The sequence below is a fragment of the Pocillopora verrucosa genome, chromosome 4 (genome assembly GCF_036669915.1).
Source record: "Pocillopora verrucosa isolate sample1 chromosome 4, ASM3666991v2, whole genome shotgun sequence".
NCBI classification, from domain to species: Eukaryota; Metazoa; Cnidaria; class Anthozoa; order Scleractinia; family Pocilloporidae; genus Pocillopora; species Pocillopora verrucosa.
In genome coordinates this window covers 4,735,386-5,020,025 of record NC_089315.1, presented here as the reverse complement: position 1 = coordinate 5,020,025, position 284,640 = coordinate 4,735,386, and the positions used below count along the sequence as shown (strand labels likewise).

Genomic DNA, 284,640 nt, shown 5'->3' with positions numbered 1-284,640 from the left:
AACCACAGCAACCTCGTTATCACGTCTATAAGTTCGCTCTTAGTCTCTAACACGGCCGGAAAGTCTTTAACCTATCGTACAAGATGAGAAAAACAAAGATTGATAAACGAGTCCCTCTCGAAACGGAGACCAACGCCAAGAATTTATTTGGAAAGTCTTGCATACATATCTTTAGGAAAAAATGATCACCTTAAGCAGTTTTAAGCTTATTTTAGGTTTAGCAGGTTTCAGCTGTTATAAGAAGAATGATTGGCGTTTCAACCAAGGTTGTAATAATTCAATGTTGGTATCGCCTATAAGGGCGTAACCAGGATTTTCAGAGGGGGGATCACACTGTGTCAAACAGAGGGTACTCATCAGATTGCGAGGTCGACCACCACGCCGTGTTTTACTTAATGTGACAAAAAAGACCTGCAAAGGGAGGGGGGTCCACGGGAAACCCCAGGACCCCACATCCTCCCCTTAGCTACGCCCTTAGCCCATGATAGTGGTTAGGGGGGGCTCTTGACCTATTTTCACCCTTAACAATTACTTTTGCTACCGATTACCTTGTAGTATACGGGCTCCAGTATTTTATCTACATTTATTGGTAGCAAATTTAGAGGCTGGATAATTAATACCAGGCTCTCGTAGTGAATGCAAACTAAAAGCTTCCGGTTGTGGTCCACTCCATGTCTTTTCATTACCTGGCCAGATCCACCATTCGGTCCAGTCCCCTCAATAGATAACTCATTTACATAGGCTTGTAACTCTTCGTCCTCCTGGACATCCCTGTCTCGTTTGTAAAAACTGAAAGAAAATGATCATGCCATCGGATATTTTTTCATTATTTTGATTTTTTTATTTTTATGTCACTGAATCTTGGCTGTTACGGGTACATTATGCTGTTGCCCGTGTGTCGGCTTTGTTTCTGAGAAAGGATGGCTCTATCTGTCACTGAGCTTCTGTACGGAGAGAAGTCAATCTTCTTTTTCACTATCTTCATTGTGTTTAAAATCGAAATAGGATTAATGTCCTTTCCTTTGAGGTAAGAAACTTTCAATTTGTTATCTTTGTTTCTTGTTGCCATACCTAACATTCATACAGTTCAGTTTTTATTTGTTCTTCTTTCGTCATATTTTGTTTACCTTGACAAAAGATTTCCCTCCAGTTGAGCACGGTATTCATGGACCAAAATAATAGCTTAGAATTTCTTGACATAGTTCTCAAAGGTTAAAATAGGTATTTATTTTGGCGAAGTTGACATTCTGATGATGAATCTACATCAAATTGAGTAGATGCAAGAGATTGGTAAAAACAGTTATGAAATACGGTTTTCTTGTTCATAGAGGAGAATGGGAATAAGAACGGATAAGTGCAAATTAAAATTCGCTTTCATGTTTTAACTTACACCCAAATGTAATCCTCCACCATTCTTGATATTGCCATCAGTAACAATCTGTTGTCATCGCGATACGGAAAGTAAGGAAATTTGATTTTGTCATCAAGGCCCCGTTTCTGAAGAGAGAAATGCTTTTTTTTTCATTGCCTGAAGATTGCTATCGCTTCACGGAGTAAGGTAAGAATTTGAAATTAGAGGGGTTGTGGATAAGATAAAACTGTTTTTAATGTATTCATTCATTCAATCGCTCCAAGAGAGCTCGAGATATTTAGAGTAAGGTTAGTTATATCTTGGCTTGAGTTTCAAGTACCCTACGTGCTTTGAATTCATCTAAGCTATTACGGTGTGTCTTTTGTACTCTCAAGACGAGTATATACCAAACAGAAATTTAACACCTAAAGAAATACCTGTAAAGGTCTTTTTAAAGTTTATTTCCCGATAGTTCAAGCCAAGACGACGCACCCCTCGTATGGACAGGGAATTAATTCGATTTTTTTCTTTCTTTTTCCGAAAAGGCAAAGATAATCTTATTTGCTACCTTTATGTCCTGATGAAAATCTGTGTCTTTCCAACCCAACGTCTTGTAGCCTCGCTCCAAGAGTAGTATGGTTCCTTTGTGGCCTATGGCGGTCAGAATGTCCATGTAACCACCTTCGTTGACCAGCGATGGTGAGCCCAAGGTGTTTGTGGCTAAAAGGCCCCTACAGTGGTACTTGAGGAGCTCATTCAGCGGGTGCTGAGAGGAAAGGTGACGGTGCATGACCACGCAAAAGGGTTCTGCCAAAAGATGGACCTAAGGGCCATTAAAATTCAATCATGAAGAAGTTTGAAATTGTTTTGAAAGCTCTAAGAGCGAAATAATTCTCGCAGGACCAGCTGCTTGTTGTAATGATGGTATATACAATAAACATAACAATGATGATGATGATAACATAATAATAATAATAATAGTAATGTTACCAAAATATTTATTACGACAATAACGACGGAAACGACGACTCCTGACCTTTAGAAGATGTTCTATCATCTGGCTGTGCGTGTAATCTGTTGCCTGGACAACCTGTCTGGCCAACATCCAGGACCCACCATCACTAGGGGCGAAAACGGGCGAATCTGGTGACAAAAAATCAGAATAGAAGAATAAATAAGTATGTAAATTGCTTTGACCCTTTAAAAAGTTTTATCAGTAGGCAGAAGGTAATCGTATAGAGGATCCTAGCAGAGACATCGACAACAATTCTTTCCAGGGCTATCCACATTCAGACGATTAGCTGTTACTTCCGTATTCAAGCCATTAAATACTTGGCAGATTCTACTCATCCTTGCAACAAACTAGCATCGGACCCTCATCCAGGGAGAAGTAATAATTCTCTTAGTCACTTCACGCCGCTTGAAAACCGGGATAAGCTCCGGCTTGGAGGGCCTATAAGCTTGAATACAAACTCTACCCTTAGTGCCAACTTATATCCTGTAAAGGGGTCTTCATTCTGGTATTCCATACTCCGATAGACAACATCAATATTTCAATGCCCTCGTTGCAAATGTGACCATCAAGTTCCTATGTGCGCGAATTAAGAGTAGAAACGGGTGTTGATGGAGCGTTTCGATCTTTATAACATTGAAGTTCCCCTCCCACCCCTTCCTTAGAAGTGTTGTGCGTCATTATTTATCGACTGAACTGGGTGAAACTTTTACTGTGCCGTGAATCAGTCCCTTTTTTTATTCACTGCTTTTTAAGAATATTTCGGCAACTAGAGGGAAGATTTATAATGAGATCTTGATTCAGAGGGTTCTTAACAATATGCCCAACCTGGCTTGTAATCGGTCTGAATTGCTGCTGCTCGTAGTCGTTTTTCCTTGTTCAGGGCAAACAAAGCTATTGGTGATTTCGACGGCCACATTGTGCGACCCGGTCGCTTCTCAGAATAATCAGGGAAGGTAGCCATGTCATCAAACATTTCATATCGCAGAACATAAACATCGCCATTCTTTATAGCCTGAGAGTAATTGAGTTAAATCATAAGGATGAATGAGTTATTTACGCCAAATACACCACCTTTTAATTGTCTACCTTTTATCAAGTCAAAGAAAATGGAGCATCACATATGAAGTCTCTCATCAGAGTTAAATTTCTCATTAATTTACCTCTGAACTTGAACTTTTAATTATTAAATGCAGTTTAATTAGCTCAGAATTCAAACCCATGCACTTGAAGACTTAATAAATTCTCTCTCAGAGAGAGGAAAGTGATGTCCCAACCAAAAAATGTTTATTTGTACTGTTTTAAGCAGCGCAGTGCCCTTTCGTTTGATCCACATTGACCTTGATTACAAGAAACAAGCTCGAAATGTAGCAGACAAACCTGTGCTAACGATTCATCTGTTTCCATCGCAGCCTGTATCGCCTTTTCCCAGTCGTAGCTTGGACTAAGTGTCTTGACCAACTCTGACCATCTGAGACCTACTTCAGCTAAAAATACAATAGTACCCAGCTCCTACTGAACATTGTTATAACCAATAAGCAGAGGATAGGGGCTAAGAGCTGTGGATGGAGGTAAATGACGCTTACACAAACTACTAGTGTTAATATAAAGAAATCAGAGTGCCGAAAGAAAACCCTATCGTAAAATCCTTGGAGCGGAAAATATTTCTGAAAAAAAAACTTTGTGACGGCGACTTGGTGAAATCAAGAAATTCCAGAAATAACGATTCTGAGTACTCTTCAAAGAAATGAGTAACTTTCAGTTAAAAAAAAGACAGAAAACTGGCTAACGGATTTTTAGGCCACTCAAAGCGTCATTTCGTTGTTCCGATGCTTTAAACATCCACGAAACAGTCAGCAAAGCAGGCTAGCCTAAACTTAACACTCCTCTTCACTTTTAGGGGCACAAATTAAACTTACATGAATCTTCTGTCACCCTGCGAAGCACCATGGGATTACAGCCACTTAGCCTCTGCTCAGTGAACATATCATCCTCTCTCCAGTCCTCCAGAATATTCTGAAATGGCTCGACATTCGTGACGTACCGATAGAACCCAGTACTTCCCTGTAGTTAAAAAAATGGTGCAATCAAAATAACGATGAAGGTTATATCCCACTTGGGCGAACTTTTTAGGCATTTGAATATTTAGTCTTTGATTTCCTCTAAAAGACATTTTAATTCATTTAGGCTTTGAGTAATGAGGAAATGAAGATTCCCAAGATTTGAAAGGAATGATTGGAGAACTTCTTTTTAGCAAGTAATGCTCGCGACAAATACATCATCAATTACAAAATGTAGACCATTCTTAACTCCATTTCTTACGTTTTGAATGCTTCAAGCTGGTTACGTATATAATGAAATCTAGTTCTCAACGAACAATGATTGATTGTGGTTCAATTAACTTGGAATAAAATCTCTCCAGAATTTAAGGATTTTGTGTACCACAGGCAGCCTTTGTTAATATGTCACTTAATAAATCAGCCAATAGTCAATCGTCTATCGGCTGATTGTTGTTCTACAGTCGGCCAATGGCTGACCGACCGTCGGTGGATGGTCGATTGGACGGTCATGCTGTCGACCAATTCTCTGCCAACTACCGGCGAGCTATCGGCCGAGATCTCGATACCATTTTATTATCCCAAGTAAACGGCTTCCTTTTAAAACCATTTATTACTTACATCATCTCCCAATGTACTTCTAAAATCGTTAAAAATATTTGCATAATCCTGGAACTCTGTAATCTCTCCAGGATGTTGCTTTTTCCACTGTGCGGTGAAGCCTTTGTTTTTCCTCAGCATACCAACGTAACCATTAAACTGTTCCTTTGCAAACTCGTCTTGTGAAAGCAATTGGATGAGTGTTAACGCGCTCATATTAACTAATGGCATAGGCAAAGGTTCGCGTACTGCCAGTTGATAAATTCCCCTCTGGACTTCCAAGTCTTTTTCGCGAATATCTCGGCATTCGTCGGTAGATTTCTGAGGAAGACCAATGGGGCAATTTAACCCCCCTAAGAAGAAGACGCGAGAGAAAGATGGCGTGATAACTAAACTTTAATTTGATTTTTCATTATTGATCGCTATTATATATAACAATTTAATTATCACAAGGATATACCAATCCATAACCAACTGTGTGACAAGCAAGCAATTTAGTGTTAGCAACTGAGTTGAAAACGTAAATTGGCCACCGCAAAGAGTTTAAAGCCTGATGTTTCGAACGTTAGCCCCTCGTCAATTGCTCTGACGAAGGGCTAACGCTCGAAACGTCAATTTATGTACAATTTACAATGTACTCGCACAACAAAAAGTGTGAATGATTTTTATGAAGAAATCAAGCAAATCCCAAGATCTGATCAGGAATTTATTAAGCTCCTACGCATTTCCACACATATTTTTCAATGAATACGAGTTACCAGCGATCTGCCACTGCCTATAAGCCCCCTTTAAGGCCATCTTTTTATCGCGCGAGCAGGACCTCGTGTTTGGGCTTTCGCCTCACGGCCCATTTTCGGACACGGCCGCCAATTACACCATCGACAGCCGCTTGTGGAACAAATTGTTGAAACTCTTGGCTAAGAGAACTGGATTTCTATCGAGATATCACACCCTGGCTGAAATAACCTTTCTGCCAGGTAATGCAATGATTTTTTAGGATGGATAACTTCTGTGAGTCGAAGGATTAGTACCGCTTTTAACTCATTATCCCTGAGAGTGACTGGCGTCTAATTTCTCCCTACAGTATCAGTCCTGAAACAAACACTGGGGTCTTGAGAATAAAGAAAATGATCACCAGCTGAAGAAAATCTTGTTAGATAGACAAGTTCTCCTTTTGAGTAACATAGGGAACGTGTAAATGATTGTATGGAGAATATGCATACTGATTCATGTTCGAAACGTTTACCTCCAGCTTGCCTTGCTTGTCTTCTTCGTCCGTGATTTTCTTCGACGCTGGTGAAGCAACAGACAAACGAAAAAAAAGATAAGCTTGGAATTATTTCTTTTGACGCGGAAAATTCAAAGAGGATTTATGGAAGTCCTTCAACCAACATCTCCAGATTGTGTAGATTAATTCACTTTATCCATTTTTATGGAGCCAGGGGTCACTTTTAGATATTAAATGTACTGTGAAAGAAAACATCTGCACTCAGGCACGCTGATCGCAAAGATTGAAGGCGCATGCAGTATTTGTAATCAGTAAATCCGGATATTTGACTAAACACAAATATTTTATTCGTATTTTAAAGTAATATTGATTCTGCATAACAAAACATTTTTCTGGGAATCACGAAGCCAAGAGATGTACATCATGCATGCATACCAGCGGGGTGTGCCACTGCCATACAGGGGTTTCCAACAGGAAGAATTTATAGACAAATTTATGTCTAAACAAAGTTTTTATCGAATTATCCTTAAAGATCTGTTCTCTTCTGTCTCCACAAGCAGAAGTGGTATATCAGAGGGTAAGATTCAAGGAACTCTAGAGCAGAGTATTCATTTACAAACGGCGGTTTGGCCTTCCCGTTAGGTAAATAACTGTTGAATGCATCATTTCACTTTCTGACCTTTTTCATAGTCACTTCCTGTCCTTCTTCTTCATCAGAAAGGCCCCTGGATTGTATTTGTTTGTTGGATACGTCTAAGAAAAGATATTTCGCCCTTGTTTTCTCATCAAACCTCTTTTCGGACGTGGGAGATCTTTACTTTTGGACTGCATTTCAAGATAGATATTGAAATGTGTTGATGTTGCGGTGCCGCTTACCTTTGTTCTGATGCCACTCCGGCCAGCAGGAGGAGGGTCATTATTTGCAACAGCATTATGAACATCAAAATGCTCCGATTAGTCTCGAAACTATACTGTAAGAAAAAAAAATGGGCGCGTTGTTACAAACGGCGAGATAAATGTGAAGGGGTAAAAACTAAAATGAACCCTTACATAAACACTGCAAATGCAAATCCTGGTGTGCGGTCTAAGCAACACAAAATCCGATATATACTGGTATGAATAACTGAAACTCTGCCAACGCTCTGATTGGTCGATAAGTGTAAGAGATGAGATGTCCAATGAAGATATGTACACACGGAAAAAGTTCTCTATTCATCAAATATCGACCATGCCAAACATTATAATACATAACATCGTTTGTCAATTACGACTGGAGACTCCTGGGAACTGATGAGTATATGAGTAGTATCTTGTGTGAGAAATTTGCACACCAGATGAATAACATTTTTATAGAACATATGGGAGCCATATGGCTTTCACCAGCATGAAATGGTTTGATGAGTCAATTGATCTGAAATTGTGTCACGGGCCGTCATGGAAGTTTTCACCGTCACGCAATTTTTTCCCTGCTATATAAACCTGCCATATCTTTCCCTCTCATAAAAAATACTCAAGGAGAAAGAGGGCAATGGACCCTTCTTCTTCTACTTTTGAGTTCTCGTGCCTCTTTTCTGAGGTTTTGAAGTCGCTAAGAGGGTTTTGAGAAGTTCAAAGAATAACTTATGGCTAAATTGGGAACTAATGAATTTGGTTTTGTCTCATTGTCTATTTCTGTCGTACTTGTTTGGAATCCACTGACGAGGGTCAATTTCTTATTTCTTACATCTGGTGGAAGAAATTATTTTTAACTAGCATTTTGTGTTTTTTAACTGCGTTTTGAAACGTGCTGTGAAAAAATATCATTGCTCACAATAACTGAAAATGTGATCAACTTAATAATGTACCATAAACTTTAACTAAAGGACTCATAGTCTGATCACATTTGACCTCTCATGAAATTTCACACTGAACTTAACAGTTAATAAAATTACCTTGCGATAAATTTTCGGTTTGCGCTGAAACGACAGAAATGTTTGGAGGAGCTTTTAAACCACTGATTCGATTTCTGCAATTTTTTTTCGCACTCAAACTGCTGGGACTATACTGTCTACTTACCACTAATCCTATAGAATTCAATGGAAGGATAATCTTTTCTGAGACAGTAAAAAAATAACCACTTTGTGACAATCGTCTGTAAAAAAAAAAGAAAAAAAAATTAAAGATTTGAATGCCACCGAAACGCTTAAAAAGTAGAAACTGAATACGCGAAAATAACAAAAATTATGATGCAATATCCTACATTTGAAACTTTTTTTTTTTTTTTTTTTTTTTTTCAATTAGCACTCATTAACATTTTTTCAATACCGTTAGTTATCATTTGTCTTCCATCCCTAACTTTACCTAAAGGCGAGGAATCACTGCTTGAAATAAAAAGCTCTATGTTCAAGGAAAGCCAAAATAGACGCTGAACGTTTGAGAACCTCCTCTTCGATTTCTTTATGAAAAAAAATTCTTATTCTTTTTCGTATCACACCTGGCTCTGTACATAGAATTGTATTATTTGTTTAGTAAGTGAATTGTACATTTTCATTCATGTTATCTATATGAATTCCATGGCTAGAATATGGTATCTTCGTTGCCATATCCATGTAAGTACACTTTTGGCAATTCCTGGAAGAGTTTCACTCAGAAACAATAGAGCTGTAATCTGTTTCTTTACCAAATCCGCCAGACTTCGTATTTTCCATTCGAAGAAAAGTAGGAAACTAAATTCATACATTTTCGAAAACAATACAAAAGTTATTGCTTTTCGTGCTCTTTTAGAAGAGTATTCTAATTGCTTTCAAAATCATATGTCAGAACGTTTTTAACAGGAAGAGGGATATCGTTTAACCTTAGCATTTGCAAAAGTGTCAAAACTGCTATTAATCCCTCGTTCCCTGCGGAGTCCATCGAGCGATTGAAAAGAAATTTATGTATAGTACACGATGCAAACGAGGTGCGGAACTCTAAAAACGTAGTAGGCAGAATTTTCTTCGAGGGTCTCAAAGGGTTTAACCGATAGCCGTAAAACAGCCATAAAATTTAGCCGTTAAGCGTAAAAATTCACAAATATTAACCATTAGTGTAAAAAAGTTAACCGTAAGAAAAAATTTTGAAAACCACGTTAGACGCAAATTTGCGAATATTTAACCGTTAGCCGTAAAAGCTATCACCCCATTGAGACAATATCTTTGACAGCCATATGCAGCTTACAACCGCATTAGCCTTTAAAATTTAGGGGTAAACTCCCAAAATATTAATTTCTCTGATATTTTCCTTTCCTTTTCTTTCTTTTTTTTTTAACCAATCGACTGCATGACAAATAAATGGCATGAAAATATTCTTGTCAGTCGCTCAGGGCGAGCAGGGAGGATGAATAATGCTTTCTGGATCTCGGCAGTAGCAATCCCGAACCATCTTCTCCATCTGCGGCTTTCCTTGTTCTCTCTTGATATATCTTTACCTTTCGGGTGTTTTTCTATCTTACTGAAACTATCAACTGGTTCTACATTATACCTACTCTTACAAAAGGCCTCCTCCTATACCTGCAATACGGTGTTGTTCCGCTGCAGAAGTTTTCGTAGTGTTTGTAAAACGAGGTCAGCTCAGTTCTCGGCCAGAAATCGTAGAAATCTCGATCAAACACCTTCAATAACGCACCCTCTATTACACTAAGTCTTTGAAAGAGAATGAATAAACTACAACTTACTTATCCTCTTGATATCTCTAACTATTTAAACAACTGCATGTCACATGCTGTTTGATTACAATCATGAATTAGTACCGATGAGCAGTCTTGTGAAAATTAACACTAAAATATTTCTTTTAGAACCCTCCGCATATTACCGATAAATTGTTTTCGCGAGCAAGGAAACAAACGATCAAAGAGATCTGTCCAATTTTAGTCAGCTTTTTAAAAAATATTACAATTCTATTTTTTATCGTAAATGTGGTAAGTAATTAGAGAATTCTCCGAAATGATCGTCAAAAAATGAATTGCAGGGCAAACACCAACATTTCACCAGCTTAACCCGGTCAAATTATGAAACATAACAGTTTTAATTCTATTTTGCGCAGGTAGCAGACTCATTTCATCTGTCGATTCTCTGTTAATCTCTTGCCTTGGCTCATTTTTGTGTCCGATAATGTAGCTTATGGAGCAGATTTATCAGCCGTGAATTCGTTCTGCTGAATTGGTGCTTGAGAGATAGATACTCCGTCTTAATAAAACACGTTATGAAAAATATTTATTCCAAGAAAATAACTTGAAGTAAACGAAACGATTCTAACCGATATCGTCTTTTGGCGGTTTTGAATTTGCATTTTTAATGAAACGATGATAAAGGCAATATAAAGAGAAAAAGTGTTTGCATATTTTGTTGATCGAGTAATTTGTTTCGTTAATGGAGAAAAACTGAGACTTGTACCATAGATAATCGTTACAAATAGCGAACACAAATTTATAAAAAAGTTGTCATTTACATCGTTTTAATTTGAATTTCAGATGCAATTTTGAAGAGGGCTTAAAGTGAAGTATTCAAGACGGAAAAATTATCGTAAATTACAATCACAAATGTCTACTCAACGATTATCATACTTTGATGAGTAACATATGTGGACATTGGCCCGTTTTCAGCTGCATACATGTGTATTTCTCTGAAATAACAATTTGCCTCGATTCACTTTTGGGTAACTGCGTAACAGATTTCTGATCACCAGTGACACCTCGCTTTTGATAAATTCTATTTTTCTGCATTAGACTTACTATGAAAATTCTGCTTGGTCGAGAGTATACAGTCAGCTGATATGCAAAAGCGCGTGACGTTCCCATGAAGACCCAATATCTGCAGCAGGTATTGGGTTTTTAAATTGTACTGTATTGAACGGTCACTGAAAGTGGAACCACTAAAATAAAACTAACTTTATTACTTCAAGTAATTTTTGATCCACGTTTCTCTCCCCACATCAAAGAAAGTAGTGTTTATGAGCGAGATTCTATACACCAAGTGGTCAATTATACCATAAAGTGGTGTTGTTTATGGTTTTTTTATAATACACTTAATCTGTGGAACCTCTATAAGCGGTCACCCCGCCATTTTCCGTGAGTGAGCGCTTACAATAGGTTCGACTACATTTGATATTGTAAATTATTTTGTGAAGAAACAGACTGGAACAAAGATCTTCTGTATTCAAAATAACCCTTGACCAATTATCACTCTTAGCACATGTATATGCTCAAGTAAGCGAATATTTTAAATTCAAGTAGATGTCAAAAGATTGACGGGCGCTGGGAAGAAACTTATTTTAGTTCAGAAGAATGTTTACAAAAACTTCCGCTACCGAAAGAAAATTTATATAAAGGAACTCGACAATGAAAGCAACAGTTTGAACTACTGAATTTTAATTGAATCTCCATCTGTTTGATCTGTTACCTCGGTAGTCATGAAAAATTTAATTGAAAGGGATTTCATCTAACCTCCAGCTACTGATCGTAACCGGAAACGGAGGATTATTGAGTTAAAGAAAAAATATAAATATATCTTGGAACCTAAAGACTAAGTCACCCCTGCATAAAGTTCTAGCTTTGATTTTCTCCATACACGTGACTTAAAATAGCAGCTCAAAAAGGGGAAAAAGGAACACGAAAAACTGTCACAACTCGAAACATAGTGACGTATGTCGCCAGACGTTATTCGTATGGCTTGACCTTATACTGTTTGTGTCCGCCAATTTTTGTGGCCGTCTGCTTTTAAACATGACACTTGCAAGTTACGTTTTTCCTATATTTTAATGTTTGAAGCACCGAAGATTAATTTAGATCTCGAAAAGGTTGATAAACCAAGTATTTTTTGCCTTTGTGGCGTTGCAGCACATCATAACCCTATAATATTTTCGCTATTAACCTCTTTGTGGACGGTTGACACATTATTCAGTTTCTCTTTATGTCAAGAAGACGCAAATTGCTACCTTCCACCTACTGATTTAATTTTAGTCAAAAGCGGACAAAAATGGATTCTAAAATCTATTTTACCCGCACAACCAGCTACCATTTAAATATGTTACCTGCAATCGCGCTCTTCGTCTCTGCGATGCGTTTATTTTTGTGTGGAATATTTTCAGTGATAAGTGTCAATTAAACGGTGCTACAAGCTAAAATGACTTGCTAGTACTTACCTTTCAGATGCAAGGCTGACTAAAGCTGGCTTTTAGTTGGTTTCTTCTCTTTTCAAAAGACAAACTAAATCAGAAGCATGAAAGCCTTCAGATGCTCTGTCTCTTTATCCACTATTCAGCACTTAAAGTTGTTCAGTCAGAAACGGCAAGGATAATTGCAAAACGACAACAGAAATAAGACGGCCTTTCCGCAGAGGACAGTTACCAGGAGCTAAACAGAGATAATAAACTTAAATTTACCACTTGGTTTCGAATTAGGCCTTGTCTGAAGCCCAGCAGCCAGGTACGGTCTTAAATGGACTACATGCTCAGCAGTCAAAAATTTTCTCAGAATTCCCCCTGAAGGGTTCTTTCAAACTTCTCGAACGTAAACAATTTCTTACTGCCAAGATTTAGACCATTTAGACCTTGTCTGACTGCCGGGCATTTTAGAGACTGGGTTTGTTTATGCTTATCAGATTATTAGAAAAAAAAAATTATGTATCAGTATACAGCGGATAAGGAGAAATAACGCTGTACCTTCTTCAAAATCTGAACCACTAACGGCCTCCTCCGTTCACTGTAGTTGATGTATTTGCCCAAAATGAGTGCGTCACTAGCTCTTCAAACAAGAAGCCATGTACGAATTTGCCAAGAAGCTAGCGGTAATGAAAGAATCTTTGAATTTCCGGAGCTTTTCTGAAGCGTATGCGAGCGCAAAGGGTTATCAAAAAACGATTAAGTTGAGGTACTTTGTCATTTGAAAAATGCGTTGACAAGATCTGATCTCTGACAGGTATGTTCCTTCTTTTTTTAAAACAATGATGATATTATGATTGTTATGTTTGCATCTTTATTACTTCAATCATCAAACCTTTAACCGGGGTAAGTTTCATAAATCAGCTGTTTAAATTACAGCAAAATTAGCTAAAGTGAGTCCTAAATATTCATCATATAAACATGATCATTATGTCTGACGAGTTCTTTACTGATTAAAGGATATTGTAAGCTAAAAAAATGTTTAGGAAGGAAGATATTCGTTAGCTATGGTCAGGTCGTGCACGATAAATGTCATCATTCGGCACTTCGTGATACATTCGTTTAATCTATTTTTAATATGTAGTTTAAGGAAAGAGTGGTTTTCCGTTTCCGCACATGAAACTACAAACCTTAAATTTGAGGACAGCGTTTTCCGCGTTTACCAGCCGAAAAAAGTGAAGACGTGAAGGAATGAGACAAAACAAAACAGGAAAGGGAAAATCAAATAAATTCATTAATGATGTGACAGAGCAGATGAAATTTGGCATGCAATAAATTTCGTGAGTCTACTCAGATCCTCAGACCGCAAACGAAACGGTGAAACGGCAACCGGTATTTCTTCTTTGTATAAGGGTACTTAAAAGTAAGATATGCTTGTATAAACGAATAGGGTCGAAAAGCAGGTCGATAAGTTACTAATTCTATTATGTCCCCGGTGGATCTATTTACCTTCTGTCGTGTTAAAATTCTCACTTACTCATTAAGAAGAACTAAAAAAAAAAAAAAAAAAACAGTCACGGTATCGAAATAAAAGTTCTAAAGGAAAATGGCATTGTACAGATATTTTAAATTACTTTAGAAGGGCCCTTAATCTGCGTTAATGCATTCCTATTTTCGTAGGAGGGCGTATGGCGATAGCGACACAGGTTCTGGCCAACAGGAAGACGAAGATCACTGACTCTTGCGCGACTAGAATTTTCGCATTCCCACGAAAAAAAAAGAATGAAACCTGGTTTCAATTTTAAGTGCCCTCATGATGAGTTTGTACACGTGCATAGCAAGGCAAGTGAACAGATTTTGTCTCTTGCAGAACTGGCTTTCTGCTGAACTAAAAGGCGCTATACATAACAGCCATGAATTTCACTTATAGTCATCTGTTTGGACCTCATCTAGTCAGTGAGATTGAAAGCTCTCGCATGAAATGGGAGCGAATGGTCAGCCAGTTAAAGATGGCGCCCAAACCTTTTCCAAACCGTGAAATTGCACAGCGCTCAGAAAGAGGCGACAAGAACAAAAACGTTCTCCTAACGTCGAATACAATGAATCGAATTTATTACCCTCACTAAAGAGGGATCTCCTTCTTTGTGGAGTCTTTCGTTTTACGATAGGAAACAACGAGAAGGTGAGAATAATACGTTATCCCTTACAGATACACTGGTAGATGACATTTTGTTTTTCTCAGCAGCTGTTGCTATCAAGAGAATATAAAGTGATATTGTCTTGTTGCTACTTCATATCCTCTCCTTAGTCCTTCGGTCCGTTCAGCCGGCAACGGGTGCATTGTGGGAGAATCATGTTGTTGCTATGCAATCATTTTGTTGCAAGAGAGGCGACCAGGTTACATAGCTTAAAGATGGCGGCAAAACATACGTTCTCTTAAAACAGTGATCAGATGCTGATTTACAGAAAAGAAAGTCAACGAACACTATCTTTGACACTAGAATTAGCAGAATGGATCCTCGAATACAAGCTATTTTAGCGAAATACGAAAATGATGAGAAAGGAGAAGCCGAAAAACATGCCGACAGGCCGGCGACCCCTGAGCCGCCGAAAACGTATGAGCAATGGTTGGAAAGAAGACCAGCTGGTTTACAACGATGGCCCGATGATGTGGATATTGGAAAGGAGTTTGAAATATCAGTTGCTTCCGTCGGATTAGGGAGTTTAGAAGAAATAATGGAAGATTTGGGGCGTCATGCTCGTATCCTTTCAATTTATCTCAGTCTTCTCCATGCAATAGAAAACGTAAACACAGAAACGTACAGTATTTGAAGTAAATCTCTCACTCCCAAGATGTAAGTATTTATAAATTTTTCAGTAAAGGGGATACATTTCTAAAGAAACTGCGGTGCTGCGTCGGTGTGGTGTATTACACATGATATAATTTGGTTTATCAGCTGAGTTGATAAAGTGAATTGGCCACCGTAAAAAGTTTCTAATGCTGACGTTTCGAAAGCGTTAGTCTTTCATCAGAGCAAATGACTAAGGGAAAAATGCTTGAAATGTCTGCGACGCATTTCTTAGAATGGCAGGTCTGACTTTGTCAATTTATAGTCAACCGGCCAGTTGTTGAGAACACAGCAAATGATCGATTATGGTTTTATAGTCATATAATAGTTTTTCTTCACCAATGAAGTTACTGTTTAATCTGCATATACACTGTAACTTCACACGAGGATTAAAAGAACCAATCAAAGACAGAAAAAGTACATTTCTTAACCGAATTTATTGGAGAGTGAACATGATAAGAGCAGATTTTCTTTGGTAGGAATAATCCTCTGAAACAATTGTTTATCTGTGCTACATTAGTTGATGGGCCTAGTAGTTTTTTGAATGAAAAATAATTGACGATTTTTCTTAACTCGGTTATTTTTAATAAGCGTTGGACATTGGCTTGATTGATGAGGTAAGCAATGAAATAGAAGAATTGGAAAAGAAGCTTACTGTTTATGCAAGTCAGGTTTTGACAGACAAGGAGAGACCACAGAGTAAAGCTGAGACAATGAGCCCAGCAATGATGAAAGGTAAATAAACATCACAGATGTAGATTATTTCCTTCTCAGAGAGGTCAAGAAGGATCACTGTTATTGAGTGCATGGTGTAGATGATTTGGTTTGTAGTGCAGTACTAAACCCATTGACCCTTGAGATTTCTCCTTACAGTATCACCACTGAATTGTAAGTGACCAAGACAGAATTTCTCCTTCCAATATCAATACAATGTCAAGAAGACAAGTGATGAGAATAGAGAAAAACATCAGTCAGGGGATTATAAGTTGATCCAATACCAAATTCTCCAAACTAACATCACAAGAACTGTATGGCAGACAGTAAGGAGAATTACTAATAAGATCATGGGAGTTAAGAGGGTTAAGGTCACAAGGATTATGGAAATGATTATATACTAACAAAGGTCTCAATTGTTTAAGAAATTCTCCTTGTCAGCATCTTAGGACATTTATAAAAAACACCATGTGTACTTATGTCAGGGTATAAAGGGTCAGCTGGTCTACAGTATTAACTTTTTTTATAGCTGTTATAATTGTGGCTAACAAGTTTTTTTTGGGGAACTTCTTTAACTTTATCTCTGGATATATGGGTATGCACATACATGTATATACTTTTATCTTGTGCAGCTTTACAAACAAGTGCAGATATTCCTGCAGAAGTGATAAACAAAAAGGAAAAAGCTGTATCTTTGGTAAGAAAGACATTTAAAAAAATAGTTTTTGGTTAAATTACCAATTTTTAAGTATAATAATTACATGTTGCATTTCTTAACACCTAGTCTGACTACAGTGAAGACTGATATCCTAACAAGAAGTGCATAAAAATTTAGGACAGGATATCTTTTGAATATATTCAAGGAAAATTGAGTTTTGGAGATGTGAACCTTTAGATTCATAGTTATGCACATTAATTAACATTGTATCTTATGCAAAAATCAGAGGTTGGATGTATGTTTGTCTTCATTTTAACAGTATGGCCTTGCAGATGAACAAGCTAACAGAATGAAAAGTGTCCAGGTACAGCTCAATCAGACTCTACAAATGTGTTTGCTTTTTGGCCAGGTGTGAGGTCAAGATGGCTGGAAAATATTGGTCCTCTTTTTTCCATTTTTATGTCCTGAGACAAAGTCACTAATATCCAACCATCTTGACGGAATATGCTTGGTCAATAAAGGATTTAGTATATGGTAGAATATTTTAATTTATTAAGATCAAGAATGACTAGGTTATTCTGCAAGCAGGAAAAGACAGCCAGCTGTGTTTGTAGTACAATAAATCTACAAGAGTTGATTTTTTCCTTTGTTTTGATTTTCTTCTACCACTTTTTGTGGCTCCATTGCCAGCATTGTTAAAAAAAACTTTAGACTTTGTAAGTCTGCTCCATACATCAGACAAACTTGATTAGCCCATCTTGGTTGCCTCGGTAGCCAATAAGAATGTAGTATTTGCTTCATATTGCCCTCAGGCCCTGCCAGTGATATGATTATTTTCATTATGCACCTTGTGCTCAAAGTTGCACACCACACTGATTCTTGTTGCATGTTTGAACAGGATATCTTTTTCCTCTTTCATACAGTTCACATCTTACCCTGGATTTTTTCCTCATGAAGTTACACCATTACCAGGCCAACTGGAAGCACCTCAGCTATTGAACAGGGTTACAAAGGCTCAACAATTCCCTGTAAGTTGTATCATTTATTTCATGGAAACTCAGGGATTTCATTCTGATCTGTAAATTTATTCAGTCATGTAGGTCAGTGTGATGTAGGCACAAATTGTTGTGGTTTCTGAGGTCTAGGTATCTACCATGTGGAAAGTTCAGTTATTTCATATGTACTAAGATTTACACTCTGAAGTTACATCATTCATGTCTCTGATTGGACCAACAGTGTATTTTCATGGGTAGTTCTTTGTTTCCAATCTTTGAATTGAAATGTGAAAAAATCTCTGCCAGTATGTATGGAATAAAAACATTATACCATGGAAAGTGCTTGAATGATTTTTATTCACTAGTTGTGATACAGCAAAAAACTCACTCATTTGCCACGCTCACTTTTTCTTTTTTTTTTGCTTTCCTACTCATGAATTAAAATTGTTTCATGCGCACTTTCTATGGAATAATCTCTCTTTATCAGCAAGTGAAATTAACAAGGAAGAAGCCATGCCACCTGCAGTTGTTCTCTTTCAACATCTGTATTTGCTGCAACAAAGGACTAATGGTTGATAGATCAGCTCTAAAAATTTGTTGACTTAAAAAATTTGTTTATTCACAGTTAATAACCAAATATTGTCCTGGGCTGTTTTATATAGCACCTAGTTCATTGATCAAATTTGTTATCATGTTACAGTTTTTTTATTGCCCAGGGACCTGTTTCTCAAATGTCGCAATAACTTAATGGGTCCACAGCCATGCAGTGGATTTTAAAATCAATATCTAAGAATAGAAAGCAGGTTCTGCCACATGAACCATTCCATTTTGTTTCTTTTTTAGCTGATAGTTTTATGTATAATTTTCCAAAATTTTGAAAACCATACCATGAATGGAAGTGGAACAGTTTTACAGGCCTGTTAAGTGACCAGGAACTTCGAGAGAGCAGCCTCAGGACCCTTTGATTTGCATATGATCTTTAAAACCCAAATTAATCTTCTGTGTTAACTCCTACTTCAATCTGTTGATTTATGGAGGGATTTTTTTTTTTGCAACAATTGATGATTTAGTCAAAAAATTTTTTCCAAGTTATTTATGAGTTTGTCAGATAGAACCAAGACATACAGGTCAAATTATCTGTGTCCAACCACTTTTTATTTTATTCCAGTCAATTCTCAGGAAGAGATGGAAGAAACTGTTTTTGTCAGAAGGATCTGTGATTTTGTTGCAGGTACATCTGTTTATAACTGCTCATAATTATTTTGTTTTGGTTTTGACATACAGTACATGGGAACATTTGACATGTGATTTAGTGGAGTTACATGTATTGTCTTAAGATGGAAAAGTATTGCTAAAATCAATAGGAGATAGGGTACATGAGGCAACTTTCATTTCAAGAAAAATACATACATCTTTCCAAGTGACAACTTTAAAGATCAGACAGTTGGTCAGTTGCCTAGTTGGTTTGATCAGTTCACTCATTTTGTCAGTCAGTTGTAAAAAAACAGTCTGTTAGTATAGCATATCTAGGAATATTAAATTCTCATTAAAATTTTTGTTAATGCATCATTATCTTAAAACTCACTTTAGTTGAATCCCTTTTTTTTTGTTTTCTTCTTAGGATACTTTCTGGTGGTTCTTTCTGGAAAAATTTCAGGTAAAGTCCTTCTTAAACATGAGACACTCATTGACGAAATCCCTAAAATTGTTTGTTCTAGTTCATTTCGCTTCTTGATTTGTCTAAATTTTTCACAAAGCTTTATGTGATCTGAAGTTGGAAGACCAGCTGTGATGCATGTGTATTGATGAAATAAGGAAACATTCTCTAGATCTGTGTGTTTACTTCTGAATTTTTCTCTTCTTAGCCTGATTCCAAGGACGCTCAAGATGGCTTGTTTAACCGAATTGCTGACAGTTTCGTTGCCTTGTTCTTCGGTGTTAGTCCTGATTTTAAGGACAGGTTCTTTCAGGTAAAATAAACTATCATCTTTAAGGTGCTATACCTATCCCTTTGTGAATCCATGAAGTACTAAAGTGATTAGTCCATTGATTTTAAGTTTTTGTGAGCTTTTCGGTGTGGCAATGCCCTCGTTCTTGTGAGAGACATACCATCAGTTCCTCGGAAGAGGAGATAGAAAGAGAAAGAGTTCAGTTATAGGCTAAACGCGCTTGGTTTCACTTAACTTTTCTTTTGTTACTTTGGTGTTGGAAAAAGCTACTTTAAGACAGAATGGAACCTGGTAATAACAGTTACTAAGGCAGGTGAACACAAAAGTGGTACTAACTATTCTAAAAGGAACGATGGTGGTTAACCATGAAGAAAATTAACTCGGATTGCAGATGGCGGTCTTGAAAAAGTTACGTTAAATTTCCAAAGATGCTTAAGCCATTACCTTGGTCTTTTGACTAAAGTTACGTAAGCCTTCAGCCTTCAGTGCCATCAGGAATATCTATTCAGTACTCTTCAAAGCGCTGCTCCAATGCATGTAGACACAACTTGTTATTTTATGTTGTTTGTTTTTTTTAAATTACAGTATTTTCCGGACTGCCTGGCACAAGCTGTGTACGCTGCATACTGTGAGGTTTTCCCAAGATCTTATCAGTTGTTTGATGATGACTTCAAAAGTTTTCTTCTGAACACCATCTCAGAATGGGTGACAGGTACATAACGCACACAAGAAAATGCTTTGAAATCAGCGCTCCAGGCTGCAACTATTTTGGTTGCCATGGCGAGCAATGGGAATAAACTAAATGTGTAGCTTTAGTGTCATAAATTTGGCGATCTGTCTTTGACGCTCATGAAACAAGTTGTAGCGCTTTGCTTACCAAGTTCAACTGTGTCAGTGATGAGCATTTACGTAAGTTATTGTCATTGCTCCGGTCTTTTTTTTCATAAAAAAGTGCCTATTTCTCCTCAATCGGATTATTAGCCTTCAGATGTCATGTGACTGACTGCCAGAAAAAGAGGAAAAATTTCAATCAGCGTTTTTTTTGGCCGCGCACGGTTTTGACCCTATAAATAAGATTTTGATTTCAGAGATTTTGACGAGTTTTCTATTTTTTATTCCAATTGGGTCGTAGGTAGGCTATGGAGTACGGAATGAAGGGGGAGGGGTGGGAACAGGCATCGTATTTGATGGGCTACAGCCATACCATCTGTACAGAGATGGGTAGAATTAACCCTGGTTGGTCATTCTACAGAAATTAAGGAATAAAGCACTTACTGCTCCTCCTTAAAATGTATGTAGGTACCAGGCCGCCACCCTTCTCGTGGAAGAAATGGAACCTAAAACTTTTGGAGCCAAGCAATATTCGAGAACTGCAAGATGATAGGACTCAGTCACTCAAAGGTAAGGATTTGGTACTAAGGGAATTTTGCAAATAGTAGAACACGATGACAAGTAATCATTATGCCTGCTGCTTGGTTATGCAAGCACGTGTGTCCCTGCAGCACATTCCCGTGTTCAGTAAGACGGGACAGCAGTTATTGTAGTTGGTAATCTCAGAGTTCGAAATATAGTCTGGACGCACCAAACAATTAAATGCTTCGAAGTGTTAAGAAATCTGAGAGTGTTTGTGTGTGTGTGTGTTTATTAGTTTCTTTTTCATTTTGTTGGTACTATTTTCAGCTAACATGTCGTTTGATCTGGACTCATACTTGGATGATTTGGACACTGTCCCCACCAGTAAGGAGAAAGCTGGGACATACACTGCTCCGTACTCCCCCTCCAGAATGGGACTGACAATCATTCCAACGTTCGATAATGCAGAAGTAAGTTTATCTTAGAGCACTTCAACGACGCTATTTCCTTAACCCTTTACACCCTAACATCAGTATGCATATTCTCCATACTGTTCTCTATACATTTCCAAAGGTGCTGAAAAGGAGAATTTGTTCAAAAATCAAGAGCTTCTTTAGTTGGTGATCATTTCTTTTATTCTCATGACCTTAATGTTTCATTGAGGGGTTATTTCCAAGGAGAAATTAGATGCTAGTCACTCTCAGGGGTTAAAGGGTTAAGTGTGATTTTCGATTTAAAGCTTAGGGTTAGGTTTTAGTCATCATAAGAGTAGACTTCTAGTGAATCAGTTATGAACCTCTGTTAGCCTTGTTCAAACTAAACGGGGCAAGTTTCTTAAGAAATTGTGGAAAAAGAAAAAGAAACTATGTGAAATTCCATTCGCTCTGACGAAGGGCTAATGCTCGAAACGTTAGCTTTGAAACTCTTTACGGTGGCCAATTTGTATTATCAACTCAGTCGATAATACCAAATTACCTTGTTCACAATACTATGGTCTTTAACTGAAGAACTTTGAGACTTCACTCTCGTTTTTATCGAGTTTGCTTATTCTAACAGTATGTTCAAGAACATGAAGGATGCTTGGGCTTAGATGAATATGGTGGATGAATGTACGAGCGAGAACTTTTCGATTATCCAAGATGCAAAAAATTGGGGCTTAGTTCCTTTACCTGTTGGTTACTATTGCTGTTGTTGTTGTTTTTGGTTTTTTTTTCATTAGTTCTGTTCTCATTTCAATTTCATTATTTTTCATATTTTGTTCCCAAGTCACATGAAGTCGGCCCAGGTCCCGAGTTTGAGCGCGTCGGTTTTAATCTTCTGGGCAGGAGTCCTTTGGTGTCACATTTCCTGCGAATGAAAGAACTGATGGGAAAAGAAGAGCAACCAATTCAGGCTGTAGGACGCACTGAAATCGCCAAATTACCGTATCCTTTGTTTTGAAATTAAGAAGGAGCTTTTTTGTTTCCCTGTTGATCAAGAATAACTTTGATCTGCCATTTGTCATTTATAGGGGAGCTATCGTGTCGAGTTTGTCTCTGTTTGCCTACTCACATGATGAAATAATTATTTAGGGTGCATTTAATGCATTTTAAGTGATCATTCTTCCAGAGCAGATATTCCGCAGTTCTTTCACACAAGAAAATAATTTTTTTTTTGGACTAATTACATCCTTAACTCGTCCCTAGAGCTCCGGCGCCAAGCTACAAACAAGTTATACGAGACTGTAAAAAGACAACAAAAACGTTAAATAATCATTATCAAAGGTGAGGCACAACAGTGTTCGATGTATAACTCTAAAACTCGTTCTGTTGACTATTTCTTTATTCTCTTCTTTTCTACACAAGTTACTCTAACGAGTACTAACTCAGACCTCTCAGGGAGAGTGTGGGTCACCGCTTATAAAGGTGACGCTTACGGAGCTGTCAATCTCTAACCTTCCTCATCCTTTCACACTTAACTAGCGAATCACGTTCAGCTATGAAGAGCGGAGTTCGCATACTAATTAGGTACCTTCGAGATGTTTACGCTTTACAAAATGACTTTCTACTTAAAATTTCTTAGTCTTACGGTCCAGGTCGAACAAAACAAAAACAATATTGGTAATATAAAAATTATAATGAACTTATGAACAGAATTAAAATCCTACTTGGAAAGATATCTTAAGAGAAAATAGTCCTCGAAGACTGTTACATAACAGCAGAATAAACAGAAAATTCGGAGAAGAAAGGTCGTACCCAAGATACTGCCCCTAAAAGAGCTACGTGCTATTCGTATAAGCTACCTGATTATAAATTCAGTGTAGAAGATGAAAAGTACTACATATTTACACCTAAAGACACCTAAGAAAAAGAGGTGTCGAACGTGCTAAATTAAAATTTAAGAACTATTTGCGTGGTCGGGAATTCGACATGGATTTAGCCTAAAAACGAGAATATCAAAGAGGTAAAAGTATAAGGAGGGTTATTTACAGGAAATTCCTGTACAGGATTAATTTTTATAAGGTATAGTCATTTTCTTAGTAATTAAACATCTTTTAGCAACATAATGGAAATATAACGATATTTAGCTGCAAACCGCGGTTTACGCAAAAACATCTGTCTCCATGTCAAATTTACGATCACAATAAGGAAAAGGTGACTGAAATTCTACCTGTAAGATAAGACCGCCAAAAGGAATAAGAAATGATCAACTGGCTTACTACAATGTTTACTGAATGGCTTATAGTAATATATTATTTCCATTCATTTCCCAACACCAATATAAGAAATCCTTACAATGATTTTAGATTAGATATATTTATATTTTAACCGTTTAACACTAGTATTATTCAAGTAGTCTCCTTCTTTGAGAATAATTGGTTTTCTTTTGCTTTGTTTTTACCTTAGTTATTTACTTATTTTGTTTTTACTTTATTTATATACCATCTGTATATCAGTTATTTATTTGTTTACTCGTTTATTTCTTTTTCAAGGCCATACTTTAACCTTTGAATAACATTAGTTGTGAATTTAACTGCGATGATAAGTCTTCTATTCATATGTTTACCCTGCAGTACAAATATGTCGTATGGTCTTCATAACAAGTGTTCTTTTAAACTTGAATAACCGGTGGTCAAGGCATCTGGCAATTGTATTTAATTGACATTTTTTTTTAGAGTCCTTGAAACATCTGAGCAAGAGAGCTTGAAAATCCAGAAACAGAAGCGAGCTGCGCTGGCCAAGCTTGAACGGTGAGTAAATTGGAAATTGGTTCCTTATTAATAACATGCGGGGGGTAACCTTGCGATGGACTGGCATCCCAACCAGGAGGGAGTAGTGATACTCCTAATCGCTTCATGCTAAGGAAACCGGGATGAGCTCGGGCTGAGCGGGCCAATAGGCTGGAGTGAGGACTTTTTCTTTGCCTTGCTTGCCTTTTAAATGGAATTGTCAACTTTCAGAATATTCTTTCTGCAATGACACCTTTAGGATGTTGGCACAAACTTTTTCAGAATGAGATAGTGTGTAAGTCAAGTGATATTTCGTGTTTTGGCCCTATAAAATACACCGATTCTAGTCTTGAGTGCTCGTAATTCTTTCTGGGCGTTTCGTTCGGTCATTTATTTATTTTTAAATTTTGCGTTTTTATTCACGTATTAAATAGTTAGAGGCAAGGTTCTGTAGTGATATCACTGATCACCGTTGTCCTTTGTTTCCGTCAGCTTAAAAAATGATCTTGTTTTGAAAAACCAAGACATTAAGATGATCAGCGATCGACTTCTCGACTTGATGGTAGGTAAATTAGTTTTTTTAACACCCAGTGTCTCCGTATCAGAAAGTCGCGATAGAAGAGTTGCTCAAATGTTCTCAACTACGTTTAGATCTGAATATCATAACTATTCTGGATTTCTACAAAAGGAGTCAAGAGAGAGGGGTCTAGAACATTCAGCTCGTCACGCGACCCGAGCCAAACCTCACCTTTTTGTCGACCCGACCCAAACCTCCCCTTTTTTGTCGACCCGACCCGAACCTTCCCTTTTTGTCAAACCGACCCAAACCTCTCCTGTTTGTCAACCCGACCCAAACCTCTTCTGTTTGTCAACCCGACCCAAACCTCTCCTGTTTGTCAACCCGACCCAAACCTCTCCTGTTGGTCAACCCGACCCAAACCTCTCCTGTTTGTCAACCCGACCCAAACCTCTTCTGTTTGTCGACCCCACCCAAACCTCCCCTTTTTTGTCGATCCGACCCAAACCTCTCCTGTTTGTCGACCCGACCCAAACCTCCCCTTTTTGTCGACCCGAATCAACCTTCCTTCGACCCTCTTTCTTATTATGGTTATTATTGGATAATTGATATTTGCCTCCCTCGGCAAAGTTTAAAATTTGCCCCGAGAATTCGTTTGATTCGTGTTATATTGGTTATAACAGAACGAGATGGAGTGTCCTGTTTGGTTAAAAAATCTGAAATGGGAAAGCACTTTGGTTACAGATTTTTATTCTTCTGAAGTCAATTTGCATTTATATTTTTATCTTAGACGCAGCCGGATCATGCTACATCCGGGTTTCCCAAAAATGCTTTAGAGCAGTCATCCGACGATGACACGTGACAACCCACTTACTGTACATGTGTGTCATGAGACAATATGTTGGCAGTGTAACTTAAAACCATAAGTTCGCTTCGAGAAGTGTAAATATTCTCCCACTGATAAGCATCAATATTTTGTGGCTAGAGTTGTTAGTTGTAATCCGTTTAAGGATTTGAATTACGCTTTAACACGTTTGCATCTTTTTGTAACCCGCCTGTTGAAGATATGTACAGCGTTCCATCATTTAAATGATGTAATTTTTGAAACCTTATTTATACACTGAAGATGTTGAAATAATTGTTTTAAAAAGACCATTTTGAATGCACTATATTTTTTATCATGATGCGCAAGGCTGAAAAGGAAATAAAGAAAATTTGTTGAGAAATTTCAGAGGTAAAGTGAACAGTCTCTTTTTTATCTTCATTAGGCTAAATTTTTCATGTAACCGTTTTTATTTCACTATTAATTTTATTTAAATTTGATTGGTTAAAAGATCGCATAAAGTTGCTAGACCAATCACAATGCGAGGTGAAGCAAAACCTGTAAAATCTTTTTAACAATGACTACAAAATTGCTTTGCATGCATGTTAACAATCAAATGATAACAGATCTGGGAAGAAATTAGGAAATTAAGATATAGTTAATGTGATATCTAGTCGTAAAAAATGCTCGGAGCTCTCATAATTGCGTGGTCATTACACCACAATTCTGTGAGCTCAGTTTCTCTTAATATGTCCCTACTTTCATGCCATGAATGAGATTCAGCAGAGAATTTCTTGTACAAATCAGAATCTATCTTGCCTCATTTTGGACCTGATTAATAAAGAAAGCAAAAATTAATGTTTTTGATAATTCTTTGTAGTTAAATTCTATAATAAGGAATTTTGAATTTAAAGTAAGTGATTTTTATCTTATTCTATATTCTTTTTTATTTTTGTTTGTCTGTCTTCTTGTTGTTATTTTTAGTGTTTTTCGGTTGCGTGTGTTTGTTTATCTTTTCTACTCAATTTTATGGGGATTTCTGTCAGTTTTTGAAAGGTTAAAAACTGTCAAAAATACCTGAAGATTCGTTATTGCGCGCCTCCGTCTGTGACCAATTCCAAACCGAGAATGAAGGTAGTGAGTGCGGTATGGACCGCCGGGCCCTGGTTATAAGGTAATGATCTGATTAGTAATTCTTGCTGCCAGCTTCTAAGAATTTTCTCGTAAGTTTGTTGGGAGAATTTTCTGTTACATCAAGATAATTGTGTCAAGTTGGCGAGTCTGTCTATCCTCATCACCTGTTTGCCAGATGATATAATGCCGGAATTTTCAAGAGAAGCCATTTGAGATCAGTATGGGAGGCTCATGTTTGATGCTTTGGTCTACTGCGCATTACGTTTCATTACGAGTTCATCCACTCTTGACCGTCATAGAGAAATTTAGAAGACATTTAAACCATTTCGATTTCACAAATCTGTTAACATTATAATGGGTTGACTTTTTTAGGTAAACTAGTGTGGAAGAGTTGTTGAGTTTAATTTAATGTAATTGTTTCAATATTTCATCCGGAGTTCGACATACTTACCTCCCATGACCGATGGGAAATCAGGATGATCGTGCATGTACACTCCTTTACTGTGGTCAACAACCTTTGCGATACTACCTGTAAGAGACAACTAGAAGGTTTATAAATTGTCTAAATTCTCAAAATGGCTCGACCGCAATGGAAGCCATTCTATGAGTTTCTTGTCATGGAAAGTAAACCTGTGAAAAGCACCAGTTTTTCAGGCCGAAAATCGAATAAAATAGGTGTATTGCAAGTTTCCTATATTTTCAGTAAATGATTTTTACGAGTCGTGTAAAAGCAGTTTACGTATAGCAGTGAGAGATTATACTTTATTATTAGAAACTGAATCATTGGATAACGCAATTCATGAGTTTTCATTGGCTTAGCTCATGAGCCATTACACCATGCATGCTCAACAAATATAGTAAGTGTACACGTCAAAATATAAAGTTTACAAAATAAAGTTGGGAATATTTATCCATAATTTGGGGCGTTTTAGATAACACATTCCACTTGCGCTTGCTGGATATTGATGAGATGATTATGGCCAACTCGGCCCCACGGAACTCTTTCAGTGTCTATCATCTCATATCCAACGCGCGCTTGTGGAATAATTGTCAATTATACTTCATTTCTGAGCATAAAGGTTTGACAGTCAAGCTGAGGACTCACTATGCAGGTGATTTTACAAGCTATTGCATATTGTGACCTCTAAGCTCATCATCTTTGTTCTTAGTCACGAGATTAAGTCTCCAATCTTGATTAGTTGACTGCATTGGTGATTCACTGGGATGAGCTTAGGTGAATTACTGATTTCAGTGAGCCTTGCTAGATATAGTTAGTTCACTATTTGTACACCCGATCGCGATAAATAACAAAATTTGCCACCGGCGTGTAGCAGGCTACGGTAGGCTATTTCCGACGATAGCTGTGATAGGCGCCATGAATCACCTGGTGTGTCAATGCGCCATGGCGAAATATTCTGTAGAGCCCTTAAAAACCGGTGAATGAATAAATCTCAGGTTTAAATTTCAAGGAAACCTCTATTTTAGATGACGAATTTGCGGTATAACATCTTACAAGCTGTTTTCTTTTCCTCAGGTCACATCATTATCTTATCTTAAAAAATTAGCCAAGTCCAGGTCACGTTTGCTACAAAAACAGGTGTTCGCACCCACCTGCGTGACTTGCGATGACTAACAGCGACAAGATGACAATCAGATGAAGAGAAAATCTGGTCAGCATCTGAAAATTTAAGAGGAAAAAAGTTTAAAACTACGCAAAGGGATGATAAGAAATAATGTTCACCCAAAGGTCAGCAGTTGTCTGATGTTAATGCAGTTGCTCGCTGTCATCGGTTCAGATATGGATGATACAAAGAACATAGGCGAATTTCTGGCAATAAAGCCTATGTAAACATAAATTCTCAAGTTAGAGGCTTAAATAACAGAAGCATTATAAAATGCATTCCCTTCCTCGTCTACAGAAAAAAAATGTTTCAATAGAATAGCATAATACTTCTTAGGAAGCTAATCGACTGAAAAAGCTAACTTGAGAAAAACAGTCCAACCTTGAACTGAGTTTGCTCTTCTCAGTCGAGCCCGTTAAACCCCATAAACAGGACGTATCTGAAGGGTTATGGACAATTTCTCTTCAAAATGAATCAGTGATCTCAATATGGTATTTTTTTCAAGCAGTTAACACCCTTTGGCAGTAAGTGAAGCACATTATAATCCCAATACTACTTAGCGGATTGCAATGGATGAAGGGAGAATTAAGTGAAGCTCCATTTAAATCAACCTCCGGGATCTGGTCAGTCCTTAATGTATTTCCGCTTTGTAAATATTTGTTTTTATATCTAAGTGGAGGGATGTGTCAGTCAGCAGCTACAGAGAATCTTCTATCTGATATCCAAAATTATATATATTGGAAGAAATACATTAAATAGGGTAGTACTTACATTTGATATAAAAAAAAGTTCACTGATATGACCACAAAATAGAGACGATTTCTTCTTTCGAATTTTCCAAGGTTAGGCCTTTTAATATTTTCAAATGTTACCTGAGAGGAAACTCCTAATTTTTAAGCTTTAAAGGGAAAAATTGCTAGTTTTTCTCGTTTTGCGCGATTAAATTATTTATATCTCAACACGTGGTCCATTTAAATCAATATTTTTGACACGCTTATTCAATGGCCGTCAAAAAAGTGCTAACTGTCCAACCTCATTCAAATTTTTGAACTTAAAAAAGAATTGACATAAAACAGTTTTATCCGTCGAGAGGACTTACGTTCGACTATGTAACCTCAATGCAAATCACCATATTTTCGTAAACATATCTATAATTTTATTAGGTGGTCGGCATGTAGTATATTCACCAAGATGGACGTAAAACATTTGAAACCCCGTAATCACCTGTGGCGGAAAATCAGTTGACTCGCCATGATCACAATATCTCTATCTAATTTTGGCACAGTTCTCTTCTTCGCCATCATCTCATCAATGCGCATTGGAGGACATGACCTGGCTAGAAACGATTTTTTCAATGGGCTAAGTCTAAGTTTATTACCATAAGACCCATAAGACACCATGGCCAAAAAAAAAAAACAAACAAAAACAAAAAAGCGAAAAAAGAAAAAAAAAGCAGAAACAAAAACAAAAACATTAAAAACATCTCTGTATTTGGGCCACACGTGATGGCGAGAGCAGGGTCGTAAATACTCGCACGGCGCAACGTACAGCCTCGCAAGATACTGAGGCCAGAAGAGGAGAGGAAGAATAAAGAGAGGGGGTATATAAACTGCTTATTGATTAGGCGGTCAGGCCGGACGGAAAATATTTCACTCTCGGCCATAAAATACAGACGTCGCTGCATTCGTCCGATACTTGGTAATCTCAGCTCAAATCTTGAAGAATCTCAAACGAATCTGTTTATTTACAAAATAAAAAACTCAGAAACAGCATCAGTCTATCTTCATGTTTAGGAAATCCTGGAGCGGAAGCTTTTACTCCATATAAACATTGAATCCCGTGTGTGCTGCTTTATCTGAAGTTCGTAACGCAAACGTTTGGAAAATTAATCTCACAATCTGACTGTATTTCCCATCCACTATTTCTTGTTAATAAAATTTCTCAGGTGATTACGGCGTACTATGAGAGAAAAACTGTCGAGGATTACTGCACCTTAGGGTTGCCTGCAACGAAATTCTTATCTCTCTCTAAACAAATCGCGGTCGGATACGTTCACTAGCTTTCACCTCTCGCGAGCTAACTCTAATATTCACTACTTTTCTAACTGGCTGTAAGATTGATTTAGTTTTGGTTAATAGATACTTTACTCTTCCAAAATAACTCTCCACAATGTATCATTTCATTGAAAGAGAATTTTATAATGATAATTTTGTTGATGTCACTGAGGCAGAATAGACGAAAAATAAATATGCATTCAGTAGAAATTCCATAAACATTGCGCAGGTGTGATCATCATGTAATCTAGCTGGACCTCTTGTTGAGGCTGTCAACAAATAGCACACGTTTCCCGCGATTCAGTCCATATGGACACATATCTATCGAGAGCTGTATATACATTCAGGTTCATTCTATAAATAACACTGGTGACTAATTGTGAACGACTCTGAAGACACGTTGGTTGGATACCGCTGAGCAGTGACAATCACTGGCAAACATTTCAGATGATCATCTTTGTATTACCATGGCGATGATGAAAAGTCACACTAGTGGACCATATGGTGGATGACGCTTACGTTGTCTCTCTACTTCATCACACGGATTCGTACTCCTTTTGCCAGTCTTGGTATTTGCCTTTTAGCTGCCTGGCGGATGGTTTTGTGTGTTTCAACGCAGCATCTACGTCATCAGTGTTCACGGGCTCAATTTCCAGTCTTGGCAGCGGTGTTGCACGGCCGTCTGATCCCTCTGTGTGAACAATAACGGAAACTTTTGGAGAAACTGACTAACAATGATGTTACTTTTAAAATTGGGTGGCTTTGCACCTACAACTACTGTGTTCACACTCAATTTCTCCCAATTTCTTCCCATTAACCAATATGAAATAGGAATCTCCAGCTTACTTTGTGTACTTAAGGAAAACTGAAGGAACAGGGCGGGGCAGGGGGGGGAGTGGGGGGAGAAGGAAGGACTTAAAAGCAAACTTAGGGTGACAAAAATTAAAAATTAATTTATTACCTGGAGTAACAAAGAAGAAAACCAAATTCATAGATCACAAGCGCACACACTAAATTGGACTGGGATCCAAATGAGGGAAGTACTGTGCAACAGGATACGGGGTAACGAAAAATAAAACCCTGCTTCTGTTTTCACAAAAATTAAAGAGATGAGATATCTAATGACCCGCCTCTAATCGCCTTCCAACTCTTCCCTATTGTATTAAGTAGAATCTCCACGCAGAGAGATGCAACTGCTATTTAAATTTATGACGTGCCTACCAGCTTGGTGACTCTCTAACAGGTCGAATATCTTCCTGACTTTCCTCATGGCTGCTTCCTTACAAAGAAGGCGAATGTCAGAGCCCGAGTAACCCTCTGTGCGCTGAAAAGAACAAGCAGACCAAGAGTTAATTAACGGATTATGTGGTCAGCTGCTTACTTTAGTGTAGACACCTACGTTGATAACGTAAATGGTCCACCGAACGGGGAAATCTTCTACAAATCATAGATGTTTCGAGAATATGTCCCAATCCTGTTCTCGCCTCCCCCTCTCCCCTCTCCCTTCACCAAGGGACACAAGGGCGATATACCCCTCATGGGAAGGAGATGACGGATTGAAGAGAAACTGTAAACACTTAAGGTTATCATGAGGATATTCTCGTTTGATGGTTGCATTGTTACCTTTGCCAGTTCTCCATAGTCGATCTCTGTTTTTATCTCCACACTTCCTTCCCCTGAGTGAATTGACGGAGGTAGGTATTGTTTCAACATGGCTTCCCTAGCCTCTAAACTAGGAAGGTCGACGAGAATTCGCTTTTCTAAACGACGTAGCATTGCATGATCAAGCTCCCTATGGAATGAATCAGAATGCAATGTTAGAGATAAACACACTTTTATGGCATTCGGTCGTTAACTCGCCTGAGTATCATCGCCTCATAGGCGAGCTTATTCAAGGTGAATTTAATCTGGCGCCATAGTTTTAGTGTATGCAGATAAACTAAGCAAATATCCGCTTCAAACTGACGACTTTTGATCACGTCAGCCTTCGTCTCTGAAAACAATTCCTCAGCCGACGATTGTCAGATACCCATGTGTTTTTAAAAATAATTTACTGTCACTGATACCATGGTAAGTTTGAAGCAGCCAGGAGGAACACTAGATCATCTGATCTTGCCAGACCATCCATCTGTACGAGCAGTTCTGTCTTCATTCGCTTGCTACCTTCGTGCTCGCTTCTACAAAACGAAATACAGCCATTGTGATTCGATTACTAACTACATGTACATGTATCCTCCCTTCAGTCATTTTGGTCTTCACTCACCCTCCTCCACCTGCTCCCCGTTGACTCATCAGAGATTCCAGCTCATCAAGAAAGATAGTGGACGGTGCATGAAAGCGCGCAAGCTCAAATAAAACCTTAAATAGAAACATATTAAATAAATAACTGTAACAAAAATATGTGTGCCTGAATGTGATGTTCTACAACAGGCGGATATTGTAACAGAGGACTTTTGGATTGAAAGTTGTAATGCCAAAACCAAAGTTATCAAGACGGTCAATCAGAACAAAAAGGAGATATCACAAAAAGCCAATGAAAATACAAAGTAAAAACGAGCAAACTGCATGAAACGCGAGAAAACGCGAGTGACTAAGTCGCGATTGAAAGTAGTTTTGCATCTGATTGATTGAGAGAGTACCGCGAAATTCCCTGATAATAATAATGGCGCTTGATCTTTGGAATCAATGATCATCTCAATTACCGGAATAGAATGTAGAAGGATTGGGTTAAGAGTTCTCTTTTTTTTGTTGTTGTTGTTTTTTTTTTGCAATAACGACTATCGCAAAAGGTATTCAACAGTAACAATGACATTAATACCCTAACAAGTTTCTCTGAGTCCCCTCGCCACTTGCTCACAATGGACGAGGCTGATATGTTAAAAAACGTCGTCTTGCATTCTGTTGCCACAGCTTTGGCCAGCAGGGTCTTTCCGGTTCCTTACAAGGATGAAAATATAAATAAGTAAGTGCCTCTACTAAAAAATGTGTCTTTGAAACCGCAAACCTGTCGATTCGTTTAATAAGTGGTTACCTATACGCAAAGACAGTACGCGAATAGTCTAAACGTTGATTTAATAACCTAATTCTTTAAAGTCTGAACACACAAATTCACAGAATCAATAACGATGGTTTCAAGAACACAATAACAGAAACTCTCACTCAGTTAAAAACAATTTCCAAATTTTATCTAACCTGGTGGTCCATATAATAAGAGTCCTTTCCAGGGGGACAAAATGCCAGTGAAGAGCTGAGGGTACTGAAAATAAAAAGAAGAAATTTAGCATTAAATACGAAACTCAATACCAAACAACTCCTGTTTAACCTTGATATGTATTCTTTGCCTGAATTGGAGCATGGGTCAATTGCGAATTATTTAGAGACAAAATGCAGACCTTTGAATGACACTTCTACTGCCCCAAAATAAAGCATAACCTTGCACAATTTTGGCTTTTGTCCAGAGACTGGGAAAATTTTGCAGCTAATTAAGGGTCACTTAAAGCAGTCAAAACTTCTCTGTGGTTGGAGTACTTCTTGAAATTCTGGAACTTCTTTACAGTCGGGTGATAGGAACTTGTTTATAGTTTTCTGTGACGAAACAAAGACAGAGATCACAGGTGACAGACCAACCTTGATTGGATAGACTACAGCTTCCTTAACAAGCCTCTTAGCAGCATCCAAGCCAATGATGTCATCCCATCTTACATCAGGGTCATGAAGGTAAATATCCTGTTAGAAGGAATCCCCACATGAAGACTGAATCAAATTGACTGTAACTCCACCTAATTCATATATCGCTGCACTACTTGGTCGCTACCAGAGAAGATAGACAGCAATGTGGTAAGTCTGCACCACAAACAAATGTGCCTGAGTTTGATTCTCAAAGAGGCTCCATTGGTATGTAGCCTCCAAAGTCCTGTCCTCTTTCCCTCCTTAGAGGAGATGTAGGGAGGAGTATTGTCTGGTCTAATACACCGTGGCTGGTCTACTTTTTTCAAGAGTGAGCCCAAGTATGTTGTACTCTTGGCAGAAGAAAATCTGTCAACTAGTCCAGAGGTTCATTCCACAGGAAGTTACACTGGTTGCTGTCACTCAGGTGCTACTCTACTTGCTCAAAGATTTTGTTCAGTGGCTTCATTTTTTATTTCATTTCATTTCTGATTTCTTTACACTTTAATGTGTAAAAAAATATACTAATCAGCTATGACAGAAAAGCTGCTCAAGAATTACACAAATTATCATGCTTTAAACTCAATGAAAATTAAGTAACAGAAACATACCCTGCTGATGACAGCAGCCAAGTCTCTCCATTCTCCTGTTAGCCCAGCAAATCCACCAAGAGGCTTCAAAAGTCTTTCCTACAGAAAAAAATTCATCATCTCAGTGACAGTAACGTGTAGTCATTACCATAATATTAATAATTTTACAAATCCTACAATGCAGCGAAAAGTCTACATGTAGTCCCTTTAGCCAGAGATTAACTTTAGTTACCCTTAGTTTCTTAATCATGATGTAATTTCTATTGGAGTATTGCTCCTCTCCCTGGATGAGATTCCATTTTTTCTTACACAGGCTACCCCTCCTCCACCCTGACCTCTTTCTGAGTTGACCCTGGTAATGATTTCCATTAAGGTTCTAGCTGAGTCATTAGACAACCTACAAATTAAAGTCTCTCTCATTAAGACTCTTTTCTGGAAAAAAACCCTTCACTCAATGAAGTATTGTTTTAGATTCAAACCAGTCACTGCGAATGGAGACTGAAATATATCATTTCATAAACTTTAAGGAAACAGGGAATCGATCTTTAGTGTAAATTAAAGCAAATTGATGTGTTCTGCAAGTTTTATTTCTAATTCCTTATGTTTCTACATTGTATTAATACAATAAGGGTAAACTTACTGAGGGATCTGTAACTGCCATATATTCACCTTTGACTGCATTATTCAACATGGCCCTCATATCAATAATGACATTCTTAAAGAAAAAGAAATTTTCATATTTAGAATTTCATGGACCCTGCACCAAATAAATAATATTATGTTCAATTTTTATAATAACCATGGATTGAATTTGAGGGTTGATATTTATGTTTAAATCTAAAACTTGATTATAATTATTACTGTGATATCAAAGGGTCTTAAATTTAAAGCCTTGTAACAATATGTATTCAGATTCTGAAACAGAAAGTAATTAACTCTTGTCCATAATTCCAAATTCAAGGCAATAAAGATTTTAAGATGATATTATTGTGTAAAGCTGGATATTTTTGTAAACTGTGCCTTGAAACTACATGAATAGAGGTGAGTCTTCCCACAGTATTTGATCTATACTTTTCTTTATTTAATTTTCTCCACCTTTCCATGAGTATTTTGGTTTGATGAATTCCTAGAAGTGTTTGTTATTGATGTTCCTGCCAGGTTCAACTCTGAATTTGTGGCTGATGCAAGGCCATTGCCAGGAGGTGAGCCATTTTTCTGGAAAATAGTGTGAGTGAAACATTAAGGTAAAGCAGATTCTGATTAAAAATTGTGTATGTAAAGAGCTGTAATTCATGATGATAACTTGATTAGGACCACCACAAATTTACAACTACAGTCATTTGTAATCTTCTTTCCTGAAGCTTAAATTAATATATTCATAATTATTGTTACCTTTAATTATTATCATAGAATATAAATTGCAGTCACAAATAACCATAGACAATAATACGCTCCAAAATAGAACTTCATAGCACAAAATAAAGAACAAAGTAATACAAAGTAATAAAACAAAATAAAAACTTCACATAGAAGCATGGATGGTGCAAGCCGAAATCAGTTATAATACCCTCAGGTTCTACATATTAACATGGTCTAGATTGTGTCATATGTATCAGCTTCTGGAGTTCACAGTATTTCCTAAAACTTTCATTTCTAAATAGTAACTGTGCACACATTCTACCTCTTGTTGTCTCTGTTTTGTAGTTGATGTTTTTCTTTTGCCATCACTACTGGGTCTTTTTGATGAACTTGGGGACTGAGAACTATCTGTTGATCCTGAATGGCCATTAATACTTGGAAGTGACACAGAACTGCTACGAGAGCTGATAAAAAGGCATTCAAAAGCATATGCCTCATCTACTCACAACTAGTTATGAACTGAGATTGATTATATGTTAACAACTGCATCGCCAAGTGGAGGTTGGGTGCCTGAGACATCCATGAGCTTTCACTACTGGCAACCAGCTCCTAGATGGAGACTGCTCCCATAGCTAGCAAATCCTGGCAACTCAGCCATGAGCCCCCACACAGGAAAGGGAAACAGGCACCTGTCACACTGAATGAACAGTTGAAAGAGAGAGGGAAGGGATGGGGAAAACTGACTGGAGCATGAGCTGCTACTCCAAGCAACACTGACAGTTGACGCTCAAAGCATGTGTAAGAACATCTCAAACAAAGATGAATTCTGAAGCATGTGCAGATACAAAAACCATTGACTTCTAGAGAATGCTGATGCTCTTTGCTGTTAACCCTGTTAAATTTCATTTACTGCATTATAAACATGCAATCCTACTCTGACCAGCTGTGGGGGCATGGAAAGGGATGCTGATGTACAAGAAAAGTATGTGAACAGACAGGCATGAATAATTGTATATTCATATGAGCCTAGTTGTTCAAAAGGCAGATAACTCTATCCATCAGATACATTGCCATTAAGAGGATAATTTTTTTAACAATTAAGTATTAAGTATTGTTAAAACAATAAGTAATGTGCTATCCACTGAGTAGAGATTTATCCTGTGGATAGCATTATCCACTCTTGTAACAACTGGGACCTGGGATGATTTGTGGCTTGGTAATAATTAAGTATCATTTACCTTCCAGATAAAGATTTTGGCTTTGGAGGCAATGCCCTGTTGGTATCGGCTGAAATTTAAATCAGTCAATAAATTAGATTTCGAGGCTCAACGTAAATATTAAAAGCAAGAGAACTGTTATGTTTAATTAGAAATTTTATTAGACTCATAAAAAAAGTGTCCTTACCACTTGTCACTTTTTTCTTTATAATTTTCGGCCCTCTATTAAACTTTACCAAATGATACGACTCAAATTCCTGCAAAAAAGTCACAGAAAAATGATTCTTGCCAAAGGATTTTTATAATTTTACCAGAGACTAAGGGGAAGAGAAAATGTCCAGTTGAAGACTAAAGAAGGAAAGAAAAAAGGAGAAACTATGTAGACTACCATCTATTTTGGTTTCTTCGTGTTATCGAGCTTACAAGTACCAATATCTAGATACTTAGAAAATTATATTACCTGTAAAATTGTTGGCAAGTCAATGTTGTCGCAGACTTCATACTTGGTTAAACTTGCACCACCTTCTTTCTCGAGAGCATGAGCGGAATCAATATAACTGCAGAAAGAAAAGGTAATTCTGAAGAAAGTCGATTTCTAATTTAATTCTAACGGAGGACAATACAGTTTTAGCTTAATTGTCAATTACGCTTTATTTTATAACCCTGGATTCTGACTATTGCACACGGGCTATTTTCCGACTTACCCCTCTTCTCGTAAGTAATGAGCGATAAGTACCAATAGAGTTCTTTTCCGCTGTTCGCATCGTTGTTCTTCCTATCAAGATAAATACAGTAACTAAGCTGAAATTTTATATTTGTTTTAGAAAATTTTATATAAAGCCAAACAATAATAAAACAATATTCTAGTGAAAATTCTTACCGCTTGTCTTGCTTCATTCGCAGTCTTGAGCTGCATATAGCTAAGTTCTTGTGTCATCTATCTGCTACAGGAAATAATTTTTCGAACTTTTAGTTTTTCCAGGTCGCAAGGGACGCCATTTTGTTTTTCCACTTAGTGATTTAGAGCCCACTGTGTTTTCGTACTGCGGGTTTCGATTGGGTATACCCGCGTTGTATGCTGGGAAGGAAGAATGGCGTTCGAAGAGTCATTCGAAAGTGTTGACTAATCAGTTTAAAAAAACAGTGAGAATATTGTTCATCAGAAGGTAAAATAAGACCATGATCGATACGTTGCGGTGTTCTTAGGTATTCATTATGTCAAGAAAACGACCGAGAAGAAGGGAAGGATCGATTGATAGTCCTGCAGAGCGACTCAGAAAGGCTGTTGCTAGTGGGAATGTAAAACTCGTGCGGGATCTCATCAAAGATGGTTGCTCTGCCAACCAGATGGATGGCAATGGCTGGACGCTTCTTCATTTAGCTGCTAGTAGAGGGAAAGAACGCGCTCTAAGAGTGCTCCTCGAGAAAGGAGGCGATGCATTTGCGCGAGATTTCGTCGGAGGTTTCACCGCTCTTCATTACGCCGCCATGCACGGACGGACAAGAATCGCAAAACTGTTGTTAGATTTCAAAGGATTAGACAAAGAAAAGCTCGTCGATGCAAGAAGTGAGGATGGTTGGACGCCGTTACATGTGGCTGCACACTACGGTAGAGACTCGTTTGTTGAGCTTCTTTTAGAATCAAAAGGTTTTGTAGACGCGTTAAGCGACAAAGGCACGACAGCTCTTCAACTAGCCATTATTCGTGAAAGGACGAGTTCAATTCGTGTCTTGTTAAACTGGGGAGCTAACATTGATGTTCAATTTGGATTCCCCCTTCGTTATGCTGTTATTAAAGGTAACGTTAATTGTGTACGAATGTTGGTTGAACACGGCGCTCTCACAAGTATCAAAAGGCCTGAGGATGGCCAAACTCCTCTCCATTTAGCCGCATTAAGGAACAGTGAACCTTTGGCACGCTTGCTCTATAAGTTTGGAGCAGATATAAATGTTTACAACGATGAAGGACTTACACCTCTATCGATATCAAGGATGATGTACAACCTAAACTCAATCGATAGAGACTGTTTGGATTTTCTCAGCAGCGTGTCAAGTAAGTGTACATGTAAATAATCGACGTTAGCAAAAACCTATTTTGAGAAAAAGGCAAACTTCCACTTTGAAATGTATCTCTCATTCTTGCACACTAAGAATAATCAACTCTTCTTTTTACATTTATTTTATGCAGGTAAATTTCTCATCCATAGTTACCTTGAGAAATGTAATTTGATTAGACTTAGGAGAGAAAATTGATTTTAGGAAAAGTAAATCGTACTCCTTGATCATAAATATTTATGTGACAAGACTAAATTTCAGTTGGTGTGAGGCTGTCAATTACTTTTACAAAGAGAATGCTTGCTGGAAGAAGTGGAACATGGCATTAAGAATGATGCAAACTAGTGAAGAATATTGTCAACTGCAAGAAATTTAGTACTTTTAAAAAAAATATTTAAACATTTTTAAATGTTTAAATATTTTTTTTGGTAAGGGGGAGGCATTGTCATTAATGGCCTTGAAAAGAAAATGGTCACGAAAAAGGGGCAATGCAAATGAGTGGTACTGATGTATGACTTCCAAGAAAAGAGGACATGTCACACTTTCCTCTTTCCATGATCTTCACCCTTTTCAGTGATTCATTTTATGTATTTTACTATGCTTAGTTGTGTATATTATTATTTGTACTTGTTTTCATAATTCAGAATGTGCAAGGCTATTTCTGTTTCCTGATTACACTCACCAAAATATTATTAGAAGTGTACATGAATGTACAATAAAGACCTTTGTTGTGTGTAGTACTGCAGTTCTGCATATGCTATACAGGATTAAGGTCAAACATTTGTAAAGTAACCAAATGGTTACAGAGAGAACATAAAATCAGCTCATCTCAAGGGATGTGAATTGGTGTAGTTATATTTTGTCCTTCACTCAGATAAGTCAATTAAAATCTTTCTCCATTCTGCTGCTAAGCTCAAACTTTACCATCTGTCATATTCAATAAGTTTAAGTGACTTATTGAACTCAATTCCTGTCAATTTTGTGGCATGGATAGTTTGTAGGAGCTTATTCTACCCTACTGGAATGTTTCTTGTTAGCTTGAAGTTTCCAACTCGCAAAAGGCAAAACTGAACAAAATTGATTATTGGTTGATTAATCCTGAAATTATAAACTATAGGTGCATTATTTGTTAAGTAAAAATAAAAAGGAAATTTGTTATTATTATTTTCAGAAAATCCAAGGAGTCTACAAGATTCCTGCCGTTTTGTCATTCGGGAAGCACTTGGTGCCAAACGACTTCAAGATATATCTAAGCTACCAGTCTCAATTATAATGAAGGACTTTCTTCTTTACAAATATGAATAATGTAAGATGACAAGTATGAAAGTCACATCAAACTAACAGAGTTTGCCGGCTATTATTGGGCCAAAAATTGCTCTTTTATTCCTGATAATGATAAGAATTAGCTAATGGTAACTTGAGATGTTGGACCTTTGTGTAGTTTCCATGGTCATAAGTTTCCAAGAAGGTGGTTTTTTTTTTCAGTCTGTGGCCATTAACATAAGCAGGGCATATTGCATAAGCTCAGGTACTTTAACAATAATGCTTTTAATTAGTGCTTAAACAGGTACTCTAACAATGGTACTTTAACAGATTTTACTTAGTCAGGGCAGACACTTTTACAGCTACAGGATGATTTAGATGTTTTTTAATTAATGTTGTATGGGAATATGTTATAGTTTTAAAAGGGATTTCAGTTTAAATTACTTTAAGAAATAGTTTGAATTGTAGTATCCTCTGTTTCATTAAAAACAGAGTCAAGAGAATTACTGTTACCTATCCTGATGTTGTTTATTTTTACTAATTTTAAGTACCCCATCCCATGAAACTGTCAGTCCCTTAAACTGAACGACAAAGTTCTCGTTAATGTAGACTGCTTTAATTAAGCTTGTAAGGGTTGATAGGGGGTTTTGCCAATTCTATGAAGAAGGAAATATCTTTTTTTTTTTAATAAGCTAAAGAGACATATAGTTGGTGATAATATTGCAAATAATTAATGATAACAAGCCTTCATTCGCTATCCTTTCCTCCTGGGAATAATTTGTATTAATTGTTTCTCATGCATGTTAACTTTAAAGGTGCACTGCATGGTATGTTTAGAAAGTGTTGAAATTTATTACTTTAATCCTATCTTTGTCAGAAAAAATGAAATATTCTGAACAGATGGTCAATAGTTTTAGGAAAAAATAGCATATTTTACTTTTTCATTGTTATCTTATTAATTTGCATCATAGAGTCAGTTTCATCACAGTCGATTTTTGGTTCCCATTTTGCTCTCAATAGCATGTTGTGCATTTTAACAAGTCTTTTAAGTGTCAGTGTCATGGTAACATGCATGTTTTTATTGTTTGAATTTATCAAATAATAAAGTTTGAAACTTTAAATTGTGCTTGTAGTTTATGAATTTAGTGCTAGCTACAACAAGGTATGATTTTATGTTGTGGTCATTTGATGTGGCAATAGATGAAGGTGTTTATTTAGTAATTTTGTCCTTAGTGACTAAGCTTGCAGTAAAATGTGACCAAGGGGGGTCCACTCCTCCAGGGGCAAACTGCTTCTCCTTTCCTGGATTAATCTCAAAAACACTTATAATTTGGTCATTGTGTGTTTTTTTCAAACACATTTTAATAGTTCCCTTTATCATTTCACTTACTTTTGTTGTTTGTTTTCGTGGCGTTTTGCTTCTTTTAGCATCGTTTGTGCTAATTTGTTGCCCCTTTGTTTGGAATTTAAAGAAATTAAGGAGTTTTTATTCAAGCCAAATGTTGTGGTTTAGTAAACAAGTTTAATACATATTTTCTTCAGAGTTTGGACTCTAGCCTCTTTTTTAGTGAATGTTTTTTTCCTAGTATTGACCAATAACTTAATCCTAATCCTTTTGGTTTGGGTCTAGGTCAATGTTGTTGTTTTTCATTAGGAGCATAATAATTTCTGCACTGAAAGCCTCACGCAAAATAACCCCTAAGGCTATCGAATATTATGAATTAAGATTGCACCGTATGTTAATGGCGGAGTAACCCCTCACCACTGGAAAAATTAATTTCTGGCAACTCTGGCGTGAAGCGTGACTTCTGCAATGGGGGTTTTTCTTTGTGCTGATAGAGCGTTTTTTGTTTGCAATGCGGATATTTTCTGCCGCAGATAAATTGTTGATGCCGTGATACCATGATATGGACCAGTTGATGCCAAAAACAGAAAAATAACAAGAAAAGATTAAAACTGCAAAGTTTTTATGCGATCACCTGGGTTACTTCTGAGTAGATTTCTGGGATAGATGGTTCTTTTTAGTGACGTCATAATTGTCGCCTAGTAACCACTGAAAAATGTAGTAAACGTGTTTAATAGTACTTCATGCCTCGCCGGTGAGCTGCAGAGAGGACTCGAGTCTACTTTTCGTTTGTGCGCTCTCTGAGCTCTTATCTCGACAGCCTAACGGTTTTGCAAGGTAATTAGTTTTCAAAGAAAATGTTGGCTCATTGAAATTGCCAGTCCAAGTCATAGTTTTGTCTTGTACTTGCAGAAACTTCAGAGAAGTGAATGACGCGTGCAAGCCCACTCGAGAGGAAAACAAATGAAAAAATACCAGTAAGTGATAAATGAAAATTTCAGTAGTTTGTTTGTCGATTAAGACGAAGAGCCGAGTACGGAGCGGACGCAAATTCTAATTTAATTTACGCCAAAGTGGTCAAAAGTAAACAAACACCGTGGTATGAAAGATCGGCAATGCTGGTTCAATTATTTCTCTTAATCTTTCAGTCAGCTAATCAATAGTATTACATTGCGCTTACATTACTGCACGAACATGAAAATAGTTATTATCCAGGTGATTCCTCAGTTTTGCATTGTGCATCCTATACTGCGTACAAAAATCGCCTACTTAGAGGAACTAGGTCGCGCGCGCACTCCGAGAACACGGTATTGTTTTTGAATCCATGAATCAGGTAGAGAGTTTCGATCGTCTTTCGCTCTTGAACGAGCACGGTGCCCCATATTTTTTTGCGTAATTTTTGTGTTCAATTTATTCTCCATAAAATTGAGGAAATGAAAAGAATTTTCAAAAGGAATAAAGAGATAAAGCTAAAAGCTTGCTCAAAGCCCGTTACTCAAGGATGCAAATGATGACCTTGAAAGAAACAACTTGAGGAACGTTTTGAGTCTATGTCGTTTAAATTTGCGTGATTTTCCAACAAATTATAAATTAAATTGTTTTATACGCTCGTGACTTTCTACCTATCGAGTTTTTTTCAAGTGTCAGTTTAGAAACCCCTTCTTCCTGCTGCAGGGAAATGTACCGTAAACTACGCAAGTGATTTATGCCAGTACAGGCATAAATGGGTAAGTTTGGCCCACTATATCTCCCAATCAAGCACAGTGACCTACCTTTTTTTATTGTATTTTTTTTTAAACAAACATTGGTAGGGAAAAAATTGCCCAATAACTTTTTTTTCAGAGAATTACCTTAATATTCGCACTGCAAAAGAAGCGTTTTTCCGCCCCCGATAAGATTTGAGAGACGAGCCGGGGAGAGGTTGGCCGGGGTCCTGGGACTAATATCAGTATCTGTATCCCGGCTCACCTCTCGCCGACAGGGAAAGGACAGTTGACACGTCGTGCCTATGTAAGTGGACAGAGCATGCTTTTTTTTATGAAAAATTAAAACCGATGTCTAGTTTCTTTCTCAAATGTTGTCGTAGTTTTGATGAATTATAAAAGGACTTCGTGTGATCCAATTCTGACTGTGACTGCTCGTGATTAACAAATCTCTGTTTTCGTTGAATCTCGTTATTCGACTGCACCGGGCATGCTTTTGTATCTGATCAGAAGAAAAGGGACTCGATATTTTTTTCTTAATATTCATGTCTTTTTTATCTTAACTAACAGTAGATAATTTAAGTAGTTATTTCTCTCAGGCCTCCCCCCTCCTGAGTTGTAAGCTTATTACCAAAACACTGTGGTAGATCAAGGGCGTAGCTAATATGTGTGGGGGGGGAGGGCTTTTTTGTCACATTAAGTAAAACACGGCGTGGAGGTCGACATGACAGTCTGGTGAGTTCCCTTTGTTTGACACAGTGTAACCCCTTCCCCCTTTTTGAAAATACTTGTTACGCCCCAGGTAGATAACACTAACTGATAGAAGATAGCAGTTGAATCGATGAGTACATTAACATTTTAATATCTGGCAATAATACTTTGGCTTTGTACAAAGATGCAAGTCTATTATTCTAGCGGAAACTTTCTTCGCAAACTAGGGGAATCTGTCTTAAACTAAAAGAGGGTATGTCCAGAGACTTGGGGGTGTGAGGGGAATATGGAAAAAGGAAAGCAAAATATATACACAAATGATTATATGCCTCAGAAAAAATAAGATTCAGTTTCGCTGGCGTGTCTCTATTCTCACTACCTAGTTTGTTGATCCTGCATCGTTCTCCTAATTTTCTGACGGAACGCGGAAAGTAAGATCTGAAAATGTAATTCTATTCTGCACGCCTCTGAGAAATGTTCTTTAAGTTGAAATTGTTTCAACTTTCTACTTCTGCTGTCGTTTTATCTTATCATTATTATTGCGTTATTTCAGTTCAGCCACGTAATGAATGTAATGTTTGCAACTTAGAATTGGATAAGCGCAGCATTGGAAATAATATTTTGTCCACTCAGTCACTCTTACAAAACTTGTGCTGTCTGCATTGACAAGCTCTTCGCAAGAGAATAGATATTCTTTTGGTTCCTGTTAACGCTGCGGTAAATCTTTCGTATTTCCAGCAATTTCTATAATCTTTTCGTTTTTATTTGCTTTCCTTGTAAGGTTGTGTTTGTAAGCGGCAACGTTGTATCTGGAAAGCAGTTTTTTAATATCATACATGGTCATAACAGACACCTTGCTCATCGTTTGATTTATGGACCACTAACACTTCCCTGGCTTATGTTAACCCAGTGCGATTTGTTATCCATTTAAATTCATCTTCCCTAGCAGCTGTTTATGAACGAAATGCTCTCTATCCAAACGTGACTGAGTCATTTCCAGGTAACTTTCAACTAGGGATGGTGCACTTGCTAACTTTGTTTGTCGGTACTGGCACGGCTATAGTGTCCATCATGTGTCTTCATACGTCACTAAGTGCTTATAGTTTATGCGCGTGGTTATGGTCTACAAACAGGCCCATGTGTATCCATTTCTGATTGATAGATATGTATTCCAAGTGTACGTATCCATTGCCCTTCTATCTCGGTCCAACGCATGCGTAGCTTATTACACTAACAATGTCTTCACATCGTTTCACATCATACTTTCGTTGGCATAGTTTGATGATGGTGGTGAGGATCCGATGACGATGAAGATGATTGTTGTGTATGTCTACTCCACGTGTTGAGTCTCTTTTTGCAACGAAATAGTTTCTTGAATCCTTTCGAGAACTGGTCACTAAGACACCAGTAAATGATGGGGTTGACACAGCTATTGATGAAAGTTATCATTTGCATAAGGCTGAGTAATGTGAAAAAGTAATGCGGTGGTGGTCCTAGAAAAGCAACAAAATAGGTGATTCATTCGCAACCTTGAAGATATATTTAGCAGGTTACAATAACATTTATGAGCAAGACTCAGACATTGATGTAAATGACGGATCTGTTCACTTATGGTGTCCGGCACCATTTGTCAAGCGAACGGTTCCATCGCTCCTTACATTTGAGCTCCCATTTATAAATTAGGTGCATATGCATCCACATTCTTTCACACAATGAAAGCAGCATTTCGACCATCTCCTCCTAAAAATCTCAGTGATAGCGCTGCAGTGGGATCCTTTCACGTCTTCATCGTACAGCCTTTTTTATTCTGTCCAACATCTAAACTCTAGGTCCTTTTTTCTTTCTATTCTACTTCCAACTCTTTTGTTTTACAATACCATTTTCTTTTTGAATAAAATAAGAATTAATATCGTGGTACAACTAGAGAGGGTGGTAAAGAGTTTGTACATTTAAGGCCAAAATTAATATATGACGCAGAATTTTACAGAAAGGCGGGCGTGGCTCTTGAATTTATCAACCACCATCGTGAGACGTAGTATATATGACCCGCGACTTTTTTCTTTAATTTCGTGGAGACCTCAAGATTTGCTGAAACCTTGCTCATAAGAGGAGAGATTTTAGATTTTCCTTTGGTGAACTTTCTTTCCAAACGGGATCAGGACCCCCCTCATTGCTACCCTCAAAAGATATTGTAGCTGTCGTCGTGAGTCATCGTCTGGTCAGTACAGCTTTTGCAAGGAATATAAAATGATAGTATTAGGTACCTGATAATCCAAAGTCAAGCCACAAGAAGGTGGCATACGTAGGCAACATGCAAATGGCATAGCACAAAACAACAATAACCATCATCCTTAAGACGTTCCGTTTTCTTCTTTGGTTCTTGGGATCCTCTGTCACTCCACTTGAAGGTGAGCTCTCGTCACGATCTTCTTGCCACAGTTTTAATATCATTCTGGTATATGCTGGGGCAATGAATAAAAACGGGAGAAAATAGCAGAAGAGGAAGAGAAATAATGAGTATGCCTTTCTGAGATCTTCTGTAGGAAATACTTCCATGCATCCAAATGGTGGTGCTTGTTTGTAAGCTCCAACTTCAGGCAAAGCAACCAGGAACGAAGACATTGAAACGATTGCTATTATTAGCTTGGCTTGAAATTTTGATAGGGGTGGTGTAAAGGGGAGACAGATTGCGCGGTAGCGTTCGATAGTGATGGCCACCAGGGAACCAGTGGATGCACTCAAATTCATAACCTGCAAAGCTGAAAAAAAATCGCAGTTCGGTGAGAAGGGTTGCTGGAATAGTTGAGTTTGGGTGTAGACATCAGGCTTTGGATGGAATGTGTGGAGTCATTAAAACTAAATCTTGTTTTAGACAGTAACGGAAGTCCATTCTTCAAGACTTTCACTCCATGAATTGTCAATCAAGAAACGTCATTTCCTTTTTATTTTCGTCGATTTATCGAGAGAGTAATCTTCACGTTGTTCGCCAATATGCTTGTAATTATGCTTGGCTGGGCTTAAAGAGTAATTAGTCAAATAATATTCGTGATGAAGGGTTGAAAAAAGAAATTAGTCTTGTGGATTCTTCTTCAACGAAAAGCTAACTATCATTTTTGTTCTGACCATACTAAATCTAATTAGGTATTAAAAAAATGTATAAAGGTGTTAACAGTTAGGTTCACGTGGAAAGCTTGATTTTTTCGCTTTTTTTAATCCCTCTTGACTATTTCAATACCGGATTGCCAGTGTTGTCGTCGACTCCATTTCCGACATAACGTTTCGGCGACTCATGTGGGGGTAACGAACCCACACCATGCTGGAAAAAGCAGAGTGAATTATGGAATTATCTCAGGAAGTCCACTTACTCGGCATTGTTTTACACCAGAAGAGTCCAAAAGGCCATGACTTAAGTTGATTGTAAATTAGCGTGAACGGAATGTTGAATAAGCACACCAGGATATCCCACACGGCTAAGTTCACTAAAAACAAATTCATAGCAGTCTGCATTCTTTGGTTCTTGTACACCACCGCACAAACCATCACGTTACCAATAGACCCTTCCAGAAAGAACAAACAAAAGAATGGAATAAAGTAATGCACCTTAGATTTAAATAGAAAGGGTGTAGCATTAAAGGATTAAAAAACTCTACAGGTAATTTTAATGAAGTCTGGGTTCTGTTATCAAACGAAAAATATTTACAAAAGATTATTGGTCCTAAATATAAAGAGACATCCATCAGTGATGAGTTAATGAACTAAAACTAATGTGCATTGCTCACATCATGACTTTTATTTCAAATACATAGTTTCAACTTTCGGCTCCTGAAGTAACCGAAAGATGAAACTCTGCGATTGTTTTTAATGCATTTATACACATGCTGATATCAGGAAAAGCCGGCTTTTGGTAAAGGGGCATATGGCCTATGTTCAATATGTTTTAGTTCTTTTAACTCATCAGTGATGGAAGCCTTTTTTTTAGACCAATAATCGAGAGGTTTGATACATTTTTGTTAGGAAAATCAGGCAACTAGAGTATACATATCGCAAAAAGGTGCATTCGTTTTTTTTCTTTCCCAACCATAGTGCTTGTAAAGGATAGTCGTTAGTCGTAATAATCACCAGCGAAAGCCCATGTTGTTCTCAAACGTGTGAACAGCAGATGAGAACTGGAGTAAAGAAAAGTTTTAAGACTTGGAAAAGAAGGAAAAGTATTAATATAATACAATGTTAGTTAAAAAGAAGCAGACACAACGTGTTGAAGCGTAAACCAGCATTCCTGTAGCCCATATTGAAGCTGAGCAAAGTACAATTAAACAATGTTTATCGTTGGGTGTCGAGTCATTTAGCTGTTTGATTAGCAGTTACAGGTTAGTAGTTTGGATAGCGCTTTAATAGTTTTCTGTCGTTGATCTATGTTGCACAGCGAGGAAACTGAACTTGAACGCCTCGTTTGTGTTTTTCACCGGAGAAATGAGAAATAAGTTCCAAACCCGGAACAAGCTGTCATTTTGATAGATTTGACTTTTCACTTTTGCAAACATTTATTAAAACCATCAAAATTGAAATAAATGGACTTAACTATTTACACACAAGGTGCTATACAAATGAAACTCTGGGAGTCTATGTATTCAAAAAAATTTTAATTTAAGACAACTGTCGTTCATTTCATTCTAATAGATAATTAGAAGGGAGCATTCCGAGACATCACGACGAGACCCTTTGGTAATCTCGTAACACTGATTCATGTATCTTTACATCTTTACGTCAATCGCAATTACTCAAAGGACCTTTATTAAAACCTAATTGCGTGCTTTTAACTAAACGCGAGGCTTGTGTTAGGAAAACATTCGAGCAGACAGTTCACTGGTCTTCACTTCCGCGTATTTCATGATATTTATCTGTTTCCTGGTGCCGACTAAAGTTTACTGCCAATGATGCTATAATTGGTTTATATCACAACATTTTTAAGGAGATAAATATTTGTTGTTTAAACAAATTGAATTAATTAACAGTCCACCCCATTTACCAACAGTCTGGCGTCGTGTAGATTTTTGTTTTTCTTTTGTTCTTAATAACAAATCCGTGAAATCGACTTGGCAAAGTGGAGTTAAACGATGGCCGCAGACTGACTAATTCTTGACATTGCAGTCAGTCATTGTGAGGGTCGAGAGAGATAAATTAAACTCAGACGATTAAAGACATATCCTGAGAGTTAAAAATGTTCACGGCTTTGGTCATTAACCATGAACCATGGGTTAAGCTTTTTAAAAAATTTCAACGCATAGTTAGTACTTAATTATCACTCTGTAAAGAGTTGATCAGACATTCACGGAGCGAATGGAATGTGTTTTTCTTTCGTATTAACTCGTTTCAAAGGATTTGGGAGTAAATGCGCTAAGAAGTTCAAATAATTCATAAACAATTTCGATAAATTGTACGCAGGAAATGGGAAGCAATAAGCAACCACTTATTTATCTGAGCGTGGGAAAGCACCAATTACGATAAGGTCTCGTTCACTACCCTCAGTGTCGTGCTTACTGACTCTATTCTGCTCCTTTGTCACTTCGCTTTGTTTAAATTGACTACATGCTGAGCGGCTGTAATAACACTGAAATTTGTTCACGGTCAGGGGAGTTATAATAGGTATTAGCTAATTGACCGCCGGTGAAATTAAAAGGAGGCCAAAAAAACCTTCAGTTTATCAGTCACAAAATCACTGAAAGACGGCCAGTGCCAGCGCCCATGACCCGAGAAAATAATTTGAATATTCTTTCCCCGTTAATGCCAACTTCAGTTCATTCGATATAAAATTTCTCTTTCCTCATTTTATGTGGAAATGTTTAAGGACAGTGAAGCAAGTATCCCTTGTTGAATTATGATACGCATTAATATGTACATTGTGCTTTAAGAAATCAAAGCTGAGTGAATCTGATGGTTAAAAAGCTTACAACAAATTCTTGCTTCATGGTTCACACGACAGCCAGAAAATCAAAATCGATCCGTCCACTGTTTGTGTAACATCTATCGAATGCGCCTTTGCAAATAGACTTTCCATACTGAATTTTTAGCTTAAAACGAAGAAACCGAGAAGTATGGATATGATTGCCCTTTGGAGAAAAAATCAGCTGCTAGATCAGAGCAATTAATTATTCTAAAACCTTTTTTTCAAAAAAGAAAAAGACTGCTTAAATTTTTTCATTTACAGCTAACAATCCCAAATGTGACCTTCTTGTCAAATTGATTATTGCATGCACAAATGAAGTTTAATCAGTTTTGCAAGTTTTCTTACCTACGAAAACAATAATGGCTCCAATAATCCAGCGTATTGTGATGACCCACAACGGATCGTAAACCTCTTCTGGTGTGGCTGTCGTGGTCATGCTTGTTACATTACTAGTGCTCATTACTGCGGTAGTTGAGGTGGCGTCCATCTCAGTTTGGAGACGATGTGCTCTGTTGTCACAGAAACATATAAATGATTAATAAACTACCTATTACCTGACTGAAAGACGCATATTCAAATGGTTATTTAAGAGAAACGTGACGTATGGAAGGTTTGATTTGATCGAAAGACGTCATTCTTTTGAAACAGATGTATTTAAGTTATTAGAATTACCCAAGTGCTGAGGGCTCAACGTAACTAAATGTCAGCTAATGGTACTTTGAAGAAGAAAGAAGTCACTTAATTTACGACCATCATCTGTGACTGATTAATTGACTAGAGCCATGCAATGAGACGCACAAAGGCTATGTTCCGTCAAATGATTGACGAATGTTTACAGACGATCAGGTTGATCACGATCCCAAACACAGAATGAGTCAATGTCAGGTGATTGACGGTGACTTAAACAAACTTTTCCTTGGTCTGAAGACCATGCTTCAACAGTCAAATTAAAAATATACTGTATGGCTCGAAGCAAGCAGAAACTTCTCCAAATTCAACAAAAATGCATCCTTCCGTACAACACTTACTTACAATCCCAAACCGTGAGGTCGAAGTTCTTCGCTAGAGAATGTTCTTTCAATCCTTATTAGAAACTTCGCGCTTACCACTGAGTTGTTTTTTAGTTTTAACGTGCTAAACAATATGACGTCATAACAGGGGGTAAAAAAAACGCTCCATCATTTCCTTTGTTATGTCTTTTTTTCATGGCAAATACCAAACACAGTGGGAAAAGATAAAAAGCTGGATTCAAGGAGAGCGCGTGTGGTGCCCTCTGGAATGTCCGTTTCACGTTTCTTTTAGTGAATATCCCAATGGGTTAAAAACAATGAGTCGCTGCTCTTGACCGAAATTGTAACCCGTCTCTCAAGTGCTTTTATTCAACGCTTGTGTTTCTCTAAGCTGTGATTTGCATTTGACTTTTTAACAAAGGTGCAATTACAATGGCGTTAATCTGTCCGCAATATTAAGCGCTTTTATGCACAAAGAAAGAGGTTTTGCTTAAACGTCACTGGTTGTGTTTCATGATAACAGAAATATTGTGACATACTGCAAAAGTGTGACAGGAAGGCACACTCGTTTTGACGAGAGACTCCATCACAGATCACTCGATATTGAACATTTTAAAGCAGACGCTTACTATTCATTGTTGCGGTTTAAAACTGATTTGATGATAAAACATTTTACTCGAGCTCTTTCCAGCGAAGTATCCAGTATAACGTACTTTGTTTTGAGCAAATGTTCAAATCGTTGACTTTCTGACTTTCAAAGAGATTTTTCGGTGAGTCCCACCAACATGGAAATTTGTAATTACGCCTTTATTATCCAGATTTTCTTTTCTTGTATTCATTTTAATCTATTTATAGCGTCCCCGGTTTGAAAGTGCTTTCAATTCGCTTTCATATCACCGTAGATTCATGAGTTTCTAGTACCACTTAACGCAAATAAAAAACAATACTATATCGCTGGTCATGCGAAACCACACTGCTGGTCTTGAAAGTTTGCCGACTGGAGGAACGAATTCTACAGTTTGTCACGAAAACAAAACGAAGTACCTCGCAATTTGAGCTTGAAAGAAAAACCAGAATGGCCTGATATGATCAAAGGAAGTACTTAAAAGAGAAACTGACGTGCTCAAACGACACTATTATAAGTCACTCTCACGTCACGTCACAGGTTTTCCTTGTCACCTTTTCTAACAGGGATAGGGGGTATCACAAAAGCATGGTATGGGAACATTTATTATGATTCTTCGTCAAAACAAAGTCACAAAGACTCCCAAAGTCTCTTGAGTATCAGAGGTCCGTGTCTCTTTTGCTTATGATAAAGGAGAATCATATATTTCTTTCTTGAGACCACCTCTATGGTTCCGATTAACGCGGAGATTGATCGGCATTTTGCGACATACGTGTGACAAAACTGTCCGTATAAAAGCAGCGTTTTATACCGGGGAAGAAACCCTACGTTGTATCATTCCTTTCCTAATAAAGAAAACCAGGAAACGATGGTTGTCGTAATGTCGAATGGCAGTGCGTGCAACTTGTGTTTCGTTTCAAACACGAGCTTATCTGACATTTTGTCATTTAAAACATTCTGACAGACTGTTGGTAGCTGGCGAACAAAAATAGACAAGATTTTGAATTGTCTGCTCGAAGTAACTCTTAGACGGCCGCGCCTCTCAAGAACACTGTTGTACTACACGTTATTCTAAACCGAGACTAGTGGTGTTGACAGACCTTCCATGATCGATCTGTGACTGAGCCAGAAAAAATTACAGAGTGATATCAAACGTCTTAAAAAAAAAAAAAAAAACCCTCGCGACTCAGCGTTTTGAATAGATGAGTTTATATTTCCTGGAGCAGACAACGGAAAGAATGACTTAAGATATAGCGTGGCAAACTTGCTGTATTTTATTTCCTGAGCCGAGAATCAATTATCTCTCAAAAACCACCATTGAAATAAAGAAAAAACAGTTCTTCCCGATATAGTTGTAATCGGCAAAACACTAGATAGTCAACATGCTTCATATGGAAACATGTAAGGTCAAGGAAAGCCATTTATGAATAACTCCCATGTCAATCGCGTGAATTTCAAAACAAAACAAAAGCGCTGAATGTATCAAGAGCCATTAATATTGAGGAAAACTATACGTATGTCTAATAAGGTGAATCAACAACATTGTCATTTTCTAGCAACGTTTTTATTGCAACTGAGCAGTGAGCATTGCAGAACTTACGATAAAACTTCCAAAAAACGAAAAAATGCTTGAAAAACGTCAGTGATCTTTTTTCGGCCTCAAGTACGATGCAGTTACCCTTATGTTTAGAAAATTATAGGTTAGGAGCTCATTTAAGACCAACTCAACTGGCACCAAATTTGTGCGTCTTAAAATAACGTTTCTTTTCATTGGACGAATTTTCTTTTGAGTTGAAACGCTAGTGAAAGAAATCACAACTTAATGAACTCAGAGCTACGGGATTACCGCTCCGGTGGGTGTTTGGGCGCCAGTGCTTTTAATCCGATTCTTGTAACAGGAAATGAGGGCCGAAGGAACCAAATTAAATTTTAACATTTCTCTCTAAAAGCATGTGACCATCTTCTTGCAATCCATGTCCTTTGGATTATTTTAGCTTAATGGTGGCATGAACTCTGAAAACATTTTATGGCATGGCAGAGGTCGCGAATTGAGACATATTTTCGTGAATTACTTACACTGTAGATAAATTTCGGATAAATCTTTTCTATCTTCGTTATCTTACCACAGGCAGGGAGTTTGATTACTATCTGTTGGCGGACCATAAAGTTAAAGACGGAACAAGGACCACGCATCAGGATAAGAACATGCACACATGTCACATTGTCTTTATGGGTGCTAAGCCGTTATCGGTTGAAATATTTTTAAGCGCACGAGTGTCTACCTACATCCATGGCCAAGTGTATATTATAAATGCCTATAAACTTATAGGCCTTTTTAACAATTCAATTCTCAATTTAAGATTATATACATCATCTCATGATTTTCTTCTTATAAATCGCAGATCACACTCTTCTACTCCTGAATTAGCAATAGAGAAAAATGCCGTTTCAAAAACTGTCGCACCACTTACCACTTATCGAGGACACACACAAAAAATTTACATATTTATGGCTAAGTACGAAAAGCTTTTCTGAAAACTTTCTTTTCAGTAACTCATGAAAGAGAGAAATCTTCGTCATCCGGTCTCAGAACCAGTAAGCGCTAGTAGAAGCGAACTTTGTAGCTTTTATCCTGTATAATCTCAAACACATGTTGGATATATGAGTTATATAATTTGCATAATACATCTGTGTTGGTTGGAACACGAACAATCGTTGTGAAGAAATTTGATCCAAAAAATAATTTCATGCTTTTAGAAAAATACGGATCTTGTTAATATAAACAGTTTACAACTTATTTTTATTAAAGGTTGCACCGGGTCAGATCAAATTGGCAGTAAGTGAACAGAAACACAGCGTGAATCAGCCAATGGCGAAGGCTTTAAAGGGAATTTCTATTGACTTACGAACCCTCCTACTAAAACGACTGTCTGCCGGAACAGTTCTCTAGTACACAACGTCTGTCTGTTTGACAAATTATGATTGCAAGAATTGGCTCCAAAAGCCAGAATAATGATGTAATCAACTTGCGTTGGAAAACAATGGCCAAAAAACGTATTGTACTGTAGGAAGTATGTGGGCTAAAATGCATTAGTTGATCTTGGGAACTTTTAACTTTGATTAAAATTTCCCATGAATGGTACCATAAATGAGCGATGAATATTTCAACTAACAGCACTTTTATGACTGCTTGCTGTCAGGAAAAGTAACCAGGTTAGTTTGAATTAGGACTGTTGGAACTCATCTGTCAGGTGGGAACCAGTATAACTTATTTACCTTCGTGATCCAGGCTGTACTTCTGTTTGGTGCTAGCGTGAGCCACAGCAAATTATCTAAGCAGTCTGTTCACCGTTTTACCAAGTTAATTAGGATTTCTCGTTACTTAGTCTGTTTTTATGCATACTAGACTTGGTCACGAAGCGACTCCTATTGTATACAAGCCGCATAGAAAGCTTTCTTAATTAAGGAAGACATCATCACAAAGCAGATAGTCACTCCGCACTTTGCCCGTCAATCGTTCCGCCAGTGACTGACAAGTAGTTCTCTACAGCTGCTAGACAAAGTCGCTAAACTAAGGTTTTGAAAAGTAAACTAATGCGTGAATAGCCTCGCCCTTACTGAAAAGTTTCTGTTTTGAGAGCATAACCACCGGGTCTTCTTGAAAATGTCCAAAGACGAATACAGCGCATCATAAGAGAGTGCAAACGTGATTGACCTCATTTCAGTAACGCCCGTTTTTTCACGTTGGCATGTAAAGACAAGGACGTTTTGTTTCAATGTTTGCTTAAGTATCAGTCTACATTGCTTGCATTTTGGTACTCCAGATACAAACATTTTGTTTTTAAAAAAAGAGAGAAAATGTCGATGCCTAGATGAAAAGAGTAAGATAATCTTAAATATGTCTTTCGCCCCAGTGCGATGTAAAAGAGCCTCTCTCCAACCCTTAATTTTCAAAAACGTCATTCCTATAGTATGAGAATGATTCATTGTGATTTCAACTGAAGCATTGACAGAAACACACTCCAGATGTTCACTTAGTTTGGGCTGTTGACCCTAATTTTTGTTAAACATGATCGTAAACTGCTGCTTGTGAAAAAGCGATAAGCAAAGTTATTATTAAAGAGCAAGTGGGATCATTAAATGTTTATAGATGGGAAGTCAATATTGTCCGAGAATACCAATCAGAATGCAGACCTTCTATTAATCGAGATACGGTCAACGGCTGTAAATATTCATTTAGTGTCTCAGTCCTGGCAGAGTTTTCCTACTTAAATTCTATCAATCACGACTTTCACTCAGCTACAGATTTATGATGTAACCGAGGAAAAATTTCAAACACGTGGAAGTCGGTTCCTTACTTCATGGCACCTGCCTGAAAGCGAATTTTTGAGGTTATGCTGGATGAACATTGCAGCGATTTAATGATGCTCACGTCTAAAACTAATGCATACGATAAATGATCGCTTTTTGGCGGAGGAGATAGAGGAGTTTACACAAGTTCATGTAACGTTAAGGCTCAAAATCCATATGCTATCAAGTGACAACAGACATTTTGCAATAATTTCAACATTTTAAAAAAATATATGATTGGCCAAAGAGAATGAGTTTGATTTAAACCTGAGCGCTCTTCAAACACCTCGAGTGTATGGCGAGTGATTCTTTTAACATGAAGACAGAATTTAGGATACGTGTTTACAAACAGCGACCCCTTTTCTCTTTGGAACGTTGTCATCATGACCTTGTATACTCAGTCAGACAAAGTGTCGACTGAGTCACTAACGCAACTATCATCACTGTTGCTGCGAGGTGTTTACAAAGAGTGGGATGTTATCATGGTGGTAAATGCGTTTTAAGGTGAATTAGGCGCTTACACCTTAGGCTGAACGACTAATCTCTGAACTAGATGGCTTGGAAAGCGCTTGTCTCAGAGTTCATTGAGATTAAAGATGACTCATTTCATCATGTAATAATAAAATTAACGTACCGTCGACAAAGTTCCTTGAGTTGGACAATGTTCAGCTCAATTGATCATAGTAGTTGAAAACACATCCGTGTATCCTTGAGATGGGTGAACAATGTTCATAGTTCACTGTCCCTCAATGTTATATCATGTCACATCATCTTGTCCAAAGCGAAAAAAAAATGAAAATGGCAAAGAGCGTGCAATGATTCCTGAATTGATGACTCTGGCTCAAATGAAACAAATAATGGATGAAATTGTGTCACTGTCGTATGAAACCACGTCTAGATTATTGTCAACGGAGGATCAGATCGTATCGTTAATTAAACAACCAGAAGAGAGGTCGTGATATTTAGAGCGTATCTCATGACGTTATTCTTAAACTCACGATATAAAGCCAGTGTTATATGCGTCTACCCCTTCACACAAAAGTGCAGAGTTATCCAAAAAGAAAAGAAATCAATAAGTGTTCCGTAAGGAAGGATTTATACTGAATTGTAGCATAAATGACATGACCATTGTTATCTGAATTTGATCCATGATCAACAAAAATATTTTAGTTTGTCATCTTATTGATTTTATCACTAAGAAAATATTAGTGGGACGGCGGAGAGATTATTAAAAGGAAGTCGAGTAAAAAACTAACTTTAAAAGTTGAAAATTACTTAATTTGTCCATAAGCTCAGAAGATCACCACAATCGCGGCTAATGATTCGATGCAATTAATATTAATTGCTGTCCTGCAGGGAAATTGAATGTCGTGAATGGAATCGTAATTCACGTGCATACATCTGAAGAATGGATACAATGCATCTCTTATATCTGAAATTGGTTTCATTGTAGCTTTCCAATCGCCAAGCATACAAAGCTGTTGCTCATAGCCAGTATTGGTTTCAACCCAGCAACTGGCTGATGAAATTAGTTATACAGAGGAACTAGAATGAGTGATCATGTAAAAATGATTCCTATCACTTCACCACCGAATATCAATCAACAGCTGAACAGTTAAGGGATTCAGCTGGCATAACTTGGACAAAATTGCGATTCGTCAAACGATTGTTATTCAATCCCCGCATCAGTGAAATGAGTTATCACGTTATTTGATTAAGAGAATTTGTTAATTTACTTACAAGAGGAGAATGGCCTCAAATTTATCTTCAACTTCACTTTTTGAGTCCTTCAGCGCTCTGTGTTTGTGCCACCTTTTTGTTGATATCACTCTCAAGTTTTGACCAACTCGCTATCAATGTGTCAAAAACAACAAACAGGTCTTGAAAGAACGATAAACATTTGCAACTGACTAATTTTGCTATTTTTATAGCATTTTTGCGGCTAGATTTTGCAATACTCGCGAATGGGTTTTACTGCGACTCACTTCAAGGACGCAAATGATGATAAGTATTTTGAAATAAAAATAAATAAAGTTATCATAATCTTTGGCCTTGCATAACTTGTGTGATCCAGTGCTCGCCTTTCCCGAAAGAGTACGTACAGGTTAGAACATCACCAATCAAGACATGCGCACTAGCTACTCTTGCAAGGCAGACCGGATTCAAGGGTCTCAAAACAAATTTTGTGTCGAATCGCATGAGAACGGCGCGTCAGAAGTGTCTCAATATATTTTTGATCTATCTAGGCAACGTGGAAGCTCAGATTTTTTTTCTTAACGTTTTTATTGAAGCATGAGAGGTGATTTTTTAGCAGCATGTTAGTCTAAAAAACTATTCAGAAAGCTTAGGATCACGGTAAATAGCACGGTCAAAAGGGACTAGGTAAAGAAGGGTTTGAAATTACAACTGCATGGTGTCTCTTAAAAATTGTAAGCTTGAATTTTCGCGTTTATTCTATGAGATAAAGCGGAAGAATAAATTTGAAATTTATTTTTTATAGAATAAGTATTAGTTTCACTTTGGGTCCTTCTTTTCGCGTCAAACCGGCTGCTGTCTTCTGACGGAGTGGAAGCTAATTAATCATGAGCTTCCCACTATTCAGAAAGCTTAGGATCACGGTAAATAGCACAGTCAAAAGAGACTAGGTAAAGAAGGGTTTGAAATTACAACTGCATGGTGTCTCTTAAAAATTGTAAGCTTGAAGGTTTCGCGTTTATTCGATGAGATAAAGCGGAAGAATAAATTTGAAATTTATTTTTTATAGAATAAGTATTAGTTTCACTTTGGGTCCTTCTTTTCGTGTCAAGCCAGCTGCTGTCTTCTGACGGAGTGGAAGCTAATTAATCATGAGCTTCCCACTATTCAGAAAGCTTAGGATCACGGTAAATAGCACAGTCAAAAGAGACTAGGTAAAGAAGGGTTTGAAATTACAACTGCATGGTGTCTCTTAAAAATTGTAAGCTTGAAGGTTTCGCGTTTATTCGATAAGATAAAGCGGAAGAGTAAATTTGAAATTTATTTTTTATAGAATAAGTATTAGTTTCACTTTGGGTCCTTCTTTTCGTGTCAAGCCAGCTGCTGTCTTCTGACGGAGTGGAAGCTAATTAATTATGTGCTTCCCACTGTTACAACACGATTGTGACTTTTCAAAATGAAGGGCGTCGCGAATAGCATAAATTTCAACTTTAGGATTAGAGTTTTTGAGGGAGATGGGTCGGAGGAAAGGCCTGAATTGCTCAGAGAATGCTCGGAAGAAAAGCAAGGGCGTATCAATTAATAAAGAGTTCAATAATGCTACGTGTTGCTCCAAATCTATATCAGCATACATAAATCGCGTAAAAAAAGAGAACGGCTCTAAATTATGAACTATTGCCAAAGGCACTTTTGCCAACCTAAATATCCCTTGCTTGAGGGGATTTAATTATTGCTGACCTCAATTTTAAATGGTGAATTATTTCTCACACAGACGTTCCTTACATTTATGAAAATCGGATATAATAAGTTACTACAAACCCTAAGACATGGAACAACAATAATGTCGAAGAAGTTAGTCTTGCACGGAAGATGAACTAGCAGTGTGCCCAAAAGCGTCGAGGCAGCTTCACCTTTGTGTTGATTTGTGGGTGTCAACAAGGAATTTTCTTTTGACCTCAAATGTCTATAATTTTTTCAGCTGTCGCTGGAAAATTTCTTCGACTTTTAATGTATCAGGGAATAACGATACCACTGCTGATTGTGCATGAAGATGTTTTATAAATCGAAGGGAAAAAATTGGATATTCTTGCAGTTTGCGCCTTTCGGTCAGAATCTATTTTTGTTTTTTTCCTTTAATTATGAATTCGAGGTAAGCATCCGTTCCTGTTATAAGTCAAATATAAGAGAACCACTTTCAAAGGATAAATACTCACCTTACGAAGCGACTCTCGATTCTTTGTTCACCTTCTTGTGTCTACGTGTGTTTGTGTGATATTTTCCAAAGATCCTGTCCTTGACTCTTCCGAATTTGTTATCAGGTCAAGTCTATGGGAAAAACAATAGCCATCAATCGATTTTACAGCAAAAATGACAAGTAGGAGTGGTTATTGTAAAAGGTAATGAGGGAACCAAACCCGTCGGAAGAATTAAAGAAGCTCAGTTCAAAATTTCTATGTAAGCAGGTGATCCATTCTCAGTGAGTTGACATTCTTATCTCGAAGTAGGAAACTAAAGGAATGAAATATTAATTTTAATGTCCTAGCCTATCTATAATGTAATACATTTAAAGTGCTTTTATCGCATTTATTGAAAAAGACGCTGAAAGTAATGCTTGTTTGTGACGAAAACACATCAGTACAGGAAATTATCCTCATCTTGCGAAAACTGTCGATGTCTCATCACTGATAAGGCTTTAATATATGAAAAATATTCTTGACATGGATAGCATGTAATTATCGGCTTCGTCTTTGATTTTTTCAAAGTTGTCAAGATTTGGAATTTTATTTGCCTGTCGTAATATACAAAATCAAGCTAAGTTGTCGCTTTAGATGTAGACAGCTCAATTATAACACCAGTTGGTCTCATTAATAACATTTTCAATTCAATATCCTACGGGAGAATTTTCAATTTGGTGAACAAGGGAATTCATGAGGCAGAAAAATAAATCCTTTTATTATTTTACCCCCCTTGATTTGCACAAGGAAATAAGTTGAAGGAATAGATTATATTATTGCGATAGCTATGATCTCAGCCGCACGTTCGTGCAAAATTACTTTTTAAAGAGTGTTTGGATCATGTACTGCCTAATAAGCACCTAACACTTCCGCTTTTCTCAATTGAGCACTTATTATTGTTATCATAACAAAAGCTAAACTTTGTGAGGCAGCCTTCCCAAAAGAACGTATTACAAAGAGCATCTTCGCGTTTTATTTTAAGCTTCAAAGAGTAAAAAAAATATCGGTCTTACCATTTGTTTGTGTACAGCACCTTATCTTAGTATCCTGAGATCACTTTTTTGCATCTATTTTACAAACGGAAATTGTTAGAAACTATTCTTGTGCCTACTGAGGAAGTGAGGCACAAATGAAGATCGGAGGACGCCTTGTTTCGTGCTCTTTGCATTAACGTTTCTGAACAACAAGGAAAGCAAGATCGCAATCTTCAAATATTGAAAATTCGAAATGTTTAGAAGGAAGAGAATGAAATTTGTTTCTGTAAGCAACAGTCATACTTTGATATCAGTCCACATGAATATTTGGAGTAACATCGGAGAATTAACTCTTCGCTTTAAAACAATGCTTTTCCTTATTTTATCATCTAGGGTTGTGTGAAGATAACCTCGTAATACTTAGGTCAACATGTTTGGCTTTTTGTCGTTTATTTATCAATTTGTGTACGTGCCCTTTCCGAAAATGTAGAATTAAGTCATGATTATTCGTCGCACTGTCACCGCGCGGCGCCCAAACTTTGGGTAATCAATTAATGCGTTCTACTCACCAACCGAACCGAAGATAAACCTGTCTGTATACATGTTTTCCATTGATTGCGTTTATATGAGTCCACTTTTTAGTCAAATGAGAATTGTAAGTTGAATTTCATTTTATTCTACTATTTCTTACTCAATTCTCTTTTGATTTTAAGAAAAATGTTTGGTTTAATGACTACGCTGCATACCTTGTCGTTTTAACGTGACTAATGATATTTGCAAATCTCGTGCTAGTTATCTTCGATGTGTCTTCTTATGTTTACCTATATCTCTACTTGGAAACATTCCGAGTGGTTTAGTGATCAAATCTTTCTCTGTTATCATTCTTAAGCATTCCAATTCTAACCTCTCTCTTGCGTCCATCGGCTAGTTAAGTTATGGGAATTGACAAACAAAATTGACGGAACGTGACGCTGTTTTGATTTTCCTCTTCACGAGGAATGAAAAAGTTGAAATCATAACATGCATATATACTCCGGGCTGTGCATCAAAAAATTTAAAGCCCTCCTAGTGATCCTTTTTAAGTGAAAGAGATTTACATCGTGACTTCAATAATTTGTACGCGCCACATCTTTGTACGGTCGGTTCAAAGTAAATAAAATGCAATAAATTACTTTGAAGCTTTGAGGAGTATATCCAAAAACAGTCATTGGTTCGCTAACTTTTATTGATTTACGTAACGGAAGTTGTCGAGGAAAAAAAGAACAAGGAATATCTAATAAAATTCCGCAAAGTGAAAAAGTCACCGGTCAAGTGAACGGCGAAATCAGACGAATCCAGAAAATACGATCCCATTTAAAGAATTAGGATCAATTTTACAATCACGAAGTTATCTAACTAATCAGTTTTAGCTCCGAATTTTCTGTAACATGCTGTTTATTGCCATGTATTCTTGAATAAACTCACGTAATATATTATTCAATGTTTCACTTAAAAAAAAAAAACGAAATTCAGAAAGAAATATATCTTCAGGCCTGAAAGGAATAAACATATCGTAAAAAGGTTTCCACTACAATATTTGAAGAGTTTTCAATCTTTGATGGGTATTTGTTTAAAAATACTTCGCCGCGTGTTGAATGTTCTGTGTCGTTGGTAATCGCTCAAGAGCCAAACGAGGCAAGAAAACTAAAATACATCATAAAAGATTGAAACGATCAGAGGAAAGAGCCTAACCTTGGACTGTCTTTGTTCAAATATTTGGAAGACCGATAATAGCAGCTTCTTTCTTCTGAGTGTAGGTTTAGTTTTAAACTTCATTGGCTGTACTACGTACATGTTTTATAGCGCTTGTCATAAGTAAATATAGCAGCCTTCAATGGATACGCGTGAGAAAGCTTTGAATCATCGTCTGTTGTACCTTAATGACTCCACGATCTTTCCTACGAGTCATTAACTCAAGTGCGCGGACTGATGATGAGTGTTGCCACTTAAAGAATAAGTACGACACGGAACACTTCAAAAAGTCCTAGATAGGTGCGATGTTTCGGCTTAAGCACTCTCGCTGGGAAAACGTCATCCCAGTAAACCCAAAATAGACTATCCTATTGCTTATTCGTAGTTAGGAGGGCTGAAGGATATCGAAGAGTAGCTGGTACATATTGTCATTGTCAACAGTTGCATTGCTTTACGACAATTGAAAATAATGATTGATCAAAAGTAGCCGCAAATTGAAGGTACTTATAGCATCGTAAATTGTCAGCAGTTTTGCTAGCTTTGCAGTTCAAAATTTTTCCAATTGGCAAAAAATCAGGGCTTGCTTTAATTATACACTTTTATATGTACATATGTTAATAATGCAAGAACAATGACGATATCAGATCAAAGTATACATCGCGTGCTTTTGACAATTTCGCCTTGTCCCATGTCTTTAGTGAAGCTTCATTAAGCAGCATTTCCATCTTGCCTGTACACATCGAAAAGTACGTTTGGCGGTTATTTTGACGCAGTTTCGTTCGAATTCAAATATCCTTCACTCAAAAAATGTTATGAATCATACATGTATGTCATTGTCATCTCAGCTGCCAATTCCATGAAATTGCATGCCATTTTCTTTCTAGTAATGTATTTTGCAATGACTTATGATTCAACAGTCACCCATCGAGAATTTATGATTTAAAGTCTTCCATAGAGAAACAAATATCGTGATAAACTTCCTTAACCTTACAACGGAAAATCACATTTATTGTTGATTTATTTGGGCAATGATATTGATAATGATGAAAAACACAATGAACATCCTTGAGGTCACCCTAAGGCGGGATTTCAAAACAACTTAAACACAAGTTGACAAACAGGACCGGGTGCAGCCAATATTCTGTTTACTCTTCGGTGGGGTATAATCATATGAAATATAACTTCTCTTTATTTACAGCAAAACATTAAAACTATGCTGCAGGTACTCATTTAGTTAAAAGACACACTCTTTAACTGGCGATTTTAATGATCGTGAAAAATATTAGTTGAGCGCCTGCTAGTCGATAGGACACCTTAATCAACTACGATTCGAGATGTTTTGACTTTGGCTCCACTTATTTTGATGAGAAAAAGAGGCACGAAGAAGAGCTTTTTACAATATGCGAAGTATGCTGAGTCAGCATCGAGCAGTTCGCATCATAACACTCATTTTAATTTTTCTCTTTAAACTGTTTTTCTTTCCAAATTGAGGTACTTGAGTCTCCAGTCTCGGGATGATCTTGAAAGGAAATTCCTTACTGAACTATTTGTTACGGGATAATCTAAAAGGGAAGTTAAATTATGCACCAGTATTAACATATTCAGTTCAGAAGTATTGTAATTTTAGAAAGGAAGGTTATGCTGGCTTAGATAGCTTTCCTATTTCATAATTTTTTTTATATCGTCTGACTCCTTTTTTAGTATTACATTCAATATTACATTTACTGTTTTTTTTTTCAGTTTTTACCATTTTTAACTGCTTTTACCTTTTAATATTTATAAATTACTTTTAAAAATTATTTATATATCTTAGGGGAGGGTCACAAGTTTACCAGTTCTACAGGACACCCTAAACAAGATTTAAATTCTTTCATTATGACTTTTTAAATAAAAAGAAAAACAAAAGCCCTAGGGAACGAAATGACCTCTTAGATTAAGCGGATTGAAAGAAAACGTGGAAACGGAGCTTATAAAATTAAATCATGCTTAAGCTTTCAATAAAGTTCATGAATTAATAAAATAAATAATATTCTGACTAATGAGCGATAACACATCGCGGAATGATTGAATAGATTGCATAAAAAGTAAAAATGCCCGACTGAACAATATCAGAAGTATGCACAGTCAGCGTTGAGTAGCTTATATAACGCCTCAATATTTCTCTTGTCATTTTCTCATTATGAAATGAAAAAGATATTAATTTCGAAACCTGTCTCTCTTATGTATTGCTTTTCGCCGCACCCTTTTACCATAGAGCATTTTGACTGGTTGATACAGAAAGGGAGAAACCGAAAAAGATCCGAAACGTTTTTCGTTGTGAGCTCATCATAGCTTCCGGCGGATGGTTAAGTTATTTGACATCACTCGCCCCGCTGGACTTCAGTCAACATGAAAGAGCTTTTGGGGCACAACTTGTTGTTAGTGGCCATGGCTACAGGTCACTTCAGTTAATTCAGTAGAATCAAACAAAGTAATAGCGAGGTACTAGTGCAAAAATGCCGGCTAAATACGGAAGTAGGCTGTAATGACGATAATGCACGGAGAGATGACATAATACATGACAGGACGGATAATGCATGCACTGTAAGTACCTCCCGTTGTTCCATACAAAGCCTTAGAAAAGTTTTCTAAGGCTTTGTATGGGACAACGGTAGGTACTTACAGTCCACGCGTTTTTCCGTCCTGTCATGCCACAAAGGCTGTATACGTTTACGACGGTCAGTATTTTTTTCCCGTATTGTACATTGTGGTCTAATCGACCCCCCCCCCCCACCCCCCCGACTGTTGATATTCCAATTTCAATAGAGTTATTTAAAAAAAAACAAGGTTCCCAGATCAATACTGACTGAATTCGTCTGTCTTAAGGTCTTGTTGGCCGCTTTGATGATAGTGGCTCAACTAATCGACTTTAGCTTATCTTTTCAACATTCCTGGGGTATAATATGATTGAGACAAACTCCGCCGAAGCTAAACGCGACTGATTTCAGAACGTCTTTGAGACCACACGTAGTCTTGAGCTACTGTTAATGAAGGAAAATTGATGGCACGTGTCAACGGAACTTTGATAAAGGTTCAGTCTTTCAAGTCAAACATAGAAATTCAAGTTATATTAGATGAGGTGGACTGCGAGACGCAATCGGGCATCTTTCCACAAAGTAGCTCAGAGCAAGCTTAAAGGTGTATAAATATTTTACGAATCGTCTAACTCGTAAGGAAACTAATACCGATCGTAAGCGTTTTTTTATGGCCTCATATCATAACTTGCATGCTTCACGTTGCAATTGCAAGAAGACTGCAGCACATTGTATATTGGGAGAATAGTTTTATGCAACTTCAAGTAAATTTGCCAAGGTCGCGGATATTGAAATTGAGGCAGTAAAATTAGAGTTGCAACCTTGCTAACGAACATGACTGAAACAAAATGCATGAATTTGTAATTAGATACAGTTTATTTTGGGGGGAGTTAGGATGTGGTGATTTCGAAAGTGTTGTCGTAAATTTGATCTCAGTTATCTTTGTTTTCGCTTTATGACATCTTCCGAATGATACTATATTACTATCGAAATCAGCCCTGGAATGATTTAATAGATAAGATTATCTGAAAATTTGACCCCCAAGACTACTTACTTTGGAGATGTGACTGCAATCAAGACACAAATACTTGTATCGCGTTAGTATTCAGTCAAAGGTCTGGCGGATGCAAGTCTTCAATATCGCCTGCACATTACGTCGATGACTCAATTAATTTATAGATTTTTAATGTACCCTTAATAGTGTTAAGCAGATAAAAAATACTAATTGAACAGATGAATGAATTGGCTGACAAATTAGGCCTTACCGTAACAGATAATTTAAATCAATCTCAATCACATCTTAACAGTAAATAATTAGTGAAGATATGATCCACACGCACCAAAACTGTAAATGGAAACTAAATTGTATGATCCACATTGTAGAGACACTTAACAGAAATATGTTCACATTTGAACTAGGTCAGGAATGAATAAGCTACGAAGTAAAATATATTAATGACCTTGACAACAATATTTTGACAAGAGCTATTACTAACTTGTTTCTAAGGAAGTAATTAGGTTTGATATTAAAGCAGTGTTCTCGCGTATCAGATCCAAGAAGTAAGGAATTGAACATTCTAAAGAGGTTTTAACATGTGCCTCGCCCGATAACGGATCACTGTATAATATAATGAATATTTACCTAAAACGAATGAACGTGGATAGTGAAACTGCCCCCTTTAGAAAGTGGATCCTGCGTTGGTGAAGTGTTTTGGCTCTCTTTCGTTATAACTTATCAATCTCCGAAAAAAAAGAAAGTACGAAGACAAAATACCTTTGGTCCTTTAGCTTTCAGCTTCACTCAGCCCACACAGCCTACGGCCACCGAATCTCGAATTCAACTGAACCTGTAGCAAATAAGTTTACTCCAGAGCTATCCGCTGCCTTTTATCGCACGGATTCATATGTTGGAGAGCATTTTTTAAATCTTCAGAAAGGATCACCTGATCACGTGTAGCTTCCGTTTAGATTAAAGAAAACGAGTTGTTGTGAAGAACATGATTCATTTGGAAACCTAGACTTAGCCCTCTGAAAAATAATCTTCGCTGTTTATCAAAGGGGGCCAAGGTTGCACTAGTGAATAACATCTGCCATTTATTTAACCTGTCTTCGCTAACTTTGTTCGTCCTACAGTTTATTTTAAATGCCGTTGACAAAAGATATGTCCCTCAGGGCTTTGATCGATTATGTTTCTAGCAGATGAAAGCTGTGTTACTTGACCCTTAAAAGAATTTTCAGCGACTGACGGATCCCGATGAATATGTTAATATGCTCATCCGTGATTGCTCGTCCACTTGTCGCTTTCAAGGTCGCAAAATTTGCGTAGAAATGAAAATGAACATCAGAGTGAGCCGTGCACATTCTTTTCTTTTTGGTACCCGGTTATGGCACATATGTACTTCAAGTTTCCTTCCATCCTGACCAAAATAGTGGAAATTATGATAACATGTAGTTCTTGCAGCTTTAGAAAGTTTGTCTTACTATTTCAAGCTATCGAAATTTTCATATTCCTGAGGAGTTAAGTCCAAACAACAACAACAATACATTGTACCACCGCTAACAACAACAACATAGTTCCTTAGGAAAGTTACGATCGGGCTGCTTGCCAAAACATTTATGCACGTCATGAGAACCTACACTTTTTATAAACGCTCCTACTACTGAGACCCTCAAGTGGACAAGGTAAATATTCAGTATTATCAACCGAGTTGATAAGTAAATTGTCTAAAATTCATAACGAAAAGGCTTAGTTACGATGAACTGGGAGACCAAACACTGGCTGTGACTCAAGAGAGTAGCTTAGGGAGTGAATGCCGGGGGAAGGGATTGGCTGTAGTCGAAGTTGATAGACTTTCTTCTGTTGTTGTTGTTTACTTTCTTTAACGCTGTGACCAAATGCCCGGCAGTCAGAAATTTTTACAGGATTTCCACCGAAAATTTCTTTCAAACTACTCAGGAATATCAAATGTTTGTTTAGAAATGTCGAGGGATTCCAAAATTTGTACATACTACAATACCGCACAGTTGTCGACTAGCTACAAAGAGAAGCAACAGGAACTTGAAATGTGACACCTCATGTCATTATTATGTCACGGGAATGTTCACGCTTTCCGTCACGGGATGACTTCCGCAATAAGGTCAGAATCAACTTTCGCTCTCCACAAATGCTTCAGCTTCAAGAAAGTTCAGAACAGACGAAATCGTTCGATTGGTTATTTCGATATAGATCATAATTCCTTGTTTTGGTCTGTAAGCTTCACAGTCGTATTGATCAGGCTTGGGAAGTTTTCGGAAAACGTGGCCTTTGTTTTGGTTAAAGCAAAAACAAAAATTCAAGTCTGGAGAGGAGGCCAGATCCCGCGAGAATGAATGAAAATCATGACATACTGGACGGAAAACCGTTCAAAGTCATCGTTTTTGGCGAAGCAGGTGTCGGAAAATCCGGTGAGTTGTATGACTTTGATCTATAGCCGTTGCTGAACTAGTTCTCAGTGTAATTGTTGTGATTCGATATCTTCGGCAAAACAACGAACTTTTCATAGTTGTGATAAACTCTTTCGGATAGTTGAATCTTATTATCACAAAGCCTGCATTTTATATTCCGTAAGTTTTGTTTACCATCTACGATAGCCGGAATATCTCGCCGAAGGAATCTTTCACTATGAAAACGAAAGCAAAACATTTTATATGATAATGAATGCTTCTTAGTTATTTGCTGAGGCTAACTGTCAACAAAACTTACAAACATGACCTGGAGTCCTTGTCGTAGATTACGATCAAATCATTACAAAGCTGGTTGCACGCAACAATTTAATTTTCGAGGAGAACGCAAATATTTGTCTCTAAATAAATTTTTAAAGGAAACCTTAGCTGATTTCAACCTTGTCAATATCATAAGGACACTGTCGAGAAAACATGCAATGATAACGTCATAAGTGTTGCTGGATGAGATGTTACTGTCTTAGCCAGGAAGATCTGTTTCGAATTAGATACGACTAAAAGAAGCTGCAGTGAAGAGGAAATCGGAACTATTAGGGTTGTTTTGCACGATTTAAATGTTTTTGCGTCAACGACATGGTTAGATACGAACGTGTTTCAATATCCAGTCTACCTTGGTGGCCTCTGCTTAGTGACAAACAAGTCGTAAGAGATGTCACGCTAGCGGCTTGAGTGGTCTTCAACCTCATTCCCAGTGTCCTCTCTCTTCCTTCTTCTATTTGCAAAGTTGTGTGAAATAACACTTGACATAACGTGTGCGTTTACTTTGTTATGAAGGGCGCGATCAGAGCCAACAAGTTAATCTTGCCAATTTTTTGAACGTAAAATACAGTGTAATCTAATCGTTATCATGCTTGCCTTCCTTCTTTGAAATCAATTTTGTTGGTAATCCTGGTTAATTAAAATACTTTTGGGAATTTAAGGGATTTTTCAAACAGAATTTGTCACTTTAGGACTAGATCGTATAATTTATTATCTGATTATTCGTTGTGATGTAAAGGACTATCTAATTCAAATCGGTACGTGTTTCATCTACTACGACGGGGGGAGTTTAGCATTTAGTCGACCCACAAGTAAGAGTAAGGTAGAAAAACAGAATATTTCACGTCACTTGAGCTTTCGTCATCAAATTGTGATTACAGATGCAAATTTTATCACGTGAAGGTCAAGCAAGTGAAACTGTTACTAAAAATTGATGAACAAAGTTGTCGAGTTTGATTTGCTTGTTGAGCCGATCCAATTTCCTGTGAAGATTGCTCATTGTTTCTCGCAGTAGTCACCGAGGGAAGGCGGACTACAGTTTAGGCTTTATTAGCCTAGGACACCTTGTGGATAATACATAAATACAAAATTGTCACCATTACTTTTCGTCATAAGGATTACTTAGTATGACATAGGCTCGACTTTATCGTGTTCATGGTAACAGGGTGACTTAATACTGTTGATCTTTCACAGCTTATCACTTGACATAACCATTGTATCCAATCATGACTAAGAATAGAACCTCTTCATAGGATAGCAAGAGCTAGAATCCTGATAATTTAACTCTAATTTACCTTTTAGCCAACCATCTAATAAAAATAATAAGAAAATTAAAACAACACTAAAAACAACAAATATTTAATACATGCGAAACATTTTCTTTTTTTTCATTTTTCCAAATGATTTTAGAGGTCTCTTGAATAAAGCTATCCTTTCCATGGTCGCTGTTCATTTGTTCGCGCCTCACGAAGTCGATTACATGTCAGTCAATTTTGGGAAGGTTCTATTTCTTGCAGTTTTGTTGACCATTAGATATCCTGCCCTCTTGTCATATACAGCTATCTTCACTTCCTTTCAAATGTTTACGAATGAATTATTGGAAATTTAAGCTGAGTGCGTTCAATCGAGGGTGGGCGGTTTAATGTCAAGAGTTCATTTCCGTTACACTCACTGAACCCGAAAAAAATTTCATTTAGCCCATGACAGGAGCCCAACAATGGGCTCCCGCCTATGTAAGTTTATGTTAAACCAATATGGTGAATGTTTGAATTTGATCACAATAACTGTGTTAAACTAATATGGTGAATGTTTGAGTTTGATCATCATAGCTGTGATAACTGTAAAACAATTTTGTTATCCTCTCTATTTCTAAGATGATATGGAGTCAGTTTAGTTATTAAAAGCTTGTCGAGATTGTCAACGAAACCATACTAGTTAAACAATAAAGTAAAACTTCAGACACCCAGCTAGCTAACTTGGCTGTTTCCATGCCCACTGACTCAGTATATTTGCGTTTTTCTTGGCAACATAACATCGCTATAAAAGCGTAATTACGCACCAGTCATTCAGTTAGTCTAAAATTATGAAAGCTACCCTGAAATAAACTAGAATTTTGACAATACCAACAGCCTACGCAACTTTTACAGACTAGACGATGCTTTTGTCCTATAGTTCAATTATACACACTATTTGGTGAGATTGTTTAAGCAGAATGCAAAACTTTTGCCGACCTCTCCAAGGAGAAACTGAATTTACTTGAAGTTACAGCAAAGTACTGGCACATTACCGTTATCCGAGAATGCATGAATTGGCCTCTTGAAGACTGTTGTTTTGCGCAGCTCATCCGGATCCTAAAACAACTGACTTTATTTCTCTCTCTTTCCGAACTGGTTGGTTTGTCCTCAAATTTCTGCAATCCACAGGGTGGTTTTAAAGCCTTCCTATCAAGTTGCTGGGTAAACCGCAGTAATACCCAAATGAATGAGTCGGAAAGCAAAGGGATTTTTATAATTAGACTTTTTGGACCAAAAAAACGTTGACCAAAAATTGATGTGAACTGTGTGCTCATCTTTCGCATCTGTGAATTTTACGCTTGATAATTATGTATCCTCGTGACAACAACGAGTGGTTCTGAAATTGCATCGTCCTGCGTACAGGTTGTTATGCACGTTCTTGACTGAACCCGCAGTTGGCATTTCATCAAGACACGGTCACCTGTTTTCTCTTTTGAAGTTTCCAAAAAATACCAATCATTTCGAAGTGCGTGGCGGAAGAACATTTTTGCCATTCACGCACGCGAAATCTAACTCTGTCTTTTTCGATATAGACTATATCTTGGGACACTCGAGAAATGAAAAAAGGAAACACCTTTCGTCCGACTAACCCTATGGCAGATTATGACGATTTTTTCCTGACTTTTTTAAATCCACTTCAACTAAGGGCATCATTACAAACAGCATGCTTGAGGGAAGAAAATCACAACGTGTTGCGATGTTAAATACGTGATCGCCATTTCATCCAAGAGGATTATCCATTCAAATCACTTTAGCCAATTGGCAAACATGCCGTATGTGTAAACAGAGACGAGAGAAAAAGAAACTCACTAATCGCTGTATGGCCATTACGACCCGGGATATTTAGTTCCCTACTGAAGACAATCCAATGCCTGGCACTCGAGAACACCTCTCCCTTCTTATCAATCAAAGTTGTTCTCTAGGAAGTTGATGAGGGAAAAGTTTCTGAACTTCGTCTTTTCGTGTGTTTTTAACGAATTTAGTCGCAAAAAACATATGAAATGCACTGTCTAATTTTTTTAGGTTCAGTCTAAAAGGCTGTCCTGAATCGCTGAGATGCAGCTCTAACAGCTTTCAATAACGTATTTTTACGACTCTTCCGGTATGTATTGCTGTTTGGGCAACGATGTCCAAAAAAAACGAAGGGTTATTGTTTAGAAAATGCGAAATTTTCTACACTGAATGGCTCGTGTGCTTAACGAACCTTCTAATTACACTCGGCCAAAAGTTGTCGATTGTTTTAAACTTTAACAATAATCCCTGATGATGAACTGGAAGATTAATGCCAGAATTAACATTATTTCGACAGTTTTTTTGTGTAGCTACAACATTTGATATATCACCCATCTACTTTCACTCGACCGGAAATTCGTGGTTCAGATCTAAAGTGATCGTGCAATTGATCTTCCGATAACTGTGTTTTTCTTTCATTATCAAATGCTATGATTCACTAAAGAAAATACTTGATTTGCTTATTCAGTATCTTGATTTAGCTAAAAAATATCTATTTCATAGTTTCATCCAACGCTTCAGCTTTTTTTTTTTCAAAAACGTGACCTGAAAGTGGTGGTCTCTCGACTGGGTGTCTATTTAATTAGCAAATTAAAGGTATGGAATGTTTGCGGAGTATTACAATTTCAATAAAAAAACAAAGGGCGAATTATTTAATCTGTGATTAAGATCTCTAAATGATGACAGGAGATAACTTTCCAAGGGCGCAGTACAATAAGCTATAACTCGATGAATCTTTGACTTAAAGTAGTACCGTCGACAAAGACGGATGGTGTTAATTGCTCGTGTGCTAAATCTAGTAGAATTTGTTAAGGCTTTGATAATCTAAAATCGAGAAGATAGTCTTTGATCGTCTCGCACCGGAACAAGACTTCCACGCGTAGAAAACCCATAATTTGTAAACAGTTAACGCCTCTTGATTTCACTTACAAAGTTAAGAGTTGTAATGGCTGTGAATAAAGGTTTGGGAGTAAGCTTCGAGCATAAACATTTCTGATCAAGGGAGAGAAATAAATCGCACGATGAAGACAGCGCTGTTCCATTTAGCGCGAATGCTCCAAGCTATTCAAAATGAAAACCGATCTACGGGAAGTGGGTGGTTTATTTTTTTGCGGCAACCTGCTTGTATAATTATAGCTTTGCGCTTATAATTAAATTAAGCTTTGTGAAATACCACACTCAAAAGAGGTTAACGAAAAGGTCAAATATGAATGCCATAAAAGATAGATGGCACAATGGAGCGAAAAGTCCACACTAATATCTGCTTATTACTTTAGACTATCTACTTATTACTTTTGACATAAATACGTGCTTGTCCAAATTGAAAAAATTAGTTAAATTAACTCCGAAAACTATTGTTCAAAATACACAGAAGTGGTGTTGCGTCTTACTGCTGCTTAAACAATGCTATCTGTTTACAAAGAGAACTGAAGTTATCACGCAGGGAATGGTGTTGCGTGCTGTTTCCAATGTATGCTTTCATCACGTACCGGTGTAAAATATCGTCAATTCGACAATCGTTTGTTCAAAGAGGTGAAACAACGCCAAGAAACAACCGATATAAATGGCCGTCAAGATACAATTTCAAGACTTATGCGTTATTTGAAGTTTATCATATGTCAGTGGGGGTGATGAAAGCACTCTTATCACTCTCTCGAACCTCCTTGTTTGAACCTTAGCTCATCAAAAAAATCATCTTCTATAGCGCCGTCTCTTCATTTCCTTCTACAAATACTAAAATTCAATTAATTAAACTGCCCATACGTTTTACCGCAGAGCAGACTCGACTTTGAAGATATCTCAAATTGGTTCATACGTGCTGTCTTGTGTAAGAAAAGATAACTTCAAAACGTTTTCTCAAGGAGGTCGAATGTAAATAGGGCTTGCCTTAGTATTTCAATCTGTTCGTCAAAATGAGATTTAAATTTCCATTAAATTCATAATGACCGCTGTAATGCTCTCACCAGTAATGTTCATTTGCTTTCCAAACATCGTTCGCTTCTTTGACGAAAGATATATCGAGGATTTGAAAACATCAAGGAAAGATTAAGCCTAAGAGCAGCAATTACCGCTGATGATCCTGCGGTTAGTGGGGTGCAGAGATACCCCATTTTGTTATCATAGTCAAAGAGCCCTCCTTCCGACAAATCGTTGTTTACTTTTTATCTTAAGATAAGATGTAAAGCGATGAATTTTTCTACAGGTACAGAAATATTAATTTTAATGAAGACTTCAGGGCTTCCCTGAAATCCAAGGTTGGAAACTTGAATACTCCTAAGTTTCGAAACGACCACATTTATTCAACAAGCTAATTCCTCCAGATGTGCAAGATGTGAGTAAAAAGAAACATTTCGCGGTGCATTATAACGAAAAGCTCTGTTATGGTGTCAACTCTTCTTTTAAAATGAATGCAAAGCCTTAGAGTCTTTGACTAAATCAACGAATAAGGCGAGTCGTATCAGTACAAGAATCTGGTAACAGTGTCAGTTCCTTTCGGTCCCAAACAAGACAAATAATTGTTTTAGGCTTGGCCAGAAAGCTTTACCTTAGCCACATTTTAAATTTTCATATGAGGAGCACACACCCCGAGACAGCAATTCCGAGTACTGTAGAATTAACCGCATAAATATGGACAAAACAGTCACTTTATCGTTTTGTACCGACATAAATAGACTTACCTCATACAATTATCTTGATTTTCAGCTTTGAGCATTCGATACGTTTGCCAAGAGTTCTCGGACGCCTATGACCCAACAATAGGTACGTTGGACAGATTTATCAACCGTCAAGTGGATATTGCATTAACAGGAAGATAGTAGACATGACGTAAGAGGTCGATCGATCAGCTTCATATAAGTTCAATTAGGCGGACCTATAAACAAATTGAATTAGCACTTGAAAGCTTCCTGTGGAGTTTAATTTGGTTTCTTTAGAAGGGAATCTGCACCCAGTGCCTCTCTTTGTTTGTTGAAATTACAAATGAAATGGTTGGTGCATAAATTAAAAAAATGGTATTTATGTTTAAGTTCTTCATTGTCTTGTCCTTTTCATTCTTTTGTTATAGCGAGAAATGGCTCATCTCCTGTAGAGGCCAGTAGAACCATGCCGAATTAAAAAAAAAAATTTGAACAGAATCCCTACAATTGAAAAGATTGGCACACCCACACCACCAACTCAAAACATATGGCTAAATACCAAACAAATTCCAAAGAAACACAGAAACCTGACCACAAACAGTTCAAACACCCGGCTCAAAACAGAATGGCTTTTCAAATTCACACTTCGCAAAAATCCACAATACGAACCCAACCCAAAACAGCAACACAAAACTAAACCGAGAACAGAAAAAAATTTGTTTAGAGCCTCAGAACATACGCGCATTTAGCCAACACTTGTGGTTAGACATCTGTATATTTATCTTCCACACGTTTTATGCCCTGAAAGCCAAGAAAAACCCTTACCTTTATTTTACACGTATCATTTTACTGATAATCGTTCATATAACGATGATACAAGCAACTTATTGCATCAGTTGGTTAGTTGTTGTTAAATTTTAGTAAAGAATGGAGAAAAAAAAATGAACAAAAATTTTACTCTGTTATTCGTCGCATGGTTGGATGCGAAATTTCTTGAGAAATATCAGGAGAGGACTTTATTCTCTCTCGGAAAGATTCATTGTTTCTTTGACCTTTAGATATGTAGATATGTATCTTTAGATACATCAAATCAATCCAAATAACTCTTTTGCTGTGGTTGTAGTCTATTTTTTTTTACTTAAGAAATTCCGTACTTTCGAGATAATTAATTTTATTTCCAGGACTTCAGCTTGCCCCCTTCGTTCTCTTCCCATGCGCGTTAAGACAATTTCAATCACTGAAAGCACGAATTTTCTGAAAATCTTGCCTGGCATAGCTTTGACCGCGCTAAAATGTGATAGAGAGTAAATGTCTGAAAAAGTCTAGTTTTAGGAATTATTTGATACACTGACATGCGGGCTGTTAAATGTCTCTTAAACTTTGGTTATTTTTAAGAGGATAACTACGAAATAGATATTGAGGTGGATGGATGCCCGATCAAAGTTGAAGTGGTTGACACGGCAGGAAACGTAAGTTTACCCAATCTCAATTTCACTCCCACGACCTTGAAGTACAACCATTCTTAACTCAAAGATCAAGCTACCCTCTGATCTTCCAGTCATTTCAGTGATGCTAGAACCCTGAAGTACTGTGGCTCAAGCTGTGGTGACATTAGTCTCCAACACGTGATAAAAAGTTTACTTGACATTTAACAACTGAAAGTTACAAACAACACATAACATTTATCATCATTCTCCTCCCTTTATATAGTATCGTTTTAAACTACATCTCCTTTCAGTCCAACTTCGCCCGTTCTTTGTTTAGTAATTGTTTGTTACATTCACCCATACGTAAATGTGTTTGACTCGTAAATAATTTTATTTAAGGACGTGTTCCGGCGAATGAGAGATCAATACATAAAAAGTGGGGACGGATTCTTATTGGTTTATTCCATAACAGACCGCTCTAGTTCCACTGCAATCACGTCTTTCCATGAACAGATCGTTGCTGCTAAAGGAAAAAAGGACAAAATCATACCTCAAATCCCCATTATTTTGGTTGGAAACAAAGTGAGCAAAGTTACTCATTGTTTTCTTGATTGTTATTATTGTTATTGCTGTGGATTCGTGCTTCATTGACCTATTTATATGTCAGTATGTTGATTTCTCGATTTATTTTCATGTGGATTGTGCACGTCTTTGAATTGTTGCCTCTACGTTAGGTAATTATTCCGTAGTATCTGCTTGCGTCGTTTGCCTTTCTCCAATTTGCACTGATTTCTGTGAAATCGGTTCAGAAGTCATTAGAGAACCTTCAAATGACGTCTACTGGATTCGGTGAAAAAAAGGGAAAAAAAGTTTTTACAATAAAACATTGTAACCTGAATAAAATTCTGTTTTACATCAATAATGCCCACATATCGATCTACCACATACAGACAAAACTGATGTTGTTACTCTCTGGAGGAATTTTATCTTACTGGTGGGATGGTTTAAATCTTACTCAGCAACTCTGGCTCACATGTAACCTCACTACAACGAAATGCATTCTTGACCATCGTATAATTATTTTCTGAAATCACAAGTTCCCCGCCATTTTGGGCAAAGCTCGGCAAAATCCTCATTTTCTGAAGTCGCACGTGTCTGGTTTCTATTTTGTACTATTCTAAATCTTATTTTGTTCCATCTTCAGAGTGACCTTGATGATGAAAGAGAAGTTTCATATCAGGACGGGAAAAAAATTGCTGCTACCTTATGTTGCTCATTTTTTGAAACCTCTGCCAAGAACGACATTGGTGTAGATGAAGTATTTGCCAACTTGGCGAAAAAAATGAGAGAATCTAGAGCGAACTCTGTCCGGAAAGCTTTCATAAGAGATCGACATAGATTCTCTTTGCGAAATCTGTCGCTAAAAGAGAAGAAATGTAAAGAGAAGCTGCAGGCCTTTAGGGCAGGTGAGACAAAGTCCAAACTATCTAAGAGGGCCAATGGAAGATTTAGGGGACTTATTTGCGGCGCAAGAAGTCTGGATACCATTGATGGTTAGAACTCTGTGATACAGATATCTGTTAAAAATCTTTTGACAAAAATATCTTTCCAAACCAATAAGGGAATTTGTAGTACGATGTACCATGAAGGATTTTAAGTCAAAGGTTAGAGAACTACAACTTTTCATTGGGATCTTTATTAGTCTATCGACGCACGACCTAAAGAAGGTTTCAGAGCCTGATATACATGAAAGAAAATAAAGCAATCTAAAATTGAAGTTCTCCGGAGCTTAAATTCGGTTGTTTCAAGTCTCCTAAAAATATCGTGTTTGTTGATGTTCGTGAGCCTTTCATTGTATTTCTCGTAGTTGAAGGCTGCATCTTACTGACGCCTATATGAATGTCAAAATAATACCATATGTTTCCCAAGCAGCAATATTTTATCTACAAGAAGCTTGCTAAGCTTTAGTTTGTAAGATACTAGACTAATTTTTTAAATTGATAAAAATATCGAACGTTCTTAAACGAGTTACGAAAAAGGTGTCAAGAAATCTTTTTTCTTCGAGTGATAATATTAGTATCTTGTACTTAAAGATAAATAATTGAGAGGAAAGCAGCTCAGAATAGTTACCTGCTGGCGACTAAGCTCAGGTGCTTTTTAGAGCACTCAGTACTCAATAGCAGCGGTAATTTTTACATCAAGCCAAGCAAAGTAAGGGTGTATCCTTCAAGGACCATGTTTCTTATTTGATGATGCTAAAATAAGAAAGTCAAATTTTTTAGCGAAGTCTAAGTAGAAGGACACCGGCTGCGCTAGTGAGTATCCTAGAACAATTTATTTGAAACACTTGCACCGAGGCTTACTTAGAAGCCTTCGTTCCTTAATTTTTATCCCTACAATATTTTTTAAGTATTTTGCATGTCGGCAGATTGTATAAGCGCCATTTCTTACTCTGACCAAAGCTGCTGTTGCATTGCAAGAGCTAACGGTAGTCGGTAGCATACTGGTCCACCGCTTTCGTCAGTCTCGTTACTAAATCATAAATTAAAGCGCAGACTATAGTTTAACGAGGTCCGAAGTTTAACGCAAGAGGTAGACAAGGTCATATTAAAGTTCTGTCTAGCATATAATATTAATCATCGATATTTCGTTCATGCCTTGACGAAGACTGTATAAGGAAAGCCAGAACGAGAGTGGTATTCTGACTCGGACATCACATGAACAAGGCCTCTTTGATGTTTTACAGATGAATATTTCGTCGCTCTTTCTACATCCAGCGACCTCGGTTGCGACGTATTTCTTTGTACATTAATTGAGGTAATCTCTTCAACTCTTTTGTTTTCTTCCTGGCTTGAAAATGAGTTGAAACCAGCACCGTAATTCCGACAAGAACAACTGCCAGCATTATCCATCCCCCAATCTATGAATTAAGACAAAAAGTTTCACCTTTACTAGCATATCTCAATAATAACAGCGCCAGAATAAATTACTTTTCAGGATATCATGGTGTGAAAGAGGTGACTTGCTTTCCTAAGGGGGGTGGGGAGAGAACGATCCTAACGTCCTCAAAGTGTCATAAACTCAAACCCAATCAACTATCACACTGAAATTTATTATATGATAACAGAGCACAAATTAGTAAAGTGAACTATTGAAAAAAAGCTCCGTTGAAGATAGCGTATTAGTGTAATGTTTTCCATCGTCATTTTCAATAATATCTGAGAGATTTGATAATAGTTTACTTCATTTAGGATGTTTACTCTGGAATTAAAATTTCTAACGAAATTGATCGCTAAGATACGCCAGCCCCACCCCACGAAGAGAGTAAAACAGCATGGCGGTCGTTAAATCATTAAATGGAACGAAATATTCCGTTCTCTACAAAGAGGGGCACTATCGCTTGTTTAGTATAATAGCTTAAATGATTATCGAGAGGTGAATACTCTGATTTGTCAAGGATTATCTCATCTCTTGAAATAGACATCCCAGGTAAGGTAATGACAATTATTGAAGGTTTAATTTAAGAAATGACCACCGCATAATTAAACAAAAAACTGGAAGTAACTTTAGTTGCTCCGATAATCAGTTTGGTAACTGAGCAAAGCAATCATATCTTCGGCTAAGGCTCATTGGATACTATAGAATGATCATATCGACTTCACAATGGGGATTCTTCATAATTAATTTCTTTGCCTTGAGGTGTTTTTTATGAATTAATTCAATTCTAATGATCTTTGCTTTAAAATCATCATGAGTGAATAATAATGATTTAAGTTTAAATCTTAAAATTCTGCGTTGTAATTACAGTAATGGACTTTTGATGGCGTGTTTGATATGCACACGTTTTAAATAATGTATGCAGACCTGTAACAATATAAAAATGCAAAAAACGTTGGTCTGTCACCATGGTCACTTAGAAATTGGTACACTTTATCTATCTGAAAAAGCATAGTAAGATAACTGGGAATCGATGATATCCAATCAAATTTGTTCCTGATAAGTGAAATATTTAAGAACTAAGGGCAATTTCCTTTAATAGCCTCTAAAATCATTGTACTTTTTCCCCCTCGAGTTCATAGAATAAACGTCCAACGTCTATTAAGGATCACTATTGCACCTTGTAAGCTGCCGGAGAGGCAGGTGTTTGAAGCATGGTCGTTTAGCACTTTACTGATTATTTTTTTTTCGGTCTGCCATTAAATTTTAGTATTAGCATTCTTCATCTTGTAGGTTTTTCCACAATGGTTGTTTGATTGTTGTTATTGCTTTTTCTATTTCATAGGTTAGTTCATTGTTTTTGTATTTCTACACAAGTTGACTTTTGATCGAGCCGCCTGCCCACGCACGTAATAGTTAGTAGTGTCACGGACGTATAATGCATTCAAATAAAAGCATGATTTCTAATTTTCCGTAAGATCTGTACTGGCCTGGCTAACCGTTGAAATAATTCGATCCGTTTTGATTATTTTAACGTTGTTGGTTACTCGGTTGCGCGCTTAATATTCAGTTTTTCTTTGAATTTTCGTGTCGTTGTTGACATCATGACTCAGTGGAGTGCCTTTTTAAATGTACACAGGTCGTTTTTATCATGCGAAAACACTATTTATAAACCCTGTGATAATAATCGCTGTGCAAATAATAATTTTTCTACTAAAACCCATGATATTTTGAATTCTATTTGAATTCTATGTCTTCGGCATGTTCCTGCTTCATCCTAAGCATGTCAGTAAGAACATATTAAAAGACGAGGGTGATTAAATTTATCACAAATAATTCAAAGCATTTCAGCATTTCTGAAACATTTAGAAATACTTACATTCACGTAAAAATCGACCCATCTAGTTACATATGTGTCGCATGATTTCTCCACCGTTTGTCCTGAGGAGCAGTCTCCATTTTCATCGTAATTGTGAGTTGGGGCGGCAGTCGAATTCAACTCAAAATGATTCGTCCGATTCGGAGAAAAAGAAACGACAGAGGATGGAAGTTCCGGGAAGAAATATGTTGAGGTATTAGCGTGAGTTGAGCCTGAATTGACTCGCGATGTGGAAGTCAATGCATCGCTGTAAAGAAAAGTCGAACTGCGTTTTGTTGCCCGTGACTGTCGAAATACGGCCTCAGCTGAAAAACTTGATTGTTCTGGAATATTTGTTTCTTGCGCTGTAAACACTTTGGATTTGGAATAAATTGTCTTGATTTCCAAGCTTGCTGCTAATGTTTTAGTGGCATAGTTCTCACGAAATCCGGCCATCCTCATAGAAGGTTTAATTTCCATAGTTAATGATGTTTTAATCGCGGCAGCGGTAGACATCACTTGGGTTTCTTTCGCATCGGACAATCCACAATACCGACTCCCAAGACATAGAGCCAACGGCAATATGAAATTTATACGAAAGAAGTGATGTTTTGAAGAAAGCATCGTACTTCACTGCGGCGTGCTCTTTGCCAGTTATACAGTCGCCTAGAGGTTTACACTGACCAAAGGTAATACGATTAATTTGTGACCACATTCATTATCTTTGCAGCTGTTTGAAGCAGCTAACTGTAACAAAACAACTTCTCCCACATTCATTTGCATTTTGAAACTTGTCTTTAAATTCTTAAATAAACATTGTTTAATATTCCACGTACTGTCTGCTTTGAATTGTAGCTGAAATATTCAGTTTTCCCTAAGGTTTCTTGGCCTATTATGACAAAAAACCGTAAAGGTTGTTTCATGAATTAATCTTTGCTTTGCCAAAAAAAAAAAAGAAAGAAAATAAAAAAAAAAGAGCCAAAAAGGCCCTAACTTTTTGTTTCACCTCATTTCACTACCATTATCATAATACATAGTTTGTTTTATTTTACGCGCAAAATCAGTATCTTATTACTCAATTCGCGATTGTTTCAAGCGTCATAGAAATGTCGTTTAATTTTTGTTAGTTAGTGTCATCATCTCAGTTACATTGTTTGCACCACATACAACTAAAACCTGTCTCATCCAAACAAAGAGCTTACTAATTTATTTGAATCCATACATACAATCTTCGACTGACGAGTATTCTGCAAACTAAAGCGGAAATTACTTTACAATTGAGACTATTTAGCTAACTTTGCTTTCTTGTTAATTCCACATTATATCCTCAAGTTTAATTTTAGGTAGCTGTAGGGGCTAGAAACTAACTAAACGACCCCTTAAGTAGAAAAGTGACGGGTAGTGCTCTCAGAGCAAGAGAAATTTTCCCCTTGTTTCAGCTTTATCGTGTCATCCGAAGTTCACCTCGCGCGTAAGCCACGCTTCACGCTAGCCTTGCGTTTGTCTCGTGTTTGCCTCCACTCGCCTGAAAACGCAAATAAATTTTCTCTCATTCTGCAGAATTTTGAGTTACTTTTGGTTGATGTACAAGGAAAGGAAGGAAGAAGGCAAAGCAAAAGGCAAGGAAAAGTTTTGCGAAGAAATTACATAAAATTCTTCCCGGCAAATAGCCAAAAGATGAAAGCTTCTTCAAAATCGAAATGAGGACGAGCCATTGTTGAGAAAAGATTTTTGCATTCCATATGAAAATCCTGAAGTACATCCGGCTCCAAAAATTTCCCATGGGATATCTCTGAATCTTTATTGGATCAATATATTTACATCATTTATTTAACTGCCACAAAAAAAATGCTCTTTGAGGGTCATGACGTGTTATTCAATACTTCATGTCCTTGCTTCCCTTAACCAGCGGTCGCTAGATTCCGTGCAGCCACCGTAAATATAACAGAGACTCAAGAAACAAGTCTGTTGCGTTTCTGTGACAACATAGAACGACATACACGATTTATTGAATGGTGTAAATGAAGAGAATTGGAATTAGCATACATGGAATTGCATGACTTTTTCCTGTTACACGTGCGCAACAATCAAGTCTAGACTGTTGCGACTCAAGTGACTCAAGTCTTGCCAGACGTAAATACATTTTAGCTGACGCTTGGTGCTCTCTTTTCTTCAAATTTTATTCTTTCTTTTCTTTTCTTTTTCGGTAGCTCTATGATCTAAACACGGGAAATATTTCTGGTTCATTGAACGTGGAGTGAACAGCATAGACTGAAAGTTACCTGACTTAAGGAAGAAATGAAACCTTTATTTGCCAAAGTTTTCTGATATAATTTTACAATTGAACTAATTATTCGCTGTTGTTCATCCTTTACCATGTTTACATTTCGCCTCTCGAAGATATTAGGGAGCTTAATCACAAACGTTTTTGAGACGTAGAGAGCACCGGAAGCTAAAATTTATTATTCCTGGTACTCAAGTCTCTTTTATCAAGCCTTTTTATTTTACAATTAATTGTTGGAGAGGTTTTGTTGGATCATTAATCATTACCATTTTTGTAAGTGCTTTGAGATTTCACTGATGTAATGCGCTAGAAATAAGAATTATTTTTATTTTTATTCTTATTGTTGAAGTGGTCGTTAGTGCAGAGGATTACACAGGTGTTAACTTTGATGCGGACTTCTCAGAAACCATACTTTCGTTGGAGACTCGAGAGACTATCTTCAAATAACTTGAGTGAAATTGACATATCTCAAGGCCTGGTTCAGAAGCCTCCCTCTTTGTCTCATTATTTTCTCTGAACATGGCGTTATAAGCGTTTGCCATGACTTCAAACCTGATCATGATTGAATCCAAATCCTTGATCTCCTTCTAGCCACATTGAATACAAGATTACTTCGAGGTTATATAGTAAATAAAAAAATTTTCCCTTTTTCTATTGGCACGAGTTAGAGAGAGTAAATATATCAAATCAACGTCAATACCCTTTATTTACAATAACCCTCTACTCTCGGCAGTTTTGGAATGTATTTAGGCTCGTTTTGTTGGTCACATGCTCCAACTTAACGCGTTTTGAATTACAACCACTCTGAGCTACCTGCTGTTGATCGATTCTTCTTTACATAAATTACCGATTTTTTTCTTCGTACTTTTGAGCTCTTGTGTTATTTAATTGAGAACTTTTCTCTGTAAACGCTTGAAATTAGTTATTTTGAAGTATCACGATTGGAGCTCACTTGGACAAAGAGTATAGTCGACTTGACTTACAACGCGGATGAAATGGACAAAAGGATGGCCATAGATCATAAATGATTAATCGGAGACAGTTGAAAACACGCAGCCTCATTCATTCACACATGGAATAAACAAAGAGCATTTGCCTTCCTTTGGCGGCGTAAAGTGGCCACAAAGCGACTTAATTGGACGCACGCGTGAATTAACAAGTCTAAAGGAACTGGGTTGCTAAAGACAAACATGAAAACATGAAATGGGAATACGTCGGCAACGATCTTAGTGATGGCGTTCCATATGAAGACCCTCTTCGGTTGTGTCTCTGCGATTTCATTGATATGCATCATTTTTTATGGAATGAACAATCTGCCGTCGACAGCTCGCTGTCCTACCGTAGAGCGCAAGTAAGTGATATTACTTCTCATATAGATCTTGCTAGAAATAAAGATATTTCTCCAGATGAAGTCAATTTTGCCCCCCTTTATTCCATCGACAGGAAATTAATAATATTTTACTATCCCTACAGGTGTTAATCTTTGTCCCAGATTTATCGTGCAGCTGCAGTTCGAAAGCTATATAAGCAGTAATTTTAACCTCATTCCAATGTTTTTTCAATGCGATAATTAACTTCCAGGAATGTTGAACGATTGGAAACTTAATTTCGAACGCTGTTGTATTGGGTAAAATTCAGAATATAACGTCTTTAAAAACATTCCGATAATTAATTTTCTACAAATTTACAAGGATACCGCAGAACTACAACTGTTTCAATCTCATTTCATGAAGATGAATTAATATTTAAGCTTCTCAAACCTCCTTGACTTTTGCTCAAAATATAGTCAAACTTTCGGGAACAACAATCGTTAGCAGTGGTTAACTCATTTTATAATTACCTCCTTTCCTTTCAATTATTTTATTACTTATTGTAAAAAATCAGGAATTTCTATTTCTGGGATAAAGTCACGTACATGCGTCTCGATATTTACATTTTGAATAAATAGAAATCCTGTCGATTGGAAGGTGATTTAAAAATAGGAGAGAGTTTTCTTGGGTCATGTGAACAGGTTCTACACAGGAGTTTATTCTCTTACCTTCACTCTCTCTTGTAAAAAACAGACGATTTTCTTAGCTTAGAAAATAAAATTATTACTATGGATAGTACATTACGTGTCTAAAGAGAAGAGGCTAAAAAGGCAATGATACACTCTGATAAGGAATTACGTGTGATAAATTGCACGAATTAGGTAACAACCAATAAATGAAATATTAACTTTTCTTTCTTGAAATAGGATAACATCCACAAGGAATTTGAAGTTCGAAAGAGCTGACATTTTGTCAGCTGGAGAACGAAAAGCAGACCAAACAGAGTATCGGTTTGTAAATATATCATCACAACCAGAGAACCATCCAAGCTTGAAGAGTCAAAAGCCGCCAAAACATCAGAAAGAGCAAACATGCTCCCCGACAAATCATGTCCTGTTTCTAAAAACTCACAAAACTGGTAGTAGCACAATCACAAATATTCTTAACCGATATGGAGACAAAAAAAACTTGACTTTTGTGCTACCGAGGCAGAAGCAGCTTTTCACATTCTTGTGGCCAGCAAGATTTCGCGTCTCCTACAGTGCACCTTTGTACAATTTTGGGGCAAATATTCTCTGCAATCACGCGAGATTTAACAAAAGACCAATGAATTATATATTTCCAAAAGTGCACAGTCGCTACATAACAATACTCAGGGATCCGGTTTCCCAATATGAATCTGTGTTTAATTTCATGCATTTTGCGAAGCCGTTAGGTTTTAAGGACGAAGAAGACCCCCTTGGAACGTTTTTAAAATTTCCGCCACCGTTTCAAGAGATAAAACCTTTGATGAAAACAACTTTGGCCCTTAATTTAGTGCGCAACCCGATGCTTTTCGATCTTGGTTTGGATTTTCGATACTTCCAAAATGTGACTGCGGTTAAGCGATACATAAATTTCTTGGACAAAGAATTTGATCTGGTCATGATTCTAGAACATTTCGATGAGTCCCTGTTGCTTCTAAAACGACTTTTGTGCTGGGAGTTGAAAGATATTTTGTACTTCAAATTGAACGAGCGGCAAGATAAGCAGAAGCAGAAAGTTATAGATAAGGAAGTTAGAGAGGATATAAAGAGCTGGAACAAGGCCGATTTTATGCTGTATCAGTATTTCTATAGAACGTTCTGGAAAAAAGTCAAAGCTCAGGGACCGAGTTTTCAAAAAGAACTCAGGATTTTTAAACGTAGAAAGGAAGCCTTGTCAAGAGCTTGTCTGCAAAAAGGAAACTTCTTGGACGAGGCGTACACTGGAGTTTACGTAAAAGGCTACTCCCTCAAGAAAAACGTCCCCATGAGGAAGAGAAAGCTTTGCGAAAACATGATGAAAAATGAAATTTCGTATGTAAAATACTTCAGAGAGAAGATAAACAATCAAGTGAAGAAAATCGAAGAACCAGACGAGTATCTTGATGATCCTAAGAATGACTGGGAAGTGGCCAGCGATCTGGAACATGATCCTATTCTATCAGGGGTTGGATCAGCCGATGCAGCTCCTGTTGTGCCAAAGCCTGACTCCTTGCAGGGAGGGGAGACAAAGCCATAGAACAAGTTCCATGTGAAGAACAAGTGCAATCTTAGAATTGCAAGTCAAGATTGTTGTAAATATTTTACCACAGCTATGTTACTATTTTTTAAGTTGAGCTTGAGAGGCACGTGGGTTGCGTTGTTCAAAACACAATTAAGCTAACCGTGGGTTAACCGACGATTTCTGATTTAGTCTTAATTTGTAGCTTTGCAGACAACTTTAATTGTTATGTGTTTCCCTCAGTTGCGTCTTACATCATCCTCTTTTTCGTTCATATCGTCTTTCGGCATTTCACGATAAATCAATGACAAGAGTTAATCCTTGACCAAACCAAACCTAACTAATAGACGCTTAAGTTCATTCCCTTAATCAGTCAACCCTTCTCAGAAGACGATCTTTTTTTTTTCTTTTTTTTTTTTAACAGACCATTTGTGGAGCTACACCTGAGTGCAACATAGTTTCACGACTGACATTGCAGTCCTAAAGGGACTGAATTATGCAGACATTTTAGTGGTTCTTACTTACGGAATTCTGGTGGATAGACGTTTTGACAATTTTTTTTTCTTAATTCTGTACATGTAAGTCAAAAGTTTTCCATGTTTTCCAGATGAGGTCAGAGTTTACCTTTTTATTGTTCTTACCGTCGCCTGTGATCTACCACTGAAGATACTTAAGGGAACACAGAACTTCTCGTTAAATGTTAACCCTTTAACTCCCAAGATCTGATTGTTAATTCTCCCCTCCATCTGCTACATATTTCCCTTTAAATTAGTTACAAGAATTTGGTGTTAGATCAAGATAACAACTTCTACCTTATTTGTTTGAGTATTCTCGTTGACTTTTTGCTGGATAATGTATGAATATTATAGGGAGATGTTAGCTTTACGTTGATAACTTCTGGGAGTTAAAGGGTTAAGTCCGCTTTGAGAGATAACAGTCTTTAAAGTTTATTTTGAAAGAAAAACTTAAAAACTAAACAAAGTTCATTTACTGAAGTATCACTGCTTCCAGTTGCAACTGGGAACCTGCGAACCTATATTCAAATGTACCAGAAACTTCTTTTTTTTCATTGTTGATCGATGGTAATGTAGGAGGATACGTTTAACTAAAACCACATACAGGAGAACTAAAACCACATACAGGAGAGAGAGAAAGAGAGAAAGAGAGAGAGAGAGAGAGAGAGAGAGAGAGAGAGAGAGAGAGAGAGAGAGAGAGAGAGAGAGAGAGATTGAGAGAGATTGAGATTTTTAACAAGTACTTGAACTAGTCTGCTGCTCCTTTCGCTGGCAGCTTTCTCATTTTAAGGAGTAAGTCTTTCTAAGAGGACACGTGATTTTCTAATGTTCAAAACTGAGCATGAGAGCAATGTAGTCAGTTCTAACACGGAAGTTTTAGACTTTCTTTCACGCATTTCTTAAGGAGAGGTACCCAATGGATACAGCTGTTTGTTTTCTTCAGCCGTACATATGTTGTCAATAAGGCGCGATCCACACCACGAATGACAGACCATAAAATTTTATCATCAATAATTGTTGGCTTTCACCGCGATGTGAAACATAAGAATGTTACAGTTTTAATCATTCTACGGCTACATTTTGATAGGAAGCAGCTCTATTTATTTGTTTTCCATGAACTGGTTTCATTCGAGTACCTTTTTAGAAATCGTTCTGGCTCTTAAACGTCGCGTTGATTCCAAATTTTGGTGACCCATCTAGGTTGACATATTTTGTTAATAAGGGTCAGTGCATGCAATCAGTTAACAAACAGAGAAAGCTGTAATTTACCATTGTACACCTCTTATCTGTTTTAAAATAATAATTTTAGCCATGGTCTTTTCCGGTAAACTGCAGTTTTGGCAGCTGCTGAAACGAAGCCTAATAAAAAAGTTTTTCTCAGCTTGAAGATTGCATTACAGGGTATCCATTGATATAAATACTTCAAAAGTTTCTTTTTATCCCATTGAAAGCCCTGTCGTGGTATTCCATTCAGCCTCTCTTTCTCCCTTGCCAACGACTACGTTTAACAAGAGACGAATGAGGTAACATTCCGTCAGTCTACATTTACGATGAAATAAGATAGTTCTTTTCTCAAATTTTCCACTTGTAGGGAATTACAATGGTAACAACCAGTACCTGTTTTTTCTATAATTTCTGCTTCTTTTCCGGATGGCCTTGCGTGAGTTTTCTTTATTTTTTTCCCAGATACTTCTGTCAAACAAATCTAGCCAGTTTAGACTTTGTACGAGCTTCAACCCACAAAATGCGTGACAGTTCTCTTCTCCTTGGTCTGTGCATTGTTCTCATCCCCAAGAAGTGCGTGACACCGAGCGCCGTGATTCCCGCCAAAACGATACCCAGCATTAACCAGCCTCCGATCTGTTAACCAATAAAAACTTAGATCAAACTTACAAACTGGGGTATCAGTAACATTCAAGCACTGTCCCAAGTATTTTGGACCCCGAGTTAATTCGACTGAGTTACGTGGAAAAACCACTATAACAATCACAAAAGAAAACGTTACCAAGGGCCAACACAACTTTGCACCTGAGTAACGGAGAAATTAGCCAATCACTGTACTTAGGGGTTCCAACCCAACGCCATAGAGGACAGCGTCGGTTTTGTATCACTTTTTTGCATCACTTTCGACAATCGACCAATCGCTTGAATGGTTTGTTCCTAACAAGTCTTATTTAGGTGAAAACTTTTGCCCTCGGTGTACAATTTAATTTGAAGCTAACTAAGCTCTTTTAGTCGATAGTAGTTATGTTTTTACCTCATTTCCACTTGTCCAGTTTTGAAGATTTATCATTCATATAAGTGCAGCCGAATAAAACATTGACGCCTAATTCGCTTGCTTCAATTAAATACACGTACATGCTGAGTTTGTAAATACATCTTAGGGTAATGTTGCTTTCACAATTAGAATTTAAAAGCATTAAGGAAAGTTTTTTCCATCATAATGGTTAAAATTTTTTATCGCCGCCGCGGCTTCCTTTTGAACGTTTGTTGAATGTTTTAGCTCTGTATTAGAACTGGTTCTCTCTTGTTCAGATTTGTCTACAAAAGCCGCAGTTTTTCTTCAAGTTTTTTTTTTTACAACGACGAGTGCGAGGAACATGGGCCACAAATTCAATAGGACCCGTGGTTTCATTTTCAAGTTTTTCGTTTTTACCCCCTAAGGGTTATTCCAAAGACGAAGATTTAGGAGCTCCAGTCAAAACAAGTTTGTGAATTTTAAACTGATTATATATAACAAAACACAAAAAGAGGAATAAACACTGTAGGGGAGGGCAAGCTGATTTGAATTGACGCCCACTCGAAAAGAAACTCAATCCAGGGTTGCCAAATGAACCTATTTTTTGTTGTTGTTTTTTTGTTTTAAAATAATGATCTTTGGATATTCAAAAAATGTTCATATCTGACTTCTTATTTCATTTAATTTGATTCAAAGGAAGAGCTGCCCATTCGAAAGACCAGATAATTTTGTTCAGTTAATAATTAACAATGTTTGAAAACAATGACTTTTTCTCGCCAACTTTGAAGAAAAATCTACATTTTTAGCATGATGAGAGGGTATGAATGAAATAGAAAAGGATTTTTTTAACTACTGATGAAACTCCCATTTGAAAGTAATATCTTAAAATAGGTATATTCATCTATGATTCACTCTAAGATTCGTTTAAAATTGAAAGAAAAAAGTAATTTACTTCTATGGCTCAGTCCTAATGCAATTTCAATATTCAATACACCCACACAAAATGAACAAACGTTCTTTCGTAGCTATTCTTAAATTTTCCCTTAAACTTGTGTATAGGTGAGGTTTATGAGCATAGGTAGTATCTTAACATTTTTCAACTCCTCTTCGATAGAGGTTTGTAAATGAACTTCGAAGGGAGTACCACAATTTGAAAAATTATGAATACACTAAATTTCATGCATTATATTTGATATTTTCATTGAATAACATTTCAAGCTGTGCGCTAATTTCTTGTTATACGAGGCATTTCATGACTAAAAACCACACAATTTAATTTCGCATTTTGTCAGACCCACCTTAAGATAAAATGACGAATATCTATCGACAAATTTAGGACAGTCCTCGTTACGTTCGCGGGAACATCGACGTCTCTTGACCAAACTTGCATTTACAGAATTCCGATTTTCTATCACTGATGTCGGAAAAAAGGTCGTCGTAAAACCAGATATATGTGAATTGTTTGCTTGTTGGCTTTTTCGGATGGTGGAAACATATCTGGTCGTTTTTCTGGATGAAATCTCCGCAGTGTTTGTGGTTTTCGGAGAGGACGTTGACGAGGTTGTAAACGAAATCACGAATTGACTCGAGATAATTAAAAATAGCACTCCAACGTCATACTCTCGATATCCAACACGCATTAATCCCACTGGAAACATTTCAGCTTATTTCTTTCTTCTCCTTCTTCTGATTTTCACCAGGAATAGGAATATTATTAAGTCTAAGCGAGCATCACCAACTGAATAGAGCGACAGCTGGTAGCTCTTTTACCATAAGCCGATGCTTTGATTGAAGCTCACTCAAAATGCCCTCTCGAAGCGCAATTCCTTTTAATGTTGTTGAGAGGTTGTCGCTTTAGACTGTACAAGCCAGATGTGCTTCCGGGACATTAAATTCAGTCGAATATTCATGTTTTCAAAGGAAATATTTACATTTTTTTTTGACAGATGATAATACACTGGTTGATTTTAGCGTCTGGAGGAGATAAGCACTTTAGTGGCATCCTTTTATCTTAAATGTTTAAAGGGGAATCAGATTTACTTTAGGGAAAAATTTAAGAAATCAATTAACGAGACTTTGAAAATTTGACCCTCGGTGTTTTCTTTGGCCATTTCAACCGGCTAGACACGTTTAACTACAAACGTTTCGCTGAAATTCAATTTAATGAAAAAAAATATGCAAGGCTTATTATTTCTGCTCTCCATTCTCTATGATCTATGCTTGTCTGTTTTCGTTTAATTTAAATCAGAGTGGATACTGATTCATGAAAAAGCAGTGGCCCTTCTCTCTGTAATATGTTTTTAACGATTTTGTGTAAATTGAAGTGTAAAATTAGACAAAATAATTATCACTGTGTCGAATATATTTTCTTCAGTTGATAGCTTAAGATCTTGACAGTCGTAAAATAATTAGTAATGGCAAAGCGTAATAAATACCCTTCGAGTATATTCTTTGGAGTCCGTTCATCCCTGCTTAATTTCGAAAATTTTTCTTTCTTGTAATAACATACTGCCTCAGATCTGGAAGACACGTTTGTTCCTTATCTGTCAGCAAATATAGTAACTTCTCTAAAACATTTTTGGTAACACTCTAATGACGTAGAAGGATAAAACCGTACAAAAATTGAAGCATCAGAAAAATATTATCTTTTTTCCGTTATTTTATTGCAGTACACGAGAGGGTCAGTTATGAGAATGATTCGATCCTAACAAGTTTTATTTTAAAGCTCATCCTATTGCATATCAAAGAATTTGTTAATACTGATAATTTGAAGATTATAAAAACATGTAAAAACTATTGTTAAACCAATTCAGTATTCCTTTTTCCTCTTCTTTTAAAAAAATAATAACTGCAAAAGATCTTTCTATACGAGAAAAGCGAATAACTTAGCATAGCAAGGGAAGTAACAAAGGCTTCAAATTCCATTTTCCTAGTAAATTATTACGTCACGCATCAATAACGCTATATTGCATAAATCTACTTGTAATCTACTTTTAGGATGTAATAAATTAAATAGCGACTCGAAGCTTTTAAACATAGCAAATAAATATCTTCTAAATCTCACAATACAAAAAAAAACTGATAATCTTTACTCTTTCTCTCTCTATCATTAAATTTATCGTATTTCATAATTGTTTCTTAATTTCTTTGGATAAGGTTAGCAAAAGAGATAAAAGAGTAACTGAATTTAAAAAAAAAAAAGGCATTTAGTAAACACTACCCAACTAGTCTCCGTACAGCCGTTGTTTAACCTTGTCACACAGACACACGCTGCGTGACGTGATCAAACACTTGAGCTGATGGGAAAGAACAATTACGCGCAATAACGCAACGGAACAAATGAAAGAACTCTTCCTTTTCTAGGTTCACGTTTGTGACAGATAAGATTTACGATCTCGCTATTCATGTTAGAACAGCTGAGGCTGTGATCGGCTAATAATTTATTAATTTGAAATTATATATTAAATTTGAAATGCTTGCCAAAATCTTTCTATGAAATTTTCGAGTAATTTCGAGTAATAATGAGTTCTAATAAACTCTAGCTGCTGTCATTCTACAGATCAACCATCTAAGACGGATCTTGAAAGTTCCCTATAATCTCTTAAAATCCGGCACGACCGATCAAAATGAATTTGAGAAAAAATAGCAACAATGAGAAATACGATGATAATAGCAATACTCTACGACATTAAAAATAGATCTACTCAAAGTATCTTTTGTCCGTCAATTTCACCTCCTGCACGAGTAGACCTTGCACTTATTAGCACGTCTAATATGGCATCATTGTCATGTACAGGATTAACTTATGTGCTGCATCATTCAATACTGGGCTAAAATCAGCAGCTGCCGCTCATACTCGCGGGGCGCTTCTGTCGTTCGTTTTTGTCGCTTTAAGCCTTGCACCCTTTTGGATTTGACTCAGGAGTGCTCCTCGGCCAGAACTGCTCGGAGGTCTTGGTGCAGCTTTTTCTACAGGCACTGATGGACGTTTTAACCGAGGAGGGGGTGGAACTTCACTTGGGACAGGAGGTGGAGGTGGTTTCGGCGGATAAGTGGCCAGGAACTGAACGGACGGAACCCTTTTTTCGTCCACAGACGTGCGTTTGGCTTTTGATCTGAAAATAGAAAAACAACAGTTACAACGTGATTTGAAAGTGAGATGAAGGAGAATAATTTTTTCTCATCTATCATCAAACACTAAGTGGTGCATGGGACAGGAAAAAGTTTTCTCTATTCCTATAGGACACACCGCGAGGCTTGCTCCCATTTAAAGTTCACAGTCCTGACTTCAGCCTCTGCAGTCCTCTTTCTGGTGGACGACTAAACGGTTAACGCGCTAGACATCAGGTCCAAGTGCTGGGTCATTATGAATTGGGTACTGTAAATGGGTATATATGGGTACTGGAAAATAACCAGGGGAACCAGATTAAATACTAAGTAGGGGTGGGGGAGGGGGGGTAACCCGGCATACTTTTCAGGAGAAGGAGCAACACTCCTCATGACTTCACATCCCAGGAAACGGGATTAGCTCCGGCTAGAAGGGACACTTGGCAGACTCAACCTCTACCATTGTTTATATATCATGGTTTCATAATTATACTTGCTATTTTGTGATACTACGACACCAACCATTCCTGATACACTCATAACATCAGCACGTTGTACGGTGACAGATTAGGAGTTTCGCCAAAATTTGTAGCAAGATAACTTCACTTCAGTCAGTACAACATGTTCCAGCCAAATACATCTACTGTGCATATCAATAAGTCTCTTAACTTCAATGGTAACTCGGCGGTGACAATCACGTATGCTCTAAGACCTAAAGATGCCTCCTTCCTAAGGTCATCAGTAAGACGTTCGCATCTTAAACAGGATTACAATGCATAACTCACTTGGAAGAACTCTTCTCCTTCTTAACTGCTTTGCTGTCGTCTTGTTTTGATTTCCTCGAGGACATTTTTCGTTTCCTTTCAAATGAAGGGGAAAAAAGAAGTCACAAAAACAAAACCAAACAAAATAACAACAACTAACTTTGTAAGATATCAAAGTACTCTGTGAGCAAACTCGTGAATTGACACATGATTTTTTGGATTATGTTTAATGTTATCAGGTTTAGGGAATTTTGTGGTTGATTGTCATATCTAGAGTACGAGCAGTAGTTCAGTGTTCGCTAACGTAGCAAAGAAACAAAGTAACGTTGGGATAAGAAGGCATTACAGTTGAAATGATCATGCTATTGCATTTGACAAGGGTGGATAATGTCATGTGTTTTAAACGTTTATCATTTCTGTTTCTGGTTCAAAAGAAAAGGTTGAAAGTAAATGAGCGTGAAAAGTGAAATTTACTGTCTATCATTGTAAATATTAGAAAATCAAGGCAATACTTTCTTAATGAAAACATTAACGATTCCCTCTTTATCAAATGAGACAAACGGGAAGGAGTTTTGAGTGATATAACTAAAATAAAACCGCCACCGTCATTTTGGATCTCCGCCTGGGTAGATTTTAGTCACGTGCTAGGCAACGTATAATCAATAACAAGATAGAATTTCATTTCAGCCCTATTTATCAATTTTGTGGTGTATAACTTTCGCATTTCAGTACGTGATATGTATTTTGAATCTTTAAATTGTCTTGAAACTTAAAAGAAAATTGTTCTTTAAAAAATTACTGGAAATCGGTAGCTAAAATTGTTTGCTTAGGTGTTATTTGATTTTCGTGTTAACTTGTAATTTCGTTAGTCGCCGGCATCTTCCGTTGTTTCTCACAGGAAAAAACACACGATACGAAACATAATGATCGATTTTGTCCTCAATCTCACGCCGTAACAGAAAAAGCTTTTGAACATCTGTAAACTCCGAGCGCTTCGCTGTAAGTGATATTTTCAATGAATGTTCGGATTGTTTTCAAGTTCAAGGATTATAAATTACAATTTTATGAAAAACGAAGGTTATTCTGTTATTTCAGTTTGAATCCTTGCGCCGCTTGTTGAAACTAAAACGAAAAAAAAAATTATTTTAAGATTATCATTGGCTTCTTTGTCACCCCACCACTATTCTTAGCAACAAAGGTCGCAATTTCGTTTGTTTATTGCTCGCCAAAAACTATCAAATGCACTCAAAAGCCTAAAATCGAAAAAAAGTTTACAGGAATCGACCAAGCGAGCGAACGAGTGTCATTCCCCACATCGTATCTACAACTCGCTCTTGCGCATGCGCGCAATTCACGAGTTAAAAATGTAATCATCTTTGAGGTACAGTGAGAATTTTAAGGAGATGCAAGCAAATTGACAAGGGAAGAAGAGGAACCCGCGAGCTATGGAACGAATAAACTTAGGAAAGAAAAAGAAAGGAAAAAAGGAACAAATGAACGAATAATAAGCTTTTATATCTAAAGACGTTAATTTCTCTTTTAATTCGAGAAGATTTCAATATTAAATAGTTTATTACAATGGCATAAAACTGTTCAATAATTTCAGTTGTACCTTTGTCTTTCTTCGCCATCATTCCTATATAGTTTAAGGAGTTGTTTCACATTTGAACTAAATCGGATCTGAACAAAGAGAAAAGTTCAATTTACAACACTAGGTATTTCAATGTATTTCAATGTGAGAATAAGGCATGTTACAGTGCATGGAAAAAGACGAATGGGAACTAGTCAGACATGAAAAGAGAAAAGAAAATGCCACTCACTGGACCAGGGTTAAACTTTTTAAGTCCACTGACATCACCTCCTTGGAAGAATGAATGAGCTAAAAGCTAAAAAAAGAAAGAAAAATGAAAATTGAAAAAAATCAAATTTAGTATGCAAAGTAATCCTCTATTGTTTTGGTTTTGCTAAATGAAAAAAAAAAAAAAAGAGTTTCTTTGATTGGTCCAAATATCTCTTATCACACCACCGATAAATATCACTCCTATCTTCCCCTGCTTCAGCCTGGTAATATTATTAACTTGCGTTCTCATTGGCTCCTTGCGATATTTAGCTTTCCTTGGATTGGTCACTCTGATTACTTATTGCTAGTTTATCAAGCCTCCACCCAAAAGCCCTCTAGTAGTGAGCAATAATTGTGTAAGACATACCCAAACCATTCACCTTTTGAAATGTTTTCCCATGATACGTGTAAGGATCAGCGGTAGCAAAGTATCTCATGAATTAAAATTAGAATTCCCTAGTGTTTTCAGTGCATCTTGCATGCCGGCATCAACAACAGGAGACCATCATAGAACAAGATTCATACTTACCTCATCCAAGGTTGGATACATTTCGCTCTCATTAAAGAATAAAAAATTGATAACCTGGAAAAAGATTGAAGACAGTGTCATTGGGTTTTCTAAAAGTACATTCATATCATTTCGTGAGAATGAAAATTATCTCATCAGTAAAAGGTTCAATCTCTATGCTGGAAAAATTAGTTACAAACCTCCACAACTGGGGTGTTTTTAAAGTTTTTTAGCTGTTCTCTCCTTGGTTCTGCTGTGGTCAACTCCCACCCGGCCAGCATTTCATACAGCAAGTGTCCTGTGCAGCAAGTATACGAGTAATAGCGTTTATAAAGGCGAAAATCATTTTAGAATATAAGGGGGTGGAAGAGGTGTCGTAAGACAGAATAAAGTGCAAACACAACGACCAAACAGAAAAAAAGGAAACACCAGAGTGAACCACCAAGACCCAGAGAAGATAAGTTTAAATTGTGTGAAGAGGAGGAAAACTTGCTTAATCCACAAGTCCTAGCTTTAGTTTTTCGTCAGATATTTGTCCGAAAAGATAGTGCGAGTTTTCTAAATCAACCAAAACTTCTTAATGAAGCAACAACCATTCAATCTTGGATTACTTTAAATAACCAATTTAAAAATGCTCTTCAATTCATTGGCAAATTGTTAACTTCCACCTTGCAAACTCAGCAAAACACAAATACCCAGCCTAAAATAAGGTTCTAATCAGTGCTGCTGCACAAGTGGTGAAAACCACAAGACTCGAGACCAGGAGAAAAGTGTGCGTGGGTGCATGGAGTTTGTGAGGGACCTGAGAACCTTTTCGGAGCTGCTCATAATCTACTTAATATTAGAGTATACTGAATTCTTCAAAACCAGTAGTGCATCCTTACCAAACTGAATAACTTCAATATCATCGTCTCTGTTTTTGATAAGCTTTTTAATGGTGGGATAAAGCCTTGATTTCCAGCCAAACATAGAATTTTCAAAGCCAGAGAGCCTACAAAGAGAAAAGGCAAGTAAACGTTGACTTACTTGACAATGCACGGTCAAGATTTTGATAAATTTGCATGTGCCACTCTAATTTTACACAATACACAGTTCAATGCTTCCCTCTTGCATGTAAACACGTTGGTGTTACCAAAAAAAACCCAACGCTAAGTAAACAAGAAAGTGTACAGACGTGACCGCCTGCTGAAGTGCTACAGTACAAGTAGGCAACTTGTACAAAAAAGAGAGATTGTACAATCAAACATTGACAAAAGTAATTCATTTCAATAATTCACCCTTTAAACCCTAAGAGTGACCAGCATCTAATTTCTCCTTACAGTATCACCTCTGAATCATACATTAAGGTCACGAGAATAAAGGAAATGATCATCAGCGATAGAAGCTTTTGATTGGTAAACAAATTCTCCTTGTCAGTACCATAGGAATTGTATAAAGAACAGTATGGGGAATATGCATACTGATGTCAGGGTGTGCAGGGTTAAAAGAACAATGAAGACCTTTGTAATATGATATAATTAATTTTTTTTTTCTGTGGAAAGCTGGAAAGTTTCTGCCTGAAATATCAGTGAATCAGTTTGGAAAATTTACGCCATAATGTACTTGTGAAGAACCTTCGTTGACTTACTTAGCTGTTCCATTGATTATAAAGACATTTCCAGAGTGAACATGACCACATGTTGGGAAGCCTTTATCTCTCAGATAAACCAGCGCCTATTCATAAGTGAAAAGTCAACATGTAAAGTAATAAAACTTGGGAGCTGGCCTCGGCAAACAAACACAAAACGGCGCTTTGCAGCAGCCTGACTTTTACCTCTAAGACTTGTCGCCCAAAATTACGAATTTGTGTGAGTGAAAGAGCTTTTCCCCTCGCTTGGTACTTTTCAACCCAAGACGACTGAGGACGAGACTGAAAGTAAAATATGAATTTTAAGTAACAATGATGCATGAAAACTAAACTAAACACAGAAACTAAAAACAAAACTAAACACAGAAACTAAAAACAAAACTAAACACAGAAAAACCAGACAAAATCACTAAGCTAAAAGATAATGATTGAGCTCCTTTAACATTCCTAATCAGATGTTGTAATGGGATTAAAACATTTTCTGTTCCCACCTACAGTGTAGTTATTCCCTTTAGCAATCAGCTTTGTATTTTCAAAGTCAACTTGCACATTGTAGAGTTACACTGTCTCCTTTTATTCAAGGTGATAAAGCATGAGCGAACCATCTGCTCCATGAGGGCATAAGGTGAGAGTGAGGTAAAAAAAAGGGAAGAGCAGGAGGCCGGACAACTTTCCTTTCTTTTCTTCCTCTCCCAGCTCGTCACTTTTTTTGCTCACTTTTGCCCCATGCCCTATGGCTGCTTCCAGTTCCATTATGCTTCTCCTGCTTGTATGGGGGAAAAAAGCAAAGGCAAAAGGTCAACAGAGAGTGGAAAGTTCTTTACCAAATTTGATTTAAAATATAGTACAAACTGAATTCATTAAGATGTGATTTTAAGTTTTGGAGGTCAGGGGTGGAGAAGTTTTGAAACATCAAAAAGTTAAAGACAAAAAAATTCTTATAAAAATACCATGGCCAAGAATGAGCTTGTGACATCAACCAACTAAACATTAAAAAAATATATGTGCATCATGGTAATAAAGTTACACTGTCTCATTACCCACATACCCCATATATAAGATCTTTTAGTGATCCAGCAGATCTGTAAGGATGGATGAACATCACTAGGTTGTGACTAAATACAAAATCAATATCCATCAATGGAAAGAGGTAGGGAAACTGTTGAAAGAAAGTAACATCCAAAAACATGTTAGCAAAGTAGAAGTGCAAACGCACAAGTCACATGTACAAAGCTGCAGATTGAAGCACATATACAGTATTATGTTAAGTTTATCATTGATAATTAAAGTATTGTGGCTGTCCTTTAAAGAACTTCTTTACTGTAACTAGAACTAAAAAGTAATAAATGTTTCTCCTCTGTGGAATCTGAGTTTTCTACTTGGAGGCAAATAAGGTATCACTGATGGAAGTGATCAAAGTTTTTTAGCAGCAAATCAAAGCAACTTCCTTGAATTTTAATTGCCATTGAAAAGCTTGAGATTAAAATGCAATACAAATGAACTCTTAAAAAATTTATATATGATTTGCTTGGCCAGTTGTAACTATACATGGATGCCTTGATTTGAATAAAATACAAACCTGCAACAGCGAGAACAGCTCTTTCAAAGTTTTCTTTGTGGCCTTGGTAAAGTCAATCACAGTTTGTGAGCTCCAAGGTGTCATTGTTAACACTGCATTTATGGCTTGTTTACTGTCCTTTACAAGGAACCATTGTTTATTTACTCTGCTACCTGTGGAATTGTCAAGGATATGAAGGAGTGAAACAGCTGTTGGAGACAACTCCACCCTGAACAATCCTTTAAGTGCTTAAAGTACTTAAAACTTCCTATGTTGAATACAAGCTGTTAAATTGTATGGCTAGTAAAGTTAACCATATTTTTATTGTTTATCACTTAAACATTGGTCTCTTATTTATCCAATTTCTTTCAGTATTTATCATCCCCAGTATACTAGTACTAACAGTTTTTATAAACTTAATTTACAGAGATGAAAACTCTTCAGTTTCTTACCCATATCTGGTAGATGATCAATAAAACTGTACTTTTTGGAATCCTTTAAATAGTAATAACAGTTCAGCAACACTGCATCTGTAATATCAAGTTTAAAAACTCATTGGCCTTTTTGGATTAAACAGGAAATCATAAACATTAGTTAGTTCCCTAACTTTCACTTAGCAAACATTTTCTACACTGTAATTAAAAACAAATTAAACCTATAAGCTAATACTACACAAAAAAGTAAAAAATATTCTTTATATTGTGGCTGAAATTCATATAAAATATACCAAAAAAGAATAGTTAAACTAATAATATCAACCCTTAAACTTCCAGCATTTGATTGTTAATTCTCCCCTCTAGCTGTTATAAATTCCCTTTTAAATTAGTTACAAGAATTTGGTGTTAGATCAAGAGAACAACCTCTACCTGATAAGTGTGAGTATTCTCATTACCTGTTTGCTAGACAATGAAAGGATATTACCCGGAGATGTTACATGTTAATCACCTCTGGGAGTTTAAAGGGTTAAAAAGAAATACCACATATAAACAGGCTACACATTTGATCAAAATCTTATCATAGAAATCTCAATCCATGTCTTTGGTCAGGTTTCACTGCTGCATTTGGCAGGCTGACTTGACTCAAAGTAAACATTATTTTAAAACATTGACATGCATAAAATTTAATCATTTTGTTTATTATTTTCATAAATTAAACACAGTTCTTGTACCTCTTTCTACACTCTTCTGAAGTCTTTTCTCTTCATCCCATTTCTCAATTAATGATCTATCCTCTTCTATGCCAATCTGGCTCACATAGCGATTCCATCTCCTTGAACCATACAAAAATGAACTTATCAGTCACCAAATTACAGACTTATTCATTTGAAGATCCATTGACCAAAACATTTTTCACCCTTTGGTGCATGACTAGTGTGAAGTACAGTCATGTAAATTATTCTGGGGTTTTTAACTTAAAATTCTTAGAAATTTCAAACCGCTTGGCAATGCTAACACTGTCCACTGAATGCAAGTGGTTCTTACAAACTACACAAACTACACAAATGTAATTTGGTTTTATCAACTGAGCTGATAAATAATGTTAACTGGCCACCAAATAGAGCCTCTAAAGCTGATGTTTGGAGCATTATCCCTTAGTTAGAGCTCTTCATTAGCCCTTTGGCTTTAAGGTGTTTAAACATCGTCATTTGGCTGAGGAATATATTTCTTCACAGCCCTCCAAGCAGCATCTGCTTTGGTCACCCATGGTGACCTAAAAAATTTTGGCAAATTAATATGTAACTGTAATCACCAATTTTCCAACCTGTGTTGAAGTTTTAATTTTTTATGACTTAGTTTGCATGGTCTGAAGTCAAAGAGATATGAGATTTTTTATAAAATGTTACTTATGCTCCATAACTTTCTCCTTGATTTTTTTCCTTTTATACCAGCCATATATAGGCCATAAAATAACTGGTATGGCCAGCCATCAAGCACATTATAAAGTAATAAACAAATTGCCTTTTTCTTTTTCTGATATTATTTTGCTGGCACCTGAAATTTCAATTCAGGCTCCTTTTTTATGATGTTAGGTAACCAGATGACCACTAAATGGGAAAAAAAGAGTTTGGAACCCTGTTTAATGAGAACCACATCCTATCTTATGCTTTAGAGAGCAATTAACGACTATTACAATAACATCAATGGTGGGGTTCAATTTTATCATTGGTTCAAATTTTCTTTTCTTTTGTTTTTGGGTATTGTAACGTATGATAATGAGTTTGAAACAAAGAAAAATTAAATTTGAACCAAGGATAAAATTGAACCACAACATCATCAACAATAATAATTACTGAAATAACAATAAAACAATCAAAGAACCAACCTGCGTTTACAGAGAATCCAAACTATGATGATTAACAGGAATGCAATGCCAAGAGCAATCAGGATAGGAATCTAAAAAGACAAATTACACCAACAGTCAGCCAATCAATGAGCAGTGTATGATATTTTTCCTGACTGAATTCACTCAGTGTTCTAAAAAACAAATTTTTATGACAGAAGGTGCAGTCTTACGTTCACAATATCATACAACTGACTGTATTAGAAGCAACACACAAATTCATAGTCATATGCACTATTTCCCCTTTTTAATTTCAGCTGTTAAAAGTCTCATCACCTTGCTTTGATTTGTACAGCACTTTCCAAATTCTTGATCTCTTTGCTTGTTTGTAAATGTGATCTTTCTTCCGTCATAATTAAATTTTTTCTGTTTCGATTTGCACCATATACTTCTGCAAATATACGCTCGAATTGTTTCATCAATGTGACATTTCTAGTAATGCACAAGAAAAAAATGTGCATTTAATCACTTATTGTTAACGATGCGTCGTTATACCTTAATTTAAGTTTAAAAGCGCCCTTGATTACGAAAATTTTCCTATTGAAAAAATATTTGCATTCATACGCTGATCCATTGTTATTGCTCCTTGTGCAGTACATGTAGTTTCACAAGACGTGCATTAACACGTACCCAAATATGATCTCCCATGTAATCCGCAAACGATCCCATTTCGTAGCCAGGTACTACACTTGTTAAATGAGTCACCCTATAAGTGCATGATTGAGGCCATTTCGTTTTTAAGCAATATAAAGCATAATTCCAGATGAACAAGTTTTAACTGACTTTCATCACAGTCAAAATCCGCCAGGCGTTTGTACGTCATATGAATGTCACGTGTTCGGGACTTCCGGGGGAATCTTCACTGCTGTTACACTCATTGCATACTGTTAGTAAATCGAGGGCTCATAAGAAGAGAGGGAAATTTCGAACAACTGTATACGAGATGAAAATCGTTTGTGAAAAGGCTTGATAATTAGATATTGAGGAATTAAATCTTTCTTTGGTTCTTCTGAACTGAACGGCTAAAGTTCGCTCCTTTTTGTGTCAAAATGGAGGGTCTTTCTGAATCATTTGCGGCCAGTTTCACCGTTTCCTCTGACCCAAACGACACCGCAGCGCCTCATCCGAGGTAAGCAGAATTCAGCACAACTTGAGTATCCTGTTCCTTCCAAGTTAAAGTCTATCGTCATAAATACCTTAAAATTCGTCTAGGGGGTTTGGGTGTGTGAGAATCGAAAAACTCCCTGCCCCATTTGCAAAAACGAGACTTTAAGAGCTTATCTCAGACATTTGTATCCTTGAAATACCATCAGCATAGAACTTGGCTCTCCACATCCAGGGTAATATGTAGAGAGTTCCCCCTAGTCCCTATACCCCACCACTGTCCCCTGCCCTCTCCCCCCCCCCCTGCACCCTCAAAGAGATCCCCTAAATGAAACAGTACACCATAATTTTCCTAGGGAATTACCAGTAAGCTATTCTCTAGGCTTGAAGTTCAGCAGTGGGTGTTTGTGTTAATGTAAACATGTAATTTATAATTTTGTTCATCCAAACATAAACGTTTCATGAAGTCACTATAAAGTTTGTTGGATGTTGTATTATTACCGACTATGATAAAGCCTCTAATACATTGACTTAATGGCTACCTCTGCATCAGTGTAAAAGGAGATTCTCACTTAGTAAAACATTAACTTAGTTGCTACATTTGAGCTGGTATAAGGGGAAATCCTCAGAAAGCTGGTAACACAGTGACTCCTTTCTATCTAAAATAGGAATTTTGGAGACTGCTCTCTGTTATTTGTGCAAAACAGACAAGGAAACATTAATCCATCTTTTCTGGGAATGCTCAGTAGGGTTCATTGTTTTTTCCTTTCATTTCATTTGATATCAGCCTCACACATTTTGGATATCTATGAGTGTTTAGGTTTTAGCCGGAGAGAAAGATGATATTTTAGTAAGCCATTGTTTGCTCCTCACAAGGTATTATATTTATTGCTGTAAATTTAAGAACATATCTCCATCTATCAGAGAATATGTGCAAAAGCTGAAATATAATTTAGAAATTGAAAAACAATTATCTATCATGACTGATTCACAGAATAAATTTCAACGGAAGTGGGACAAAATACCTCATGCACTATGATTGCTATATAGTTTGCAGGCAGGCTCCAAATGTGAGGCTGCTCGCAGGCTATCTCTTACTCTCCTTATGCTGATTTTAAGCCTCTGAAAATCAATTTTTGCTAAACACTTTACTTTTGGGTTTTTTTTTCAAGCTCTTACTCTTATCAATCCCACCCACAATTTAGCCTTTTTGTCTTTCGTAGCTGTTAATTTTTTGTGAATGAGTTTCTCTTTTTTTTTGTGTGTAAATGATGTTCCTCTAAATATGTGTGCATTATCACATTGTACATAGTGTAAGTAGAACAATGTAAGTAGCTTAAATATTAATTGTATCTTAAGAATACTGTAAGTAGTGTAATGCAATGTATGTAGAGAGCCCCATGAAAGGAACCTTAATGTAGTTAATGTAAGTATTATGTTGTAAAAAAAATAAATAAATAAAAAGTAACACAGTGACTTAAAGGCTACTTTTGCATCTACGTAAAGGGGAATTTGTAAGATAGCCAGGAACACAATGACACAACAGCTATATTAATCAACCACAATATGGTGGGTCCACAATCTGCACTGAAATATTCATGAGGTAAAAGAATGACCATAGAAACTGTTTGGTGCCATAGAATTTTAAAAATAGTGGTTTTTCATTATTCTTTGTTTTGAGCCACTATAATGTTGATACTGTGGTTAACTGAGAACATGTCTTGTATACGTGCATGTAGATTTATGTTGTTGCTGCTATGACTAAAGAAAATGTTCCTGAATGTTTATCATATCTGAGTTGTTGTAATAGTAAGAACTGACTACATGTACTTGCCATCAGGATGACGCAGTATAAAATGAAGCCCAGCAACACCCCAGATCAGTTTTTACGTAGAAAAAGAATGTTGGAGGAGCAGAAAAGGTATGTTATGTCTCTATGGAAAATGACCGAAATCATACACTATACATGCTGTGATAGTAAAGTTATGCTTTTCTTTAATCGACTATCTTTTCATGCATCTTCACATCATTTCCAAGTTATATTGACTTCATGTAATCAGTTGATGTGGGAAAATGTATTGGTAATGTAGTGTATTGTACTATATTTTCAACCGTATGTGATTTTGTACTGTCTATTCTCAGACACAGGCGAGATTATGTTAACTATGCAAGAAAACTGGTGGAAGGATCTTTAGAAATTGAAGATGTTGAGATAGAGGTAAATATTCTTTGAATTGTTATTCATCTCAGTCTTATCCATTTCTTTGTCATTTGTTTTATTGATTATTTTATCTGCCATTCACTGTAAGTTTTGGAAATGGTTGCACACTGTAGGAGATGGAGTTTATTGAGGAGAGTGACAAGAATGGTAGGAGAAGGCATAAAAAGAAGTTTAATCCTTATGCATATCAGGTGTGGCTACTACACTTAAAACTGTTAACATCTCAAGTTAAGATCTCTTTAAAAGTATGATACACTTTACCTTTCTCCTATTATGATTAAAATTTTTCAACTCTTTGAAAACTTCTAATTTTGCTCAGAAACCAAAAGTGATTCAGTTTCAGACCATTCTAAATATGTTTTTTATATCTTGCTCATAGTGAAGTTAAAGAAAGTCATTCATTATCTCTTTCCTTTGTCAGCTTAATTATTTTTTACTACATGGTATAGATTAGGATCAATTTTTTTGCACAGTAAATTGATTTCTTTTTTTTCCTCCCTTTTGTTCTCCTTTGTGTTAGTTGATGTTATCAGAGTGGCTTGTTGATATCCCTGATGATTTGAAGGAGGACTGGTTGATGGTGATTTGTCCAGTGGGCAAAAGGAACCTTGTTATTGCTGCAAATGTAAGTTAACTCTTTGACACCCAAGATCTCATTAGTAATTCTCCTTACTGTATGCCATACAATTCTTATGATACTAGCTCTGAGAATTTGGCACTGGATCAACTAGAAAATCCTCAAACTTATATTTTTCTTTATTCTTATAACCTGTCTGATTGATGTTGTATTGATAAATTATTGTAAGGAGAAATTCTGTCTTGGTCACACATGGGAGTTAAAAGGTTAAATTAAAATGAACAACTTAAAGTAGCTTTCATGTGGCTTTCTTCACCACATGCTTCAAAACATTAGCTCTTCTACGTGGTGTGAGTTGTACCTATTAAAGATTTGAGGTCCACTGTAGCTCACAATTTTCAGTTCACAAATGATTTTGGGGAGTTGATATCTGTAAAAAAAACTGCCTACCATCTCATAAGAAATACTACTGTGTGTAACTTTGTTATGTGACCTGTAATAGTTTAATTTTCCATGTATTGTAAACAATACAGGGATATACTGCCGCATACACCAAAAGTGGCTACAGAGTGAATAAGTTTTCCTCATTGCTGCCAGGCGGAAGTCCAAAAACTCTCAAACCTGGAGGTACAAAAGCCATTATTCAAGTTATGAGAACAATGGTACAGTAAATAATCTGCATCAATATATCAGTAGCTGTCACAATTTTTTTGCTTTTTGGGCATCAAGTATGGTGTACTTCCCTTGCTCAATGTACTTGTTATTTGCTTTTAAGTTCTCTTTGAGGTGGAGGTGTCAAGGCTATAACTTTAAGAGTTTAATTTTCTTTTCCTTTTGTTTTCTGGCCTTATAGTCTCTTGCAATCAGGAATGCATTTGATATCAAATAATGTGAAGCTTGTATTAGTATATATTAAGTACATGAGGTAATTGTATAGACTGGGTTTGCTAATCAGAAACCTAAAACTACATACATGTACATATATTTATACACTTGGAAATTATCTGTTTTATACATAGATTACACCATCTTGGACTGTATCTTCAATGAACTCACAAACACATTCCATGTGTTGGATGTTATGACCTGGAGAGGTCATCCTGTGTATGACAGTGAGGTATAGCACATGTAGCTCTGCATTACTACTGATAAGGCTCATTATTTTTTACAGTCACCATTTGTAGTTAATTTTGCGATCTCTGATTTGTAAGCTGTTGGCAACCTATCATGAAATGCATGAAGGGCTAGCAAAGGGCTAATGCTTGAAACATCAGCTTTGAAACTCTTTATGGTGACCAATTTACATTATAAACTCATTTGATGAAACCAAATTACCTGGTGACTAATATCATTGTTTTTCTTTATCATTTTTCCATCTTTCAGACAGATTTTAGGTTTTACTGGCTGCAGACAAAGCTTCAGGAAGAGCCATTAGTGGCACAAGTGTCAGGTGACAACCCAGTAAGAGAATTGGAATTTATTGGTCCACCCATTCAGGGAAAGTAGGAACGGTGCTTTGAACTTAATTCCAGACCTGATTTTACATGAGGGTTGAGTTTGAAACTGGAGTTTGACCTTGGTCTAGGCTTTCATGTGTGGATTACTGGATTTTCTCTCTCCACAAAAACCAACTTCCAATTTCCATTTTAAGCCAGAATCAGAGTATGAAGTCCCATTTTGAGGATCCCATGCCTTTGTTAAATTACATTTATATATTTTTCATTTATTTATTCATGTTCTGGTGGAAAAAGCACTGTAAAACAAATAAAAAAACAAGGTGAAATTTTGAAAACTGGTAGAAACAAAGTCAAGAAGGAAATCCTGAGTTTGATGCATGAGAGCTCAATCCACGGAAGACACACTTTAATTAAAATGTCTCTGCTCATCATTTATCAGTACAGGTTTGTCAGTTTGCATCATCATCCTTGTCGTGCCAGTTCCATTAATGAAGCTTTGAGCAGTGTCACGTCAGTCAATGAGGTAAAAGAAAAAATAACGTCTGATCAGGAGTAGTGTCTTGGAAATATTTCTGCCACAATTATTTTCAAGCAAATTGGCAAAAAGGGAAACACAGAAGATCATTTAACCCACATTTTTTTTGCTCCAAGGTAGTCAAGTGTTAGAGCATCATTCACGGCATGAATTTGAATTGAAAAAAAAAAACATCTGCAATCTTCGGTAGAGTGCTACACTTGATCCTATAAAAGTGATGGACAAATAACTTCTCTTTACGATACTACAATAGATATTGGAGGGAACAGGTAAGGAGAGTAGACTGACCTATCAGCTCAAGGTTTCGTTTCTTGACATATGCGTCAAATTATGGAAACTAATATGCAAGGAAGGATGGAGAATTTATAAGTACAAAATTACTCACAAGTCCATGGAGGTGGAGTGGTTGATGATTTATGTAGCATTGTCTTAAAATAATGACAACCTCTTAATTAGCTTAAAGCTGAACAGTTTTGACGAAGGAACGGGCAAAGAGGGGTATCTCTCATTATCCATTCTCATGCTTTATCGGTTTGACATTGAAAGCTTTTAAAATGATTTTAGGTCGATGGTTTGTTGTTCTTTCACAAGAGGACGCATTACACTTGCGGGAGAACACCGCTGGTTGGCTGGTTAAAACCGTACATGCTTCCTGAAATATTGGGGCTCCCTGTGCCAGATACATTCATGGCAGGGGTTCCTGCGGTAAACAAACTCACTTTGCTGAAGTCGAACAAGGAGTTACGAGACAGCGACGAGGAAAAGAGGTTGGCGAGAGAGAACTGTGTGTTTGAGGAGAAAATGGACACTCAGTCGTCCCTGAAAACAAAGAGAAAACAGGGACGAAAATATGCTTCTGAAACTGGTGCAGGAATGGAGGTGGAGGAAGAATCAAAAGAAAATATACAGCACGAGGACAAGAATGAAAAGATGGAAGTTTCGAAAAGAACTTCTCGTCGAAGAAGGCGTAAGAAAGGCGATCATGATATGGATGTGGGTCAGACTGACGAAACAATATCTTGAAGTCGTTAAGACCTCTTAATTGCAGGCATAACTATTAATGAAGTAGGCTTTCTCGGCGATCCTTTTGAGTGCAAATCATATCGTTTCTAAACATACGGACGAGACCAGGAACCGGTTCCTCAGTGGCTGAAACAAGTCTAGTGAAGCCAGAGCCTCCCCAGTCCTCCCACGGTTATACTTCATGTTTTAGTATGGATCGTTTAACGTGGCCATTTTGTTGCTTCGTCTTTTTCCACACAGGAACTATTTCTTATTTAATTCAGTTTATTTTTTTGTGCAAATACAAATATGCCCTACATGTACGTCGGGCTTTGCTTGTCCCGCGAACACAATGACGGAAAAGTACTGCTGCAATTTTCTCTCCTATAACGAAGAAGTCATTTCAGCTCGATAAGAAACAACCGTCTGCTTGACTGAGCAGACTGATTTACTTGTCGTAGTGAAAATATAATAACTGATACTGTGAGCATTGTTGAATGTATTTCGTCTATCATGGGCAGGGGGTAATAAATCAGACCGTTGAACTTCTTAGCTTTGTTTCAGCAATGGCTGAACTTCTTGGTTGTGCATCAGGAATGGTTGAAACAGCCATCCATCCTTTTTCTCCTTCGTGGCTCTCAACTCTCTTTAAAGGGGCTTTCCAAGAAGCCAAATTTTTCGCACACTCTTCTGCCTTTTTCACTTCTTCCTCGGCTTCCTTCTCTCTTCCAAGATAACGCAAGACAATCGACAAGGTTTGGTATGTGTGAATCAGCTCGTCGTGTGTGTCTAATACTTCCTCTTGTAATTTAGCAGCCTCTTTCAGGTAATCAAGGGCACTAAAAAGATGAAGCAAATTAACACTAAGCTCTTTCGTTACTACGCTTGCCGTCTTTGTTGTGGTGAATTTCCTAAGGGAAAATCATGCTTCATGCAGGCGCAAAGAACATGGCGCTCATGGTTAACGGCAGAAATCCAAGTTCTTGTTGCCAAATTCGGCTCTGTGTACACCTAAATAAGTGAAAATATTTGAATTTCCTTTGAACAAGAATTGCTTCCAATTTTTCTTTCGTGTGGATTCAAGGATCGAAGAGAAAATGGGCAAAACCGGAGTTCAGATTTACTGTAAGCTGTTTCCATCAACATCATTCTGAAGTCATTGATGATGGTTTTTATATCTTATTCTAACAAATATCTCTGTTTATATTTGTACAAAGATAAAGCACAGAAAAAAAAAAACTTTTCCAACACTTAAATTCCATTGTTCCTTTAGGTCAAACAGTAGCAGTCAAAGTTAGAAATTACGTGTTGGAAATGCTAAGAAAGTCTTTGTCCTGGAATTCCGCCTTCGAGTCAATGTTTCGTGCTGTTCTACACACTTTTAAAAGAAAGGAATCAGTTCAATGTGTATTAAATATAAGACTGTTACAGTGTATTCTTTCACCTTTGGTAATCTCCCTTCGCGCTAAACGCCTCTCCCAGATCGTAAAGAGACTTTGCAGTTTCCTGATGTTGCCCCAGCAGTTGCCGTCGGAGGTTTACTGATGTGCTGCTGTATTTGATGGCGCCGGCGTAATCACCCAAAGCGTAGTAACTGTTGCCAATCCAGTTAAGTGTTGTTGCTGTGAAAGGATGATCTCCGAGGTTTTCTTTATAAATAGGAAGCACAGAATCGAGTCTTGTTTGAATTGCAAGCAAGTGGTTCCGTTGAACCATTTGAGAAGCTGCAAAAGGAAAGAAAAACGCAAACTTAAATGGCACATTGCTGTACTCATCTCCCATTTCTTTAGGTTTTCCCAAATACCCACTTGCGAAAACTTCGTCTGGCAGCAGAACTATTTTAGTTAGGACTGTATATACTTTGCGAATAATAGTTACAATGAAAATCGTCGCGCAAACACGAGCTTCATATCAGATCCTGCTTTTAAAACATTCAGCCTACAAGTCATGTTATTTGAAGAAAGCAAAGGTGATACTTGGCTTCTGCAAAGTTTCAATGCATCTCGAAACTTTGAGGTGTTGTGGAATACACGTGGTGAAGGTGACATTTCACTTTTTTTTACTCTCAAAAGTTAAGTCTGGAAAATTCCTTGAGGGGGGAAGTTTCTTAACACTGTGGTGCTATGTCGGTGAGGGAGTTTAACATGATAATTTGTTTTTTTCAACTGAGTTGATAATGCACATTGGCTACTGTGAGATTTTCAAAGCTAGAGGCTAAAACTCTTTACGGTGGCCAATTTGCATTGTCAACTCGGTTCATGAAACAAAAATAATCTTGTAAAATTATCAACCTGCTAAATCGTTTAAACAAGCCGCTAACATGACTTCGTCTTTCCTTTTGTTTGATTTCTCCGCTCTCTCCCGTCGTAATTTTAAGGCTTCTTCCAGGTGTACATAGCCTTCTTCAACACGCCCCTCGCGAACGCAACAGAAACCAAGCTTACTTAAGCACTGGGCCCGGTTGCTGTTATTCACGTCATTACGTTCTGACTGGATGTCATTCGCATCTGACAGCAAACTCTTGGCACGATATAACGCTCTTGAGCAAATGAAAGGTGTGCATGTACAACTTAAAACTATGTTCATTCCGATGTGCGTTAGGCAAGCACTGTAAAGAGGCATGTCGTAGCGACAACGATGCGCGAGCTTGCAGAAGAGCGACTCGAACTCCTGCCTTTTCATCATCTTTGCAAGAAATACGGCGGCCTTATTAAAGGCATTGATGCACTTCTCCCTTAAGCTTTGTTCAAGCTCAGGATGCTCATCTCCACACCACGCCATGGCCTCTCGAATGTTTTCCTTCTCAGCTCTGTAATGTTCAATCGCACACTTAGAATCCTTACTCAAAAATTTACGGCAAAGGCTAACGGCCAAATCACTGTAGTGACGAAGGAAGACTGATTTCGCTTCATTGTGGTCGGGCATCAAAGAAAAGAAGTTCCTTATGAAAGGATGAAGGGAGTATTGACAACTCTTTCTGTCGAAATGAAGGAGGCTGCTTTGCTTCAGGCAATTTAGATGTGTCTGAAAATCGTGTCCGACTGATGACTCAAATGCTGTTTGGAACTGTTCTTGCGTGAATCTGTACGGAAATGTGGAGAACATGACAAGAATCTTCTGGTTCTCTTGACTTAGCCGTTTAAAGCAGATTTCCAGACACTTATCAATGCGGTCTTCATTTGCCATAAATTCTGGGTTCAGTTCTCTGACGAGATCACTAGGTGAACTTGAAGAGAGTCTCTCAGTAAACTCTTTCGGATTTTCCCGTTTAAGAATGAAGAGCACAGTGCAAATTATCAGAGGAATACCGCCACAAACTCTGACCAGTTCCTTGATCAAGCTATCGTCTAGATTACCGTCACTCTTTGTGAACAGAGCAGCTGATTCTTCGTCATTAAGCGGCCCTAAATCAATAACTTCGATTGGGAAATTGTACGTTTCTCGAGATGTGAGGATCAGTTGAACGTTTGAAATTAGCCCTATGTCTTTTAAAAAGGTAAAAAAGTCATCCTTCGAGTATTTTCCACGCATTTTTGCACAGTACGTTTTGGATTTCAGTTCTTGATGGAGTTCGTTGACACTTATTTGATTCTCAAGATGCATTAAGTCGTCGATGTTTTCAATGATCAACACCACACTCTTCTCCTTAAAGTAACAGATGCGATGAAATACTTCAGTTACTGCGTCTTCTCCGTGAACGAAGCCTAAAGCCTCAATAATTTTGCCTGCCAGATCTTCTACACAGGTAACATTACGGGGTTTAACATAGGCGATAAACTTTCCTCTTTCGATCATCCTATAAGCGACCTCGATTACCACCGTTGTTTTTCCGTATCCAGGTGGTGCCACAATTTCAGCCGATTTGTTTGAAGTCAATAGGGTTACAATATCTTCACAAATCTCACTGCGTCCCACTAGGCTTGTTCGTTCTGGCAAGAGCCCGCAGTGACCAGTTCGTATCGTGTCTTCTGCAACTGAAAGGTGATAATAAAAGAAAGGCATGCTAAATATACTCCAGTGTAGTATAAGGCATTGAAAGTGACTAGCAACAATTAACAGCACTCACTCTTGTTTTGACGAGTTAATAGAAATTTAAAGAAAACCACGACGGATTTGAAGGTTTAATGAGCAAAAGGTTTAACGGTGCTACTAATTACAACAATATTTCTCGCAACGCCTGTAAAAGGTGAATAGCTCATCTGAAAGCCCGGTGAACACCTCTTTGCTCTTCTGAAAATCGAGTACATTCTGTAGAAGGCATTTAGGGACCTACAATTGTACACGAATTTTAAAACCTCTCTACTTTCAATCTCTGTATTGAACATTCGCGACAGTTTTACCTTTACTGGAGAGTGAAACAGATCTTTCCCCCTTGCGACAATAAGACAACGTCCTGCCTGTTGGATCGTTAATCGGCATCTCTTTGATGAGGCTATCGTGCAGTGAAGAATCCAGTCGTTCCAGGGATTGATCTGGAGAAAATTAAACCGACATTATTTCAAAAAGTAGCACAGAAAGTATTTAATTGTGGACTAAAGATGATAGATATTTTTGGGGCCTTGTGATAGCGATACCATTATCCTTTGGATAAAAGTAGGGAGGTTATCGGAAGTAGTTATCACCCCCATAAACTATGGTTGCCAAAGCTTTTAACTTATAAACTTTAAGTTCCTTGTCAATAATTTAGTATGTCCAGCCTGTTTTTAAAAAGCGCTAATTAAAAAAGCCGGAGTGTTTAAAACAACGAACATTAGATATAATTCTGGCCACGAGGATCATCTTTTACCCGATTTTCAACTATAAAGAATATTCCAGGCTGATTTAAAAGGAGAATCTTCACAGTAACTTCCCTTTTCCACTCACCCACTATATCTGGAAATTCCTCTGTTATGATTATAACTGCGTCATTTCGTTGGATCTTATCCAATGCCCTTACAACATCAGTTAAACAAGTGTCAGGGAATTTAGCGGCCACCCATTTCATCACTTCAATAGTTGGACTTGTTCTCTCAGATTCTCTCGTCATGCCCTCAAACTTTCGGATCTCGTCGTTTGGGATTTCCAACTTGAAAGCTAGGCTTTTCCAATTCTCAACGGCAGGTATTGTACGGTTGAGTTTATCCGCCATCGTTTGCAGCATCTTCGATCCAGGTATCATGACATCTTTCAGTAGCACTTCATCTGCAATAAAGAAAACTCATTAGTGGCAAGAAGGTTATCATCTACATGAGTTGATGAAAAATGTTGGAATTTAATAACTGCACAAAGATGTTAGATATGATTGAACAGTAAATGAACACAGGAACTGGGATGTAACGCCACCGCCGCGATATGACAGGATAGAAGCCCCGGCAAAAGAAAGATATGCATGAAGAACGATGAGGCGTCGGGTATGAATAGCATCACCCTAGACCTACTGCAGTCTGAAACGGACACTACATTAGATGTCCTGCATACGCTTTTGGAAGAAGAAACTCTTCCAGAGGACTGGGAGGGTTATAAGGCTTGTCATTAACGTCCGGAGAAGGTAACCTACACTTAAGAATTTATAGAGGCATTATCTTCTTGAATGAGTTATGCCAAGGAGGGAACACGCCGGGTACGGAAAAATGAAAAAGACAACAAAATATCTCTTTACTTTGCATCTAATCATATCTCAAATTTCGAATCAGTGGCAGGTAAAGTGTATGACGTACCTTCAAAGTTCTGTTTAGCTATAAAGTCTAGCAAGTCATGCCTGGTCATCAAACAAAGGGCGTCCACCACTTTCTTCAGCTTCATCTTTGGGCAAGTAGCTTCCAAATACTGAAACAGTTGGTTAGTCGGGCTTTCTACTGAAGGTGCCCCTATCTTCCAACATTCTTCCCTTGACACGTCGAATTTTATCGCCAGGCTGTACCAGTTTCCGAGAACCAATGATGTCCCATCTAAAGCTAAAGCAATTTTGTCGAAAATTTCCTTCTTAAGGGAAGTCTGAGTTTGTGGATCTCCCGATGTTATTACTCCTCGAACCTCTTCATGGTCATCAAAGCCAGCTGTTAAAACAAATGTTATCAGTGTCATGGCGTGTAATGTGAAGTAAGAGACGCTACACAATCAGTCCACTCGATATTTGAACATCACGCAGCCATGAATTCAAATATATTGAGATTCTTATAAAAGCCGTGGCACTTCGCCAGTTTTAGAAATGTCACTGATATGTGTTTTTAAGAGGGTCAATCGTGCGCTAGACAAACCGTCACAATGTAAATTCCTCTTACATAAGACTAAAAAAAACCTCCAAAGAGGTAGGTTTTAGAGCAATCTTTAGTAGGTAGACTGGTGTGTTCATACTTATCAGCTATAGATGAATCTTTATCTATTTTGAAAAGCGCGCTTACCATTATTAACATTATCGTTATCATCAAAATTGTTATTACTTCCATGATAGTCATCAATTTTGTTGTAGTTGGTGTTGATGCACATGTTTTATCACTACCATCAAAAGCTTTGGCGAAAAGATTATGTACATGGACAAACATATGAGCATGTTTTAACGCCAAATTGAGACAATTGTGTTAAGTATTTCCTTTGAATATTTTTGCGACGCTCAGGACAAAATGTTTACGAAAAGTTTACTATTTACTACGTGGGATGTTTAATTTTCAGTGTTGTCTGGTACCACTTTATGAACAAAAAATAATTTCCTTCTTCTGCTACAACGTATAGCAAAACCCTCTCATCTTGTATTAAATCTCTTACAAATAATCTTACGGTAATGAACGTAAGGTTTGAAAATGCGAACGAAGTTATTATACTTAGCAGGGGCATATTGGGTCAAGCAATTCTTCAGACCCATCGCATGCAAGCAAAAATATTTGATAGATTATAAAATTAGAGGTAAAAGACAACTGCATCTTGGTAATTAGTTACAAGAAACGGAACATAGTTACCATTTGTGAGCAGTACGTTCAGATCATTCCTATTAATCTGTGTCAATCCTTTTCGAAGTTGTTGAATGCTTAAGTTTGGTTGCTTGACCTCCAGATAATCAAACAATTGGATGGTAGGGCTGTGGTTACTGTACTGTTCCAATCGGCTAATTACAGCATCATCAACTCTCAGTTCCCGTCCTAACTGTGTCCAGTTCGGAATTAATCGCATTTTTCTGTCTAATAAGAGTGCCAACCGATCCATAAGGTCTCGTTTTTCCGCCAGGATGGTGCCTAAAGGTGATCCTTATTAAGAATATAAAGCGAAAAAATAATTAAATCGGTGTACGGATACACAAATTTAACCCACATACATCTCTTTAGTCACGGTGGGTTAGTAATGATTCCGACTAATTCAAATGAAGTAGGTCAAGCAAAAATAAGAAAAAAACCATAGCTTCAATGTCTTTTCGACAAAACTACGCCGTCTAAACCAATGTAAAATTTAAATCTAAACACATAAGAGTTAGGCAACAATATACAAGGTAAATCGGCCGATCGCTTTCGTCCTCATAGAGCTCAAATCCTGGCAAATCTCTAGTAACACTGAATGCAACAGTCGCGTCGTTGTGTTGTTTCTTAAGTTGATCATGATATTCCTTACTTTTTCTCCTTTGAAACCTTTCTGACCCTCCTCTGCAATTACCTTTAACCAATATTTGCATATTTTACTTAAGACTACTCTCTGCTGAAAAGTTGCGTGACCTAGTCTAGTCTCCTTTACTTTGATGTAACAACTGAGAACTAGTTAATCTGGTAACAAGTCTATCATGAACATGGGCGCTTGTTTAAAATAAAAAACATCAATGGAGGGAATACAATTGCCACGTAATAGATTCCTAGTCTGTGTTAATCATCCATAGAATTATTTCTTCCATGTATGCGCTCCAACAACACTTCAATTCGGACTGTTTACCTGGCAGTGTCACGGTAATGAAGTGTTTCAATTATCCCTTCGACAGCTGAATCTGTTTCTAAACTAATCGGTTATTTCAGTCCAACAGTCTCCCTTCGTCATCATTAGTTTTGTATAGTAACTTTTGCAAGGTAAACTGACCATTTTTACGATCTCAATTTCATTTCCACTCATGTTCCGCATACTCGACGAATGCTGATTATCGAAATGACCTCTACGTTAGGATCACTCGCAGCTTTGGCAAAGGCTGTGTCGTTCTTTTTAAAATCAAATATGAGCTGCGCTTGTTTTGAATCAATAGACCGGTACAAATTGAAAGCGAAAATGCCAAGAGTCCTTGATTTTACCTCGCCAAAAATTATAGTAATATCCAATTCCGGCTTCAGAAATCGGAAAATATTTGTACAACAGTGTTGTTATTCGTGAATGAAAGTTCAACCAAATAAATAAGAAAAACGCTACCTACCAGTCGAAAGGACAACATGACGAAAAGGATTCATGCAGTGCATGCTGTAAGCCTCCATTCCCGTGGGCTAATGAGAAGAAATTCATTCGAAGAAGGTGAAAGTTGTTAAGTCGAACGGCAGCATCAAATCTCCGTTATTGGCGGTAACGATTGTAGGAATCTCTGTCGAATATCCTACTGAATTAAGAGCAACCGAAGTGTGAAACCGCAGGTAATCCAAGCGAGAGGAATAGGAATAATCTACCGACTTAGATAAACGAGAAAACACGTTCTGGAGGATGATCACTTCCTTCATCACTTCCTTCAAAGTGGTTCGTCGGTTTTCAAGTAGCACAGTAAATCACAACCGGAGGGTACCCTATTCGACACACTTGCTTCGGTCCTTCGTAGGACTGCAAAATTGTCATGACAAATAGAAGCTGTCACTAAAACCAAGTTTATCAGAATCGACACAAAACTGTCAAAACCATTAAACGTTTTAGTCAGAATAAAAGGTCAAAAAAACTCCTCCTTTCCTTCCCCTTGCCCTCCCACCCTGGAGGCTTGTCATGATATGAGCCCGCGGTCAACATGGCTGGATCAATTTCCGAGAACTCGCACTTTCGCTATCTTGTTTAGGAAAATTTTCAATTATTCATATGTCTGAAGTAGATTGGCCCGCGGTTATCGAGACTTTGGTCTTGAGACCGACATATTTTGCAAGCGGGTTGGAAATCTTCTCGTCAGAAGACTCCAGCTCAGATACCAGGACAAACTGACTTTCAATACCTTTTAGGTGCTTTTCCTCCTCAAATCAATTCGACCAAGTTTGTACCTTGGACTAAAAAAATCTTTGCTTCCTTTGCTTTAAATTATGAAAAAAAAAAAAAAAAATGGCGTCTCTTTCGATGTTGTAGCTGTACTGTTGTGAGCCTTCTGCAACTTTGTTAAGCCTTCTACAACTTTGTTAAGCCTTCTAGAAGAAGAATTGAAGAATGCCAATTTATAGAGTCATTCGTGACAATAGGGAAACGATGACATACAAAGCTACAACAGTCCCAAACCCATTCCTAAGAACTTTAAGGGGACGACAAGAGGGCAGTAAATGGGCGGGTAGACTTCCTTTATTAGTCCCAGGTCCCTCTGATAGTGGCTCTAGTTGGCCTTTTAGTTTCCTTGATCTAAAGGGAGTTAACATGAGAAATATGTGGGCTAAGATTGTGGAATTTTGGTACAAGGATGCAAAAACACCCATATGATTATATTTTAGGTTCGACCTTACAGACAACTAGAGTCGATCTTCGTTCCCGAAGAGGAGCGTTGGCTCATTTTCCAGAACAGCAATTGATTGTCACGTGAGCAAGTGACTTGACTTTCACCGAGGGTCCCCCTCTCGTAAGTTTATCTTTCGGCTGAGAGATGGCAGGCAATTTGGCAAGATATAAAAAAAATGTCTTCATACTGTTATTTCCAGGGGGAAAAAAATATCCTCCATTACAGGCAGTTAGCCACATTCCAGTCAATCCTCACTACTTCTCTCAGAGAACTCGTCTATAGTATCAGCGAGAATGTAAGAGATGTACTGATATCAGTAATAAGCTGAGAAATCAGTGCTCTATTATTCCGGTGAAACCTTGAACCATTATGATGAAAGAAACCACAAAAACCTTTAGTCATGGACCCATCATCATGTGAGTCTCGTCTTAATAACCTGTAAATCCTGGTTGCACACAGATATTTTCTTAAGATTGATTTTGATTTTATTTATTTAGCAGTTAATTACAAAAGGAATTAAATAAATTACATCAATAAAATTTCATTAAATAGTTTTTTTTCAAATAATTTCAAATAATAGTTGCGCCTACGCAACGCATAGAAATCGATGATTGTAAAATCAATCCTTGCAATTTTATGTTTCTCACACAAGTGAGTGTTTTTTCTCTTTTCTTTTTTCTTCCTTTTTTTGTGCAAAAATGCTCATGGTTTTTTCTTAGTATCATGAGTACTTCTAAGAAGAAAGAGTTGTACTGATTAAATGATTAATTGACTTGGTGATTGACTGATTGTCTGACAGAGTTACAGGCAGAAAGGCTGACAGACTGTTTAGCTACCACTAGACCGATCGTCATGCAGCATCTCGTGGTACGAATCTTCAGCTTCACCGTTTGATTGCCAAGTAAAAATGAAATATTTAGGCTGGTTTCTTGCCTTAAAGACTCGTCTCGCATTTTTTCTTTCAAACAGTGGCTTGTAAACTGAAAAATCTGTCAGATTTCACGCATGTAAAATAAAGATTTATCTTGTTCCGAGGTAGGACGACGGCGCCTTTGACAAAAGTTGTGCGCACTTGTCTCATGGAAACGATCAAGATTCTTTCATAAGGTAAAGAAAAATTTGCCCAGTGCGCCTGGGACCTAGATACCCAATGCATCAATGATTTTTTTCTATTGATCAAAATATTAACAGACTGATTCCAAATCATCCGTTGTAGACAAAAAGGGCCCTCTCTAAAGATTGAAAAGATTGGTAAGGCTGACAAAAATTGTGCGCACTTGTCTCATGGAAATGCTTAAGATTCTTTCGTAAAGTAAAGAAAAATTTGCCCAGTGCGCCCGGGACCTGGATACCCGATGCAACAATGATTTTTCCTATTGATCAAAATATTAACAGACCGATTCCCAATCATCCGTTGTAGACAAAAAGGGCTCTCTCTAAGTCTAAATTCCATTTTTGGGAGAATGTACACCCATTGCTTCTTTCGGATTTAAACTGATAACCTGATTAAGAGCTCAGTGGGCGCTTTCTTAACCCTTAAACTCCCATGAGTGACCAACACAGAATTTCTCATTACAATATCAATTCAATATCAACCAGATAAGTGAGGAGAATAAAGAAAAATATCAATTTGGGGATAATTAGTTGATCCAATACTAAATTCTCTGAACTAAAATTATAAGAATTATATGTTTGACAGTAAGGAGAATTACCAATTTGATCTGGGAATTAAAGGATAAAGTGTGAATTCTCCTTGTAGGTACTGCCGGACCAGGTGTTGTTTCAAAAATGGTCCCAGAAAATTTCTAGTTCTTTGGTTCCGAGCATATCTGAAGGAGCTTCCCATGAATCCAACTTTTTTGCACACTCATTCGAGCGTTTCATTTCTTCTTCTGCTTCCTCAGTTCTTCCAAGACCACGAAGAGCAACTGCCATGGCCTGGTGAGTGAAAATCAGTTCGTCGTACGTGTCCAGTACTTCTTCTTGCAAATCAGCTGCCTCTTCAAGAAGGTTTAAGGCACTGAAATAGATACAGCAGTAAATTAGGTACTTCCCGCACACTTTCTCCTAAAGTGTCAGAGACTTGCATCTATCTGATACATTGATGTATAAAATGTTATCGAGAAATATAAACTGATCTGTTAGGAGTTGAAACCATTGTTAAGAAGGACAGCGTTCCTTCGTCTTCCTGTTCAAAAAAATAGTCTTACAATTCAAAAAGGAAAAAAATAAATTGCCGTGTGATGTGATCTTGTTAATTTTTAACCTTCAAATCATTAACTGGAATTTTTCAAAACGCAAGGAGGTCTAAGAAGCCGCGGCGAGGCGGCATCACAACCAGAAGACAAGGGAAGTGAGTCAACAAGTAAAACGGCACCTCGGTACCGGAGCATCGCTCCTCTCGCTACATATTAGCCTGTCGTCTTCGCGCGACTACGAAATGACCTTTTCCGGACCACATGGACAATAGACTTCCTCCGTCAGGACTTGAATGAACTCCGCTACCCTTAAACAACTGTAACATCCGCGTGTACTTGACATTTTGTCAGACTTGCATTGATTACTTTAAGGGGCAAACATTTTTCTGCGTGCCATTGCGTTGTGGTTCTCCCTTATGTCATAGCTTTTACTAAGAAGTATGGAATCTACAAAATGCTGAATGATAATTAGCAAAGCATCTTTACTCACGTTTCATACTCTTGTTTCGCACTAAAAGCTACTCCTAGATCATAAAGGGACTTGGCCGTTTCTTGATGATTCCCCAACAGTTGCCTTCGCATTTCCACTGATTTACTGATATATTTTATGGCACTGTCGTAGTCACCCAAAGCATGGTAACTGTTGCCAATCCAGTTGAGAGTGGTTGCTGTAAACGGGTGGTCACCAAGGTTCTCTTCATAAACAGGTAGCACACGAATTAGCCTTGTTTGTATAGCCTCCACGTGGTTTCGCTGCACCATTTGAGAAGCTGTGAGTCAAAAAAACGATAAAGCGATAAACCAGAAGAGTGCAGTGACATATTGCAGACTGACTTCCTATATATATATATATATATATATATATATATATATATAAATACATATATATAAGAGAAGTTCGTTATTTCGAAATATAAACTCGTTCTTAATGACTTGAAATTACGCTAATTGCTCGCGCGTGCTTCAAATTACAATAGCCATTATTATTGTAATTACAATTAGATCAGTGACGTAACAAGTCAATAAACACACTTTGCTATGCCTGAAGAGCCGCAACAGCGGTGAAACGCGTAGCGCAAAAGCAAAGTAAAAGTTAAAAGAAGATTTTCGTTTTTCATTAGTTTTAGTATCTTCATTCGACACAGAAGTTTACAGTTTCTTTATATTATATATATGTATATATATATGTATTTATATATTTATATATATATATATATATATTTTTTTTTTTGCCAACAATATCAGTAGCTAATTATTAAATCACTTTAAGACGCTTGATTCGTAAACAATTTTTATCGTGTTTTGTTTTACCAAGCTTACGCAAAAAATCAGGTGATCTTAATTGCAAGACCCACAGGTTTTACAGCAGAGATTGAATGGAGATGATTTGTTTCTCATTATTCCTTCTCAGCACAGTTCATTCGTAAATATGATTATGATTAGGGCAATAAGAACTGAAATTGCCACAAACCTGCTGAATCATTAAAACAAGCAGCTACCATGACTTGGTCTTCGCCTTTCTTGAATTCTTTTGCTCTGTCCTCTCGCAATTTCAAAGCGATTTTGATGTATTCATTACCCTCGCTAACGCGCCCCTCACAAACACAACAAAAACCAAGCTTGCTCAAGCACTGGGCACGAGTTGCATCGCTGACGTCTTTAGCTGTTGACTGTATTTGATTTGCCTGAGTCAGAATTTCCTTTGCTTGATTCAAGGCTCTTCGACAAATATGAGGTGTACATGTGCAGCTTAACACAACTTTCATTCCAATGTTCGTCAAGCAAGCGCTGCGGAGTTGCATGTGAAAGGGACATCGATGGGCAAACTTGTAAAAGAGCGACTGAAACTCTTGTTTGTGCATCACCTTGGCAAGAAATACAGCTGCTTTGTTGAAGGCCTTAATGCAAAGCTCCCTCAAAGTTTGGTCAAGCTCAGGATGATCGTCTCCACACCAAGCCATGGCTTCTCGAATGTTGTTCTTTTCTAAAATGTACTGATCAATTGCCGACTTGCAATCTTTACTCAAGAAAGTTTTATAAAGAGTAACGACTAAGGTACTGTAGTGACGAATAAAAACCGATTTGGCTCCTGTATGATCCGGCTTCAGTGAAAAGAAATCTTTAATGAAAGGATGAAGAGAGAAATTACATTTTCTTCTGTTGAAGCGGAGAAGGCTGCTTTGCTTCAGGCAATTCAGACACGTTTGCAAATCGCCTTCGACTGATGACTCAAAGACTGCTTGGAATTGTTCTCGGGTAAATGTGCATGGAAATGTAGAAAACATTACAAGAATCTTCTGATTTTCTTGACTTAAGCGATCAAAACATATTTGAAGACACCTATGAATACGATCCTCGTTGGCTAAAAAATTGACATCTAGTTCTCTAGCAAGACAACTTGGTGAAGTTGTGGAAAGTCGACGGGCCGCCTCATGGGGATTTTCTCTCTTTAGAATTGAGATTACTATGCAGATTATCAAGGGAATACCACCACAAACTCTAACCAGATCTTTGATCAAGTCTTCTTCCAGACCATCGTCACACTTTGCAAACATGGAAGCTGAATCCCTTGCGTTAAGAGGTTCTAGATCAATCAGTACAACTGGGAAATACATATTAAAATCATAGGTTTCTCTAGATGTCAGCAGAAGTTGAACGTTTTGACTTTGTCCTAAATCTTTAAGAAATGTCAGAAAGTCGTCCTTCATAGATTTTCCACAAACTTTGGTGCTGTGATTCGTGGATTTTAAATCTTGGTAGCGTTCATCGTTGCTAACTTGATCCTCAAGATACAACAAGTTGTCAATGTTTTCAATGATCAACAGCACGCTATTTTTCTGTAATGAAGATAAGCGACGAAATACTTCAGTCATTGTGTTCTCACCGGGACCGAACCCTAAAGCTTCGATAATTTTGCTTGCCAGGTCATCCACACAAGTGACACCTCGAGGATTAACGTAAGCGATGTTCTTTTTTACTTCGATCATGCGATGAGCGACCTCTATTGCCACCGAAGTTTTTCCATATCCAGGCGGTGCGACAAGTTCAACAGCCTCGTTTGAAGATAGAGCGCTAATTATGTTTTCACAAATATCACTGCGGCCCACTAAATTCGTTCGGTCTGGCAAGCTTCTAAAGTGACCAGATTGTTCCTGCACTTCTGCGACTATAAAATAAATGAAAAATTACTTTACTGAAATTACAGAAAGACCATTATCTATTGCCAACATTGTCACGAAATGACTCATCTTTGACAGCAAAGAATATTTGTTCCCCTAAATACGCATTGCTTGAATAAGACATATAACTAAACATTTTCATTAACATCGAGTGCGTATAAATGTTTTCCTTCTTACCTTGCTCAGGAGGAGAACAACGCTTATCTCTCTTAGGGCTAGTTGAAATTATCTGACATGTTGGATCTGATATGCTCAAGCTGCCCTGAAATGAACACCCACGTTCTTTTAAAACTGAGTCTGAAGAAAAAAAGTCAAATACACACAGTCAGAGAAATTATATTTAATATCATGATAATTTTCATTGTTTCTCTCATTTTAACGGCATTTGCGCAAAGCACATAAGAGATCACAGAGCGATACTCTTGTAATGAGGAGAAAGATAGATTTTGGACAGGAATAACAATAAACACCACATTGTCAAAAATCCCAAAGTACTTATAGCGGAGCTCGCAGCGCGCACAGCGTGCACAGCGTAGCCTCATATAGAAAGCAATAAGTAAATGGCGTAAAGCAAGTCGAGAAAACCGCGCAAGAAAGTTAGAAAGGACACCAAAATAGGCAGAGTACGGTGAGTGGAACGCGAAAGAGAACAAGAAAAGGCATAAGTAAACAGGCGAATATCTAGCGAGGAGGAACGCGAGAAGGAAATACAAAGACGCTCCTGAGGACTGGCTGAAAAGAGGTCATCAACATAGGGGAGCGAGAAAGAAGAGGAGGTAAGCAGACCTTCCAACCCTCACGGTTTGACCGTGAGACTCACGGTTTGGGATGTCAACTCACGGTCTCACGGTTTTGCCCCTTAATCTCACGGTGAATCAGAAAGTTTTAAAATTGCCAAACAATTCCGGAAGGTATGAAGGAATAGCAAAAAAATCTGTGCTCATAACAGCCGAATCAGGCATCAAAACTAATTTGCGAGGGAAATGGCGCCAATGCTAGGCTCAGTCTCCAGTCGTGTCTTGTTGCGCCCAGGTTACTCACCGCTACCAGAGGATCGCGGGCGCACCAAGACACGGCCGAAGAATGAGCCCAATGCCAGCCTCATTCTAATGAAACATCGGTGCGCTAAGGTTTCTGGGAAAGCTTAACCATCGAACACAAATTTCAAAATGGCTACTCGTCGTCCAGCACACGAGAGTGAAACAAGTTCTCAAAATGACTCTGATACTTCGGAACCTCAGCCATCTACCGCGAAGAAAAGGAAACCAGCTACCCTTGGAGCAGCTAAGTATCGTACGACATTTAAGGTTGAGTGGAGCAATTTATATCCCGTGAAAGCAGTAAGAAACGACAAGCATTCTTTTTATTGTGTGCCTTGTCTCAAGACAATACGCTGTGACCACCAGGGTCTAAAAGACGTGAAAGATCATTGTAATACAGAATCTCACAAGTTATCGACGAAAGCAGCGAAAAATCAGCCATCAGTAGCGGGCATGTTTGGTTCAGGCGGTAGTGTTATACAAAGTGCAGTTACCAGAGCAGAAGTCCTAACAACAAATTTTCTGATCCAGCATAACCTCCCACTTGCAACTTCAGATCACCTTGGGCCATTGTTTAGGGCAGTATTTCCAGACAGTGAAATTGCTAAGCAGTATGGATGTGCAAGAACAAAGACTATGGCTATCATCAATAAGGCTCTGGGACCACATTGTCACAGATATGTTGTACAGCACTGTCAGAAACATCCATTCAGTATTGGAATTGATGGGTCGAGTGATACAGATGTTGAAAAGATGAATCCAGCAACCGTAAGAATTTTCGATGTAGAAAGAGCCAAAACTGTTACATCTCATTTTTATCATATGTGTGTGACAAGTGGCAGGGATGCGTCAAAAGCAGAAACTCTTTTTGGTGTTGTCCAGGAAAAGTTAGAGACTGATGACGAATTTGCAAAGATTATAGGAATCAGTGCAGAAGAGCTTCTTATTGATCAGTATTACTGGTTTGATAAAAGCACAAAACGGAAAGGGATCCTACTTGAGTACATGCAGTTTTGTAACCAGGAGTATGGTAAGATACTGAAGCATTCTTCTACCAGGTGGCTTTCTTTAGAACGCTGCGTTCAACGCACACTTGAAAAGTATACTGGATTGAAGTCATACTTTTTGAGTGAAGATGCTGGTGATGCGAGATTCAAGAGGTTACAGAAAGCCTTTGAAAATCCACTCACAGAAGTTTCCCTGTTTTTTCACAATGCTTCCATCCCACTGTTTACAAATTTTAACAAACTTTTGCAGTCAGACGAGCCATCCATTCACATAGTTTATGACTCTGTCATAAAACTTGCAAATACTCTTGGAAATCGTGTTATCAAGGTGGAGGTCATGAAGAAACCACTTAATGAAATTAATTTGCAAGATCCAACAATTTATATACCCCTTGCAGAAATTCACTTAGGAGGGACGACAAAGTTTACACTACAGAGGCTACTTAATCAAGGGGAAATATCTCAAACAGCCTACACTCGTTTCTTAACAGCAGCACATGAATATTTCAAGGCAGCCTTCCAATATGTTTTGAGCAAGTTTCCTATTACTGATGAGCTGCTGAAGCATGCAAGATGGATCAACGTTCAGAAACGTAGTCAGGCAAAATGGGAGAGTGTAGAATACTTTCTATCCAGGTTCAAATCAGCCTTGAACACTGTTAACATTGATGAGATGTATGATGAATTTCGTGATTATCAGTCTCTAACAGATGAAGACATTGGTGTGATTGCTTGGAAGGAAGCTAAAGTTGTTGATGGATTAGTTAATGATCAGGAAATTTTCCATTACAGAGTAGACATTCTCTGGTGGTACATGTCACAAATGGTAATTCCTGAATCCTCAGCAAAAAGATTTTGCCATCTTCAGAAGGTGGCAGAGCTGGTTGTACTTTTGCCACACAGTAATGCAGGGGAGGAGAGGCTGTTCAGCATGGTTCGCAAGAACAAAACAGATAGTCGGTCCTCCCTTAAACTGGAGGGAACTCTATCGAATTTACTGGCAATGAAGTTGCAGTACCCAGAGGAAACCTCACCGTGTTTTAAGTTCAACCCTGATGAGAATCTTCTCAGCTCTGCAAAAAAGGCAGCGAAAGACTACAACAGAGAACACTGAGAAGGTAAGGAATACTCTGAAACAAATAATCTGTCGTCGTTTTTTTTATTTGACGCATATTTTTGAAGTCTCCAGGTTTGAGGTCCTAATCTCCAGGTTTCTCTAGGCTTTTTTTTTTAAAACCTCCAGATTTGCATGTGATGGGGGTTGGAAGGTCTGGGTAAGTCGTGTCTTATCTGGGTTTTCTTTTACGCTAAAGCCCAGAAAAATTCAAAATTTTTTTTCAACCAATCGTCGTTTTATACTAGCTTCAGTTTTTATTTCAACTAATCACGTTTCAGTAAAACATTGACTTTTAATCCCCTAAAAACTCTCGCGCCGGCTCATCGCTCGAGTAACATTTCATAGTGTTCGTATGCAAGTTATTTCTTGTCCTATCGTTTGGAATGGTTAATACAGTGGTGATGTTAAGGGAAAAGAGGTTATCTTACGGATTTTTTTTTTGCCTAGAAAGTTTTCAAATGATGGCGAACGGCAAGCGCAAGTTTCTACTTTTTTCTCTCTTCAGTTAACTATCGAAGGATTACTTTATTGATTCAAAATATCGCACTTTGTCGAAGATGTGTTGTTTTACCCTAAGAGCGAAGCAATGGCCTTTCCCAAAATCGAACAAAGATGAGATTGAGTCAGCGATGTTCATGTTTACATTAAGTCTGAAGCGGTAATTTGATTTTGACAATATTGTCATGTGAGAGCCCGTCAAACATCTAGGAATTAAATTACGGACCGCAAATGTGCGGTGCAAAGAAACGGGGAAATGGAGGTAATGCTACAGCGGGCTGAGTGAATTTCATTGTTTAGTTGTCATACTTTTCAGCCCTATGTTTTCATGCTCTCTACTGGATTCGTTCGAACTTCAAGCTTTTTTTACAGTGAACGCCTCTTATATGCATGCCAGCTAGTGATTAAAACCTCAGAGAATAGATATGCCGTATTTAAGTCGTTTTTTAAATTCCATCCTTAAGTTTTAGGCATTTACTATTTTAAAATTCACAAATGGCACTCCCTTTTCATCCTTGTAAAGAGATATTACACATTTCGTTAACTAAAATTTGAATCATGAAGTCAACTTAATTTCAATGAGTTTGAAACTTCATTCTGCATAAGAACACTTTGCTGGAGTATAATGTTATATTTATTTGCTGTCTTTCTGGTACATATGATAACCATATGTGTCTTAAAATGGGGGATTTCGTCATATTGTAATGATTAAAGTTAATTCTTGTGCTATTTTCAAAGCTAATAGAAATAAGCTGTTTGCAAGCAATAAAAAGCAAATTGACCTTATATTCTTGTGTATATATATTGTATATTCTCCATACTGTTCTCTATACATTTCCTGATGTGCTGGCAAAGAGAATTTGTTTAACAATCAAGAGGTTGTTCAGTTGATTATCATTTCCTTTATTCTCATGACCTTAATGTTTGATTCAGGGATGATACTGAAAGGAGAAATTAGATGCTGGTCACTCTCAGGGATTAAAGTGTTAACTGTACACATTTTATATGCTTCTTGCATTTGTTGGCAACAATAGTTAACATTTTTAGGAAAGCAAACAAACAAATTAACAGAAGACAGTGAAATGAGGGAAACTGTAAACTTTACCATGTGATAGAAAAAACATCACAGAATACTTAAGAAGGGAAACTTGAATTGTGCTAGCTAATTTCCTCAATTGCCCTTCATGTTTTTGATAAAATAAAATTTAATCAGTGGTAGGGTTTGACTGCAATGTGTCAAATCAAGCCAGTGTGGACTTATTCTTCTCAGATGTCAGTTGGTAAAAGATACTTAAAATAGATGTCCATAAGAAAAAGTACACATCATAAAAAAAATCATACTGAAGTGGTAGCATGGTTGATTTGTGATATTTAGAATAAAAGAAGCAGGAAAAACATATTGAGCTTTTTCCTATTCACCAGTAAGTAAATTAGATTTTTGATTCCACATTCAAACTGGGTGAGATTAAATTTATTCGTATCATCCTTCATTATGGTTTTTTTACTTGGAGAGGTAACTGTTATTGTTAAGCTTCAAGGATGATTTTGTTGCTATTGCAATTAACATTCATACCAAAGTTTCATTTAACATAGAATCTTTCTAGAACATTCTTCTTTCCTCTTCAATACCATTCACTATTTCTGGAGCACAATTAAAGGAAGCAGGTTATTAAAAAAAATAATAACTTTTGATTCAGGTAATTTTTTGAATATGTGAGTAGCATTTGATGTTTTCACATGTAACAGGGTGATCCAGCTGAAGATAGCCTCAAAAAGGAGTGAAATCCACAATTTGGTAACTAATTTTGAAACTTGAATACTCGGTAAATACACCTTGGCTTGTAATTCTGATGATTACAGTTTTCTGAGATAATTGAAATTTTATTCCCCATGCAGGAGCCAACCACATGACCTGTACAGTCATACACTATGAGATAACTTTAGAAAAATGTATTTGTGTCGGTAGAACTATTGTAAGCACAGTACCACCAAGTGACAAAAATTGTTGATTTCCTGTACGCATGAATGTTTGGGAGAAGTTATGGTGGTAATTGGCCCTTTTTATTTTGCTGGGATGCATAGGGTCTAATGATTGTAATGTATTTCAAACTTTCAACTTTGTATTAATTGTACCTGTTTACCATATTTGTCTCTCTGTACCAAGTAAGTCCTCAAAAGGTGAAGCAAGTGAGTCGATTAACCTGACTTCCTTTGTTTGGAATTGTGTAATTGTATAATTTTGCAGTGCGAGTTACCACATTGTAACATGTAATATTATTATTTAGATTGCATTAAATACTCTTGCTCAAGTTTTCATTAATGCATGGTGTTTCTTACCAATACTCATACCCAAACCAAACATTGATATAAGGGATTGGTCATAAGATATGTGAGTTTTAAAGAGCAGGAATCTGGAAAAACAAGGATCCTCCTTTAATTAGGACTGAAATTAATGGGGGCATCTTATTTTAATTCATGTTTTTATTTTGACCTGCCTCCTAACCCCTGTGATGTTTGGGGCACATAGATGAAGAGAACATTATTTGTATTTTGATGAATGAAAGTTAAGTTAATCTGGGTCCAGATAAAGTACAAATCAAGAATATAAATGCCTGAGCTTTATATGTTATGAAATTAAAATAAGGGAGTTGTGCAGACCATATCTTATGTTTTATCCTCCTCTGGATATTTATTCAAATAACATATAGTCACTATCAGTCTCATTCACTCTCACTTTCCACTTAGCTTGCGGAAAGATGGTAACCTCAATATTTCTTTAAATGAAAAAAGGAAAGGCTGCCCTCTAACCACAGATAGTTCTTTTGGGCATGATCAGCACAAACCTGGTCTAATTTGTACTTGGAGGTGATTTTCCAGGTAGGCTAACCTTAAAAATTAGTTGTGAAAATTTCTTGAACCTGTCATTGTATGTCTTGAAAGTTTGACTAATTTTACCTCTGTCACTAACCTAAACTGAAAAAATAGAAACTTGAAATTTATTTGTTCTCTTTTTGAGGTGTGCATCAAAATTTCAAAGGTCATCACAGGCTTAAATGACAGGTTTATAGAAAATCTGCATGTGCATGTGTTTTCAACTTATGAAACCAGGATTATGACTACTTCAAAATACTTTATTACCTGCCATACAGGTACAGGAAGGTGTTGTAAAAATGTTTGCTCAGCTTTTTCATTAGTACACATTTATTTTTCTAAGAATCTTGTTTATTCGGCCTAAGCTGAATTCTAATTTTTCAATCAAATTTTATTTTCTTTTGAATTTTCTTAGATCTCCTAGCATCAATTAATATTCATGTAATTAAAATAGTTATATGAAATCTTGCAGATGTTTGGTATATTATTTTTTCCTCTGATCCTCCTAACATTTTATTATGTGAAGGGACTGGTATTGACTATAAAATTATCGGCGAATTAAAGTTTTTCGCACAGCCTATGCATCAAATTTATGTAATAGAATATTGTTTCCTTCTCAAAACTAGTTTATCAGAATAAGAATGAGTTACCATGAAAAATCTAAGTATGGCTTTCACGATGATAGTTTCCAGGTTTGAAAAAAGTCACTGCCTACTAAAATCCTCACTTCCTTTGCCCTGACAGCCTAACCTCATCAAAACATTGCCAACAAGAGCGATTAGCAAATTAACAATACAGACAAGAGAGCCTATTCCCACATATATCCTCCTCAATCCTGTTAGCTCATTATGGACAAGGCATTTCAAACATGGTGTACATGCCACAAGTTTTCCATTTCCCTAACTAATTATTTTTTGTAATAGTGTTTATAAGTTGTGGAAAATGGTTGGGTTGAAATATAATACATAGACTTGCCAGTAGATAGTCAAATGAAAACTTTTTACATATCAATAAAATTTATTGTTGCATTTCATGTTAACATATTGCAACAACTCCACCTTCCAGTAAATTCAATTATTAGCAAACATGAGAAATACCATCTAAAACTTTTCAGCCTATTAAATATAGCCAATAACAACATCAACTCAATTTATAAACTAAAGAAAAGACTTGATTGATGTTTGGAATTGATTTCTGTGATATAAAAATGAAATCCAGGTATTATTTTAAGTTTTCTTGAAGACACCAACATTATATGCAGTTCCAGCAAATATATATATTATAGAAAAAAAATCTCAAAAAGACGTCGTGTATTTCCAGCCAGAGGATAATCATGAAACAAGAATAGCCGAAAGTGAAAAAGTTTTAATAAATTACAGGCTCAAACACGATTTGAAAATTACTTTTATTTTTAATTTTCTACAGAGGAGGTTGAAACGTTAGGGAAAAACAGTGGGGCAAGCAGTCATACCTGGAAACTTTAAGAGGAGATATAAGAGAAGCCCATATGATTCTGGTGTATTGTTTTACTCACTCACTGTGCTTACGTTTCTACCCTTCAATTGACTAGTGTGGTCTTAAGGCAAAGTAGTTTACTGTTGTTTTTTGGCTCATTTTTTGGCTCATTTTCCCAAACTGAAATTATAAGTCACGCTTAATAGAATATAATTTCAACTGATGCTGACATCATACACTTCATCTGAGGAAGAAAACATTCCCTATCTTCGAATTTTTGCTCAAAACATCAAGAGCAACGACGAAGGTTCTAAGCTGTTTGAAGATACTGCTGACTAGCATGTGTGTTGATCACTTTGCTGGTTGTGAGGTTCCAGACCTCGTCAATTCTTTCCCCCCCCCCCCCTTCCCAGCCCCCCGAACTGGTCCCTAAATTCCCTTGAAGAAATTATTCAACAGCCAGTGCTGAAGAGTTTTACTACAGTTTTTATTCAGAATAATGAAGGGCTGGAAAATAAACTAACAAGAGCTCCACTTTTAGGCTTGGCTAAATCTATATATTAATAATTGGCGTTACTCACCAATTGTGTCTGGAAAATGCCTTGATATTATCTGTATGGCGTCATTTCGCTGGATCTTATCAAGTGCCTTTGCAACATCACTTAGCGTTGTTTCAGGGGACCGAGCGGCCACCCATTCTAAGACCTCTTTGGTAGGACTTTTCCTGTATTGTTTGATATCAGCAAACTCTCGAAACACGTCAGCTGGTACTTCCAACTTGCAGGCCAGATGTACATAGGTTTTGACGCCGACATTGTCATCTCGATTAAGTTCTTGTGATATCTTCTCTAGGAGTTCCGATCCAGGGGTAATGACATCCTTAAGTAATACGTCATCTGCAGAGAAATATGACCATGAATCATTTCCTGTTAACTTCCTGCCAAGAGGCCTTAATAAAGAGATTATTTTCGCCCAATTGATTTGTGGACTATTCATGCAGCCAATAGCACATAAGTCTCAATATAAGAAAAACCTGAATAATAAATGAAATCGAATTTTAACTTTACAATTTAGAGAAAAAACTCCAAGGACCAATGGTATTTAGCTCAGTTAAAATGGAGAAGTACATTGGACATTCTTCATCATTTTATGTCACGTTATTTGCAATGTGCAATTTTGAGGTATTACCCTCTAGGTTCTTATTTTTAAAAAAGTTAATCAAATCCCTCCTCTCAATAGAATCCAGAGCTTCCTTGAGACTTCCAATTGTCAACTGTGGGCAACTGGTAGCCAAATGCTGAAACAGTCTGCCGGTCGGATTTTCTATGGATCGTCTTTCAAATGTCCAGCATGTGATTCTTTGCACGCCCAGTTTAATTGCCAAGGTGTACCAGTTTGACAAAACCAGTGACCGCCCATCCAGAGCCAAAGCAAGTTCGTCCAAAATACCAGCTCTGGGTGAGGGAGCTTCACTTGGTTTAGTGATTACATCAACAACTTTCTCAGAGTCAGTGCAAACAACTAATAAATATAAAAATTATAAACAGTGGAATTATAAATACATTACTGACGTCAAGGCAATGAAGACATGATAGAAAACAACCAACAGAACATCTCATAATTCACTTTCATGCAGTGTTTCTCCCTCTAATAAAATAGAAGAGTTACCGTATTTACCCGTGTATAAGTCGACCTTTTACTGCCTAAAAATCGGTCCAAAAAATCGCTAAAGGTTCGTTAGAAAGTAGTATGTTTGATTTTGTAAGCTAATTTCAAAAATTGTGAAGAAAATGCTGCTTACACGTGTTGCTAAAACACGCTAAAACGCTCGCGTACACGCAATAATAAACTTCACGTCCAAACTTGCTGTGATTTTTTTCATATAACCATAGTACCTGGAAGAAAATTCTAGGAAATATAAGATTAGTTTTTCAAGGAAATTCTTGCTCAGAAATAAGAAAAACTTATTTTGGGGCTCCAAAATGGGGGGTCGACTTATACACGGGTAAATACGGTAAGTCATGTAGCTGGTCAAGGACTGCATTATTCAACCAAAAGATTAGTCCTTCAAAACGTAGTTGTAAGCTGTCCACAATCCAAGTACTTTGGAGCACAATCTCTCCAAAAGTCCCTCGTCAATAAGTCCCCTTAAATGATGACACAAACAGAATAGCGTCACATTTGACTATAATTTTTTTTGTTACCTTTTGTGGTCAGTAAACTGAAAAGGTCGTTTCTCCCAATCTCCAAAATGGTCTCCTTTAGTTCTTTAATCGTCAAATCTGGGTTCGAGGTCTCAAGAAAATCAAATAATCGGAATGTAGGACTGAAGTCACCGTACTGTTCTAGTCGTTTGATGACATCCACTTCAACCTCCAGCGTTGATGCTAAATGTTTCCAACAGGGTATGAATCTCATTTCCCGGTCTAAGCATAGACTTAACTGTTCAATAAATTCTGGATTGTCTTTTAGAATGTGGGATAACTTGGAACCTAAGTATCCAATAGAATAAAATATTATTGGCAATTCAATTCCCGGAAATTTACTCTGAACCGACTTTCTTCGAAGAAACGAATGTGACTAACCTAGTCAAGAATCAACGATAAATACAATGAAAAACGGAAGTCGATGATATCTAAATGTAAACGAGAAACATACCCAGTAAAGAATAAAAATCCCCAGGCAAATAAAAAAATGGGGCCAATCTATTACTCTAACGATGAACCATTTCTAACTCTCAAAGAAGCATAGAGGTGATATTTAAATTTTCACGCCAGCTGATGTCGTTACGCATCTGTGTACCTATATTACTTATTAAAAGCTTTGAAATTGTTAGCGCTATGATAACGATAGTATTGAAATTCTTATTGCATACGATCGTCCGATATATTTCTTATTACTAACCTAATCGTTGATCACTCAGAACTCATTATCTCGTGACATATGCTACTCGGCGTACCTTAAATGTCACGACAACTGATATAAAATCCGCTGAACAGATTGAAAACATTTCGAATGGAAAGATTCTTTGTCTTCTTGAATTGGAACAACCCTATAATTAATCAATGCATATCATTTTCTTCCGATGGCGAGCTCAACTGCCCCAGATAGCAGTGCCTTAAAGTTGAGAAGAGTGTGTGGAGAGTTTGTATTTTCGCAATTATACTCAACACTAGCGGTGATACTTGCCTGCAATGCAAACTATCTATCGAAATTGAAAACATTTTCATGGTAATTTCGAGTAATCGTGAGCTACAACCTCCTTTATCGAAGACTTACGAATGCTTTCAGCCAGGATTTGTTGCAGAAGAAGATCGAATATCACCATATTTGTTTCATACAGGAGGAAATTACTAAACAGTCAGAACAACACTTGCATCCAATCGAGCCATTGTGAACTTGCAACCGCCGATTTCTACGGCTAGCGTCGCTCTTAATTTATTTCAACATAACGAAATAACATGAAGCTAAGGTTGCACGTGATACGTCATACGTCGGTCCTGTTGAATTCACACGAAACTGTGCCTAGCGCTACGTCTACTGCAAAGAGCTCGTAAAGCTGAACTCAAAAGACAGAGAGCGGAGAATGGTGCACTTTAGAGATCGATGCGATGAAGAATTCTCCGACGATAACCCGGACATTTCATAATTGTTTGAGTCAGTAAACTAATCGCACACAAAGCTCACAAAGTCGTAATAAGTGCGAGTCGGCGTATTTCAAATGTCACGACAGCTGATGTTAAATCCGTCAAACAGATTGAAAACGTTTCGAATGGAAAGATTCTTTGTCTTCTTGAATTGAAACAACCCTATAATTATTTAATGCATATGATTTCTTCCGATGGCGAGCTCAGCTAACCCTAATAGCAGTGCCTTAAAGTTGAGACAGTTCGCTAAAGCATTAACATCACGCGATTGTTATTTCTGAACATTTTTAAGCAGCTTGTGTAGGTGACGTTTTCTTATTAATAAAAAAAGAACCTGGAGAGTTCGTGGAATTGAAAATATTTTCATGGTAATTTCGAGTAATCGTCAGCTACAGCCTCTCCTTTGTTGAAAACTTACGAATGCATTTAGCCAGGATTCGTTGTAAAAGATTATATATCACCATACTTGTAACGTACAGTAGGAAATTACTTACCAGTCAAAGGAACACTTGCATCCAATCGAGCCATTGTAAACTTACAACCGCCGATTTCTTCGGCTAACGTCGCCCCTATTTTAGTTGAAAATAACGAAATAACACGAGGGTTGTATGTGTTACGCCATGCGTCGGTACTATTGAATTCACAAGAACCTGCGCTTAGCGATACGTCTCTTGCTAAGAGCTCATACTGCTGAACTCCAAAGCAAGGAATGGTACACTATTGAGATCGATGCGATGGAGAAATGTCCGACAATAACCCGGATATTTCATTATTGTTTAATTTGCATAATTATGTAACAGTTATTTTGGGTAGATTTCTAATGAGGTCATCATTACATAACAAGGATTTGGAAGTTTCTGCCTAATTGTTCTTAACCACGTAAGACATTACGTTTTCTCCTTGTGATGAAATAGCACGACTGTGCATCAAAGGTGTTTAATTTTGTCAAACGACGTTAAGTCTTTTCTCGGCACCAGTACCTCGATATATAAACATTTTGCGCTTTGGCCACACCCACAGAAAACCAACCTCTAAACCTGTCTTGGAAGAGAGGTTCTGGACAAAAAGTTATGGGGGAGGGGTGGGGTGGTTTGTTAATTGTTCCTGACTGTGTGTTGATCAAGCTATTCTTCTGTCTCAGATCATGGTGAATGTAACCTAATACAAAAAAACCTACCCCTCCCCCACCTTTTTGTTTAATTTCATATCAATGATAAGACGGGTTTAGAGGTTGGTTTTCTGTGAGTGCAGCCAAAGTACAAAATGTTTATATATCGAGGTACTAGTGCCGAAAAAAGACTTAAAGCCATTTGACAAAATTAAACCCCTTCGATGCACAGTCGTGCTATTTCATCCCGTGTAGAAAACCTCTTTTTGGGGAATGTCTTAAGTGATTTAGTGTTTTTTAGGACGGATGATTCCTCTGCATCTGGAGGAGTGTTGTGAAGATGAGGGGTAGGAAGTCAACGCCCCGCAAACCCATCATGACAATGATGATCACCTTAATAATATCAATAATAGTGCTAATGATAGGAAAAGTGTTAACAACGACAACGATGACGATAGCTGTAATACCGATAATGATTTAAGAAAGGTCATTTGAACTTCGAGTGGTGTCTGCTGATCACTCGAGCCCAGACCCCGCGCAATATTATGTTCGTTTTAAACTACCAGTCATATTTCTTATTTGTTTGAGATAAAATAATCGTGTGTCCTGTTTACAACAGTTTCAAGGTAAATGAATAAATGAATTAATAACAAAAAAGAATATAAACTACTCGGACTCACTTCCGATCACAACAATAAATCTTCAAGGTGAAGGATGTGGTAAATTAAATTCTAGTTAATGATTGACGATTCCCCTCCTCAGTTCAAGAATTTTCAAACACGCGGGCTCAGAGGAAGGTGGTAGTGTTCTGGCCAACTTCATGTGACAGTAATTTATGTGTCGATCAATTCGAAGCTTCCACATCCGCCCCGGGCTTCCCCTGGCGTTTAAACTTTTGAACATTGATTCATTTACATAATTTTCGTTATGATGCCAGAAAGAAACGATTTTTTTGTTTACTGTGCGATAGTTACTAAAACTATTTTTCACCTCAGTGACGATGAAAGTGGTTAATATCTAACTCGCGGCTTCTTCCCTCGGGAAAATAGCTACCACTATTCACCCGCCACTTCGGTGAATAGCTGTTAATATTCTACAGAGCTCTGCTGCATTTAGGGTAAATTATTACTGACCAACTGAAGAGTTAGATTTTATGAATATAAATTGTTGGACGAAGCAGTACATTGACAGTTTAGCTTAAGAATACAGTCTCGTATCACAACACTCATTTATCAAAGACATCAAGGACATCAAGGACAATTGAGGCTGGAGATTCGACATCACATGGACAGTTCATTTAAACTTTTCAATACTTAAAGACCTTAAACTCCGTAAGAACTCGTTAACAATATTACCGATATTTTAAGAGGTCTACTGATATCAATATCAAGTAAGCTGAAAGATTAATGTTCCGTTTTGCCAGTGGTTGGTAATCTTAGGTCTTGAGCCATCCTAATAAAAGAAACCACCACAATCTTTATTGATGGATCAATGATCAGTCTGGTCTCAATAACATATTAATCCGATCAATGTGAGTTTCGAAATATTTCCTAAGGCCTTCTCTGGAATTAGTTATTAAACAGATAATTACAAAAGAAATTAAAAAAATTATAAAAATTCTTTTTAAAAAAATTTCCTTGTATTTCAATTTCTTACCTGCAAAGTGTCTAGGAAATGGGCGATTGAAAAATGAATCCCTGCAATTCACGTTTCTCTCAAGAGTTCACGTAAGTTAACTTTTTCTCTTTTCTTTTTCTATCACATTTTGTACAGGAATACTCGTAGGTTTCTTTTCTGTCGCTATTTCTGACTTCTACGGAGATTGAAGTTTCACTGGAGTGCCTGTCTGTTAAAGGGAGAAGAAGAAAGACCGTCTCACAGACCTTTTCAGCCTAGCGCTTTACTGACCGTAGGGACTAGTAAACTAGACCAATGAACGCAAACTGAGTAAAACTGATCAAAGGTTTACTGCAAAATGTGTTTTCTACAATGCTAAATCCCGTGGCTTGGCAGAGAGAATATATATCCATTCGCTCTCTCGTTCTTGGGTCCTCAATTTATCTAAAGGAGCCTCCCAAGAATCCAGCTTTCTAGCGCATTCCCCCGCGCGATTCATTTCTTCTTCTGCCTCTTCGTCCCTTCCAAGAGCCCGAAGAACTATCGACAAGGCTTGGTGGGAGTGAATCAGCTCGTCCTGTGTGTCCAATACTTTTTCTTGGTAATCAACTACCTCTTTAAGGTATTTAAGGGCTCTAGGAAAGATGCAACGTCAAATAATGAATTTCCTCGACGTTTTCCTCCAAAAGAGGATGTCACATGTTTCTAATGTTTTTACCAAGCGCTATTCACATCAATACGATGTATTCTCTTAGAGAATATTACCTCTAAGTCCAGTTTAAGTAATTAAATCATTCTTCCGTCTTACGGTTCAAAAAGAATTCTACGATGAAAAATATTTACATTATGATACAATCTGTTAGATATTTCACCTTTGAGTCATTCACTGCAATTTTTCAAACCAAAATACAAAGAGTTTGACGTCGTATAAGAAAATTAGACTTGACAGCAGCAAAATTAGAAGAAAAGGACGTGATCTAACGAGCAAAACAACACACGCATCGCAATTGTCGCTTCATTGCCTAACAACTTGTTCCCGCTGCACAAATACCATGTAACATATTTTTGGACCAAATGAGCACTCCTCGAAAATACATTTGTTTTTCCTCGTTCTTGACTTCAATGTGTTCCTCTAAGGTTTTTACAGCAGGAAATCCATGTAAATTTACATTTTGACGGAGTTGCAGTGATTACGATAAAATATTTAAAGGAACAAATGCACGAAGAATTAATGTTTTTGCTTGGGTCAATATCGCTTACAATCGATTTTGTTGTTAATCTTTGCAAAGAGGGCATCGGATCATTATAATGCTTTATGATATCAACCAAAGTATCTTTACTCACGTTTCATAGTCCTGTTTCGCGCTGTAAGCCACACCCAGATCATACAGAGACTTTGCAGTCTCCTGATGTTGCCCCAACAGTTGCCTTCGGATCGATATTGATCTGCTGCTGTATTTAATGGCGTTGTCGTAGTCACCCAAGGCGTGGTAACTGTTACTAATCCAACTAAGAGTGGTTGCCGTAAACGGGTGGTCACCGAGGTTCTCTTCATAAACTGGAAGGACATGTAACAGCCTTGTTTGGATGGCCATCATGTGATTCTGCTGAACCATTTGAGAAGCTGTTGGTCAAACGAAAAAGAAAAGAAACCAGATTGAGGCAAGGTCGACAGATCGACTGTCTATTTTCAAAATTACGCATTCGCAATACCAATTGAGTACTAGAGTGGAGGAGGAAAATGGCCTTGAGCTCATGCTACTCACCAGCCTATACCACCAACATCACTTCTTAATTGTTGCGTCATTTTATCTGCATGCTACTTAAACAATTTCTATCATAATGAAGCTTATGCAAGGTGGATCTTACTGCCTAGCTTTTAAGGCAAAGATCAGTGGAGAGATCTTTCTAGAGATAATTCTGTTTATTAATATATCTTACCATGAATGCATTAAGAAATTAAATTGCCACCAACCCGCTATATCGTTGAGACAGGCAGCTAACATGACATGGTCTTTGTTCCTGTTTAGTTTCTCTACTCTTTCCCATCGCAATTTCAAGGCGATGTCGAGGTATCCATAGCCCTCATCAACGCGACCCTCGCGAACATAACAAAATCCAAACTTGCTCAGGCACTGAGCACGAGTGGTGTCCTTCACGTCCGTAAGTGTAGAATGAATGTCATTTGCTTGAGTCAAAATTTCTCTGGCCTGATACAAGGCTCTTGGACAAATGTGAGGGGCACATGTGCAGCTCAACACTATCTTCATTCCGATGTTCGTCAAGCAAGCGCTGTAGAGGCGCAAGTTGGAGCGACATCGATACGCAAGCTTGCAAAAGAGCGACTGAAATTCTTGTTTGCGCATCACCTTTGCAAGAAATACAGCTGCCTCGTTGAAGGCTTCAATGCATTGTTCCCTGAAAGTTTGGTCAAGCTCAGGATGATCGTCTCCACACCAAGCCATGGCTTCCCGAATGTTGTCCTTTTCAGATCTGTACTGATCAATTGCCGACTTGCAATCTTTACTCAAGAATGTTTCGCAAAGTGTAACAACCAAGTCACTGTAATGACGAATGAAAGTTGATTTGGCGTCTATGTGATCGGACTTCAGTGAAAAGAAATCTCGTATGAAAGGATGGAGGGAATACTGACAACTTTTCCTGTCGAAGCGAAGGAGGCTGCTGTGCTCCAAGGAATTCAGGCAAGTTTGCAAATCAGCTGTGACAAATGACCGAAAGACTACTTCGAATTGCTCTTGCGTAAATCTGTGTGGAAATGTAGAGAACATCACAATAATCTTCTGATTTTCTTGACTTAAGCGATCAAAACATATTTGAAGACACTTGTCGATACGATCCTCATTCGGTAAATCGTCAGGGTTTAATTCCCTTACAAGAGAACTTGGTGGAGATGTGGAAAGTCTACGTGCCGCCCTCAGTGGATTTTCTCTCTTCAGAATCGAGATCACTTTGCAGATTATCAGGGGAATACCACCACAAACTCTGACAAGCTCCTTAATCAGAACGTCGTCCAGACCATCCTCACATTTTGCAAACATAAAAGCTGAATCGTTGTCATTTAGAGGTTCTAGGTTAATCAATTCGAGAGGAAAAGACACACACAAATCATAAGTTTCTCGAGATGTAAGGACAAGTTGAATGTTTGGACTTTGTCCAAGGTCTTTAAGAAATGTCAAAAAGTCGTCCTTCGTGAATTTTCCAAACATTTCAGTACAGCAATTTTCGGATTTTAATTCCTGGTGGCATTCATCCTTGCTAACTTTATCGTGAAGATGCAGCAAGTCGTCCATGTTTTCAATAATCAACACAACACTTTTTCTCTTTAGAGAAGATATGTGACTTAATGCTTCAGTTATTGTGTTCTCACCGGGAACGTACCCTAGAGTCTCGATTATTTTGCTTGCTAAATCTTCTACACAATTGAAACCTCGAGGTTTAATGTACGCGACAAACGTTTTCCTTTCCATCATCCTATGGGCGACCTCTATTACCAGCGACGTTTTTCCATATCCAGGCGGTGCTACAATTTCAACAGCCTTGTTTGAAGACAGGGCAGTTACGATACGTTCACATGTTTCATTGCGGCCCACCAAATCAATCCGATCTGGCAAGTTACCATAATGATCAGACTGTTCCTTTACTTCTGCGAGTAAAAAGACAGAAAGACCATTTATCCCTTTCCACTATTAATTGGAAAAAGGCACAGCAGTCCTACCAATCAGCCCCCCTCCCCCATTCACAGATTACAATGACTTATTACAAAAATATCAGGCCCGCGCAGAATACCAGGACACATAAGCTATTCATGAGTACTGAAGAGGGAAAATTTGAATGCGATCGCACCTTGATAGGCCCAGAACAAGAGAAGAAGGGCCAAAACTAGCCCAGTAGCGTTGATAACACTGGCTCGACAGATTTTCAGAAGCAACAAGTTAGAAATCCGTATGTCAAAATCAGTAAACTCGTTGGGATTGCTAAAAACCCGAATAAATTTGGACTTTCAATTGAAATCTTACCCTAAAACTATATATAATTAAATTTAAACACCACTTACCATGAGGTTCTTCGTGGCTTTTGCTCGTTCCCTCTTGAGCTGCTTTTCGAGATAGAGGCGCTGTTATTGCAAAACCGAAAGGTTTCTGGCGGTGGAGTACAGCTCTGCAGTTCGCCACACCTTCAAAAGCACCAACTGTAGGATTCAGAATCTCTCCAGCAACAAGAATAGTAGCTTTTACAGAAACTTGGGAGATAGTGACTCTTGGGGAAGCCCCTTCTTGGTTAACGTGCGATGAAATATTAATAATCTCTTCAAGAGTAGAGTCTTTTACCTCCTGGTTGGAACTTAATTCACGATCTGTAACAGAAATTTTTCACCTTTAGAACTGTACATAGCATCAAAAAAGGCTGCTAAGTATCCTATCACTCAATTACGATTTATTCATTCATTCAAAGGAAATTTGCCCTATGCAATTACTAACAACCAATATACAAAACAAAAACAGAACAAAAACTTTACTACAATGCAATAAAAAAAACTGCAGTTATCACTCTGAATTGAAAAATCTCATCTTTTCCGTTAGTTTCGTTTCTTTTTTATTTTCAAAGAAATGTATCGTTATTCTCGGTACTTCGCCATTCAAAGCGAGGAACGGTACTGCTGTAAAAATTTATATATACTGTGAGAAACAAAGGGCTCTGTTAAGTCATTGATTTTCATCTTTTTATTAATGAAGAGCGAGTGAGTTTGATCAAAACCTTACCTGACACGATGCAAACAAAAAATTATGCAAAACCAAAGCAATTCAAAATATTTTTAACACTAGATTGGTGATAACGATCTAATGACTTAAATAAATCTAGGTTTTTTTTTTGCAGCCATAATAACAAATCCAAGGAAAACGTTACTCTTGCGTCCAAAGATTTCATTTATATTCGATTTTACTTTGAATCCATTATGGCTATTTCCCAAATATCAATCTTCCAAATGTCCGAATGTATTTTTACCTAAATAATGGCGACAAGAAACGTCACTCATTTTGTTACAATTTCTTTCCGTTTTTCTGCTTAATCGCAATGTGTATCATAAAGTGAAATAAATACGGAGGTTCGAAAAATATAAAACAACGCTTGGACATATCTATAAACCATAACATCAAGTCCATTTTTAAAAATCCAGTGGGATACGGAGACAACGTAGGTAGAAGAATGTATCTGAGGACATAGTATTATTGGGTCTTATTGAATTGCAAGTAAAAGTAGAAGCTCACATTTTGATTCAATGCACTCATCCTCATTTGAAAATTCAGTGGTAGACGGTGACTGACATATTGATGCCTCATCGTCTGCGAAGTAGCTGCTTTGATCGTCATCATTTTCCATTTCAAGTTCCAAACCTTGGGATTCATCAGTACCTGCTGCAACCAGAACAGAAAAAATAGGCATTTAAAGCCTACTAAGTGACTCTTGACACAAAAAGTGAGAAGTAATTGATGTTCGAAGCAGCTTTTGATGTGACTCTGAGTAAAGTTCAAGTAATCACTTGAAGTATTTAAATGTAACTACAGAAAACATTGGTTAAAATCTCAAGAAGGACAGTACAAGAATTTACTTATTAGCCAAAGTAAAACTCTTGGGAATTTAGTTTGAATTGGATATAAATTGAAACAAATATTTAAAAACCACATCACAATCAAAAATGAAGAATCTTTTGAAACATGAGGAAATAGGGAAAACAGTCATCACATCGTGTACTTTCAGCAAGAGGTCCTAAACAATATTGCCTGAAAAAAGAAAAAAAAAAGCATACAAAACAGCTGATGCGAATAAAAGATTGCTGGGCTTACAACAGATATCCTTCTTTGCAGTCGCACGCTTGAGTTCTAGCCAATCAATAGTTACAGTCTGAACATCACAAACTATTTCTTTTGATAACCTGCGACAAGACGAGAAATTAATTCAGTAATGCAGCAACTCCATAGCCCAAATTACCAAGGATAAAATCAATTCAAATAATTCCCCCATAAATAATTAGCGCTCTGAAATACTTTGACCACTAACAGTGGCATTTTGGACGGTTGTTTTATATTTTCATCACTAGACTTACGGTATTCCCATGGACTAAGAGAAGTGCACGGCGAAAATGAAAGGTTTAGGTTCGAATCCTTCCCGGGTCGATGTGTAATACTCTTGGGCAGTACACTGTACGGTGCTTCTGTCCATGTATTGGTACCACCTACGTCAAGGAGAACCTGAGGGGACACTAAGGGGTTACCTGCTGGAGTAGCGAATTGTTTAATTAATCCATTTTACAGAAACCGGGATACGATTTGGCAGCGATATGGTTCAGTCTTGAATGCAGATTTTACCCGCGTGTAACTAATAGAATCAACACCTTTTGTGAACATTTTGAAGGTATTCTGCTAAGTTTTGATGTCCCCTAGCTCTGGCAGTGTCTTCCGGCAAGATGGAGCTGTTCCTGTACGTTTGAAAGACTGCTTCTCCAGCTGAAGTACTGAAGATTATTTCAATACATTCGCGATCATTCGTTGCAGCGGCTGCGAATAGTATACACTGTAGAGCTTTCAGTGACAATATGTCCTTGCTCTCATCTGTCATCATTGGTCTATCCTCAGGCGAGAAGGAAGACAGACTGCTCACTATCAAAATTGAAAAAAAATTAATGCAAACATGACAATTGCTCATCATCAAACTTCTTAGCCAATCACACGACACGCTGAAAACGCCATTAAATTTATGAAATACTTTCTTTCCTTAAAACGTACTGAAGCTAGAAGCACGTGTTCACAACCCACAATCCTCCACAACACTGCGTAGAAGGGCTGCAACTCCAAACGCCAGCTTCCGAAATTTTCTACTGAGGCTTATCTAACTTGACTTCTAGATGTTAATAAAATAATTGTCGTCAGAGAGTAAGATGCCATACGCTCTATACAACTTAAGAAACAAACAGAGAGTCTGACCTGTTCCTGCTGTACGGGCAGGATTTAATGTTTGGTAGTCCAGTGGTATGTTCCTCTTTGTGTCAGGCATTCTATTTATCAGGTTTTGGAGCTCTTGAGTAACATTCGGATGGTATTCGAATTCCGTTTCATCGAGCGAGTTCCATGTACCATCTAGAGAACTCACGGTAACGGCGACCTTCCCAAGAATTTTAGAGGCTGAAATGAAAAGTCAGTGGGTAGCTTTCAGGTCACGGTTCCTTGACCTCAGGATTGCTGGGAAATCTGAGAAAAACGTCACTGTAAGGACGAAGCAGCACGGGTTTGACGAATTTATTTATTTACCTGATTTAACAAACTTCAATGATTATCGGATATCCATATTAACTATGGAGATTGTTGCGTACACTTCTGTCTCTTTTTTGTTAATCTTTCTCGAAAAAGACGTATGCGAATAATGCTTTTTCCATCTACTTACAACTTTGGCTTTCATCTTGCACAATTTTGAGTTAGCCTGCTGATGTACTGTGACATCAAAACGTAAAACACATTTCAGATATAATCAAAACTATAACAAAATTCTTGAACGTGACTGGCTATCACCAGCCTGAGCTGCGCACTAATAGAACAGTGTACGCGTCTTGCTTGCAATTGGACAGTGTGATAGGCCAGTTAAAGGGACATGTAACACGTCATGCTTGTATAGGTGGACAGAACGCGTCATATGCACGCGTTGTTGTCTCGCATCTCGCCGAGTCAACTTTTTCTTTTTAATTTTGTGAAAACGTATAACCGATGTCTAGTTTCTTTCTGAAATGTTTTCACTGTTTTGATTAATTGGTAATAGGACTTCGTGTCGTGCAAGTCCATCTGCAATCACACACGCGATATCCATTAAAAAATCGGACTCCCGGTCGTCCGATTTTGTTAATCAGTCATATGATTACCGACCGAATTGGACTCCACTCAGTCCTATTACCATTATAAATCAACATACCTGGACTATGCCCAGTGTAAACACCTTCAGTTACTGGTGTTAAGTCTGCAAATCCAACCCCCTTGAATAGAACTCTCAGAGATGTGAGATTTTCTGGAATACGCCTTACATTAAGGCAAATAACAAACTTTGTACCACCCTATTCAGTAATAAAGATCAACACAATACGAAGAATAAGTAGGATGAACAATTTTAAAAAAAGCGGAATACCGTGATGTGTCGAGAAATAATGAAGTATCATTGTCTTTCTTCCCATGTGGAGCGCGAAGTTTCGATTGCCTTCTGCGAGTCTTTTCAGGTGATGACTTCGACTGATTACGAGTGACTCTATAACCTATAATGCTACACTGCGATCAGCGGGTTTTCATCAATAAAAGTGGTTATGAGCCACGAAAAGAGTCCAAAGGTGTATGTAAAGCCATTGTAACTAGCTCATTTCAAATCACCGCAAGGAAATTTAAATCATTATAGCTCACTCTTTCCTTGAAAGCAAGTATTCGCTTTAGTTACCAGGTCTACTTATTTTTGCTTAGTTATCAGTTTAAAAATTATGAAATTAAAATAAAAATTCTTCTACTACTACTACTACTACTACTACTACTACTACTACTACTACTACTACTAATAATAATAATAATAATAAATACCGTTATGGGGCCTTCATCAGGGCAAAGTAATGTTATCACTGTAACCAAGGGAGAAAAAAAGTTAAAAGAAATAGAAGAATTTTCGTCACCTGTACTGCTGATTAAAAAAAAGGAAACACTAATGTCACATTACTAGTCAACATGAATTTAACTTCGCTTTTAGTTGAGCCAAAATAAATGAAACGCTGAACAGGAGGGATAAGTTTCTGGTTGATTCAACATGGTCACCCACCCTGACACACAATGTTCACATAATCCAGCCACAAGCTACAGGTTAAATGGAAAATGAGTTAACCTTACATTTGTTTTGGGGGTGTACGGACACACGAACACTGATATAGTGAGGACTATTAAGAAAAAGTTACAGTCTCCAAGATTGGGATCCATCAGTGTTAACCATCAAATAAATTATTACACTTCCTTTGAGCAATCAAGTTGAGATAATTGAGATTTACAAACATTATTTCCCTTTCATTTTATAATTTTTTATGGATAACAATAACTACCTGGTGAGATGATTTCCTGGACATCTTGATAGACTTCGTTCCACTCTCTATCAGACAGGTTCATCTGTTCAAGAAATAAGATAAAAAGAAAATGGTACAATGGCAAGCTTTATAGTGTAATCATTCTTCTACAGAAATATGTCTATGACCACATGTTTAAAACTGGACTCTACTTTTGAGTCATATGCGACCATCTTATGGTTGATAAGAAATTTAGCTCAAAAATTTACCGTACCTGATCATCAGTGGCAATCGTATTTAAATCAATTTCTGTGAAATGATCAAATAAAAAAAGTTGTGCTATACAATTAGCTTGTAGATAACCTTTAAGCTCTGTATATGGTATTGATAAGAATTTAGACATGTTATCTAGTGCACAGCTGCTTGAACACCTTTATCCCCTTAATGACTTTTTAAATTCCTCATAATCCATACGAAATTCTATCAACAGCGTGCAAAACCTCATGAGAATTGTATGACAAGCGAGCTGGCACTCCATGAATGACAGGTAATTAACTTAGGTAGCAAGGGTAACTTAAGAAGTTAAGACATGCAAAAGTTTTCTTTTGCCTATAAATTGTTCTAATAATCTGATCTTTCAAGGTAAGACCTTTCTTTACTCAGCAAGTAAATCATTTGATTCAAATTACACACCCAAGGGGCTAAACAGCGACCAAAGTTGGAAGCAGACCATGAAGAGTAGTTACGAAATATGAAAACATTCCATTGCTTGTCTACAAGAATTTTTAAAAAATTAAAGAAAGAAACATTTTTTTCATAATAATCATCATTCATTTCGAAACTTGATTCCCCTTGCTAAAATTTCAGAATGTACGTATGTGTTAATTTTTAAAGGAAAATATTGCTCTGAAATTGTGCAGTTTACAGGAATGACTGTGACTTTCCAGTAAACAGTATAGACACAATTACTAGGTGGTGTGAAACACATTGCACATAGTTGCATTTACAAAGAAACAAAAATGTTTTTAGTTTACCTTCCCAGCCTGATCCTTCTGAAGGGCTACAAGTAATTTATACAGATCAACAGTTTCAGCAGATTTGCACCAAAAAAAGGCAGTACTGGTTTAATCAATATTCTATACACTTACTACCAGTATTTGCATTAGGTTGCATGTGATTGGTCCATGAAATGAGAGGTATGTTGTCAAGATTTGGCTTTTAAAACATCTCAAATAGTAATCAAGGGTTAGGATAAACAATAAAGGTTGCACTGTGTGTATGTTTTAGGTGCAGTGGTGAACGAAATTGATCTGTTACTCCCCATAATTATATTCATGTTAAATTTGATAACATGACAGTTTGTTTTACATTTGTGAACAGTTCAAGATGTCCACTTTTAGCACAGATAATTTCTGAGACTTCATGTCATCGATATAAAAGTTTGGTTATAATGCTTCAATCAATTTGAAGCTTCAAAATCCCCACCAATTATCACGTTAGGCATTTTAACTTTTGAAGATTGGTTTGTTCAAATTACCAACCCCCCAGGGAAAAATAGTGTTCAAATGACCCACCCTATTTTTATTGGTAAAAGGAAAAATCATGCAGCAACCATGACCTTCAGTATATTAACCAAGATTTAAAACTTACTCCTGGTGGACCTTTAGTTTCTTGCCATTTGTTCTTAAAAGTGAACTATTTGCATTAAAACTTCTCCATATTTAAAGCAATATAACACTCAATTCAGTTGGAAAGATGTGAAACTTCTGGCTCAAATTCCTTTTCCCAGCCAGGCAAATTATTAATAAGTTCAAATCCCCACCCTCCAGGCACTGAAGATGGTCAAAAGCCTGTGGGTTGCCCATGGGGGGGTAGGGGTGGGGAAGGGGGAATGTTGAGGCTTCAAGTTGTTTTGCGCATAACAGTTTTACAATTAAGTTTGATTCCCTATTAAGAAGGGAGAAATAAAAAGAAATGTCACTTACTCCATTTCGGAATTTTGCAAATAACGTTCAATTTTTCCTAAGTATCAAACAATAAACACCAATTAAGAATCAGAAGTACTCATCAGATAAAATATTTTCAAAGAACAGCTTTAGTCAAAAGGAAGGGTACTGTCTGACAGATAAAAGTAAACAGCATGATACTACCAATACCCTTGAGAAAAGCATATGTAACAATGAAAAAGCTCCAATCTTAGTATAGTCTGCATAGAAGGCACCATTTATATCATATGCTTTAATTGATTGGTGGACATGAATCGATTTTAATTGAAGTCCAGCTCTAAGAGTTTGGAAAGGATTTCAATCAATAAACGACTGTAAATATATGAAAATCATATATGTGAACTGCAGTGGAAGGAACGAATATGGAAGTGATCCTCACAGATATGAACACCACTTAAGTAGTAGTGCAATTTGGTCTGAAAAAAAATCCAGGCCTGTACGGGATTTGAACCTATGACCCATGTCCCATGCCCATGACCATGACCATGACCCATAACATCTGTGACACCAGTGCAGGTGTCACAAAGGTCTTGGGTTCAAATCCTGTACAAGCCTGAATTTTTTTCAAGCCTTATTCTCACTACTACTTAAGTAGTGTTCATAACCGCCAGAATCACTTCCATATTCCAATTTCAGTTCGTAACAATTTGGTACAAGAAGAAACCTAGGGCTTTCTGCAAGCCTGCTTAGCCATTTGAAGCCTATGTTATCATAATAATGGTGATTTGTCTGTGAAATTGGTACTGAACTGATCTGAGATCAATCTTTCCTCCTGCAATTGTAACTCATCCCTTTTCTTAGATGAGCAACGACAAGCATTCAAATTAAATTGATACCAATACTTCAACAAAAGCCATTAAATACATTTTACCTATTGAATGCTCAGTGTTGTCATCAACACCAGATGCATCCCCAATAGTGGATTCAAATGCAGAGTCTGAGGAGTTATTACTTTCAACATATTCCCTAACCTGTAAGTACAGAGAAAGAACAAAAATAAACTGCTATACATGCAAAAACAAAAATTACACAGGAACTACTGGTACAAAAATTTCTGGCCGAACAAGAGCCTGAATACTGCCTGACATTTGATTTATTTTCAACATTCAAGTTTTATATTCAACATTCAAGTTTTATTTTCATCATTCAATTTTTTCAGTTAAATGTCTTGTTAAAGATTTAAAAGTGGACTTTTGAGAACACAAGCCCTTCTTTGCTTTAAAACTCATACCTTACTGCAATCAATCCAGGTTTTAAACATGCTAAAAAAGATTCAAGGTTGAAGTTTTTTCTTCAAATCTCAACTATTTGCTTGAATAATTGAGTCACTTGCACCAACATTCAAGTCTTTGTTTGAACATTCAAGATTTCCTTGGACATTAAATTCTTTGCTCAAATTTTAAGTTTTGAATTTGAAATTCAAGTTTTGATTTGAACTTAGCTTCACACTTGGCTGACTCGGTTACACCTACAAGAGGTCATACATGTTCACTGCAAGCCTAACCAGCATGCTTTGATGGTGTACATGGCATGATGTGTTTTGATGGGAACAAATGAATTACTTAACATGGATGTACAACTTGAGTAGTACTTGGGCCTGAAGATTCAGATTGAACATAAACATTGGGAGTCATAACAGATGTGTTTTGAGTAATAGCAGTTTTTTGAGTATGATGCAGCATGCAGCACCATGTAGCATCCCAAGGTATGAATTTTTATCCATCTTCAGGGTTGATTGCAGCATAAAAATCTAATATTATGGCTGCCCACTGCTTCTAACATTTGAATTTTGGCAGGGATTAATGTCATAATTTAAGAATGCTGAGTGTGAGCCATACAGATCCTTTGTTACATTTGATACCATTTGTTTCCAATTGGCAAGGACAGAGTACAACATACTTATTCACCATTTGAAACTGCCATGAGTGCACAAGCCTAGATTTCTCTACAGTATCAATTAAATACCACACAGACAAGTGACGACAATTAAAAAGGAATCAAGTGATTATCAGATAACATCAGCAAAATGAATTAAACCAAAGTTGCACAGTTTTTGATTAAAAAAGATTTTACATTTTGTAAAAGTACCGGCATGCAGATTGGAGTAAACTTGGATAATATTCCAAAGTCTGATTGAGAGACATCTTTTGTAAAATGGCACAAGAAAATTTATAGTCATATAAGTTTAGGAACAGAAATTACTGTAATGTGGTGCTTCTGCCACTCCTCTTAAAGAAAAAAAAGTTTCATATGCAGTTCTTTCATGAATTTTATACTCATTTAATGATTTGTGAGGCACTATGTTGATAAAGTAGAATCTAAATGAGGCATTTCAAACCACCATCTTCTGTCTTTGACAGAAAAGTAGAGATGGTAAGTTTTGAGCTCAGTGAAGAATTAAGAAAGATGTTTTTTCGTCTTGTCACAAGCATGGGACAAAGAAAAAATTCTGAGTCCCCATGAGGAATCCAACCTTTACTCCAGACAGGTCTGAGGTTCAATTCCTCATGAGGACTCAGAATTTTTTCTTTGTCCCATGCTCGTGACAAGACGAAAAAACATCTTTCTTAATTCTTCACCAAGCTCAAAACTTACCATCTCTACTTTTCTGTCAAAAACATTACACTATCGACATTGCTGATCCTAGCAGTATGCAGGACGCGTGTCATTAGAACTTAGTAATAGACCCCACTCACCAAAGAGTCTATGTGGCTCAGTGGTAGAGCATCGGAGCGCAAATCCGAAGGTCTGAGGCTCGATTCCTCATGGGGACTCAGAACTTTCTTTGTCCCATGCTCATTGACAAGACGAAAAAACATCTTTCTTAATCTTCTGTCTAATGTTGATAGCCAAAAGGACTTGTCTGAGCAATTTTTTAGGTCTCAACAAACATTATTCATTCACAATAAAGCCTTTTTTTAATTTTTTCAAAATTGCACTTGAATGCATGTAAATATGTGTACATGAACTGATGAAATAAACAACAACTGAAATAATGATGAAAAGTACCTTATTAACTTCTTGGGATTCCTTAGAGTGATCTTCTCCAGAACTTTGTTTCAAACCTGGATGTTAGATGTTACAGACAAGAAAGAGTCTCCATCAAAGAGACTGTAAAGTCATATTTTCCTGAACTCAACATCTTTGATTATTAAAAGAGACAAACTAAGCATTAAATTTTTGACATAGTTGTACCAACCTGATTAATCAATTCAGTGGAGGAGAAATCAGAAAATCATTTTGTATCTCATGAAAATGAGTATAAATTTAGGCTTGGTTAAAACCAAATCATGCAGAGGTTAGCAGGGGAATTCCCATAAAGAACTTTTGCTCAATTTGCTTGAATAGCTTCTTTGTTTCCTTTGTTTTCCTTCCTCCAACCCATCCTCCCAACCTTAACCATAATCCTAACCCCTCCCCACCACTTTTAGGTAAGTCTTCACTGAACTCACCAATTTGTGGGCTTTGTGTTTGTTGACTGGTACCTGAATTGCAAAGGAGGCCTGCCGTTGGGTTGCCACTGTGATCTCCTTGCTCCTGACAACATTGCTGCCCTCCTTCTTTGCTACCTTTAGGGCAACTGGTACCCTTCAATACTATCAACAATGTGTTTTAGTACAAAATGTAAACATTCATCAAAGAAAACTTTCACAAGGTTAATAACCTTGTATAGGGTTAAATTTCTATTGTTATTTAACTTTTATTTTTGGCAGTTCACTATGAATTTAAGTAGTGCAAGAAACAAGCATTGAATCACTTTCCAATCCTGAGGTCACTGCTGCAGAAATGGAGTGTCATTTTGAAGGATAAAAACTTTTAAAGAATTTGTCTAGCAGTGAAAACCCTACATGCTTAATCATCCAAACTGAAAACATTTAATCAGAGAGAAGTACCTTTTTAATGCTTTATATATCTATGTCATTTCTTAATTTTTTCCAGTATTTTCAGCAGAAATCTTGCCTTCCATTTATGCACCTATTCACATATCTCATACAACTGTCATTACAGTAAAGGAACAGTTCACAGATTAATTTCCATGTTGTTTACCTTGCTTCTTCACACTTGCCCCTCTATTTGGAACTACCTCTGGTACTGATGAAGAGCTGGAATCATGTTTTCTTTTCAAACTTTGAAGCTTTCCTGAATATGCCAGAGGTGAACCTGTAAACAAAAATGAGAATTCTTTCAATAAGAAGCTACAGTACATTTTCTGAAACCCAGATTCATCTTCAAGGTTTAAACTTCTCAATCCTTAATAATCATTAATCATGATGACCAAAATCCCTGACAATGGCATCAGATTTATCATAATGATTCCACTAGTTGTTCATCCATTTTCCAGTGTTTTGGCCACTTTTTTTTTAATTATATCCTTTGTTTATTATAGTGAGTATTATCTCAGAATAGAATTACAGTTGAACTGCGATTACTCAAACTCATGCTCTTCTTTGGAATCATTTTTTTCAGGAAAATTAAGTTGTTGCATTCAAGATCCATGACATTAGTTTTTCCATGAAATAAAGCAGATGTACTGAAACAATGTTGACACTATTCCATTATAGAATTACAGGTAGCAATTATGCACCCATCCTGTAGCAGCTTGAAACAAACTGATTTGCATCAACAATTTTTTGATTGTAAAACATTGTTGGTTAGCTTTTAACATTTTTGGAATACTTTTGCCATTTGTTAACAATGGCACACAATGATTTGAGAATGTCCAGAGCCTCTTGTGTAATACTGATAAATGATATAAATTCAGTTTCATTTCTTGTCTCTGTCAATAATTTTCACATTTTGATCATCTGAACTATTGATTATCAGGACCATTCAACCCAGTCCAGATAACAAAGGTTCAACTGGCATGTGCAGAAGACAAAAACACCACCAAACCATATCAACCATGTTCTCAATTGTGACAAAAAAATCTGTTTGGATATTGAAGAGTGACCTTTTTGTTGGTCTGCTTTCCATCTACATTTTTGCCTTGTTTTACAGTGTAATACAGTCAGTAGCATACTTTATGCATTCAAATGCCCTAATATATGGTAAAATGGTATAATTGTGGAACTAGAAAAAAAAAACAAATGTGGAATAATTTATATATTTGAAGGTTTCAGGTATTTTCTGCACTGAAATTTTGCAAGTGACATGGTTTGTTTCCAAGCCCTTTTAGGGAAAGGAAAAATACAAGCAATGAGCAAAATGTCAGCTTGTGTTATAATTTAAACCATGTATAGGGGATTTATTCTTCTACTACTATTTCATTTTCCACTATTTCAGCATTTGATTTTAAAAATTACTTCTTACAGTTCCATCCAAACTATATTGTGCACTTTTTATAAAATTTATATAGGGTTTAATATTGCTCTAGCATATTTTCAGGGTTTTCTTTAAGGTTTTAAGTAGCCGGAGCTTTTTTTAAAGGTAAACAGTTGTGGGTCTCGAAATCCAATATAGCAGACAAAATGTCACTTCATTTGTACTTCCCTGCCACTGCAGCAAGATTTGTCAAAAAGACAGTCCCCATCAGAATGTTTTTAAACTAACCTTGAGTCAGAAGTCTTTTTATGTTTTCAGAAAAGATAGGCAGTGCAAATTTATATTTTTATTGAGCCCAAGTTTAGACCTGATAAACATCACCTCTATACGGGCTCTTGAAGCAATGAAAGTAGCCATTAAAACCTTGCAGAGAATCCAGTACACTTCACCAGCTGCCGGCTCTTATCCATGACTTTGATATTTTGCTTGTTCAATTTATTAATTGCTCTTATCTCCTAAAACAGTGTAATGGTAGAATTTAATAATTATCACAATGATTTTGTAGTCTAATGTACACATGTATATGTATTCAATCTTACCCAATGGTTCAGGTGTGGGTTTCTGTAGTTGTTGTAGAGAACTATCAACTGTTGGAGACTCTGGTCTTTCACTGACTGATTCAGGAGTTCTCTAGTCAGAGTGAAAATATATACCCTTCATTAAATTCTGGGATAAAAGAGATAAATAAATCTTTGCAAAGACCTAATTATATGACTTTTATCTGGCCTCAATAATTTACCTCTCCTTAGAGCTGATAACTTTAGAATTTGAAAACACCACATAAATCTCAGCCTTTTCACAAAATTCCAAGATATCTCCCAAAACAGTGTTGTATAAGAATGTTTTCTAGAATTAATATGAAAAACTTATCCTTCTGATGATTAAAATTTCTGGTTTAGTTATCACATTAAATGGGAAGGGGATTTCTGCATCATTATATAAAAACTAAAAATTTTATTTTTAAAGAAAAATGATTTGGCAGAACCCATCAGGAACTAGCTCCCCAAGCAGAGGGAGTACCACTACTCCTTACTGCTTAATGTTATGCCCCTAGCTTGAGAGAAGACTTTTAAGCTAATTCCACTGCACCATTAAAAGAAATCACTATAATTTTATAATGTAAAAAATCTTATTCAATCACTGCAAAAATCCACATATATGCAAAGCTATAGAGCAAAGAATTTTTTTATTCAAACCTCGCAAAGTACATAAAGGGCAGAATTCCCCCTAATATGCCTGTTAATCTTGTTTCCATCCCACACTGTTCGTGGGCTGCAGTGGAACTCCAGTCTTGTTCTATTATCTGCAGCTGTGGCACAGCTTAATCTAAAAATTTGTGGTTACAATTAATACATTCATAAGAAAAAATTTAAGAAAAAAAGTAGGTTAAAGTATGTACAGGGCACCACTCCATCAGTGTAAGCTGATATGGATATTGAACTTCTAGCCCTAATTTGAGCATATTATTAACAAACAGGGACTGTGCAGAAACCCACCCTCTCACCCCTCTTAACTTTTCTGAATCAAAAAAGAAAAATATGGTTCATCAGTGACTCTATACAGATTTTCCAACCTGATAATGCTAAACAATGCATTGTGATCTGCATATATTGATCTGCATATATTGAACCAAAAAAATGGTGTCTAGCATTTGGATTTAATGCCTCATTTTTTAACTTCAAAGTAGCACTTTCAAGAACAGTTTTCAACATGGATGCTATATCTCAAGAATTATGGAAAAAATAAAAAATTTGGAATACCATTTGAGGGTTTGATATACTTCTGACATCATCACCAAATTTCACAAAAATTGACCAAATACCAGCAGAAATAAACTCTCCAAAGATCAGAACTCAAGCCAAAACACTCTAACAGAAAAAGTGACTTGAAATTTTTCAGGACATCTGTATTTGTTCACAGAAATGTGTTTCCATATCATGCCTGTGAAGGCTGTTAAACAATCACATTGGAACAAGCAATTTGACACTGTTTTGCCTCAGCCAGAATGGCAAAAAGGACTTCTCACTTTTGGACATGTTAACAGCTTGAAAACAGCAATTGAATTCTTAAAACAATCTCTCTATCTTTTGGAAAGAATTAATACAGGTAGACTTGAAAATGAATGAACAATTTTGGAACTGTACAAAATTGTACGATGTGCTTTGAAAATCAATGGTGGTTTTGAAATTGTTAATTAAGTGACCAGAAGAAGTTGACATGAAGTGTGATAAATCTCACACCTTCTATTCTTCTCTCAAATTACCTTTTGCTTTATATCTCCTTAATAAAAAAAGTACCAAAATAGAATTTTCAGATGTTGATACACCTTCTTTTATATATATTATAGATATTAAATTTAAGGAAACTGAAAGCAAATGAATTTTTCCTTCTGTGATACCTTTAATACTAGTGATTTAAATAAAAATGAAAACAGGAACAGCATTAAAATTTGTAAAAAAATGTTTGTCCAATTTAATTTCAAAGCATAAATAGATTTCCCCAAAGTCATATTTAGAAGGATCATAACAATCTTGGAGAATTGCCAACAAATCAATCCCTCCACGATCACTTGAATTCTTCGCTGTATGGGTTTTTAATTTCCTTAACTCCTGTGAGTGACCAAGAAAGAATCTCTCCAGGCAATATCGTGATCAATACAATATCAACCAGACATGTGATAAGAATGAGCAAAAATGTCAGTAAGGGAATTACTTGTTGATCCAATAACAATTTTCTGTTCATACCCCATTCCCGCAGTCGGAACCATTGAGCTGCACAAATATCTGACAGTCAGTCCATTACAATTTACCTTCCATTATTTCCTAATTTCGGGAAATGGCGGCGGAGCTTCTCCTTCACATCCTTTTCTGTCATAGTCTTGGTGAATTCAATCTCCTTTTTAAATTGCCCTCGTTCGGGCCTCTTTAATAGAGCCATTTCTATAGTGTTCGGCATGTAGACTTTACTGTCTCTCTTTTGCACATCACAGCCAAATAACACCATAACATTTTTCAAGATTGATTCTCTCTTGCGTGTTGTTGAAGCAGAGTTATCACTCACGGGCCTTTTAAGATCTGGCTCGTCGCTACTTGACACATCTTCTACTATGTGTCGAGAGCGCTCCATCTTATTACTGCAAATCAAAATCGAAGATTTCACGAACCAACACAATTTCAACTTCTTGGTAACAAGCTATGAAGAAATCTTAGACTTGTTGCAATGTAGAAACCAAACCACATTCATACTTCGTAAAAACAAACTGTGAAGAAATCTTGATTTTTTAGTGAGGAGAAAACATACTAATCAACTTCCTTGAAACATATTTCTCATTGCAAAAATTTTGGCTAATCACTGCGTTCCACTGAGAAAATCAATCGATAAATACAATCAGGAAAACTTATACAAAAATGCACTCGCCCGAGATAATTCAGCTTCTTACTTCCTTGATGTTATGTTGCGTTCCATTGCTACCGTCTAGCTCTCCGTTCGATGACATCAGACATTCCGATTTATCTTTGAGCGTGTTAGCCCACCTCAGAGAGACCTAAATGATGTTCTTTCCCATGAATGAACCATCCAAATAATTCTTAAATATAATTCCTCACATAAGAATATACACACGCACGAGGAATAAAGAAGTGGCTGAGGTAAGGACAGGAGGATGAATAAGCACCGTATCAGCAACTTGTTATGCGTGCGCAGCAATAAGTCATTTTGATACAACGTTCGTGACCTGTGATACAGCCACAAGGCGATGTTGGCGTCTTAATAAGCCTTCTCCCTACTCCAGAGATTAATTTTGATCAATTAATAGTCGGGCATCACAGACAGATCGAGAGCAAAACTTGAACTGCCCTGAGATCAGAGAAAGCGTAAGAAAGTGGTTGTCGAAGTCGCGAAGAAAGGGAAGCACAATCCGTCAAAAACCACTGATACAGCCAAGGTGTTCAGCATAAATAGGGAGGCTTTAGGGGTGGTGGGAACGTGGGGGAGGGTGAGTAAATTATTAAAAGACGTTGATACAAGGAGAATTCGAGCCGAAAATAAACGCACGCATACGCACAACGAGTAATCCAGGGAAAAATACCTCATTAATGTAGCCATAGGTGATGGAAAAAAATAAAAATAAAAATAAGCAAGACAAAACAAAAGAATAACTAAAAAGTCGAGCACAAGGTTTCCCGAAAAAATTAAATACAATACTATTGTACCACTCGAGCAAATTGAACGATGTGAGTAAACGGATTATTGGTTGATGATTGACACAACCTTTATGACCTTTGCACAACGTGTGTATCAAACTGAAATTTGCTTACATGTGTAAATTGGTATGCTTAGAAGCACCGCATTCCGCTGAGCAAGTTTTTATCGATTCTTATTTTGTTTCAGAAATGCGTGTACTGGCCGATGATCAAATTTTCGAGCTCGTGAATAGCACCGCAGCAAATACAGTCTTTTATGACGCCAAAAACACTCCTTGGGCTAAGTTTCGATTAATAAACTCCGGCTTTAGAAGAACAGAATTGCCTTGGCGAAATGCCCGGCAACCAGGCACGATCTTAGATAGACTAGATGTGCGGCATTAAAAAAAATGTTCGGCTCCTGGGCATTCAGCCATAGCATAGATATTATTTGGCATACTTAATAAGTGCAAGGGATGAGAAATCTCGCTAAGATTATTTTGATAGTTCAGTAAATAGTTAAGTTACCTTCACTTAAACACCTAAATTTTTAAATGACTTGAGCTCGAGGTAATTAACAAGCTTATTTGGAAAAACTATAAATCCCACTCACCTCTTTCTACCCTCGCTCTAGCGCTTCTGAAGGAGCTGACGTTCACTTAATATCACAAGTGCATAGCTGCCGGACAAGTAATGAATTTCACCCGGCAGAATCTTGAAAGCGAGTTATCGCAGCCAAATAGGGAATGATTAGTGACGTGGTAGCAGCAATACCCTTATGTATATCACATATCTGAATGAAAAATAAACCAAAAAAAAAACAAAAAACAAAAGTTTCACGTTATGCTGACATACTGATTTACCAGAGCGTACGTAACCTCTTTCCGTGCATAAGAGCCACGCTTGCGACAATCACGAAATTATCTTACGCAGAAAATAAGTTTCCTTTATTCACTTCTACCTACTGTATTGATGTTTTCTCGCTGATACAACCTTTTTGACCTCTGTACAGGGTATGTATCATAACAAATTTGCAGACATGTCTACCACTTGGGCAAAACATAGGCATGCTATGCATGCAAGAGTAATTTTTTTTTAGGTTGGGTGGATTACTTGAAACATTGTAAGTGATGTCTACATTTTTACAAAAGGAAAGAAGAGCATTAACGCGGAAAAGAACTAAAATTTCGAATTAACCCACACACAGGTATTTTGTGGTTGATTGTGTGTGTTGTGCGAGTAATTATAGCCAAAAATAAACTGTATTGGTGCCACGGATACCTGTTAGTACAAAATGCAGACTGCAGACTGCAGACTGCAGACCGGATACAAAATGTAGACTAGGTACAAAATGTAGACTGCAGACTGCAGAGTGGGTACAAGATGCAGACTGAGAATCTAAAGAGCTTTCGTCTGGTATGTGATAATACGTCATCTTACAACTTGGAGAGAGAACGCGTTGCGTGATGAGACCAAATAACGTTTGCAAAAGAAACCACGCTTACTGCCGTTCGGCTAACAGAGAAAAAATTAAAATCATTCGTCTATAGTTAGTTTCCTCAAAAACATAATTCCACGTAATTTTATTACGAAAAACAAACTGAAACCCTTTTGTATCTCCAATAGAACCTAACCAAAGATATATTGCGATCTCGAATAAGTGAAGATACACTGAACAAGAGAAAAGGATATATTTCAAAGAGGGTTCAGAACTCACTATGTCGTGATATCTGCGACCCAGCGTACTTTAAATGTCACGACAGCTAATGTTAAATCAGTCACACAGATTAAAAACACTTCGAATGGAAAGATTCTTAATCTTCTTGAACTGAAACAACCCTACAATTATTTAATGCATATGATTTTCTTCGGATGGCGAGCTCAGCCCACCCAGATAGCACTAGTGCTTTAAAGTTGAGACAGTTCGCTAAAGCATTAACATCACGCTATCGTTATTTCTGAAAAATTTTGAAGCAGCTTGTCTAGGTGACATTCTTTTATTAAATAAAAAAAGAACCTGGAGAGTTTGTGGCATTCTCGAAATTATACTCAACTCTAGCGGTGATACTTACCTTCAATGTAAGCTATCAATCTAAATTGTAAATATTTTCATGGTAATTTCGAGTAATCGTGAGCTACAGCCTCCTTCGTTGAAAACTTACGAATGCATTCAGCCAAGATTTGTTGCAGAAGAAGATCGAATAACACCATATTTGTTACGTGTAGGAGGGAATTACTCTCCTGTCAAAAGAACACTTGCATCCAATCGAGTCATTGCAAACTTACAACGGCCGATCTCTTCGGTTAGCGTCGCTCCTATTTTAGTTCAACATAACGAAATAACATTAAGGTTCTATGTGTTACACCATACGTCGGTCCTATTGAATTCACACGAACCTGCGATCAGCTACTAAGAGCTCGCACTGTTAAACTAAAAGACAACAGCGTGGAGAATGGAGCACTTTTGAGATCGATGTGATGAAGAAATCTCCGACGGTAACCCGGATATTTCATAATTGTTTGATTCATAATTAACATAATTATGTTAGTCGTACTGGGAATTTTGGGTAGATTTCTTGTGAGGTCATCATGACGTAAAAATTAAACAAATAGGTGGGAGAGGGGTAGCTTTTTGTATTATATTATATTCACCATGATCTGAAACAGACGATCGAAGAACTTGACCAACACAGAGTCAGGAACAAACCACCCCAGCCCCTCCCCCATAACTTTTTGTCCAGAACCTTTCTTTCAAGGCGGGTTTAGAGGTTCTCTATGAGTGTAGTCAAAGTGCAAAATGTTTATATATCGAGGTACTGGTGCCGAGAAAAGACTTAAGGCCATTCGACAAAAGTAGACCCCTCTAATTCACAGTCCTGCTATTTCATCACAAGAAGAAAATAAGTTTTGGGCGATGTCTTCAGTGATTAAGTGTTTTTCGGGACGGATGACTCCTTTGCATTAGTTAACGCCTAGGGAACCATCATGACAAAGATGTTAACATAAATCAATCACTATTTCTAATGATAGTAACAATTTCAATAACGACAACGATAACGATGGCTAAAATAATGATAATGATTTAAGAAAGGTCATTAGAACCTCGGCTTGTGTCTGCTGATCACTCGATCCCAGACCCCTTGCGATATTATCGTTAATTTTATCAACAGTTTCAAGGTAAAGAATGAATGAATGAATGAACAAAGAAGAATATAAACTACTTGAACTCATTTCCGATCACAATAATAAATCTTAGAGGTGAAGGATGGGGTAATTTGAATTCTAGTTAATGACCCTTATGATTGACGATTCTCCTCCTCAGAGGGAGGTGGTGTTCTGGCCAAACTCACTTGACAGTAATTTATGCGTCGATCAATTTGAAGCTTCAACATCCGCCCCGGGCTTCCCCGGGCATTTGAACTTTTAAAGATTGGTTCGTTTACATAATTTTCGCTATAATTGCCGAAAGAAACGATTTTTTTTGGTTTCTGTGCGATATTTATTGAAACAATTTTTCACCTTAATGACCATGAAAGTGGCTTCACCCCACAGAAAAAAGGCTACCACAATTCACCTTTCATTTTGGTGAATAGGTGTGAATATTCTACAGAGCTCTGCTGCATTCAGGGTAAATTATTACTGACCAACTGAAAAGCTAAATTTAACGTATAAAAATTGATGGACGAAGCAACACATTGACCGTTTTGCTTAAGAATACTGGTCTCGTATCAGAAAACTCGTTCATCAAGGACGTCAAGGACAACTGAGGCTGGAGATTCGACATGACATGGACAGTTCATTTGAACTTTTCAATACTTAAAGACCTTAAAACTCCGTAAGAACTCGTTAACAGTATTACCGATATTTTAAGAGGTCTATTGATATCAATAACAAGTAAGCTAAAAGATTAATGTTTCGTTTTGTCAGTGGTTGGTAATCTTAGATCTTAAGCCATTCTAATAAAAGAAACTACCACAATCTTTATTGATGGATCAATGATTAGTTTGGTCTCAATAACCTATTAATCCGATTAATGTAAGTTGCGGAATATTTACTTAAGGCCTTCTTTTGAATTATTCATTTAACATTCATTCATTTTAATTAAAAGGAATTAAATAAATTCTATTAGAAAAATTTCCTCAAATATTTATTTCTTACCTACACAGTGTTTATAAAGTGGGCGATTGAAAAACTAACCCTTGCAATTTACGTTTCTCTCACTAGTTCACGTAATTTACGGGTCTCACTAGTTCACGTTTCTCTTTTCTTTTTCTATCACATTTTGTACAGGAACACTCGTAGGGTTTCATTTGTGTCGCGAATATCGACTTCTACGGAGATTGAAGTTTCAATGGAGTGCACGTCTGACAAAGGGAGAAAAAGAAAGATAAACAGACCTTTTTAGCCTAGCGCTTTACTGACCGTAGGGACTAGCAAACCAGACCAATTAACGAAAACAGAGTAAATATCAAACCATTGATTGTCTGTGTTCAATTGATTGATCTATTGTCAGACCTATCAAAGGTTTAATACAAAAGGTGTTTTCTACAATGCTGAATCCCGTGGCTTTGAAGAGAGAATATCAATCCATTCGCTCTCTCGTTCTTGGGTCCTCAGTTTATCTAAAGGAGCCTCCCAAGAATCCAGCTTTCTCGCGCACTTCCCCGCGCGATTCATTTCTTCTTCTGCCTCTTCGTCTCTTCCAAGAGCACGAAGAGCAATCGACATAGCTTGATGGGTGTGAATCAGCTCGTCCTGTGTGTCTGATACTTTTTCTTGATAATCAGCTGCCTCTTTAAGGTATTTAAGGGCTCTAGGAAAGATGCAACGTCAAATAATGAATTTCCTCGACGTTTTCCTCCAAAAGAGGATGTCACATTTTTGCTAATGTTTTTACCGAGCGCTATTCGCATCAACACGATGTATTCTCTTAAAGATTATTACCTCTAAGTCCAGTTTAAGAAATTAAATCATTCCTCTGTCTTACGGTCCAAAAAGAATGCTACGATGAAAATATTTACATTGTAAAACATTCTGTTAGATGTTTCACCTTTGAGTCATTCACGGCAATTTGCCAAACCAAAATACAAAGAGTTTGAGGTCGTATAAGAAAATCTGACTTGACAGAAGCAAAATTAGAAGAAAAGGACGTGATCTAACGAGCAAAACAACACACGCTTCATTGCCTAACAACTTGTTGACGCTGCACGAATACAATGTAACATATTTTTGGACTTAATGAGCACTTCTCGAAATTTTTTTTTCCTCGTTCTGGACTTCAATGTGTTCCTCTTACCTTTTGAAAGCAGGAAATCCATGTAAATTGACATTTTCACGGAGTTGCAGTGATTACGATAAAATGTTTAAAGGAACAAATGCACGAAGAATGAATGTTTTTGCAAAGGTCAATATTGCTTACAATCGATTTTGTTGTTAATCTCTGTTAGGAGGGCATCGGATCTACTTAATGCTTTATGATAAATTGCAAAATATCTTTACTCACGTTTCATAGTCCTGTTTCGCGCTGTAAGCCACACCCAGATCATAAAGAGACTTCGCAGTCTCCTGATGTTGCCCCAATAGTTTCCTTCGGATCGATATTGATCTGCTATTGTATTTAATGGCGTTGTCGTAGTCACCCAAGGCGTAGTAACTGTTACCAATCCAACTAAGAGTGGTTGCCGTAAACGGGTGTTCACCGAGGTTCTCTTCATAAACAGGGAGGACATGTAACAGCCTTGTTTGAATGGCCATCATGTGATTTCGCTGCACCATTTGAGAAGCTGTTGGTCAAATGAAAAAGAAAAGAAACCAGAATGATGGGACAGATCGACTGTCTATTTTCAAAATTGCGCTTTTTCTTTAACAAAAACCGCGTTAGCAATACCAATTGAGTATTAGAGTGGAGAAGGAAAATGGCCTTGAGCTCACGCTACTCATCAGCCTATGCCACCAACATCACCTCCTAATTATTGCATTAATTTATCTGCATGCTACTTAAACAATTTCGATAATAATGAAGCTTATACAAGGTGGATCTTACTGCCTAGCTTTTATGGCAAAGATCAATGGAGAGAACTTTCTAAAGATAATTCTCTTTATTAATATATCTTACCATGAATGCATTAAGAAATTAAATTCTCACCAACCTGCTATATCGTTGAAACAGGCAGCTAACATGACATGGTCTTTGGTCCTGTTTAGTTTCTCTACTCTGTCCCATCGCAATTTCAAGGCTAAGTCGAGGTATCCATAGCCCTCATCAACGCGACCCTCGCGAACATAACAAAATCCAAACTTGCTCATGCACTGGGAACGAGTGTTGTCCTTCACGTCCGTAAGTGTAGAATGAATGTCATTTGCTTGATTCAAAATTTCTTTGGCCTGATACAAGGCTCTTGGACAAATGTGAGGGGTACATGTGCAGCTTAACACTATCTTCATTCCGATGTTCGTCAAGCAAGCGCTGTAGAGGCGCAAGTGGGAGCGACATCGATACGCAAGCTTGCAAAAGAGCGACTGAAATTCTTGTTGGCGCATCACCTTTGCAAGAAATACAGCTGCCTCGTTGAAGGCTTCAATGCATTGCTCCCTGAAAGTTTGGTCAAGCTCAGGATGATCGTCTCCACACCAAGCCATGGCTTCCCGAATGTTGTCCTTTTCAGATCTGTACTGATCAATTGCCGACTTGCAATCTTTACTCAAGAAGGTTTCGCAAAGTGTAACAGCCAAGTCACTGTAATGACGAATGAAAGTTGATTTGGTGTCTATGTGATCGGACTTCAGTGAGAAGAAATCTCGTATGAAAGGATGGAGGGAATACTGACAACTTTCCCTGTCGAAGCGAGGAGGCTGCTGTGCTCCAAGGAATTCAGGTAAGTTTGCAAATCAGCTGTGACAAACGACCGAAAGACTTCTTGGAATTGCTCTTGCGTGAATCTGTGTGGAAATGTAGAGAACATCACAATAATCTTCTGATTTTCTTGACTTAAGCGATCAAAACATATTTGAAGACACTTGTCGATGCGATCCTCAATCGGTAAATCGTCAGGGTTTAATTCCTTTACAAGAGAACTTGGTGAAGATGTGGAAAGTCTATGTGCCGCCCTCCGTGGATTTTCCCTCTTCAGAATCGAGATCACTGTGCAGATTATTAAGGGAATACCACCACAAACTCTGACAAGCTCCTCAATCAGATGGTCGTCCAGACCATCTTTACACTTTGAGAACAGAGGTTGAATCGTTGTCATTTAGAGGTTCTAGGTTTATCAGTTCCAGAAGAAAAGACACACACAAATCATAAGTTTCTCGAGATGTAAGGACAAGTTGAATGTTTGGACTTTGTCCAAGATCTTTAAGAAATGTCAAAAAGTCGTCTTTTGTGAATTTTCCAAACATTTCAGCACAGCAATTTTTGGATTGTAATTCCTGGTGGCATTTATCCTTGCTAACTTTATCCTCGAGATGCAGCAAGTTGTCAATGTTTTCAATGATTAACACAACACTTTTTTTCTTGAGAGAAGATATGCGACTTAATGCTTCATTTATTGTATTCTCTCCGGGAACGTACCCTAGAGTCTCGATTATTTTGCTTGCTAAATCTTCTACACAAGTGACACCTCGAGGTTTAACGTACGCGACAAACGTTTTCCTTTCGATCATCCTATGAGCGACCTCTATTACCACCGACGTTTTTCCATATCCAGGCGGTGCTACAATTTCAACAGCCTTGTTTGAAGAAAGGGCAGTTATGATACGTTCGCATGTTTCATTGCGGCCCACCAAATCCGTCCGATCTGGAAAGTTACCATAATGACCAGATTGTTCCTTCACTTCTGCAAGTTAAAAGACAGAAAGACCATTTATCCCTTTCCACTATTAATTGGAATAAAGCACAACAGTCCTGCCAATCAGCCCCTCCCCCTCCCCCACTCCATCCCCAATTCAAAGATTACAAGGACTTATTACAAAAATATCAGGCCCGTACTGAATACCTGGACACATAAGTTATTCATGAACACTGAAGGGGAAGATTTGAATGCGATCCCGCCTTGATAGGCCCAGAACAAGAGAAGAGAGGGCCGAAACTAGCCCAGTAGCGTTTATAAAACTGGCTTGACAGATTTTCAGAAACAACAAGTTAGAAACCCAAGATCGAGTTTTTGAAGAGGTAGGGATTATTGTCAATTTAATTTAAAAAGCAAGAAGGTTGAGAAAGTACAAGGACACCTCTATCATGAAGGCCGATTTCAAAAGCGACTTTTCAAAAGCTCAAACTGGCTTCAAAAGACCCCAGAGCGAGAAATGGAAGGTGGATCTTTCCTGAAGCAGAATCCGTTTTAACTTTGAAAATAATTATTGGTGAACGACAACCACTATTCCTCGCATTTTCAAAATTTCCTTTCGAAAATGGCGCGCTTCGAGTCCGACACCATTGTTTTCTGCCTGCGCTTGAATAAGCATGGATTTTAAACTAAACGATGGCTATTTGATAAAACCACTTATTTGTAAAATACACGATTCACTGATCTTGCTGCATCAGTTGGTTCATGCAACATTTGTCCATGCGAACACCATCCTACCCTAGCTATCTGCATAATTTGTATTCGAGGAATGATTTGCTGTCTAGGAATGAAGGTAGCTAAGAACGACGGCTGGTGAATTTTAAAAAACTCAAGGGAGCGCCATCCAGAGTTCAAAATGGTGTCCTGTTAAGCTAAACTAAGTAGTTGCCATCAACCGAACTTTGTAAACCCGAGGATTTTTCACGCAATCAGAACCCGCACGGGAACTAACGAGCGTACAAACATTTTACTGATATTTCACTCTCGCTAACTTCAATAAAAAGGAAAGCAACTCTAATGACAACAAGAGTGTGAGTTTAATAGTTGCGTGGAAGTTGATAGCAAAAAAAAAAAATTTGGATCTCTCTTTCACTTATATGTTCTAAAACAGAAAATGCCACAGATAAACCTTTTGTAGACGGAAGGTTTAAAGGGGCTAAAAGCTTGAAGCATTCAAAGAAATCGAGCAGCTGAACTCTTTGGATGAGCTGGTAAAGCTGGGAAAAATCATCGATTTTAAACATATTTGTTGATTTTACAATTTTCAACATGATCTTGGCATGCAACTGCCTATGGCTTAAATTAAGGTGCAAACGGCCTTTGACAAGCTTTAGCATTTTGAACAGCCAGCTTTTAAAATTCGTGGAAGACCATGGCGGTATTCTGATCAAGTTTGAAAACACCACTTAAAGTGACGAGAAGGCAAATCGTAACCACTGTTATTAATCTACCATCGTATACAAGCTACAGCCAATACGTAAGACTTCACGCCATCAACATATGGTTTTGCGAAGATTACTATTTGATGAGGTTTCTCCCCCACTTAAAAGTACTCTGGACGTTAGCTCCTTGAATGATTAAGCTAAGTAAGGACAAGAAAATAATGAGAAGCCCATTGGAAACGAACGTTCTTAGTTACATAATTATAGCACAATTTCGACAAAGGTTCTATGAACATCAAGTGTGAATTAATGCTTTCCTTCTTACCTTTGTTAGGAAAAGAATCCTGCGCTTCTCTCTCGAAGCTAATTGAAAACATCTGACCAGTCGGATCTGGCATACTGAAGCTGTCCTTGAATGAACAACCAAGTCCTTGCAAGGCTAAATCTGAAGAAAAAGAAAAGGTACCCAACATTCACACTTTGAGAATCTTAAAAAGGTAACATGTGCCTGTACGCGATCACTTTTCTCCTAGCTATCTCTTGTACAAGGGGTAAGAGGTAATGCACATTAGAGATCATGGCTTGTATAACGAAAAATAGCAGGCTTAAGAATAAGAAACTGAAAGTGCCGCAACGAGGAAATTAAAGGCAAACACTGAAACTGCCAAAGATCCCCAATGTACTTATTTGGGCGAGTACTTACCAACTGTGTTTGGAAAATGCTTAGATATTATCTGTATAGCGTCGTTTCGCTGAATCTCATCTAGTGCTTTTGCAACGTCACTTAATGCTATTTCAAGGAACTGCACGGCCACCCATTCTAGAACCTCTTCTGCAGGACTTTTCCTGATTTGTTTTACATCAGCTAACGCTCGACGTACGTCAGCTGGTACTTCCATTTTCCAGGCCAGATGTGTCCAGTTTTTTAATACAGAATTGTCCTCTCGATTAAGTTCTAGCGCCAACCTTTCTAAGAGTTCCGATCCAGGGGTTATGATATCTTTAAGTAACATGTCGTCTACAGAAAAGTAAAGGTAACCCCAAATCATTATTAGTTAACTTCCTAGGAGCGGGGCCTTAACGCAGAGAGAACTATTGCTCAATCGATTCTTGAAATACTCGTGCAGCCAGTTGCATATTAGGGTCTACATAGGGACTATCTGAAAAGCAGCAGAATCTGACTTTTCTTTTGATAACTGAAAAACAAATTCCTGGCCGCAAAGGTATTAGGCTTAGGTAAACTTTCTTTATTTGTGATGCAGTGCTGACACTCTACCTCTTAGTTTCTCCTCATTAAGATATTTTACTAGATCCCTTCTCTCAATAGATTTCAAAGCTTCCTTGAGACTTAAAAGTGTTTTTTGTGGGCAAGTGGTAGCCAGATACTGGAACAGTCTACCAGTCGGATTTTCTGTCGATCGTCTTTCAAACTTCCAGCAGGTTTTTCTTGGCACACCCAGTTTTAACGCCAAGGTGTACCAGTTGGACAAAGCCAGTGACGTTCCGTCTAAAGCCAACGCAATTTCGTCCAAAAGACCAACTTTGGGTGAAGGAGCTTCATTACTTGGCGAAGTGATCACATCAACAACTTTTTCAGTGTCAGCACAAACAGCTAATTGTCAAGCAAAGTAAGACAAACAAACTCAGCCTAAATTCCTGAGAATCTCGTTGATTAACTGCCTCATACAGTGGAAAAAATTTAATAGAAAACAAATAAAGATATGTTACACTCGTGATGAGCAGAACTTCCAAGTGTTCCAAAAGTGTTTCACAAGAGTCACACTTCTTCCTCTATAAAATTGAACAGCTGTCAGGCTGTGCCATTTAGCAAATTATAGACTTAGTTATTAAGCCAATATACCACTCATTCAATTAGTTTTGAAAGCTCTCTAAAATCTACTTAATTTAGACAGTTGACTAATGGGTCATTTTTCAGTGAGCCAAGACTGTCCCTAACCTCCAAACGTCTCATTTAAAGTCTTCTTAAATGATGGCTGGCTTCTTACCTTAAAGACTCGGCTCGCATTTTTTTTTTCAAACAGTGGCTTGTAAACTGAAAAATCTGTCAGATTTCACGCATGTAAAATAAAGATTTATCCTGTTCCGAGGTAGGACGACGGCGCCTTTGACAAAAATTGTGCGCACTTGTCTCATGGAAACGATCAAATTTCTTTCATAAGGTAAAGAAAAATTTACCCAGTGCGCCTGGGACCTAGATACCCAATGCATCAATGATTTTTTCCTATTGATCAAAATATTAACAGACCGATTCCAAATCATCCGTTGTAGACAAAAAGGGCCCTCTCTAAAGATTGAAAAGATTGGTAAGGCTGACAAAAATTGTGCGCACTTGTCTCATGGAAATGCTTAAGATTCTTTCGTAAAGTAAAGAAAAATTTGCCCAGTGCGCCCGGGACCTGGATACCCGATGCAACAATGATTTTTCCTATTGATCAAAATATTAACAGACCGATTACCGATCATCCGTTGTAGACAAAAAAGGCTCTCTCTAAATCTAAATTCCATTTTTGGGAGAATGTACACCCATCGCTTCTTTCGGATTTAAACTGATAACCTGATTAAGAGCTCAGTGGGCGCTTTCTTAACCCTTAAACTCCCATGAGTGACCAACACAGAATTTCTCATTACAATATCAATTCGATATCAACCAGATAAGTGATGAGAATAAACAAAAATATCAATTTGGGGATAATTAGTTGATCCAGTACTAAATTCTCTGAACTAAAATTATAAGAATTATATGTTTGACAGTAAGGAGAATTACCAATTTGATCTGGGAATTAAAGGATAAAGTGTGAATTCTCCTTGTGGGTACTGCCGGGGGTGTTGTTTCAAAAATGGTCCCAGACAAATTCTAGTTCTTTGGTTCCGAGTATATCTGAAGGAGCCTCCCAAGAATCCAACTTTTTTGCACACTCATTCGAGCGTTTCATTTCTTCTTCTGCTTCTTCGGTTCTTCCAAGACCACGAAGAGCAACTGCCATGGCCTGGTGAGTGAAAATCAGCTCGTCGTACGTGTCCAGTACTCTTTCTTGCAAATCAGCTGCCTCTTCAAGAAGTTTAAGGGCACTGAAATAGATACAGCGGTAAGTTATGTACTTCCCACACTCTTTCTCTTAAAGTGTCAGAGACTTTCATCTATCTGATACACTGCTATATGAAATGTTATCTAGAAATCTAAACTGAGGTGTAAGGAGTTGAAACCATTGTTATTAAGGACAGTGTTCCTCGTCTTCCTGTTCAAAAGGTTACCGGTCACCTCGCCACCAAGCAGACTCGCCACCAGCGAACTCGCCACCAAGGAACGATCTCGCCACCAACGTACTCGCCACCAAGCGAAGTCTTCTCGCCACCAACCACCAATAAAGAGATAAACTAGAATAAAGTAGTCGAGGAGAGTAGGATGTTCGAACGAGCACAATTCAAATCGGCCGATACGTTTGTGCGCTTGTCTGTATTTAAATTATGACCTTCAGCGACGTGTTAGATGTGTTCCGTTCCTAACTCATTGACATCGAAACGCATCGTGTTTGTCTTTTGCACGTAAGCGAGGAGAAATTGCAAAACTCGATGCGAGGAATAAAAACTTACTTGAGAGAAAATGAAACTTCATGGGAAGAAATAAGTGATGAAATGAAACTCGATAGCAGTTGTATTAAAACTAAATGCGAACGAACAACATACGTTTATAAAGTTTGAGTACAGACAAGCGAACAAACTTATCGGTTTCGAACGTACTTTCGACAACATACGTTTATAAAGTTTGAGTACAGACTTATCAGCCGAACATCCTACTGTCCTCGACTAATCTCTTTATTGGTGGTTGGTGGCGAGAAGACTTCGCTTGGTGGCGAGTACGTTGGTGGCGAGATCGTTCCTTGGTGGCGAGTTCGCTGGTGGCGAGTCTGCTTGGTGGCGAGGTGACTGGATACCGTTCAAAAAATACTCTTACAATTCAAAAAGGAAAAAAAATAAATTGCCGTGTGATGCGATCTTGTAAATTTTAACCTTAAAATCATTAAATGGAATTTTCAAAATACAAGGAGGTCTAAGAGGCCGCAGCGAGGCGGCAGCAAAACCAGAAGACAAGGAAAGTGAGTCAACAAGTAAAACGGCACCTCGGTACGAGCATCGTTCCTCTAGCTACAAAACATATTAGCCTGTCGTCTTCGCACGACTACGAAATAACCTTTTCCGGACCACAGGGGCAAAAGACTTCCTCCATCAGGACAACTGTAACATCCGCGTGAACTTGACATTTTGACAGACTTGCATTGATTAAGGGGCAAAAATGTTTGTGCGTGCCATCGCGTCGTGGTTCTCCCTTATGTCAAAACTTTTACCAAGGAGTATGGGATCTACAGAATGCTGAATGATAAATTACAAAGCATCTTTACTCACGTTTCATACTCTTGTTTCGCAGTAAAAGCTACTCCCAGATCATAGAGAGACTTAGCCGTTTCTTGATGATTCCCCAACAGTTGCCTTCGTATTTCTACTGATTTACTGATATGTTTAACGGCATTGTCGTAGTCACCCAAAGCATGGTAACTGTTGCCAATCCAGTTGAGAGTGGTTGCCGTAAACGGGTGGTCACCAAGGTTCTCTTCATAGACAGGCAGCACATGAGTCAGCCTTGTTTGGATAGCCAGCATATGTTTTCGCTGCACCATTTGAGAAGCTGCGAGTCAAAATAAATAGAGCGATAAATCAGAAGAATGCAATGTAAGATTGCAGACTGAATTTATATATCTATATATATATATACATAAGTTAAAGCATTACCACAGCATTGAGCACTTTATGCCAAGGTAGACTCTACCCCCACATTTATATTTATATATATATATATATATATATATCCTCAGTCGTTTATCAAGCCACCGTCACACGGAACGACAACAACACCTCTGAAACATACATCGGACTCACAGAAACCGACTTCAAAACAAGACACAGAAATCACACCGCATCATTCCGCCACGCCAAGCACAAAAACTCTACCGAACTTAGCAAACACATCTGGACACTCAAGAACGACAACATTGACTATTCTATCTCATGGCGCGTCTTATCATCTAACTCTCCTTACAACAGCTCCAGTAAAAGGTGCAACCTCTGCCTAAAAGAAAAATTCCTGATAATTTACCGACCCGACCTCTCATCACTAAATAAGCGTAACGAACTCGTATCTTCATGCCGACACAGAAACAAAACGTTGCTACGCAACAGCTGAACTTTAAAGTTTTTAAGTTTACCGCGTATTATGCAAATTTTCCTAGTATATAAACGATAGTCATATGAATATTCTTTCATTAAACCCCTGAAGAGTGAAGCGATTCACGAAACAGGCTTGTCGGGAAATGTAGTTACGTCCTTTTTTCCCTTCGTAATATTTATTCTGCTCTGCTTCAACGTATTGAGCACTGTTCCACGCGAAAATCGACCTGCAGACTTCCTATATATATATATATATATATATATCCAACAATATCACTGGCTAATTATTGCATCACTTATGACGCATGATTCGTAAACAATTTTGATTGTGGTATGCTTTGCCAAGCTTACGCAAAAAATCAGAGGATCTCAATAGCAAGACCTACAGGTTTTACAGCAGACATTGAATGGAGTTGATCCGTTTCTGATAATTCCTTCTCAATACTGTCCATTCGTAAATATGATTATGATTGAAGCAATAAGAACTGAAATTGCCACAAACCTGCTAAATCATTCAAGCAAGCAGCCATCATGACTTGGTCTTTGCTCTTTTCGAATTCCGCCTTTGCTCTATCCTTTCGTAATTTCAAAGCGATGTCAATGTATTCAAAACCCTCGCTAACGCGCCCCTCACAAACACGACAAAAACCAAGCTTGCTCAAGCACTGGGCACGAGTTGCGTCGCTGAAGTCTTTAGCTGTTGACTGAATTTGATTTGCCTGAGTCAGAGTTTCCTTTGCTTGATTCAAGGCTCTTTGACAAATATGAGGTGTACATGTGCAGCTTAACACAACTTTCATTCCAATGTTCGTCAAGCAAGCGCTGCGGAGTTGCATGTGACATCGATGGGCAAACTTGTAAAAGAGCGACCGAAACTCTTGTTTGTGCATCACCTTGGCAAGAAATACAGCTGACTTGTTGAAGGCCTGAATGCAATGCTCCCTCAAGGTTTGGTCGAGATCAGGATGATCGTCTCCACACCAAGCCATGGCTTCTCGAATGTTATTCTTTTCTAAAATGTACTGATCAATTGCCGACTTGCAATCTTTACTCAAGAAAGTTTTATAAAGAGTAACGGCCAAGGCACTGTAGTGACGAATAAAAACCGATTTGGCTTCTGTATGACCCGGCTTCAGTGAAAAGAAATCTCTAATGAAAGGATGAAGAGAGAAATAACATTTTCTCCTGTTGAAGCGGAGAAGGCTGCTTTGCTTCAAGCAATTCAGACACGTTTGCAAATCGCCTTCGACCGATGACTCAAAGACTGCCTGGAATTGTTCTCGGGTGAATGTGCACGGAAATGTAGAGAACATTACGAGAATCTTCTGATTTTCTTGACTTAAGCGATCAAAACATATTTGAAGACACTTGTAAATGCGATCCTCGTTGGCTAAAAAAACGGCATCTAGTTCTCTAGCAAGAACTCTTGGTGGAGTTGTGCAAAGTCGACGGGCTGCCTCCTGGGGATTTTCTTTCTTTAGAATTGAGATTACTATGCAGATTACCAGGGGAATACCACCACAAACTCTGACCACATCTTTGATCAAGTCATCTTCCAGACCATCGTCACACTTTGCAAACATAGAAGCGGAATCCTTTTCGTTAAGAGGCTCTAGATCAATCAGTTCAATTGGGAAATACACATTAAAATCATAGGTTTCTCTAGATGTCAGCAGAAGTTGAACGTTTGGACTTTGTCCTAAGTCTTTAAAAAACATCAGAAAGTCGTTCTTCATATATTTTCCACACACTTTGGCGCAGTTATTCGTGGCTTCTAATTCTTGCTGGTATTTAGCGTTGCTAACTTGATCCTCAAGGTGCAGCAAGTTGTCAATGTTTTCAATAATCAACAGCACGCTATTTTTCTCTAATGAAAATAAGCGACGAAATATTTTAGTCATTGTGTTCTCACCGGGACCGAACCCTAAAGCTTCGATAATTTTGCTTTCCAAGTCTTCTACACAAGTAACATCTCGTGGATTAACGTAAACAATGGCCTTTTTCACTTCCATCATCCCATAAGCGACTTCTATTACCACCGACGTTTTTCCATATCCAGGCGGTGCGACAATTTCAACAGCCTTGTTTGAAGACAGGGCGCTAATTATGTTTCCACAAATATCACTGCGACCCACTAAATTCGTTCGGTCTGGCAAGCTTCCAAAGTGACCGGATTGTTCCTGCACTTCTGCAACTATAAAATAAATAAAAATGACTTTACTGAAATTACAGGAATACCATTTTAACCATTTATGCTTTGCCAACATTGTCACGAAATGACCCATCTTTGACGGCGAAGAATGTTTGTTCCCCACTTCTCTCTGGGAAGACAGTGGCAGTACAGAGATCGAGATTACCAACACCAGGTTAGGAAGAAGAGTTAGAGCCGGAAGACGTTTTGCGAACCTTCTGAATATTGGCTACCAAACAATAGAGGAAACAAAGGGAAGAATTTCCTGGCAAGCCCAACAAAACTAAATGTGTCTAAACACCTGTGGCAAACACTTGAACAAGACATATAAACGAAAAATTTAGCATCGAATGGGAGAAACGTTTTCCTTCTTACCTTGCTTAGGAGGCGAACCACGCCTTTCTCTCCTGCGGCTGGTTGAAATCATCGCACGTGTTGGATCTGGCACGTTCAAGCTGCCCTGAAATGAACACCCAAGTTCTTTTAAAACTGAGTCTGAAAAAAAAGGGCAAATATACACAGTCAGAGAGATTATATTTAATATCAAGATAATTTTCATTGTTTCTTTCGTTTTAACGGCATTTGCACAATGCACATAAGAGATCACAAAGCTGATACTCTATTAACAAGGAGAAAGGGGATTTTGGACAGGTATAACAATAAATACCACATTGTCAAAATCCCAAATTACCTATTAGATAATAACTGGCCTTACTTACCAATTGTGTTCGGAAAATGCCTTGATATTATTTGTATGGCGTCATTTCGCTGGATCTTTTCAAGTGCCTGTGCAATATCACTTAGCGTTGTTTCAGGGAACCGAGCGGCCATCCATTCCAAGACCTCTTTGGTAGGACTTTTTCTGCATTGTTGGACATCAGCAAACTGTCGAAGAATTTCGGCTGGTACTTCCAACTCACAGGCCAGATGTACATAATTTTTGACGCCGATATTGTCATCTCGATTAAGTTCTTGCGATATCTTTTCTAATAGTTCTGATCCAGGGGTAATGACATCCTTAAGTAATACGTCATCTGCAGAGAAATATGCCCATGAATCATTTTCTGTAAACTTTCCGCAAAGGGGCCTAAATAAAGAGATTATATTCGCCTAATTGATTTGTGAACTATTCATGCAGCCAATAGCACATAAGTCTCAGTATAAGAAAAACCTGAATAATAAATGAAATTGAATTTTAACTTAACAATTTAGGGAAAAAACCTCTAAGGACCGATGGTGTTTAGCTCATTTAAAATCGAGAAGCATACTGAACATTCTTTATCATTTTATGTCACGTTATTTGCAATATGCAATGTTGAGATATTACCTCCTAGCTTCTTATTTTTAAGAATGTTCATCAAATCCCTCCTCTCAATAGAATCCAGAGCTTCCTTGAGACTAGTAAGTGTCAATTGTGGGCAACAAGTAGCCAAATACTGGAACAGTCTGCCAGTTGGATTTTCTGTGGATCGTCTTTCAAACGTCCAACATGTGATTCTTTGCACGCCCAGTTTAATTGCCAAGGTGTACCAGTTTGACAAAACTAGTGACCGCCCATCCAGAGCCGAGGCAAGTTCGTCCAAAATACCAGCTCTGGGTGAGGGGGCTTCACTTGGTTTAGTGATTACATCAACAACTCTCTCAGAGTCAATGCAAACAACTAATAAATATAAAAATTATAAACAGTAGAATTATAAAAACATTAAGGATCATGATACAAGACATGATACAAAACAACAAACAGAACATCTCATAATTCACTTTCATGCAGTGTTTCTCATGACACACGTTTCCTCCTCAAATAAAATACACGAGTTGTGTCATGCAGGTAGTCAAAGACTGCATTCGTCAACCAATAGATTAGTCCTTCAAAACGTAGTTGAAAGCTGTCTACAATCCGTGTACTTTGGACAGTTGACAAATGGGTCATACATGAGACAACGCCGTCTCTAAGAAGCAAACACAACGTTGACAAGCTGTTTCATCAAGCAATATCAAATTCTGTGTTTATAGAGCTACTTAAGAGGAGCAAAATCTCTCCAAAAGTCCTTCGTCAGTAAGTCCCCTTAAATGATGACACAGACAGTATAGCCTCACATTTGACTATGATTATTTTTTTGTTACCTTCTGTGGTCAGTAAATTGAGTAGGTCGTTTCTCCCGATCTCCAACATGGTCTCCTTTAGTTCTTTAATCGTTAAATCCGGTTTCCAGGACTCAAGAAAATCAAATAATCGGAATGTAGGACTGAAGTCACCGTACTGTTCTAATCGTTTGATGACATCCACCTCAACCGTCCAGCGTTGATGCTAAATGTTTCCAATTATGTATCAATCTCATATCCCGGTCCAAGCACAGACTTAACTGTTCTATAAATTCTGGATTACCCCTTAGAATGTGGGATAACTTGGACCCTAAACATCGAATAGAATAAAATATTATTTGCAATCAATTCCCGGAAATTTACTCTGAACCGACTTTCGAAGAAACAAATATGACGAACTTAGTCAAGAATCAACGATGAGTACAGTGTAAAACAGAAGTCCATGATAGCTTAATGTAAACGAGGAACATACCCAATAAAAGAATAAAAATGCACCGGCAAATAAAAAAATGGGGTCGATCTATTGCTCCAACGACGAAGCATTTCTAACCCTCAATGAAGCATGGAGGCGATATTTAAATTGTCACGCCAGTTGATGTCATTGCGCATCTGTGTACCTATATTACTTAGTAAACGCTTTGAAATTGTTAGCGCATAGGATCGTCCGATGTATGTCTTGTTAGTAACCTAATCGTTAATCAGGTAATTTAGTGTTAACAACTGAGTTGAAAACGTAAATTGGCCACCGCAAAGAGTTAAAAGGCTGACGTTTCGAGCGTTAGCCCTTCGTCAGAGCGATCGTTACTTGTGAAAAATTTTAAAGCAGCTTGTTTAGGTGATTTTTTTATTAAATAATAAAAGAACCTGGAGAGTTTGTGGCATTCTTGAAATTATACTCAACACTAGCGGGGATACCTACCAATGCAAACTATCTATCGAAATTGTAAATATTTTTATGGTAATTTCGAGTAATCGTAAGCTACAGTCTCCTTTGTCGAAAACTTACGAATGCACTCAGCCAGGATTTGTTGCAGAGGAAGATCGAATATCAACGTACTTGCTACATACAGGAGGAAATTACTTACCAGTCAAAGGAACACTTGCATCCAATCGAGCCATTATGAACTTACAACCGCCGATCTCTTCGACTAGCGTCGCTCTTATTTTAGTTGAACATAACGAAATATCGCGAAGGTTGTATGTGTTACGCCATACGTCGGTACTATGGAATTCACGCGAACGATACGTCTACTGCTAAGAGCTCGTACAGCTGAACTCAAAAGATGACGGAACGGAAAATGGAGCACTTTCGGGATTGATTCGATGAAAGAAGTCTCAGACAATAACCCGGATATTTCATTTATTGTTTAATTTGCATAATTATATAACAGCCAGACAGGGAATTTTGGGTAGATTTCCTATGAGGTCATGATTGCATGGCAAGGATTTGGAAATTTCTGCCTATTTGCTGATATGAAATTTAAAAAAAGGCAGGGGAGTGGAAGGTTTTTTGTTCTAGGTTACATTCACCATTATCAGGAGCCCATTACTTGGAGCTTTCAACTGCCTTGCATTTTTGTCACGGTGGCACAGGGTTTTTGCGTGACGCGTGATGGTGCAAGATGACGCGTGATTGAACTCAAATTATCCGCGTGACGCGAGACCGGACATCACAACTTGATGCGTGATTTTCTATTTCACAAGTGCGTGACGCGTGATTTACAAGACTTACTAATTAGATTTCCGTGATAGTGAACGCTCTTTGACCAAGAGGAAACCAATCATTAAAAGTAAATAGCGTCTTAACAAAGATCAATAAACCATAACAGCCGGCACACTGTTTTCTGGTCTTTTCCGTCCTTTGCTGACCTTCGCCTGACCTTTGATGTCTTTGATCTTCCTGGTAGGTCCAAACAATCGTAACATAATATTCATAATTTAATATAGTTAATATTTTCACAAGGACTATGATCTTCAGTGTTCTTTTTGTCGACAGCCTGGTTGTCTCGCTTCAACAAGTAAGTCGTCTTTATTTGTCTGACAAAAAGCGATATAGCAGGTGAAACGCAATTCATTCCAGGATAAAATCGTTGGATGCAATATAACTTTCAATAATACATCCGATAGGTTGAAATCTTACAGTGCTAGCTTAGTGTACTTACTCGTTTTACGTGACGCGTGATTGGTTAAAAAACTTACTCGTGATGCGTGATTTGATAGAAAAATTCAGCGTGATGTGTGATTGGAACCTCCCCTTTGCCACCCTCTTTTCACAGACAACTCTATTCTTAGTTTGAATTTACCGCGAATTAGGCCCGCGAGAGCACCTGGACCAATCAAGATTAGCGTCTGGTTAATTTCTAACTTTACTCGTTAATATATCGAGAGAAAAATGGAAGAGAGGTGCAATGATTCTTGCTATAGTTCAAGTGCAGATTCGTGTGAACGAAGGCGTCCCAAGCTCACGTCTCGAGAAAAAGCAAACGACTAATTCATGATAGCATCACGCGTTGTGTGACTCGGTATTAACTTACGAGAGGAACCGTTTTTGTAAGCTGAACCGTTGAGAGAGCAAGCTTTTGTTTTGTTTCCGCGCTCTCCATCATCGCGCGGTATGGCGCCTCTTCGTTGTTTTGAATTTGAACTCTTTTCATGAAATTTTCTTTAGAGGGACCAGAATGAATGAATGAATAAATAAACAAAAAAGAATATAAACTACTTGGACTCATTTCCGATTAAAATAATAAATCTTAAAGGTGAAGGATAAGGTAATTTGAATTCTAGTTGATGGAGGTGGTGTTCTGGCCAAACTCACGCGACAGTAATTTATGCGTCAATCAATTCGAAGCTTCAACATCCGCCCTGGGCTTCGCCGGGTATTTGAACTTTTAAAGATTGGTTCATTTACATAATTTTCGCTATATTGGCAGAAAGAAACGTTTTTTTTTTTCGGTTTCTGTGCGATATTTGCTGAAACTATTCTCCCCTCGGTAAAAAGGCTACCACAATTCACCTGCCACTTTGGTGCATTCAGGATAAATTATTACTGACCAACTGAAAAGTTAAATTTTACGTATAAAAATTGATGGACGAAGCAATAAATTGACCGTTTTGTTTAAGAATACAGTGTCGCATCACAAGATGCGTTTATTAAGGAAATCAAGGACAACTGAGGCTGGAGATTCGACATGACATGGACAATTCATTTGAACTTTTCAATACTTAAAGACCTTAAAATCCGTAAGAACTCGTTAACAGTATTACCGTCGGATATTAATTTTAAGAGGTCTATTCATACCATTAACAAGTAAGCTGAACGATTAATGTTCCGTTCTGCCAGTGGTTGGTAATTTTAAATCTTAAGCCATTCTGATACAAGAAACTACCACAATCTTTATTGATGGATCAGTGATCAGTCTGGTCTCAATAACATATTAATCCGATTAATGTGAGTTACGAAATATATTCTTAGGGCCTTCTTTTGAATTATTTATTCAATAATTACAAAAATAATTTAATAAATTATATTTTAAAAAAATTCCTTCAGTATTTATTTCTTACCTACACAGTGTCTATAAAATGGGTGATTGAAAAATTAATCCCTGCGATTCACGTTTCTCTCAAGAGTTCACGCAAGTCAATTTTTTCTCTTTTCTTTTTCTATGGCATTTTGTACAGGAATACTCGTGGGTTTTCCTTTGTGTGGCAAATAGTGACTTCTACGGAGATTGAAGTTTCATTGGAGTGCCCGTCAGACAAAGGGAGAACAAGAAAAACTAACAGACATTTTTAGCTTCACGCTTTACTGACCGTAAGGACTAGCAAACCAGACCACTGAGCGAAAACTGAATAAATATCAAAGCATTGATTGTTTGTGTTCAATTGATTGATCTGTTGTCAGACCTATATTCGATCAACGGTTTGATGCGAAAGGTGTTTTTTACAATGCTGAATTCCGTGGCTTTGCAGGGAGAATATCTATCCATTCGCTCTCTCGTTCTTGGGTCCTCAGTTTATCTAAAGGGGCCTCCCAAGAATCCAGCCTTCTCGTGCATTCCCCCGCGCGATTCATTTCTTCTTCTGCCTCTTCGTCCCTTCCAAGAGCACGAAGAGCTATCGACATGGCTTGGTGGGAGTGAATCAGCTCGTCCTGTGTGTCCAATACTTTTTCTTGGTAATCAACTGCCTCTTTAAGGTATTCGAGGGCTCTAGGAAAGATGCAACGTCAAATAATGATTTTCTTCGACGTCTTCCGCCAAAAGAGGATGTCACATATTTACCGAGCGGTATTCACATCTGTACGATGTAGTCTCTTAGAAAATATTACCTCTAGGTCCAGTTTAAGAAATTAAATCATTCCTCCGTCTTACGATTCAAAACTAATTCTACGATGAAAAATATCTACATTATGATACATTTTGTTAGATATTTCACCTTTGAGTCATTTACTGCAATTTTTCAAACCAAAATACAACGAGTTTGAGGTCGTATAAGAAAATTTGACTTGACAGCAGTAAAATTAGAAGAAAAGGACGTGATCTAACGAGCAAAACAACACACACATCGCAACTGTCGCTTCATTGCCTAGCAACTTGTTGACGCCGCACGAATACAACGTAACATATTTTTGGACCAAACGAGCACTCCTCGAAATTATTTTTTTTCCTCGTTCTGGGCTTCAATGTTTTCCTCTAACCTTTTAACAGCAGGAAATCCATGTAAATTGAAATTTTGACGGAGTTGCATTGATTACGATAAAATATTTAAAAGAACAAATACACGAAGAATTAATGTTTTTGCTAGGGTCAATATTGCTTGCAATCGATTTTGTTGTTTATCTTTGCCAAGAGGGCATCGGATCTACATAATGCTTTCTGATAAATAGCAAAGTATCTTTACTCACGTTTCATAGTCCTGTTTCGCGCTGTAAGCCACACCCACATCATACAGAGACTTTGCAGTCTCCTGATGTTGCCCCAGCAGTTGCCTTCGGATTGAAATTGATCTGCTGCTGTAATTAATGGCGTTTTCGTAGTCACCCAAGGCGTGGTAACTGTTACCAATCCAACTAAGAGTGGTTGCCGTAAAAGGGTGGTCACCGAGTTTCTCTTCATAAACAGGAAGGACATTTAACAGCCATGTTTGTATGGCCATCATGTGATTCCGCTGCACCATTTGAGAAGCTGTTGGTCAAACGAAAAAAAAAAAATGATGCAAGGTCGATAGGTCGACTGTCTATTTTCAAAATTGCGCTTTTTCTTCAACTTACAAGACCCACATTAGTAATACCAATTGAGTACTAGTGGTGAAGAGCTTGACCTCATGCTACCCACCAGCCTATGCCACCAACGTCGCTTCCTAATTGTTGCATCAATTTATCTGCATGGTACTTAAACAATTTCAATCATAACGAAGCTTATGCAAGGTGGATCTAACTGCCTAGCTTTTATGGCAAAGATCAGTGAAGATAACTTTCTTAGTTCGTATAGTGTGATCGTCCGGGTGAGTGTAGTTCTGAAAAGAACTGTTGTTGGTGACTGACGTTTCGACAATCTGTGCGGAAGTCATCTTCAGAGTCAAGTAAAGAGTAGTTGGCAGTCGATGCCAAGTTGAGAGGCGTCTGTTCTAAGTTGGTAAACCAGCTTTCCAAAGTCAGTCGTTGAAAATAGTTTGTTTAGCAGAGTCCCAGTCGATTCTGTGACTTTATAACATCATCGACTGCCAACTACTCTTCACTTGACTCTGAAGATGACTTCCGCACAGGTTGTCGAAACGTCAGTCACCAACAACAGTTCTTTTCAGAACTACACTCACCCGGACGATCACACTATACGAACTACTGATACTCCTGGGTTCAAACCATTTACATAACTTTCTTAAGATAATTCCCTATAATATATATTACCATGAATGCATTAAGAAATTAAATTACCACCAACCTGCTAGATCGTTGAAACAGGCAGCTAACATGACATGGTCTTTGTTCCTCTTTAGTTTCTCTACTCTGTCCCGTCGCAATTTCAAGGCGATGTCGAGGTATCCATAGCCCTCATCAACGCGACCCTCGCGAACATAACAAAATCCAAACTTGCTCATGCACTGAGCACGAGTAGTTTCCTTCACGTTCGTAAGTGTGGAATGAATGTCATTTGCTTGAGTCAAAATTTCTCTGGCCTGACACAAGGCTCTTGGACAAATGTGAGGGGTACATGTGCAGCTTAATACTATCTTCATTCCGATGTTCGTCAAGCAAGCGCTGTAGAGGCGCAAGTGGGAGCGACATCGATACGCAAGCTTGCAAAAGAGCGACTGAAATTCTTGTTTGCGCATCACCTTTGAAAGAAATACAGCTGCCTTGTTGAAGGCTTCAATGCATTGCTCCCTGAAAGTTTGGTCAAGCTCAGGATGATCGTCTCCACACCAAGCCATGGCTTCCCGAATGTTGTCCTTTTCAGATCTGTACTGATCAATTGCCGACTTGCAATCTTTACTCAAGAAGGTTTCGCAAAGTGTAACAGCCAAGTCACTGTAATGACGAATGAAAGTTGATTTGGCGTCTATGTGATCAGACTTCAGTGAAAAGAAATCTCGTATGAAAGGATGGAGGGAATACTGACAACTTTCCCTGTCGAAGCGAAGGAGGCTGCTGTGCCTCAAGGAATTCAGGCAAGTTTGCAAATCAGCTGTGACAAATGACCGAAAGACTGTTTGGAATTGCTTTTGCGTGAATCTGTGGGGAAATGTAGAGAACATCACAAAAATCTTTTGATTTTCTTCACTTAAACGATCGAAACAGATTTCAAGACACTTGTCGATACGATCCTCATTCGGTAAAAAGTGAAGGTTTAATTCCCTTACAAGAGAACTTGGTGAAGAAGTGGCAAGTCTACGCGCCACCCTCTGTGGATTTTCTCTCTTCAGACTCGAGATCACTGTGCATATTATCAAGGGAATACCACCACAAACTCTGACCAGCTCCTTAATCAGATCGTCTTTCAGACCATCCTCACACCTTGAGAACATAGAAGCTGAATCGTTGTCATTCAGAGATTCTAGGTCAATCAATTCAAGAGGAAAAGACACATTTAAATCATAGGTTTCTCGAGATGTGAGGACAAGTTGAATATTTGGACTTTGTCCAAGGTCTTTAAGAAATGTCAAAAAGTTGTCCTTTGTGAATTTTCCCAACATTTCAGTACAGCAACCTTCGGATTTTAATTCCTGATGGTATTTATCCTTGCTAACTTTATCCTCAAGATGCAGCAAGTTGTCAATGTTTTCAATGATCAACACAACACTTTTTCTCCTTAAAGAAGATATACAACTCAGTACTTCAGTTATTGTGTTCTCACCGGGAACGTACCCAAGAGTCTCGATTATTGTGCTTGCTAAATCTTCTACACAAGTGACACCTCGACCTTTAACGTACGCGACAAACGTTTTCCTTTCGATCATCCTATGAGCGACCTCTATTACCACCGACGTTTTTCCATATCCAGGCGGTGCTACAATTTCAACAGCCTTGTTTGAAGACAGGGCAGTTATGATACGTTCGCATGTTTCATTGCGGCCCACCAAATCAATCCGATCTGGCAAGTTACCATAATGACCAGATTGTTCCTTCACTTCTGCAAGTTAAAAGACAGAAAGACCATCTACGCCTTTCCACTATTAATCGGAATAAAGCACAGCAGTCGTGCCTATCCCCCCCTCCCCCTCTCCCCCATTCACAGATTACAATAACTCATTACAAAAATATCAGGCCCGCGCAGAATACCTGGACAAACTAGCTATTCATGAGTACTGAAGGGGGAAGATTTGAATGCGGTCGCGCCTTGATAGGTCCAGGACAAGAGAAGAAAGGGCCGAAAATAGTCCAGCAGCGTCGATAAAACTTGCTTGACAGATTTCAGAAGCAACAAGTTAGAAAACCAAGATCGAGCTTTTGGAGAGGAAGAGAGAAAAACTAAAGGATGGCCTATTTGATAAAACCACTTATTTGCAAAATATACGATTCTCTGATCTCGGTGTATCAGCTGGTTCATGCAACATTAGTCCGCGCGAACACCATCCTATCTTAGCTGTCTGTATTCCAGGAATGATTTGTATTCTAGGAATGTAGTTAACTGAGAACGACGGCTGGTGATTTTCAAAAAATCTCAAGGGAGCGCCATCCAGAATTCGAAAGTGTGTTCTGTTAAGCTAAACTAAGTAATTTCCATCAACCGAACTTTGTAAACTCGAGGATTTTTCACGCAAACAATGAGAACCCCCCACGGGAGCTAATGAGCATACAATCATTTTACCGACATTTCACTCGCCCTCACTTCAATAAAAAAGGAAAGCAACTCTGGTGACAATTTAGAGTGTGAGTTAAATAGTTGCGTAGAAGTTGATAGCAACAACGAAAAAATTTGGATCTCGCTTTCACGTATATGCTCCAACAACAGAAAATGCCACAGATGAATCTATTGTAGACGGAAGGTTTAGAGTGGCTAAGAAGCATTTCTGAGAAATCGAGGTGCTAAACTCTTTGGATAATCAGATCCTGAGCTGTGAAAAATCCCCGTTTGTAACCATGTTTGTTGATTTTACAATTTTCAACATAATTTTGGCATGCAATTGCCTTTGGTTAAATTAAGGCGCAAACGGCCAATGATAAACTTTAGCATTTTGAATAGCCAGCTTTTAAAATTCGCTGAAGATCATGGTGGTATACTGATCAAGTTTGAAAACACCCCTTGAGGTGGCGAGAAGGCAAATCGTAGCCACTGTTATTAATCTACCATCGCGTACAAGCTACAGCCAATACGTAAGACTTCACGCCATTAACATATAGTTTTGCGAAGATTACTATTTGATGAGGTTTCTTCCCCACTTTAAAGCATTCTGAGCGTTAGCTCCTTGAATAATTAAGCTAAGTAAGGACAAGAAAATATTGACAAGCCCATTGGAAACGAACGTTCTTAGTTACATAATTATAGCACAATTTCGACCAAGGCTAATGCTATGAACATCAAGGGTGAATTAATGCTTTCCTACTTACCTATGTTAGGAAAAGAATCCTGTGCTTCTCTCTCAAAGCTAATTGAAAACATCTGATTTGGATCTGGCATGCTTGAGCTGTCCTTGAATGAACAACCAAGTCCTTGCAAGGCTAAATCTGAAGAAAGAGAAATGGTATCCAACATTCACACTTTGAGAATCTTTAAAACGTAACATGTGCCTGTACTCGATCACTTTTCTTCTAGCCATCTCTTGTACAAGGGGAACGAGGTAATGCACATCAGAGATCATTGCTCGTTGCATAACGAAAAATAGCAGGCTTGGAGCAAGAAACTGAAAGTACCGTAGCGACAGAAATTATTTCAGGAAAGGTAAACAATGAAGCTGTCAAGAAGCCCAATGTACTTACATCCGCGAATACTTACCAACTGTGTCTGGAAAATGCTCAGATATTATCTGTATAGCGTCGTTTCGCTGAATCCCGTCTAGTGCCTTTGCAATGTCACTTAATGCTGTTTCAGGGAACTTCGCGGCCACCCATTCTAGGACCTCTTTTGTAGGACTATTCCTGATTTGTTTGACATCAGCAAGCGCTCGACACACGTCAGCTGGTAAGTCCATTTTCCAGGCCAGATGTGTCCAGTTTTTTACTACAGGATTATCCTCTCGATTAAGTTCTAACGCCAACCTTTCTAAGAGTTCCGATCCAGGGGTTATGATATCTTTAAGAAACATGTCGTCTACAGAAAAGTAAAGGCAGCTACAGATCATTATTAGTTTACTTCCCAGGAATGGGGCCTTCACGCAGAGAGAGAACTTTTGCCCAATCGAGTCTTGAAATACTCATGCAGCCAATTGCATATTAGGTTCTACATAGGGAATGCCTTAAAAATAGCAGAATCTAGCTTTTTTATTGACAATTTAAAAACAAGTCGCAGGCTGCAAAGGTACTAGGCTTGGTTACACTTTAGTTATTTGTGATGCAGTACTGGCACTTTACCTCTTAGTTTCTCCTCATGAATAAATTTTATCAGATCCTTTCTGTTAATAGAATCCAGAGCTTCCCTTAGACTTAAAAGTGTCTTTTTTGGGCAATTGGTAACCAAATACTGGAACATTCTGGCGGTCGGATTTTCTGTCGATCGTCTCTCAAAATTCCAGCAGGTTTTTCTTGGCACACCTAGATTTAACGCCAAGGTATACCAGTTTGACACAACCAGTGACGTCCCGTCTAAGTCCAACGCAATTTTGTCCAATAGACCAACTTTGGGTGAAGGAACTTCGTTACTTGGCGAAGTGATCACATCAATAACTTTTTCATTGTCAGCGCAACCAGCTGATAGTCAAGCAAATTGAGAGAAACAAACTAAGTCTGAATTCCTGAGAACTTTGTCGATTAACTGTCACATACAGTGGAAAAATTTAAATTAAAAAAAAAAGATATGTTGCGATCATGATGAGCAGAACCTCCATGCAGCGTTTCACGAGACTCGCAATTCTCCCTCATACAAATTTGAACAGTTAAAAGCTAACATAAAAATCCTTCAAATAGTTTTTAAAAGCTCTCTGAAATCTATTTTTATTCAGACAGTTGACCAATGGTCATTTTTCAGTGAGCCAAGACCGTCCCTAAGAAGCAAAAACAACACCAACAAGGTCTACTAACTAACAGCATCAAAATCTGTGTCTCAGGAAAAACGGCAACCTCCAAACGTCCCTTAAATAATGACACAAACATAGCAATTGATTAGTTATTTTGTGATATACCTTTTGTGACCAGTAAACTGATTAGGTCGTTTCTTCCGATCTTTAGTAGGATGTCCTTTAGATCTTTAATCGTCAAATCTGGTTTCGAGGTCGCAAGATAATCAAATAATCGGATGGTAGGACTGATGTCACCGTACTGTCCAAGTCGTCTAATGACATCCAAGTCGACGTGCAGTATCGATGCCAAATGTCTCCAATTGCGTATAAATTTCATATCACTGTCCAAGCACAAACACAGCTTTCTTATGAACTCTGGATTACGTCGTAGAATGGCAGATAATTCAGACCCTAAACATGACAGAAAAGTCGGACAAAATGAGGGACTCTTTAAAGGCTTGAATTCCAGGAAAATTAGACTGACTACTTTCTCGGAAACAGTTCTGGGAAATCAATAATCATTAATGGTTTTTCTGTGTTTTGAATTTAATATACACGATAGCAAAACGTAAACAGGAAATACGGTAGCTTGTGTATCAAAATTATCCACAAGGCAAACAATTTCGATTAGCATCTATTCAGCCATGACCATGCAAAATGTTCAAAGCTCAATGAGGCATGGACGCGATGTTTTATTTTTAATGCAACAGTTTGATGATAACACCATTAACATATTCACCTAAACATACATTGCTTAGAAACAACTCAGTCTTAATCTTTTACATTATTAGTAACCCAGGCGTTTATCTAGCGGCCAGAGTTTGTCATAACTTACATGACCCGGCGTTTCAAATGTCACAATAGCTAATGTAAACCGTCACACAAATCGAAAGCACTTCGATTGGAAAGATTCTTGTCTGTGTTAGCTCATACATCCCTTAAACTATTAAACGCAAACAATATCCTTCTGATCGCGAGCTCAACTAATTTGTAGAAAGCCGTTTGCGATATTGTGTAGTCAGTTCTTTTAAAAAGACTTCCGCCATAGTTCCGCAATTACACAAATTCTAAACTTTTAAAAGTCGGAAAGTTGGTGGCCCTTTCGCAATCATTACTAACGGTGGCGGTCTTACCTGCTTTCAGTGAAAGCAGTGATTCCGAACTTATTTCGAAATTGCAAATATTTTCTTCGTAACTTTGAATAATCGTGACTACGACCTCGGTGTCGAAGACTTACTAATGCATTCAGCCATGATTTGGAGCGAAAGAAGTGAGAATTACTTACCAGTCGATGGAACTCTTTTCCGCAAATGAGCCATTGTAAACTATAACCGCCGATTTTTTTCGGGTAACGTCGTTCTTTTGTCAGTTCAACATCACGAACATAACTTTGAAGATTGCATGTAGTTGATCAATGTCGGACCAGTAGTGCGTTTACATAAATCTCTCTTTGGCGAAAGGACTACGGCTAAGAACTGGTAATTGAAATGCACTTCAGATGTATGCTGTGCAGCTGGAAACCAGTCAACCGGCTGAGCGGAGGAAAGTGTACTTCTCAGCGGATCAATGCGATGAAGATAAATCGAACGCTGAACCGGACTGTAAAAATTGCATGGCTAATGATGCATAATTGTGTCGCTGTTTTGCAACGAATTATCCCGTGGGGTAGATCCTTCGCTCGTCGTTACATAGGTACGATTTGGACGGTTCTGCATTCTGCATGACTTGAAATTCCAGAACGAAGCTTGCACCAATTCCATCTTAATTTAACTCACTATACTCTGAGACACAAATAGCGCAATCAAAACTGAATAAGGAGGAACAAATCAGCTCTTCCCCTCCCCCGGGAGTCTCAACCCAGGCCCTTATTGTGATTATAGCCTGTCGCCATGGTTTTGAATGTTTAGAAACCACGCGCTGACTCGTGCTTAGTGCGGCTCGTGTGTCACTTAAAAAAAGGCGGTTTAAGACTGCTTGTGGCTACTAGCACAACGCAATTTTTTATAGCATTGAAAATAACAAGAGTTTAAAGAATAATGTTAAAAAATACTGGCGTTGCAAATAAAACATTTGTATCAAAACAGAATTGAAAACCTACCGCATCCCACATACTTATGAGAACCCTGTTCTATAATAGTGGAGGCGCGGTGGCTTCATGATTAGTGCGCTCGACTCCGGATCGAGTGGTCCGGGTTCGAGTCCTGGCCGTGATCATTGTGTTATGTTCTTAGGCAAGACACTTTACTCTCACAGTGCTTCTCCTCATCCAGGTGTACAAATGGGTACCAGGAAATAAGCTGGGGGTAATCCTGCGATGGACTAGCATCTCATCCAGGGGGGAGTAGCAATACTCCCAGCCACTTCATGGCAAGGAAACCGGAGTAAAGTGCCGGCCCCATAGGTCACTTGGGCCTGTATAAAGGCTTTACTTTTTTATTGTTCCACAAGAGAAAGATGATTCGAGAATATAGTGACTATTTGACCTTAAACTTATAAATAAAATGGTAACAACTAATCATATTAACAATAGTAATAATAATAGTGATAAACATGGAAAGAGTAATGATTATTTATAGGGGCTGGCTCAAGAACCTCAAGGTTCCTCTATAGGCTTCTACTTTCGGTCTACAGTGATTAAACTATGTCTCTTCTAATTTTTCCTGTTAATAAAAATAGTCTTCTTATTTCATTGCAATTCCATTTTTGTGAGACTTTTGTTTCACACAACAAGGCATTTCGTGTTGTAGGATATGCCACCATTTCATCATTCCGTCGAATGGGGTCAAGGTGTCGTATTTCGGACCTTGCTTTCTTCGCAAGTCGCTGATTAAAATGGTAAAATGCTCTCTTCGAATAAATAAAAATTTTCTTCAAATTTTCCACAATGCGCAGATCAAACCTGTTTGGGTATTTCTTCAAGGTGGCATGTCTTAAGATTTGATGGAGTCACGGACACAGACAGGTTCAGGGAAGGAGATCCGAGAAAAGACGGAGGAATGCAAAAAAAGTGGTATCGAAAAAAAAGGGGAAGGGGGGGAACATACAGTGGAATGAGTCTGGTTGGAAGATGAATTGCTAGAGGAAAGAAAAAAACGACTGACTCCTCTTGATTACCCATTCACTATCCATTCTTTTCACAAGGCTTCTAAAGAGGTTACTTGTTAGTCTTTTCATAGCTATCGTACCTCAGCAAGAGAATAATATATTGACCTCAGATATTTTCAAATCAGAGATACCTTATAATAAGTCGCTTAAGCTTGGGTAGTTGCATTTCTCGTTGGGTGAAAGTAAAAAAATCTCGTTTTTTAATTATACTTCCTCGTTATATCAATCAGAAAAAAATACTACAAGAAAAATCCACTTCATGAGTGTAATATTAAGTTTCAAATGTAGAGCTAGTTTTTCTTGAGCACACTGTGCATGGTTGCGTGACACATGATTAATTCGTAAAAACCTTTCTCTGTGACCTCCTGGTTGTAGACGAGAGGAAACAACTAAGTTCTGTAGAGTCTTTTCGTCTTAAACGAAAAAAATTCCACCTTTTTTCCGTCAAATATTTTATTTCTGGTGATCATAACGACTTGAGGTTTGTACCGTAATTAAGTTGTAGTTTGTCATCCTGGTAAACAGGACTGCGTAGTCTACAGGATTCCCTTTGAGTGGCGGAAGGGCTAAATCGGCGAAGCTGGTAATAGTTGCATATTTACGGTCATGGGAGCAAAGGCAAGGTAGGTACATCTGACAGAGTATACATGCTGTTACATCGATTTCCATCAAGCTCTTTTTGAAAACCCAGACTGGCTCGATTTGCGTCAACAATATCCACAATTGTCATTTTCCCTTTACACTCGGTAACGACGTGAAACAATGCCAAAACGTCAACAAAAGTTAACGAACATATTTTCAGTTTCGAGTTTTGTATATTTCTATAATGTTCTAGCTTTGAACTTTGCCATCAACTTAAAATGATGATGATGATGATGATGATGTTAATATTGATAACGGCTACTTGAGGCAAGGGATCCTTTATTTATGTGTAAACTTTTAATGCAAAAAACAACTTGTTGGACAATTTACCTGTACCTTTAATTCAAACTTAGCCTCTGCCGAGCGCTTCTTTGTCGCCACATTTTTATCATTTATTTGACAATTTCCTCAGGCAAAATACGATAAAAATGTTTCTTCAACACTTTTTACTATTTCTACCTGATCGCTCAATTTAACTAACGAAGGTTTTCTTGTTAAGAGTTATCAACAATGTGGGTTTTTGGTTTGTCATGTTGAGAACCAGTATGAATTTGGGAAATGTCAACTTGCCAACACAATTGAAGGTTAACCTCCGCTCGATAACAGGATGTAGAATAGGATGTAACATTAAATATCTTCCTTTTTCGAAAAAAACTTAAAAGTCGGCTGTGGGATCAGGCATTCTGAAACTGTCCTGTGGTGAAATACCAGGTCGCTCCAAAGTTGATTCTGGAAAAAACGATAAACAGAAACTGCGATTAGGGTGCACAATAATGGTGAGTACGATTAAATGGATACTTATCACACTCGGAAGCTCTTCACGAAGATAACAGGATGTAGAATAAGATGTAAAATTAAATATCTTCCTTTTTCGAAAAAAAAACCCATAAAAATTGGCTGATTACAGCCACTCACCGACAAGAATCTAACAGGGGTTCTTCCAAAGTTTCGACTGACTGATACACAAGTATGGAGGTCTAAGAAAGGACGGACTTAGCGAGTCACTGCGCTGATTAAGTGTTCACGAGAGCCCATCGATCAATCAATAGATTGTTTTGCTTCCTTACAGTGTGAAAGATCCCTTTTTCAAAATCTTAGTTCTGTGCATGAGAAATCCATCCAATCTTTTTCTTCTTCTTTTTCTTCCTTTTCCAATTTTTTTGCGCACTCCACAGCACGTGTCATTTCTTCCTCTGCCTCGCTGTTTCTTCCGAGACCACGCAGAGCAATTGACATGTCTTGGTGAGTGTGAATCAGTTGATGATGTGTGTCTGATACTTCTTCTTGTAAATCAATTGCCTCTTTCAGATATCTAAGGGCGCTATAAGATTGAGAAGCATCAAATGTTTATCTGCTTTACTTTTATTTCTCATGGAAGAATCATTGATAAAGACTATGAGAACAGTTTGTTAAGCATTCCACATGGCTGTAATCCACCTAAAACGCAAATCCCAATAAAGGAGAATGACATCTTTCGTCTGAAAAATGGATATTTAAGATAACGATATGCTTTAGTTGGCATCTCAGTCATTCAACTGAACACATTGTACTAAGCCACTTTCCTAAGATGACATCAGACCTGAGAATAATTAATATAGGAATGACTAATGGGATATTTGGGCATAAGTAGCAATGCTTCTACTCATATTACCTTAGGTAATCTTCTTTCTCGCTGAAAGCCACTCCCAAACCATGAAGAGACCTCGCAGTTTCCTGATGGTGCCCCAGCAGTTGCTTTCTCATTTCAACTGATTTACCGATATATTTAACAGCATTTTCGTAGTCACCCAAGGCGTGGTAACTGTTGCCAATCCAGTCGAGTGTTGTTGCCGTGAAAGGATGCTCCCCGAGGTTCTGTTCATAGAGAGGAAGCACATAGCAGAGTCTTGTTTGGATAGCACACATGTGTTTCCTTCGCACCATCAGAGAAGCTGAAACGAAACACACGTAAATGAGAAGAAAAATTCAACAAGGGCTCAACCTTGTCGGATTGACCTCGTTTTTAATGAATATATGTGTGGTTTTTTTTTTACCAAGATCTCTGAGATCGACCTACTCGTAAATTTCCTTTATGAAGCACCGTAAAGCTCATGCAAGGTCCTTTTTGAGATCCTAACTAAACTAGCTTATAATAAATAGGTGAGAAAGCCAACATAACTGATTGTAGTGCATCCTCACTGGAGAGTGTCCTTTCATGACAATAAAATTTGAAGAGAGTAAGAAAAGTATCTTTTTTTCCCAACCTGCGATATCATTAATACACGCTCCTAACATGACTTTGTCCTGGGTCTCATCTGATTTTTTTTCTCTCTTTGTTCTTAATTCTATGGCCTCGTTAAGATAGTCATATCCTTCGTCAATGCGTCCCTCTCGAACACAACAGAATCCAAGCTTACTCAAGCAGTGGGCACGCGTAGCTTCATTCACGTCAGTAAGCTCTGAGTGGATTTGCTTAGCACGTGCCAAAAATCTCTTCGCTTGATATAACGCTCTAGGGCAAATGTACGGTTTGCATGTGCAGCTTAAAACTATTTTAACGCCAATGTTTGTCAAGCAAGCACTCAATAGATGCCTGTCATGTTGACATCGATACGCAAACTTGCAAAAGAGGGAAACAAACTCTTGTTTTCGCATCATCTTTGCGAGAAATACTGCGGCTTCGTTGAAAGCAGTAACGCAGTGCTCCCTCACGGTTTGTTCAAGCTCAGGATGATCATTTCCACACCAAGCCATAGCCTCTCGAACGTTGTCCTTTTCACATCTGTAGCGATTAATTGCAGACTTCTTATCCGCACTCAAAAATCTTTTGCAAAGGGAAACAATCAAGTCACTGTAGTGACGTAAGAAGACTGATTTGGCATCTTTGTGTTCAGGCATTGATGAAAAAAATTTTCTTATAAAAGGATGTAGAGAGTAAAGACAGTTATTTCTGTCAAAGTTTAGGAGGCTGCTTTGTTTCAAGCAACTTAGAGACATCTGCAGATCACCTTCAACTGAAGACTTGAAGCACGCGTCAAATTGTTCTTCCGTAAATCCGTTCGGAAATGTTGAGAACATTACAAATATCTTCTGGTTCTCGTCACTGAAGCGATTAAAACAGATCTGTAGACACTTGTAGATGCGTTCCTCACTCGCTAGAAAGTCAGGGCTCAGTAGTTTACGAAGAGTTTGAGGTGAACATGTGGTAAGTCTTTGGGTGAACCTCTCTGGATTTTCTCTTCTAAGAATTGAGCGAACAGTACAGATAATAAGAGGAATGCCGCCACAAAATCTGACCAGGTCATTTATCAAGCCTTCGTCCAGACTGTCGTCACACTTTTTAAACAAAGTAGCTGAATCATTTTCCTTCAGAGGCTTTAAATCAATCAGCTCAATAGGGAAAGACACACTGAAATCATAGAATTCTCTAGATGTTAGAACAAGATGAATGGTTGGGCATTTTCCTATGTCTTTTAGAAATGACAAAAATTCATCCTTTGTAAATTTTCCGCGCATTTTGGTGCAATAGTTTTTGGAGTTCAGCCCTTGCAGGTATTTATCCTTGCGAACTTGAGTCTCGAGGTGAAGTAAGTTGTCAATGTTTTCGATAAGAAGCACCGCTGACTTTGCTTTTAAGGCACGTATGCGACGAGTTGCCTCAGTGATAGTATATTCGCTGGGAACAAAACCTAAAGCTTCGATGATATCGCTTGCCAAGTCTTCTACGCAAGTGACACCTCTTGGATTAACATAAGCGATGAACTTTCCCTCGCTGATCAACCGATGGGCGACTTCTATTACCATAGAGGTTTTCCCATATCCAGGTGGCGCCACAATTTCAACCACCTTGTTTGAAGACAAGGCAGTTATGATCCTTTCGCAGGTTTCGTTACGGCCCACTAAATCTATTTGATCAGGCAATGTTCCACAGTGACCTGAATGTTCCCTTACGTCTGCAGCTACTGAAATGTAGAACAGTTTTTTGAGACTGGAATACTTAGGTAAAATAATCTTTTTCTACCTAACCATATCTATAGGGCACCAGATGTACAGCAAATCGGTCCTCTAATTCACAGCATTTCTCGCCAAAATAAGCTGTAGCCTAGTGCACGGTAGAGCTCAGGTAACATTTTTTTTTGGACAACTATTGGAAAATCTCTCTGTAAGCAATGGCTAACACTGCGAAGTTCATCCTAAATATTATGCTTTCTTTATCAATCTTAACAAGACATTTCATTGTTACTAAATTGGATCATGCACCTTAAACAGTAAAATCAGTGTTTTCTACTTACCTTCCTTTGGAAGAGAAACCTCCTTCAATTTGTAGCTGGTGGATAAATTCTGACCTGTGGGATCAGGCATTCTGAAACTGTCTTGTGGTGAACAACCAAATCGCTCCAAAGTTGATTCTGGAAAAAACGATAAACAGAAACTGCGATTAGGGTGCACAATAATGGCAAGTACGATTAAATGGATGCTTATCACACTCGGCAGCTCTTCACGAAGCAAGAGATCGTGGTGTAGACTGGCATAAGTAGCAATAGCAAATAGTTTTCGGACCCATTGAATTAATCGTTTATTTGTGTAATTAACAATTGAGTGGGGATGGCGCAGTGGTGATAGTGCTTGGCTCCCACCGCTGTGGCCTGGATCTGGCCCGGATTCCCGGAATTCCAGATCTGGCTTCATATCTCCGGTTAAAAATGTTTGTTGGTTGTCCTCCTTGCTCCGAGGTTTTTTCTCTGGGTCCCTCCACAAAAACTAACATTCCAAATTCCGTTTCGACCAGGAAATAGAGGACAGGAAGAGCCATCGAGTGGAATGTCCACTGCTAAATTACTGTTACTATGATTATCATTATATGTAAAACGAACCATTCTCAAAGTGATTACTCACCAACTGTGTCTGGAAATTGCTTTGATATAATCTGAATAGCATCGTTACGCTGGATCCTGTCCAACGCATTTGCGACGTCACTTAATGTTTTCTCCGGTAAGTTCACGGCCACCCATTGAATAACTTCCTTGGTGGGACTTTTCCGCTTATGTTCGGTCGCACCAAATTCCTGACGCACATCATCGGGCACGTTCAGTTTGCTGGCGAGATGGATCCAGTTTTTGACGCCTGGTACTTCTTCGCGGTTAAGGTTTTCTGCCATTGTTTCTACAAGTTCCGGTTTTTGTGCCATTACGTCCTTCAGAAATACTTCATCTACAAAGGAAAAAACATCAGTAAATCGAAAACTTTACACTGTTATTTCACTTATCTTTCAGTTCATCGATTCACAAATGCCAAGAACTTTTAAGATCTTGGCATTTATGTTTCAAATTAAAATCTTGATTAAAATCAAGAGCAAGTTATGTCTGATAATGTCTCTAGTTGTTGACAGGGAAACCATGGAAATACCGCTTGATCCCTCATCGGAAAACTGACATCTGCATTTATGTAGCAATTCATATTTCAGAGAGAAGTCCAAAGAAAAGTCCATGTTTTTTAACAGAGTTAGGCCCAAGGCTACACTAGACAGTCTTCACCGTTAGCAAGGTTTTGTTAGTTTTTTCATGTAGCCCAAAAGATCATAACCAACTCTGTCTGGGGTAAATTAATGTTTACGGTAAGTACCTCCTTGATTCTGTTCTTGTAGAATTTTTAGTACATCCTTCCTTTTGATGGAATCCAGGGCATCCTTCAGAGTTTTTAGTTTCATTTCTGGACAAGTAGTAACTAAATAATCCAATAGATTGTGGGTTGGATCATCTGTTGAACGTCGTTCAAACTCCCAACAAGTTTTTCTTGGCACTCCCAGTTTTATTGCCAAGTTGGACCAGCTTGACAATACCAGAGAGGTGAAGTCTAGGGCCAATGCAATTTCATCTAAAAGCCCAGCTGTTGGTGAAGGAGCTTGAATATTTCGTGACGTGATTATGTCTTTTACTTTTTCAGAGTCAATGCACCCGGCTAAGAGAGAGGAATATACGTCACATGTTTTGGCACTATTTCGTTTTTTAGCATTACGCCTATTTCACATTATTTGTCATCACTTGATCGTGACGGCAGAACTGTAATGCCAGTGATCAAACCCGGTCCCGCCCGAGGAAAATTCGAAAACCTTTTGGTACTAAATGGTTGAATTTGGGAGAAAACCTCAATCTCACAGTTTAATAATCCCTCAAAGGTATGTTACTCGAAGAAGTTACAAGCGTTTCGATAATTTTGGAAGCAACCAAGCTGCAAACTAGAAAAGAAAATTTTGGAGATACTTTCGCGTGAGGGAGACAAAAGTATTATTCTCTTCCTGATTGTTTTCAGAAGAGCAAGTGAGTCACTTAAAAGCTTTTGAGGCTAAATAGTTTAGCGCTATCACCTAATAATGAAAGGAGGTTATTTAAATGCTGCAATTAGTTAATGTGATAAAAAATTTTAAATCGGAATAGATCCTTCTACTATTGCACGCGTTGAAGATGCTCTACTTAACATACCTTTCGTGGACAGCAAACTAAACAAGTCGTTCCTCCTGATCTCCAGTAGCGCGTCTTTTAGTTGTTTAATCGTTAAATCCGGTTGTGTGACCTCGAGGAATTCAAACAATCGGATGGTAGGACTGTAGTCACTGTACTGCCCAAGTCTTTTAATGACATTTACGTCGACATCAAGATTCGTTGCTAACTGTCTCCAATTGGGTATAAATCTCATTTCTCTGTCCAAGCATAAGGCCAATTGCTCAATGAGCTTTGGTCTCTTTTCAAGGATGACAGACAATTTACTCCCTATGCATGGAAAACAGATAATGAAAAATTTTAATAAATGGTTAAAAAATTTTAAATTGCACTATCTAACAGTTAAACTATGAGCTCGCGATTTCTATCGCGTGATAGTTGATGGGGCGAATCTTAAAACAACTTTTCAGTTTTAATCTGCAGGTCATTCAAACCTTATCAATTAGACAAGCCTACGTTTTTAGTTCGTTTACAATCGCTTGCTGTTAAGCCTCTCATCACACTACCTATCACGCAATAGATAGTGACTAGCGTAGCCTATGAGATTGCAGCACTGATAGAACACAAGAAGATTTATTCTAGGCAGTCTTCCAACATGTTTTGCAGAAAAAAAATGACTAGAGCAGTGCCTCAGTTTTAAAGGAGATGAGATATTCTCCGTTCAAGTATCTTCTCTCCTTTGTTTACCTGAGGACTCACTCAAGCATGAACTGACACAAGCTGACATGACGCTGAGTCACCATCGATGTTTGAAGTCCTTAGGCCGAACGAACCCACTAAATACTATTTTTGGTTGAGCTCCAAAAACATCAAACTTTGAAGAACAAACCAAAAATGTACGAACAAGATGTCAAAACAATTTAAAAGTATTAAGCTCTTATGATGCATGTTATAGGCTAAATTTTTAAAATTGCACGAAGCGTGACGGGCAACTCAATTTGCACATATGCACGACAGTAATTTACTAGGTAAATCTCAACTTGGAACTGACCTTGTACATATCATCGCTGATTCAGACATTACAACAACACCAATATTCAGTTAAAGATAGTGTGTAGTATTCCACGTTTGGAGCTTCTGAAGCTGGTCTTACGTTATAACTAAACTATGTAATATATGCTTAGAAGAATGTAATTAACTTTTCATCGGTTTGTTGCGTCTTGAGATTCCTTTGCTGAAGCAGTTTGATCTCGCAGTTCCAGGCCATATTTTTATTGTACCTAAGACGTTACAGCCTCAGTTCCTTGTGTTGACTCTTCTCAGTTACGTTTTCCACGTTTAATAGAAAGATACTGAGTCTGCTTCCGCCTATATATTATGCGGAAATTATTTACTTATTCCCAAAACTAAAACCCGTAGCCTTTTCTGAGCCATTTTTCCTCACATTAACAACGTTACCAGGTTTTGATGAAACTTTTTATAATAAAACTACCACCTCAAAATTAACCAAAAACTTGAAGCCCCTGCACATTGACTTGATAATAATATTACTAGGCGTCAAGCAGAGTTCCGTTGCGAAGTTGTCGATTCAGCTATATTCCTCCTCAAGTATTCCTAGCTAGATCATAACAGTCAAAAGTTAAGGCAACTCGTTGAATCACTCACCAGTTGAAAAATCATCATCAGAAGACATCTTGAAGTTCTGACCACTGAATTTTCTCAGTTATCTTCGCTCCAGCGGTTATGAAGGCGAATTACTACACAGTCGATCAGTTTGTCATGTAATTCCACTAGCTGTTGATGAATCAGGGCTGGGACTGTCCTTTTGGGATCTCTCTTGGCTTGCTAACGGACAATCAACTTTGCAAATGCCTAACACTGTTTGGTTCAAATTAAAATGAACGTCGACAGGGTAACAGCATCAACTAAGGGAAGCCTGATCAAAGGTCGTCTACCAATGTTCTAGAATACCGAAGGGTAATCCAGCAAGGCGAAACGTGTCTAAGTCACCAAATCGAGCAAAGCCTGAGATAAGATCAGGTCTCTACGTGGTTTTAACCATGCAACTCTTGGTCACGGTAGCTGCGATGAAAATTGTTAAATGAACACGATCAGATGAAATTTCCACCAGACAAACTAAACGCGACCGAATTAAGTAAACCGCCTCCCCTTCCCCTCCCTTACCCAGCCTCACTCTGCCCAGGTCCCCTCTTCAAAAGTTAAGAAACTAACTCGGTGCAGCGATTTCAAACCAAAACACAAGCACTCTTTTCTTTCTTTCTTTCTTTTTTTTTATTTATTTTTTTTTTCAGTCAGCGTGAGCAAAGAGGGAGTTACGCGAACAGAAGTCGTGAGGCTCTAAATTTCTTGGATACCCTGACTCACGCGTTTTTTCATTTGAATGAAAGTAATCGGAAAACGCTGAAGTGATCACTGAGTGATGCAAGGAGGCGATCAACACCGACTAGTGTATTGATAACTGCTCCCATTCAGCAATAATATTAAATGGACGCGCGTTTTGATGTTCCGTTCGGAGCCCAATGCCGTTAGTTACAACAACTTGCAATAGACAGCGAGATAACGGAGCTGAAAACTGAAGGCAAGCGGTCTACTTCCGTTATTGTGCTCTTTCACGGAAATCATTTTGTTTCCCAATTTTGTGGTCAGCTTGGCTGGACTTTCAGGCTGAAACAGAGAAATGGGCCTGTTATTAGTGGTCAAGCCGAATTTATTATCTGGTTGCTCCGAAGCCTTAATTGTGTCCAGCATTTCCACTCATGTTTGGCAAGGACGTGTAACTCAACGCTGCAAAGATGTCGGGCATAACCGCACGAAAAGTTTACAACACATGCACTGACATGTCTCCTTCTCAGCCGTTCTCAGACTCGTCTGATGCTTAGTATCCAATTTCTTCTTACATTATAACCCTTATATCAAAATCAAATCAAATTAAAAAAACAAATTCTCTCAGCCATTACCTCAAAAAAAATGTATAGAGAACAGTATGGAGTATATGCATACTGATGTTAGAGTGTAAAGCAGTAAGATAAGTTCAATGCCAAAATAATATAACATAATAACCCAGTCAGCACTCCAATTGGGACTTCTTTGTCAATTCTTCAGAGCATTACCCAGTAGCTGGGCTAAATTTCATTCCACTGAGGATATGAATGAGATGAGATTCCAATCACTTTATTGGTATACACTTCAGTCAATGTAGTGGGGATATTTACACTTTTAACCCTTTAACTCTCAAGATCTGATTGTTAATTCTCCCCTCTAGCTGCTACACATTTCCTTGTTAATAAGTTGGGAGAATTTGGTGTTAGATCAAGATAACAACTTCTACCTGATACATTTGAGTATTCACATCACCTGTTTGCTGAATAGTGCATGGATATTGTAGGGAGAAATTACTTGTTAATCACTTCTGGGAGTTAAAGGGTTAACTTAATACTGGTAACTAGTAACTTGGTTCTCTTTCTCAGACTCTGCCTACTCTCTTTCACTTAGCACCTGTAGTTCCCTTTTTCTCTTTGCTCACCTCATGATCAGTCTAGCTGGCAGAGCTGCATTGTAATGAACAATTAATTTTCTCTTTTTTTAGCTGAAGTCAAGATTTTCTCCAGGAAGCACATTTTTAACATGGAAATCTGCTCATGTTGCAAGAATGATGGACTGCAAATTAACATTTATTCCCATCATATTTATCCTGGAGCGTATTTGGGGAACCATACGATTTTTCCTCCTTGTAACACATTTTCACAATCATGGAAAGGAAAATTTTTCTTTACAGTGGCTTGAAATTCTTTATGTAAGTATCACTGCCCTATACTATCACTGAAACACTGATTGATGGACCGGTAATATTCTTGTGTTATTCAATGCATCAGTAAGATTTAATTGCTTAATTATAAACATATAGTATTCTTCATGCTCTGAAGAGTTTGCAGACCCTGATTGTTTGAAGCTTGGATGACACTATCCACTGGGTAAATCTCTGTCTGTTGGACAGTGCAGTACATTTTGCAATCACTTATCTGCTATGTGAGAAACCTGCTTGTTGATTTTAAAACGCAGTGGTTGTCTATAAAAGCCAATTCCACATATCTCAATTATGTGCTTTTGTATTTACCCAAATTTATGGTGTGTGGCCACAATAGTTTTTTTTCGGTTCAGTGGGGGAGGGAGAGGGGGGCTGCTTCTTAACCCTTTGTCCCCAATGAGGTACTTGCATCTAATTTCTCCTTACAATGTCCCCACTGAATCACACTTTTAGGACACAAGAATAGTTGGAAATGATCACCAACTAAACAAACTCTTGATTGTTGAACAAATTCTTCCTGTCAGTACCTCAGGAAATGTATAGAAAATAGTACAGAGAAATATGCACAGTGATGTTAGAGTAGAAAGGGTTAATGTATAAACCAAGTTCTAACTTTTACTTTGTATGCTTTTCTTCTAGGGTATTGGGATTAACAGCCAAGGATTTACAAATTTCATCTTGTTTGTCTGGTGTACCACAAAGATAAGAGAAAAGTTAATAATGGGGTGTGTTCATTGCTTGTCACTTTTTTGCAGATATCATAAAAGAGATCAACCAGTAATTAGCAGAGAGAGGTTTTATAAAACATTTAATGATGAATAGATACTGTCAGTGCTCATGCTCTGTAGTTGCCTGAATTACATTATATACTTGTCATTTAGTTGTATATCTGAGTTTTTTTCCAAGAACTCACAGTTATGGCGAATGTGTAGTTACTGGAATTTTTTACAGTTGTTTGGTAAGAACTTAAGATTCTTTTTATCTCTTAAGTGGAGTATGAAGTTATTATTTATTCTTGTGTATGTTTTTCCCATATTAAAATAAAAAAACTTTAATTTATGGCTTTAAAGCATTGCCATACCTCAGGGAACAGTTATACTTATGAATGATATCAATTAAAGCTGTGAATAAAGTTCAATATTAGTGGGGAAAGTACTGTATGGTTAATGTCTGTTCTTTGGATGAGCTCTGGATGAGCTAACCCTTTTTTTTTCTCTTTTTATCCTTTGGCTCCCAATTGATGTCTGCCATACAGTTTTTACATTTGAGTATTCACATTACCTGTTTGCTGGATAGTGCAGGAATATTGTAGGGAGAAGTTACTTATTAATCACTTTAGATAGTTAGGGTGTTAACCTAATACTGGTAACTAATAACTTGGTTCTCTTTCTCAGACTCTGCTACACTCCCTCACTTAGCACTTGTAGTTCCCTTTCCTCTTTGCTCACCTCATGATCAGTCTAGCTGGCAGAGCTACATTGTAATGAACAATTTCTTTTCTCTTTGTATTAGCTTAAGTCAAGATTTTATCCAGGAAGTGCATTTTTTATGTGGAAATCTGCCTATGTTCCAAGAATGATAGACTGCATATTAACATTTATTCCCATGGTATTTATCCTGGAATGTATTTGGGGAACCATACAATTTTTCCTCTTTGTAACACATTTGTATGATCACAGGAAGGAAGATTTCACTTTAGAGTAGCTTGAAATTCTTCATGTAAGTAACACTGCCCAGTACTATCACTGAAACACTGACTGATGGACCTGTAATATTCTTATGGTATTCAATGCATCAGTAAGATTTAATTGCTAAATTATAAACATATGGTCTTCTTCATGCTGAGAAGCGTTTGCAGACCCTGATTGTTTAAGGCTTGGATAACGCTATCCACTGGATAAATCTCTGTTGATTGGATAGCTCAGTACATTTTGCAATCACTTATCTGCTATGTGAGAAATCCGCTTGTTAATTTTTAAAATCCAGTGGTTGTCTATAAAAGCGAATTCAACGTATATCAAATTTATGGCTTGTGGCAACAATAGTTTTTTTTTTGCTTTGGTGGGGGAGGGAGAGGGGGGCTGCATAAACTTCACTCTTAATTTGTGTCCTCAATGAGGTACTTGCATCTAATTTCTCCCTACAATATTCCCACTGAATTACACATTTAGGACACAAGAATAGAGGAAATGATCACCAACTAAACAAACTCTTGATTGTAGAACAAATTCTCCTTGTCAGTACATCAGGATATTTATAGAAAACAGTACAGAGAATATGCACAGTAAAAATCTAAGTTCTTCGTTTGTCTCACGATGTAGTTACGTGTGATGTAGATCGCGACGTTCCGACTGCATACTGCTAGTCTTCTTCAGGCGATAGGTCGACTGGTCATGCTTGATCTTATAAAGCATGATGCTCTGCTGTGATTAGTTGTTTTTCAACAGCTCTGATTGGTGCATTTCGATCCTTGCTGTTCACTCAGTGATTTGCTCCCTTGGCGGTCCGCTGTCGCACGGCTCTCCTGTTGTTGTCTTTCTTGATCGCGGGCATCCATGCTTCTGGAATTCCTATTCCACTCTCCCTGTTGATGTTGTTAGAGTGAAGTCTTATATGAATAGCCTCTTTGACCCTGCGCGTGTAGGGCCAATTGTACTATGTCCGACCTTTTCCGAGACTTCTTTCTAGCTTTTATTTCGTAAATTGAGAGTAAAATTTCGGAACAAACAAGCCGGCAAGTAGCAACAGAAGAACCAAGCAAAGGTTTTTAAAAAGGCCAGGCGTCGTAATTTAAGTTATTATAACGTGGGAAGAGACGAAAATCCTCAAGGAGTAAACAAAATGGACAGTCCGAGTTTTAGAGGTTTTCACGCTTAGTTAGATGACAAGCTCATGTACGGTAATGAAAATCAAACACAGCTAACACTCGTATAGTAAGTAAAGTTTCGCGATCAAAAACAAAACAGAACAAAACAGGAATGATGAAAAATATAACCAAACTGGCATAACTGTTAAAATTCATACTAATCATGCCGGTGTCAGGGCGACTTCGATCACGCTGAAGTCCATCGCGGCTAGCTCATCATGGCGATCTTCGGTCATCGCAGTGAAACAAGCCTCAGGAACTACATCGGCCGCCCTTCGAGTGAAAAAATAAGAGCTTGCTCTGATATCCTTTCCGATGCGTTCAGTGGAAGGCCACATCAGTCACTGCAGCCGAGTGTCACGGCCTTGTCATCCCGAGCGATCTTTATGTTCCGGTAAATTCGACTGTCGTTCACTCATAAAACACTCGCCTTGAACTGTTTGTTTTCTACTTGTCATGTGAAAATTCTGCTGAGTTTCACTGAACATTTCACTTTTAGATTCTGTATTAGAGACTAAAAAACTTCAGGCACAAGTGTTAAATTCGACCTGCCGAAATATTCAAGTTTTCAACCTCTTGCAGAATGTGAACTTTGATGGCTTTTGAACTTTGATGGTTTGACATTTTTGACAGCTTTAGTCTTGTACAGCCATTATTTGAGCCATTATTTGAGCCATTATTTGAGCCATTCTAACAGGGATTCTGATTGGCTTATTGTAGCGTACTTTATGAGAGTTTACATAATAAGCTCAGTTATTCACGCATTCTAATTGGTTCTCACTTATGATCTATTAGAGGACAGACGTATAGATGACGTCATCATTAAAGCTTTTTTCCCGTTCATTTTAATTCTATATTACATAAAACAAATAGATTCCAAGTTGCCGTGCGTCTGTTCAGTGCCACTTTTTGTTCTTACCACATTTTGACGTCATCTGTTATCTTTTGTGACGACAAGTTTTCGCGCCCTTTAAACTGGACTTCGCGGGAACGTACAAAACGGGGGAAATTAACTCAGTTAAATTAACTTAGGAAGCGGCTAAAGCACTCAAGAAGTAGGGAGAAACACGAGACGTAGTCGAGTGTTTCTCCCTACACTTCTTTCGTGCTCTAGCGGCTTCCTGAGTGCTTTACATTAGAACAGAGCACAGTCAAGGCTTCTCTATTTGTTAATTAAAGCTGTGAATAAAAGTTCAATACCAGTGGTGAAAATATTTTATGATCAATGTCTGTTCTCTGGATGTGCTCTGGGTTAGCTTAATATTTTTTTTCTCCTTTGAGCCTTCGGCCCCCAATTACAGTCTGCCGTACAATTTTTATGATAGTAAAATGTTTTTTCGTCTTGTCGCGAGCGTGGGACCAAGAAGACATTGTTTTTTCACGAGGACTCAGGATTTTTTTCTCTGTCCCATTCTCAAGACAAGATAAAAAAAGTATTTTGCTTTTCTTTTACCGACCTCGAAAATTACAACGATATCTTTCTTTCAAATCCCGGGTTCAAATCCCGTACACGCCTGAATTTTTTTCAGGCCTTATTATTATTATTTTTTATTACTGCGATGATCACTTTCATTCACGTCTTTATCCGCAGTTCAAATATATGACTTTCAGATATTCATAACCGTTTATTCATCACTTCACGGGTTTATTTGGAACCAACATCATGACCAGCTCCCAGTTGGCTTGATAGCTCAGTTGGTTGAGCGCTGCACCGGTATCGCAGAGGTCATGGGTTCAAATCCCGTACAGGCCTGAATTTTTTTCAGGCCTTATTTTCACTACTGCCCAAGTAGTGAACATTACTGCGATGATCACTTTCATTCACGATATCTTTCTTATTCAATTTTATAATAAAGGTTCGGAGAATTTGGTATTGGATCAGCCAACAATGACCTTATCGACATATTTTTTTATTCCCATTACTTGTTTCCTTGATATTGTAAGGAGAAATTCTGTCTTGGTGATTCATATAAGTTAAAGGGTGATAAGCCACTGTAGGTAACCTAAAATCCTACGCTTGTCACACTTGTCACTAATTAGCATTAACAGCACGCCATTTTTATTTCTGAAACTAGTAGTAATCGGAGATTAGAGAAGTGCGTTCGGCATTTCAAAGGGGAAATCTTGTTTTTTGGTTATTGGGATAGATGAATATGCCTATGGTATGTTGTCAAATAAAGGGTTATGGCGTATTGTGAAACCTGTATTTACTCTGTGTACGAAAAGGTTTTAAAGGCTAGTTATATCGTATGGTTTTTGAGGAGGCAGTCGTCGCAGTCCATCGGGCGTGTACATATACAAGTTTTACTGTAGTTGGTATGGTAGTTCAGTGTTAGTAAGTAGTAAGAGAATAGTTGAAAACGTGTTTAAATGTAAGCATTAATTTTATTTAAATCTATGTTATTAAACAATTTTGAAAATGTGAACTACTTCTGAAATTTGGTATAAAATGAAAGAGAAACTGTAAAACTGCGAGGATCTTCTAATTTCATCTTTCCACCGCAGTGCAAATATGTGAATTTTCATATATCTAAATCTTCATTCACTCGGATGTTTATTTGTACCCAATTCATTGACCAGCTCCCAGTTGGCTTGTTAGCTCAATTGGTAGAGCGCTGCACCGGTATCGCAGAGGTCATGGGTTCAAATCCCGTACGGGCCTGAAATTTTTTTCAGGTCTTACTTACAACTACTAGTTTCAGTAGTGTTCTTAGCTGCGAGGATCTTCTAATTTCATCTTTCCACCGCAGTGCAAATATGTGAATTTTCATATATCTAAATCTTCATTCACTCGGATGTTTATTTGTACCCAATTCATTGACCAGCTCCCAGTTGGCTTGTTAGCTCAATTGGTAGAGCGCTGCACCGGTATCGCAGAGGTCATGGGTTCAAATCCCGTACGGGCCTGAAATTTTTTTTCAGGTCTTACTTACAACTACTAGTTTCAGTAGTGTTCTTAGCTGCGAGGATCTTCTAATTTCATCTTTCCACCGCAGTGCAAATATGTGAATTTTCATATATCTAAATCTTCATTCACTCGGATGTTTATTTGTACCCAATTCATTGACCAGCTCCCAGTTGGCTTGTTAGCTCAATTGGTAGAGCGCTGCACCGGTATCGCAGAGGTCATGGGTTCAAATCCCGTACGGGCCTGAAATTTTTTTTTTCAGGTCTTACTTACAACTACTAGTTTCAGTAGTGTTCTTAGCTGCGAGGATCTTCTAATTTCATCTTTCCACCGCAGTGCAAATATGTGAATTTTCATATATCTAAATCTTCATTCACTCGGATGTTTATTTGTACCCAATTCATTGACCAGCTCCCAGTTGGCTTGTTAGCTCAATTGGTAGAGCGCTGCACCGGTATCGCAGAGGTCATGGGTTCAAATCCCGTACGGGCCTGAAATTTTTTTCAGGTCTTACTTACAACTACTAGTTTCAGTAGTGTTCTTAGCTGCGAGGATCTTCTAATTTCATCTTTCCACCGCAGTGCAAATATGTGAATTTTCATATATCTAAATCTTCATTCACTCGGATGTTTATTTGTACCCAATTCATTGACCAGCTCCCAGTTGGCTTGTTAGCTCAATTGGTAGAGCGCTGCACCGGTATCGCAGAGGTCATGGGTTCAAATCCCGTACGGGCCTGAAATTTTTTTTCAGGTCTTACTTACAACTACTAGTTTCAGTAGTGTTCTTAGCTGCGAGGATCTTCTAATTTCATCTTTCCACCGCAGTGCAAATATGTGAATTTTCATATATCTAAATCTTCTTTCATAACATGTATTTATAGATCTAACACCACATTTTCTGTGTTGTACGGGGATGATAAAATGTGTTTTTCTATTTAGAAATAGTTATCATAATAAAGGAAACTAATTATGCAAAAAACCACGTCCTCGAACGTCCGACAAACTGCGATGCACGAGGCAGCATCCTTTGTGCAACGAAATTGTGACGTCATTCAAAATGGCGCTGAAAAGATGAACGGCCGGCCGATCGAACAAAAAAAAACGGGTCAGCTTTCGCTTGCGTGCACAGGACACCTACGCGATCACAGGTAGCCCAGGAGATTAGGAAGCGTTCTTCCTTCGTCGAAGGCAAAAATTTAAAGCGGCTTGTCTGGTGACGTTTCAATTCACCAAGGCTTTAGATTTGACATCACTTTACGCACGAGGTATTAGTTTGGATTATTCCATGCTAGAACGCTTCCTGCTACATTGTTCGCATCTACTCAAGTGATAGCGAAATATCAAAACGCTTGATAAGTAATCAAACATGCGATACAACAAAGAAGTCAATTTTGAGCATAGAAACACTTCACGACAGTGGAAATTATGTACAACAAAATGGTGAAGCTGAAGTTCGTACCCAGGTAGTTGGTGGTTGACTTTATGGCCGTACTTTTGCGGTTCTAACTGTCGTATTTGATCTAGGTGATACCTGCCTCCAATGCAAACTGTCTATAAAAATAGTAAATATTTTCAAGGTAATTTTGAGTAATCGTGAGCTACAGCCTCCTCGTCTTGGCCGTTTTATTGAGTACCTCACGAAGGCAGCCATTTAAACTGTGAGAATTCTTTGCATCTATACAATTCTATGACAATTAAAGAGGAGTCTCGCTGAAAAGAAAAAAATGTTATTAAAAGGTAATGTAAAAAGCAACAACTTCAACAACAACAGAACAACGAGTACAAAACATGAACAAAAACAGAAACAATAAAAACAAGGTTAACCCTCATTCTCTGTTTCAAAGGTGAATGCGATCAGACAAAGTTTGAGCCAACAATAGGGCTGAAATTTTAAACAGCTTGCCTCTTTCTTTGACCCAGCTCATTAAATTACATTACGAAGAGTCAGTCTACCTTCACATATTTCTTTCTACTCAGATGGGTTGGCGTCCCTTCTGACCAGGGACACATAGTGCAACTCGGGGACGTGTCCCAACACGAGAAGATTCCTGTCATCAGTACAGTAGTTCGACGTAATGAAGACGTCATCGTGATGTGATAGACTTCTTACCACCCGAATACAAGTTTTGAACAGGTTTGCTGTAGCAAGCAAAATTAAGTGATCACCCCAAGAACCGTCTTGTTCCATGTGCTGCAGATAATCATCCCAAGATTTCCATCCTTCTACGAAGTTGGACCTGCATGTTCCATCCGGCTGCAAGGCAAAAAGTAAAGAGTTTATTAACAACCTCAGATGATGTAGCCAACAGCACAGGAAGGTCATGAAATGGATGCAAACTTATGGTTCATGTGTCAATTCGACTCTGAAAAGAGTATCAAATTTCAAATTTCTACTTTAAAAGATTTGGCCAAACGAAAAGAAATTTTCAAAACAATGGTAATTAAAGAATAATGAAAAGAGTAGATTATGTTGGTCATTTTCAAAGCAGGTGAGTTAACTAGAAGTAGCTCTTAACGTAAGCGCCACATTCAACGGCGCTTCATGGGCCACATTAATGTTCTCACCACACATTTCGAGACCACACATTACGGTATAGACGCACGGCAACGTAGAATATATTTGTTAAATACAAACACATTTATATTCATTCATAGAGATAATCGATCTCTTCAACCACACGGTAAAATAAGGGTCCGTCACGAAATTAAACTAATGGCGAACAATTAGCAGCCTTGGTTTCAAAACACTCCACTAGTATACCTGTCTTGGGTTCTTCCTGAGGTACTGGACAATGGCTTTTCTTAATTCGTAACTTGACATTGTGATTCGTTTTACACGAGACAGTTGTTCGGACAATGCATGAAACATGCAATTTCCGGAACCCTCATTATCGGAAATTTCATAGCCTCTGCTTCTTGCAATCTTTTGCAGAAGTAGCATTTGGGAGTCAAGCTCGTTTTCGATGGTTTTGCCTGCGTCATCTCTCAAAGTGTTGCTGACTGGATCTAAAACAAGCAAATAAAGTAAGTTAGACTTTTTGCTCGTTTGCTTTTCACTTTGGTTGTTTGATTCACTTAAAGAAAACCTGTAATTCACTGGACCAACATTGATCGGTTAACTGATTATTCTTGGTCAGGATGAAGACCAGCCACAGGCATGATAGCTGCAACTTTCGTTAGAGAACTATCTCCACTTGACGAGTTGCCCAATAAAATTCTGAAAGTGGTTATTTCATTGACCCCGCTTGGAAGTAATTTAAGTCGAAACAGGTGTTCTTTGTTACGAATGCCTTTGATAACTGAATCTGTAATTACAAAAACTACGAGACTTTTTGCGACAAACAAATAATGTTTGACAATTGAAGACATTACCCTCTATCAGATTATTACAGTGGGAGTAAAAGGCGAAATATAAAATGTGGTTAAGTGACCACCCTTCTCACTGCCATGATACTCGACTTGCTTCTTAGATTACTTCTTGAGGTTGCTTTTATTTTCTGTCGTGTCGCAGAAAAGATAGAAGAAACTCTTGTGAACGGCCTATTTCATAAACTATTCATTTAATCTTCTAAACATCAGTCACTATCAATTATTTAGGTATTATTTTGGCCATTCAATGCTCTTACCACGGAAGATGTTCCACATCTTTGCGACGAGTTTGCTACACTCTCTCTCCCAGCTGTAGCTTGCGTCATAATATTTTTGCAAAGCCTTGACCTCGTCAAGTCTCATCTCTATGTCTTTCCGTCGTACATTTGCAATTTGTCTTGCCCACTCGCATGGATCATTAGATTTTACAACAAACTGGTCGCCCGATGGTAGTGTGCTTAATACCTGTCCAAACCCCGAGTTTTCACTCACGAGAAAAGGAAGACCGGCAGACAGGGCTTCTAAGGCAGTTAAGCCAAAAGCCTCGGTCCTTGAGGGCATGAGGAGAAGATCAGCCTCGCAAAATAACTTGACCAATTTTTCCCTGTCTTTCACAATGCTTCTGACAGTCAATTTAGCTCTTGAGATTCCACAGTTTTCGAAAGTGTTGGCGATTTGTTCCAGTTTTTCTTCGGGTGCACCCACTACTAACAGCCGGTATTTGTCATTCTTCAGTTCAGCCATTGCCTTTGCGGCAAGATCATATCCCTTGAGGGAGAAGTCCTCAGGATCAATAAGGCCATAGATCAACACACTGAATTTACTCCGTTTATGTGAGACTCGCTTTACATCCGAGAATTCACTAAATATGCCTGGAGTCAGCTGAATGATATCGTCATGTTTCTTATCAAGGCATAAACAGGAGTCATAGTGTTCTTTCAACTTAGGCCCAAAGGTTACGACGACGTCCGCTGATCTACATAAATCAACTACTATTTCGTTTTCCTTTGTTCCTTTTAAAATAGCATCAGTGCCTTTTCTCTGCATTCCAAGATCTTCAGGTGTAGTGTGCACTACTTGAACCCATTTGCATTTATGCGTCCTTTTTTTAAGTTTAGCTTGTTTACCGAGATTAATCCCGTGACCAAAGACGAAATCAATGGCAAAATCATCTGCTGGATTTGTCAACCAATCAACATCCTCATAACCGTCGGGTGAACTTGCCTCTCTAACAGCAACATTGTGACGTCTAGCAGCTTTCTTCTCTTCATCACTACAAGAACCTTTTGGCATGAAGAGAGTGACATTTAATCGCTTGTGTTTTGCAAAATTGATGGCTAGATTTCTGTTTATGGTTGAAAATCCTCCTTTAGATGAACCCCACTCAACAGCCAGGAGAGTGACTTTTAACGCACAATCAGATCCTCTGCAGTGGCTAGACGAAGGAAAGCTGTGCGAGTTGATGCTCCTGGACCTCTTGCTGTCGAGAGCTTCACCTGAAGTATATTGTACATCCATTTAGAATAGGTTTCCAAAAAAACAAAATTCTTCGGATTCGAAACCAATCCAAGATGTTTTGACTAAATATTTGTCTTGTTCATAAATCAGACGTACTTAATGAGAACGATTCTGTCTAACCGCGACTTTGGAGATTTTGAGTGCGAAGTTTAGAGTTAAAAATTATATGAAATACCGTTACTTCAATATCCATTTAACAATACAAATAATTTTATTCACGAATCCAAATATTTTTTCAGCCCTCGATTTTTAGCTTTTTATCGTAGTACATAACCTTACTTTACGGGATTATATACATCTCATTACAGAAAAATGTTCAAAACATTTCCTACTGTTTTGGGAGGTTTTCAAAAAAATTCAAACATTATTATTAAATTATTAGTCGAGGTGTTGTAAAGAAAAAATATTAGCAATCTCAGGCTCTTAGAAGAGTCTTCATATAATTTACCACGTCGAGCTCAAACCATTTTAGCCTGAAATGCCGCCAGCCAGATTTATCAATGTAAGTAGACCATTTGAGTATCAGAATACCCCCCAAAGTGTCACTTAATATGCATATGTTAAAACCGGATCCAACTGATGATTCTACATTTGTCTAAAGTGTTCGTGGAAAAAAAAAAACAATCCTCAACTAATTTCTTATGTGGTAGGATTTTTGCTGTTGTCATTGTGTTATGAATTGGCATTAAAATCCAACAGTCTCTAATGACCATTTATTATCTCTTTTTGCCTTTTAGAAATTTTTCTGAATTCTGAAAGTGCAATCAAAGCAAAACGAGCTAAATAACATGAGTATGAAAGAAAACCAACGTCTAAAAGGTGCACCAAGCTGCAAAAAGTAATCTAGGTACGCACTAAAAATCGGTTTCCGGAGGTGAGCCATGAAAAGTTTAAAATAATGAATATTGCACGACAGCGAACCATCTCAGGAAGCATTAAGTACAGGGGTGGGAGACGAGATACAACAATCCCAGCAATTCAATGAAAATCGATCAATTACAGCACAGCGTCTCATTTTTGCTCAATATTAAATGTAACATTCGGAAGAGTTTTCAGAGCGTATAAAAGTTCTCATTAAAAGAAAACTTATTTCTAAAAGTTTCTCTGGTAGAATCTTTCCTGTAAGTTTTTCAATATTTGGATGGTAACACCCAGTCTCAAACACAGATGACTGAAGGGGAGAATTAAAAAAATTAAAAGATTTCGTAAAACATGTATCATGGGTATCATTTTAAGACAATATCAATAAGCCACTGTCTTCGTAATTATCATTGTCATTATTGTCCATGAGGGCCCTTTTTGCCCCAACAAGCGCATGAACACCAGCTCGCAGAGAAAACGCCAAGGGAATCACCTTAAATGTGTTGGAATAAGGAATTGTTTTAGAGGTGTTTTAGCTTCATCTGTAAGATTCTACTGCAAACGACACAACTTTCGCGTCCCTGCCATCGATGTAACTGAATGCCGCACTTTGTGAATTTTTGAAGACCTATATACAATTATCTTACATTAGACTTCCTATGAAAACTTCGATTGATTGAGAGTGTACAGTCCATATACAATAGTGTGTAAAGTTGACATGATAACCCAAAATTGGGTTATCATGTCGAGTTCAAAGTCTGCCTAGTTTCCAAGCCCCTCGCCCGTGTAGCCGGTTCTCAAACTTTTGCAAACTCAGAGAGAAGTGTCTTCTTTTGCAGATTATCTTAAAATGTATAACAAAACAATTATTGAATTCGGATTTCGCCTTGGCAGATAACTCAGCCCTTGGCATTGATAATTCATGATATCATGCTCAACCTCATCCAAAAACTGCTTATTATTTCAAAGCACTTCTGATATCATAGTTTACGCTCTAAATCCCAGAACTCGCTCGACAAGTCTTAGCAACAAACAACACACTGCTTTGCGTAAACTCGTTTAAAACAGTACTCGCTGCCACCAAACTTTTTCTTGCAATTGTAAATTAAATCCTGGTAAGATCGTGGGATGTGGCCATGCTCATCTGATAACACTTATTCAATATGGGCGGGCTCTTTCCTAATGAAGCAATAGATCAAATCTGGGTTTTATACCGTGAAAAGCCACGTGGGATATTAGATGTAGGAAGAAGGGGGTCCTATGGCTACAATATTAATCCATTTTTGTGATCTGATCAAATTGCCGAAAGAAAAGCGCCCAAAGGAAATGAACAAATGTTGAACGACAATAACTGACTTAATAAATGAAATGATGTCAAGCTGATCCGAGCAGGAACTATGGAGAAACTGAAGAAAATCAGCCGAACGCAAAATGACGACAACAGTTAGAATTTTATGCTGAAGAGTACTGCAATTTGTTCGAGGAAAACACGAGCGATATAGTCAGACACTCTGTCTCCCTCTGTAATAGTGCTAATGAACCAACACGTATGGAAAGATTAAAGGCCTAAGGCTGACCAAAAGATCTTTGCCTTTTTGGGACTTTTTAACTGAAATAGACGTTAGTTAAAGAGATTTAACAAATAAAAAGTTTTTTTACCTTGTGAAGATAACATTCTAACTTTAACAAATTCTCAATTTTCTACATTGTGATGGTTGAAAAGCAGCGAAATGGAAAGCCGAGAACAACCGAGCCCTGTAGAAATGTTAATCTCCTTTATGCTGTACATTTTAATCAAGATAAATTTTTTCCTCGTTTAAACCTCCTCTGCTTGAATTGAAACTCTCACTAGGACCTCGTCAAACTCAACAGCAAGTGCTATAAACAGTAAATTTGGCAAAAATGGAATTGCCACGAACCTCAAATTACCAAAATCACGAAGCTATGTTCATTACTCACTGAGCGGTTCTGGTTCCCTCGTAAATGAGGCTTCAAGAAGATACTCGAATTAAATTTTCCCCTTTCCGATTTACTGCTATCAGTTCTTTGAAGCGAAGTACTAAAACCTTCCGCGTTGTTACCAGCAGTTTGAGGCTATTTGGTCGAGCTCTTTAACTTTTATCGTGCAAAAAAATTTAAACCTCAGGGTGCGACCTTTCAGATCAATTGCATGTTTCCAACTTTTTCAATAGTCTTAGTAGGATAATGATTTATCTTCAAACATCTAAAAGTGGAGAAGTTTCGCTTTTAGTGTAAGTGAACAGAACTGTATTTTCAAATAAGAATTTACTAATGACTTGCTTTCGTCATCTACCCGGATGTTTAGAGTCCTATAAAAGCATCGGCTACGGAAGGCGTATGGCATGGTTGATAAGCACAATTTAAAGTTGTGTTCTAAAAATGTGTAAGTACTAGCACTAACATTTTTTGAACTATTTGTGATTCAGAGTATAAACTGACTTACCCATGTTAATGTGGGTGGTGGATACGCTGTTCGCTTCCTTGGATGGCAATGCCTGAGACAGAAAATTTCATAACCATCACCATTCTGTGCTATAGTAGCATTAATAAGTTTAGAATATGAATTTTAGAGAGCATTTACGTGAATCGATATGGCGTTTCACATTATCTGTTAAAACGCTTCAATGAACGGTCTTCACTGTAAACTAAAGGAATTAATTTGCTTTCCTATTTATCAGTATAATATCTGACCAAAGTGCTTCGTCGAAAAAAACCATATTTGTAGCTTTCCTGCCATGGTTTCATATAATATTTGGATTTTACTTTTGTCTTGCTTACAGAGGCTTCTAACCCTTGTAGTTTGGTGTGCTACCGACTGGTGCCGGTAATATCTGTAGGCCTCGCTTCCTGAGCGTAATTTCAAGCTTTGATAGCTGATTGTTAGCCACACGAATTTTCACTGGATTTCTGCTTTAAAATAATTACGTTTATTTAATATGCAGAACCATTTTTTTGCTCTTTTGAAAATGGCTGGAAGTTATTATATTCTCGACGGTAAAAGGGATAATTTTAGCACCAACTTGTTGGTCAAAGTATGAATTAAGTTATTGAAATATCGCCTTAAAGTTAAAGAAAAATCCAACCAGGTAAAGATAAAGTAAAGGTATTTGTTCGTTACATAACCGTACGCTCTACAGGTTGGCTTAACAGTTCTGAAATGGAACCGTAAGAAGGGGTATTTTGGCACTGACCTGTATCCAAGTCCGCTGAAGGCGCTGATCAAGAACTTTAGCATTTTCACAGCAGAATGGGCGAGAATTTATGGCAACATAGTGGGCACAGTCATCACTGTCACATCCTTTTTTGTCATGCCGAGAGCAATTTTTAGTCTTGGGATTTACTTTCCCCAGACACAGGTTGCATTTACCAGAGAACTTCCAGGAAACAGCACGCATCCAGTAACACTCCTTTTTCAGAAACGTCAGAGTCCCTTTAAGAGATCTGTAAACGGAAGCCGCCTGTTATAAATGACATGTTTGTAATCACCCTGGACAAGATAGCGCTTCATCCCCTCGAACATCGAATATATACGTGCATGTATGAATATAAATGAATATACATAATTTAATCAGTCCCTCAACTTATCGTTTCAATCAGAATATGTTTCAAGAAGAGAACACTATAAGACACAAATTACCGGTTTTATAAAAGTTTGTATGGAATAGACGTCTGTGGCAGTCCCAAAAATGGAGAATTCCGCCTTTCTTAAGTTATCGAAAGTTAGAAGGGCCTACCCTGTCATTTGGGCTAGTTATAAACTCTTCGAGTGAACACAGCTTTCTGTTTACGTAACAAGTTGTCGCCGACGAAAACAAAAAGCAGTAAACATGTAGCCTAGGTTAGAGACGAAATGAACAAAAATTTAGACTTTCCAGGTTGTTGATGGTAAATTTTCTTTTGCACAGAATTAACTAAGGCAAAGATCTTCCACGCCCGACTCCTATAGATCCCCTTCGATCGCAAAGTAAAAGAATCGGCTGTGTTTAGCTCGGAGTTCTATTTCATGTTTATCTGAAGGCTTCCTCGCAGAGTGTCGTATTCATCTTTATCGGGTTGGAAGAGTCCATCGACCAAATGTGGACCTTTATGACACTTTTGTGGCAGACGAGTCCTAGGCAGGTCAAATCTCCAATAATAAATCGGGCAGCATTGGAAAAGAACTGTTGCTGGTCACAACTGGTTTTTGATGCAGCCCACTTACCAAGGAGAACAAGAATTCTACAGAAGAGCCCAGCGGGAACATAATCAGTGTTAAATGTGATGTACGCAGGAGCGTATGCTTCATCTTCTGTACAAATCAGATCTTCTTCTGGCGTTATTGTCAGCATGCATGGCACCAAGAAGGCAGGCTTGCCATCCTTGTCGTTGAATCTACAAAGGAGATTAAACTTTTCCATTGTAAATAACAAGGATTCTCTGATGTGAGAGAGTTTCTGGGCGCTTAACGCATGATCGAGAAGCTCTCCATGAAGAATACCTTTACCTTTTAGATCTTGGCAGAGCGAAAAAAGGGACAGTTCTTCATCTTCGTGGGTTTTAACAGATATTATTTTACAGAGCACCTCAATTAACCATCGTGGATCCAGCACGATCAACCCATTGGGATCCTCGGCCTGGACATGGTACACAATAGTGCCGCGATCATGAAGGAAGTTCAAGAGGTGTTCGTAGTCGTCTTCCTTTTCCAACGGGCCGATTTCGTCAACTATTTTCAGCCTTAACTGTTCCCGTTTTGTGTACATTGTGCCTTTCTTTGCCATATTATACACTCTGTCTTCAACCTGGAGCCATTTCAGGGGAACTTTCCTTTTTGTCTGCTGTAATTTGTCAGCCGTCTTTATAACTTTCTCGCGCAATTTGGTAATTCCTGTATCTTCCCCTTGAGGGGAGGTTGTGCCAGCTTTGGTGTTATCTACACTCAAGGCTATTGCAATGTGATCACTGAGAACTTTTGAGTTATGGCAGAGGGTACTTTTCAAATCGTAAAGTTTCTGTTCAGGGTTAACTACTAGGTCTACGTGTGTTCCAACAAGAATCACTGGAGGCAATTGTCTTGAGCGTCTCAGGGAGTGTACCAAGTCTAACCATCTCATAATATGATCAAAGTTTGTATCATTACAATCGGGGGCAGGAATGGTAACTTCTTCTCGACCATTTTCTTTTACACGACACTGGGCTGTAGCGAAAAGATTTTTCGAAAGATCAACCACCAAGAGATAAATTGCCTCAGATGACATAAAGATAGGATGGATGGCACGGTAAACAGCCTGACCAGCGAAATCCCAAATAATTGGCCAAATTCCTTCTTCGCCATCAGAATCTTTTCCTAGGAGTTTTCCGTCCCCAATGCTAACAATATTTTCCCAAGAGGCCTCCCTCTCGAATTCTCTTGGGGTGTGGTGGGGGGAAGGCCCTATTTGCTTTACTTCATCAAACTTCTCTTTTGGGACAGAGGGCGTCTCGTGTTTCAATTCCTGTAAGGGAGAGAAAGAAAGATACGAAAACATTAAGTTTTCGCACAAGTTTATTCGTGTATGACTTATGATAAAAACGCGCGGCCCTCGTGTAGTGAAGGGCAATCATAAAGGAAAGAGAACGTACTGACCAGGAAGGTTTTTTCACGAGCGCAATAATGAGGTAAATCAAAATACTTTCGTATTGCTTTTTGATAACTATGCAGAGTTCTTGCTTCGCAGAGAGGCAATTAGCCGGGGTCTTTGCTGTTTGAAGGTCTTTTTCCGTGTTTACGAAGCCATCTTCAGAAGCGCAAGAAACTTTCGAAAATTCTGCCTATCCCCTAAACTTTAAGCAATGTAAACACAAATATCACGAGATTATAATCTCTTGGAAAAAATTTTTTGGAAACACATATTCACTATTGCCTATGTCAAACCTCCATTTCTGGACTTGAGTTAAGTTGGGGGTGCACAGGAAGATCTAAAAGAAATTGAACAGAACATGTCAATCGTCATACACAGATACATTTTCAAAACAATTTGTTTTATCATCCAGACTTCCAGAGACGAAGTAACCATCGACACTACCGAAACATTCCTAAATAAATGGTGTTTACCACAGTTTCTGGCGGAGAACCTAGGTTATCAGAAGAGGAACATTTGTTCCGAAATACAATGTAAATTTCTAAGGATTTCATTTATTGGGCAATGACAGAAAACGAAATAAAATAGAATTACTTTTGGATAAAAATGCATTACGCAGATTTACTATGATACGTGCGTGACCGTACGTGTAATATGCGTATAAGTATAGGTAACTACATAATTTCTGGTGCAATTTGGTGTTAATTAGCATGCGTAAATTTTTCAAAGAAAACAAAACTGCACGACCCAATAGGGCGAGAACTATTTGAAATTTTTGAAAAATTTACCATTTACCAGGTTATTAACCTTGTTCGAGAGTTGAGGTCTCGTTTGGTGTAGTCATCAATTCTTGATTTATCCCAGTCAACAAATTTCTAGATATTAACTCGGCACATTTGTGATGGTATGTCGTCGTTTGTTTTGTCAAAATGGAACTCTTCCATGGCTGAACACCAACATCTTTCAGGACCTCGTGCATCTGTACACCATCTGTACTTGATTCTTCAGGGTCAAATTTCTCGCCTTTTAAGGCATGTCCAACATTAGTTTTTCCAGTACGGTCCTGGCCTATCAGCATGACTTTGACACGTCTGTCAATTATTTCGCCCTCCTCTAAAGCTCTCTGGTACGCTGCCAGAGGCTTTTTACCTCGAGCCAAAACGTGATAGGGAGCAATGTCCTCTTCAGGGGAAATATCTTCGGCAGGGGTTTCGTCGTTTTGGTTGAAAGTTTCACCAAGTCCTAGCAACGCTGGATCTGAAGAAGGAGACATCCTTCCTCTGAAAAATGGATATTTAAGATAACGATATGCTTTAGCTGGCATCGCAGTCATTCAACTGAACACATTGTACTAAGCCACTTTCCTAAGATGGCATCAGGCCTTAGAATAATGAATATAGGAATGATAGCAAAGCTTCTACTCACATTACCTTGGGAAATCTTCTTTCGCGCTTAAAGCCACTCTCAAATCAAGAAGAGACCTCACAGTAAAATACTTGTAGGTTTTCCTTTGTGTCTCGAATACTGACTTCTGAGAAGATTGAAGTGTCAATGCAGAGACACAAAGAGAGAGAAAGAAAGACTGACATGTTTTTAAGCCTAGCTTTAGCGCTTGCGGCGACCAAAACAAATCTAATTCCTAAGACTCCAAGGGTTGTCGCTCCAAGACGCGGTTAATGAGGTGTTTGGGGGCTATTTTACGATCGAGATCGAGGAATAACAAACCAAAGTTGATAGTTTATACGAATCTTTATTCTTGAAAGCAATCGACCACAAACCACAATCAACGATCAAAATCACGATCAATCTCACAATCAGTTGTAAACTGAAACAATAAAACAAGTAAATTCTATCAATCTAGTGAAATGCTGCGAAATACTTAATAAAAAAATTGCGCGTAAAAAACTGAGCCTGAACGCCGATAACGAGATTAGAATGACAATGAACAATACAAAAAACCAGTACAAACTACGTTAAAGTACAAAAGTTTCGGTACAAAAATTACAAGAATTTTGGTGGTTGGTTAACAATCCATTGTTCTTATCCAAATGGTGGGCTTTCACTTTCATCTGATACAATTTTGGCTTTGTAATCTTAAATCAATTGAAAATAAGGCACTACAACAAAATGTCTGTTTGTATACTTTTGCCCAATACTGAGAAACTAAACTTAAGAAAAAAAAGTTATAAAGGTTTTCACATATCGTTCCCTCTTGTGCCAAAGTTTTAAGAAAATGAAAGGAAGAAAGTTTACCAAGACTACTCAAAAACTTACGAAGAACTGATTACAGGGACGCTAAACTGGCCTTTTATATGCGCGTGGTGAAGCTGAGAGGTCCGATTACAAAACCAATAGAAATATAGACAAACAGATAAACATTGTGACTATGTTCGTATCTAGGATCATTCTGAAATTATTAAACTAATCGATAATCAATTCAATAATGAGCCTTCTGGCTAGTGTCCTTAACACTGGCACTTTACTGACCGCAGTGGGTAACGAACCAAATCAGTGAACGGAAACTTAGTAAATATCAAAGCATTGATTCTCTTTGTTCAATCGATTGATCTATTGTCAAATCTACATCCTAAAACGGTTTAATGCAAAAGGTTTTTCTACAATGCTGAATTCCGTGGCTTTGAGGGGAAAATATCTATCCATTCGCTGTCTCGTTCTTGGGTCCTCAGTTTATCTAAAGGAGCCTCCCAAGAATCTAGCTTGCTTGCGCACTCCCCCGCGCGATTTATTTCTTCTTCTGCCTCTTTGTTTCTTCCAAGAGCACAAAGAACAATTGACATGGCTTGGTGGGTGTGAATCAGCTCGTCCTGTCTGACTAACACTTTTTCTTGGTAATCAACTGCCTTTTTCAGGTAGTGGAGGGCTCTAAGAAAGATGCAACGTCAAATAATGAATTTCCAAGACGTTTTTCCTCCAAAAGAGGTGTTACATATCTGCTAGTGTTTTTACCAAGCGAGATTCACATCCATATGATATATTCTCTTAGGAAATGTTACATCATTCCTCATCTTAACGTTCAAGAAAGAATTCTGCGATGAAAAAAATTTGCGTCGTGATACAGTCTTTTAGATATCACCTCTGAGTCATTCACTGCAATTTGCTAAACCAAAATACAAAAAGTTTGAGGTTGTACAGGAAAATTGACTCGACAGCAGCAAAATTAGAAGATAAGGACGTGATCTAACAAGCAAACAACACACGCATCGCAATTGTCGCTACACTGCCTGAAAACTTGTCGACGCTGTGCGAATACAATGAAACATTTTTGGACTAAATGAGCACGCCTCGAGAGTAGTTTTCTTCCCCTCGTTCTTGACTACCATGTGTTCCTCTAATATTTTAACAATGGGAAATTCATGTAAACTTGACATTTTGACGGAGTTGCATTGATTACGATGAAAAGTTTAAAGGAACAAAGGCACGAAGAATAAAAGTTTTTGCGAGGGTCGATATTGCTTACACTCGATTTTGTTGTTAACCTTTGCTAAGAGGGTATCGGATCTACAACATGCCTTACAATAAATAGCAAACTATGTTTACTCACGTTTCGTAGACCTGTTTCGCGCTGTAAGCCACACCCACATCATACAGAGACTTCGCAGTTTCCTGATGTTGCCCCAACAGTTGCCTTCGGATTGAAATTGATCTGCTGCTGTAGTTAATGGCGTTGTCGTAGCCACCCAAGGCGTAGTAACTTTTACCAATCCAACTAAGAGTGGTTGCCGTAAAAGGGTGGTCACCGAGTTTCTCTTCATAAACAGGAAGGACATGTGACAGCCTTGTTTGGATGGCCAGCATGTGTTTCCGCTGCACCATTAGAGAAGCTGCGAGTCAAAAAAGAAGCGATCAACCAGAAGAGTGCAATGACACTGGCGACTAAAATGGCCAAATTTTAAATAAAAATAGCCAGGGATTAAGGAAGATACAATAAGGCGAGAATGGAAAAATATATTTTTTTTATTTCTCTCCTATAAAAGCCACATGCTAAAACTAAGAATATTGCGTAGTTTAGACGAGAACTTAAAAAATGCAAGCTCTCTTCGATATTTCAAATCAATTTCTCTTTTATTTTAGCCCACTTCACTAATCAATTTTCAAATTCACCGCCGGCGGCGCAGTCAAGGTCCCGGATATATCTTTGCATTCTGGGCGATGATGTAGAGAGGTTGAGAGGTCGTTGGTCAAAAGAAAAAAAAAGAAACCAGAATGATGCAAGGTCGATCGCCTGTCTATTTTTAAAACTGCGCTTTTTATTTAACTTACAAGACCCGCATTAGCCATACCAATTGAGTACTAGAGTGGTGAAGGAAAATGGCCTTGAGTTCTTTCTACACACCAGCATATGCCACCAACATCACCTCCCAATTGTTGCATCAATTTATCTAAATGGTACTTAAACAATTTCGTTCGTAATGAAGCTTGTGCGAGGTGCTCGTGGATCTTATTGCTAGCTTTCATGGAAAAGATTCAATGGGGATAACTTTCCGCAGATGATTTCCCTTTACGAATAGCTCTTACCATTAAAGCATTAAGAAATTTAATTGCCACTAACCTGCTACATCGTTGAAACAGGCAGCTAACATGACATGATCTTTGATGCTGTTTAGTTTCTCTACTCTGTCCCGTCGCAATTTCAAGGCGATCTCGAGATATTCATAGCCCTCATAAACGCGCCCCTCGCAAACATAACAAAATCCAAACTTGCTCATGCACTGGGCACGAGTGGTGTCCTTCACGTCCATAATTATTGATTGAATGTCATTTGCTTTAGTCAGCATTTCTTTGGCCTGATGCAAGGCTCTTGGACAAATGTGTGGGGTACATGTGCAGCTTAACACTGTCTTCATTCCGATGTTCGTCAAGCAAGCACTATAGAGGTGCAAGTGGGAGCGACATTGATACGCAAGCTTGAAAAAGAGCAACTGAAATTCTTGTTTGTGCATCACCTTGGCAAGAAATCCAGCTGCCTCGTTAAAGGCGTCGATGCATTGCTCCCTGAAAGTTTGGTCAAGCTCAGGGTGATCGTCTCCACACCAAGCCATGGCTTCCCGAATGTTGTCCTTTTCAGATCTGTACTGATCAATTGCCGACTTGCAATCTTTACTCAAGAATGTTTCGCAAAGTGTAACAGCCAAGTCACTGTAATGACGAACGAAAGTTGATTTGGCGTCTATGTGATCGGACTTCAGTGAAAGGAAATGTCGTATGAAAGGATGGAGGGAATACTGACAATTTTTCCTGTCGAAGCGAAGGAGGTTGCTATGCCCCAAGGAATTTAGGCAAGTTTGCAAATCAGCCGTGACAGATGACCCAAAGACTGCTTGAAATCGCTCTTGCGTGAATCTGTGTGGAAATGTTGAGAGCATCAAAATAATCTTCTGATTTTCTTGACTTAAGCGATCAAAACAGATTTCAAGAGATTTGGCGATGCGATCCTCGTTGGCTACAAGTTCTCTAGCAAGACAACTAGGTGAAGTTGTGGAAAGTTGGGCCGCCTTCTGGGGATTTTCTCCCTTTAGAATCGAGATCACTGTGCAGATCATCAAGGGAATACCACCACAAACGCTGACCAGCTCCTTAATCAGATCGTCGTCCAGGCCATCCTCACACTTTGAGAACATAGAGGCTGAATCATTGTCATTCAGAGGTTCTAGGTTAATCAGTTCGAAAGGAAGAGACCCATTGAAATCATAGGTTTCTCGTGATGTGAGGACAAGCTGGATGTTTGGACTTTGTCCGAGGTAGTTTAGAAATGTCAAAAAGTCGCCCTGCGTGACTTTACCCCACATTTGAGTAAAGCAATTTTCAGATTTTAATTCCTGATGGTATTTATCGTTGCTCAATTGATCCTCAAGATGCAGTAAGTTGTCAATGTTTTCAATGATCAACACAACACTTTTTCTCTTTAGAGAAGATATGCAACTTAATGCTTCAGTTATTGTGTTTTCACCAGGAACGTACCCAAGGGTCTCGATTATTTTGCTTGCTAAATCTTCTACACAAGTGACACCTCCAGGTTTAACGTACGCGACACACGTTTTCCTTTCGATCATCCTATGGGCGACCTCTATTACCACCGACGTTTTCCCATACCCAGGTGGTGCTACAATTTCAACAGCCATGTTTGAAGACAGGGCAGTTATGATACGTTCGCATGTTTCATTGCGGCCCACCAAATCCGTCCGATCTGGCAAGTTACCATAATGACCAGATTGTTCCTTCACTTCTGCAAGTGAAAAGACAGAAAGACCATTTAAGACCATTTAAGACCATTTATCCCTTTCCACTATTCATTGGAATAAAGCACAGCAGCCCAATAAAAAGGAAGAGCAACTCTGGTGACAACAAGAGTGTGAGTTTAATAGTTGCGTGGAAGTTGGTAGGAAAAACAACAAAACTTTGGATCTTGCTTTCACTTATATAAGTTCCACAAACAGAAAATGCCACAGATAAACCTTTGTAGACGGAAGGTTTAGAAGGGCTAAACGCTTTAAGCATTCCTCAGAAATCGAGCAGCTGAACTCTTTGGGTAATCGGATCCTAAGTTGGGGAAAATCGCCGTTTGTAAACGTGGTTGTTGATTTTGCAATTTTCAAAACATGATTTTGGCATGAAATTGCCTTTGGCTTAAATTCAGGCGCAAACAGCCTTTAATAAGCTTTCGCAGTTTGAATGCGACCATGGTGATATACTGATCAAGATTGAAAACACCACTTGAAGTGGGGAGAAGGCATTTAGCGTGAAGCTGTTAGTAATCTACCGTCGTATACAAGCTACAACGACGTAAACATCAACATATAGTTTTGCGAAGATTACTTGTTGATGAGGTTTCTACCCACTTAGCTCCTCGAATAATTGAGCTAAGTAAGGACAAGGAAATGATGACAAACCCATTGAAAATGACTGTTCCTAGTTACATAATCATAGCACAATTTCGACCAAGGCTTCTTAACTAGCTAATTCTATGAACATCACGGGTGAATTAACGCTTTCCTTCTTACCTTTGTTAGGAAAGGAATCCCGCTCTTCTCTCTCGAAGCTAGTTGAAAACATCTGACCAGTCGGATCTGGCATGGTTAAGCTGTCCTTGAATGAACGACCAAGTCCTTGCAAGGCTGAATCTGAAGGAAGAGAAAAGGTATTCAATGTTATGAGAGGATAGCTTAGTTAAGTTGATCTTACTTCGCATGTGCGAGAGTAGTTTTACGGACCTTGAGTTGTAAAAAAAAAAAAAAAATCAGAGCTAGAGTGTCAGAGTTTAAGATGTATACATAGGACCTTTTTGTTTATAATTAATTTTTTATTAATCCTGTTTTTTTTTTTTTTTGTAAGCGTCGTTGTGACATCCGAAAAAAACGTAGCATGTGCCTGTACCCGAATACTTTTCTTCTAGCCATCTCTTGTACAAGGGGTACGAGGTGATACACATTAGAGATCATGGCTTGTATAACAAAAAGAAGCAGGCTTGGGCATAAGAAACTGAAAGTGCCGCACCGAGGAGTCAAAGAGATTAATTCAGGAAAGGCAAACACTGAAACTGTCCAATAAACCCCAATGTACTTATATCAGCGAGAACCTACCAACTGTGTTGGGAAAATACTTGGATATTATCTGTATTGCGTCATTTCGCTGAATCTCATCTAAAGCTTTTGCAACGTCACTTAATGCTATTTCAGGGAAGTGCGTGGCCACCCATTCTAGAACCTCTTTTGTAGGACTTTTCCTGACTTGTTTGACATCAGCAAACTCCCGACGCACGTCAGCTGGTACTTCCATTTTCCAGGCCAGATGTGTCCAGTTTTTGACTCCAGGATTCTCCTCTCGATTAAGTTCTAGCACCAATCTTTCTAAGAGTTCCGATCCAGGGGTTATGATATCCTTAAGTAACATGTCGTCTACAGAAAAATAAAGGTATCCACAGATCATTAGTAGTTAACTTTCAAGAAATGGGGCCTCAGCGCAGAGAGAACTTTTGTCCAATCGATTCTTGAAATACTCATGCGGCCAATTGCATATTGAGCTCTTCATAGTTAGGGACCACCTGAAAAACAGGAGAGTCTGACTTTTCTATCGATAACTTAGAAACAAAATCTAGGCTGCAAAGGTGCCAGGCGTCGTTAAACTTAAGTTATTTGTGATGCAGTGTTCGACACTTTACCTCTCAGTTTCTCCTCATGAAGAAAATTCACCAGATCCTTTCTCTTAATAGAATCCAGAGCTTCCTTAAGACTTAAAAGTGTCTTTTGTGGGCAAGTTGCAGCCAAATGCTGGAACAATCTGCCGGTCGGATTTTCAGTCGATCGTCTCTCAAACGTCCAGCAGGTTTTTCTAGACACACCCAGTTTTAACGCCAAGGTATGCCAGTTTGACAAAACCAGTGACGTCCTGTCTAAAGCAAACGCAATTTCGTCCAAAAGACTAACTGTGGGTGAAGGAGCTTCATCACTTGGCGAAGTGATCACATCAAGAACTCTTTCAGTGTCAGTGCAACCGGCTGATAGTCAAACAAATTAAGAGAAACATACTCAGTATGAATTCCTGAGAACCTTTTTGATAAACTGCCACACACAGAGGAAAAAATTTAAATAAAAAACAAATAAAAATACGTCACACTCGTGATGAGCAGAATTCCATGCACTGTTTGACAATACTCACAATTCTCCCTTATATAAAATTGAACAGCTGTGAAATGTAGCCAGGAAATTACTTAGTTATTAATCCAACATAACAATCCTTCAAGTTTTCAAAATCTCCCTAAAATCTATTAAATTTAGACAGTTGATCAATGGGTCATTTTTCAGTGAGCCAACACCGTCCCAAAGAAGTAAAAACAACACCAACAAGGTTTACTAACTAACAGCATTAAAATCTGTGTCTGAGGAGATACGGCAACCTCCAAACGTCCCATACTGAAAGTCCTCTTAAAAGATGACAGAGACAGAATAGCAATTGACTTCAGTCAATTTTGTGTTATACCTCTTGTGATCAGTAAACTGATTAGGTCGTTTCTCCCGATCTCGAATAGGATGTCTTTTAGCTCTTTAATCGTCAAATCTGGATTCGAGGCCGTGAGATAATCAAATAATCGGATGGTAGGACTGAAGTCACCATACTCTCTTAGTCGTGTAATCACATCCGAGTCGACATCCAGTATTGATGCCAAATGTCTCCAATTACGCATCACTCTCGTATCACGGTCCAAGCACAAACACAGTTCTTCTATAAACTCTGAATTATGACGTAAAATGGCAGATAATTTCAACCCTAAACATGACAGAAAAGTAAAACAAAATGAAGGATTTATTCCACACTGCTAACTGAGTGATATGAACTATCATTGACATTGCAGGGAACAAGCTTCAGGGTATTACTGAGCACGAATCATTTGGACCCATGTGTTCACTAGCCGACGTCTATGAAAGCAGCCCTCGTTAGCATGCACTAAGTGAGAAATGAAGTCATCCGTCAAATGAGTAAGCACCGACAGAATAAACATTTTTCATAAAATTCATGCAAACAAAATGCTAAAGTTGTTAGCAAGTTAGTCTGATGCGTACCGTAAGAAACAAATGCAGTTCGTTGTCAGCCCTTTTATTGCATGTGGTGTTGAAATCTTTTCTTATAAGGGTGAACTTCACCACAATATTAATTGTAAATATACCTCTTTAGTTTGTATGCTTTGTTTTCTTAATGTAGGTAAGTTTTTGAGTAAGTGTGGACTTGAACGAGAGAAAGTTGAACGAAAACGGCAATTATTTTCCAACTCCTGAGGAAAAGTTCTTCAATAAAAGTAAAATTTTTCTAGACTGTACTTCCCCTTTAATGCCTTTTGTGTGGTTTTAGGATAAAACTGATATCAACGATACCAAAATGTAAACAGGAAATGCAGTAGCTTCTGTATCAAAATTGTTCAAAAAGGCGAATAATGTCGATTAGCATCCTATCAGCCATGACAATGCAAAATTTCTAAAGCTCAATGAGGCATGGACGCGATGTTAACCATTAACATTCACCTAAAGACAAACAATGCTTAGAAACAACTCAGTCTTACTCTTTTAGACTATTAGTAACCCACGCGTTTATCTGACAGCCAGAGCGTGTCATTACACGCACGACCCGGCGTTTCAAATGTCACAATAGCTGGTGTAAACTGTCACACAAATCGAAAACACTTCAAATGGAAAGATTCTTGTCTGTGTTAACTCATACATCTCTTAAACTATTAAACACAAACAATATTCTTCTGATCGCGAGCTCAACTAATGAGTACAAAGCCGTTTTCGAAACTGTGTAGCCAGTTCTTTTAAAAAGCTTCCGCCTAAGTTCCGCAATTACACAAATTCTAGACATGTTAAAAGCTGGAAAGTTGTTGGCCCTCTTGCAATCATTGCTAACGTTGGCGGCGTTACCTGCTTCCATTGAAAGCAGTGATTCTGGACTTATTTCGAAATTACAAACATTTTATTCGCAACTTTGAATAATCGTGACTACGGCCTAGATGTCTAAAACTTACGAATGCATTCACTCATGATTTAGAGCAAAAGAGGTTAAATCACTTTATTTGAAAGAAACAGACGAGAATCACTTACCAGTCGATAGACCTCTTTTAAGCAAATGAGCTATTGTAAACTATAACTGCCGATTTTTTTCGGGTAACGTCGTTCTACTGTAAATTCAACGTCACGAACATAATTTTGACAATTGCATGTACTTGATCAATGTCGGACCCGTAGTGCATTTACAAAAATCTCTCCTTGGCAAAAGGACTACGGCGAAGAACTCGAGATTGAAAAGCGCTTCAGATGTATGCTGTGCGGCTGGAAACCAGTCAAGTGAGCGAAGGAAGGTGTACTTCTCAGTGGATAAATTAGATTAAGATAAACCCAACGCTGAACCGTAAACAAATGATGCGGCTACTGATGAATATTTGTGTCGCTGTTTTGCTACGAATTATCCTTGCGTGGGGCAGGTCCTTCGCTCGTCGTTACATAGGTAAGATTTGCTTGACTTGAAATTAAGAACAAAGCTTGCACCAACTGTATCTTTATTAAACTCTATGCTCTGAGACAGGCAAAAAGTTCAACCAAAACTGAATAAGAAGGTACGAACCAACTTTTCCCCTCCCTGAGTAGTCTCGACCCAGGCCCTCTTTTCTAAACACTTAAATATCGTGATTAAAGCCTGTTGCCATGGCTTGGAATGTTTAGATAGCTACGCGCCGACTCGTGCCTAGTGCTTTGTGCGGCAATTCCACATATTTACGAGAACTCTGTTCCACAAGAGAAAGATGATTGAATAATATAGTGACTAATTGACATTTAAGCAATAAATAAAATGGTAACTACTGATCATATTAATAATAATATTAATGATAACAATAGTAATAGCAATGATTATTTATAGGGGCTGGCGCAATAACCTTACTGTTCCTCTATCTGTCTATTCACTAGGCTTTAATAGTGATTAAACTATGCCTCTTTTAATTTTGCCTATTAATTATAAATTGTTTTCTTATTTCATTGCAATTCCATTTTTCAGGTGACACTTTTGCTTCACACAACAAGGCATTTCGCGTTGCAGGATATTCTGCCATTCTGCTATTTCAACATCCATCATTCCGTCGATAGGGTCAATGTGTTATATTTTGGACCTCGCTTTCTTAGCAAATTTAGTGGCTCTTTTAGGCATTAGTCGCTAATCAAAATGATAAAATATTCTCTCTTCGAGTGAATAAAATCTTTCTTCACGTTTTCCACGATCTGCTTATCAAACTTATTTGGGTATTTCTGCAAGGTGGCATATCCTAAGATTTGATGGAGCCACTGACACAGACAAGTTCAGAGGGAGATCCGAGACAAGATTGAGGAATACAAAAAAAGTGGCACCGAAAAAAAGGGGAAAAGGGGGGAACATACAGTGGAATGAGCCTGGTTGGACGATGAATTGCTAGAGGAAAGAGAAAAACGACTGACTTCTCTTCATTGGCCATCCGCCATCACGTCCTTTTCACAAGGCTTCTAAAGAGGTTACCTGTTGGTCTTTACATAGCTATCGTAACTCAGCATGCAAGAAAATATTCTCTTGACCTCAGATATTTTCAAATCAGAGATACCGAACAATAAGCCGCTTAAACTTGGATAGCTGCATTTCTCGTTGGGTGAAAAGAGAAAATTTTCCCTTTTTAAATAATACTTCCTCGTTATATCAATCAGAAAAAAATACTGCAAATCCACTTCATGAGTGAAATGTTAAGTTTGAAACGTGGAGTAAGTTTTTCTTAAACGAACTGTCCATGGTTGCGTGACGCATGATTAATTCATAAAAACGTTCCTTGTGACCTCCTAGTTGTTGACAAGAGACAACAACCAAGTTGTGTAGAGTCTTTTCGCCTTAAAAAAGTCTAAGGAAAAACACTCTAAGAAGTGTTCAAACATATTTTGCAAAACAAAAAGACAAGAGTTGTGCCTTAGGATAAGATATTTTCCATTCAAGTATCCTCTCCTCTATTTTTAGCTGAGTACTCACTCAAGCATGAACTGACACTGCGAAATTATTCACCACAAAACTTACACCCGTAACCTTTTCCGAGTATTTTTCATCATATAAACAACGTTACCAGGTTTTGATTACCTATTCTAATAAAACTACCACCACGCTATTTACCAAAAATTAGAAGCCCTTGCATAGTGACTCGATGATGATATTTTTAGGCGTCAAGCAGAGTTCCGCTTCGATGTTGTCAATTCAGTTATACTCTTCCTAACGTATTTCTTGCAAGATCATAAGAGTCAGAAGTTAAAGCAACTAACTGAATCTCTCACCAATTGAAAGATCACCAACAGAAGACATCTCGAAGTTTTGACCGTTGAATTTTCTTAGTTATCTTCGCTCCAGCATTTATGCAAACGAATTGCTACACAGTGAATCAGTTTGTCCAGTAATTCCACTAGCTGTCCACGAATCAGGGCTGGGACAGTCCTTTTGGCATCTCTCTTGGCTTGCTAACGGACAAATGCCTCACACTGTTCGTTTGAAATTAAATCAAACGTCGACCGGGTAACGTAGAGCTGAGTCAAGGTAACAGCATCAACTACGAGAAGCCCGATTGAAGGTCATTCACTAATGTTCCAGAATACCGAGGGGTAACCCAGTTAGGCGAAACGCGTCTAAGTCACCAAATAGAGTACAGCCTGAGATAAGATAAGGTATCAACGTGGTTTGCAAATCCTGGTCTCCGTAGCTGCGATGGCAATTTTTAAATGAACATGTTTAGATGAAATTTTCATTAGACAAACGAAACGCGACCGAAACAAGTAGACAATAGACAAAAGGGAAAAGAGTCAACTTATGCAAGAAAACGACACAAGCTCAGTTGTTGACGACGTTCTCGTACCCACAGTTGGTGCCTTACTCAACCGCGCCACATACACCCGCCACCAAAAAGCTTCAATAAGAAAGGGAGATTTGAGCTAAAACCATGCAAATATTGCGACGGTAAACACCGTCACGAAAAATGCTCGAAAGTAAAAACAACTAAAGAGAGAAGGACCATATTGGCGCAGAAAAATAAATGCCTTAACTGCCTCCGATCAGGCCACACAAGATATCAATGTCTCTCAAAAGTAAGATGTCTAAATTGCGGACTAAAACACCATACGTCTATCTGTGAACCAGGCGAGCCTAATCGAGATTCAAGCAAAAGACATGAAAACAAGAAGACCCACAAAACAGCAAAAACGCCACCCTCCACAATGACCACCCTAGCAAGTACAACGACATATACAAATACACTAATGCAAACTGCCCTGGTCACAGCAAGCGGACCAACTACGAGATGCCAAGCACGCATCCTTATCGATACCGGATCACAGAAGACATTCATTACACACTGCCTGAAGAATAAGCTACAGTTGAAAGCTGCTCAGAAAGAGTTACTAGACGTAACCACATTTGGTTCAACCAAAAGTACTCCGAAATCCTACGAGGTCGTAACACTTACATTGAACGCGGTAAATAAAGATGTCACAATAACAGCCCTAGTCACGCCCATCATTTCCCCACCATCCATTGAAAGCAGTGATTCTGGACTTATTTTGAAATTATAAACATTTTACTCGCAACTTTGAATAATCGTGACTACGGCCTAGGTGTCTAAAACTTACGAATGCATTCAGCCATGATTTGGAGCAAAAGAAGCTAAATCACTTTATTTGAAAGAAACAGATGAAAATTACTTACCAGTCGATAGACGTCTTTTACGCAAATGAGCCATTGTAAACTATAACCGCCGATTTTTTTCGGGTAACGTCGTTCTACTGTCAATTCAACATCACGAACATAATTTTGAAAATTGCATGTACTTGATCAATGTCGGGCCCGTAGTGCGTTTACAAAAATCTTTCCTTGGCGAAATGACTACGGCTAAGAACTTGAGATTGAAATACACTTTAGATGTATGCTGTGCGGCTGGAAACCAGTCAACTGAGCGGAGAAAAGTGTACATCTCAGTGGATACATTTGATTAAGATAAATCCAACGCTGAACCATAAACAAATTACGCGGCTAATGATGAATAATTGTGTCGCTGTTTTCCTACAATGGTTTGTGGTCCTCCACCGAGAAATTTCATTTTCTCTAACTCTTCTTCTGTTATTTGGTCAGCAATCTTAACCAAGAAAGCATTGAACTCTGCTGTATTTCGAGTGGGTAGCGAAATATTCAGTGATCGGGTGGATTGCGCCATTTCTGACAGACAAACACAACAAAATGGCGAGGGTGACTATAGACACGCAGAACGGCCCGGAAAATTGACACCTGGCTACATTTGCCAACAAACTCGGCTGCATATATATGGGGAGCCATTTGTGTCAAAAGTATCAATAGCTAATGGTAAAACTCAATCGTTACTGCTAAAATATCAATCGCTGGCGATAAAACTCAATCGCTAGTGCTAAAATATCAATCGCTAGTGATAAAACTCAATCGTTAGCGCTATTAACGAATACAAATTGTCAAACAATTTAGTTTCCGTTCTAAAATGGTCAGTCGTTGGTGCTGAACCTCAATCGCTTGTGTTGTTACACCTAGCGCCGTTGTAAGACTCCAATTAGAAGCGCCAATTATAAACCGCTGGTCTTGTGAAACATATCGATAGTGCTAAATATTAATCATAGATTTTTGTGTCAATCGATAGTCTTAGCCCTTTAAAAATGACTTGTTATTTGAAAAAAACAGAAATTGTGTTGCCACCCATCGTTTGGGATAGGTAGAAATCGCTACCGCAAAGCATCAATCGTTAGTGCTCATATCTATTTTTTCCAATTCTAACTTGAACCAGTCTCCCACTTGTTTTCCAAGAAAGAATCAAATATCGTTTACTTTCCTGCTTAGTAACGAGCGCAAAATGGCGTCGCCGTCAAATTACGATTGCTACGAGGAGGACCTACAATCTTTCTTGGGGTTATATGCGATTTTGCAGCAGAGTGCACCGCATGAGGGAATTCAGGATTCTAGTTTTGTTTTGTGCGTGGTGAACAGCCTTCAAAACGCTTTTGCTGTTTTGCGGTGTATTTCAAACGACGAAAGTCACAGTGGAAATGACAGGCAGCCCAAACTCCAGCTGTAAGGTGATCATCTTGTGTAATAAGCGTCATGGCGAAATATAGGAGTCTGTATGGGAACATTTGTGACTGCTTTTTGGAAGTAAAAAAAAAACAGTCACATTCTCACCTTACTTCCACAGTGCATCGCTTGTTGTCTGAACGCTTACTTTGTTGAAACGAGGCTTTTTTGGCGAGTTATCCATTTCTAGGTTTCCTACTCTTAAGAGAAGGACTAGGCTGCACACTCCATTTCCGAACGCCCGATCCGAGAGGCGAAAACTCCGATAGGCGGCCTAAGCTCCAGCTTCTCTATGGAGTAGGAAACCCTAAGATAAATAACTCGCTAAAGTAGCCTCGTTTCAACAAAGTAACCATTCAGACAACAAGCGATTCACTTTGAAGTAAGGTGAGGTATTTTATTCATTAAGAATTTGACTGTATTTTCATCTCCAACGAGCAGTGGTAAATATTCCCATACAAAATCTTATATTTTCGCCATGACGCCTATTACGCAAGATGATCATCTCACAGCTGGAGCTTGAGCCGCCTGTGTAGCAACGGGCACTTGGACGATTTGCTTCTCTTAATCTGCCAATAAATGAATCTATTTAAAAATACCATCTCTGTTTCGCTATGACACGAAATTACTGAAATTATCGTCATAATTATTATGAAGTGACGTAACAATCTGTTATTAGTAAGACAAAATTAAATGACAACTAGTCGCGGAATTTGAGACACCAACGGGTATGTATACGTTACTTTATGTGCTTGATTATCCTGACAATCTTTCTGACAGAAACATATATATTTCTACTAGATTTCGAATAGATTTGAACTTGTGCAGAGATAAATAACAGGAAGAATAAAGTGTACATTATTTGGAACCTTGGTATTTGGCGGCTAGCAGTTCAATCTCGTTGTTCATCTAAAGGCATCTTAACGACACAATCAGGTGAATCCTCAGTTTTGCACCGCGCCTCCTGTGTTGCGCATAAAAATCACTTAATAATGACAATGAACGCGCGCATTCCAAGAAAAGGATATTGTTTTTCAATCCATGGGCCAGGTAAAGAGGTACGAAGCAAGGTGACCTATATTTTTTTGCATAATTTTGGAGTACAATTTATTGGGGGAATTAAGAAAATTATTCGAAGGTAAAAAAATGATAAAACTAAAAGCGTGTACGAAGCCTGTTACTCGAGGATGCAACTTATGACCATGAAAGGAACTACTCAAGGAACGGATGTCGTTTTAATTTTTGCGTGATTTTACCAAAAATTATATATCAAATTGTTTCATACGCTCGAGCCTTTCTTTCTATCGAGGTTTTTTTCAAGTGTTACCTTTGCTGCAGCAAATTGTACTGTAAACCGATGAAATGAGGTGCATGATTAGTGCCAGTAAAGGCATAAATGGGGTGAGTTTGGCCCATTCTATCTCTTCTAAGCAAGCACGGTGACCTATCTTTTTAATTGCATTTTTGGAAGCAGACGTTGGTAAGGAACATTTAAGGAAAGTTTAAAAGAAGTTGTTCGATAACTTTTTTCTGAGCAACTAACTTAACAGTAGAAAATTCCCTGCCGACCTTTCTAATCTCAACAGATCATGGCGACGAGGTCCTCACAAAGGACATGAACCATTTAAATGAATAAACGACCTCACAGTTCTTTTTCAATTACATTCTTGGTGTCCGTCGATGTTGGGTTGATTCCACTGAAACATTTGAGCAACCCTGTTTCCATGACATGATTGACATGAGCGACAATACCCTAACGCTCTCATGTGGGCACTCGTACCCCTATGCTGTGATTTTTACCTCGTTCTGCCAGTTATTATTCATGACCAGCCGTGGACAACACAGCAAGGGATGAAAGTTTTTAAAAGACTCATCGCAAATTGTCCTTACTCAAAACAAACTCTTTATATTAACCCTTTAACTCCCAGAAGTGATTGAAAAATGTAACTTCTCCCTAAAATATCCAATATCCACATTATCCAGAAAACTTCCTAATATCATTGTGCGTAAAGTGTTAACATTTGCAAAAGTATTTACCAAAGGTTTTTTAAAGCTTACCAACGCTTTACATCAACCTGAAATGCTAGCATGATACAGTTTGTCTCAAGCTGCTACAACATGTATGCTTTCATCATGCTTTCCGGGCACAAATGAGAAACAACGCTTGAGTATAGCGCTCATAACAAGGCGTTTCTTGTTAGCAGCATGTTTCTGTTATTATTTACTTCAATCAGAAGTCAAACTTAGGCACACGAATGTGTTACATATGCTGTTCAATGTTAGTTGTAATCATCCCTGGAGAAGTCTCATCTTGAGACGAAACGCGTTGGAAAAAATATACAAAAGTTACAACAGCAAGAAGTCTTCCTTTGTGCTACTCACTAGTCTCCGTTCAAAAAGATAAAGAATAAATCTTGTACATTACTGGGAGAATGAATGTGGGAGAAGAGCTTCGTTCACGAAATCAGATGAAGACTTCCCATGATACGCGACAACACTTTGTGCTTATGTCACGCTCACTTCAGAACCGATGGGCTTGAAGTCACAGTGATATACACCGGACAAAATGTTACGTTAAATTCTTCGGTTTTGACTAAAAAATATTTCTATAAGTAACAGACTCGATAATGCTCAAGAGGAATAAATATTATTTTTTAACCGCTGTTTGGCATGGCATGCAATTTGCCTGTGGCTCTGAATACAGATACGCGATCCGTCGTGTTTCGATAATTCAACCTTTTCAGAGAAAGTAATTTATTTCTAACTTCGTATCTCATAGTCTCTCAATGGTGGCTTGTACTAAAATGGAACAAATCTTTTTTTCCTACTCGGAACCAGCTGGACAGCGAGGGCGAAGTTGCTACCTCCAGGTCTTAACATGACCCTTTGCACTGCCCCACACACGTGTGACGTATCACATCAAGTGAGCTGACTCGGAACGTTTTCAAAATGGCTGTCGATTAAGCGTCCAAAAACATTTGTAGAAAATTTGGTTTTGCACAATTTGTTGTTCATTTGTCCATTTAGGATTCTTTAACCTTAGAGGAAAGTAAAGAGGCAAAAAGAAAAAAAAAGGCAAAATTTGCCATAAGTTACCCTTTTACGTTTTGGAATTATCAAATACAAGGACAACTAGCTTTAGCTAGACTGGAACAGTGCAATCTTGCAATCGATAGACTTTAACTTTTCGGGATACCTTTCCTTTGATTCTTTCTGCTGTAGACTCTCAAAATAACCGGGTAACAACCCACGCTTCGTAGTCGCTTTCGCCGCCATGCTGTAAACAACTGAAGCTTGTCCTCCAGTTCGCAATGTCACGTGATGTGACGTCACGCTTGAAATGGGTCTATTTACTCTCTTAAGGGAAATTAGTAGTATCTGTAAAATTTGACAAAGAATTGTGGGAGCAAATGGTGGGGAAGCTATCAAAGTTCTTTGGGAACACATGGTGCCTGAACTCCTTAATGGAAAGATTCATGAAGAGGTCACTCACGCCTGACTAAGCGCTTTAAAAACCTTTCACAATGGAATCAAGCATCATCTATGTTAAAATTAATTTATACACTTACAAGATGCAAAATAATCTTTAAACGACAGAAGAATGAAACCTTTCGCCTACATACTTCTCTATAAACGTGAAATTTTCCATTCCTACAGAAAATCTCGAAATTTGTTTACATTTCTCAGCATTCTTGATCAATCATCTTATACAACGAGCTACAAAATGAAGGTTTAATTGCTTTAGTGACCGCTTAGAGCCAGAATTGCGTGACAGGTATAGTTGAGAGGAGCTTGTCATGGTCGCAGATTTTAAAAGGCATTCAAGACAAAGATAGGGCAGAGCCTAAAAATTACTTGGATGGCTTTCAGAGATGAAATGATGGATTATAGAGGGAATTAAAATTAATTATAGCTTTCTAGCAAGGGGAGATATTTGACCTCAAAGTTATCAAATATTTGGATGAATCGAAAAGTTCATAAACACAGTCATTTATTTGTCTCTGTTGATTGACCTGCCGTCTATCATATTGACTGATGCTTGCGTCGTACATTTGTTAAGGATGTACAGCTGTAACAATATGTAAGCAAACCCTCAAAGTAATCGGTTAAATACCATCGCAGTGAGAGCTTCATACATTTTACCTAATTTTGGGCGATTTCCTCGGCGAAAACCAAAAAACAAACGGGGGGAGGGAGGTAGTCTATCTCCCCCCCGAAATAACCAAATCAGAAATCATTTTGTCTGTTTGAGTTTTGGGGTAGACCCTTTAAACTGGCAAAGTTTCACTGAAATCGGTGAGATGGCATGCCTAATGGTCTTGTGGACACTTCCTTAAACGTCTCGTTATAAACCATGATCACAATATGAAAATTTTAAAATCTCTCTCAACCTGTGATCTTCAATGAACACAGTATTCGATAGTTGATGAAATTCTCAACATTGCAAAAAGCTATTTGTTGGTAAGCAAGCAAGATGTTATGTCGTCAATAAAGCCTTTCCAACACAACAAGACAACACAGGAAGGGATGGCAGTTTTTAAATGACTCATCATCATTGCATGTTCAAGACAAACTCCTTATGTTAAACCTTTAACTCCCCGAAGTGATTAAAAAATGTAACTTCTCAAATGGACATAACATCCATTATCCCCTATAGACAGCAAACAGGTTATGAGAAAACTCAAACTTCCCAGGAAGAAGTTGTTATCTTGATCTAACGCCAAATTCTTGTAACTGCTTCACAAGGAAATGTGTAACAGCTAGATGGGAGATTTAACAATCAGATTTTAGAAGTTAAAGGTTGATTGTACAGAGTTTCTGTAAAAACCTATGCCAAAATTTTCGTTTCACTAAATTTCTCAGTAACAAGTTTTTATTTGAGTCTTGCAATTACCTTTCGTTTTCTCTGACTCCTCAACCTCTGTCTTCTGTTTCCATCTTTCCAAATGTGGTTCAACACCTTCAGAACTTATGAAGTATGGCTGAGAGCACAAAGCATCTTAAGTAAAAAAAAATAAAAGAAAACAAATTTGTGTTTGCCATTCACTTAAAACTACATTTTCAATATACAGTCGAACCTTGAATACCCAGACTCATGAGGACTGGCCTAAAAAGTCCAAATAACAGAAAGTCCAGATATTCAAGAATATTTACAATAAAAATTATGAATATTATTGAGCCAAAAACAATAAAATTTGAATAAGTTTAAAGAGATATGTACCAATATTGTGCAAGAATTAAAGCACATTCTAAAATCATCATGCACAAACTGTTAACATTTGCCAACACTTTTTACCAAAGGTTTTTAAAGCTTACCAGCACTTTACGTCAACCTGAAATGCTAACATAATACAGTTTGTCTCAAGCTGCTACAACATGTATGCTTTGCTAAATTCCATCATTCTTTAAAGTTGCCAAGTTAATTGAATACAGTCTACATTATTTTGTCTTACCAAGCATGTTAAACACCTCCTAAAACATTCAACAGCTTCCAAAAGTGTAACAAATTCAGTTCACAGGGAGCTTTACTATCTACATGCAAAAAAGTTGTGATGGATCTTGAATGTGATTTATTTGTAATAATACAAAAATTGGACCAGAGAGGCAAGTGTGGATAATCAAACAATCCAAATAATCAAAGGTTGACTGTGTAGCAAAGATCTAATTATTCTTCAGAGACACCACATTCATAATTCCTTTGTTCATAATCCCTCCACCACAATTGAGGCTGACTAAAACTAATTGCTCACCCATTTGCCATATTAAGTTTATGAATAATTACAAATAAAATAAAACAAAACCCAAAGAAAATAAGCCCTTAATAAGCAATGATGACAGGTTGCTGGCAAACAAACAAATCAACTGGGAAAAAATAAACAAATGAAGAGAATTCAACCAATGAATAGTGAAACTTTAGACTGAGGCAGACCAATATCTCGTAAAAAAATCACTTCTGGCATTGTCAGGACTTAAATAGCCAACATAAGTTTATTCAATGTGACAACAAGTTCTGTCTTGATCAGAAACTATGCATATATCTTAAAACCCTATGTGAAAGAGCGATGGATTATGTCAAAAAAAAACTTATCAAATATTTTGAAAAAGATGAGTCGTGTTATGTAACTTTCTGTTGACTAACCTCTAAGTGCAACTCTCTCAAAGTAAACTTTCCTTGCTTTGTACTCTTCTATGTCCATTGTTGTTTTCAGCTTTAGCTCAGTCAGGTTAAATTCCTTCAAGATCTTTTCAGTCACAAAACAATTTTGAACCATTTCACCAAGACGACCAGATGAATACTCTGTCCACAATTTCTCCAAGATTTGGAGGGATTCACACTTCACTGTTATCACCAAACTTCCTTGAGAGACACCTGTAATATTGACCCTCATCTTTCTCAAGTATTTTTCAAACTCACTATGCTCTTCTATTGACTGTGGTGGTGTGGCCTTGAGGTAATTCAAAGCAATTTCAGCCAAGACTCTCTGTGTTAATGCTTGAGGATCTTCTGTTTCTGAATGAGAGACACCTCCCCCTGTGGGCAACATAGCAGATGCCCTCTGGTATTGAACCTCTCGGCATCCTTCAGACTCAGTTGCTATGGTTGAAGTCTGCATGTTGGTTTCTTTACATTTACACTTCACCACATCAGCCTTAATTTTCAATTCCTCATCTGTTGAATTGTAACAGACAGTCAAATTTAATCCCAGTTTATGTTTTTTTTATCACCTCCTAGCTATTTGATGATTAAAATGTGATGTAGATATAATGATAACAAACATACAAAGCTGCAATGAATAGATAAACACAGCACTTTGCTGCTATGAAAATTATTACCAAATGTTGCTTGTTTCAGTTAATTTTGCCAGATTAGCTCATTCCATGTGATGATCAAAATTCTCAGTGATCTCAATATGATAACAATTTAAAACATGAAAATATTTGTTAAGCATGATGTAATTCTCACACTTACAGGGTATATGTCATGGTTGAAAGTTAAATTTGATCAAAATGATGTTTCAAACTACTTTTGTTTCTGTCTTCCTTTTTCCAAGATAAATGTGACCTTCCATAGGAAACAGACACTAATGCTTTTCCGTTTAAACTGCAAAACCGTTTACTACCAATAAGTACTAAAACATGGAATGACCTAAAACCACCTAAAACCACCTACAACCACCTACAACCATCTACAACCACCTCAAAAATTTCAACAACGACCTACAACCAGCTAAAAAACATCTACAGTCACTCGCAAACTATCTAAAACCATCTAATGGCAAAATTGTAAGGAAGGTAAGAAAACCGGACATACTATGAAGTCATTGTAAACACTTGTACCTAATACAGAGAAAACTGAACATGAAAAAGTTATTTAGGACTGTTATCCCCAATTTGCAGAGGAGCATTAATTAAGCCTGTTTCTAAAGCAAATAAAGACTTCCTAATGTATATTAGAGTTAGGGTGATGTGTAACTTTAGCTAAATTATGATCCAGCCTACATGTATACCCATCCTATCCACTATCCTGCCTTTAAAAATTTCTCATATCCCACCTCCTGCCTCAATATTAAGCCTCATTCTGAATCCCACCAAACCTACTTTGGACCCTCTTTCTTATGTGGCCTAAATATACCTAGGATTTAACAACATAACATATAATACAAGCAAACCTTAATGTAAATGCATTAAGCTCACCATTAGCAGTTTTCATTACATTTTCAATCATTTCTCTGAATCTCACACATTCTGTTCTCCAAGAGTAAACCTTCCTGTAGTTCTCTTGCAGCCTCATGGCATTGGCCTCTCTCTCTTTTGCACTTCCTCCAGATGTCTCTCTAATTCTTCGTGCCCATTCATTTATGTCTTCATCTGATTCAACAATGACAGTGTTTCCACCTTCTACTTCTCTCAAAGCCTCAGCTATGCCAGATTCACCAGAGACAAGAATAGGAACTCCAGCGGAAATGGCTTCGAGGGCAACCAACCCGAAGCCCTCGGTACGGGAAGGGAGAGCAACCAAGTCTGACTGATAGAACATCTCCTTAACTTCCTCTGGATCACTGCAATAACCACGGATGGTTAGTTGGTTGCGGTTTATGCACGTGTTGTCAAGAAACCACTGCTCAACTTTTTTATGTTCACCAGGAGGTGAGCCAACAAATGTTAGCTCAAAGTTCTTACCGAGAGAACCTATGGCATTTGCAACAATATCGTATCCTTTGAGGGAAAGATCCTCAAAGGTAGCTCGGCCAAACAAGAACACATGAAAGTTCTTTACTGATTCGTGTAAAGCAGACTGTGATCTACAATTGGAAAACTTTTCGAAGATTCCAGGGGTAATAATTTCCACTTTGATAGCAGGCAGACTTTTGCTGTACTTACGATGTAGACGTGAGCCAACGGCGACAACTGCATTCGCTGCTTTACACAACTCAATTTCCCTCTTGTGCTTCATCTCATTTTCTTCGATTGAATCTGTGGCAGCCATAGTTGATTCCTTATATTTCCCAAGGTCCTCACAATAGACGTGGACAAACTGTATCCATTGACACTTTGTAGCCTGTGCTAGGAAATACGCACATCTGCCGAACTTTCGTCCATGGCCTATCACCAGATGTGGATTTGGGAGCTCTGAGGGTGGAAATTTCAAGCGCTCGAGGGAGTCAGCTGAACCAGGTATATTTTGAGCTGTGATTAAATTTACACCGTGTTTCCTGGCATCTTCTCTGTCCTGATCATCGCTTTTCGAGACGTAACAGTGGATTTTCATGCTACTAGTTGTCGTTTCTGCCATATTAATAGCAAATTCTCGATTGAAAGTTGATAATCCGCCCTTCGAAGATTTCCACTCGTCACAGAGAAACACAACATCAATAACCTGCTCTTTCTGCTCCTGTAGGCTACAAACAGCAGCAGAAGCTTGGGAAGACGCCATGGTTATTGTTGTTACGCTTCCCTTTACCAATAGATAAATCTCAATCCTCTGAACGTCGCAGTCGGTGGAAATTCCAAAGGACTTTCCAGTATGACTTAATCCAATCTCAAGGCTAGCGTCATTTACGCACCATTTCAGCGATGTGGTCTCTGGGAGAATGGGAATGTTATTTAAGAAATCTTACGCATGAGTACATTCCAAAGAAAAATGGCTTCCGGTTGACTCAAAATAGAGCACACGATCCTCTACGCCAGCGGAAGAAAATAAGAACGTAAATTAATTTAGTGTACGTGAACTTAATTTGAAAATCATCGTAACTAATCGAAGGTGGAATTTTTAAACTAGAAGAAAATACCGAAATTTTTCCAGTGTGCCTTCCAGTGCTCTTGGAAGTTGGAAGTGAAAGATGAATGGATAGTTGATGACCTTCTACACAACTTTTACGCTGATTCAGGTTCCCGCACGGGGTTAAATCGCTTGCAAGCCAGTTAGTTTGGTAAAGATGGACTTTGCGAGCTGTAAGGTCTTCTTTAAGAGAATTGGGCTCAGAGGAAATTGAGAGTCTGGAAATGGGGCAACAGCAAACTGTAGAAGCAATTGGTTTAGATTCCAGAGACGGCCCCCTGCGTCTACTCCTGATGCAACAGCTGATGATTGTATAGGTGACTGCGCTCGGATAAAATTTCCGCACAGCCCCATACTTTATTATGCTTTCAGTTCTTGGATAGAGAAAACAATGACAAAAACAGTACATTGCCATTGGAGAAACAGATTTGTTTTACAATAGTGTGGGGCTGTGCGGAAATTTTACCCAAGCTTTTTCCATACTCCTTTGAAATTTCCTGTTTGACAAATTATCTTTTGACCCTTTGAAATGTACTTTGTTATAATTTTAAGTGAAAATTAAAATATTTAACATTTATTTTGACTATTTACTTGTTCCAAAATAACTTTAGGAAGCAAAAGTAAAAATTCTCACTTGATGTGTTATATTTTCAAAAATTTTAAGACTATTACTTGACCCTGAGTTTACTTAAAACACATGTATGCATATGAATCAAATATCCACATCTCACCTAAAGATCAAGAGAACCAGGGAAACAATGATCTAATATGAACCTTGAAAACATCACAAGCCCTGAGTTTTACTCTATAATTTTTTTCTATTTAAATGATTCAGTTTGCTAAATCAAGCTAGAAGTTGGTTGGTTTTTTATTACAAAAAAAACAACAAAACAAAACAAAACAAAGAAGCAAAACAAAACACATACGGAAAGTTCACATTTTGCAATTTTTAAGCTTGTGATGTTTCAAGGTTTAATTGACATAATTGCTTCACTTAATAAAGAGAAAAAGTAAAAATGGACTTTTTTTTTCAGTCTGTAACAACCTTTGGCTTGAAGTCCTTTTTTTTAAAAATTGCTTGTAGTTACTTGTAAAAATTTGTACCCACCTTTTGATTGGAGTGTTCATTAGCAAGGATGATGATCATGAGTTTTTGGACAAGGTTTAGTTCCCAGCATTGAGTATGCATCACATAACCATCTATATCACACACTCTGGAGGTACTTGACTTCCATCTCCTTGTACAACAGTACACACACAGTGGCCATGAAATCAAGTGAGTCAGGAGGTCAATCTATCATTTCTTTAATAAGCTGCTCCAACTGAAATCTTCAGGGGAAGACTTGGTACCATTCCTTGTTACATGTAAGACATAATAGCTAGCAGGTCTAGGTTTCTTTACACATAGGCTTCTGCACTGTTCATCAGTCTCCTCTAGAAACTGATATTTGGCACATACTTTGACATTACAAGTAAGTAGCAACATAATAAGTTTTGCTTTTGCAGCTAGAAGGCTTGTCTGTGATGCAATCCATGGTATATATACTTCACCCTTTTTTAATTCAGTATTTGCATGTTCTGTCAATTGAATATAAAACAGTATGTATATTGGTAAATGTTTTAATTTTGAATGACTTGAACTCTGTTGAATATTCTGATCATAGTGAAATGGACAAACATAAATTGACATAGAATTTTAAATGACACACATGTATGTTGTACTTGTGAAAAAAGTGTTTTTTATTTTATGCTATTCTGATGCCAAACTCTTTTACACTGGTACAATTTGGTATGCTCACACAGCCTCTACAATTCCTTCTTTTCTGCTTTTCACTTAAAAAAAAAAAAATAATAATGATTATTAACTGTAAAAGTTAGGCTATTTATTTTTCTTTCACCATAAGTAGATGAAATTTGATGATTCCAAATGTTTAGAAATTTTTCTTTGTATGTATTTGTTGCGTATTAAAAGGTTCTCATGGACAAATGCAGTCACTGTTTTTTAGTATGTAACTTGAGAACGGTTCTCGAGAAGGTCAGATTTGACACACGTCGTAGTTTGAAGCCTTTCAAAGATTTGAAAGACCGCTTTGATCCTTTAACACCCCTGACTAAATGTTCCCCAACAGTACATGTGTTTTATGCAATTTAAGCAATAGGGTTAGAAACTGGTTATGGGCACAAAAGGCCTATTGCTGTGTTTAGTGTATTGCATTACACAACATTTCTATTGTAAGGACATTTCCCATATATAGTCAATCATGTTGTAAATCTGCTATCCTAAGTGAAAGCAAATTAACCAATTGTGAGTATTGAATGGGAAATGTACTATCCTTATGACAGGTAAATGTAGAGGGCTGAAGATTTCAAAGTGCTAGTGAATCACAGGAGTCGCACAAGCCTATCAACACCTATTCACAGCTTTTTGTTTTCCGGCTTACTCAGTGAGTTGCCTCACGCAATATAGAGTTATATATTGGTCAAGTGATTCCTTTTATTGCTCTAATTAAAATGTCCTTCATTCAAGATATCTTTAAATGATTTTCCTTTGCAATGTAGTGAAAAAGGTTAGTTTTAAGGTGTATGTTCTTGAAGTTTTGCAAAGCTGGATGAGGTTGTGTTACAAAAGGCAATTTTCTTCTGTCTGTTTTTTTTGTTTCTGAGTATACTTTCTCTCCCATACAAAATGACTCTAGAGACATGTTTCTCAAAACCTTCAGAAAGGTACCCTCTATTCTTTAAGTGTATCATGAAACTCTGTAGGTTTTTCATTAAAAGTGGAGTGTAATGAATTCATTCTTAGCACACAAAGGGTTTCTTCTTTTATGAATCCTATATTTATGCCAGGTGGATGACACTAAAAAAGTTAGTGTATTAGAAGGTCTCTGTCTCTTTGTAATGTGTTTAATTTATAACTTGCATCTAGGAATGCATTTTCTGAATTTGTCACACAGCCATCGGCTGTGAAGGTAACTGCTGCCATTTGTGTAGATTCTTAGGCAAGACTGCAGTTAGGATTCAGTTGCCTCCTAAGGGTGAATTCATCTCGGAGGAATGACAGGAGTCATGCAGACCTGTAAACACTTTTTTAACTTTCGAAGGAGATAGTGAATCCTTATTACATTCCACTTATATTCACAATACCTCACTCTTACCAAAGATGTCCACTCGACCATGACAGGATCCTCTTTTTGTATTATGACCATGATGCAAGACAATCAGAGTGCACACACCACCTGATCTCATTGATACCTTTCATGTAAACACGGAGGCTGAAAGTCTGGTAGCAAGCAATCTCAAGCCCAGGGTCATTTTGGCTCCTTGTAAGGCTTCTATGATAGTTTGCCATAACCTTTCTTTATATCCCCAAGAGGAGACAAGCATGGGGAGAGTTCAATGTGTATAGTATCCAATTTCTTCTTACATTATAACCCTTGAATCAAAATCAAATAAAATTTTAAAAAAACAAATTCTCCCAGCCATTACTTTAAAAAAATGTATAGAGAACAGTATGGAGTATATGCATACTGATGTTACAGTGTAAAGCATTAAGATAATCAATCACCGTTGCAAAGAGAACCATGTGCTTCCATCGAGTTTGAGATTTCGGCCTCCTTTACGGAGTGCTAAAGGATACAAGCTCATGGTCCGTACTGGTTTTTCTTTTCTCAAGCTACGAATAGATGAATGTCACAGTTCCATACTGCGGTTACGTACGTTATTCTCTCGTTCACTCAGTGAACTCTCTGCTTTGATTAACAACTCCGAAACTTCTTGGGTCGAGGAGTTTTGCATTTCGAAAGAACTGCAGACGTTTACCAAACAGAGAGAGAAACATGACAGAAAACTCCGTCACTTGCTCAGTAAGAGGTCTCCTGTTAATTCAGGCTCATCTCTGAAAGATAAATGGGTCATGAACCTTTCCTCCAAGGAATTATCCGCGCTGGAACGGAGTGGTTTAGAGAAGGGTCTAAAGTTTGCTATTGCTCCTCGCAAAATACCGACCGCCGAAATTGTCGCCGCTGTTGAGGAGAGTATCTCTCAACTTGACGACGATCGTAGGCATTTGGTAAGAGCAGAAGTAAGTAGCGTACTCAGGCGTGCTAAACCTCCTCCCAAAAACATTCAAAAGGATGTTTTCAATGCGCTTATAACTCTCAAAAAGGATCCGGACAGGCTCGTATTATCTGCTGACAAGGGTAATTGTGTTGTGGTTATGGACAAACAGCAATATCACGACAAAGCTTTGTCTCTGCTCAATGACAAGAGTACGTATGCTGTCTTAAACTCTGATCCAACCAGTAAAACTCAAAGAAAGTTAAACAAAATGTTGCTTGATTTGAAAAAAGCTGGCAGAATTAGTGACTCTACGTACAAAACGTTATACAGTAGTGACGGCCTATGTCCACGTTTTTATGGCTTACCTAAAATTCATAAACCGGGAATTCCTTTGAGACCCATTGTCTCTTTTGTTAATTCTCCGACTTATGCAATTTCTGGTTATCTTGCGAGAATTTTGTCGCCTGTTGTTGGGAATACTGATTACACTGTCAAAAATTCCTGCGAATTTACGGATTTCATAAGAGATAAAACTCTTGACGCTTGTGAAGAATTAGTATCTTTCGACGTTGTTTCGCTCTTCACTAAAATCCCAGTTGATCTTGCCGTTAAGGTTGCGGAGGAAAGACTCAGAGAAGATGTTTCCCTAGGACAAAGAACTTCTTTGCCTGTGGAGGATATTATTCATCTGCTGTCTTTTTGCCTCAAAACCACGCAATTTACATATAACGGCACATACTATCAACAAGTTTTTGGTACAGCTATGGGTTCGCCGGTTTCTGCTGTCATTGCTAACATGGTAATGGAAGACGTGGAACAAAGGGCCTTAGCCACTTCACCGGTTAAACCCTTTTTCTGGAAACGATATGTCGATGATGTTATTTCTGCGGTATCCGGAAATGAAGCGGAGCGCCTCTTGTCGCATTTGAATTCAGTAGAGCCGTCGATCCAATTCACCCTTGAACGTGAAAAGGATAGACATTTGCCCTTTCTTGATTTAAATGTGTCTAGAGGGGTTCAGGGTAATTTAGAGACAAGTGTCTATCGTAAACCCACCCACACCGACAAATACCTCGCTTTCGATTCTCACCATCCTATTTGCCATAAAAAGTCTGTAGCCAAAACTTTACTTAGGAGGGCTGATTGTCTACCATCATCACTCGATTCGAAGGCTGAGGAGAGGAAATATGTTTCCAATGTCCTAAAGGCAAATGGCTATACAAAAACTTTTCTCCGTAACTGCCAAAAACCAGTTACAAATAGTAACGCTCTTGATGAAAGGGAACCAGCGACTGGTTTTGCTGTTATTCCTTACATACAGGGTGTTACTGAACCCATCAAGAGAATTTTGAATAGCCACAACGTTAAAGTTGCTCAAAAACCTTTTCAGACTTTGGGGCATATTTTCGCCAAACCTAAGGATCCTGTCACGAAAGAACAACGAACCGACGCCATTTATTCTATTCCTTGCAATGACTGTGATAACGAATACATCGGACAGACCAAACGCCAGTTTGGTACACGGTTAAAAGAGCACCAAAAAGCGGTTTTTCTTTGCAAAAAGGAAAATTCAGCTTTATCGGAGCATACTTGCCTAATCAACCATACAATTGGGTGGGATAATTCTAAAATTATCACTACTAATCGGCGTTACCACCAGCGCCTTTGTTTGGAGGCTTGGCACATAAACTCCGCCCACGCTCCTTTAAATCGTGACGATGGCGGTCTGCTTCCTGACGCCTATTTACACCTCGTCAGAAAAAAGGCCGCTAATTAGTGATCATATAAAAGGACCTCTTGTTGCAGCGTTTAGATCACCCCTGATGAAGGCACTAGACAGGAGTGTCGAAACGTTGGGTCTATGAATTGTAACTTCTTCGGTTACATTCATTAAATCTGCAAACCAGTGTAGCTTCAAACTATGTCGCATTAAGATAAGTTTAATGCCAAAAAATATAACACAATAACCCGGTCAGCACTCCAATTGTGACTTATTTGTCATCTTCAGAGCATTACCCATTAACTGGGCTAAATTTCATTCCACTGAGGATATGAATGGGATGAGATTCCTATCACTTTATTGGTATACACTTCAGTCAATGTAGTGGGGAAATTTCCACTTTTAACCCTTTAACTCTCAAGATCTGATTGTTAATTCTCTCCTCTAGCTGCCACACATTTTCTTGTTAATAAGTTGGGGGAATTTGGTGTTAGATCAAGATAAGAACATCTACCTGATACATTTGAGTATTCACATCACCTGTTTGCTGGATAGTGCATGGATATTGTAGGGAGAAATTACTTGTTAATCACTTCCAGGAGTTAAAGGGTTAACTTAATACTGGTAACTAGTAACTCGTTCTCTTTCCCAGACTCTGCCTACACTCCTTCACTTTACACCTGTAGCTCCCTTTTTCTCTTTGCTAACCTCATGGTCAGTCTAGCTGGCAGAGCTACATTGTAATGACAATTTCTTTTCTCTTTGTTCTAGCTGAAGTCAAGATTTTCTCCAGGAAGTGCATTTTTTACATGGAAATCTGCTCATGTTGCAAGAATGATAGACTGCAAATTAACATTTATTCCGATGATATTTATCCTGGAGCGTATTAGGGGAACCATACGATTTTTCCTCCTTGTAACACATTTTCACAATCATAGAAAAGAAAATGTTACTTTACAGTGGCTTGAAATTCTTCATGTAACACTGCCTTATACTATCACTGAAACACTGATTGATGGAACTATAATATTCTTGTGTTATTCAATGCATCAGTAAGATTTAATCGCTAAACATATAGTCTTCTTTATGCTCTGAAGAGTTTGCAGGCCCTGATTGTTTGAGGCTTGGATAACACTATCCACTGGGTAAATCTCTGTCTGGTGGACAGTGCATTACATTTTTCAATCACTTATCTGCTATGTGAGAAACCTGCTTGTTGATTTTAAAACCCAGTGGTTGTCTATAAAAGCCAATTCCACATATCTCAACTATGCACTTTTGTATTTACCCAAATTTATGGCTTGTGGCCACAATAGTTTTTTTTCAGTTCGGTAGGGGAGGGAGAGGTGGCTGCTTCTTAGCCCTTACCCTTGCGAACTGAATTCCCAGTTTTCTGGGAATTCCTAGGAATTCCTAGGAATTCCTAGGAATTCTCAAAAATTCCCAATTATGCAAATGACCCTTGCAAACTGAATTCCCAGTTTTCTGGGAATTTCTGGGAATTCCTAGGAATTCCTAGGAATTCTCAAAAATTCCCATCTATGCAAATTAACTCTGATTTAAAAAGCTTGGAATTACTGGGAATTTCTGGGAAAGGAAGACTCCAGTTTTGTGAGGACTTGGAATCCCTAGGAATTCCTAAGAATTCTCAGCTTTACAAACTACCTATAATTTAAGAAGTGTGGAACTCTTGGGAATTGCTGGGAATTGAATTTGAGGCAATTTTAATACCCTGAGGTCCACATAAATTCTAAGAAATTCTCAATACCTTGAATGTGAAGGTTTTAAGAAAAAGAGTAATTTCAGAGGCTTAAAACTTTGGCTTAATAAAAGGTATGCTATACAAAACTTACCAAGAGATATACATACATGTACATGTTAATAACTTAAAGATCATGAAATTTATTACTCAAACTAAGTTTTAGTAAATCTTTACATTAATATGAATTTTCTCATGAACCAGCTGTCAGTTATGTTAAATGGAAATTGCCAACTTCCACAATAATTAACAATAATTAACAATAATTACATTGTTATCTTACTTCCCTAACCTACATTACTGGTTGCCTTTGTTAGAAAACCTTGGAACAGTCAAGCTCAGTTGCCTCAAACGCTGTCAGAGACTTTCAGTTGACAATACTTTTAGTAGAAATTTCATTCCTTAGACAAACAAATTCAACACCTAATTAATCTTTCTTTTTTCATGATTGTTGTTGCTGCTTTTTTTCAGTTTTTTTGCACTATTTTCATGACTAATTGCTGTAATTTGTTTTGCTGTTTTTATTCTTACAAAACATTTTTGTAAGAGTTCCAATACTTGTGGATCATCCACACACTTTGCAAACATTTGGCATGCAGACAAGACAGAGGTAGTCAATGTACCCTTTGAGGAAAAACACCTTTTATATGACGTCTTCAATTTACTTCATTTGAAACTCTGATCTGAAAATATTTGTCAACAAGACTTGTTAGTAGTGAGAAATACCAACCAAGTTTCCTTTCATAACTTAATTTCTTAAATGTCCCAATCACTGGATCTCCCAAAAAAATATTACATCTTTTTATTTTTGGTGCAAATTACAAGTCCTTCTTTATATAAAAATGAAAAGTGCTAGTCACACTTCAGTAATAACAGCTCTTAAGTTTACTTGTTGTTCTTCTCTGTCTGTCAGCTATCAACAAAATTGTTTTATACTTCGGGCAGTGCATAACTATTTGTGGACCAGAGTTCCAACGCACCTCTGTAATCGCATATAGCTACTCCTGTCTCTTGTACAAATGTTTCTCCTTTGTAAGACGCACTCTACTCTGTTGTCAATACTGCTTCAAGTTCAGTGGAAACGACTGACTGAGGAATCGAGATGGCGGTGTTGGAACGTGTTGCTGAACGCTTGCTACGGTCAAGCTTTGTAGATTTAGGTACTGGTACACTGGGATTATCTATGTATCTCTTACACTTCCGAATGTGGTATCCTTCTTTTATAAATATGAGGGTAAAAGACGATTTGTAGTCGCATTCAAAACTGTGATTGGCTTGTGTTATTTCTCACCTTTGCCATTAACACAACTCAAGTGAGTTTCGAGTCTTTGTTTCCTCGACAACTTTCGGCCACAAATCGTGCATTTGTAATACGATCGATTCTTGTCGATTATTTCTACATAGAGTGAGCTCACATCTTTATTTATATCACCAAGCTATCCATCTTCTAGAAGCAGAGAACCGGTCGGAGAAGTCAAAATAAAGTTGGGCGCTTCTCTTAACACTGCAATCGGCAAGCCAGCGGATTCACTCTGCTAGCCAATGACAAGTCCTAAAAGATCCACGTGATCATGCCCGTGATCGGAAACAAAGAAGACTCCATTTGGCGCTCATCTTTGAATGTACTTTTCATCGGTTGATCGCTTTTCTCAACTGTTTTGCTTAATATAACATTTCTAAAGATAGCTTTTATTGTGGTTCAATGGGAAAACGAGAATAGCGTGAGTGTTGTAAAAGAGAAGAAAGTCGTTGGCGCCGTGGAGTTAAAAGTAGGGACAACAGTTGACATATGGACCGGTACAAACAAGGATCGAGTGGCCATCTGTAAAGCTACAATTTTGAAAGTTTGTGGTGAGTAAAAATTGCGATATTCGTTGTGATCAAAATCTTATAAAAGAATAGATGTAGCGGGTTGAATTAAGCTTACATAACGCTCGGCGCAACTGAAACTAGTATAATTCTGAGAATCGAATCGGTCACTTGCATGCCGCAGTTTCTTAAGCTTATGCTTTACAATGAAATAAACCTATCAGTAAGGTTTCAAGATTCCTCTAGTCACGTTTGGGAACATTCAAGATTCATAGCAAACCTTAGTACATAAAGAAGCCCTCCTTGGTAAAAAAAAAAAATAATGTATTCAGCCCTTTTTTAGTTAAATCCATGAGAGAGATGTACTAACTCCAATATAAAAGTCACTCAATATAACAGAGATTTCTCAATTTGAGAATCCAATGAATGCCCTTTTCCTCATAGCCATCTTAAAAGCCTGGTCTAAGCTTTAAACATACATATTTTAATATATTATTTTTTTTCAAATTCAGATGTCAAGGAATCCAGATACAAAATGGTTAAGGTTCTTGTTGACAACCTCATTCAAGGCCAACTCATTGTGAGTCCAGGAAAAAAAATACAAACAGTACAAACAGCAGCTAAGTTTGCAGTTTAGGATAACTTCATTCTAATTTATTGTTACAGTTGCAAATGCAAATTTAATGATTGATTAGAACTATTTTATATGAATAGCTGTAGTTGAGAATTAATCCGTATGAAGTTTTCAAGAAAAGGAAAATAAATCAAATTCCATCCTTATATTACCACACATTGATGTTAATAATTAATCAAAAATATTTTACATGTACGCCTTAATCAAGCTTTTAAATAAATTTCATTGAATACTTGAATTTTAGCTGGGTTTTTTTTTATTTAAAGTATTTATTTTATATCATTAGCCTCAAATTTTTGCTTAAAATTCCCAGTAATTCTTAAACATTCCTAAAAATTCCCAAAAATTCCCAGAAATTCCCAGAAATTCCCAGAAATTCCTAGGAATTTTTTAGATTTACAGCTTTTCAGGGAAAGTCATTGGTTCTCTGAGTTGGAATTCCTAGGAATTCCTAGGAATTCCAAGTCCTGTTGGCTATAAACTTGGAATTTCTGGGAATTTCTAGGAATTTCTAGGTTTTTAGAACCAGAGCTGTTATGGTTGGGAATTCCTAGGAATTCCTAGGAATTCCCAGTCCGAATTTACCGTGAAAATTCACACCTTTATTCCTAGGAATTCCAAAAGCCATTTCGCAAGGGTAGTCCCCAATGAGGTACTTGCATCTAATTTCTCCTCACAATATCCCCACTGAATCACACATTTAGGACACAAGAATAGTCGGAAATGATCACCAACTAAACAAACTCTTGATTGTTGAACAAATTCTTCCTGTCAGTACCTTAGGAAATGTATTGAAAATAGTACAGAGAATATGCACAGTGATGTTAGAGTAGAAAGGGTTAATGTATAAACCAAGTTCTAACTATTACTTTGTATGCTTTTCTTCTGGGGTATTGGGATTAACAGCCAAGGATTTACGAATTTCATCTTGTTTGTCTGGTGTACCACTAAGATAAGAGAAAAGTTAATAATAGGGTGTGTTCATTGCTTGTCACTTTTTTGCAGATGTCATAAAAGAGATCAACCAGTAATTAGCAGAGAGAGGTTTTATAAAACATTTAATGATGAATAGATACTGTCAGTGCTCATGCTCTGTAGTTGCCTAAATTACATTATATACTTGTCATTTAGTTATATATCTGAGTTCTTTTCCAAGAACTAACAGTTATGGCAAATGTGTAGTTACTGGAATTTTTCACAGCTGTTTGGTTAGAACAAAAATTCTTTTTTCCTCTTAATTGGAGTATGTTATTATTATTTATTCTTGTGTATGTTTTTCCCATATTAAAATGAAAAACTTTAATTTATTGCTTTAAAGCATTGCCATACCTCAGGGAACAGTTATACTTATGAATGATATCAATTAAAACTGTGAATAAAGTTCAATACCAGTGGGGAAAGTACTGTATGATTAATATTTGTTCTTTGGATGGGCTCTGGATGAGCTTAACTTTTTTTTTTCTCTTTTTATCCTTTGGCTCCTAATTGATGTCTGCCATACAGTTTTTATAATGGTGAAATATGTTTTTTTGGTCTTTTGGGGAATGTGGGACAAAGGACTTAGGATTTTTTTCTTTATCCCATGCTCGAGACAAGATGCAAAAGAGAAAAATTTGCTTTTCCTTTGCCGAGCTCAAAAATTCCTATCTTTCTTATTCAAATTTTATAATATCAGGTTGGAGAATTTGGTATTGGATCAACTAACAATCTCCTTATTGATGCTTTTCTTTATTCCCATGACTTGTTGGGAAGGAAGGAATTTGTAAGGAATTTTTATAATAGCAAAATATTTTTTTGTCTTGTGGGGAATGTGGGACAAGAAAACATTTTTTCCTCAGAAGGACTCAGGACTTTTTCTTTGTCCCATGCTTGAGACAAGATGGAAAAGAGAAAAATTTGCTTTTCCTTTACCAAGCTACAAAATTACAATCTTTCTTATCCAAATTTTGTAATATTTGTATGGAGAATTTGGTCTCGGATCAACTAACAATCTCCTTATAGATGGTTTTCTTTATTCCCATTACTTGTTTGCTTGATATTCTAAGGAGAAACTCTGTCTTGGTCACTCATAAAAGTGGAAGAGTTATAAGCCACTGTTGGTGACCTAAAATCATACCCTGGTCACATTTGCATTTTATTGTGAGGTTTCATCTCACCGATTTCAACGGACTTTCTTATGAATGGTGCGGCTCGGTTCAACTGTTTACGCTGGCCATAACAGCGGCCAAGTTTACCCAGACATAAAGCGCGAACAATAGATGAGTTATCACCAATATCCTGTTGTATCCTGTCTGCTTTTTCGAATTTATCAACGGTTTTTTCACACAGACTTTCGCATGCATAACGTGAAAGAATGCTGTAGGCCTTCGCTGTTATGCAGTCACTCTCCTCTTTTAATTTTCATTGTAGGCGTCTCCTAATTTTCCAAAGACTGTCAAATTTGTCATAATAACTGTTGGGCTGCATGGCAACATTGTGTGGAAATGTAACATCTCTAAATATTTATTTTAAAACATTTTTTTGGCTGATTGGTAAGTTGGCTTACAATTCCTCTTGATTTGCACGATCAACACGAAGCGACTGGATAGTTTTGTGAAGGTGATCTTCTTGAGCCTTGCAGTTATATTGGAGCATTGAGGTATCTACAAGACCTTGCAGAAACATTTTCAGTTCGTAGTTGAGTCAGTGACTCAATGGAAGTTGGGCATCTCCCTCACTCAATATTCTAGGAAATACTGCCGACGACACAAGAGCAGCTTGCCGGTCAGGTTTAAGACGACTGAAACAGATCCCTAGACAATAAAAGGGCTGGAGTTTAGAGGACAGTTTTGAAAGGTTGAATGACTTCAGCATTGAAACTGGACTTGTTTGGAACGTACTTCTGAGGGTTTTGGTAGAACTTCCTTTTGCTAACACAGCAGCTGTGGTACGCAGGACTACCGGCACTCCTCCGCAGTGATGGGCTAACTTTTCTGATTCTTCCGCCAATTGTCCTGAATCAAGAGCAACGAGTAACTCCTTAACATCAACTAGGGAAAGTAAGTCTGGCAGGACTGGAACCATATCGACAAATAAATAGTCCATCACTTGGCAGGACATAATTATAAGTTTAACCCGAGGAACACTAAGCGCCATACATTCCAAGAACTTCAAAAATGTATTTTCATTGGCCAAAATGATGTCTTGAACGTCATCTAAAATGATAACACTGTAATTAATTACTTTACTAAGACAGTGCTTGGCTTGCTCGATTGGTCTATCGCCGGCACAAATTTGCAAAGCTCCAAGGAGGGAGTGAGCCATGCCATTCGTTGACGTTAAGCTGTCGAGCGAAAAATAAAACACGTCTACCTTACCCTGGGAAACCACTTTTTTGTTGAAATATATTTCTTAAAACACGCTCTAGCATTTGTATTTTCTGGTAGCTAATTGAAACGCGCGTCAAAAAGCACATGAAACAATCAAAATTATGGATTTTGGACAGAGTAGAGAACATAATTGAACTCCTGGAAAGGCTGTGATGATAAAAGCTCTTGTACGTATTTGGTGGTTTGACAACTACTTACATCGTTACTACGTCCCAAGACACTAACAAACACCCAAAGGACAAGAAACCCTTTTCTTTGTTTAAATTTTCGATTTTGTTGATCAGATCTGTGGTATCTCTGACAAATGATGGCAAATTCTGCGCTTAAGGCTTAAATTGTAATTCAGTAAGGGTAGACAGTCTTTTAGTTGCCGTTCCGCCACAATGAGGCGGTGAGGATAATCGTCTTTGCACGCTTACTTGTAAAGTTTGTCTCCTGAGCTCTTGGGATTTTTCCAGCTAACTTAATCTTTCCTGCATATCGCAGAACCAAAACCTTCAATGATATTTTGGCACCTTCACAATTTTTAGGTGAAAGGAGGTTCGATCCGGCGAAGGAAGAAATGAAAGGATGATGATGACAATGACACGGGTGATGTTTGAAAGGCCTGTTCGATCGTTACATCTTGTTTTTTAACTTTCTTCTGTGACTTTTCAATTGACGGGAAAGAAATGTGCATAAATATTTGACGAAAACCGCAAAGTATTCCTTTTATAAGCAGTGAAAATAAAGTCTGATGAAGTATTGCTCTTACAGCTTCGTCCCCAGAACAATTCCGTCTTCTTGGGAAAGTGCATGTCTTCATCTCACTTAGTGCAATCCTTATCATTGCTGAATCAACGCAATTTTGAAAACAAAGCTTTACTTCTGCTTCTTTTCAATGAACAAAAATAATTTCAGTGATAACCAATATGTTAATCAATTTCTTTTATTTATTTAATACTTAACCAACAACTAAATGGAATCATTATCCTGTAACAAATGAACTCCGCGTTGCCATAGGTTTGCTCAAAGTTAAATCATAGACGAAGCGAATATGTGGAAAGAACTGAAAAGTGGCTATTCAAAGTAAGACCTTAGAGGACTAATGTGTGTTCTTTGCTTAAGTTCTGAAAAAACACACTATATCACGCGATACATTTATGCCCAAGGTGATACAACGCTCTTTCTGATTGGCTGTCGTAAAACTGGAACCAAAGCAATAAGCATGAAGGCAAATCTCGCAGCAAGATTTTGAAGTGATGACAAGCAACTGCTGATGCAATGGAAAACGCGATTAGTTTTAGGTCTGGGTTAAGAGTTGGCGCGAGATTTTTGGACCAATCAGAGAGCGAAGGAAATCAGATACAATGCCTAATTTCAGCGATTACTTTCGAACCGTAATGAAAAATTTTCAAGGAGGTCACAATCAAATTTCTATGGTATAGTACTATTTTTCTCCCTCCCTCTCTCTCCTACTCTCTCTCCCCCAATCTCTCTCTATTTCACTCAATCTCTCTCAAACACGCCAACATTTTAGTGAATAAAATCTAACTTTTGTAACTGTATAACATTACCAAGAGTCCCAAGAATTGCTATACAAAACTGTTGCTTCTGGCGTACTTCAAAAAGCTTCCCTGTTTCCAACTTTTTGGGAAAATTGACTCAGTAGGATATTACTCAACTTTGTCTTACAGCGAACAAAATCCTCTTTCTTTTTCTTCTCCCTTGAAGCCTTATCTTAAACCACGGAACGAGGACCGAAGATGAAGTCACAAACGCCAGCTTTTAAAAATGTACTGCGAATACGAACAACTTTTCCCTTAACAACGTCGCGCTCATTGCTCTACTCACTGAGTGAAAAGGCACAAAAGGCTCCTCTGGAAGCCACCGTTATGCTAAAGAGGTCAACCGATGCGAAAGTATAACTTAAGATCTATATTGAAGCTAATGGTTTAGAATAGCACTAAGTTTAACGAATCATTTTCCTTAAAGAGTTATTATGGCCGGTACTTGTATATAAACAGTTCCAAAGGATACTAAAAGTATAATCAGGACTCGGGCTAGGGCTCAGAAACAGACATGGACACCTGTTGAGCCAGTAAATCCTCTCTTTTGGCTTCTTCATGTCGCCCAAGCTTTTTTAGGACGTAAGCTATCTCCCTGTGTGAACGTTCTGTCTCCTCGTGGTTTCCTAACACTTCGTCTTGGATAGCGAGGGCACTTCTAAGAGCTTCGAGAGCTTCATCCAGGTCTTCTTTCATGGCTAAAGCCTGTTGATTGAACAGCTAATGATTAAAATTCTGCTGAATCGGTAACTAACAATAGCGTTTAAGGGGCCTTAAAACACTGAGCTGAAACGGATAAATATCGGTGGAGTGATAAAGAATCATGATTTTGAAGCTTAGAAATCAGATACTTGCATCCTTGAAGTTGCTGTAGAGGTTCAATCAATGAGAAGAATTCTGAGAATGGGATAAAATTTTAAAGAACCCTTACAGATATATACATTTACCTTTCCAAAGTCATAGAAAGACCTTGCTGTTACTTGATGATTACCCAGAGAGTGTTTTCTTATGTGCAGCGCTTTACGCAGAAACTTTATCGCACCGCCATAGTTTTCAAGAGCTTGGTACGATGTTCCCAAGTCGTCCATCAAAGTAGCTGTGAAAGGATGGTCTCCCAGGAACTCTAGATACACTGGAAGTGAGTACTCCTCCCTGATTTTATTGGCCTCTTGATGATCTCCACAAAACGCATATGCAGCTACAGATAAGAGAGCCGCAGAAGGCTTAGATTAATCAGTTGTCTCATGAGTAAACAACAGCCATCATTAATCATATTAGTCATGGGGAAATATTTTATATTATATAAAAAAATTTGCTTTTGAGGATACTTTACTTCAGTTTCGGATGTTCTCTTCAGTAGTGGATAAAAGTATTAAACTAACTTTGATAAAAGGAAACCTTGCTTGTATGAATAAGATTTGCCCATGTTCCGGCATTGAAAAGCTAAAAAAACCGTTTCAATACTTGTAAATAGTCTTGAGGATATCATGTAGTTATTCTCGCTCCATTTATGCCGCTCACCTAAAAAAAAACCTGTATGTAGGTACCTCAAAGCAGAGTTATTAGAGGGGACTGCTTGGGAAAGCTAATGAATTTCAGAAGACTGATTCTCGCTTGGTCACGCGACTCTGCACGTGACTGTGCAAGAATAATGCAATATGGCGCCAAGCTTACCATGGGTTAAGGGACATTTTCGAGTTCTTCGTCAGTTGAACGGTTCTGCACTCTAAATGTGAAAAGAAAAATCATGCCAGGAGATAACTGATTTGTGTTTGGCTGTGATTCGAGCCGGAAAACCAACGGCGCTTTTGAGTGACTAAAGTCCTTGGGAGACTTTTCTGCAAAGAGGAGCGCCTTGTGAATAAGGACTGAAATTAAAATATTGTTTGTGGTCCGATTACTCAGTGAACCCTTTCAAAGAGACAAAATGCAAGATTTTACCTCCAAGGTCTTTATAAGCTGCTGCAGTAAAAATCCTGTTGTTCTTCTTCTCATCGATCTCAATGGACTTCTTTATCAGTAGAATGGCTTGATCCAAGTCTTTGTGCTGGCCGAAACAGCGGCCAAGTTTACTTAGGCAAAAGGCACGAATGATAGATGAGTCGTCGCCAGGTTCCTTTTGGATCTCGTCAGCCTCTTTAAATTTATCCACAGCCGATGTACACGGAAGGTGACATGCACAATGGGAAAGGATGCCGTAGGCCTCTGCTGTCAAACAGTCACCTCGTCTCTTCTTATCTCCATTTGCAATGCAGGCATTTGTAAATTTACTGTATACTCTAAGGAATTTAGCTTTTGTGAACACCTTGGCCAAGAAAGGAGTAACTTCGACTGCCGTATCGATGCACTTTTTCTCCAATTCGGGGAAAGATAGGGAATCTTCCAAGGCCTTCTTGATGTTGAATCGATTGTTGACGAGCTTTTGGACGGCATCGCAGCAATTGTGGGACAAAAAAACAGCGTATAGATCCTGTAACATCTCCAAATACGGAACGTTGAATAATTTTCTGGCTGAATGGTACTTTGGCTTCATATCCTCTTGGACTGCACGATCAACACAAAATGACTGAATGATATTGTGGACGTGGTACTCTTTTGACATGAAATTAAACTGGAGCATGGACTGATCTACAAGCCCTTGAGGCAACATTCCAAGTCGGTAGTGAGAAAGGTGGCTAAACAGAAACTGGGCTTCAGCTGCGCTAAATGTTCTTGGGAAGACTGCCAAAGATACATGAGCAGTTTTTTGGTCAAGTTGTAGACGACTGAAACAGATTTCGAGGCAGTGAAAAAGCTGATGATCATGGGACAATGTTGGAAGACTCGACTTGAATGATTTCAGAGTTGGCACCAGGCTTGTTTGGAACTCGCTTATTAGAGCTTTAGCATCAATTCCTTTCGCTAAAACAGCAGCTGTAGTGCGTAGAACTAACGGCACTCCACCGCAGTAATGGGCCAATTGTTCCGCATCTTCCTCTGATACTCTTGACTCCAGCGTCAAAAGCAACTCTATGGCGTGGTCTGGACAAAGAGAGTCCAAGCAGACTGGTAACTTATTGACAGATAAAAAGTCTAGTACTTGGCGGGATGTGATCATGAACTTAACACGAGAAGCAGTTTGGGCCACAGACTTCACAAAATTGCAAAATGCATCTTTCTTTTCAGGAAGTAACATGTCGTCCACGTTGTCTAAAATGATGATGGTGTGATTTGATAGAGTGCGAAGACAGTGCTCTGCTTGTTGGATTTTGTCTGTGCCGGCCAAAATTTGAAGAGCTCCTAGGAGGGAGTTTACCATGCCACTTAATGAGCTCATACTCTTGAGGGTAATATAGAACACATCTATCTTTCCCTGTGAAACCAGCTTACGTCCCACTTGTATGGCCACTGCAGATTTGCCAAAACCTGGAGGTCCTGTAATGGAAACTATTCGACAAGGATCGCTTGGAGACAGTTTCTCCATTATGAGGGAGCGTTGCCCTTTCCGACCCACGAAATTTGGAACCTCACAAGGAATACCACCCACGTTCTTGAATGCTTTTGTGAGAGCAGCTTCTAATAAATTCAATACAAATTTAGGTTTAACTTGAGAAAATAAGCATAAAAAAGGTAACTTTTCCTTACTTTAAATTTTTCTGTTAACCATAGTAATTATAAGAGTTTGTAAACCCCCAGAGACGACCACTGCCCTCTCGAATCATATAATGTGGTCTTACTTTGAAAACCTGCTGATTGGTTTGTTCACGAGGGGAAATCACTCGGTATGAAGCTATGCCAGCCATTCCTTCAAATTGGAATAAAGTAAATTATGTAATAAATAGCACATCAATCAAGGTTGTATCAACACTCATTGAACTTGGGTGGTGTAAGGCGAAGTAAGTAATCTCGGAGGCTGGAGCACTTTCTTGCATGTAAATTGCACTCTGCCTTCTAAGTTTTGGAAAGACCTCTTGTTTGATTTACACTGTAATGAATACTGTGCGATGTAAATGTCATTTAATCCACAGATCTACGAGTTTCCACGTTAAATGCTTACCTTGTACACCAAGCAGACGATTTCTGAGGTCCATCCTTCCAATGTGATAGAGCAAAGAAGACAGCATATGCTTATTTTCATCACTCGAGGCGGAGTAATGTGACATCGCAAAACCGCTCGCGCCGCGGGCGTTTCGCTGTTTCGAGACGGCTGACTGGAATAGGTAGCCCGCACAGCACATTTAGCTTCTCAAAATCGTCATCAGTTAATTCCTCCTCAATAGAAAGCTGCGACTGGCTTTCACCTGTATCTAATGGGATTAGAATATATCATTATGGAGACTCTACAACTGTAAAACTAGAATGTTCCCCGGTATTTGAGTTTCTGTGTCAAGACAAGTAAATTAATTTATTTGGAAAGGTTACTTTCTCTGATTTTCGGCCTCGGTTCATATATCTTGATTGGGTAATCTGATATATATATATAGCAAAAACAGACCGCCTTGATAGCTACGTGAGGCATTAGGAAAACAACTTCAGTAGCGTTTTCTTTCCTAAATTTTTAAGGGGACTTAGTACCTTAAAAGACCTATGAACCCAATTATCGCATGGATATTTAAAAAAAAAGAGAAAAAAAGCTTGATTTGGAGCTGAGCTCTCTCTCTATCAGAAAGGAATCACCAGTGAAAATAAGCTAACAGCCATAAAAGCGATACTGAAATTACTGCTAGTTGCACAGTTTGATAGACCTACTTGGGATACCTCCTAGAGACACTACATGGTCTTTTAAATCGAGCAGTAACTCATGGGTTTTTTCCGTTTTATCGTCAATCGATTTGAGTTGATCTCTAATGTCATCATCTTGTTTTTGCCATTCTTTTAAAAGGCTTTTGTAAACTTCTTCAGCATCAGGATCCATGCACTCAGTTTTCATTTTTCTTATCACTTCGTCATACTTCGCCCCTCCTAGTCTCAGTAATACTTCTCGAATATCATTCCAATTGCTATTGAAGCTGGTTTCATCAATGGAGGCCTTCGTGACATGCGCATACAGGGAATTTCTGAAATGCCTCATTCTCAAAATGTCTGCCCCAAGAGAGTGATCCATTGAAGCTGGAGGGCGTCTCCAACTTGTTGCTGGAGGCGACAGGTTACAGATGTTTATCAAGAGCACGCACAAGGTAGAGATGTCAAAATTCTCAGATGAAACCATCTTGTGTATGGCTGGGTTCATGGAGTCCCACTGTGCTTGGCTAAGGATCCCTCTGGATCTCAGAGACTTCAGTTTAGGCATACAACTGTGAAGTATAATGTGGAGATTTGCAGGGTCGTGGATGTCGTTGAATTTCTCTCGTAATACCTGGGAGCCCACTTCAATCAGGAGCCGACAAAGTCGTGCATAATTAGTTGCTTCTTTGGTAAATGATATTGGCAGTGGATGAGAAGCCATAATAAAGATAGTTTGTGACGGTTGAGACTTTAACCTGCCAAATATTAAATAAACAATAGTTCATGTAGCAAATGGAATTTCTATTATGCTCTATGACGAGTTTGCGTGAAGTTACGCAAGGGTTACATAACCATGTGTGGATATTTATTCTTATCCGTATGCTGCCTATCGTTTCAATCGCAGTCTTGTTATTTCTTTTTAAAACCACTCTAGTGCCTTTCTTTCTCTCTTCTTTTCTTTTTCCTTTTCTTTTTTTTGTCACAGGACTTTTTGCGGACAAGAAATGAAAATGATCAGGATAGGTACATAGATGCCTATTTTTCTCGTAAAAATTTCCAGCCTAAGGTCAACAGCAAACATTGTACGTTGTTGCAGGAGATGGATTGAGCTTTTAAGTTATATAGCTATATATAGTTATCTACAGTTAAGTTTTTCTGAGTTCTACACGTGTATCGTGTAGAGGTATTCGGCATTCATTGCGTATATCAGATATCTGCCGCGTACTTTCTCCAATAGCAAAATTGGAGAAAGAACGGATCGCTTACGCTTAAACATCTCTCTTAGCAACAAAGCAACTCTAAGCCAATCAGTCCTCATTCGAATGTTCTTCGTTAGTTATGACACGTTCAAGCGCTGCCTTTGCTTCATGAACGCGAAACAAACCCGCCTTTACTTCCCTTTTCAACGCTGTAGTTTTAAAAAGAATATGGCTACGGATCTTGATCATGTCTAATAATTATGCATGAGAAACTTGGGACCAAAGAAAAAGTGCGGATAATCGAGAAATCCGGGTAATCGAGGTCCTAATAATCGAGGTTCGACTGTAAAGCATTAGCAGTTGTGGTGCAATTTCTGTCTTTTTCTAAATATATTCAGGGAAAGAAATCTTCAAAGACATGGAACTGCCTAATTTTTATCGCCAAATTGGTGAAAGAGCTATTGGAGCTTTCTAGATTTATCCTTGTTAGTTGAACAAATAAATCGAAATAATCCCGTAGTGAAGTAAATATGATGTGTATTGAGCGTTGTGTGAATCAGGAAGTCCGCCTTGCACTGGAGTGTTTTCTCTAACAACTTAAGGGTCTTCTTGGCTGATATACGACACGTAAACAAAAGTTTGTGTTCAAAAGCGCCACGAAAACGCGTACGGAGCAGTTTGTGCTTCCTTCGTGCCGGCCGTAGCGGCTTATAAATATCGCACTTCTAAATCACAAACTGGTTGTCTCTTCCGGCTTTGATTTTAATCTCGCTACTGCGTATGTATATCATAAGTTGAACTCGTAGTAAATTATATGGAAACTAAATTAAACTTACCAGGATGGTTTACAGTTTTGAACGCTTATCGGGCAAATGCGCCGTTGCTTGCGCTATCACGTTCTAGTAATCAGAAACACGGCAACCGTTGACGCATTTTCATGGCGCTGCTTTGGCTAATGACATCATCCAGGGTGGCAAAGTAAAGGCCAACCTTAAGGCGACCTAGTTGGAATTTTGTATTTGCACTTTACAAGATATACTTCCGTATGATAACATTTGAACTAGAAATACTTTTGTCGAAACCTTTTTGTTCTTTTGTTTTGGAAGTAAACAGATAAAACACATCATATGTGCAACAGCTATAACATAAAACTATTCTCTGGGTCTTTTAATACAAACGAATCAATTTGTTCATTAATTTAGAAACACTTATGTAACTTGATGAGCGCATATTTTCGAATGACAACAACTATGATCAAAAGAAACGACAGGTAACTTCGAAAAATAATTTTTCATTTCATCACGCAGAATGCCTATTGTTTTCGGGACATTTACTTGCAGTTGATGAAGTATCTTACGTCTGTCATATTGCGTTTTAAATAAGCATGAGCGCAACGAGTCTCATTGGTTAGGACGGTTAAAAGAAACGCGCGCTATTTTCCCGCAGGGAATGAGGTTCTGCTCATCAACTTGAAGGGGGCGGATCATCGAAACAATGAACTTTCCTGCTATTGTGTTCGCTATTGTCTAACTTATTCCCATCTCTTAAAGGAAATTTACCGTTTATGCAAACTCATAACTCCCTAGAAAAGGGAAAAAAAAGTTGTCATTAATCCTTGTAAAAAGAGAGCAACTCGTGTGCCCTCAGTTAGTCGACGCGTTTAAGCAAAACAGCTATACGCTGGTCGGTTCCCATGCAGGTGCTCTTTGTCTGCGTGTCACAAGCTTTTAGTTCAGCTTTCTCTTGTCTGTATTGCTGCTTCTTTCACACTTTTGTGTAATCGTTTCCAGAGTGGGCCAGTCTATGCCGCATCTTGTTATACAGATCGGCCGCCTTTCCCTCCACGCTCTCGTAAAGGTTTTTTTCTCTGAGGTGCGCCAAGACGTCTTTTGGTGATTCCTCGATCTCCTCCAGTTTTACTCCCAGCTTAATCCACGTCTCCTCTCAAGTTTGTCATCTAAATCGCTAGGGTCTTCGAGAGAATTTTTCAGCACTTCAATGATGTTTGCTTTCTGCTGTCGAAACTTATGGATCGCAACCAAAGCTGAATTTTTGCTAATAAACTCTTTGCTCTAGACTCTCAGCAGGCCAAGGTATGATGGTTAAATTTACGCTGAGTGGCGCGCCACAGGTCACCCTTGCCTAAAGATTCTTTCTCTGTCCGGAAGTAGGCTTGGACCAAGGGATGCATCCTAATCTTTCCATTGGCGTCCTCTGAGGAAGAGCATTCCTGATCATCCTGGTCTTTACTGTTTCATAGTGTAAACGGAATCTTCAAAAAGACGCTGAATGTCTTGAGCTGAGAACTCCGATAGGAAAACAGAAAAAAGGACAAGATTTCGTTTTACCTCATCGGAAAAATTGTCAAAAAATACTTTCAGTGTGTTATTAACATCGTTAAAAAGTTGTATGGTTGGATTAACAGCTCGCGACTAAAACCATTGTTCAGTGCGTCTTAACAGGTAAAAAGAAGGAGACTATCCCACCACATAATTTAGGAAGTTCTTCGGAGTGTTCCTCACTAAAGTCATCAATAAGACTCCGAAGCAGTTTAGCAGACGAGTCGGGATCCAAAGGTTTGAGACGAAACGTACGCACGTCTGCCGACACGAATCCAACATCTTTTCGAGTAGTGATTATCGACTTGACGTTCGGGGCAGATTTCATGAGCCATTCGGTGAATTCATCAAATTCCCCACCTTGAATATTCTCTGTATTGTCTAGTACAATCACAGTTGGGATATTTTGCTCTGATAGTTAACGCTTCGCAAGAGACATAAAATTAGCGGTTTGCGACCAAGTGCGACTACTTAATCGATCAAGAATCTCACTGCAGATGTCTATGAGCTTCCGATAATGACTGTCTACTCGAATATGTGTTACAAACTGGTCACCCCTTTGCTTTAACAAATGACTTACACGGATTCCCACTTCATTCTTCTGTGACTGATAGGTGAGGCTCGAATGATGAGCGAAAATCCGTTCTTAGAACTCATAATTAGCCAGAAGGGGGTCTATGGGACAATACACATACTTAGTTTAGATCGTTTACTAATTGTAAGCGTATGCAGTTTCCAAGACCAAGCAACGACGCCGAGAATATCTTCAGTGTAAACTTCGAGGACGAGATGAAGAGCCGGAGGAAAGGACGACGCATGAATGAGCCATTTTCTAACATTGCATTATTTGTGTACAGAGTGAAACAGTTAGGGTTTACATCATTCTTAGCCGTTTACTTTGAGCCTCATACTATGCAAGGTTTGTGCATTCTTTTCAACATTTGATGCAAACGTGAAAATAGCCTGTTTGTTGGATTCCTGAGATAGAAAGAAGAACAACCATACGAAAGGTCTACGGTTTCTTTTCGATTTCATCTACGTCCGCATCTCTTCCAACAAAGTGTGCGATTAAACAAGGAAGATTTCGAGGTAGACCACCAGGCGACGACAGTATACCTAAAATACGAAAAAAAAAAAAAAAAAAAAAAAGATAATATTTGAACAGATACAAAAACGGTAGCCGATCACATGAGATGTTCCAAAAACAAGTTGAGGACATACCAATGGAACCCTAAATATAAGACACCAAATAGGCCCTTAAGGATTGTGCTAGCATACTTTGTGGCATAATAATATACATGACAAAATTACTCGCGTCTGATCCGCGCATCTGAGATGAAAGATGTGGCTATCAAAGAGTATATCAAGGAACATGAAACAAAACATAACGATATGGAGGTTTTTATGTGGTCTTTTAATAGACACGCAGTCTACAGGCATAAATGGGGTGAGTTTGGCCCATTATGTCTCTTAAACAAGCCACGTGACCTATGTTTTCGTTGTATTTTTGGAAACAGACATAGATAAGGAACGTTTAAGGAAAGTTTCTGAGGAATCACCTTAACAATAGAAAATTCCCTGCCGACTTTTCTAATCTCGATAGATCATAGCAACGAGGTCCTCACTAAGGACATGAACCATTTAAATGGGTAAATGACCCCACAGTTCTTTGTCAGTGACATTCTTAGTGTCCGTCAATATCTGGTTAATTCCATTGAAACATTTTGCAAAACCCTATTTCCATGACATGATTGACATGAGCGACAATACCCTAACGCTCTCATTTGGGTACTCGTACCCCTACGCTGTGATCTCATTGGTGCAAAATACATACCCTAATGCAGTTATCTGATTGGTGCAAGTAACATACCACTCTATGCACTAACAATAGAGATCTTTTTTAAAAAGAAAACTACTTCAAAAACAAAATAAGGCAAAACTAAAGAGTGAATAGTTTCCTTTCAAGAATAGCATAGGCTGCAAAAGCTGAAATTGATAAATTTCTTTCTTCACTTTCTTTACATAAATGAATAAAAACTGAGCTAAGTGTTTGTGACCTTTCCATCCCCAAGGTTTCAAAGTTTTACCTCGTTCTGCCAGTTATTTTTTCATGACCAGCGATGGACAACACAGCAGGGGATGACAGTTTCTAAAGGACTCATCACAAATTATCATTGTTCAAAACAAACTCCATTTATTAATCTTTTAACTCTCAGAAGTGATTGAAGAATGTGACTTCTCCCCATAACATCCATTATCCACTTAATCCAACAAACAGGTAATGAGAATACTCAAACTTCACAGGAAGAACTTGTTATCTTGATCTAATGCCACATTCCCTTAATTAATTTACAAAGAAATCTGTAACAGCTAGATCTGAGATTTAATTATCAGATCTTGGAAGTAAAAGGTTGACTGCGAAGGGTTTCTGTATAAACCCATCCCAAAATTTCGTTTTATTAAATTTCTCAATAAGAAGTTTTAATTTGAGTCTTGCAATTACCTTTCATTTTCTCTGACTTTGCAAAGTCAGTCTTCTGTTTCCCTCTTTCCAAATGTGGTTCATGACCTTCAGAACTTATGATGTGTGACTGAGAGCACAAAGCATCTTGAATAAGAAAATAACAGAAAACAAATTTGTGTTTGCCATTCACTTAAAACTGCATTTTCAATATACAGTCGAACCTCGAATACCCGGACTCATAAGGACTGGCCTTAAAAGTCTTGATAATAGAGAGTCTAGATAATCAAGAGTCCTAATAATAAAAAATATGTATATTACCATACCACTTTGGTTACGCTACGTTGACGACACATTTACCGCCGTACACAAAGACGAAATTGACGCTTTTCACAATCACCTTAACGAACAAAACACCGACATTCAGTTTACCAGGGAGATCGAAGAAGACGGCAAGCTTCCTTTTCTCGACTGTTTGGTAGGCCGAAACAACAACGAACTACGAACAACAATATACAGAAAACCGACGCATACCGACAGACTTCTTGACGAATCATCCTACAACCCGACTTCCCACAAAGTTACGACTATCAAGACATTGACAAGACGAGCGCAACTTGTTTGCAACACACCGGACAGTTTATCTGACGAAAACAAGTACCTTGACCGTGTTTTTGACAAAAACAACTACAACACTGACTTCATTAGACGAAACACTCACAGGGTGACCGACACTACAGAAACTAAAAGGGACTCCACATCTGTCACGACTACAGCTGCTATACCCTACATCAAAGGCACTTCTGAGGCTATCGCGCGGATCCTACAACCTTACAACATTCGCGTAGCTCACAGGCCTATTACTACTTTACGACATTTGCTGACCAACGTTAAAGACAAAGACGAACCCAACAACAGACAGGGAGCGATTTATAAGATCGAATGCTCCGACTGCCAGGCCTCCTACATTGGTGAGACTGGTAGAAACCTTAACACGCGACTAACTGAACACAAACGAGCAACTAGAAATGGCGATGTAAACAATCACATTTCTGAACATCACCGACAAACTAATCACAGAATCGACTGGGACTCTGCTAAATGCTTAACCTACAGTACAAACTATTTTCAACGACTGACTCTGGAAAGCTGGTTCACTAACTTAGAACAGACGCCTCTCAACAGATGTCAACAATTACCAGCACCTTACAAACGACTCATTAACGACGTGAACAAACCGACAAACAGACCGACAAACAACAGACGGATCGAAACCGACCAATGACTGTTAACAAACTCTACACGAGTCTTCCAGCCAATCACATCATGGCTAAACAGACCACTCACGTTCAACAGACCAGACTTTATAACATCATCGACTGACAACTACTCCTCACTTGACTCTGAAGATGACTATCGCACAGATAGTCGAAACGTCAGTCACCAACAACAGTTCTTTTCAGAACTACACTCACCCGGACGATCACACTACACGAATAACTGAAAAACATTATTGACAACCCACTCTCAGAAGTGAAATTTAAAGGATGTAAACGCGCCATACTGCAACAGGGAAAAACAAATCGAATCTTGCCCTTTGTAATACCACAAGACTATCCAACAGTCCCAAACCTAACAGAAATCCTTATGAGCAAGTGCATTTAGTACAGCAACAACCATTGCTAAGGGAAATCTTCAAAGAACAACCAGTAATATCATACAGGAAGGGGCGTTCATCCAAACATACTCGTGAGAGCAAAATTGTAAGGAAGGTGAGAAAACCGGACATACTATGGAGTCCTGTAAACACTTGTAACTAATACAGAGAAAACGGGACACTACGAAGTTATTTAGGACAGTCAACCCCAACTTGCACAGAAGCATTAATTAAGCCTGTTTTTAAAGCAAACAAAGACTTTCTAATGTCTATTAGAATTTGGGTGATGTGTAACTTAAGCCAAATTATGATCCGGCCTATAGCCATCTTGCCTTCGAAACAGCATCCAGCATCTCGCCTTTCAAATTTCTTATATCCCACATCCTGCCTCAATTTTAAGCCTCATACTATATGCCACCAAACCTATGTTGGACCCTCTTTCTTATGAGGCCTAAATATACCTAGGTTTTAACAATATAACATGTAATACAAGCAAACCTGAGTAGAAACAAATATAAATGTATTAAGCTCACCGTTAGCAGTTTTCATTACATTTTCGATCAATCTTTTGAATCTCGCACCTTCTGCCCATTCATTTGCATCTTCAACTGATTCAACAATGACAGTGTTTCCACCTTCTACTTCTCACAAAGCCTCTGCTATGCCAGATGCACCAGAAAGAAGAATAGGAACCCCAACAGAAATGGCTTCGAGGGCAACCAGCCCATAGCCCTCTGTACGGGAAGGGAGAGCGACCAAGTCTATAGAACATCATCTTGAGTTCCTCTGGATCACTGCAATAACTACGGATGGTTAGTTGGTTGCAGTTGATGTACGTGTTGTCAAGAAACCACTGCTCAACTTTTTTATATTCACCAGGAGGTGAGCCAACAAATGTCAGCTCCAAGATCGATTCTTTTGGGTCAAATTTCTCGTCTTTTAAGGCATTTCTAACATTAGTTTTTCCGGCAAGGTCTTCGCCGATCAGCATGACTTTGACAGGGCTGTCAATTATTTCGCCGTCCTCCAAAGCTCCCTGGTAGGCTGCTATAGCTTTTTCACCTCGAGCCAAAACGTAATAAGGAGCAATGTCCTCTTCAGGGGAAATCTCTGCAGCGGAGGAGCATTCTTCGTTTAGGTTGAGAGTCCAACCAAGTCCTTGTAAGGCTGAATCTGAAGAAAGAGGAAAGGTATTCAATTTCAGGAGAGAGTAGCTTTATCAAATCGATCGTACTGCGCGTGTGCGAGAGTACTTTTACGGACCCTGTGATGGAAAAAAAAAGAGCTAGAGTATCAGAGTCGTAGATGTACACATAGGACTTTCTTTGTGTAGGATTAAATTGTTATTGTTCCTGTTTTCCATGTGAAGCGTCGTTGTAACATCCAAAAAAAAAATAACATGTGCCTTTACCCGATCACTTCTCTTCTAGCCATCTTTTGTACAAGGGGTACGAGGTAATGCACAGTAGAGATCATGGCTTGTTTAACGAAAAATAGCAGGCTTGGGAACAAGAAACTGAAAGTGTTGCAGCGAGGAGGAAAATATATCATTTCAGGAAAGGCAAATACTAAAACTGTTGAAAAAACCCAATGTATTTATATCAGCGAATACTTACCAAATGTATCTGGAAAATGCTTAGATATTTTATGTAGAGCGTCGTTTCTCTGAATCTCATCTAGTGCTTTTGCAACGTCCCTTAATGCTTTTTCAGGGGAATGCGCGGCCAACCATTCTAGAACCTCTTTTGTAGGACTTTTCCTGATTTGTTTGACATCAGCAAACGCTCCACGCACGTCAGCTGGTACTTTCATTTTCCAGGCCAGATGTGTCCAATTTTTGACCTCGGGATTCTAGCGCCAACCTTTCTAAGAGTTTCGATCCGGGGGTTATGATATCGTCTAAAGTAAAGGTAGCCACAGATCATTCTTAGTTAACTTCCCATAAATGGGGCCATAACGCAGGCCTTATTTCAACTACCAGTTCAGTAGTGTTCATAACTGCGAGGATCATTTCTATATATGTTAAAATAAAGACATGTTACAGTCATATAAGTAGAACTTCCATGCAGTGTTTTACAAGACTCACAATTCTCCCTCATATAAATTTGAACAGCTGTAACATTTAGCTAATTAATGACTTAGTTATTTAGCCAACATAACAATCCTTCAAATAGTTTTTTAAAGCTCTTCAACATCTATTTAATATAGACGTTGAATGATGTGTCATTTTCCAGTGGGCCAAGAGCGTCCCTAAGAAGCAAAAACAACACTAACGAGGTGCACTAACTAACAGCATCAAAATGCCTGAGGAGAAACGGCAACCTCCAAACGTACCATGTAAAGTCCTCTTAAAAGATGACTCAGACAGAGTAACACTTGACTTCAGCTAATTTTGTGCTATACCTTTTGTTGCGGCAAACGAACATCGAGGCTCGATGAAGTGCCAAGAAAATCGCGACCGGAGAAAATGCCAACCAAACCAGGGGATATGTTACAGAGACATAGCTTTAATCAATCTCGTAAACTGTAAGCGAATTAAAAAAGGGACTTATATAATCGATTGCATTTCATTAAACACGTGGCGACTTAACAGCATAAATGAATCTAACATAATAAAGGAACTAATAAATGAACCAAGTACCACGGCAAAAACAAAAATTTTTCTTCAAATTTTGCAGATCAAACCTACTTTGGTATTTCTGCAAGGTGGCGTTTCCTAAGATTTGTTTGAGCCACGGAAATAGACAGGTTCAGAGGGAGATCCGAGAAACGACGGAGGAATGCAAAAAAAGATGTTATCGAAAGAAAAGGCTGAAAAAGGGAAAGATACAGTGGATTGAGCCTGGTTGGAAAGATGAATTGCTGAAGAAGGGAGGATAAGGACTGACTCCTCTTGATTAGCTATCCACTATCACGTTGTTTTCACAAGGTCTCTAAAGAGGATCCCTGTGGGTAGTTTCAAAGCTATCGTACTTCAGCAAGCAAGATATTATTCTTTTGACCTCAGATTTTTCAAATCAGAGATACCGAGAAATAGGTCGCTTAAGCTTCGGTAGCTGCATTTCTCGTGAGGTGAAAATGAAAAATTTTCATTTTATAATTATACTTCCTCGTTATATCAATCAGAAAAATATATTCCAAACAAAATTTACTTCATGAGTGAGATATCAAGTCAGCTTTTCTTCACCAAACTGAGCATGATCGTGTGACGCATGATTAATTCATAAAAACTTTTCTTTATGACCGCCTGGTTGTAGATAAGAGAAAACAACCAAGTTCTGTAGAGTCTTTTCGTCTTTAAAGAAAAAAATCCACCGGTTCTTTTCTGTATGAAACATTTATTTCCGATGATTTCATGACAACTTGAGGCTTGTATCATAATCAATCTGTGGTTTGTCATCGCGATAAACAAACTGGCGTAGTCTACCGGATTCCTTGTGAGTGTTTGAAGGTCTACATTGGCGAAGCTAGCAAACCTTTGCAGGAGAGAATCTCCTCTACCTTATTTTAGTTTTAAGATATCATGGGTACAAGTTGGACTTTTGAGCGGAGTCGAGATAAAAAGTTGCATATTTACGGTTATGGCATGGCCACAGAAAAGGCAAGGTAGTTGCATCTGGCAGAATAAACATGTATAGATGTTCATCAAACCTTTTTTGAAAACCCAGATTGGCTCGATTTGCGTTAACAATATTCACGATTGTCGTTTTCCCTTTACACTTGATAATGACATGAAACAACGCCCACTAAATTTGACGAACATATTTTTAGCTCAGAGTTTTGTATATTTAAATAACATTCTAACGTTGAAATTTGTTATCAACTTATATCTATGATGATGATAATGATGATGATAATATTGATGAGGATAATGGCTACTTTAGGCAAGGGATCCTTTCTCAATGTGCAAACTTTAATTGCAAAAAAAAAAAACAACAACTTGTTGGACAATTTACCCGTAACTTCGCCTCTGCCAAGCGCTTCTTCGTGGCCACATTTTTATCGTTTATTTGACAATTTCTTCTAGCAAAATGCGATAAAAATGTTTCCTCAACGCTTTTTACCATTTTTAGCTGATCGCTCAATTTAACTAACGAAGATAAAAGAAAGATAATCTTTCGTCATCATGGCATTTCTCATAATAATCACTTAATTTTGGTTAGTTTCCCTTGTGTTTTTGGTTTTTCATGTTAAGAACCGGTATGAATTGGGCAATGTCAACTTGCCAATACTATTGAAGATTAACCTCTGCTCGATAACAGGATGTAGAATAGGATGTAACATTAAAGATCTTCCTTTTTGAAAAAAAAACTTGAAATTGGCTGATTACAGCCACTCATCCTAACAAAAATCTAACAGGGGTTCTTCCTAAGTTTCGACTAATTGATACACACGTATGGAGGTCCAAGAAAGGACGGACTTAGCGACTGAGTCACTGCATTGCTTAAGTGTTCATGAGAGCCCATCGATCAATCGATAGATTGTTTTGCTTCCTTACAGTGTGGAAGATCCTCTTTTCAAAATCTTATTTCTGTTCATGAGAAATCCATCCAGTCGTTTTCTTCTTCTTTTTCTTCCTTTTCCAACTTTTTCGCGCACTCCGCAGCACGTGTCATTTCTTCCTCTGCCTCGCTGTTTCTTCCGAGACCACGCAGGGCAATTGCCATGTCTTGGTGAGTGTGAATTAGTTGTTGATGTGTGTCTGATACTTCTTCTTGCAAATCAATGGCCTCTTTAAGATATCTTAGGGCACTACAAGAGAGAGCATCATTAAATATTTGTCTGCTTCATGGAAAAGCTATTGATAAAGACGTAAGGGAACAGATTGATATAAGTATTCCGCAGAGCTGCAGTCCATCTAAAACGCAAATCCTAATGGAGGAGAATGGCATCCTTCGTCTGAAAAGTGGGTATTATAGATAGCGATATGTTTTGATTGGCATCTCAGTCATTCAATGGTACGCATTGTACAAAGCCATTTCCCTAGGATGGCAGCAGGCCTGAGAATAATGATTATGGGAATGACTAATAGGATATCTGGGCATAAATAGCATAGTTACTACTTATATCACCTTGGGTAATCTTCTTTCGCGCTCAAAGCCACTCCCAAATCACGAAGAGACCTAGCAGTTTCCTGATGGTGCCCCAGCAGTTGCTTTCGCATTTCAACTGATTTACCGATATATTTAACAGCATTTTCGTAGTCACCTATGGCGTGGTAACTGTTGCCAATCCAGTCGAGTGTTGTTGCCGTGAAAGGATGCTCCCCGAGATTCTGTTCGTAGAGAGGAAGCACATAGCAGAGTCTTGTTTGGATAGCGCACATGTGTTTCCTTTGCACCATTTGAGAAGCTGAAACGAAACACAAGTAAATGAGAAGAAAAATTCAACAGGGGTTCAACATTGTCGGATTGACCTCGCTTTTTATATATATGTGTGTTTTTTTTACCAAGATCTCTGAGATCGACCTACTAGTAAATTTCCTATATGAAGCGCCGATAAGCTTATGCAAGGGTTTTTTTGGGATCCCGACCTAACTTGCGTAGAATAGATATGTGATGAGGCCAACATGACTGATTGTGGTGCATCCTCACTGGGGAGTGTCCTTCCATGACAATAAAATTTGAAGAGAGTAAGAAATGTATCATTTTTTCCAAACCTGCGATATCATTAAAACACGCTCCTAACATGACTTTGTCCTTGGTCTCATCTGATTTTTTTTCTCTCTTTGTTCTTAATGCTATGGCCTCGTTAAGATAGTCATATCCTTCGCCAAAGTGTCCCTCTCGAACACAACAGAATCCAAGCTTACTCAAGCAGTGGGCACGAATAGCTTCATTCACGTTTGTAAGCTCCGAATGGATTTGCTTAGCACGTGCCAAAAATCTCTTCGCTTGATACAACGCTCTAGGGCAAATGTACGGTCTGCATGTGCAGCTTAAAACTATTTTGACTCCGATGTTTGTCAAGCAAGCGCTTAGTAGATGCCTGTCACGTTGACATCGATACGCAAACTTGCAAAAGAGGGAAACAAACTCTTGTTTTCGCATCATCTTTGCGAGAAATACGGCGGCATCGTTGAAAGCAGCAACACAGTGCTCTCTCACGGTTTGTTCAAGCTCAGGATGATCTCCACACAAAACCATGGCCTCTCGAATGTTGTCCTTTTCAGATCTGTAGCGATTAATTGCAGACTTCTTATCCGCACTCAAAAATTTTTTGCAAAGGGAAACAATCAAATTACTGTAGTGACGTAAGAAGACTGATTTCGCTTCTTTGTGTTCGGGCATTGATGAAAAAAAGTCTCTTATAAAAGGATGTAGAGAGTAAAGACAGTTATTTTTGTCAAAGTTTAGGAGGCTGCTTTGTTTCAAGCAAATTGGAAACGTCTGCAGATCACCTCCAATTAAAGACTTGAAGCACGCGTCAAATTGTTCTTCCGTAAATCCTTTCGGAAATGTTGAGAACATTACAAATATCTTCTGATTCTCTTTACTAAAGCGATCAAAACAGATCTGCAGACACCTATCGATGCGATCCTCACTCGCTTGAAAGTCAGGGCTCAGTAATTTAAGAAGAGTTTGAGGTGAACATGAAGTAAGTCTTTGGGTGAACCTCTCTGGATTTTCTCTTCTAAGAATTGAGGGAACAGTACAGATAATAAGAGGAATGCCGCCACAAACTCTGACCAGATCATTGATCGAGCCTTCCTCTAGACTGTCGTCACACTTTTTAAACAAAGTAGCCGAATCACTGTCCTTCAAAGGCTCTAAATCAATCAACTCAGTAGGGAAGGACAACCTGAAATTATAGAATTCTCTAGATGTTAAAACAAGATGAATGGTTGGGCATTTTCCTATGTCTTTTAGAAATGACAAGAATTCATCCTTTGTAAATTTCCCGCGCATTTTGGTGCAGTAATTTTTGGAGTTCAGCTCTCGCAGGCATTCATCCTTGCGAACTTGAGCCTCGAGGTGAAGTAAGTTGTCAATGTTTTCGATAAGAAGCACCGTTGACTTTGTTTTTAAGGCACGTATGCGACGAATTGCCTCAGCGATAGTATCTTCGCTGGGAACGAAACCTAAAGCTTCGATGATATCGCTTGCCAAGTCTTCTACACAAGTGACACCTCTTGGATTAACATAGGCAATGAACTTTCCCCTGTTGATCAACCGATGGGCGACTTCTATTACCACAGAGGTTTTCCCATATCCAGGTGGCGCTACAATTTCAACCGCCTTGTTCGAAGACAAGGCAGTTATGATCCTTTCGCAGGTTTCATTGCGGCCCACTAAATCTATTTGATCGGGTAATGTTCCACAGTGACCTGAATGTTCCCTAACGTCTGCAACTAATTAAACGTAGAACGGTTTTAAAAGACTGGAATACTTAGGTAAAATAATATTTTTTCTATCTAACCTGATCTATACGGCTCCAGATGTACAGCAAATCAATCCTCTTATTCACAGCATTTCTCGCCCAAAGTCAGCTGTGGCCTAGTGCACGGTGGAGCTCAGGTAATTCTTTTTTTCTTTTTTAACAACTATTAGAAAAATCTCTCTACAAGCAATGGCTAACACTGCGATATTCATCCTAAATATTATGCTTTATTTATAAATCTCGATGAGAGATTTCAGTGTTACTTCATTGGATCGTACACCCTACTCAGTAAAATCAATGTTTTCTACTTACCTTCCTTTGGAAGAGAAATCTTCTCCTTCCAATTGTCGCTGGTGGATAAATTATGACCTGTGGGATCAGGCACTCTGAAACTGTCTTGTGGTGAACAACGAAGTCGCTCCAAAGTTGATTCTGAAAAAAACGATAAACAGAAACTACGATTGGGGTGAACGTTAATGGTAAGTACGATTAAAAGGATACTTATCACACTCGGCAGCTCTTCACGCTTCAAGAAGCAAAAGATCGTGGTGTAGACTGGCATAAGTAGCAATTGCAAATAGTTTTTGGATCCATTGAATTAATAGTTTATTTGTGTAATTTAAAACAGTGGACCGGAATCGCGCAGTGGTGATAGCACTTGGCTCCCACCGCTGTGGCCTGGATTTGGCCCGGATTCCCGGAATCCCGGATCTGGCGTCATATCTTCGGGTTTAAATTTTTGTCGGTTGTCGTCCTGCTTCGAGGGTTTTTCTCTGGGTCCCTCCACAAAAACTAACATTCCAAATTACAATTCGACCACGAAGTAGTCGACATGAAGAGCCATCGAGTGGAATATCAACTGCTAAATTACTATTATTATTATTATTATTAGTAGTAAAACGAACCACTTTCAAAGTGATTACTTACCAACTGTGTCTGGAAATTGCATTGATATAATCTGAATAGCATCGTTACGCTGGATCATGTCCAACGCATTTGCGACGTCACTTAATGTTTTCTCTGGTAAGTTAACGGCCACCCATTGAATAACTTCCTTGGTGGGACTTTTCCGCTTTTTTTCTGTCGCACCCAATTCCTGACGCACATCATCGGGCACGTTCAGTTTGCTGGCGAGATGGATCCAATTTTTGACACCTGGTACTTCTTCGCGGTTAAGGTTTTCTGCCATTGTTTCTACAAGTTCCGGTTTTTGTGCCATTACGTCCTTCAGAAATACTTCATCTACAAAGGAAAAAACATCGGTAAATCGAAAACTTTATACTGTTATTTCTGTTATCTTTCAATTCATCGATTCGCAAATGCCAAGAACTTTTAAGATCTTGGCATTTACGCTTCAAAATAAAATCTTGATTAAAATCAAGAGGCAAGTTGTGTCTGATAATGTTTCTAGTTGTTGATAGAAAAACCATGGAAATATTGCTTGATCTCTCATCGAAAAGACTGACATCTGCATTTATGTAGCAATTCATATTTCAGAGAGAAACCCAAAGAAAAGTCCAGGGTTAAGCCTAAGGCTACGCTAGACAGTCTTCACCGTTACCATGGTTTTGCTGATTTTTTCCTAAAGCCCAAAAGATCATAACTTACTCTGTCTGGGGTAAATTAATGTTTACGGTAATTACCTCCTTGATTCTGTTCTTGTAGAATTTTTAGTACATCCTTCCTTTTCATGGAATCCAGGGCATCCTTTAGACTTTTTAGTTTAATTTCTGGACAAGTAGTAACTAAATACCGCAACAGATTGTGGGTTGGATCATCTGTTGAACGTCGTTCAAACTCCCAACAAGTTTTTCTTGGCACTCCCAGTTTTATTGCCAAGTTGGACCAGCTTGACAATACCAGAGAGGTGACGTCTAGGGCCAATGCAATTTCATCCAAAAGGCCAGCTGTCGGTGAAGGAGCTTGAATATTTCGTGACGTTATTATGTCTTTTACTTTTTCAGAGTCAATGCACCCGGCTAAGAGAGAGGAACATACGTCACATGTTTTGGCACTATTTCGTTTTTTAGCATTACGCCTATTTCACATTATTTGTCATCACTTTGATCGTGACGGCAGAACTGTAATGCCGGTGATCAAACCCGGTCCCATCCGAGGAAAATTCAAGAACCTTTTCAAACTAAATGGTTGAAACTTGGGAGAAAACCTCAATCTCACAGTTTAATAATCCCTCAAAGGGATGTTACTCGAATAAGTTACAGGTGTTTCGATAATTTTGGAAGCAACCAAGGTGCAAACTAGAAAAGAAAATTTTGGAGATACATTCGCGTGAGGGAGACAAAAGTATTATTTTCTTACCAACTGTTTTCAGAAGAGCTAGCGAGTCACTTAAAAGCTTTTGTGGCCATATAGTTTAGTGCTATCATCTGATAATCAAAGGAGTTTATTCAAATGCTGCAATTAGTGAATGTGATAAACAATTTTAAATCGGAATAGATCCTTCTACTATTGCACGCGTTGAAGATGCTCTATTTAACATACAGTCTACATACCTTTCGTGGACAGCAAACTAAACAAGTCGTTCCTCCTGATTTCCAGTAGCGCGTCTTTTAGTTGTTTAATCGTTAAATCCGGTTGTGTGACCTCGAGGAATTCAAACAATCGGATGGTAGGACTGTAGTCACTGTACTGCCCAAGTCTTTTAATGACATTCATGTCAACATCAAGATCCGTTGCCAACTGTCTCCAGTTGGGTATAAATCTCATTTCTCTGTCCAAGCATAGGGCCAATTGCTCTATGAGCCTTGGTCTCTTTTCGAGGATGACAGATAATTTACACTCTATGCATGGAGAACAGAAAGATTATGAAATTTTTTAAATTACACTTTCTAACTATTAAACTAAGAGCACGAGATTTTTATCGTGTGATAGTTGATGAGGGCGAATCTTGACTATCAATTTTTTAGTTTTAATCTGCTAGTCGTTCAAACCTTATCAATAAGACAAGCTCGTTCTTTTAGTTTGTTTACAAGCGCTTGCTTTTAGGCCTCTTACCCTATTAGCTACACGCAATGGGTATAGTGACTAAAGTAGCCAATTAGATTGCAGCTCTGATAGAACACAAGCAGATTTATTCGAGGCAGTGTTCAAATATATTTTGCAAAAAAGGCAAAGGCAGTGCCTCGGTTTTATAGGAGATAAGATATTTTCCATTCAAGTATCCTCTCTCCTTTGTTTACCTGAGGACTCACTCAGGCATTAACTGACGCAAGCTTAGTGACATGGCGCTGAGTCACCTACTTCGGCCGGACGAACCCACTAAATACTATTTTTGATTGAGATACAAAAGCATCAAACTTTAAATATGCACGAGCAAGATTTCAAAACAATTGAAAAAGTAAATAAGCTTTCATGATGTTATAGGCTTAGCCCATTAAAACGGGAAACTTAATTTGCATACCGTATGTATACAGAATACGACAAGGTTAATTCACGATGTAAATCTCAACTTGGCGCTGACTTTGCTCTTATCATCGCTGATTCAAACGTTACAATAACACCAATATTCAGTTAAAGATAGTGTGAAGTATTCCACATTTCGAGCTGGTTTTACGGTATCACTAAACTATCTTAGAAGATGATGCTTAGAATAAGATTGTAATTGACTTTTCATCGGTTTGTTGCGCCTCGCGATTCCTTCGCTGAAGCAATTTGATTTCGCAATTCCAGACCGTATTTTTATTGTACCTAAGACGTTACAGCCTCAGTCCCTTGTGTCGACTTTTCTCAGTTACGTTTTTCCATGATTTGCCGGAAAATAAGTATGCTTCCGCCTTATATTTCAAATATGTTGCGAAATTATTCACCACAAAACGTAAACCCGTAACCTTTTCTGAGTATTTTTCATCATATAAACAACGTTACCAGGTTTTGATTACCTGTTCTAATAAAACTACCACCACGCTATTTACCAAAAATTAGAAACCCTTGCATAGTGACTCGATGTTGATATTTTTAGGCGCCAAGCAGAGTTCCGCTTCGATGTTGTCGATTCAGTTATACTCTTCCTAACGTATTTCTTGCAAGATCATAAGAGTCAGAAGTTAAAGCAACTAACTGAATCACTCACCCGTTGAAAGATCACCAACAGAAGACATCTTGAAGTTTTGTCCGTTGAATTTTCTTAGTTATCTTCGCTCCAGCATTTATGCAAACGAATTGCTACACAGTGGATCAGTTTGTCAAGTAATTCCTCTAGCTGTTGACGAATCAGGGCTGGGACAGTCCTTTTGACATCTCTCTTGGCTTGCTAACGGACAATCAGCTTCGCAAATGCCTCACACTGTTCGTTTCAAATTAAATCAAAACGTCGACAGGGTAACGTAGAGCTGAGTCAAGGTAACAGCATCAACTACGAGAAGCCCGATTAAAGGTCATTCACTAATGTTCCAGAATACCGAGGGGTAACCCAGTTAGGCGAAACGCGTCTAAGTCACCAAATAGAGTACAGCCTGAGATAAGATAGGGTATCAACGTGGTTTGAAACTCCTAGTCTCCGTAGCTGCGATGACAATTTTTAAATGAACATGTTTAGATGAAATTTTCATTAGACAAACGAAACGCGACCGAAACAAGTAAACTGCCTTCCCCACCCCTCCCTTACCCATTCTCACTCTGTCCAGATCTCCTCTTCGAAAGTTGAGAAACTGACTCGGTGCAGCGATTACAAGCCAAAGCAGGAGTACTCTTTTTTTCCAGTAAAGTAAAGCTGGAAAGACGTAAGCGAAGCGGGAGTTATGCGAACAGAAGTCATGAGGCCCTAAATTTCTTGGCTACCCCGACTCACGCGTTTTTCATTTGAATGAAAGCAATCGGAAAACGCTGCAGTGATCACTGAGTGATGCAAGGAGGCGATAAAAAGCGACTGGTGTACTGATAACTGCTCCGTTCAGTAATAATGTCAAATGGACGCGCGTTTTGATGCTCCGTTCGGAGCCCAAAGTACTCTGTAAGGGTGAACGATTTGAAACGGATCGATATCTACGCTTTACTATGCGAATGCACAAGGTATCAGTGCATCTTTAGGTTTATTTTTGACGGGAATTTCCCATAGGTCATCGTGAGGTTAAAAGGAAGATATCAAATCTGCGGATCATGCGAAACAAAGGTTGTGGTTTCTGTAAAGAGCAATTATTAGA

The 284,640-nt window shown here is 38.0% G+C and overlaps 20 protein-coding genes, 2 non-coding genes and 3 pseudogenes across 46 annotated transcripts in view; 7 read left to right on the top strand and 18 right to left on the bottom strand.

Moving 5' to 3' along the window:
- LOC131794715 (polyunsaturated fatty acid 5-lipoxygenase) overlaps positions 1-13,117 on the bottom strand; it is a 14,903-nt gene extending 1,786 nt beyond the window's left edge. Inside the window, exons 1-14 of one of the 5 annotated variants that reach the window (XM_066166050.1) lie at positions 12,924-13,117; positions 12,405-12,615; positions 8,304-8,379; positions 7,125-7,219; positions 6,267-6,313; positions 5,042-5,373; positions 4,283-4,427; positions 3,744-3,850; positions 3,192-3,378; positions 2,388-2,494; positions 1,920-2,174; positions 1,391-1,497; positions 687-789; positions 1-71 (exon numbers count right to left, since the gene is read on the bottom strand). The exon at positions 1-71 is cut by the window's left edge and continues 148 nt beyond it. In XM_066166050.1, coding sequence (XP_066022147.1) covers positions 1-71; positions 687-789; positions 1,391-1,497; positions 1,920-2,174; positions 2,388-2,494; positions 3,192-3,378; positions 3,744-3,850; positions 4,283-4,427; positions 5,042-5,373; positions 6,267-6,313; positions 7,125-7,189 — 1,526 coding nt within the window. In that variant the 5' untranslated portion in view covers positions 7,190-7,219; positions 8,304-8,379; positions 12,405-12,615; positions 12,924-13,117. Of the gene's footprint in view, positions 72-686; positions 790-1,390; positions 1,498-1,919; positions 2,175-2,387; positions 2,495-3,191; positions 3,379-3,743; positions 3,851-4,282; positions 4,428-5,041; positions 5,374-6,266; positions 6,314-6,927; positions 7,024-7,124; positions 7,220-7,298; positions 7,344-8,303; positions 8,380-9,775; positions 9,881-12,404; positions 12,616-12,923 lie in introns of those variants that run through there. The other 4 variants (XM_059112254.2, XM_059112256.2, XM_059112257.2 and 1 more) reach the window with 4 other exon arrangements.
- Positions 13,118-14,608: 1,491 nt separating this feature from the next.
- Positions 14,609-25,831, top strand: LOC131794725 (protein FAM227B). Its single transcript, XM_059112271.2, has 16 exons — positions 14,609-15,123; positions 15,803-15,946; positions 16,558-16,622; positions 16,903-16,947; positions 17,507-17,611; positions 18,747-18,809; positions 19,200-19,235; positions 19,444-19,548; positions 20,113-20,239; positions 20,827-20,928; positions 21,208-21,350; positions 22,147-22,304; positions 22,566-22,643; positions 24,035-24,109; positions 24,581-24,650; positions 25,396-25,831. The coding sequence occupies exons 1-16, from the start codon at positions 14,874-14,876 to the stop codon at positions 25,465-25,467; spliced, it is 1,638 nt and encodes a 545-aa protein (XP_058968254.2). The 5' UTR covers positions 14,609-14,873; the 3' UTR covers positions 25,468-25,831.
- A 77-nt stretch (positions 25,832-25,908) lies between these two features.
- Positions 25,909-29,109, bottom strand: LOC131794751 (uncharacterized). Its single transcript, XM_059112300.2, has 5 exons — positions 28,956-29,109; positions 28,174-28,240; positions 27,014-27,091; positions 26,506-26,591; positions 25,909-26,259 (listed from the first exon to the last, which is right to left on the bottom strand). The coding sequence occupies exons 2-5, from the start codon at positions 28,238-28,240 to the stop codon at positions 26,239-26,241; spliced, it is 252 nt and encodes an 83-aa protein (XP_058968283.2). The 5' UTR covers positions 28,956-29,109; the 3' UTR covers positions 25,909-26,238.
- Positions 29,110-29,908: 799 nt separating this feature from the next.
- On the bottom strand, positions 29,909-38,081 carry LOC131794681 (katanin p60 ATPase-containing subunit A-like 2). The gene is made up of 17 exons (XM_059112215.2): positions 37,951-38,081; positions 37,775-37,845; positions 37,531-37,627; positions 37,258-37,327; positions 37,092-37,140; positions 36,176-36,317; positions 35,590-35,709; positions 35,135-35,209; positions 34,516-34,593; positions 33,866-33,964; positions 33,431-33,494; positions 33,057-33,175; positions 32,502-32,596; positions 32,305-32,415; positions 31,862-32,030; positions 31,460-31,562; positions 29,909-30,929 (listed from the first exon to the last, which is right to left on the bottom strand). Exons 1-17 carry the CDS (start codon positions 38,005-38,007, stop codon positions 30,775-30,777), a joined length of 1,674 nt encoding a protein of 557 aa, XP_058968198.2. The 5' UTR covers positions 38,008-38,081; the 3' UTR covers positions 29,909-30,774.
- A 73-nt stretch (positions 38,082-38,154) lies between these two features.
- On the top strand, positions 38,155-41,509 carry LOC131794716 (ankyrin repeat and SOCS box protein 7). Its single transcript, XM_059112259.2, has 2 exons — positions 38,155-39,123; positions 40,297-41,509. The coding sequence occupies exons 1-2, from the start codon at positions 38,286-38,288 to the stop codon at positions 40,428-40,430; spliced, it is 972 nt and encodes a 323-aa protein (XP_058968242.1). The 5' UTR covers positions 38,155-38,285; the 3' UTR covers positions 40,431-41,509.
- Positions 41,510-44,273: 2,764 nt separating this feature from the next.
- LOC131794687 (neuropeptide FF receptor 1-like) lies at positions 44,274-75,153 on the bottom strand. 11 transcript variants are annotated; one of them, XM_066164941.1, is made up of 8 exons: positions 75,026-75,153; positions 59,985-60,096; positions 57,817-57,926; positions 56,711-56,847; positions 50,437-50,600; positions 47,513-47,704; positions 46,412-46,906; positions 44,274-45,640 (listed from the first exon to the last, which is right to left on the bottom strand). In XM_066164941.1, exons 5-8 carry the CDS (start codon positions 50,576-50,578, stop codon positions 45,405-45,407), a joined length of 1,065 nt encoding a protein of 354 aa, XP_066021038.1. In that variant the 5' UTR covers positions 50,579-50,600; positions 56,711-56,847; positions 57,817-57,926; positions 59,985-60,096; positions 75,026-75,153; the 3' UTR covers positions 44,274-45,404. The 11 variants fall into 11 exon arrangements, with proteins under 11 accessions (XP_066021038.1, XP_058968205.2, XP_058968206.2 ...); XM_059112222.2 differs by lacking the exons at positions 56,711-56,847; positions 57,817-57,926; XM_059112223.2 differs by lacking the exons at positions 56,711-56,847; positions 57,817-57,926; positions 75,026-75,153 and adding an exon at positions 71,330-71,637.
- Positions 68,417-78,106, top strand: LOC131794689 (ras-related protein Rap-2b). Its single transcript, XM_059112231.2, has 5 exons — positions 68,417-68,727; positions 75,051-75,107; positions 76,379-76,452; positions 76,810-76,992; positions 77,615-78,106. Exons 1-5 carry the CDS (start codon positions 68,649-68,651, stop codon positions 77,966-77,968), a joined length of 747 nt encoding a protein of 248 aa, XP_058968214.1. The 5' UTR covers positions 68,417-68,648; the 3' UTR covers positions 77,969-78,106.
- Positions 78,107-79,177: 1,071 nt separating this feature from the next.
- Positions 79,178-81,957, bottom strand: LOC131794688 (uncharacterized). The gene is made up of 2 exons (XM_059112230.2): positions 81,227-81,957; positions 79,178-79,330 (listed from the first exon to the last, which is right to left on the bottom strand). The coding sequence occupies exons 1-2, from the start codon at positions 81,827-81,829 to the stop codon at positions 79,178-79,180; spliced, it is 756 nt and encodes a 251-aa protein (XP_058968213.1). The 5' UTR covers positions 81,830-81,957.
- Positions 81,958-84,615: 2,658 nt separating this feature from the next.
- On the top strand, positions 84,616-88,266 carry LOC131794686 (galactosylceramide sulfotransferase-like). The gene is made up of 2 exons (XM_059112221.2): positions 84,616-84,840; positions 85,726-88,266. Exons 1-2 carry the CDS (start codon positions 84,722-84,724, stop codon positions 87,059-87,061), a joined length of 1,455 nt encoding a protein of 484 aa, XP_058968204.2. The 5' UTR covers positions 84,616-84,721; the 3' UTR covers positions 87,062-88,266.
- Positions 88,267-88,301: 35 nt separating this feature from the next.
- Positions 88,302-91,617, bottom strand: LOC131794746 (uncharacterized). The gene is made up of 2 exons (XM_059112292.2): positions 91,096-91,617; positions 88,302-89,418 (listed from the first exon to the last, which is right to left on the bottom strand). Exons 1-2 carry the CDS (start codon positions 91,453-91,455, stop codon positions 89,254-89,256), a joined length of 525 nt encoding a protein of 174 aa, XP_058968275.1. The 5' UTR covers positions 91,456-91,617; the 3' UTR covers positions 88,302-89,253.
- A 363-nt stretch (positions 91,618-91,980) lies between these two features.
- Positions 91,981-103,339, bottom strand: LOC131794748 (slowpoke-binding protein-like). Its single transcript, XM_059112295.2, has 15 exons — positions 103,172-103,339; positions 102,524-102,594; positions 101,370-101,470; positions 100,654-100,731; positions 100,223-100,374; positions 99,692-99,802; positions 98,830-98,925; positions 98,644-98,729; positions 97,901-98,007; positions 97,217-97,314; positions 97,038-97,091; positions 96,489-96,554; positions 96,281-96,348; positions 94,690-94,764; positions 91,981-93,912 (listed from the first exon to the last, which is right to left on the bottom strand). The coding sequence occupies exons 1-15, from the start codon at positions 103,208-103,210 to the stop codon at positions 93,648-93,650; spliced, it is 1,467 nt and encodes a 488-aa protein (XP_058968278.2). The 5' UTR covers positions 103,211-103,339; the 3' UTR covers positions 91,981-93,647.
- Positions 103,340-103,460: 121 nt separating this feature from the next.
- Positions 103,461-109,924, top strand: LOC131794719 (snurportin-1). Its single transcript, XM_059112262.2, has 10 exons — positions 103,461-103,670; positions 105,486-105,566; positions 105,788-105,863; positions 105,980-106,057; positions 106,387-106,491; positions 106,977-107,070; positions 107,463-107,560; positions 107,827-107,904; positions 108,340-108,423; positions 109,000-109,924. The coding sequence occupies exons 1-10, from the start codon at positions 103,591-103,593 to the stop codon at positions 109,456-109,458; spliced, it is 1,233 nt and encodes a 410-aa protein (XP_058968245.2). The 5' UTR covers positions 103,461-103,590; the 3' UTR covers positions 109,459-109,924.
- A 45-nt stretch (positions 109,925-109,969) lies between these two features.
- On the bottom strand, positions 109,970-118,193 carry LOC131794718 (uncharacterized). Its single transcript, XM_059112261.2, has 8 exons — positions 117,791-118,193; positions 116,370-116,654; positions 115,134-115,472; positions 114,301-114,618; positions 113,778-113,909; positions 111,729-113,411; positions 110,882-111,161; positions 109,970-110,276 (listed from the first exon to the last, which is right to left on the bottom strand). The coding sequence occupies exons 1-8, from the start codon at positions 117,846-117,848 to the stop codon at positions 109,970-109,972; spliced, it is 3,402 nt and encodes a 1,133-aa protein (XP_058968244.2). The 5' UTR covers positions 117,849-118,193.
- A 1,320-nt stretch (positions 118,194-119,513) lies between these two features.
- On the bottom strand, positions 119,514-136,974 carry LOC131794738 (uncharacterized). The gene is made up of 8 exons (XM_059112283.2): positions 136,551-136,974; positions 134,614-134,901; positions 133,598-133,930; positions 132,991-133,305; positions 124,599-124,718; positions 122,714-124,408; positions 121,733-122,012; positions 119,514-121,064 (listed from the first exon to the last, which is right to left on the bottom strand). Exons 1-8 carry the CDS (start codon positions 136,582-136,584, stop codon positions 120,827-120,829), a joined length of 3,303 nt encoding a protein of 1,100 aa, XP_058968266.2. The 5' UTR covers positions 136,585-136,974; the 3' UTR covers positions 119,514-120,826.
- On the top strand, positions 125,226-128,874 carry LOC136280151 (uncharacterized). The gene has a single exon (XM_066164854.1). The coding sequence runs from the start codon at positions 125,591-125,593 to the stop codon at positions 127,580-127,582; it is 1,992 nt and encodes a 663-aa protein (XP_066020951.1). The 5' UTR covers positions 125,226-125,590; the 3' UTR covers positions 127,583-128,874.
- Positions 136,975-137,389: 415 nt separating the features above from the next.
- LOC131794677 (uncharacterized) lies at positions 137,390-160,106 on the bottom strand. 6 transcript variants are annotated; one of them, XR_010717180.1, is made up of 23 exons: positions 158,640-159,148; positions 158,010-158,333; positions 156,397-156,526; positions 155,740-155,830; positions 153,926-154,039; positions 153,331-153,474; positions 152,888-152,943; positions 150,750-150,849; positions 149,858-149,894; positions 148,907-148,932; positions 148,147-148,181; positions 147,912-147,975; positions 147,406-147,443; positions 146,759-146,897; positions 145,783-145,980; positions 145,194-145,458; positions 144,646-144,734; positions 144,070-144,216; positions 142,857-143,156; positions 140,757-142,445; positions 140,126-140,405; positions 138,821-139,416; positions 137,391-138,616 (listed from the first exon to the last, which is right to left on the bottom strand). XR_010717180.1 is itself a non-coding variant. In XM_066165050.1 (22 exons), the coding sequence occupies exons 1-22, from the start codon at positions 158,663-158,665 to the stop codon at positions 139,149-139,151; spliced, it is 4,557 nt and encodes a 1,518-aa protein (XP_066021147.1). In that variant the 5' UTR covers positions 158,666-159,149; the 3' UTR covers positions 137,390-139,148. The 6 variants fall into 6 exon arrangements, 5 of the variants coding, with proteins under 5 accessions (XP_066021147.1, XP_058968193.2, XP_066021148.1 ...); XM_066165050.1 differs by having other exon boundaries at positions 137,390-139,416; positions 144,070-144,213; positions 158,640-159,149; XM_059112210.2 differs by lacking the exon at positions 158,640-159,148 and adding an exon at positions 159,995-160,106 and having other exon boundaries at positions 137,391-139,416.
- A 2,859-nt stretch (positions 160,107-162,965) lies between these two features.
- On the bottom strand, positions 162,966-170,018 carry LOC131794710 (uncharacterized; annotated as a pseudogene).
- A 138-nt stretch (positions 170,019-170,156) lies between these two features.
- Positions 170,157-179,459, bottom strand: LOC131794713 (uncharacterized; annotated as a pseudogene).
- A 1,884-nt stretch (positions 179,460-181,343) lies between these two features.
- On the bottom strand, positions 181,344-190,557 carry LOC131794720 (uncharacterized). Its single transcript, XM_059112263.2, has 8 exons — positions 190,078-190,557; positions 188,916-189,203; positions 188,149-188,484; positions 187,574-187,888; positions 187,189-187,305; positions 184,082-185,770; positions 183,046-183,325; positions 181,344-182,350 (listed from the first exon to the last, which is right to left on the bottom strand). Exons 1-8 carry the CDS (start codon positions 190,109-190,111, stop codon positions 182,083-182,085), a joined length of 3,327 nt encoding a protein of 1,108 aa, XP_058968246.2. The 5' UTR covers positions 190,112-190,557; the 3' UTR covers positions 181,344-182,082.
- Positions 190,558-192,357: 1,800 nt separating this feature from the next.
- LOC131794745 (uncharacterized) lies at positions 192,358-201,111 on the bottom strand. 5 transcript variants are annotated; one of them, XR_010717219.1, is made up of 9 exons: positions 199,703-199,824; positions 198,998-199,285; positions 198,141-198,476; positions 197,415-197,729; positions 196,811-196,927; positions 194,783-196,480; positions 194,191-194,470; positions 193,455-193,860; positions 192,358-193,268 (listed from the first exon to the last, which is right to left on the bottom strand). XR_010717219.1 is itself a non-coding variant. In XM_059112290.2 (9 exons), exons 1-8 carry the CDS (start codon positions 200,646-200,648, stop codon positions 193,626-193,628), a joined length of 3,297 nt encoding a protein of 1,098 aa, XP_058968273.2. In that variant the 5' UTR covers positions 200,649-201,111; the 3' UTR covers positions 192,358-193,268; positions 193,607-193,625. The 5 variants fall into 5 exon arrangements, 4 of the variants coding, with proteins under 4 accessions (XP_058968273.2, XP_066021579.1, XP_066021580.1 ...); XM_059112290.2 differs by lacking the exon at positions 199,703-199,824 and adding an exon at positions 200,621-201,111 and having other exon boundaries at positions 193,607-193,860; XM_066165482.1 differs by having other exon boundaries at positions 193,607-193,860.
- Positions 201,112-201,201: 90 nt separating this feature from the next.
- On the top strand, positions 201,202-204,243 carry LOC131787542 (uncharacterized). Its single transcript, XR_010717423.1, has 3 exons — positions 201,202-201,554; positions 202,563-202,769; positions 203,421-204,243. It is a non-coding gene; the product is annotated as an uncharacterized protein (transcript).
- A 5,179-nt stretch (positions 204,244-209,422) lies between these two features.
- Positions 209,423-244,646, bottom strand: LOC131799317 (uncharacterized). The gene is made up of 18 exons (XM_066165481.1): positions 243,261-244,646; positions 241,705-242,235; positions 240,460-240,564; positions 228,921-229,208; positions 228,103-228,438; positions 227,525-227,839; positions 226,946-227,065; positions 224,497-226,170; positions 223,489-223,768; positions 220,734-221,206; positions 220,220-220,263; positions 218,346-219,800; positions 217,518-217,784; positions 216,770-216,821; positions 212,184-213,422; positions 211,319-211,563; positions 210,511-210,811; positions 209,423-210,267 (listed from the first exon to the last, which is right to left on the bottom strand). The coding sequence occupies exons 1-17, from the start codon at positions 244,498-244,500 to the stop codon at positions 210,527-210,529; spliced, it is 8,949 nt and encodes a 2,982-aa protein (XP_066021578.1). The 5' UTR covers positions 244,501-244,646; the 3' UTR covers positions 209,423-210,267; positions 210,511-210,526.
- A 14,495-nt stretch (positions 244,647-259,141) lies between these two features.
- On the bottom strand, positions 259,142-266,584 carry LOC131794065 (uncharacterized). The gene is made up of 6 exons (XR_010717355.1): positions 266,481-266,584; positions 264,470-265,200; positions 263,778-264,027; positions 261,683-263,296; positions 260,689-260,939; positions 259,142-260,446 (listed from the first exon to the last, which is right to left on the bottom strand). It is a non-coding gene; the product is annotated as an uncharacterized protein (transcript).
- A 976-nt stretch (positions 266,585-267,560) lies between these two features.
- On the bottom strand, positions 267,561-273,913 carry LOC136280166 (uncharacterized; annotated as a pseudogene).
- Positions 273,914-275,455: 1,542 nt separating this feature from the next.
- On the bottom strand, positions 275,456-284,071 carry LOC131787543 (uncharacterized). Of its 2 annotated transcripts, none has more exons than XM_066165641.1 (8): positions 283,572-284,071; positions 281,995-282,282; positions 281,125-281,460; positions 280,409-280,723; positions 279,794-279,913; positions 277,761-279,452; positions 277,174-277,453; positions 275,456-276,853 (listed from the first exon to the last, which is right to left on the bottom strand). In XM_066165641.1, the coding sequence occupies exons 1-8, from the start codon at positions 283,597-283,599 to the stop codon at positions 276,637-276,639; spliced, it is 3,276 nt and encodes a 1,091-aa protein (XP_066021738.1). In that variant the 5' UTR covers positions 283,600-284,071; the 3' UTR covers positions 275,456-276,636. The 2 variants fall into 2 exon arrangements, with proteins under 2 accessions (XP_066021738.1, XP_066021739.1); XM_066165642.1 differs by having other exon boundaries at positions 276,718-276,853; positions 277,310-277,453.
- Between the last annotated feature and the right edge of the window lie 569 nt (positions 284,072-284,640).

What these genes read in the sequence shown, in the direction of transcription:
- LOC131794725 (XM_059112271.2), top strand. Translation starts at nt 14,874, where the DNA reads ATGGATCCTCGAATACAAGCTATTTTAGCGAAATACGAAAATGATGAG. An exon ending in TTAAGGACAGGTTCTTTCAG is followed by an intron (nt 19,549 to 20,112) that starts GTAAAATAAACT and finishes TTTAAATTACAG; the next exon opens with TATTTTCCGGACTGCCTGGC. An exon ending in CATCTCAGAATGGGTGACAG is followed by an intron (nt 20,240 to 20,826) that starts GTACATAACGCA and finishes AAATGTATGTAG; the next exon opens with GTACCAGGCCGCCACCCTTC.
- LOC131794751 (XM_059112300.2), bottom strand. Translation starts at nt 28,240, where the DNA reads ATGCTGACCAGATTTTCTCTTCATCTGATTGTCATCTTGTCGCTGTTA. An exon ending in TTTCCCATCGGTCATGGGAG is followed by an intron (nt 26,592 to 27,013) that starts GTAAGTATGTCG and finishes CCTTATAACCAG; the next exon opens with GGCCCGGCGGTCCATACCGC. An exon ending in GCGCAATAACGAATCTTCAG is followed by an intron (nt 26,260 to 26,505) that starts GTATTTTTGACA and finishes TTTATTAATCAG; the next exon opens with GTCCAAAATGAGGCAAGATA.
- LOC131794681 (XM_059112215.2), bottom strand. Translation starts at nt 38,007, where the DNA reads ATGACACAAGAACTTAGCTATATGCAGCTCAAGACTGCGAATGAAGCA. An exon ending in TGGCAGTTACAGATCCCTCA is followed by an intron (nt 34,594 to 35,134) that starts GTAAGTTTACCC and finishes TTTTTTCTGTAG; the next exon opens with GAAAGACTTTTGAAGCCTCT. An exon ending in CTTATTATATGGACCACCAG is followed by an intron (nt 33,176 to 33,430) that starts GTTAGATAAAAT and finishes CATCCTTGTAAG; the next exon opens with GAACCGGAAAGACCCTGCTG.
- LOC131794716 (XM_059112259.2), top strand. Translation starts at nt 38,286, where the DNA reads ATGTCAAGAAAACGACCGAGAAGAAGGGAAGGATCGATTGATAGTCCT. An exon ending in TTTTCTCAGCAGCGTGTCAA is followed by an intron (nt 39,124 to 40,296) that starts GTAAGTGTACAT and finishes TATTATTTTCAG; the next exon opens with AAAATCCAAGGAGTCTACAA.
- LOC131794687 (XM_066164941.1), bottom strand. Translation starts at nt 50,578, where the DNA reads ATGGACGCCACCTCAACTACCGCAGTAATGAGCACTAGTAATGTAACA. An exon ending in AGCCATTATTGTTTTCGTAG is followed by an intron (nt 47,705 to 50,436) that starts GTAAGAAAACTT and finishes TCTTTCTGGAAG; the next exon opens with GGTCTATTGGTAACGTGATG. An exon ending in CTGGTGTAAAACAATGCCGA is followed by an intron (nt 46,907 to 47,512) that starts GTAAGTGGACTT and finishes ATTTTTTTTCAG; the next exon opens with CTTTGCAGGTTATGAATTTG.
- LOC131794689 (XM_059112231.2), top strand. Translation starts at nt 68,649, where the DNA reads ATGAATGAAAATCATGACATACTGGACGGAAAACCGTTCAAAGTCATC. An exon ending in TGGTTGACACGGCAGGAAAC is followed by an intron (nt 76,453 to 76,809) that starts GTAAGTTTACCC and finishes ATTTTATTTAAG; the next exon opens with GACGTGTTCCGGCGAATGAG. An exon ending in TTATTTTGGTTGGAAACAAA is followed by an intron (nt 76,993 to 77,614) that starts GTGAGCAAAGTT and finishes TTCCATCTTCAG; the next exon opens with AGTGACCTTGATGATGAAAG.
- LOC131794688 (XM_059112230.2), bottom strand. Translation starts at nt 81,829, where the DNA reads ATGCTTTCTTCAAAACATCACTTCTTTCGTATAAATTTCATATTGCCG. An exon ending in GGGTCGATTTTTACGTGAAT is followed by an intron (nt 79,331 to 81,226) that starts GTAAGTATTTCT and finishes CTTAATTCATAG; the next exon opens with ATTGGGGGATGGATAATGCT.
- LOC131794686 (XM_059112221.2), top strand. Translation starts at nt 84,722, where the DNA reads ATGGCGTTCCATATGAAGACCCTCTTCGGTTGTGTCTCTGCGATTTCA. An exon ending in TGTCCTACCGTAGAGCGCAA is followed by an intron (nt 84,841 to 85,725) that starts GTAAGTGATATT and finishes TTCTTGAAATAG; the next exon opens with GATAACATCCACAAGGAATT.
- LOC131794746 (XM_059112292.2), bottom strand. Translation starts at nt 91,455, where the DNA reads ATGTTTCCAGTGGGATTAATGCGTGTTGGATATCGAGAGTATGACGTT. An exon ending in ATTCGTCATTTTATCTTAAG is followed by an intron (nt 89,419 to 91,095) that starts GTGGGTCTGACA and finishes ATTGGTTAACAG; the next exon opens with ATCGGAGGCTGGTTAATGCT.
- LOC131794748 (XM_059112295.2), bottom strand. Translation starts at nt 103,210, where the DNA reads ATGGGATCGTTTGCGGATTACATGGGAGATCATATTTGG. An exon ending in ACATGGGAGATCATATTTGG is followed by an intron (nt 102,595 to 103,171) that starts GTACGTGTTAAT and finishes TTGTCTTTTTAG; the next exon opens with ATTCCTATCCTGATTGCTCT. An exon ending in TGGATTCTCTGTAAACGCAG is followed by an intron (nt 101,471 to 102,523) that starts GTTGGTTCTTTG and finishes GTATGGTTCAAG; the next exon opens with GAGATGGAATCGCTATGTGA.
- LOC131794719 (XM_059112262.2), top strand. Translation starts at nt 103,591, where the DNA reads ATGGAGGGTCTTTCTGAATCATTTGCGGCCAGTTTCACCGTTTCCTCT. An exon ending in ATCCTGTGTATGACAGTGAG is followed by an intron (nt 107,561 to 107,826) that starts GTATAGCACATG and finishes TCCATCTTTCAG; the next exon opens with ACAGATTTTAGGTTTTACTG. An exon ending in AAGTGTCAGGTGACAACCCA is followed by an intron (nt 107,905 to 108,339) that starts GTAAGAGAATTG and finishes ATCATTTATCAG; the next exon opens with TACAGGTTTGTCAGTTTGCA.
- LOC131794718 (XM_059112261.2), bottom strand. Translation starts at nt 117,848, where the DNA reads ATGGAGGCTTACAGCATGCACTGCATGAATCCTTTTCGTCATGTTGTC. An exon ending in TCATGTTGTCCTTTCGACTG is followed by an intron (nt 116,655 to 117,790) that starts GTAGGTAGCGTT and finishes ATTCTTAATAAG; the next exon opens with GATCACCTTTAGGCACCATC. An exon ending in GCGAAGGGAGATTACCAAAG is followed by an intron (nt 110,277 to 110,881) that starts GTGAAAGAATAC and finishes TCATCTTTTTAG; the next exon opens with TGCCCTTGATTACCTGAAAG.
- LOC136280151 (XM_066164854.1), top strand. Translation starts at nt 125,591, where the DNA reads ATGGCTACTCGTCGTCCAGCACACGAGAGTGAAACAAGTTCTCAAAAT.
- LOC131794738 (XM_059112283.2), bottom strand. Translation starts at nt 136,584, where the DNA reads ATGGCTCGATTGGATGCAAGTGTTCCTTTGACTG. An exon ending in TGCAAGTGTTCCTTTGACTG is followed by an intron (nt 134,902 to 136,550) that starts GTAAGTAATTTC and finishes TTGGATACTTAG; the next exon opens with GTTCCAAGTTATCCCACATT. An exon ending in TTGTTCTCCTCCTGAGCAAG is followed by an intron (nt 124,409 to 124,598) that starts GTAAGAAGGAAA and finishes TTTATTTTATAG; the next exon opens with TCGCAGAAGTGCAGGAACAA.
- LOC131794677 (XM_066165049.1), bottom strand. Translation starts at nt 158,665, where the DNA reads ATGGAACGCAACATAACATCAAGGAA. An exon ending in GGCAAGTGTGAAGAAGCAAG is followed by an intron (nt 153,475 to 153,925) that starts GTAAACAACATG and finishes CATTGTTGATAG; the next exon opens with TATTGAAGGGTACCAGTTGC. An exon ending in AAGCCACGAAGAACCTCATG is followed by an intron (nt 142,446 to 142,856) that starts GTAAGTGGTGTT and finishes TTTTACTCGCAG; the next exon opens with AAGTAAAGGAACAGTCTGAT.
- LOC131794720 (XM_059112263.2), bottom strand. Translation starts at nt 190,111, where the DNA reads ATGGCTCATTTGCGGAAAAGAGTTCCATCGACTG. An exon ending in GAAAAGAGTTCCATCGACTG is followed by an intron (nt 189,204 to 190,077) that starts GTAAGTAATTCT and finishes TGTCATGTTTAG; the next exon opens with GGTCTGAATTATCTGCCATT. An exon ending in GCATTTTCCAGACACAGTTG is followed by an intron (nt 187,306 to 187,573) that starts GTAAGTATTCGC and finishes CTCTTTCTTCAG; the next exon opens with ATTTAGCCTTGCAAGGACTT.
- LOC131794745 (XM_066165482.1), bottom strand. Translation starts at nt 199,742, where the DNA reads ATGTCAGCTTGTGTCAGTTCATGCTTGAGTGAGTCCTCAG. An exon ending in GCAATTTCCAGACACAGTTG is followed by an intron (nt 196,928 to 197,414) that starts GTGAGTAATCAC and finishes CGTTTTTTCCAG; the next exon opens with AATCAACTTTGGAGCGATTT. An exon ending in GTGTATTAATGATATCGCAG is followed by an intron (nt 194,471 to 194,782) that starts GTTGGGAAAAAA and finishes GTTTCGTTTCAG; the next exon opens with CTTCTCTGATGGTGCGAAGG.
- LOC131799317 (XM_066165481.1), bottom strand. Translation starts at nt 244,500, where the DNA reads ATGGCGTCTTCCCAAGCTTCTGCTGCTGTTTGTAGCCTACAGGAGCAG. An exon ending in CAGTTTACTGATCACAAGAG is followed by an intron (nt 228,439 to 228,920) that starts GTATAACACAAA and finishes TTTGACTATCAG; the next exon opens with CCGGTTGCACTGACACTGAA. An exon ending in ACTCAAGTCCAGAAATGGAG is followed by an intron (nt 219,801 to 220,219) that starts GTTTGACATAGG and finishes TCTCCCTTACAG; the next exon opens with GAATTGAAACACGAGACGCC.
- LOC131787543 (XM_066165641.1), bottom strand. Translation starts at nt 283,599, where the DNA reads ATGTCTTCTGTTGGTGATCTTTCAACGG. An exon ending in ACAAGAACAGAATCAAGGAG is followed by an intron (nt 280,724 to 281,124) that starts GTAATTACCGTA and finishes TTTCCTTTGTAG; the next exon opens with ATGAAGTATTTCTGAAGGAC. An exon ending in GTGTTTTAATGATATCGCAG is followed by an intron (nt 277,454 to 277,760) that starts GTTTGGAAAAAA and finishes GTTTCGTTTCAG; the next exon opens with CTTCTCAAATGGTGCAAAGG.